Source organism: Delphinus delphis, chromosome 8 (genome assembly GCF_949987515.2).
Source record: "Delphinus delphis chromosome 8, mDelDel1.2, whole genome shotgun sequence".
NCBI classification, from domain to species: Eukaryota; Metazoa; Chordata; class Mammalia; order Artiodactyla; family Delphinidae; genus Delphinus; species Delphinus delphis.
Window position 1 is genome coordinate 57,840,907 of NC_082690.1, and position 288,358 is coordinate 58,129,264.

General features: G+C 41.4%; 4 protein-coding genes and 2 pseudogenes across 6 annotated transcripts; 2 read left to right on the top strand and 4 right to left on the bottom strand.

Annotated features, from left to right (window-relative positions):
* Positions 1 to 41,550: 41,550 nt before the first annotated feature.
* On the bottom strand, positions 41,551 to 60,399 carry NEU3 (neuraminidase 3). 3 transcript variants are annotated; one of them, XM_060018274.1, is made up of 3 exons: positions 60,133 to 60,399; positions 55,459 to 55,670; positions 41,551 to 46,572 (listed from the first exon to the last, which is right to left on the bottom strand). In XM_060018274.1, the coding sequence occupies exons 1-3, from the start codon at positions 60,155 to 60,157 to the stop codon at positions 45,496 to 45,498; spliced, it is 1,314 nt and encodes a 437-aa protein (XP_059874257.1). In that variant the 5' UTR covers positions 60,158 to 60,399; the 3' UTR covers positions 41,551 to 45,495. The 3 variants fall into 3 exon arrangements, with proteins under 3 accessions (XP_059874257.1, XP_059874259.1, XP_059874256.1); XM_060018276.1 differs by lacking the exon at positions 55,459 to 55,670; XM_060018273.1 differs by lacking the exon at positions 60,133 to 60,399 and having other exon boundaries at positions 55,459 to 55,707.
* A 10,934-nt stretch (positions 60,400 to 71,333) lies between these two features.
* SPCS2 (signal peptidase complex subunit 2) lies at positions 71,334 to 95,571 on the bottom strand. The gene is made up of 5 exons (XM_060018277.1): positions 95,448 to 95,571; positions 83,682 to 83,765; positions 82,923 to 83,083; positions 78,215 to 78,349; positions 71,334 to 72,215 (listed from the first exon to the last, which is right to left on the bottom strand). The coding sequence occupies exons 1-5, from the start codon at positions 95,559 to 95,561 to the stop codon at positions 72,029 to 72,031; spliced, it is 681 nt and encodes a 226-aa protein (XP_059874260.1). The 5' UTR covers positions 95,562 to 95,571; the 3' UTR covers positions 71,334 to 72,028.
* Positions 95,572 to 95,680: 109 nt separating this feature from the next.
* On the top strand, positions 95,681 to 196,095 carry XRRA1 (X-ray radiation resistance associated 1). The gene is made up of 19 exons (XM_060018278.1): positions 95,681 to 95,920; positions 98,420 to 98,475; positions 101,329 to 101,426; positions 113,909 to 114,090; positions 117,161 to 117,232; positions 118,421 to 118,493; positions 121,565 to 121,662; positions 126,872 to 127,005; positions 141,306 to 141,434; positions 142,190 to 142,407; positions 165,268 to 165,308; positions 168,186 to 168,311; positions 187,069 to 187,162; positions 187,930 to 188,045; positions 190,828 to 191,181; positions 193,683 to 193,881; positions 194,646 to 194,761; positions 194,973 to 195,078; positions 195,474 to 196,095. The coding sequence occupies exons 3-19, from the start codon at positions 101,333 to 101,335 to the stop codon at positions 195,728 to 195,730; spliced, it is 2,409 nt and encodes an 802-aa protein (XP_059874261.1). The 5' UTR covers positions 95,681 to 95,920; positions 98,420 to 98,475; positions 101,329 to 101,332; the 3' UTR covers positions 195,731 to 196,095.
* A 3,817-nt stretch (positions 196,096 to 199,912) lies between these two features.
* Positions 199,913 to 285,945, bottom strand: RNF169 (ring finger protein 169). The gene is made up of 6 exons (XM_060018279.1): positions 285,444 to 285,945; positions 255,604 to 255,677; positions 230,832 to 230,978; positions 225,258 to 225,376; positions 205,052 to 205,151; positions 199,913 to 204,600 (listed from the first exon to the last, which is right to left on the bottom strand). The coding sequence occupies exons 1-6, from the start codon at positions 285,943 to 285,945 to the stop codon at positions 203,416 to 203,418; spliced, it is 2,127 nt and encodes a 708-aa protein (XP_059874262.1). The 3' UTR covers positions 199,913 to 203,415.
* On the bottom strand, positions 242,203 to 246,786 carry LOC132429339 (glyoxalase domain-containing protein 4 pseudogene; annotated as a pseudogene).
* LOC132429340 (small ribosomal subunit protein mS31 pseudogene) lies at positions 246,817 to 248,097 on the top strand (annotated as a pseudogene).
* Positions 285,946 to 288,358: the final 2,413 nt, after the last annotated feature.

Consider the following 288,358-nt stretch of genomic DNA (forward strand, 5'->3'; position numbering starts at 1 on the left):
AGATAAACCCACGCACCTATGGTCAACTAATCTATGACAAAGGAGGCAAGAATATACAATGGAGAAAAGACAGTCTCTTCAATAAGTGGTGCTGGGAAAACTGGACAGCTACATGTAAAAGAATGAAATTAGAACACTCCCTAACACCGTACACAAAAATAAACTCAAAATGGATTAGAGACCTAAATGTAAGACCGGACACTATAAAACTCTTTGAGGAAAACATAGGAAGAACACTCTTTGACACAAATCACAGCAAGATCTTTTTTGATCCACCTCCTAGAGTAATGGAAATAAAATCAAAAATAAACAAATGGGATCTAATGAAACTTCAAAGCTTTTGCACAGCAAAGGAAACCATAAACAAGATGAAAAGACAACCCTCAGAATGGGAGAAAATATTTGCAAACGAATCAATGGACAAAGGATTAATCTCCAAAATATATAAACAGCTCATGCAGCTCAATATCAAAAAAACAAACAACCCAATCCAAAAATGGGCAGAAGACCTAAATAGACATTTCTCCAAAGAAGACATACAGATGGCCAAGAAGCACATGAAAAGCTGCTCAACATCACTAATTATTAGAGAAATGCAAATCAGAACTACAATGAGGTATCACCTCACACCAGTTAGAATGGGCATCATCAGAAAATCTACAAACAACAAATGCTGGAGAGGGTGTGGAGAAAACGGAACCCTCTTGCACTGTTGGTGGTGGGAATGTAAATGGATACAGCGACTATGGAGAACAGTATGGAGGTTCTTTAAAGAACTAAAAATAGAATTACCATATGACCCAGCAATCCCACTACTGGGCATATACCCAGAGAAAACCATAATTCAAAAAGAGTCATGTACCAAAATGTTCATTGCAGCACTATTTACAACAGCCAGGTCATGGAAGCAACCTAAATATCCACTGACAGACGAATGGATAAAGAAGATGTGGTACATACATACAATGGAATATTACTCAGCCATTAAAAGGAACAAAACTGGGTCATTTGTTGAGACGTGGATGGATCTAGAGACTGTCATACAGAGTGAAGTAAGTCAGAAAGAAAAACAAATATTGTATGTTAACGCATATATGTGGAACCTAGAAAAATGGTACCGATGAACCGGTTTGCAGGGCAGAAATTGAGACACAGATGTGGAGAACAAACATAGGGACACCAAGGGGGGAAAGCGGCGGGGGGAGGGGAGTGATGAATTGGGCGATTGGGATTGACATGTATTCACTGATGTGTATTAAATTGATGACTAATAAGAAAAAAGAAAAAAAAGAAGTGATCATAACTTAATAAGAACAATATTTCTTCCTTTCTGAAAAAAGAAAGTGTATATCTCCTTTGATCATGTTTCTATTCTTGATTTTTAAGTTTCATTAAATTATAACATAAAATATCTACCCTTTGGAACGAAATAAGAGTATTGTAATAAAGTATATGATAGGTATTTGTAAGGGAAGTATGGATAAAAGAAAAATGTGCATTATCTATAGAGATGAAAATTACATACATGTAACATTTTTACACACAAACATTTAAGCTTTTGATGATGCATTATTTAAATCTTTTATGTTATTGCTATATATTTGGTTTTCTGTGTAACTGGCTTCTTACATTCTCAAAAGTGTATATTAAACCATCCAGTAAAAAAAAAATGCATCATCAGGTTGGACACTCAGTGATTTTCTGTCCTTCCCTGTCCCCACCAAGCACTATAACTGGCCTGTAGACAATCCCAACAGGGAGAACCTGTTGGGGCAAGTTCTGTGCCCTAGGAAACAGCACCCATTAGGCCCTAAGCACGTCTACATCATTCAGATGTAGTGTGTAATCCTAACCTGTAAAATAGTGTAAGACAGTCCAGCCAAATCTGGGTATTTCCTATGATGGGCCAACTGAATGGTGCTTTGAAAGATTAAATGTTAAATTCTTTCAAAAAGTATTTTTGGTTCTCTTGCTTGGCTGGTGACCCAGCACATGCCTGGTCTGCCTGTTGGACAGTCCAGTACCAGTTGGTGTGAAAAGCCATGTGCCACCTCTCCACTGGGGTCTCAGCATCCCTTTTTCCATCTGCAAAGCAGTGGGGCGGAGGATGGAGGAGAGGGGAGTTAGACTTGATGGCTCCCTTAGGACCCCTCTGGCTTCAGCCCTCTACGTTTCTGCCCCTCAAATCCCCTGCTCTGCCTCACCTGGGACCGGCAGCTACCACTGCCTCTCTGAGAGCAGAAATGTCCAGGGCAGTGCAGTTGGCATTCCTCTCCATTACACTTCATCCACCCTGGTGCAGATGTTACCACCTTCTGTCTCCTGAATGAGCACAACAGTCTCTCCCCTCATCCCTCTGCCCACCCTCCATTTCATAAATGGCCAGAATGGGTTTTCTGACATACAAACCTGGTCACCTTACCACCCTCAATATAACTTAAAGGTTCTCAATGATCTGGCCCTAAATGACTTCTTTGACCTCACATCTCACCATTGCTACCCTCATGGCAATTCTGAACTTCAATTTCCCAAACACACCAACTTCTCATTCTCACCAATAACTCACTCTTCTCTCTTCCTGAAGCCCTCTTCCTCTTTGTCCATTTCAGCTGAAATCTTAGTCAGGCTTCTCCTGAAACATCACTTTTTCAGGGGAGCTGGCCCTGGTAACTCACCCTGAAAAGTGAGGTAGATGCCCTTTGTATGTGTCCCCTTAGCACTTTATAATTCCCCCATCATGGAACTTTTTAAATTTTTGAACATTAGGAGAAAAGAGTTCTGAGCTCATTATATCTATTAGTCTGTGTAGGCTCCTTGCTTGTTTTATCTTCCCCTTTAGCTCCAACCTCCCAATTCCCATTCCATTCCCCTTTCTCACTTAAGCACCCACTCTGATGCGTTTGCTGTATGTCCTTAAGTATAAGCATATCTTTGAAAAGTAGGTAGTGTTGTTGTGTGCATGTATGTACACGTTTAATTGACATAAAAAGAGTTATGTTACTTCTTACATTTTCACTCAGTTCTGTTTTTTAGATCTGTCTGTGTTGCTATTTATAGATCTAGTTTCATTGGTTCCTACTGATATTCCATAGTATGATTTCATTACATTTCACTTTTCTAGTGGAGGACACCTAATTGCCACCAACTCTTTGCTATCACTGTCTTGATAAATGTCCTTGTGTATGTCCTTGTATGAATCCATGGAGAATTCTCCCTGAAATATGGAACAAGGAGTCAAACGGGTTAGTCATGGGTGTGCATTAACTTTACCTAAACATAGTCCCTCTTCATTATCTGCAGATTCTGTATTTGTATATTTGCTTACTCACTAACCCTAAAACCAATACTCATGACACTTTCAGGATCACTCAGGGACACGCCCAGAGCAGCAAAATATCTGAGTCACCATGTGCATGTTCCCAATTGAGGTCTAACAAGGCAACACTCTGCCCTCTTGTTTCAACTCATACTGTGGACAGGTGTCCTTTCCATGATCTATTTTTGCCATGTTTTTAGCATTTTTGTTAGTTTTTGGTAATTTCCCTGTTTAAGTTGGTACCCAAGCATAGAGCTCAAGTGGTGTCTAGGGCTCCTAGGCATGAAAAGTCTGTGATGTGCCTTCTGGAGAAAATACATGTGTTAGATAAGCTTCATTCAGGCATGAGTTACAGTGCTGTTGGCCATGAGTTCAATGTTAATGAATCAACAATATACACTAAATGAGGGTTTTTAAAATTAATTTTTATTGGAGCATAGTTGATTTACAATATTGTATTAGTTTCTGCTGTACAGCAAAGTGAATCAGTTATACATATACATATATCCACTCTTTTGTAGATTCTTTTCCCATATAGGTCATTACAGCGTATTGAGTAGAGTTCCCTGTGCTATACAGTAGGTTCTTATTAATTATTTTATATATAGTAGTGTATATATGTCAATCAGAAACACGCATAAAACAAGGTTATCTATTTGATCACATTAGTTGATGAAAATGTTGTGACCAGAGGCTCACAGGAAATTAATCTTGTACTCCCCCTAGAAGAGTGAGTGTGAGTGTATTCACAGGGACTTTATAGAACATAACTACCACAAATAATGAGAACTGACTGTATGTACTTCATTATTGTTTCCTAGAATGGCTGTGCCTTTTATACCCCCAGCAGTAATGGATTATAGTCTATAGTTCCCATTTCCCCACATCCTCACCAAAATTGGTATTACCTAACTTTCTAATGTTTTCCATCTTTATCAGGCTAAAGTGGTAACTCATTGTTTCATTTGCATCTCTCTGATTACTAATGAAGCATCTCTGTAAATACTTGGTAACAACTCACATTTCCCCTTATTACTTATCGAGAAACTTTGCTCATTTTCTTTGGATTTCCTGTATTATTTAATTGCTTTCAGGACTTCTGTATGTTTGTTCCTTGTCAACTTTAAACATTGCAATTATGTTTTTCAAGTTTGTAATCTGCCCTTCATTGAGCAGAAGTTCTTCATTTTGATATACTTAAATCCATCACATTTTCTAACCTTTTGATATGTGGGGTTTTAGCCTTTCCTCATCACTATATCACAACTATTCCCCAATATTTTCTTTCATTAGCTTCCTAGTTTTTTTATACTTATATCTTGAATTCATGTGGAGTTCCTCTCTAAGTTGTAAGGTAGGAATTCTGCTTTATTTTTCTTCATATTTGAAACCATTTTTTCACCAATCTCTCTCTCTCTCTTTTTTTTTTTTTTTTTTTTTTTTGGCTGCACCTGCATGGCATGTGGGATCTTAGTTCCTCAACCAGGGATTGAACCCGAGCTCCCTGCAGTGCAAGCACAGTTTTAACCACTGTACCGCCAGGGAAGTCCCACCAATTGCTTTTTAAAAAATAGGGCTTCCCTGGTGGCGCAGTGGTTGAGAGTCCTCCTGCCGATGCAGGGGACACGGGTTCGTGCCCCGGTCCGGGAATATCCCACATGCCTCAGAGCGGCTGTGTCCGTGAGCCATGGCCGCTGAGCCTGCGTGTCTGGAGCCTGTGCTCTGCAACGGGAGAGGCCACAACAGTGAGAGGCCCACATACTGCAAAAAAACCCACAAAAAACCTGTCCTTCCTCATTGTTTTATAGTGCCATCTTTATCAATATCAAGTTCCCATACACCTTGTCTACTTCTGAGCTACTTATTTTGTTCTATTGTCTACTTGCATATTGGTATGTCAGTACCATATTATTATAATATTATAGCTTTGCAGTACCTCTTTTTACATATCTGATTCAGGAAGCCCCTTCTCACCTTTCATTTCTTTTTCATTTATGCATAATAATTTTATTTATTTTATTTTTTTACATCTTTATTGGAGTATAATTGCTTTACAATGGTGTGTTAGTTTCTGCTTTATAACAAAGTGAATCAGTTATACATATGTTCCCATATCTCTTCCCTCTTGTGTCTCCCTCCCTCCCACCCTCCCTATCCCACCCCTCCAGGCGGTCACAAAGCACCGAGCTGATCTCCCTGTGCTATGTGGCTGCTTCCCACTAGCTATCTACCTTACGTTTGGTAGTGTATATATGTCCATGCCTCTCTCTCGCTTTGTCACAGCTTACCCTTCCCCCTCCCCATATCCTCAAGTCCATTCTATAGTAGGTCTGTGTCTTTATTCCTGTCTTACCCCTAGGTTTTTCATGACATTTTTTTCCTTAAATTCCATATATACCTGTTAGCATACGGTATTTGTCTTGCTCTTTCTGACTTACTTCACTCTGTATGACAGACTCTAGGTCTATCCACCTCAGTACAAATAGCTCAATTTCGTTTCTTTTTATGACTGAGTAATATTCCATTGTATATATGTGCCACATCTTCTTTATCCATTCATCCGATGATGGACACATAGGTTGTTTCCATCTCCGGGATACTGTAAATAGAGCTGCAATGAACGTTTTGGTACATGACTCTTTTTGAATTATGGTTTTCTCAGGGTATATGCCCAGTAGTGGGATTGCTGGGTCATACGGTAGTTCTATTTGTAGTTTTTTAAGGAACCTCCATACTGTTCTCCACAGTGGCTGTATCAATTTACATTCCCACCAGCAGTGCAAGAGGGTTCCCTTTTCTCCACACCCTCTCCAGCATTTATTGTTTGTAGATTTTTTGATGATGGCCATTCTGACTGGTGTGAGATGATATCTCATTGTAGTTTTGATTTGCATTTCTCTAATGATTAATGATGTTGAGCATTCTTTCATGTGTTTGTTGGCAGTCTGTATATCTTCTTTGGAGAAATGTCTATTTAGGTCTTCTGCCCATTTTTGGATTGGGTTGTTTGGTTTTTTGTTATTGAGCTGCATGAGCTGTTTATAAATTTTGGAGATTAATCCTTTGTCCGTTGATTCATTTGCAAATATTTTCTCCCATTCTGAGGGTTGTCTTTTGGTCTTGTTTATGGTTTCCTTTGCTGTGCAAAAGCTTTGAAGTTTCATTAGGTCCTATTTGTTTGTTTTTGTTTTTATTTCCATTTCTCTGGGAGGTGGGTCAGAAAGGATCTTGCTGTGATTTATGTCATAGAGTGTTCTGCCTATGTTTTCCTCTAAGAGTTTGATAGTTTCTGGCCTTACATTTAGGTCTTTAATCCATTTTGAGCTTATTTTTGTGTATGGTGTTAGGGAGTGATCTAATCTCATACTTTTACATGTACCTGTCCAGTTTTCCCAGCACCACTTATTGAAGAGGCTGTCCTTTCTCCACTGTACATTCCTGCCTCCTTTATCAAAGATAAGGTGACCATATGTGCGTGGGTTTATCTCTGGGCTTTCTATCCTGTTCCATTGATCTATCTTTCTGTTTTTGTGCCAGTACCATACTGTCTTGATTACTGTAGCTTTGTAGTATAGTCTGAAGTCAGGGCCCTGATTCCTCCAGCTCTGTTTTTCGTTCTCAAGATTGCTTTGGCTATTTGGGGTCTTTTGTGTTTCCATACAAATTGTGAAAGTTTTTGTTCTAGTTCTGTGAAAAATGCCAGTGGTAGTTTGATAGGGATTGCATTGAATCTGTAGATTGCTTTGGGTAGTAGAGTCATTTTCACAATGTTGAGTCTTCCAATCCAAGAACATGGTATATCTATTTGTATCATCTTCAATTTCTTTCATCAGTATCTTATAATTTTTGGTATACAGGTCTTTTGTCTCCTTAGGTAGGTTTATTCCTAGATATTTTATTCTTTTTGTTGCAATGGTAAATGGGAGTGTTTTCTTGATTTCACTTTCAGATTTTTCATCATTAGTGTATAGGAATGCCGGAGATTTCTGTGCATTAATTTTGTATCCTGCAACTTTACTAAATACATTGATTAGCTCTAGTAGTTTTCTGGTAGCATCTTTAGGATTCTCTATGTATAGTATCATGTCATCTGCAAACAGTGACAGCTTTACTCCTTCTTTTCTGATTTCGATACATTTTATTTCCTTTTATCCTTTGATTGCTGTGGCTAAAACTTCGAAAACTATGTTGAATAAGAGTGGTGACAGTGGGTAACTTTGTCTTGTTCCTGATCTTAGTGGAAATGCTTACAGTTTTTCACCATTGAGGACAATGTTGGCTGTGTGTTTGTCATATATGGCCTTTATTATGTTGAGGACAGTTCCCTCTATACCTACCCTCTGCAGGGTTTTTATCATAAATGGGTGTTCAATTATGTTGAAAGCTCTCTCTGCATCTATTGAGATGATCATATGGTTTTTCTCATACGGTTTTTCTCCTTCAATTTGTTAATATGGTGTATCACATTGATTGATTTGCGTATACTGAAGAATCCTTGCATTCCTGGAATAAAACCCACTTGATCATGGTGTATGATCCGTTTAATGTGCTGTTGGATTCTGTTTGCTAGTATTTTGTTGAGGATTTTTACATCTATGTTCATCAGTAATATTGGCCTGTAGTTTTTTTTCTTTGTGACATCCTTGTCTGGTTTTGGTATTAGGGTGATGGTGGCCTCGTAGAATGAGTTTAAGAATGTTCCTCCCTCTGCTATATTTTGGAAGAGTTTGAGAAGGATAGGTGTTAACTCTTCTCTAAATGTTTGATAGAATTCGCCTGTGAAGGCATCTGGTCCTGGGCTTTTGTTTGTTGGAAGATTTTTAATCACAGTTTCAATTTCAGTGCTTGTGATTGGTCTGTTCATATTTTCTATTTCTTCCTGATTCAGTCTTGGCAGGTTGTGCCTTTCTAAGAATTTGTCCATTTCTTCCAGGTTGTCCATTTTATTGGCATAGAGTTGCTTGTAGTAATCTCTCATGATCTTTTGTATTTCTGCAGTGTCAGTTGTTACTACTCCTTTTTCATTTCTAATTCTATTGATTTGAGTCTTCTCCCTTTTTTTCTTGATGAGTCTGGCTAATGGTTTATCTATTTTGTTTATCTTCTCAAAGAACCAGTTTTTAGTTTTATTGATCTTTGCTATCATTTTCTTCATTTCTTTTTCATTTATTTCTGATCTGATTTTTATGATTTCTTTCCTTCTGCTAACTTTGGGGTTTTTGTTCTTCTTTCTCTAATTGCTTTAGGTGCAAGGTTAGGTTGTTTATTCAAGATGTTTCCTGCTTCTTGAGGTAGGATTGTATTGCTATAAACTTCCCTCTTAGAACTGCTTTTGCTGCATCCCATAGATTTTGGGTCATTGTGTCTCCATTGTCATTTGTTTCTAGGTATTTTTAAATTTCCTCTTTGATTTCTTCAGTGATCACTTCGTTATTAGGTAGTGTATTGTTTAGCCTCCATGTGTTTGTATTTTTTACAGATCTTTTCCTGTAATTGGTATCTAGTCTCAAAGCATTGTGGTCGTAAAGGATACTTGATACAATTTCAATTTTCTTAAATTTACTAAGGCTTGATTTGTGACCCATGATATGATCTATCCTGGAGAATGTTCCATGAGCACTTGAGAAAAGTGTGTATTCTGTTGTTTTGGGATGGAATGTCCTATAAATATCAATTAAGTCCATCTTGTTTAATGTATCATTTAAAGCTTATGTCCCCTTAATTATTTTCATTTTGGATGATCTGTCCATTGGTGAAAGTGAGGTGTTAAAGTCCCCTACTATGAATGTGTTACTGTCAATTTCCCCTTTTATGGCTGTTAGTACTTGCCTTATGTATTGAGGTGCTCCTATGTTGGGTGCATAAATATTTACAATTGTTATATCTTCTTCTTGGATCGATCCCTTGATCATTATGTAGTGTCCTTCTTTGTCTCTTCCAATAGGCTTTATTTTAAAGTCTATTTTTTCTGATATGAGAATTGCTACTCCAGTTTTCTCTTGGTTTCCATTTGCATGAAATATCTTTTTCCATCCCCTCACTTTCAGTCTGTGTGTGTCTCTAGGTCTGAAGTGGGTCTCTTATAGACAGCAAATATATGGGTCTTGTTTCTGTATCCATTCAGCCAATCTGTGTCTTTTGGTGGGAGCATTTAGTCCATTTACATTTAAGGTAATTATCGACATGTATGTTCCTATTTCCGTTTTCTTAATTGTTTTGGGTTCATTATTGTAGGTCTTTTCCTTCTCTTGTGTTTCTTGCCTGGAGAAGTTCCTTTAGCAGTTGTTGTAGAGCTGGTTTGGTGGTGCTGAACTCTCTCAGCTTTTGCTTGTCTGTAAAGGTTTTAATTTCTCCATCAAATCTGAATGAGATCCTTGCTGGGTAGAGTCACCTTGGTTGCAGGTTTTTCTCCTTCATCACTTTAAATATGTCCTGCCACTCCCTTCTGGCTTGCAGAGTTTCTGCTGAAAGATCAGCTGTTAACCGTATGGGGATTCCCTTGTGTGTTATTTGTTGTTTTTCCCTTGCTGCTTTTAATATGCTTTCTTTGTATTTAATTTTTGACAGTTTGATTAATATGTGTCTTGGCATATTTCTCGTTGGATTTATCCTGTATGGGACTCTCTGTGCTTCCTGGACTTGACTAACTATTTCCTTTCCCATATTAGGGAAGTTTTCAACTATAATCTCTTCAAATATTTTCTCAGTCCCTTTCTTTTTCTCTTCTTCTTCTGGAACCCCTATAATTCAAATGTTGGTGGGTTTGATGTTGTCCCAGAGGTCTCTGAGACTGTCCTCAGTTCTTTTCATTCTTTTTTCTTTATTCTGCTCTGCAGTAGTTATTTCCACTATTTTATCTTCCAGGTCACTTATCCGTTCTTCTGCCTCAGTTATTCTGCTATTGATCCCATCTAGAGTATTTTTCATTTCATTTATTGTGTTGTTCATCGTTGTTTGTTTCATCTTTAGTTCTTCTAGGTCCTTGTTTAATGTTTCTTGCATCTTGTCTATTCTATTTCCAAGATTTTGGATCATCTTTACTATCATTATTTTGAATTCTTTTTCAGGTAGACTGCCTATTTCCTCTTCATTTGTTACGTCTGGTGGGTGTTTACCTTGCTCCTTCATCTGCTGTGTGTTTTTCTGTCTTCTCATTTTGCTTATCTTACTGTGTTTGGGGTCTCCTTTTTGCAGGCTACAGGTTCGGGTTCCCGTTGTTTTTGGTGTCTGTCCCCAGTGGCTAAGGTTGGTTCAGTGGGTTGTGTAGGCTTCCTGGTGGAGGGGACTAGTGCCTGTGTTCCGGTGGATGAGGCTTGATCTTGTCTTTCTGGTGGGCAGGTCCACGTCTGGTGGTGTGTTTTGGGGTGTCTGTGGACTTATTATGATTTTAGGCAGCCTCTCTGCTAATGGGTGGGGTTGTGTTCCTGTTTTGCTAGTTGTTTGGCATAGGATGTCCAGCACTGTAGCTTGCTGGTCGTTGAGTGAAGCTGGGTGCTGGTGTTGAGATGGAGATCTCTGGGAGATTTTCGCCGTTTGATATTATGTGGAGCTGGGAGGTCTCTTGTGGACCAGTGTCCTGAAGTTGGCTCTCCCTCCTCAGAGGCACAGCACTGACTCCTGGCTGCTGCACCAAGAGCCTTTCATCCACATGGCTCATAATAAAAGGGAGAAAAAGTAGAAAGAAAGAATTAGTAGAAGTAGAAAGAGAGAAAGAAAGAAAGAAGGGAGGGAGGGGGGAGGGAGGAAGGAAGGAAGGAGGGAAGGAAGGAAAAAAAGAAAGGAGATAAAGTAAGATAAAATAAAGTAAGATAAAATATAATAAAGTTATTAAAATAAAAAATAATTATTAAGAGAGAAAAAAAAAAAAAACAAAAACGTACAGATAGAACCCTAGGACAAATGGTGGAAGCAAAACTATACAGAGAAAATCTCACACAGAAGCATACACATATATACTCACAAAAAGAGGAAAAGGGGAAAAAATAATAAATCTTGCTCTCAAGTCCACCTCCTTAATTTGGGATGATTTGTTGTCTACTCATGTATTCCACAGATGCAGGTACATCAAGTTGATTGTGGAGCTTTAATCCGCTGCTTCTGAGGCTGCTGGGAGAGATTTCCCTTTCTCTTCTCTGTTCTCACAGCTCCCAGGTGCTCAGCTTTGGATTTGGCCCCTCCTCTGCGTGTAGGTCGCCGGAGGGCGTCTGTTCTTCACTCAGACAGCACGGGGTTAAAGGAGCCGCTGATTCGGGGGCTCTGGCTCAGGCGGGGGCGGGGTGGGGTGGGGTGGGGTGGGGAAGGGTCACGGAGTGCGTGAGGGGCGGGCCTGCGGCGGCAGAGGCCGGCGTGACGTTGCATGACGTTACAACAGCCTGAGGCGCGCCGTGCGTTCTCTCGCGGGAGTTGACCCTGGATCCCGGGACCCTGGCAGTGGCGGGCTGCATAGGCTCCCCGGAAGGAAGGTGTGGAGAGTGACCTGTGTTCGCCCACAGGCTTCTCGTTGGCGGCAGCAGCAGCTTTAGTGTCTCATGCCCGTCTCTGGTGTCCGCGCTTTTAGCCGCGGCTCGCGCCCGTCTCTGGAGCGCCTTTAAGCCGTGCTCTTAATCCCCTCTCCTCGCGCACCAGGAAACATAGAGGTAAGAAAAAGTCTCTTGCCTCTTCCGCAGGTCCAGACTTTTCCCCGGACTCCCTCCCGGCTAGCCGTGGCGCACTAATCCCCTGCAGGCTGTGTTCACGCCGCCAACCCCAGGCCTCTCCCGGCACTCCGACCAAAGCCCGAGCCTTAACTCCCAGCCCTGCCCTCCCCGGCGGGTGAGCAGACAAGCCTCTCGGGCTGGTGAATGCGAGTCGGCCCTGATCCTCTGTGCGGGAATCTCCCCGCTTTGCCCCCCGCACTACTGTTGCTGTGCACTCCTCCGCGTCTCCGAAGCTTTCCCCCTCCGCCACCCGCAGTCTCCGCCCGCGAAGGGGCTTCCTAGTGTGTGGAAACTTTTCTTCCTTCACAGCTCCCTCCCACTGGTGCAGGTCCCGTCCCTATTCTTTTGTCTCTGTTTATTCTTTTTTGTTTTGCCCTACCCAGGTACGTGTGGGGGTTTCTTGCCTTTTGGGAGGTCTGAGGTCTTCTGCCAGTGTTCTGTAGGAGTTGTTCCACGTGTAGATGTATTTCTGGTGTATCTGTGGGGAGGAAGTTGATCTCCGCGTCTTACTCTTCCACCATCTTCCCGGAAGCCTATGCATAATCACCTTTCATATTTTTTTTTTAAATTAACTTACCTGTTTGTCTTTAGTCTCTCATTTAAATTTTGGAATATGTTTGTAAGCTCCCTCAAAAATGCAGTGATAATTTTTTAAGACTGCATTAAGCTACTGCTATTTATTTGGTATAGCTCCCCATTTATTCAAATATTCTTTTATGTCTTTATTTCAAACTTTTAATTTTTTCAACAAACATGGTAGTCACTTTTGATAGTATAAACTTCATCATTTGTGTTACTATTGTAAAAAGCATTTAAACTTTTTTTTCTAGTTGTTATGCTAGAAAAAGACCAGTTTCTAGCTAGTATAGAGGTTCCCAATCATAGCCATTATCACACTGAGTTATAATTACATTGTCATTACTTGTATGTATTCTCCACTAGTCTCCAAGCTATATGAGTATAGGCACTGCCTCTGCCTTTTCCATCTCTACATGCCCAGCACCTCTTACAGGGCCTGGCACACAGTAGTTGCTTAATAAATAGTTCAGCTCTTGGCACGTGGTGTCATTCGACATTAGTTTACTCCCACACTCTGAACAATCACCACATCAGACTCCATGCTTATAGTTGGATATACTCACACCCAAAGAGAGAGAAGATGTGTTTCCCATGGACACAGAGTAAAGTAAAGAAAAGGCTGGAGCCACAGCCCAGGTCTCCTGGCTGAGATCCATTTCATTTCCATTAAGCTGTCTCTGCACATTAAGTGTCCCTTCTCTTAATCTCACCAGAAGAACAGATGGCAGATTCTTTAGTCGAGTAAAATCAGAGTCAAATGTCAGTTTTCCTCGAGAGGGTCAAAGGACCTGGAGGATGATTCCTGGTGGCACAGAATCCCGAGCTGCTCCTCCCCTTGTTCTCCAATCCTCCATACCTGTGGTTCTCGAACTTTGGTGTGCTTTGATATCACACTGAGGGCTGTTCAAACACAGGTTGCTGGGCCTACTGCTCAGAATTTTTTTATTCAGTTTGTCTTGAGTGGGGCCCAAGAACCTGCATTTCTAACACAAATAGGCACACAGTAGGAACTCAGTAAGCATTAGGTTTTAAATATCATCGTGCAGAACCAAAGAGTTGATTATAGTACCCATTATATTGCTCAGCACTGCCCTATAACTTTCCCTTTAATTGCAGTGGGAGAAAAAGTGTTTTATCAAAAGTCAACTATGTTCTTTCCTTTTTTAAAAAAAAATTTTATTGGGGTATAATTGCTTTACAATGGTGTGTTAGTATCTGCTTTATAACAAAGTGAATCAGCTATACATATACATATATCCTCATATCTCCTCCCTGTTGCATCTCCCTCCCACCCTCCACCCCTCTAGGTGGTCACAAAGCACTGAGCTGATCTCCCTGTGCTATGCAGCTGCTTCCCACTAGCTATCTGTTTTACATTTGGTAGTGTATATATGTCCATGCCACTCTCTCACTTCGTCCCAGCTTACCCTTCCAACTCCCCATGTCCTCAAGTCCATTCTCTATGTCTGTGTCTTTATTCCTGTCCTGCCCCTAGGTTCTTCAGACCCCCCCTTTTTTTTTTTTAGATTCCATATATGTGTGTTAGCATATGGTATTTGTCTTTCTCTTTCTGACTTACTTCACTCTGTATGACAGACTCTAGGTCCATCCACCTCACTACAAATAATTCAATTTCATTTCTCTTTATGGCTGAGTAATATTCCATTGTATATATGTGCCACATCTTCTTTATCCATTCATCTGTCAATGGACACTTAGGTTGCTTCCATGTCCTGGCTATTGTAAATAGAGCTGCAATGAACATTGTGGTACATGACTCTTTTTGAATTATGGTATTCTCAGGGTATATGCCCAGTAGTGGGATTGCTAGGTCATACGGAAGTTCTATTTTTAGTTTTTTAAGGAACCTCCATACTGTTCTCCATAGTGGTTGTATCAATTTACATTCCCACCAACAGTGCAAGAGGGTTCCGTTTTCTCCACACCCTCTCCAGCATTTGTTGTTTGTAGATTTTCTGATGATGCCCATTCTAACTGATGTGAGCTGATACCTCACTGTAGTTTTGATTTGCATTTCTCTAATAATTAGTGATGTTGAGCATCTTTTCATGTGTTTGTTGGCAATCTGTATGTCTTCTTTGGAGAAATGTCTATTTAGGTCTTCTGCCCATTTTTGGATTGGGTTGTTTGGTTTTTTGATATTGAGCTGCATGGGCTGTTTATAAATTTTGGAGATTAATCCTTTGTCCGTTGATTCATTTGCAAATATTTTCTCCCATTCTGAGGGTTGTCTTTTGGTTTTGTTTATGGTTTCCTTTGCTGTGCAAAAGCTTTGAAGTTTCATTAGGTCCTATTTGTTTATTTTTGTTTTTATTTCCATTTCTCTGGGAGGTGGGTCAGAAAGGATCTTGCTGTGATTTATGTCATAGAGTGTTCTGCCTATGTTTTCCTCTAAGAGTTTGATAGTTTCTGGCCTTACATTCAGGTCTTTAATCCATTTTGAGCTTATTTTTGTGTATGGTGTTAGGGAGTGATCTAATCTCATACATTTACATGTACCTGTCCAGTTTTCCCAGCACCACTTATTGAAGAGGCTGTCCTTTCTCCACTGTACATTCCTGCCTCCTTTATCAAAGATAAGGTGACCATATGTGCGTGGGTTTATCTCTGGGCTTTCTATCCTGTTCCATTGATCTATCTTTCTGTTTTTGTGCCAGTACCATACTGTCTTGATTACTGTAGCTTTGTAGTATAGTCTGAAGTCAGGGCCCTGATTCCTCCAGCTCTGTTTTTCGTTCTCAAGATTGCTTTGGCTATTTGGGGTCTTTTGTGTTTCCATACAAATTGTGAAAGTTTTTGTTCTAGTTCTGTGAAAAATGCCAGTGGTAGTTTGATAGGGATTGCATTGAATCTGTAGATTGCTTTGGGTAGTAGAGTCATTTTCACAATGTTGAGTCTTCCAATCCAAGAACATGTTATATCTCTCCATCTGTTTGGATCATCTTTAATTTCCTTCATCAGTGTCTTATAGTTTTCTGCATACAGGTCTTTTGTCTCCTTAGGTAGGTTTATTCCTAGATATTTTATTCTTTTTGTTGCAATGGTAAATGGGAGTGTTTCCTTAATTTCTCTTTAAGATTTTTCATCATTAGTGTATAGGAATGCAAGCCATTTCTGTGCATTAGTTTTTTATCCTGCTACTCTACCAAATTCATTGATTAGCTCTAGTAGTTTTCTGGTAGCATCTTTAGGATTCTCTATGTATAGTATCATGTCATTGTTCTTTCCTTTTGCCAGGCAATGAAATCCTTCCTACCCAGATTCTTTTTTGCCTTGTTGGACAAGAACTCGGAGACTCTTCCTTATCTTCTGTCCCTCTCTTGTTCAAGTGTCTGAAAATATCTATTGCTCTTCTCCTTCCCTCTAGATTATTTTTTGTGTTTTGTCCTACTTTACATTGTCTTCAATTTCTAAAGCTGTCTCAAACCGTTCTTTTACATAGGATATAAATAACATACATGTATTATATATAAATGCATCGATATCATTATGAAGACATCTAATTAAAACAAAAACCACCAGAAAAAGTTAAGGATTAGATACTCTTTTGTATTATGTTTTATTCTCAGTAGATTATCTCAGTAGATTATATAGATTATAATCTGTATAATATAGATTATATTAATCTATCTCAGTAGATTATGAAGGAAGTATTAGGGTGTATTGAATACCAGGTCCTAGACAGCAGTGGCTCTTATGGCATGTTGCAAGAGCCTGGTGCAATTCAATAGTATTTCCACATCTTATTGGAGGCCTCTTCCAGGGCTGGGATCCCCTCCATTCCAGTAGCTAGTAGGCCAACATTCAGAGAAGACTTCATTGCCTACAGAAGGCTCACAGGACCCCTGGGAAAAGGTTTGGCAAGGTGCCTATTGCCCTCTCCTACTGGCTCATCTGCCCAGTTATTAGATCCTATTCATGTGAGTAGTCACCACTGGAGGCTTGGGCACCCTGGCCCTAAGAAGAGGAGAAGCCCCAAGAATATGGACTGGTATGTGCTCAGGGTGTGGCAGATACACGTTCTAGGATCTGGGGGAGAGTGTCAGGTAACTGGGCAGGGGGCAGGTCAGGTTCAGGGTGGGACACCCAGGACAGAAACTAAACTGGGGACTCTAAATCCACCACCTACTCCAGTGCCTCCTCATAAAGGTCTGACAGTCCAGAGGTCCCAGGGTCAAGAGACCAGAAGTCTGAGCCCAAGCTTCTCTGATACTGAAGACTCAGTATTATTACAAAGCCAAGATTCTGAGAGTAAGTTTCAAATATCCTAATATTCTATTATCTTAAACCATTATTAGATTATAAGATTCTAAACTTCTCAGATTCAAGGTCTGTGGTTTAAGAGTATAAAATTTTAGGGCTTCCCTGGTGGCGCGGTGGTTGGGAGTCTGCCTGCCGATGCAGGGGACATGGGTTCGTGCCCCGGTCCAGGGGGATCCCGCGTGCCGCGGAGCGGCTGGGCCCATGAGCATTGGCTGCTGGGCCTGCGCGTCCCGAGCCTGTGCTCCGCAACGGGAGAGGCCACTGCAGTGAGAGGCCCGCGTACCGCAAAAAAAAAAAAAAAGTATAAAAATTTAAAACTTAGAAACAAAGATTCCAAGGAAACAAGGGTAAAAATAGAAAATTCCATTATTTAGAGATTGTAGATTCTTAGAGTCTGAAATGATAAGATCTTTAGAATCTAATTTCCAATGACTTCAAATTCTTAAAATTTTAAGTCAAAAAGTGTAGAAATCTGGAATCTTTAGTTCTATGACCTTCTACCTAACTACTGGTGATACCTGAACAAATAAATCAACTTTCCAGCCCATCTGCCAGGAGATGCTTTGCACCTTTTGAGATCGTGCTCAGAGGCAAACTTAAACCAAGGTCAAAGCTGCCAACTTGTTCAGTCACTTCCTGGTAAGGCCAGATTGTCTATAATGTGAACCTCTTCTCTGCCTTCAGTTTCATCACTATGTTGCTGGAGTGGACACCAGTTACTTTTTGTGTGCCCAGCATCTCTTCCTTTTAGAAACTGCAACTCCCCACTCCATACAATTCTGATGGGATCATCAACCACACACAGAATCTCCTCCCCCACCTCAAGGGTGGGCACATGATTCTGTCCGACTAGAAAACTCCCATACCCTGAACACAGCAATCCTTCCACACACGAGCAAATGGACTCTTCAAGCAGTAATATATATAATGGGAGAAAGAGCATTGTGCACTCTCATCACCTGGAATTATGACAGGTGATTTAAGGACAGTATAAACTGTAAGGACAGTATAAATGCTGTGAGTCAAGATTTGCTCCTGGTCAACTTTTCCATGAGGTGGAAAGAGCCAGGGCTGGCTTATCCATGGGCACAGTAGCTGCAGTGCCTAAGGCTCACCATATTTTTAGGAACCCGTGAAAATGTTTTAATTTCTTTTAAAATCAGAAGAAGAAAAGGAATACAATCCAGCCTGGATTATATTCATCTTCATAATAATGTAATTGTAAAATATAATCTTTTATATCTTTGTGTAGAAGAAGGAACACAAAAAGCAAAAATACTGAGGATCCATAAAAGTTGTAATGTGGCTTTGGGAAGAACCTGTCTGAGAATGAAACCAGCATGGGAAAAATATCTTTGAGAGATGGAGCAAGGAGAGCAAAGTTATCACGTGAATCTCTGGATCAGCCATGTCAGAAACCTAATTATCCCCTTGGACTCCCCAGTTAAGTGAACAATGGATTCTGCGTTTTACGCAAGCTGGTGAGTTGGACGCTTGTTATTCTGTTGGCTTCCCAGAAGCTTCCTATGTTTGTGGAGTTCCCCATCTTCTCCCACTAAAGCTGCCTTTGCTTGCTTTCCCGCTTCCCTTGCAAGTACAGCCCAGGCACGTGACCTAAATTTTCTGGCCCAACAGAGATTTTTGTGAGCTACCTAATATCCTTTAGTAAAATTGTTTGCTGATTAAGCCAGCCACAGCTGGTTTCAGCTATTTGCAAGACTCTACAAGGTACAGCTAGTTTGAGCTGGGCTCTGTCCCTTGCAACCAAAAGTGCTCTAATACACAGCAGAGCCCTCTTCTGCCCCTGCCCCTTCCTCAGGGGACAGAGCCAATCACTGGTGGTATCTTCCCAGCAGTCAAAGCTCATTTGTCCCTGGAGAGAGAATGGATCAGACTGAGTTTTAACCAGGGTAGGACAACAGGGACCAGAAAAGCTATAGAGTGCAGCTTGAAAAGTCAGTGTGATTTCAGGACTCTCTCTTTTCTCCCTGACTCCAGCCTCTTGTTTACACAGGACCTTCCCTCTGACACCATTCTTAGGAGGTGGGGTGTAAGAAAAAGCAGTTTCTTTGTTACTTTCTCCCACCCACAAGCACCACAAATATTCTCCCACAGAGAAGTGTAAGAGAGGTTCCTCTCCCTCTTCCCAATGCCTAAATGGAGAGAGTAGGCAAGTAGGGAGGAAAAATTTTTTATCTATTTGGTGTCCTTGAAGTAGAGAACCCATTGACTGTGACAGAAAGAGTATCCCAAGAAAAACAGCAGGAAAGTTCAATGAAATAAAGAACTAATTCTGCAGCACTAAATGGTGCAGCGTATTTCAAGAAAACTTGGTGCAGGAAGTTTGATACCTATATATATCTTTATTAAGTTATCAAACTCCAAGGATAAAGAAAAACTATTTTGAGCACTTAGGAAGAAAAAATAATTCTTGTATTTCTCCTCAGCATCATTCAGTGTTCCAAATAGTGAAACAATGTCTCTGAAGTCATTCAAGTCTAAAGGCAACAGGCAAATATTCTGAAACATGAAGGAACTCAGGAAGTATGTCATCTATGTGCTCTTCATTGAAAACCTACTTCATAAAGAAATCCAGACAACCAAGAGATAACTCAAAATAAAGAATTCTGGAATAAAGAAGCATGATAAAAGGATAATGGTGAGTACTAAATAATCCACTTAAATACAGAACTAAGACTTAAGAACTCTGGGGATTATAACTGCAGAATAGAAATTAATGTTATAAACCTTGACAAAGTAGAATTACTAATATTTTTGAGAGTTCAAAGGAAGTGTGAACAAGTGTACAAAGTTAATATCTTCTAAAATTGCATGAGAAATTAAAAATCACTCCAATCTCTTAATGTTTTTATAACCTTTTAATTTTTTAATCATTGTGTTATTTTTAAGAATTAATATCTCTTGAGCTGAATATACATTTAGCTGACCTTCATTGGTTTCTCCAGTTTTACTTCAGTTTCTTTTCCTTCTATTAAATTTAACTAAAATAAAATTTAACTATTTATATATGTATATATATATATTTTCAGATTATTTTCCACTGTAGGTTATTGCAAGATATTGAATATGGGGAGGAATAAATTAGGAGTATGGGATTAACAGATACAAACTACTACACATAAAAATAGATAAGCAGGGCTTCCCTGGTGGTGCAGTGGCTGAGAGTCCGCCTGCCGATGCAGAGGACATGGGTTCGTGCCCTGGTCAGGGAAGATCCCACATTGCTGCAGAGCGGCTAGGCCCGTGAGCCATGGCCGTTGAGCCTGCGCGTCCGGAGCCTGTGCTCCGCAATGGGAGAGGCCACAACAGTGAGAGGCCCGTGTACCGCAAAAAAAAAAAAAAGGCAACAAGGATTTACTATATAGCACAGGGAACTATTTATATTTTTAGTGGGACATGTAATAATAAAAAATAAAAGAAGCTTCATTTCGAAAATAAATAAAGAGGTTCTGTCCCAGCCAACGAACTAGCAAAACTGCTGGCTTCCTCCCACAATCTCAACCTCAAAGAGCCAAAGAGGAAAAACACCAGGATGCTGAGAAAACTGTACAAAATCTGTGGTGTGACAGGGCCTTTTTAGAACTGGTATATTGGAGAGTGGAAGTATTGGTTTGGGCAGGAGGCAACCTTGAAAAGTTGTAGGAGGAGAAAACAAAAGGGGGGCTATTGGAGTTCTGCTTTGCCTTCTCTCTCGTCACTGTCTCGGGACAGAAACTGCCTGCCCCCCCCCACCAGCAGCAACTCAGAACTCCATTCCAAGTGGCCTCAGCAAAATCAGGGCAGTACAGAAGCACTTCTGAGGAACTGAGAAACATAGGTGTGAATAACTGATTTAGGCATTTTCCCAGGCACTGTTCACCTCCAAAACCCCAGAACTAAGTAACTGTTATTACAGTCTGACCTTAATACTGCTTCTGCCTGTGGGGCAAGGGGGTGGCTTGACCTCCTGAGGACTGTCTTGTTGGGGAGGGAGGGATCTATTGTGATTTTCTCCAACTGGGGGTTCAGCTGCTCTGCACATCCTGAGCTAATTGGGACTGACAGAGGTTGGGTCTGGCCTTCCTTCATATGCATTGCCTGATAGTGCTAAACCAATACCAACAGGGGAAAATGAATTGGTAGACTAAAATAACAAGGCATTTGAGGTGCACAACCATTTTTAAGGAGAGACAATATACTGGGTGACATATTTCAACAATATCAGAAATATTAAAGAAGAGAGACCAAGAATTATAGTTAGCTTATTAAATATACATGTAATGACACAGTAAGACATTAGCCATGTATAACACAAACAAAGAAACAGAAAAGATCCATACAGAAATAAAGATGAAAAGTGTAGTAGTGGAAATAAAGAATACTATCTATGAAGTTAACAAAAGAATAGATATAACTGAGAAACCATTAGGAAATTGAAGGACTACATTGAAAAAAAGTGCCCAGAATTAAGAATGAAAGAACAAAGAGGAAGAAATATTTAATATTAGGTATTTTTCTAAAACCCGCTAAGAGATATGGAGAATTTCAACAGAGAACAGGAAACTAGGGTAAAGAATCAGATAATAATTATAAAATTGAAAAATACAATAACTGAAATTAAAATTTAATGGATGAGTTTAACAGCAAATTAGACTGCTGAATGAAAAAATGAGCTGGAACATATGTCAGAATAAAATATCCAGAATTAGGCACGAGGCAACCAAAGCATGACAAATACAAAAGAGAATATAAGAGATACACGGAATGAAGAAAGAAGGTCTAACAGGGAGCCCCAGAGGCAATGGGGAGACAAAATGGGGAAGAAGCAACATATGATCTAATGACCAAGAATTTTTCAAAACTGACTGAAGACATCAATCTATATATACTCAAGTAATCCTACAAACCCTAATCAGGATAAACAGACATATCATAGTAAAGTTGCTAAAAACCAAAGACTGATAAAAATTCTTAAAGCAGCCAGAGAAAAAAGACAAATTTCCTTCAAGGAACAACCTTTATACACTGACACAGATTTTTCAACAGAAGCAAAGGAAGTAGAAGATCATGTAATAATATTTTTAAAGTTATGTTAGAAAATAATTGTCAACCAAAAATTCTACACCCAGTAAAAGTATCCTTTAAAAAAGAAAACCAAATAAAGTCATTTTATGACACACAAAAGCTGAAAGAATTCATCATCATCAAGTTCACAATAAAGGGTGTTTCAAGCAAAAGGAAACCAAATCCTGATGATAGATGGGCAGAAACAGACAGAGTGAGATTACCCACACACCCACGCACACACACAGTGTTACTTAGCAACAACTAACTAACTCCATGGTCCTTATAATGACCATCTCAAATGCTAGGGATATTAAGCCAGTGCTAACTCAATATCCCATCCCAATTCACTACACATGTAAGACCTTTGCACAGGAAACTCAAGACACTGTTGAGAGAAATTAAAAAGACCTAAAGAAATAGAGGGATATACCATGCTCATATATTGGAAGACTCAATGCTGTAAAAATGTCAAAATTTCCCAAACTGATGTATATATACAATGAAATTCCAATAAAAATCCAAGCAGAGTTTTGTGCATGTGTGTGTGGAAATTAAAAAACTGATTCTAAAATGTAAATGTAGAGAGCCAAGAATAGAAAAGATAATCTTGAGCAGAAGGTGGAGAGGAGGATGAGGAGGAAGGAGAAAGAAGAAGGAGGTGGAGAAGAAATAGGGAGAAGAAGAAGAATTTGAAGAAGAAAGTGGATTAGAAGGAGGAGGGGAAGAGAAAGGAAGAAGACGAGGAGAAGTAGGAGTGAAGGATGAGAGGGATTTGAGGAGAGTGAAGAAGATCTGACGTACCAAATAGTGCAGTAGAGAACGGGAGAGTGAGCTGACTAAGATTGCGGGGTGATGCTGAAGATCCAGTTAAGATGGGTGAGGATTTGGGGTTAAGAAGACCCAAGTCCCCAGCATAACAGAGTTCTCTGAAGAATTCTCCAGACATGTTGTTTCATGTGATGTTTACAACATGCCTGTGTGGAAGAGATTATTTTCCCCATTGTGAACCAAGTGAACCAAGCAGGGGGATGACCAGCCCGTGTTACGCTATGAGTTGGTGGTGGATCCGCAACCATAGAGCCTGTGGCGGAGCTGGGTGCCTGGGGAAGGGGGCCAAAATCTGCTCACCTGGGCTTCCTCCGCAGGAGCCTGGGCAGCTGAACCAGTGTGTGGAGCTCGTTTGTGTGTCTTGAACAAGTCCCTGGCTCCTTCTGGGCCTCAATATCCCTATCTGGACAGATGGAGGGTGGGGTTCTATGGTACAGGTCTATGGTTCTGGAACCCTGTCTTCTGTCCATCCCCTCTCCACAATGGAAGGGTAGCACAGAGCTCTGCCTGCATTCAAGGCAGTGGAGGGGCCCCCACAGGGAGGGAGCTCAGAACACAGGGAGCTCAGAAAGCAGTCAGTGATATATGAGGACAAGGCACTCTGAGAACAAAGCCCTCCCCTAGGCCTTTCTTCTCATATTCCTGAGGTAAACAACCTGCCCCTGGGGCGGGGCGGGGAAGAAAACAAGACCAGGCTGGGCAGCCGGAGACCAGGGTTCCAGTTAGGCTTTGTCACGGCCTTGCAATGTGTCCCTCACCAAGTCCTTACCCATCTCGGAGCTTCACTCCTCTCCCTGTAAGATGAGGGGCTTGGACCAAGATGTCTTCAAAGGCCCATCTGAATCTGACCCTTTGGAATGTTAAAAGTTGCTTATAGATTTGGGGATCTCAATGTTCTTTTTTTTTTTTTAATATTTATTTATAACCTCTTTATTGGAGTATAATTGCTTGATCTCAATATTCTTAAAAAGGGGCTGCCTTCAATGGATATTCTGAATTAACTACTCCCCACTGCATTTTCCTTTGAATCAAATTGGTAACACTCATTCATTCAACAAGCATCTATGAAGAAAACACTATATGCTAGGCATAGGAAATAGAGAGATGAACTAGATAAAATTCCTATCCTCGTGGAGTCTACATTCAAGTGAGAACACAGACAACAAGTAAAGAAATAAACAAGATAATTACAGTTTATATAGCACTATTAATGAAATAAACCATCTCCAAAATACATAAATAAATAAACCATCAGATACATGGATGGCAGACCTAGCTAATAAGTGTGACTTCAAATAGGTCACTTTTCCATTATGGGTCTCATTTCTTTCTCTAGAAGAATAACAGTCCCAGGCTGGGGGAGGGGATGAGCACAGGGTGATTTTCTTGCTGCACTGCCATCAAAGTGAGAGAACTGGAGTTCTTTGGGGGGAAACAGTTCATCTATGATCCAGGTGAGAAGAGCAGACTCACCCTCAGGTCACAGGGGGAAGGGGAGAACAGATGGGGGAAGGGAGAGAGAACCCACAACCAGTATCACTGAGTACTTGCTCTGGGCGGTGCACTGTGTCAGGGGATTTAGGTCACCGTTTCAAAGTCTCACGACAAACCAGCCATGTGGGCATCTGTGTCCCCATTTTATAGAGGAGGAAACAGGTTTTGAGAGAGATGATGTGACTTTATACAGTGGCAGAGAGAGGATTCAAGATCAGTTTCTCTGACTCCAAATCTGATGCTGATTCAGGTATTAGAAAGATTTTAATGAGATAAAAATAATACTGAGACTTTGTATTCTTTGGAAAGGGAAGGGAAGAGATGTGTGAGGGCTGAGAGGTTAGGAGAGTCTTCCTGGAGCAGGTGCGTTGTCAGCTGGGCTTTTGAGTGTAAGTGGGTTTGAGCCAAAGAAGAAGAGAGAAACAGAGAGCATGGGGAATTGGACTGAGACCTGGTCACCGGCTCAAGTGAGAGGTACCTAAAGGTGGCTCAGCAAAGATGAGGCTGGAAGTGTGGGCTGGCCCAATTAAGAGCCCAGGGTGCCTCACTGTGGATTATGGTCTTGGTTTCTGGACATTCAGGAGCTGTAGGAGGTGTGCAAACAGGGGAGGGATATAGTACAGGAGAGAAGAATTGAAGTCACAAGACCTAAGTGGTGTCGTGCTTCCCCCACTTATTAGTCGCTTGACCCTAGACAGTTTACTTAATTTCTCTGAAGCTCAAATACTTCATCTATGACATGTCTGACTTAAGGGTTGTGCTCATCATTTTTATCCTCAAGGACCTGGTCCAAGATCCATCATTTAGCAAGTGTTCAATAGATGTCTATTAAATGAATTAAGATTAAAAACTGCCTATCCCAAAGACCTAAACATAAGAGTTAAAAGTATAAAACTCTTAGAACAAAACAAAGGAAAAGCTTCATGACACTGGTTTTGGCAATGATTTTTTGGATATGACAACAAAAGCATAGGCAACAAAAGAAAAAAAAGATAAATTTTTATTCTTTTCTTTGTCAAAGGATACTATCAAAAAGAGTAAAAAGGCAACCCACAAAATGGGAGAAAATATTTGCAAAGCATATATCTGATAAGGGGTTAACATCCAGAATACATAAAGAATGCTTACTGGGCTTCCCTGGTGGCGCAGTGGTTGAGAATCTGCCTGCTAATGCAGGGGACACGGGTTCGAGCCCTGGTCTGGGAGGATCCCACATGCCGCGGAGCAACTAGGCCCGTGAGCCACAACTACTGAGCCTGCGCGTCTGGAGCCTGTGCTCCTCAAAAAGAGAGGCCGCGATAGTGAGAGGCCTGCGCACCGCGATGAAGAGTGGCCTCCGCTTGCCACAGCTAGAGAAAGCCCTCGCACAGAAACGAAGACCCAACACAGCAAAAATAAATAAATAAATTAATAAAGTCCTACCCCCAACATAAAAAAAAAAAAAAAAAGAATGCCTACAACTCAACAACAACAAAAACCCCCAAACGATCCAATTTAAAAATGGGCAAGGATTTCTCTGGTGGCGCAGTGGTTAAGAATCTGCCTGCCAATGCAGGGAACACGGGTTCGAGGCCTGGTCCGGGAAGATCCCACTTGCCGTGGAGCAACCAAGCCTGTGTGCCACAACTACTGAAGCCCGTGCACCTAGAGCCCATGCTCCGTAACAAGAGAAGCCACCGCAGTGAGAAGCCCGTGCACCCCTATGAAGAGTAGCCCCCGCTCTCTGCAACTACAGAAAAGCCTGTGCACAGCAACGGAGACCCAACACAGCCAAAAAAATAAATAAAATTTAAAAACTATACATATTAAAAAAAAATAAAAACGGGCCAAAGACTTGAATAGACATCTCTCCAAAGAAGATATACAAATGGCCTAAAGCACGTGAAATGATGTTCAACATCACTATTAGGGAAATGCAAATCAAAACCACAGTGAAATACCATTTAACCCATCAGAATGACTATCATCAGAGCAAACTAACAAACAAATAAAAACAAGTGTTGGGAAGGGCGTGGGAAAACTGGAACCCTTCTGCATTGCTGTTGGATCATGAATGTAAAGGCCTAGCCTGGGGCCTGGCCCCTAGTGAGTGCTCAGTACAGGACTGTGCTACAGAGGTGATGGTGGTAATGCACTTCATACAGTGCAACACTAAAGTTCTGTTCTTAGATGATGAAAACAGTTCTGTGGTTATCTCTGCACTTGTACTTTTCCTGTAAGTGAACAGGGTACCCCTGAGATCTGCTCTCCCCTCAGAGGGACCCAGCACAGGACTGATTGGCCTGCCTCAGTCACACACACACATACCTATCTCCCTTCTCCCCACCTCCCAAGCTTCCAGATGCCCTAATTGGCCTCCAGAGGGGAAACAGATCTCATCGAAGGGCCCTAATTAATCCCTAGAAATCTGGGTCCCCACATTCTCCTCTCACTCCACACCAACTCCCCAGTTACTTGTTCCAGACAAGAAAGGAACTTTGCAGACTCCCTGAGGAAAGAGAGGCCTTGGGGGGAGGTCACATGTGTGCTCTGTGCTGACAGTCATAATGAGGCCCAGGAGATCCTGCCTCATCAAAGCAGACCTGGAATTTGGAAAATGAATGCTAAGTATGTTTCCCTGTACCTGTTCTGGCTGGACACCCACACCCAGCTTTGCCCCAGGCTATAGGCATTTGTGTTCTCACCTGGCTTCCCATGGGCATCTAATTCTGGTGGCTCTGTTCATACAGCTCAGGCTGTCCCATGGTTCTGGAGGCATGGTCTGTGTCACTGCCCTGGCAGGGCGTCACTGCTGGAGGTCCTGCTCTCACAAGAGGTACTTCCATCACACACTTCAGCTCATCCTTCAAGGCCCAGAGCAAACACTCCTCTGTAAGTCTTAGCCGAATTCCAGAGAGGCCACCTCGCCCTTCCTGGGGCACCCATGGTTTGTGGCTCCTGGCCACAGTCTTAAGACTGTCTGCCCTGGAGCAGAACTGGTCATGTGCATCTCACTCTTCCTGGCCAGACGCCAGATCCACAAGCACGTAGAAGCTGAGGCGGAGGAGGCCTCTGTCTTGGTTCTATTCTGCTGTCATCTTTACTCCAAAGTGGATGCTCTGCACTGCATTCCTAGTTGTTATTTAACAACAGGTTCTACAGTGAAATAGAAAAAAATACATAAAAATTTCCTTACCACAGGACTCCTCTGAGCCTTCATTATGTTCATGACCTTTGTGAGTCTCTAAAAGGTTATTGAGATGCAACAGTTCTTAAAGTTTTTTGACTACATATCTTTTTGACTGACTCCCAAGCATCTTATGGGACCAGTACTCTATAGAATTGCTCTGGAAAATTCTGACCTAGATTACAACTCACATGTACCCAGTCCAATTGGGGGAAAGATAATTTTACAGCTTCATCTTATACGACATGTCCAAATAAACTCTGAGATAAAGAATGAAATGTGGAAAATGAAACTATAAAAACTAAAGGAGGGCTTCCCTGGTGGCACAGTGGTTAAGAATCCGCCTGCCAATGCAGGGGATTGGCAGGGACATGGGTTCGAGTCCTGGTCCAGGAGAATCCCACATGCCACGGAGCAACTAAGCCGGAGCGCCACAACTACTAAGCCTGCGCTCAAGAGCCCACAGGGCACAACTACTGAGCCCACATGCTACAACTACTGAAGCCTGTGCGCCTAGAGCCTGTGCTCTGCAACAAGAGAAGCCACTGCAATGAGAAGCCCGCGCACCGCAATGAAGAGTAGCCCCCACTCACCACAATTAGAGAAATCCCGCGCATAGAACGAAGACCCAACGCAGCCAAAAATAAATAAATTAAAAAAAAAAAAACTAAAGGAAAAGTAGTTTTGGACTGTAGATTCCCCGAGCCTGGCACTGAGCCTAGTTCACAGTGTTCTGTCATTGTTTGCAGAATGAACCCAGGGTTTATGATGTCACTGACAGACAAGCTATGTAGGTACCTCGATTTTGCATCTTGAATAGGCTGCTTCAGCTGTTAGACTGACATGCTTCCATTTTGACCATATTCCTCCTATGAAATTACATCTAGGAATCTAATAACCTGACCCTTGAAAAAGCTCTCCAATGGTGCCAGCTAATGTGACATCACATTGGGCCTGCATAAAATAGCCTTTCGTCCAAAGTGACTTTCCCATGGCCCTCTTTCTGGACTCTGAGCTCCTGCAGGGCAGGCTGTGCCCATCCCTCTTCAGTGAGCACGAGCCCTACTCAGCAGTCTCTGCAAAACCTCTGGGCAAGTTTCTGGCTCACCATCCCATGTCATGGGTTGGAATGTGGTATGCTGGGTGGGCTCCTGGCTGGGGACCTGGGGTCTTGGATTCTGGTCTCAGGTCTGGTCCTAACATTCTAGGACAACTTGGGAAATCCTACCCCACCCGGAACCTCAGTCAGGTAAAGTTCAGAGACCTGCAAACCCTGACAGAATAGAACCAGCAATGAGGGTGGGAGCTCAGTCAGCAGAAGCCCCTGCCCTCCCTAAGCCTGTCCTGCAAGGCTTTCTCACCCTGAGGCGTGGGATGGTACAGATGCCCCTCCTGCCCACACCTCTGGAGTGTTCTGTTTCTTTCACAGTCCCACTCCAGCCCATGTCCCCACCCCAGACAGTGGGTGCAGAAGCCCCGGCTCTGGCTCTGCACTGACTTGCTAGGTGGCCACTATCCCCTCTGGACCTCAGTTTCTCCATCTGTACAATGGGGGATTATAGGAGATCACCTCTGGGCCCCCTGTAGCTCAGACATTCTCTGATCATCAGCAGCAGGAGAGAGAACAGGCAGCATCCTTCCCACCTGAAGCTGTGGGGACTCCATGGAACAGGCACCCTTTGGGGCTCGGATCTCCAGAAGCTTCTGGAGGGGCTGGAGCAGGAGCCTAGGCAAAACGCTGACCCCACCCCATGCTGTCTTCAGGGCTGCGGCGTCTCCAGTGGCCAGTTTGGGAAGCACAGGGCAGGGGGAGGGCCTGGGAGAATGGCTTGAGCAAAGGCATGGAGCAGGGGTGTGGGGAGGCCAGCCTGCGGGTGCAGACAGCTGGGAGACAAGTGGACAAGGCAGGGCCAGGTCACACAGGGTCTTCAATGCCAAGCTGAGGAGCTCAACTGAGGGCAGCTGAGGGAGGGTTTGGCACAGGGAGGGGCAGGCGTGGTCAGATAGATGCTTTAGAAGGGTCGCTCTGACGGGAGATTAGGGAGCGGGTGGCGGAGGATGGGAGACCAGCGAAGAGGCTACAGCACTGATCTTGGAAGAAAAGATGGGTACTGAGGTAAAAGCAGTGGCCCTAATGGAGGGGGACAGATGGATTTGGGGGACACTTAGAAGGGGAGCTGCAGATCTTAGCCTCTGACTGGCTCTGGGCTTGGGGCCCTACTTGCCTCTGCGAACAGGGACAGAAATCTTACAGGTAGGGACTCTGACACCTGAAGATGTCAAAGCCCTGCCCAGGTCACACAGCAGGAGCGGGGGGACACACTGGTCCAGAGCCCAGGCGCCTGGCTACCAGCCCCGACCCCTCTCCCACAGCAACACAAATTATAGAGATGAGACTACACAGTTTCCACGGGCCTCGGACGCCAAGCCGGGGAATGCAGAGCATCAGGGACCGTAGCAGTCTCTTCATATTTGGCAGCATTCCTGGATTTTCTTTTTGCCTTCCCACAACAGGGAGCCTTCCAGTGCTGATGCTAAAACACACAGCCTGGATGCTTGTGGGCCAACTCAACCCCCTCAGTCTTTTATAAGGAGAAAGCACAAAGCTCAGAGAGGGAAAGAGAACCACCTAAAGCCACACAGCAAGTTAGTCGCCCAGATGTTCCCAAATCCCAGAACAGCTCTTCCATACCCTGGTAATAAAACACAGAAGCCCAAAACAATAGGCCTAGAGAAGGAAGGGTCTGACCCAAGGTCATCACAAGTGGGTGGCAGAAGCTGGGCCTTGGGCCTGGGTCAGACCTCTGGGGCCAGTGCAGTAGCCAACTAGTTGTCTCCCCTTCTGTGGCCTCCCCTTCATGGCTGCAGCCCTGTGAGGAAGTCTGTGTCCTGACTCCTTCCCCTAGCCATCCTTGTGCCCCCATCTGTCTTGCTGGGGCTGGTGCTGGGACATCTCCAGGCTGTCTTCAGTTATGAGCCAATAAATATGAAATGTGCTAGGCGAGGAGAGGCTGCTCGGGCCAGCCTCACCACCACCGCACTCCTGCCAGCCTCTGCGCCAAGGAAGATTGGATTTTGTGTTGTTCATTTTTTATCTCCAGTCCATGTCAGATGGGGAGATACAGGGCGTGGGCAGTGGATGATTTTATCCTTCCCCCACTATCGGGTGCAGCACTGAGATGGGGTATGTGATGTCCTCAGCCCTCACGTGGGGAGGTCCCCCACTTCAAGCCAGCAGCCCTGGTCTCCTGCTCTCTGCTGGGTCAAAATGACATGCAAAGAAGAAAGAGTGCTGGGTAGGAAGACAAGGGACTGGGTTCAAGCCTTGGCCCCGCTGCTGATGCACTCTGCGACCTTGGGCAAGTGTCTGAAGACATTGTGTGTCCCTTCTCTATACCAAGCCCTGTTCAGGGAGGCAGGGGCCACAAAGAAACATCAGACCTGCTCCCTGCCCTCAAGGAGCTGGCAGTCAACTCCCAGTGAACAGACATCCATGGAGGGGTGGCAGACACTGGCGATGGTGTGAAGGATGAGGATTTGCCAGGAAGGGGGTGAGGGAAGGGGGAGAAAGAGGACGTTCAGGCAGAGGCAGAGGCGACTGCTTGAATGAAGCATGGCAGAACGCAGTGAGTGACCAACGTGTGCTTAGAAACCCACCAGTATGGCTGGGGCATAGGGTAGAGGGAAGTGGGGGAGAAGAGTTTTTCTGTTTTTCTTAATTTATTTATTTTATTTTATTTATTTTATTTTTGGCTGCGTTGGTTCCTCATTGCTGCACGCGGGCTTTTCTCTAGTTGTGGCGAGCAGGGGCTACTCTTTGTTGCGGTGTGTGGGCTTCTCGTTGTGGTGGCTTCTCGTTGTGGAGCACGGGCTCTAGGTGCACGGGCTTCAGTAGTTGTGGCACGTGGACTCAGTAGTTGTGGCTCATGGGCTCTAGAGCGCAGGCTCAGTAGTTGTGGTGCACGGGCTTAGTTGCTCCGCGGCATGTGGGATCTTCCTGGACCAGGGATCGAACCCGTGTCCCCTGCATTGGCAGGCAGATTCTTAACCACTGTGCCACCAGGGAAGCCCAAGGGGGAAGAGTTTTAAGCAGGTAAGTATCGTGATCAGATTTGCATTTTAGAAAAATCTCTCCAACTGTGAAAAGCAGATTTCAGGGGGTTGTGATGAAGTATGAAGGCAGGGAGTTGAGTGAGGAGGCTGATGCAATGGTCCAGGAGAGAGAAGATGATGTCCTAGATTAGAGCAATAACAGTGAATCCAGAAATAATCATCATCATCATTATGATGAATACTACCATTAAGTGTTACCATGGGACAAGCACAGTGCTAGGTATTTACATCATTGTTTCTAATCCTCACAACAACTCTTCAAAGTAGGCTATTAACCCCATTTTGTAGATAAATTAAGGAGATTAAGCCTTGGGTGAATTAAAAGAGTTGCCCAAAGTCACATAGCCAATAAGTGACAGAGGCAGGATTTCCACCCAGGTCTGTCCAACCCTAAAGCCCACGTTATTTCTACTATGTTCTACTTCCTTGAAAGGAAGGCACAGCTTCTAGAGAGTCTAAGAGGACATAGAATCCATCTGACTTTTGTGATTGTTTAGTTGTGGAAAGCAAAGGACAGAGAGGATTCAAGGAAGCTGGGCAAATAGAGGGAGTGTGGGAGGAGGAACAGGTTTGGGAGCAGTGGGTGGGTTTGGTGGTTGAATTAGAGGTCAGTTGGATATCTGGGTGTAGAGCCAAGCCCTAGCCTGGAGACAGAGATTTGGGACTCATTGACAAACAGGTGGTCACAGTTGTGTGAGTAGATTAGGTCATTAGAGGGAAATGTATAGCAAATGGAAGATTGAGGCTGCAACTTAGGAGAATTCCAACCCTTAGAGGATGAGAAGCAGGAAGATTTATAGGGAGAGTGGTGCAATGTGAGGTCAGCCCAGGAGGAATGGAATTGCTACAGGAAGATCAAGGAGTAAGTGGTTCCTGATGCTGCTGAGTGGTCAGAAAGGTGAAAGCCAAAAATTGGGTTTAGGGACCAGCAGGCAGCAGGCACTGGGAACCTTGCAAAGGTAGTCTTCATGAGCACAGTGTTACCAACTGTTTGGAGGGGTCTATACACACCCTACCCATGGCCCTGGGGGCATTTTTGACCCTGGAAGACTAGTGAATCCTACCCACCTTCTCCCAGAAATCCTGAGTTGGGTGAGGAAGGTAGTGGTGTTAGGAAGGGATGTAGAGGAGAGATGTGAAGGGAAGAAAAATGAAGACTGAGAGAAGGAGAGAGAAAGGTTGGGAAATACATAAAGACTGTTAGGGAGGTGTGATAACTGATAACCCTCCAAGAAGAAAAGGACACTTTAGTTTGATGCTGTTTTCTAATAAAATTGTAGTTAGCAAGGAAGAAGCCATAGTCCACTGTGGCTGAATGTTAAATGAGTGAAGAAGAGCAAGAACTATGTGTAGGGGCTTCCCTGGTGGCGCAGTGGTTAAGAATCCGCCTGCCAATGCAGAGGACACGGGTTCGAGCCCTGGTCCAGGAAGATCCCACATGCCGTGGAGCAACTAAGCCTGTGAGCCACAACTACTGAGCCCCGTGTGCCACAGCTGTTGAAGCCAGCGCGCCTAGAGCCTATGCTTCACAACAGGAGAAGCCACCACAACGAGAAGCCTGTGCACCACAATGAAGGGTAGCCCCTGCTCGCCGCAACTAGAGAAAGCCCATACACAGCAACGAAGACCCAGTGCAGTCAAAAATAAATAAAATAATTTTCCCCAGAGTGGGTGCCAGGTCTACATAAGGCCCAATAATCTCCTTGGAACCTCACGTCTTCCTAGTAAAGTCAGCACCATCATCCCCAATTTACAGCTGGGGAAACTGAGGCTCAGAGATATTAAGTCCTTCACAGGACTACATAACCAGTAAGAGACATAGCTGGGATTTCCCCTCTGGCCTCATGAGTCCAAGTCCAGGCACCTCCTGCTGCTGCAGCTGCCTGTCTTCCCCGGGAATCAGCTTCATTCAGAGAAGAGCTCTCACCCGGCTCTGCTGTGGAGCAGCTGTGGCTCTGGGCCAGTTGCTTCCCTCCCTGGGTCTCAGTTGAGTGGGGAGGGGTCCACTGGATTTCTAAGGTCCACTCGCCTGCTCTTCCAGTGGGTTACAGTCTCCACCGCCCCGGGCGTCATCCAGGCCACTCCCCCTCCTCCCTAATAATTAATCTCCAGCCAACAGTCCCAGCTGCAGAGCTTTCATCATCCAATTACTGGAGTTGCTGGCACAATAAATCTTGGTCACACAAATGCAGGCAAATCTGCAGCTATTTTCATGGCCATTACTGTGCATAGGACATTGGGACTCAGGCCATTTGCCTTTTTGACGTGGAGAGCTGCCCCTATCCCCGCCTCAGCATCTTTCCTGTCTTCTTTCATTTCTCATTGGTAGCTGCCCCACCCCTCCCCTGTCCCCTTCCACTCATCATCCCCCTAAGCACACACTCCTCCCTTCCCCTCTCCTATCTGTAGGCAGTGGGGTCAAGATCAGAAGGCTCTGTGTGACCTTGGCCAAGTCAGTTTGCCTCTCTGAGCTTCTATTTCTTCACCTGTAAAACCTCATAGGGTTTTGTGAAAATGAAATAACCCAGTGTGGCACACACCTTACTGGTGGTACATAGGATGTTCGTTGGTGGTCTCTGCTATTTTTTGTTTTTCTTTTTTTGGCGGTACGCGGGCCTCTCACTGTTGTGGCCTCTCCCGTTGCGGAGCACAGGCTCTGGACGCACTGTCTCAGCGGCCATGGCTCATGGGCCCAGCCGCTCCGCGGCATGTGGGATCTTCCCGGAGTGGGGCACGAACCCGTGTCCTCTGCATCGGCAGGGGGACTCTCAACCACTGCACCACCAGGGAAGCCCTGCTATTTGTTTTAATGGCTACATATTTATTGTGTATTAGGAAAAATATAATTAATATATCAAACTTGTCATCTCCTGAGTATTATTACTTAGAAGACAGTGAAATTAGGTATATACATAAAATGTGCTAAAGAAAAATATTAAGAATAATACATGGATTTAGCAAAAAATCATGGAGGAGACATGAGACTGAGAGAAGCTTGGAAACCCTGAAATGATAAATATTTGTTCTGCTCTCCACCCCACCTTCCTGTGGAAGGGAGTGTGTGGGGAGCCACAGAGGATGGGGGGACTTGTCCTGCTCTGAGAAGTGACCCGATCTGACCTCAGAGCCCTTCATTCGTGTGAGAAGCCTTTCCCGAGGCCTGCTCTGTGCAGGCCTGTGATGGGTGCTGGGGATACAGCTCAGATGGCAGGTCCCTGCCCCACTGAAGGTGCTCCCGGTCTCCCTCACTTCTGAATGAACCCCTTTCAGGATCTGCCAGCGTTGCTCTCATGACCTTTACCCGACAGGATGTCGAGTAGGCCCTCCCCTGAGCCTCCCATTTGTGGAACTGCCTCGCAGGCCCCAAGCTGAGGACCAGAGGCTCTAAGACCACATACGCTCTGTCAAGAGAGACATGAAGGAGCATGTAGGACACGTGACAGGACGTAGGAGGGAAAAGGGCAGAAGTCAGCAGTAGCCTTGTGAGGAGTGCTCTGTTCATGCTGAGAAGTTACTGCCATGATGGAGGTGGAGAAGATTCCAGAGCTCCTCAAATGGGCGTGCCTGATCGTGGGCAGAAAGCTGGGGGAGCTGGGAACCCCCAGGCCCACCCTGGGGGGGCCCCTGAGCAGCACAGGGACTGGGATGAAGTTTCTGGTAGAGCCATCCAGCGGCAGGACTCCCACTGAGGGTGTCCATCCCAGCCAGCCGTGATGAAAGGAACACAGAGCGGTATTCCAGGAAGGACTCAGAGGACTCCCTCCCAGTTCCTCTTGGCCATAGGCAGGCATGGAAGGAGATCACAGCAGTTCCCACACTCCACGCAAAGAACACGCAGGTTACAACAGGGGAGGGATCCGTGGACCGTTCAGATAACCTCCGACCACATAAGGGTGACAGCATCCATAGAAGGAGCTGCGCCTTGGGCCTCCGACAGAGTCAAAGGAAAGCTCAGCTGCCATCTCTGAGTGAGGTCTTGGCAGCAGAGGCAGCGGGGGGAAAGAACACCGTGCCAAGAAAACCATGCCCCCTGTCTCTCAACTGACGACGGGTCTGCGGTCTCAGAGCAGGACTGAAGCAGATCCTTTGCTCATGCACACCCAGAACTTCCTCCTCTGGAAAGCCACCGCCCATATCAGGGTATCTCAGTTTCTCCCTGGGTACAACAGAGTTAATAAGTGATGCCTCAGGACAGTTTTGAAAGACTGGCAGAGACTGCTGCCCTGCCACCAACCCCAGGCATGGCTGTTTAAGATTCCAGGTTGTCTGTGGCCAGCAGGGAGTTGGGGGAGATTGCCACCTAGTGGTCAGTGTCGGCAGTGCCATGGAGCTACAGACAAAATCCTGCTCTGGGAGACCCCACTCTTAGATCCAGGCTTGACTTTAACTGCATGACCTTGGGCAAGTCACTGATATACTCCGTGCCTCACTTTTCTCATCTAAAATATGGGATAATGATGCCAGCCTCACAGAGCCATAGTGGGCATTAAACTAAACAACTGTGCTGATGTACCTCTCTTGGGCAGGCCCCTCAGTGTATCAGTTTGATACACCTGGATCTTGTCCTAGCCGGACTCAGAGCAAGGGTCAGCCCCAGGAGACAGAAGAGGAGGTGAGTTCCCCATATTTAGATGCAGGGCAGGCATATCCTAGGCCCAGGTCAACCTCTCTCAGGCATGGCAAGGAGGAGAGCCTGCCCTTGGCCCCAGCATCCCCCAAAGAAGCCAGGCATGGGCTTCCCAGCCCAGAGCTCTCACGCAGCCATGCTCAGCCCAGCCTCAGACACCCAAACCCAGGATTTCCCAGGACCACCCTGTACTAATCAGAAGAAGGTGCACCCTCTGGGCAATTGCAGCCTTACAGGTACATGCAGAGCTTGGGGAGCTCTGCACTGACTGGAATTCAGGCCCCACTTGCCCCTCGGCAAGGCACTTTTGTGTGATACACCAAAAGCAGCAGTGCTGCCCAAACACATCACTTACCTGAGCCCCTGCCTCTGAGACCCAGCTGCCCCTAGCTGGCTGGATCAGCCTCACCTCCCCAGCAAGTCTAAGTGTGTCTCCAGCTGTGGACCCTTGTCAGGCCCCATTTGGCTCAGGGAGGTCTGATGAGGACCTGAGCTCAGTATGAGGCTTCTGCCCTCCGTCTGCAACTCCTGAAGGATTGGGATACTCACTGGCCTGGAAAGCAAACATGGAACCCTACCCCCAAGCCCGATCACACCCTCCTGAGAGTTGTAAGAAAGTTGTTACTCTCCTGCAAAGAGAATCTTCACATAAGGGGTGGAAGGCAAGTGACACATCAGACTTTGGCCTCAAGGTTCAGCTTCCCCTTTGGGTCTTTTCTCACTGATTCCTGCAGCCACCACCAGGCTGGCCTTTGGGAGCCTCGCTCTCCACTTCTAAGGCTCCAGGTCAAGTGTGCTCACCCAACCATCCTTTAATACCAACAACCCAGTGGAAGCCAGGCTGCAGTGTTAGATCAGGCTTTAGGAAAGGTTTTTGAGTAAGAGCACAAAACGTGGCATGAACCTGGATTGCTGGAATGGCAAAGAAGCTGTTCCTCAGCTCTAGCCTGGGAGCCACTTAATGGCACCTCCCTGAATCCAGGGTTCACTTTAACCTGGGCTACCAGGGATCATCCTCCGGGTCATTTAGATGCCATGAAGTCTTTTTTTTTTTTAATTTATTTATTTTTGGCTGCATTGGGTCTGTTGCTGCGCACAGGCTTGCTCTAGTTGCGGCAAGCAGGGGCTACTGTTCGTTGCGGTGTGCGGGCTTCTCATTGCGGTGGCTTCTCTTGTTGCGGAGCACGGGCGCTAGGCGCGCGGGCTTCAGTAGTTGTGGCACGTGGGCTTCAGTAGTTGTGGCGCATGGGCTTCGTTGCTCCACGGCATGTGGGATCTTCCTGGACCAGGGCTCGAACCCGTGTCCCCTGCATTGGCAGGAGGATTCTTAACCACTGCGCCACCAGGGAAGCCCTGCCATGAAGTCTTGACCAAAGGAATGAGATCAGGAAAGGCAGAAGTGTCCTATCCTGCCTAAGCCCCACCTTTGAGTTCCCAATTTTGGAGAACCTCTACTTCTCCAAATAATTGAAACTGGAATGGCCATTAATTCATTCATTGAACAAGTGTTTATTGAGTACCTACTAAGCTAGGGGATGGAATAATATAATGAACAAATGGGCGTGTCACCTTCCCCTTAAAGCTCATACCTGTCCATAGGACTCGGCCTTAACATGAACTCCATGGCCTAGAACCATCATTCAACTTCAGTAACAGGAACTTGAGCTTTTAAGCCAGGCACATGGAGTAGCAGGGTGGGTGCTGCTGCTTCCTGACCATTTTCCAATGTCTTGACCCCAAAGAAACCTGGGTCTGGGGCCCCTGAGAAGGAGTTAAAGAGAGGGGTATCGGGAAACAGTAAGGAGGAACTTTGCCTTGTGGCCACAGTGTGACCACCAAGGGCAGAACATGACAATTCCGACCAGACACAGGATCACATTACTGTCTGACTGATGGGTACTACACGAACATTAGTGCTAGCAGTCTCGGTTCCTCCCACCCCATGGGCCTGGCGAGAGTGTGAGTACGAGGTGGGTGATGAAGAGGTAAGTACCGTTAACATAGTACTACTCAAAGAGTAGTCCATGGACCTGCAGCATCACATTATTTGGGGGCTTGTTAGAAATGCACATTCTCAGGCCTCGCCCCAGACCTACCGAATTAGAATCTTGGGGTGGGGCGGGGAGAAGGAAACTATTAAGAAAAACTCTCCAGGTGATCCATATGCACACATGAGCTTGCAAAGTACTGCTACTGCTACCACACTGTGCATGTGATGAGCTAACATATTTACTACAGGGGAAGATGAGAATTACGGCGGTTCCCATTTTTTAATATCCGCTATGTGCCAGACACTTTTATCTAAGTTTAAATACCTTACCTTACATAACCTTCACAGCAACCCCTCGAGACACTTTTATTATCCTGGTTTTTGCAGGTGAAGACATTATAGTTAAGATAACTGCCTGAGTCATTTAACCTTTACGAGATTTTCCTTGCCTGTGGGTAGGAGACAATGTCTTGCCTCCCTGGTTGCTGTGAGGATGAGACAATGTATGGATGTCCACCCACATGGTGTGATGGGCTCAGACCTGGCACTGCTGCAGCCCCAGGGACTGGCCCACAGTGGGGAAAGGCATAGGCGTTGTTGCTATCTCCAACTTGTGGTTCAGTTGGAGACCTGCCCAGAGCGCCTGCAAGCCCTGACCTCACTCGGCACTAAGTCAGCTTCACCTGCTATCAAGTTCTGTTTACCCGTCAAGGGAACCTATGTTCTCATTTCTGATTCTATTCCTAGTTGATGACAACAAAATCTATGTTTCGGATGTTGCTGGGTCTTGGAAGGCAGCTGCTCTGAAGGTTGAGGGTACTGGAAAATAATTTCCGGCTAGATCTAGGCTCCCAAGGAGAGAAATTAATGCATTTCTCTTAGATGAAACAGAAGGGGAAGACCTTTGGTTTGAGAGGCCACTGTAGCGACCTTATTACTACAGGGATCATCCCCACCAGCCTCTTACTAACTGCTGAATACCCTCCATGTTCCAGGGACTTACGAGGCACTATCTCTGCTTCACATCAACCTGCAAGGTAAGCATCACCCACAGTTCTGCCTCTTTGCCACATGACAAAAATACAGGTTTGGAATCAGATCTGAATTCATCACTTACAGTTGCGTGACATTGGAATCTCTCATGTAATTGTTGAATTAAAGGAGAGAATGTATGTATAACTCAAAACACACAGTAGGCACTTTATAAGTGTTACTCCCCTCACATCTTCTTTCCTGTACTGTGCTATGCCTGACCCTATGGTGGGCACAGGAGAACAGCAATGACTCAGACCAAGTCCCTTCCTATTTGGGGTTGAGATTTCCCTCTTCTGTATACAGACTGGGACATTCCTTAGTAAGGGAGCAAAAGGTCCGTGGCAAAGTCAGAAGGTTGGGCAAAATTATGCGGCCTGTGGTTTGCTAAGGATGTGATGGAGATGAGGCAAGATGGCTGTGCAGCCTTGGAGTGCCCTCCTCAGTGGGCCCTGCCTTCCACCCCTCCATCTATCACCCTCATTTTCAGCATTCTACTATCCAGTGTTGCCAATGAAGAACAATGGGTGAAAGGTCATTCATCCCCTATTTACATGAAATCGCACTATTTCCTCGAACGCTTTTGAGGACTCACTAGGTCATCAGATCCACACAACTCCCTGGTGAGTGGCGGGGCTAGGAGCATGCTCCTGCTGTAGCTGAATAAATGGGTTCCCAAGGAGGGCCAGTGGCTGACACAAAATCACCCGTCAAGTCAGTGTCAACCCAGAGACCCTGGACTCCTGACTCCTCCTAATCCAGTCTTTCCTCCATTCTATCCTAGTGTCTCTCCTGGTAATGCACCCTTTTGGTAACACTGTCAATCAAACTTTAGTAGACTAGACTGAAGGTTCATTTCTCGTGGCTTGTAGTTCTTCTCCAGGTAGTGACTAACAGGTTGTAGTAGCAACTAATCAAATTTTCTCTGAGTATGGGTAGTTATATTCTTCTGGCTGCAAGCTGTATACATCCAACCCAAACTGGCTTAAGAAATAAAATAATAATCAAACGATGGTTGGGGGTTATAGGTTCCCATAACAGGGAGGACCCTAGTGGATATCATCGGGACTGTTGCGGCCTGGCTCCAGTCCTTTCACGCTTCTGCCGCATCACCCACCGGCCAAGGAGAAGGTGGCTATCTGTGTTTCCAAGCCTCCGACCTCTCAGTTTAATGCTTCCGGTAGAAAAGAGAGCTTATCTGAAATTGTATTCTTTTTCCTTTGGATCTGCTATTACTAAATCCCTAAGAAGGTAGGGGAAAAAAATCTCTTAAGATACTAAAACTCTAGAGAGGTTAGAACGTTCGAATTCCCAAAAGATGTAATAACAATACGTACCAAAGTTAAAACCCTGGCATCAGCTCTTTTGTACTCTGTTTTAGTATATGTTTTATACTCATTGGATTTATGTATGTTTTAGCTACTATTTGGAATGTTCAAAAGGATCAACTACACTAAATTTGTAACTGGTATTTATGTTTAAGCCAGTTTAATCAAATTTGCCATTGTTTCAATATTCAAGAGGTTTTCAATGTTTTATTGAATATGAGTTTAATGAGCACTAAAGTTTATGTAGTAGTGCATATTCCTCTCAAGCTCAGAGGTCCTTCAGACATTAAGCAATCTAAAAGAACACACAAAAATAAAATAGATCACTGGATTTTTAAAAAATGATTATATAATTTTTGTAAAACAATTTTAAGAGGTAAATAAGCAGTTCTCCAAACTTCATTTATTCTTTCATCTTTATATAACTGTGTTATGATGAAAGGCCCATTTGAAAGCTTGTCAGTAGTCAATTTGTTTGAAGAGGAGCAGACTGACCTACTGATAGAACTTGAGTTATGTGGAAACATTTGTCGAAATTCAGCCAGTGCATTGAGCATTTCAGTGGAACAAACAGTCAAGTAAAAATCATGAGTTAAGTTAAAGCTATCACCCCACTTCACTGAGGTAAACATTTGTGGACTCTCCAGCTTCAATTTGAGAACCTCAAGGTTATTTTCAAAACAGAAAAAGACGTGCAGTGACAGCATGGGGCTGGTGTCAGACAGGGGTGATTCTGTGCATCCCAGTTCCTCCACTTAATAGCTAGTATGTAATATGCAACCAAACCAGTCATGCTAATCTCTGTCCTGCTTCCCTCAGTAGGTAACTATGTTCAAATGACAATGTGTAAAAATGCAAAGGATTATTATTAATAAGATTTTCTGAAAGTAAAAGTTCTTATGAAAAGCAAGAAAGTGCTTCAAAATCCATTTTTTGAAAGAAGCTGGCTACAAACTAGATATAAGTATTAGGATGATAATCAACTCAGTTTCTTTAACAAAAGCAACAAAAATCAGAAACAGTAGCCATCAGAATAAAGCTCTTTATTCACCTTCCTTGTTTCAAAGAGTCATGGTAGTTCTTACAGTACAGAGAGCATTTCTGGCACGTGGTAGCACAGAACCAAGGCACGCTCAAACACGCTGAGCCCCAGCATCTCCCTGGAGGAGTGACAGTTACAGAAAACCCAATCAGGGACAGAGGGGACATGCCAGTGAAACGGGAACCCCAGGTCAAGGCTTGGCTTTAGACTTGGGCTGTGAACCTGGGACCTCCAGGCAGGACCAAGCTCAAGCCAGAGAGCAGCTCATTCCCAGGAAGTACCGTGACTGGCCTGGATACAGGCCCCCACAGAGAAGACTCATTTAGGACAAGTGCTCAGCAGGCTGAGAGTGCAAGCCACCGAGGGACACAACATGCTTCTCCCTTGGGGAAACTTGCCCTGGCCTCTCACTTAGCTCCAGAAGGCCAAGGGCCTTTGACTTCTTGTCCATTCAGCGTAACTTTACTGCTGTCTATTCTGTGCCAGGCCCTGTGCCGGGTGCAGAGGACAAAGAGAGGAATCAGACACAGTCCTTACTTTCAGGGAATTCAGAATATGAAAGAAAAATCATGTATTTATAAATAAGTCGTTGTGACTCAAGGTAAAAAGGATGCAGAAAGCAGTCAGACAAACTTGGCCCTCGAGGAGTTCACAGCCTAGCAGAGGCCTAGGCTAGGCAGCAACACGGACAATAACACAGGGCAGCCCGTGATAAGGACCAAAGAGAGGCTTAGGCCGTGTGCTCTGGCAGCACAGGAAAGGATGACACAGCCAGCGGATGACACCGTGGGGAAATTTCACAGCTTAGAGAAGACTGAGCAGCCTAATCTGGCCAAAGTGGAAGTAATGAATCCTACTGCCTCGGGGAGGGGATTGTGCAGCCTCCGGCTGACCTCTGTGGGTCCCTTGGGCTATCCAACAGGCAGGGTGCAAGGTCTCTTATCTGTGGATGCAACTGCATGACATCCTGTGGATATCTGAGGGGAGACTGGTGACCAGGAGGAACAGGTCCAAATAACGAGGGCCCATGGTAAAGGTTAGGAGCCTAGGAGTGAGTGAACCAGGACGGCCTCGGGGTCAAAGGACCACAGCCTACACGTCCTCTCTTCATGCGCTAGATTAGCGACCTCCAGTCTGCTTTCCTCTTTTCTTCACAGCTGCCATCACCTGCCCTATCTTTTCCATTCTCCCAACCTGACAGTGGCTGAAATGGGCTCAGTTAGGGGACCAGTATCATGGTATAGGTCCCAGGGCCCTGAAGACCTTGGGTAACTGACACTAACAGAGTTGGAGCGCCTACAGCTGTTTTTGTTGGTCACCTGGCACAGAGACAGCTTAAAGTTACAGGGCTGGGTCGGAACTTGTCTGCAGCCTAACCTGTGCGGGCCTCTTTCCCTTCCCACACATTTCAGGGACTAGCTGCAGCCTGTTGTCATTTCTTCTTCACAGCGGCCACCACCTACACCATCTCTCCAGCCTGGGCTTCATGTCTGCACCCCTTTCTCTCCCTTCGTAAAGGTGTTAGGACTCCTACCTGCTGTTCTTTTCCTTCACAGCTGCCATCACCCCTCTGTTCCTCTCTCTAATCCTCATTCCGGATTACCCCTGTCCCCGATCCTCTTTTGTGGCTATTTGTGAAATATGCACATAGGCCCTGCGCCTATTAAGAGTTTCACTGCTAGGCACCAAAGAGAAGCAAACATGAAGCAAAGGGGAAGGAGAAAGGGGAGGGCAATTTAGAGATGGATGGACTTCTTACGAGAACTGGACATCTGTGGTCCACACTGGCATGTGACTGAGCTCCCTTCTTTGACTCCCTTCTTGGATGGCCCCAAAGAAGTCTTCGTATTCTCATTTTCTCCATCCTTTAGCTCTGGTTTTAGAACTTAGCCACCTTCCCTGTTCCTGTCTATTTGGGGTATGGTGCCCATGACAGCTTTGCTGAACACGGAGTTCCCACTAGTCAGGAGGGGACTGCCCTTCAGTCCTCTCCCCTCCCCAGCTCCTCCCTGTATCACCGACTCCGCCCACTCCCAAAGCCCCATCCCCTCCACTTGCCAACTTGACAGAGGCCTTCTCTGATAGTGGCTTCAATATAAAGAAGTACAGATGAGTATTCATTATTTCACCCAACAACTGAAGGTCCTACAGGCCAGGCTAAATGTAAACACCCTTTAGTAGGCAATTAGAAGCCACAAATGATTTTCAACCAGGGAATGGCAATAGAAAGTATCTCACATTATGCCTAGACACTCAATTACAGAAATATTTAGATAAATGTATAAATGAGTGAATGCATGATCATAACTGTGTATTGGGAAGATAACTTTAGCAAATGTATGAGAGGCTAAGGGGATTTTTAAAAGCCCCTCTAAGCCCTGGGCTTAAGCCATACACTAAAGTAGGTGAAGTTAATCTCTACTTCCATCCTGTAGCACTGTCTGCCATCTGACTGGTATGACTGCAACCCCCAGCTTCCTAGGCTGTGTTCCATGACTAAGACTTGCTCTCCAGGGTCATTACTCAGCACGAAATATATTTACCTGATGCCTGTTTAAGGCATTATCCTCCCAAAATAGGGACAAAAAAAGATATCTCTCATGATAGAATATTTGTTGCAGTAACAGGCTCATGGGGGAAACAGTCAAAAGTAAGAGCGACCATCTGTTTTCATCTGAGAGAACCAGCACGGGCAAAGTTCAGCCCCAAATCTATTAGACAAAGAGGCATCCTTACTTCCCCAACAGTGATTCCAGTAGGTCCGAACAAATACGCCTGATTCAGAGCTTTGCGAGTCCAGAGACCTTCCTAATGGTGAAGACCTTCTCCATGGGTAAAGGAGTGGCTGGGCCAGGACAACATTCTGAGAAAAACAAACTGAGAAAGCCAGCAGTCTGGGCAAGCTCTGGGGCAGATGACTCCAGGCACAATGAGGATACAACTAAGATAATGACATCAGGAGCTACCATCACCCCAAGTTACAGCCCAACATCTACAACCTACCCTACCAGCTGCATTTATTTTCTTGACTTTTCTCCCTCTTCTAGCCCCATAAACTGTGAACTCCTTGAGGGCAGAGACTGTGGGAAGTTTTGTCCAATGCTTTAAAGTCCTAACCCATGTCCATTTCCCATCAAGAACTATCCTAATAAATGAACTTCAAGTTGATCCTTCATAGGAGTCATGCCATCAGAAACAATAAGTACCATCATCAAGGACCACTGACATTGAGCTTCTCATTTTCTCCCTAGGAGATAATGCTTTCTGGATAAGGGAAGGTTGAGTAGAGCTGCAAAGCTGGAGAAGGTAAGTGACCTCATGATTCTACTATTTTGCCCAATTCCTCTAGAACAGTGAGCCTGTAGAGCTCTGAGCATGATTAGAAGGATGTGTGTGTTTTGTTGTTAAAAACATAACAATCCACCCACATCTTCCTTTGTGCCATGACACCTGCTTGCAACCTCATACTTGGATGAGTGGCGAGTCATTTGAAAAGCTGAGTCCTCTGACTTCCATTTTGAGATAAGAGTCCTATATGCAGCCAGGACGTGCTGATCAGGGAGCATGCAGGCGCTCTGCCTTTCCTAGGGATGGGAAGAAGAGAAACCACAGACCCAATCCTCTCATTTTACAGATGGAGACCTGAGGCCCACAGAGTACAGGTGACATGCCCAAGGTCCCAAAGCAAGCCAGTGGAAAAGCCAGGACTGCATCATGGTCTCTCAACTCACACGTCAGTGCCCTCTCGACTGCAGTAGCTATGGCAACATTTTCATTTTGCTCTTTGGAGAAGTGAAGAAAGGTAGGGAGCAGAATATTACGTTTTTGGATTCTCTGCAGACTTCAGTAACCTCTGTTATCCTGGCCTCCACTGTCCAGGCTGTGGTTGCCTCCTATGGTAGTCCTTCGATGGGAAGTTGGGTCCTAAGCCAATCAGTTTTGAGTTGGCTCAGAGTTCCTACCAGGGCTGGTGCTGTCCCCTTGCACGTGGCTCAGGACCTCTCGGTCTGTAAACAGGCGGAAGGCAATCTGCTCACACTCCCGCTTGGTCCCACATTCAAACAAACACCCAAACAAGCCCTCCTCCAGAGCAGCCAAATCAGAGTAGCCACAGGGCCCGCAGTGCAAGATCCAGGGACGGGACCAGCAGGCAGCCTCCAGCGGGCTCTGGTTGAGGTAGATGCCTAGGTCGACCCTCCGGTTCTTACTGGTTGGGTGTGAGTACAAGAGCCATGATTCTGACAGGGTTCTAGCTTCTGGCTCTAGCCTCAGTGAGCTGTCCAGCAGATGGCTCTGCTGAATGGTAGGAGCATCTTTGCCAGCAGGGTGCTTGCACCCATTTGCGATCTCCAGGGACCGGAAACTCACCACACTGCCTTGGCAGCCATGAGGGGGCTCACAGAGCTGTTGGCTCAGAGCTGGTTTCTGAAAGCATTCACCATGGTCGGTGCTGAGAGCCTCCGCCCGGCACCTGTTTGGTGTCCGGGCACTGCAATACAGCACAGCGTGGCCAGCCTTCCCAGTTACCTCTGCCACTTCGCACTCCACTGTCACCATGGGCTTAATAAGCCTGCCATGGTGCCATGTGGCTCCTAGGTCATCACTATAGATCATCAGGGAATGAGGCCTGGCTTTATATGGTAGCCGAAAGCAAAAGAACCGGTAAGGGATGTAGTAGGCGTATGCAGGGATGATCAGCCTCCCTGACTGCAGCTGGATGCCATGACCTGGGCCCACAGCAAACGTGGCCCAGTGCTCCACCTCTGGGCCAATGACCTCCTCGGTCAGGTCCCTCACCTCGCTCCATGAATAGCCAGCATCCTGACTGCAGATGAAGCAGAGGCGGGCAGCATTCCTGCCTGACACAATCTGTCGACGCTCAGTGACATGGCCCCGCACACAGATGAAGAATAGGTACACACGGCCACTCTTCTGCTCCCACACAGGACAGGGGTTCATGGTCCGATGCCCAGGTAATGTGGCTTCCATCAGTGGCTTCAGGGGTTCCCACTAGACAAGGGAAGGGAGAAAGAGCAGGAGTGAAAGACTAATAGGAAGACATGAGGCTCATTAAAAGCATTAATACTGGGGACTTCTCTGACGGTCCAGTGGTTAAGAATCCGCCTTCCAATGCAGGAGATGCGGGTTCAATCCCTGGTCGGGGAACTAAGACCCCACATGCCGCGGGGCAACTGAGCCCGTGCGCCACAACAAAAGATGCTGCATGGAAAGATCCCGCAACAAAAGATCCTGCGTGCCTCAACTAAGACCCGATGCAGCCAGAAATAAATAAATAAATAAATAAATAAATAAATAAATAAATAAATAAAAAAGCATGAATACTTCTCAGAGATAAGAAATAAATGGTACTGAAATCTATAAAATCACGAAGGCCCAAGTGTTCACTGAATTCTCAAATATTATGGGATAACTTATCAGCTGCAAAGAGGCAATGCTAGGTATTGTACGTGCTGTCCCCTCTGTCTGGAACACTCTTCTGCACTTTGTCTACATGCCCAATTCATCATCCAAAACTCAACTCAAAGTCACCTCCTTTATGAAGCCTTGCATGAGGTTCCCTCCCCACCCTTACCAAAGACAATCGGTTCCAGATCACCGCAATAAAGCGAATGTCGCCATAAAGTGAGTCACACGGAATTTTTTGGTAAATTTATATTTACACTAGGCTGTAGTCTATTAAGTGTGTAATAGCATTATGTCAAAAAAAATAAACAATGTACATACCTTAATTTAAAAATACTTTATTGCTAAAAAAATGCTAACCGCCATTCAGCAAGTTACAATCTTTCTGCTGGTGGAGGGTTTGAAATACCGCAAGAATTACCAATATGTGACACAGAGACTCAAAGTGAGCAAACGCTGTTGGAAAAATGGTGCCGACCTGCTTGATGCAAAGTTGCCACAAACCTTCAGTTTGTGAAAAATGCATTATCTGTGAAGCACTGTAAACGAAGTGCAATAAAATGAGGTATGTCTGTAATTTTTTATGTGCCTGGCTCCCTTCCTAGATTATGAGTCCTTTGAAGGTAAAAACCAAATTATTCTGACTTTGTATTGCCGGTGCCTAGCACATGATAGGAGCAAAATAAATATTTTTAAAAAGAAAGGACACCTCCCCCCCCAAAAAATAAAGAAAGAAAAAGAAAGGCCAACACATAGGAGTTTTAGGCAAATAAAGGGAAATTTAAGACAAAGATTTTTTTTCCTTCCTCTACTACCCCAGGAGGCAATTCATAACAACGTCATTAAAAACTCAAGCATGGAGTCAGAGACACCTAGTTCAAACCCCACCTTCACCATTCATCACGTGATCTTGGGCAAGTTACTCAATCTCACTTCACCTCCATTTCCTCATCAATTAAATGGAGGATGTAATAACATGCTCACAGAGGGGATGTAAGGATAAAATGAAATAATGCCTAATCAGACATACCACAAAGACCTAATTTCCTTAATATATTTTTAAAACAATATTAGAAATTGGTAAGAAAATTTCCAAAAACCCCAACAGAACTGGGCAAAGAGCAAGATCAGACAACTCAACAGAAAGAGAAGAAAAAATGAAAATGTGAAGGAAAAGGACTTCCAATTACAACAAACCAGGTAATTTGAACCAAACTTTCTACTGAGAACTAGGATAGATGAAAAAAAATTAAGACAAAAACATCATTTGAAAGCACCAGAGGGCACACAAGGCCATGAAGAATTATAGGCCAAGAACTGAAAGTTCATTCAGAGCGGCTGATGTGGTATTTTGAGTACCTTTTCCCCTCAGGTATCTCTACTAATTCTCAAAGAGGTAACTGAAAAGCTGAGAAGCCAAGCGACTCATCTGACAGCCCTACAGGGCTAGTAGGACAAAAATTAGAGGCCCTGGTAAACCCACCAGGCTTTGAGTTGGACCCTTAAAGGGCTAAGTCCCAGAAGTGCAGGTGAAACTGGAGTAGACCAGCCCTCACAACCACCACTCTAGAAAACTGGCTGGCATTACCTACTAAAGTAGAATATAAACATACCCTATAATCCAGTAACACCATTTCTAGATATCAACCCAGCAAAAAGCATGCACATAGTACTGAAAAACACGTGCAGAATATTCAGAGCTGCAGTGTCTATACACATAATCACTAACCTGAATTGGCAACAACAGCAGAACAGATCAATTCATTGTGTATAGTCATACAATGGAAAATTATGTAACAATGAAAATGAACAAATAAAGCTGTATACAACAATCTGGATAAACCTCAAGAATACTGAACAAAAGAAGCCAAACATAAAGAGTCCATAGATTAAAACCAAGCAAAACTCTAGAGCTATAAATCAGGCTAGTAATTACCTTTGGGGAAGAAGAGAGGGGGAATGAGAAGCTTCTAAGGTGCTGGCAATATTCTATTTCTTGAGCTGAGTGTGAGTCCACAAGTGTTGACTTTGTCAATTCACAGAGCTGACATTTATGTGTTGTGCATTTGACAATTATGTTTTATGTTTTCTGTATCTGTTATCACTTTACATGAAAAACATTTTTAAGGTAGTATTAAGACTATATACTTAGACTTCTCTGGTGGTGCAACGGTTAAGAATCTGCCTGCCACCACAATGTAATAACTCTAATAGTTACATAACATAACTGTGGAGTTACAGAGTTCACTGAGATTGGTCATGTTGTTTGACTTCATTCATTTATTTATATAAAAAACATATATTGTCCACCTTTAACATAAAAGACACTGTGAAGGCTTCTCAAGATGTAATGTTTAGAATATATTAAAGTTACTCCATCTTTAGTCTAATGTTATAAATTAATTAACACAGAAAGTACAGTGTTATAATCAGTTGCCTCATATCCTGTCTGGAAAGGGGTTAAAAAAAGAATCCGCCTGCTAACACAGGGGACAAGGGTTTGAGCCCTGGGCCAGGAAGATACCACATGTCGTGGAGCAACTAAGCCCGTGTGCCACAACTACTGAGCCTGCACTCTAGAGCCTGTGAGCCACAACTACTGAGCCCGCATGCCACAACTACTGAAGCCCATGCACCTAAAGCCTGTGCTCTACAACAAGAAGCCACTGAAACGATAAGCCTGCGCACCGCAACGAAGAGTAGCCCCCGCTTGCTGCAACTAGAGAAAGCCCGCACGCAGCAACCAAGACCCAATGCAGCCAAAAATAAATTTTTTTTAAATTTTTTAAAAAAAGACTATATACTTGTACTTCGTTTCTGTATGAAGAAGCACTAGAAGGCTACGTAAGAAACAATAGTGACTGCCTATAAGAGGCAGAGGACTGGGAATGGGATGTATACACCTTTTTACAATGTTTTTTATTCTTCAGCAATATGAAAGTGTTAACTACCCAAAACAAAAAATAAGATTTTAAAAAATTAACTCCTGCATGAATGAGGAAAGCCTATTATTAAGCAATGCTCAGATCATAGAATCTCAGAGTTATAAGGACCTTGTGCTAACTCACATCCTACAGAAGATTCTCCTCTAAGTCTTGTGGATAAAGGCCATTCAGTCTCTCCTTGAACTGGTCTAGGGACAGGGAACTCACTATCTCTGGGGCAGCCCATTCTATACCAGAGTGCCTTGTACACTGTAAACACTTCAAACATCATGTGCCAAAGTCAACTTAATTATTGGGCAGAAGCCCACCTTCCTCCACCAAGCTCTCCCATATTGGCTACCTGATCAAAGATTGCTTCCTAAGTCCTCTCAAATGGTTTTCTTCCTCTCTGGAAACTATATGCATGAGAAGTCCACATTTCTGTCTGATCTGACTGCATTTTATTTATTTATTTTTGCTGTGTTGGGTCTTTGTTTCTGTGCAAGGGCTTTCTCTAGTTGTGGCAAGCGGGGGCCACTCTTCATCGCGGTGCGCGGGCCTCTCACTATCGCGGCCTCTCTTGTTGCGGAGCATACGCTCCAGACGCGCAGGCTCAGTAGTTGTGGCTCACGGGCCTAGTTGCTCCGTGGCATATGGGATCCTCCCAGTCCAGGGCTCGAACCCGTGTCCCCTGCATTAGCAGGCAGATTCTCAACCACTGCGCCACCAGGGAAGCCCCCTGACTGCATTTTAAACCAATGGAGGCAGGGACCTCAGTTCCTTGTGACTCTTGGGTAATCAAAACTCAGAAGGCCACCAGCAGGAAGGGGCAGCCAGGCCTGCCTTGAGAGGGAGAGAAAAGGCACCCACAGGGCTGACTCCAGAGCCTCGAAGACATCACCAGAGAGAGGAGATAAAGAAAGCACTGTGGATGTCAGAGAAGGAAAAGACCGTGTCTGGATATGGGAAATCCAGGGAGAAATCACCTTCTATTCTGCTCATCTTTAACACACCCACTTCAAGTATCAGCTTAGATGCCATGCCCTGCACGACAGCTTCTCTGATCCCAGCTGCATTTGAACTCCTAAGGAAACACCTCACTCTGCATAAACCTGCCTTGTGACACTTTGTGGATTCTGGGTGGGAGTTTTGGACAGTTACATCTGTGCACAGCTTTGTTTTCTCTCTACAATTTGGTTGTGCAAATTCTTCCCAAAGAGGGGTCAGAGTCTATCAACTTTTGTATGCCCCTCCCTTCACAACATCCCCTGACTTAATGCCTGGTACTTGGTAGGTGCTCAATAAATGTTGAAGAAAAAAGGAAGGGAAAGAGAAAGGAAGAAAGATGACAGAGGGAGAGAGGAATGGAGGTAAGTGGGAGGAAGGAAGAAGGGATGCAAGGAAGAAGGATCACAGAAGTGCTCTCAGATGGAAACAATACTCTATAAACAATGTATGGAGGCTCTTCTCCACGTTCCTCCAGTACGTGCCTCCTCTCCCTTCCAAGTGCCAATAAGCGGGTCTGGGGAGCAGATTTAATTTTCTATTGTCACCCTGGGGATAGTACCCCTGTGTCCTTAGCACCCTGTGGGGAAACCAACACTTCATGGATAGCACTGAATATGTGATCTGATGAGAAGTAACAGCTGCAAACTCATTTGGATGGTTAAGATTGCTCTGATCAACAACCTTGAGCAGGATCCAGGAAGATATAAGAAATCCATTCACACAGATACTCCCTTTAAGAACAGGAAGAAAAAAAAATTGTTGGGCAGTCTAGTCATTGCGAAGTCAGAAGCTCAGCCATCCTTACTAGCTGAGAGGAGAAAATGAAATGGGCCAGATATGTCTAATATAAAGTTGACATGAAGCTGGAAAAAAATGTGAACAAAACATGAAAGCGTCAGAAGCCAAATGATCTCAACCAGGTGGAAGCAATAGCACACAAACAAGCTGAGGCTTGACAGAGATAAAACAAGTCTTGGGCTTAAAAATTTAGATGGAGAAATGTGATTAAAGAACAACAAATGTAATGGCCAACAAGCATATGAAAAGATACTGAACACTGCTAATAATTAGAGGAATGCAAATCAAAATCATAATGAAATCAGTTCATATCCATTAGGATGGCTACTATCAAAACCTCCCCACAAAACGAAGTAAGTGTTGGTGAGGATGTGGAGGAATACAAAATGGTGCAGTCACTGTGGAAAACAGTATGGAGGTTCCTCAAAAATTTTAAATATCAATAGAATTACCACATTATCCAGCAATTCAACTTCTAGGTCTATATCCAAAAGAATTCAAAGAACAGTCTTGAAGAGACATTTGCACACCCATGTTCACAATAGCCAAAAGGTGGGAGCAACTTAAGCATCCATCAGCCGATGAATGGATAAACAAAATGGATAAAGGAATGAATGGATAAACGAAATGGATAAATGAAATAACAGATTAACATACAATAAGAAGGAAATCCTGACATAATGCTATGACATGGATGAACCTTGAGGATGTTATACTAAGTAAATAAGCCAATCAGAAAAAGACAAAATATTGCATGATTCCACTTACATGAAGTATCTAATGTAATCAAATTCATAGAAACAAAGTACAATAGTAATTTCTAGGGGCTTGAGGTAGGGGAAATGAGTTGTTCAATGAGTATAAAGTTACAGTCATGCACTGATGAATAAGTTCTAGAGACCTGTTGCATAACGATGTAATACAGTTAACAATACTGCAATGTACACTTAAAATGGTTAAGATGGAAAGTTTTACATTAGGTGTATTTTACCACAATTAAAATTGTTTTAAAAAGAACAAAAAATGTGAAAAAGTCTTGGAGGTTTTAGTTGACCATCTACTTAACGTTTATGCAGCTACCAAAAAAGTAAATGTCGGACTTCCCTGGTGGGTCAGTGGTTAAGAATCCGCCTGCCAATGCAGGGGACATGGGTTTGAGCCCTGGTCCAGGAAGATCCCACATGCCACGGAGCAGCTAAGCCCGTGCGTCACAACTAATGAGCCTGCGCTCTAGAGCCCATGAGCCACAACTACTGAAGCCCATGTGCCTAGAGCCCATGCTCTGCAACAAGAGAAACCACCACAATGAGAAGCCCGCGAACCGCAACGAAGACTAGCTCCCCCGCTCACCACAACTAGAGAAAGCTGGCGCACAGCAATGAAGACCCAATGCAGCCAAAAATAAATAAATACGTAAATAAATTTAAGAAAAAGAAAAGTAAATGTCACTTTACCTTAGGCTATATTAAAAGGATACAAGGTGGTGGAGCTTCCCTGGTGGCGCAGTGGTTGAGAGTCCGCCTGCTGATGCAGGGGACACGGGTTCGCGCCCCAGTCCGGGAAGATACCACATGCTGCGAAGCGGCTGGGCCCGTGAGCCATGGCCGCTGAGCCTGTGCATCCGGAGCCTGTTCTCCGCAACGAAAGGCCACAACAGTGAGAGGCCCGCATACCGCAAAAAAAAAAAAAAAAAAAGGATACAAGGTGGGATAGCCACCTCACTGCTGAGCTGGTCAGTCTACCCCTAGGGTCCTAAGTTCAATTCTGAGTACCATATTTTGAAAAAAGACAGTGACATCCCACACCAGGTCCCAAGGACAGTAATCACAGTTTTCAAGGGACCAGAAACCAAATCAAGACTATGGTCTAAGCAGCTGCTAAAAGAACTGAAGCTGTTGAACCCAAAAAGTAGAAGACTCAGAGGGTGTGAATACCGTTTTCAGATACATCAAAGAGCAGTTCTCCAGAAAAGGGACTTTACCTAAACAATGTACAGAAGGTAGGACAAGACCAATGGGTAATTATAGAGAAGTACAGATCGTCTCATTCAAAAACAGTTGCTACAGGATTAAGTTCCTAATTTGAGGAGTTGTGTAAGTAGACCCTTAATAGAAGATGACTAATGTTGAGTTCCTACTATTATTAATTATATTTTGCAGACAATGAAACAGAGAAGAGTCAGGTATTCAAGTTCACAGCCAATAAATGATAGGTCTTGCCTGACTCCAAAGCCAGGCTCTTAACCATTAAGCTATTAGTAGCTACCAATGGAATACAGAAGATTTCTATATTGGGAAAGAGGTTGGGCTGATAATTCTTCTAACTTTAAGATACTACAATTAAGTAAATGAGAGAATTAATGTGAATAAAATAAAGAGAAGAGAGAATGAGTTAAAGTGGACACATTTGTGAATGTGTGTGACTACTGGGCAGTGAGGTTATGTAACAGGTACGGTCTGATAAAAAACGCTTAACCACCCAAATGTCTGTGACAGAAAGCAGAGCAACATAACCACAGGCATTGCCTGTCCTGGAGGAAACAAAAGAGCTAGAACTCCAAGTTGGGCTACAGGACACCTGGGATATAAGCAGAGGTTTGACCCTGGGAAGCCATAAGAAAGACTTGTGACAAGGTGTAAGAGCAGGGAATGGAAATTCCCTGAAGTAAAAAACTTCCCTACAGGGAAATGTGAGTAAGTCATCAAAAGCAAAGACAGGGGTTGCTGGCAAGGGCCACCATCAGCAGAACAGCACTTGCACTGTAACAGCAAAACAAGGCATCCCTATGGACATGAAGTTTTAATGGTGAGGTTTCTGTGAGTAGAAAAGCAGAGCAGGTTAGAGGGATTAAAGTACCTCTTATAAAAAATGTATGTATGTGTGTAACTCTCAAACCCATTGTCTCACCTCATCCTCACTTCAGCAATCTCTGAGAGATAAAAGGCAACAATGAGAAAAATGGGATCTGAAGTAACCCTGTAGTTCATAGGCCCAAGAGCAGCAACCATTCTCTCCCCCATAAAAACACAGTAAACATGTGCTACTTAGTGATAAGGGCACCAAACCCATTTCTGCCTCTTATTAGGTGTGTGCCTAAGGCAAGTCACTTTACTTCCGAGCTCCAGTTTCCTGTTGTAAAACGGGCCTCATAATATTTACCTCACATAAAGCACAGGGGAGAGGAAGAGCAGGAAGGGGAAGAGAAGCGGGAGTATGGGTGTTGTCATCCTACCCCGCATCTCCTGGTAGCTGTGGGCGTGAACGAGCCACCTACCTGTTGGAGCACCAGGATCCCTCATCAGCAAAACTGGATTAACAATGCTTACTTCTTTCGATGACTTATGAGGATAAAGGAGAATGTTAATGAAAAGCACATCACATGTTGGCCAAACTGAACAAACTATGGAGGCCTCTAGTCAGAGACTGAGTTGGAACCCTGCTTTTACTGCTTTATTATAGCTGTGTGACCTTGAGCAAATAGCAACCTCTCTGAGCCTCAGTTTCCTCATCTGTAAAATGTGACTGACAATAGTTCCTACATCACAGAATGGCTGTGAGATTCAGTGTGCCCCTGGCACACAGTAAGTACTCAGTAACTGAAAGCATTGCTGTTACTGCTTTTTTTCCTCCTCAGCTCTGACACAAGGCTTTTCTTGCATTGATGGGAAAAGACACAGACACTGACATACGCAGAGCAGTGTAGAAACTGAGGCCCAGGCTCAGATCTGGGATAAGGAGTCACCTGTACTGAGTGCCCAGTCCTCAACCCTCGCCTCAGCACCAGGTGGAGAGCATCCTCATCCCTGCTCGAGGAGCGCTTCTCTGCAAAGGCCAGGAAAGTGTGGGTAGGGGGCACATAGAGCAAGGCTGGGATCCGGTAGGTGACTCCTCTCTCGTCCTCCTGCTGGAACAGAGGGCTGTTGAAGGAGCACGATGTCATTTCTTCCATGACCTCTGCAAGGATAGGAGGCAGATAAACGTGTGTCCACATTCAAATGCTGGCTTGTATACAAGTTCTGCTCTATCATTCCATTTCTGGAGATCACTGGGAGGCAAAGATGTATTCAAATGTTTATTTTTTTATACAAAAGTAACATCATGATCTCAATAGTACAAAGCATAAAATAGGCACTCTCATTTAACAGGTCTATCCTCCAGACTCTGTGGGAATCCTATGCAGCCTGTGTCAAGTGTCTCTCCAGAGAGATTCTGTATGTGCTTCTGCCGAGCATTCAGAGGTATTACCAGTCCGGATGGTTTCTAATGTCAATTTCTTGGTGTGGAGTTTTTAGGCCATTCAGGTAATATAAACATAAACCCAAATCCATATGAGGGAATGGCTGTGGTTAAGAATTCTCCAGGCAGGTAGATGCGGATGATGTGTGCAATTTGGTCTCAAGTGATTCTGAAGAAATATTAGACACACACACTTATGTATGTGTGCATGTATGTATGTACGTATGTATGTATGTATGCATGAAGAGACAAGGACAGAGACAGAGACATGGAGGAAATGATACAGCAAATGGGGTAAAATGTTACAAATTGATAAGTCTGTATGAAAGTTATATGGGAATCTTTGTCCTGTTTTTTTTTTTTTTTTTTTTTTTTGCGGTACGCGGGCCTCTCACTGTTGTGGAGCACAGGCTCCGGACACGCAGGCTCAGCGGCCATGGCTCACGGGCCCAGCCGCTCCGCGGCATGTGAGATCTTCCCAGACCGGGGCACGAACTCGTGTCCCCTGCATCGGCAGGTGGACTCTCAACCACTGCGCCACCAGGGAAGCCCTTGCTTTTTTAAAATAAATTTATTTATTTATTTAAAAAAAAAAAAGAATTCTCTAGGCAAACTTTCCCCTTCTATTGGAGCCTAGAAGAGGCAATCTTCTTTGTCATCTCTGTCAGTAGTAAGATTTCTTTTTCCTTCTCCATTTGATCAGAGGATACAGATTTTCAAGGCATCTAGCTTCATGCGGGGATCTCACTTCCAACCAGAGTCAAACCCCGGTGGGCCCAGAGTTTCATTCACTGTAACAGCAGGTATATTAAAGCCCAAGCTTCTAGGTAAGTGGGACATGCAAACATCTAGGGCAGCTGAGGTCAGGTAAAGGGGCTAACTTCTCCAGTTTTCAGTTTACTCTTGGTTTTTAGGCCTGGGGATTTCTCTTACTTTCTTGCAAATTCAGCTATAAAAGACTTTGTTATATTTATCCACCATTTTACAGGTTAGCTAGCCTGCCATAATGCTGAAAATGGACATCTCTAGGTACATTTCTCAAAGAAAATCAGGTGTTCAACTTCTCAGAGGCCCAAAAAGGGAATCCAGTTAGACAGACAGAACCAAGCTTAGAATTATTATATTTTCTCTCACCACCTGTCATCCAAGCTCTGTCTTCCAAACCACTTGTAAAAATAATCAGGCTGTAAAAATGAGGCCCATAAGGCCTTACTCATTTATTTAATAAATATTTCTGAGTGCCCACTCAGAAAGTTAGACCATAAGGTAGGTGCTGAGGAGACAGAAAGGAATCAGAGGTCCCTGCCCTCAAGAAACCCACATCCAGGTGAGCGAAACAGACATATACATAGACAATTACAATATCACGTAGTAAGTGCTACTTTAGAGGTCAACACGAGAGCATGCAGGAAAACAGAAAAGGGCAACTGTCTAGATGAAGGCAGCAGCGGTGGAGTTTTGGAGGGGTAATAAGCCATGGGATCTCCTGTCTCACATCCTTATACTCTGGGCCGGGAACATTCAGATGGGCAGACCTCACTCCCTCACCTTTAGCTCTATTCAAACATCATCCAATCAGTGAGGTCTTCCCTGACAACTCCCTTGCCCCTCTCTATCCCATTTTCCTGCTCTATTCTCCATGCCACTTACCATCACCCGTATATTATACTTATTTAATATACCCCACAGAATAGAAATTCCATGAAGGGCAGGGATATGTCTGTTTTATTCCCTGATATGCCTCTACACCTAGAACCTTGTCTGGTAATTCACAGGCACTTGACAAATATTCATTGAATGATTGAATGAATGGGTGAGCTGGATCTTAAAGGATGAACAGTGGGTTATAGCCAACTGAAGGGTGAAAAGGAGAAGGGCAGAGGGAGTGGATGTGAAAAGCCTAAAGGTCACAGAAAACACAGTGAGCTGTGGGGACTTGCAGTAATCCAGGAGACTACAGTGGAGTGCAAAAGCTGTGAGCAAAGGTAGGACTGAAGGGGTCAGGTGAGTGCAAATCCTGGGAGGCTTTGATACCTTATTAAGGTGTTTATTCCCACAGGTAGGGAGCCACTCAACAGTGTTTGGCAGAGGAATGTCAAGATCAAGTATGCATTTAAGACCTCTCTCTCAGGTAGCCTTCGGGGCAATGAACTGAAGGGGAAAGTTGCACTGCTTTGGGCTACAGCCTCATAGTGTCAATCAAGACAAGCTTTGTCATTGACAGCATATGAATGATTTATTTAGCATATGAATTCATTTAGCATATGAATAATTCATTTCACTAGTTCCTAACCTAAAGCGAGAAGAATCACAGCTCACTATCTGAGGGAGTGGGGAGGTGGCCTCCTGAGTCCGGAAGAAAAGCCTCCCCTCATTCCAATTCTGGGCTCTCAGTTGTCTTCCTTACACCATACGTGAGCACACCTCTCTCCCCAATTCAGGCTCTCCTGCCAGAGGGTCAGGCTTTCTTCTAAGTAAAGATCTGCCCCTGGGCCAAGCTAGTGTAATGGTTTAGAACATAAGGTGTGGACCAGGCCAGGACTGCATGAACTTGGGCATGTTATTTAACTTCTCTATGCTTCTGGATCCTCATTTATAAGATTCAGTAGAATGAGTGAAAGAATTAAGTTAAAAAGTTTAATTGTCTGTTACAGGGCCCATGACACAGTATGAGCTCAATATAGGACAGTTACTATTTTTAGACTGTCAATCACTACATATTCTAGTTTTACTCCTTGACACCTGTGGATGATGATGATGATGATAACGACAACCACAATTACAACTCCCCTTCTTAAAAGTATTTGAATCCCTCTGCACCTCTGGGAGAGGTCATATTTTAAACTCTTATAAGATATATAAGTTAATATCAATACTATTAATCATCAGCCAACACATGATTATTGGTTAGCACCAAAACAGGATGTCTCTGGGTGGTAAGAAGAATGAAACACAGAATAAGCATGGGAATGGGCAGGGAGGACTAGGAAAAAAGAAAAGGAGAGGAAGTGAAGAGAGCACGTAAGGAGAAGCACAAGTTCTTACTGCGTGACCTTGTGCTAGTCAGTTAATCTCTCTAGGTCTTGGATTCCTTGCTTATAAAATGTGGATGACAATAATACCTACCTAAGATGACTGAATGAAGAACCACTCAAAAATGTTTTATAAACTTTAAAGCACTATGTAAGTAAAAGTATTATAAATTCAGATGTCTTCACAATTTCACTTATGGCTTTGCTATCACTATAACAATTAGAGTCCCTATCATTACTTTTCATTAATTATGCTGATCATGTTGATGACAGTGGTAACACAGGTGGTGACTCTGGCATTGATACCCAAACTGTTTTGCACAAACCATAAGCCGGGAGCTAGGGATAGAGAAGAATCAGATACAGTTCTGCTCTGGAGTTGTTCATTTTAGCAGAGGACTCAACGTGATTAACTGCCATCCATATAATCACCTTTCAATCAAGCCCTCCCTGCTCTCTCACTGGAACAAAGTATAGTGTAGCATGGACTTTGAAGACTGACTTGGCTTTGACACTAGCAAGTCAAATTCACCTCTGAACCTCAGTTTCCTCACTTGTAATGGAGATAATATCACCTATTTCTCAAGCTTTCTCAAGTGTAACTCCGCAGACTCCAATTAATCCAGAGCGCCAAGCAGCCTCCAGTGAACCCCAGAAGGAGGCCTTTCTTTATTCACCCCTAACTATTATTACTTAAGGAGCACCCATCATATGTCAGGCCTTTGAAGATTCTGTGGTCCAAACCCTTCTCATGGTACACGTGGGAAAACTCAGGCCCACAGAGGGGAATAAACTCCTCTAAGGCCACTCAGTGAGTCAGTAACAAAACCCGGACCAAGGCCCAAGTCTCCTAAGTTTCAGCTCAGGGCTCTCTGCTGCCCACAGACCCCCTTTAGTAAGAAGGGTTTTCCCAGTCTCAGATCCCTTTCATCTCTAAATAAGTTTGGCTTCTGTCGAAGGAAAACAAAAACAGACCTAGCCAAAAATACTTTCTGGCTCTGTCTGAGACCCTAGCCAACTGGGGTGTGTCTGACCCAATATTCCCCGCAGACTGGATTCCCTAAGCCCAGAAAGTGCTGCCAAACCTGTCCCCAGAGTCACAGCGCCCCACGTTTTGGGGGGCTCTCCAGTCTCCCAGCCCCACTCACCTGCGCGGGACCCCGGCTCCTCCATCTCTCTTGGGGTAGGTCTGGGCGCGGGGTCAAGCCCTCACGTCTCGGACACTGAAGCCTGGGAGAATGACCAACGCTGGGGAGACAGGAAAGGGACTGCGGACGCGGACACAAACCACGAAAAGTAAAGAAGCAGGCCGACAGAGACCTTGAGAGGCCGGCAGCGGGGCTGACAGACCCAAGACACCGAGAAGAGCAGGTAGGAAAGCCGGTCCCGGACGCGCAGAGGCCGCAGCCCGCCTAAGGTTGGGACAGGCCGTAGGCTGCGGCGGAGAGTTAGCCCCGCCCCCTCGGGCCATTTCAAACAAAGCCCCACCCCTCTCCTTCCGCTGCCCGGTCCCTTCGCGGCCCAGGCTGGGATATCCCTCCTCTCTCCGGGCCCCAGTCCCGACCCAGCGGTGCCTTAGGATTTGCCCCTTCCTCTTCCACCCCCCGACCACCACCCCCTCCAATGGCTGCGCAGCTCCCTGGCTCCGCCCCTCACCCCTCCATTCCGCTCCTCTGTCTTCGGTCCCCTTTTCCCACGCTCGCACCTATTGGTTGCCGGTCTGTTGATGGCTATCACGCTTAAAACTTCCCTGGACAGCTTGAGTGTGGAGCGAAGGTTCCGGGCCTCAGAGGGGACTCAACTAAAAGGTCCAGAGATTCAGAGCATTGGGCAACCCACCCTTAAGAAAATAAAAATTATATTTATATGTGTTATTTTATATATGTATATATTTTTTGAGAAAATAATAATATTAGGTTACGACCCGCTGAATAAGATAAAAACCCACAAGTCCACATCGATATGCACAACTGAATAAATATTATAAACAGGGGAGAAAGGAAAGCTCTTCCTATAGTAGAATTTCAATTTATGAAAGTAGTCCATGCACAGGCTATTTGAACATATTACGGTTTATGCTAAACACCTGCTTTCCTTCTGAGAGTCTGGAATTTTGAAACATGCTGGGAAGAGAGTGCCCACGTGGCACTGTGGGTGCTGAGTCTCTAATGGGTTCTCTAGACAGAAACATGGCACACATGCTGCATTTGTGCTGGGGGAAAGTGTGTGCTTAGTGTGATCTCTCATGAGAGGGAGAGAGCATAAGAAAGCCTATACATGGATTCTTTCAGACTCAGCCTGCAGTCCTTTTCTCTGATGATCCAGTGTGTGTCCATACTAAATACATTGCTGTAATCAATCTTAGCCATGAGTACAACTATAGCCTAGTGCTGAAACCGTGTAACTCCAACTGGGACTTGAACCCACCGGCCGGGACTCAAACCCAGCCAAAATCCAGATTGGCACTTGAACCCATGGTCTTTTAACTGAGATCACACACCTGGTCTCAGGACTTAATGAAGCTCAGATTCTTGATGTCTCATCGCAGAAAGAATTCAGTGAGAGACAAAGTCAGAGGTAAGACGTGGATTTATTTGGAGAGAAACACACTCCACAGAGTGTGGGCCATCTCAGAAGGCGAGAGCAGCCCCAGGGTATGGGGTTGTCAGTTTTTATAGAGGTGGGTGATTGCATAGGCTAATGAGTGGGAGGAGTATTCCAGCTATTTGGGAGAAGGGGCGGGGATTTCTAGGAATCAGGCCACTGCCTAATTTTTTACCTTTATGGTCAGCCTTGGAACTATCATGGCGCCTGTAGGTGTGTCATTTAGCTTGCTTATGTGTTACAATGAGCATATACTGAGGGTATAGTGGAAGTTGACTCGTCTGCCACCTTGGACCTATTTGGTTCTAATCAGTTTATGTTGTGTCCTCGGGTTATGTTATTCTTCTAAAGGTTGTGCCCTGCCCCCTTCCCTCCTGTTTCAGTCCTGTGAGTACTTCTAGCAAATCTCTGAATCTAGGGCTGAATCTGAATCTTGGGAACGCTCAACCAAATACAATATATAAAGTTTTAAAACATGTAAAATAATAATAGTATGTATTGTTAGTGGACACATGTGTGAAGAAAATGCAAAGGAATAAGAAACAGCAAATTCAGGATCATAGTCATTTCTGGGAGTGCAGGAAGTAGGGTGTGATTAAGAAAACCCAAGGGACTTCAATTGTATCGGTAACATATTTTTTAAAGGTGGCAGTGGGTTCATGGGTGTTCACTTTATTATTCTTTAAGCCTTATTATTTGTCTAAAATATTTCATTTTTAAAGATTGGTTCATACAAAGTCCTAGGGTTTTTCACCAGACCTCTCCAAGCACACAATCACCAACTTGGATCACCAAGTCAATTTTAGAAAAATATCTAGAGCTAATGCCAAGTCTCTCTCAGTTCTTTCCTGGTCTCAGTCTAATGCCTGAGGCAGTGAAATTTAGTAGCAATCTCTATATTTGGAGGTGAAGCGATCTTGACTCCAATCCTGACTTCCCACTTCCTAGCTGAGTAAGCTTGGCAAGTTGTTTAACTTCTGTGCCTCAGGTTCCTCATCTGTAAAGAGGGCACACTTGGCCCCACTCCTCATCCACAGCTCAGATCAAATACATTTCATTTCCTGTATAAGGACCTTCCAGGCCTCCATGCTAAACAGTTATTCCTCTTCTGGCCTCCACAGCACTTTGTACAGATGGCTTCTGATGAATTTTCTGAGTTTGCCACTTCATCGGCTACTCTGATTAATCTGATAGAGATGGAACCAAATCTATTCTAATGGTCTCATACAGCATTTAATTAAGGATACTATCCAAGTATACATCCAAGCAACAGGATGAGACCAATCTGCAGAATTGACCTCAACCACAACTAAGGGCCTGGACCCAACCAGCTGGAAAAACAACAACCGAAAAACCAACCATAAGCCATTAAGATCTATCTTGGAAAGCCAGGTGGTATTCTCTAGTTTATGCATTGACCTGTACCCTGCCTGAGGCATTAATCCAAGTACAGCAGGTTATATTAGCCATTGCAGACTTTGCCTTGGCTCACAAGGAAGTCAAGAACAATTCTATCATTCATAACCACAGTGGCCAGTGAGTTGAAGTTCACCTGAATGCCTTCCAGGGCTGAGGTATATTATTGATGGCTTCAGCTAAAGTCGGGAACGAATTTCATATCAACATTTCTAATAGGACGACTCTCAAGATAGGGATAACCTCCTGCAGAAGTGCATAAATGAATAGGTCACTCCTCCAGGAAGGTCCCCTGTGTAACCAAGGGTAGCCTCATGTTGGAGCCATCTCCACAGTCATCTGAAGGCTACATGATCTGCTGGTGGTGCTTCCTTAAACACTTGAAGGTTGATCATGACCCTCCCTATGGTGCAAGACACCATGTTTTCAGGGAGGAAGGCAAGTTAATGCCTGGCTTCCACAAAGGAAGTATAGTCCTGGGGACATATATGATGTCCCTGTTTACAACTGCTGGGGCCTCCCAAGTGGGATCTACATCATTCAGGGGACACAGATTGACAATGTCCCTAATGTAAACCTCTTGCCCACCTGGTAGGCCTCAGAGTTCCCAGTTCATTTATTTATTTAATTTTATTTATTTTTGGCTGCATTGGGTCTTCATTGCTGCATGTGGGCTTTCTCTAGTTGTGGCAAGCGGGAGCTACTCTTCGTTGTGGTGCGCAGGCTTCTCATTGTGGTGGCTTCTCTTATTGCAGAGCACGGGCTCTAGGCACGGAGGCTTCAGTAGTTATGGCTCATGGGCCCTAGAGCACGTGGGCTTCAGCAGTTGAGGCGCGCGGGCTCAGTAGTCACGGCTTGCAGGCTCTAGAGCACAGGTTCAGTAGTTGTGGCACACAGGCTTAGTTGCTCCATGGCATGTGGGATCTTCCCGGACCAGGGATCGAACCTGTGTCCCCTGCGTTGGCAGGCGGATTCTTAACCACTGCACCACCAGGGAAGTCCCTCCCAGTTCATCTAGAATCATTGAAACCAGTCCTTATTTTTGGAAAGACTGCCTGATAGGTTAGTCCAACCTATCCCATGCATCCACACCACAAGTCAGGTAGCATCTGTCCATTCCACAGGATGACTGAGCAATAGCTACAAGAATGAGGGTGAGGGACACATGTCTAGAGCCTGTGACATGTGTTTTTCATGAGACTATAGGAGCTGAAAGTACACCTGATGTTTCTGATAAGACTTCTCCGTAGGTTAAAAGGAATGGTTAAAAGGAATCAAACTGTGGTCACAGCCATCTTGTGGGGGACAGCAAACCTAGCAGTTAGTTGAGTTTAAGGAGCTTGCAGTAGTTTGAGATAGTTGTACTAGGCCATTTTCCTTTGAGAGGAAGGCTCCAGGGTTGACTCTTTTTCCAAATGTTATGATCTAGGACTATGTCAAAGCAACAAGAGAATCCAGGTGGCTGAACCAGAATTAAATGTGAAGACTCTAGGCCTCCTTCTGGCTTAGCTGTCACCCGGGGGATGTAGCACCTAGGCTGGCCTGCAAATGCTATTAGGGCAAAGAAACATCATGCCCAACAATGGTCAGGGCATATACTAAATTTTCAAAATAAACCTGTACAACAATCCCCAGCCCTTCTCATTCTGATCATTACTCAGTAAACAGCTGTGATAGTTAACTGTATGTGTCAGCTTGCCTGGGACAGATATTTTGTGTCAATTTAACTGGGATAGTGCCCAGATATTTGGTTAGGCATTATTCTAGGTATGTCTGAGGGCATTTCTGGAAGAGATTCCTATTTGAATCCGTAGACTCAGTAAAGCAGACTGCCCTCCCCAATGTAGGTGGGCCTTATCCAATCTGTTGGAGGCCTGAACAGAACAAGAGTTGGGGTAAGGGAGAATTTACTTTCTCGGCCTGACTGCTTTCAAGCTAGGACATCAGTCTTCTTCTGCTTCTGGAATGGAGCTTACACCATTGGTTCTCCTGGTTCTCAGGCCGTTGAATTCATACTGGAACTACACCAGCAGCTCTCCTGGGTCTCCAGCTTACAGACAGAACATCATGGGACTTCTCAGCCTCCATAATCATGTGAGCCAATTCCTTATAATACATCTCTTTACATATACACAAACATATCCTATTAGTTCTGTTTCTCTGGAGAACCCTAATACAGCAATAAAGAGGAAGTGATTGATCTGGGGACAGCCACATTCAGTGACCACACCACCTTACCAAGATGTATTGACTAGAATGAGATGAGAGGTAGAATCAGAAATGTTTTGAGTACATTTTTTGAGTAGGCTGTTCCAACACTCAACAACACTATAAGCTTGTGGATGAAAGAGTGGAAGGTCCATCAAATACCTTGACTATTAGCCCACTATTGGGTGACTTTTGCAATAAAAGGTGTACCATAGTCAGACTGCATATAGACAAGAAAAACATAAAGCAGATTGGTTTCAAGACCAAAAATAGTGTGGTTGGAGTTAGTGGATTGGACTAGAACAACCCTGTAACCTGAAAAAGTGTCAAGAGTGGTGAGGCACTACTGGTAATCAGCCAGGAGTGGGTGGAGGCCATGCCCTGTGCTAGGTAGCCTCACTCATGGCTAGACAAACAGGAGTCACAAGTGTGGTATGCAGTGGTAGCCTCTGCCTCAGAAGCATAAGCCATTTAACTTTGTGCCAAGGCTGTGACGATGCATGTAATGCCATGTCTGGTGCGATGATGGATCCACTGGCAGCTTGACTGTAGTTGGCCCCCACTGAATAGGCCCCCACATAAATGACCCAGACAGTTCAATTAATAGCTGTAATTCATTTCTATTTTGGGGCCCCAAAGAAGAGTATCTTTGACAGTCTGTAATCTTCCAAGTGACACACCAGAAGACCAGGCCTTTGGCAACAGCCAAGAGTCAGTGAAAATATAACCTGTCTGGTCCCCAGTAATACTGTCTAGGGTAAGAGTGACAGTTTTCAATTCAGCCCTTTGTGCTGATCAAGGCCTTACTGTAGTCAGTCTTCCAGAATTGTCACTGGACACCAACAGCTTTCAACTTAACTGCAACATCAGTGAATCAGGCCCAGGAATTTGATTGGAGAAATGCCTTTGGATCAAGGACCCCAGTGAGTCAGTAGTTTTACTTCAGGCAGCCAGATGGGGACTACATTTCCTCCGAGGGAGTAGCTGTCACTTTTTCATGTAAAACTAAGATGGTGAGGCTGGCTGCATCCCAGAACATGCCATTTCCTCTTGACTAGGGGACTGCTGGGCTCCTTTTTTTTTTTTGTCTGTGTTGGGTCTTCGTTGCTGTGCATGGGCTTCTCATTGCGGTGGCTTCTCTTGTTGCAGAGCACGGGCTCTAGGCGTGTGGACTTCAGTAGTTGTGGCTCAGTAGTTGTGGCTTGTGGGCTCTAGGGCACAGGCTCAGCAGTTGTGGTGCACGGGCTTAGTTGCTCTGCGGCAGGTGGAATCTTCCCAGACCAGGGCTCGATCCTGTGTCCCCTGCACTGGCAGGCGGATTCTCAACGACTGCGCCACCAGGGAAGCCCCTGGGCTCCTTTTTGTTAGTTGTCAAATCTGAGTTAATATGGCCCAAGATGGGGATGCTAGGCCAGAGCTGTGAGGCTTCTATTCGTCAGGTGTTTAGTTTCAGCAGTAGCTCTGTAGTAGCCTAACAGCTGTCCACCTTTTTAAAAGGAGGCACTTGGTGCCTGCAAAGTACACTGCTGTGCTGGGAAATGGCCTGAGTACTCCAGCAGTCACCAGGTTTTCAACTAAATCTGTGGCTTTCATCTTTCCTCTTAGAATTCTATATTATTTTTGTTAGACTACCCAAGAGGAGACAGGGGTCCCTTCTCTCTATGCAGTAGTAGCCGCAGAATGGGAGACTTAAGAGCATTCACAGTTCAATCAAATGTCCAGTTGCTCTCAATAACACATTGATGCGAAAGCCACAAAACATTAGTACATTGAATCCGTTTAGAGGCTCCCTCTACAGGTCGTTTTAATTTTCCTTTCCCTTTGCAAACTGCGTCCAAACCTTACCAGCTGAATTCAGGTACTTTCCCCCCATCACGGGAACCCAAACCAAGTAGTTTAAAATAGGTATGTTGCAGGCCACAGCCACAGCCACCAAGAGACTCTGCTCTCTCCCAGCCAAGAGTGTGGGGACATCACAGGAGTGGGAGAGGCTAACCTACAGGCTGGGCCCGTGAGAAGAACTTTGCTCCTGACTCCTCCTCCAGGGTCAGCGCTGCCTCTTCCCTTGTGTACCTCTTGGCTCCGATAAGCACCTGCAGCTCAGGGACTGTTATTTTGGGTTTTTTTGCCCCCCTGTACACCACTGTGCATCTGCCTCACAGTCCTTGGCACTTTTGACCATTCCTGTGCCCAGGGCTCCCTGTCCCCATGGGGCGAAGGAGGATGGTGACTTACTTATATTCAACAGAGCTAGAAAAGAGGAATCCCTCCCCTCCTCAAAGATCCCCCAGCATACACAGCTTCTTTCCTTAAAGTAGGAGAGGGAGCAAGAGGGATCAGGTCATGTACTTACGTTTGCTTCAAGTGGTTACCTGCTTGGACTCCTAATGGTTTGGGTCCACTCAAAGCTCTACATCCTTATCGCTGACACCACTTATTTCACCTTTGGGGAAGCCTTTACTCATCAGTCAGCCATACTGCCTTCAGCTGGGGCCACAGGCTTGCTGCCTCATTGCCAAAACATCCTTTCCTCCTCCTGCCCCAAAGAGAATGAGCAACAACCTAAGTACCAGTTGGACAATGTGTTTCAATCCTACCTCTCACTGCTCAGCCTCAAAACATTCATTAACACGTAGGACAACTAGGGACGCTTATTCCTCTCCTCGCTCAGCAACATTTGCTACCAGACCCCAGGTTATCTTCTCATATCCTCACCTGGCCCATGACCTTTCTCTTCTGGAAAGCCTTGTCTGTCAGGATCCCATCCTTGTTACCAAACTGTCAAGAGTAGTCTATGAAGGATCTCAAATTTTATCCTATTTGCAGACTAACAAGCTAACCTATTATTTTTTCATGGATACTGGCAGATGACATGAGACTCCTGGATCAAAGAACTTTATTACTTATAGCACAGCAAGCAGCAATGCCAGTTCCCCCTACCCCCTGCCCCAGCAAAAGTGACGCAGATAGGCCTTGATGGATGCCTACACGTGCAGTGGGTTGTGTCATAGGAAGAGAACCCTGAGCTTGGGGGAGTCAACACTTATAGTGAACAGTGGGCAGACTTGCTCCCAGGAAAGAGACATTACCTCCTCTCTCAAGATGGCTCACTATCAACAGAACACTGAGATACAGCCCAGGAAAAGAGTGGTCAGGGTCTTGCATTCATATGAAGCAAGAACGTGCAGGGATGCTTAGGGCTCATGGCAGATTGCCTCTCCCAACACGTTCTCATTCTCCAGTGGGTCACCTTTGACAGCATTATAAACCAGATCCAGGGCACTAAGAGCCTGAATACTGATACTGAATACTATTCAATACTAATCAGCAGTTTCCCAGAGGAGTTTGTCAGTCACAGGGAAATCTCCCCCAAAGAGCCAAAGCTCCCTTACAACAGCCAAGACCCACTGCAAAACATTCTGAGACCTTTACTGTTGTCTCTGGCTGGATCTAAGGTTGGCACGATAAACTGCAGGAGGGGGCTGGCTGCCAGACAGTCTAACAGCTGCCATCCCTCCTCACCCAAGCAAACCAGCCAAAGTTCTAACAATTCACCTGGTTTCTGTTCACAGAAGCAGGGAACTTCCTTCCTTTCATGCTTGTGTAGGTGTGTGTCTCTGTAACTGCTGTCTGAAAGGAAGAGGAATCTGCTGCCCACCAGGGATGAATATTAGTGTCAGTAGTTATGATGGGGCAAAGCCGAAGGTGACTGCCAGATTAGTCAGGAAGTCCTCCTGTTCAGGGGAAAGTGAGCACCAAGCAGCACACCTTCCGAGCAATTGTCTTTGAACCTACTTCCCAGTACTAAGAGCCTACAACCACCTCCCTAATCCTCATTAGCAGGCAATAATATATTTAAAACATTATTCTGAGAAGGGGGTCATAGACAACACCGGACTGTCATAAAAGATCCATGGCATAAAAAGAGGTTAATTATCCTCATCAATTATTCTTGAATAATTGTGGATATCAGAGGAGTCACCTGAGCACATGTGCTTTCAGGCTGGATTGTTACGAATATTCTATTTAATAACATTAGAGGCTGTCAGTGGGGACAAGATATTTTACAAAAAATATTGTGGTATTAGCAGTTTCCCCAGGTAACTTCCATCAGGGAGACAAAGTTTGGGAAGGGGTGTCTAGCCAGGAGTGGTAATATGACAGAGAGTTGGTGAGAGAAAGCTCTAAATTGAGTGGGAACTTGGACCCAGAGAAAAATACAACTTGTGTGTATTCAAAGGAACTTTTGCATTTTCTTCCATTCCCTAAGGTTGTTCTGAAGCAAAAAGATTGTTTCTAAAAATACATACAGCACCAATTGTCAAATAAACATTAGCAGCTCAAATTTACAAATAATGAAAAACACAGCTGTCTTTCCCCACTCTCCTCAGCAGTCTTAAATACTTGGAAGACCTAAGTTCTTCCTCGGCAGATGTGAGGAGTTGAGAGTCGAGAGGAAAATGTGATGGATGTCAGTTTCCTGGTGGAAGGGTGCTACAGACCTACTAAAGAGAGTAAAGAACAGCCCAGCGACATTCAAAACTGGCTGGAGTGACCACTCAGTTGACGCACGTGTCAAAAGCCGGCTAGAGGTGCTCTGCAGCCTCACAAATTGCACCATGCTGAGGCTTGAGCCTGTTCAAGTGATAAACTATCACTTGAAACTACAGGAAACTATCCTAGAATACCACAATTGGGTAGGTGGGTGGGCTGGGGTGCACGCAGGATGACCGCATGGCTGGGCTACTAACCCACTTCTTTCTTTATCAAATGGATACCGCCTCAACTGGTCAGGGAGAAACCTTAAGATAGCCATGCAGCCTAAGAAATCTCAAAGTGGGGTTTATGGGCAGATTTAAGGGATTATAGCATTCATATTCTTTGTAATCAGAAATGTTTTAGGGCTTCCCTGGTGGCGCAGTGGTTTAGAGTCCGCCTGCCAATGCAGGGGACACAGGTTCGTGCCCCGGTCCGGGAAGATCCCACATGCCGCAGAGTGGCTGGGCCCGTGAGCCATGGCCGCTGAGCCTGCGCGTCCGGAGCCTGTGCTCCGCAACGGGAGAGGCCACAACAGTGAGAGGCCCGCGTACCGCAAAAAAAAAAATGCATTTGACTTATGTATACTGACAGGGAACGTACCTAAGAAATATTAAGTTAAAAAAAAACAACATATTTCAACATAATTCAATTTTCATAAAAAAATATAAAATACATGTTTATATATGTAAAGAAAACGATATAACTGATGTGAAAGAATTCCAAGGAGTCATCATGGAGAGGGTTATTCCTTGTCTATATCCATGAGCTTTGGGGCCCCTGTGTCCAACAGTAACTTCTTCACTGTAAGAATACGATTATCTGATTACACTTTCAAAAGCTTCAAGTAGCTGACAGAATAGAATTTTCACCTGGGGGCGGGGGGGAGGGGGAGAGGAAACTAGAAGCTCAAAGAATTACACGGCCTACCCAAGGTATATGGAAACAGAGTATAGAATCCAAGGCTTCAACTCCCTGTCTAGTGATGTTCTACAGTCCCCTACTGCGTGGTGCTAAATAGGGCAACGTTCCCAAGTCAAAGAGGAAAATGTGATAACTGGGATTTCTTATAAGCTGATTATAGTTTTAGGTACCAGGCTCAGCTGGAATTGTATTTATGTAAGACTAGACGGACAATATTCCTATAGGTCACAGGATCTGGGCAACTGCCCAGTTCTTCTCTGACCATAGTGGGAAAATACTAGAAACGGTGCTGCTCACAACTCTGCAGCCAGACACAACAGGTTCAAATCCCAGCTCTAACGTTAGCCGTGTGACAAATTATTCAATTTTTGTGCCTCTGTTTCCTCACCTATAAAATGGAGATAATATCAGTACCTACTTTCTTGGGACAGTTGTGAGCACTAGTGAGTTAATACATGTAAAGTACCTGGAACACTACCTGGCACAAAGTAAGTACTGAGTGTCATCACTGTTACCACTGGAAAGCTAGCAGTTCTTCACCTACAGGTTCTCAAGGGCCTCTGACCAGTGAAACAGCCTAGAAACAAAAGGAACCTATAGCAGTAAAACTGTTAACATGTGCTGCTCTGTTCCTTCCATCAAGACCATGACTCCATTTTTTCACATCTTCTTTCCTTTTATTGAAAAAAATTTTAGAAAATGGCAGTTGATAAAGGGCACAAACAAATCAACAGGGATATACTAGTGGAAAACAGACAAAATAAAACTAAAAATGCCATTGGCTTCTTTAATTGGTTAAGAGCACAAAATGTAACAGGCAGAAAGTCTCTTTTAAACAAATTAAAAAGCTGTGGGTTTTTTTCCCCAATTCTCCCCAAGTCAGATATATACACACCCACAAAAATGGTGTGTGAAGGAAAACTGTCATACACAAGAAGTTGTATTCTGAATTAAGGGAAACAGCTGTTGAAATGGGAATTAACACAGTAAAGTCAGCAACAGGTTAACAGTTTAAAAAACTGAGTCTTCAAATGCTGCATGACACAAAGCTATACTATATAAAGTACTGCTAGGTATGAAGGAGGAAGTCTGTATGGTTTTTAGCAAAAATGCTTTTCCAGAAAAGCAAATCAAAACAATGCAATCAGCAGACCAAAGAGGCTACAGCTAGATATCAGAGCTACAACTTCTCATATCTGAGCTAGAAAATTCTATTTATACAGAATGGACTAAAATTTCAAGACAAAACTGACATTTTTTACATTTCTTACTTTATCCATATTAAGTTCTGTTTCTTTCTCCCTCACCCCTCAATTCAGCATGATCCAGCCAAAAGATGGCTGCTTTTAGAAGTGGCTATTTTATTTTTCTTTCTGTGGCAAGACTGTCATGAAGCCTGGATATCTCAGGCTCATATGCATCCATGACCAGGGTCCCGCTGTGGTCAAAAAATTTAGCAATGGATTTGGTGAACTCGGCTTCCCGTTGCTGCTTTGTTCTTCCACTGATGAAGGTCAGCTTCAGAGTGTATTTGTCATCGAACCTAAGCAAAGATAACAAATCAAAAACCAAACACAGACATTCAGCCAGTAACAACAGAGCACCAAGTGTTTTTGAAAAATAGGGCTGAGCTGGCTACCAGTGATATAGGGAACATACAACATTATCCTTTCCAGAAAAAAAAAAAATTCCAGGGCACCTTCAGGATAGAAGTTCTGGTTCATAGGCGTTGCCATGTCTTCCCTGATTTAATTACTATGTGCCTCCTTTACCTTGTCATAGATTGTTAAACCACACGGACCATCTTCTCTCACTGCTGGGCTTTGCTTCGTTGTTATGCTAGAAGAGTACTCCTAGTAGACACTTTTCTCCAGTCTCACTCATTAGTGAGACTAATTTGTCTGTAACAAACGTTCCCATTTGTTAAGTTCATACTTGGGCATGAACTTTTCTGGGAAAACCTTCCCAAACTGGGTTAGATGTCTTGCCTTTGTCATCCATGCACCGTCAATTAATAGTCAACCCAATTACTCAGTGCCTATCATCTGCTAGGTCTAATGACAGGCTCCTATGCTGTCAGTGAAATTACCTATTGAAATGATAATTACGTATTTTTGTTCTTCACTAGTCTCAGGGATTCTTCTTTTTTTTAAATTTTCACGTATCACTTGTGAAATTTATTTTTTAAATTTTTTGGCTGCACCATGCAGCATGCGAGATCTTCCCTGACCAGGGATCGAACCTGTACCCCCTACATCGGGAACATGGAGTCTTAACCACTGGACCACCAGGGAAGTCCCTGTCTCAGGGATTCTTGAGGGCAAGGATTTTGTCTTATTTTCTATTCTTAGCTTGGAGTTTGTTGGGCAATCAAATTTTTATTGATAAATGAAGAACCCTTGTTTTCACAGATGTTCCCCAATTCCAGGCTGCTCAGTCCTTGTTCCCTGTAATCAATCTAGTTCCAGGTTCTACCAGGTCAGGGATATCTTTTACTACATGAACTCCAGAGATCCCTTAGCTACACCTTAAGGTATCTTGAAGGCTTTTACTATCTCTACTTATTCAAGAGGGTTTATAACATCAACCCCTGGCAGGCTGACATTTCTCCCCGCAACTGCACCTGTTTCTGTCTCCATTTAATTAGGGCATATTCGGTGGACTGTCAGGCTGGTATTATCTTTAGAGGAAGCAGAGGCTTGAGCCTCTGCTTTTTTCTGCATGTTTAAAACAGGAAAAGCACCACCTATTTTTCAGGATCACTGTTATGGTTATAACAGTGCCTATCATTAACCAGTGCTCAAAAAAATCACAGCTCAATAAATTGTTGTCTAGCCAGTTACTTCCAACCTGGATAGCTAGGAGTAAAGGTCCTTGAATATTTTCAACACCTCAAAAATTTTTCTCAAGCTCTGATCAACTGCTGCTAACTGATATCACAGTAATTTTTGGACTTTTGAGCTCAGTTCCATGGCTCTGATGGCAGGACACGATCTAATGCATTTTTAAAAAGTTACTCATTAATTCAACAAATATTTATTCAGGACTAACCATATATGTCAGGCAGTTTTGGATGCTAAGGATATACATCAGTGAACACAACAGACAAATGTGTCTTTTGAGACTTTTATCTTGCTGTGTGAGGGAACAATAAAATAAAAATTATGATATTCTTTTAAATATGGAAAGTCTTCACTAAGCAGATGTTTGAGCAGAGCCTAAAGAGGTAAGAGAACAAGCTATCTGGAAAAAGAATATTCCAGGCAGAGGACACACTAAATGCAAAGGCCCTGAGGTAAGCACGTGCCCAGAATGTCTGAAGAACAGAAAGGAGGCCAATGCAAACAGAATGGAGAGGGACAGGATAAAAGCCACAGGAGATGCGGAGTGTGTGTCCATGGGTGTGGGGCTGCAGAGAATAGATAAGCATGGACTTCTAAGCTATGCTTAGGATTTCAGTCTTTATGTGAGAGGATTTTGCGCTGAGGATTGAGTTGATCTGCCTGATGTTTTAAAAGGATCATTCTGCCCACTGTACTGGAAAGAGACTGTGGGCAGGGAGAGCAGCTGCAGAGGTCCATTAGGACATTATTACAGTAACCTAATTGAGAGATGATGGCTGCAGTGGAGATACTAAGTGGTTAGAATGAATATAATTAGAAGGTAGAGCTGACAGAATTTGCTGACAACCTATTCAAAGGATTGAGATAAAGGAGTCAAAATGATTCCAGAGTTCTGGCCTGAGTCACTAGAAGGATGGAGCTGCCATCTATTTAGATGGGGAAAAGCAGGTTTAGGTAAGGGATAGCAGAGTTAGGTTTTGGATATGTTAATTTTGAGACGCTTATTAGGATCTAATGTCAAACAGAAATCTGGGACATAGCTGGAGTTTGGAGAAGGTCTAGGATGAAAATACAGATTTAGAGATCTTCATCATTATAGAAGGTATTTAAAGTCCTGAAAGTCTGGATAAGATTACACATAGTAAGTGAATACAGATACAGAAGAGCTGCTAGGAACGAGCACTAGTGGCATTTCAAATTCAGAGACGGGATAATGAAGAATCACACAGGACTCTAAGGAACAGAGACTAAGGTAAGAAGAAAATTAGAAGATTACAGTATCCTACAAGCCTACTTTAAAAAAAAAATTTAACAAGGAGAGAGTGATCCACTGTTCAAATGCTGCTGACAGGTCAAATACAATGAGGAAAGAGAAGTGAAGATATGCAAATCCAAGAGATGATGGGAGAAGAAAAAAGGGGAGCAGAGAAATGAGAAGACCATGTGAGGAGAATGTGTGAAAAGAAAAACAACTTTTCAGGTGGGAGAAATTACAACATATTTGTATGCCAGGAAGAATAACCAAGCAGAGAGGGAAACATCAAGTAAATGAGAAGGGATAGAATCTAGTGGACAAATAGAGAAGAGGCTTCAGACAGGAACTGAGAAAGAAGGTAGAGTATGATGAGCACTGTGAGTGGATAATGATGGGAGAATTCTGACTGCTGCTATCTTCCCAGAAACAAAAGAAGCTGAGAGTGAAGTGGGGGAGGAGGGCAAGAGGTTTGAGGATACAGAAGAAGGTATGAAAGATCCTCTAGGACAGTGAGAGAGTAACTGCACTACAGAAATGCCACGGAATCTAAGCTAGGTAAGGAGGAAGTGAGACAATGAAGAGAAGAGGACCAGGGCAAAGGTGGTAGGCTCAATGGATTATGGATGCCACTGGGGCTGAAGAACTGCTGGGACAAGAGAACAAGAAGGAGATAAACTAGAAAAATATAAAGCACTGGTCAAAGAGTGGGATACTTAAAAATGAAGTTATTGAAGGTAATTAGTTATCAGTAATAGCAAGATCTAGGGTATGTCCAGGGAAATAAGTATTTAAGACATGGCAGAAAACAAGATAATCAGAGGAGAGGAAGTAAAACTAAGAGGCCAGAGTACTGGAGTAATCATCTACTTGGATACTGAAATCATCAATCAAGCCTTCTGAAAGGAGTTATGTTAAAGAGAGTGCCAATGAGCCAGGAGCCACCTCTAAGGAAAGAGGAGTGAGCCTGTATTTCACTACAGCAAGAAGGAACAGAGGTGGCATATTTCCTTTCTACAGGCACCAACAATGTGGCAGTTGGTAAAAGTCAGCAGTGAATGTGAAAAAAATCAGAACCCTCATATACTGCTAGAAGAATTGTAAAATGGTGCAGTTGTTTTGGAAAACAGTATGGCAGTTCCTCAAGCAATTAAAAAGAGTTACCATATGATACAGCAATTCCTCTCCTAGGTATATTATATGAGAATTTGTCCACACAAAAACTTGTACATGAATGTTCACAGCAGCATTATTCTTAAAGGCCAAAAGGTGGAAATGACTCAAAGGTCCCTCAACTAATAAACGGATAAACAAAATGTGGTATATCCATGCAATGGAATATTATTTGGCATAAAAAGGAATGAAATATTGATAACATGGCTGAACCTTGAAAACATTATGCTAAGTGAAAGAAGCCAGTTACAAAAGATCACATATTACACGTGATTCCATTCATATGAAATAAACAGAACAGGAAAATGTACAGAGTAGACTAGTGGTTACTTCAGGTTGGGAGAATGAGGGGATAGGGAGATGATTGTTAAAGGGTACAGAGTTTCTTTTGGAGAGGATAAAAATGCTCTAAAGTTGACTGTAGGGGACTTCCCTGATGGAGCACTGGTTAAGAATCCGCCTGCCAATGCAGGGGACACAGGTTCGAGCCCTGGTCCGGGAAGATCCCACGTGCTGCAGAGCAACTAAGCCCGTGTGCCACAGCTACTGAGCCTGCGCTCTGGAGCCTGCGTGCCACAACTACTGAAGCTTGTGCGCCTAGAGCCAGTGCTCTGCAATAAGAGTAGACACCTCAGTGAGAAGCCTGCGCACCGCAATGTAGGGTAGCCCCCGCTCTCTGCAACTAAAAAAACCCTGTGCACAGCAACGAAGACCCAACGCAGCCAAAACTTAAATAAATAAATAAAAGTTGACTGTGGTGATGGTTGTAGACATCTTTAAAAACACTAGAAACCACTGAACTACTTTAAATAGGTGAAATATGGTACAGGAACTATATTTCAATAAAGCTGTTTAAAAGATACTTAAGTCAGCATGTAAATAATGAAATCAAGATGTTGCTAGGGTCTAGAATTCTGAAACTCTGCTTTAGGGGCCTGGCACAGGGTGCAGATTTATGACAGCTGAGACCAAAATGGCAGCTATGAGTCCTGCCAGGAGATAAGAACTCAGGTGCAACATCAGAATGAAGGTCTGCTCCTCCTTACAGATATCTCCACAAGCTGGTAATGAGAGGCTGTTTGGCGTTGATGCTATACTTACCTTCATATATGTGAGTAACTGTACTTAAAATTTGAGAGCCTACTATGTGCTAGGAACTATACCATGTGTTTTTAGGATAGTGACTGAGAGCATGAGTTCAGATGTGGCTAGATTCACTTTTGGGCTCTATAACCCTGGAATAATTCATTAAACCCTTTGGACCTGGGTTCTTATCTTTAAAATGGGTTGTTCTAAGGTTTAAATGAGACGGTGCAGTTGGCACAATACCTAGTATATAGTAAATGCTCAACAGATGCCATCTTTCATAATGGTTGGTATACAGCTGACCCTTGAACACTGTGGGGGCAGGGGGAGGGTGTTAGAGGGTGTTAGGGGTGCTGATGCTCTGCGCAGTTGAATATCCATGTGTATGTAACTCATAGTCACTCCTCCATATAGGTGGTTCCTCTGTATCCACAGTTCCGAATCTGCAGATTCAACCAACCATGGGCTGTGCAGTACTTCAGTATTTACTATTGGAAAAAAAAGCCCATGTATAAGTGGACCCACGCAGTTCAAACCCCTGTTGTTCAAGAGTCAACTATATATACCAGTTGGCATCCTCACAAAAACTGTACGAATCATTTTTTACTCTATTAAAGCTCAAATAGTTTACCTGATATACGAAAAGCCACACAGCTAGAAAGAGACAAGCTGGAATTTGAACCCAGTTCTAGATACCTAGAAAGACCTGAGGTGTCAGCTGCACAAAGTTACACCCATTGCTGACTGAATTGTGCTTCTCTGAGTTGCCCAGTGCATTGTTTCAGAGATTCCTGATTGCACAGACTGCAGTCAGGATGACAGAAGACACAGAAGCTAATGGGGTTCTTCAAAGACAACTGACTTCATACCTTTGGCCTTTACAGATACATATATAGTTTATAGTTCTTCTAACTGTCTCAGTTTATTGGCCACAAGGAAAAAGAAAATCATTCTTTATTCTTCCACCAACATACTTTCTCCCACAATTTATCCTCAGAGCACTTCTGTGATAATGGAATCTCAGAAGTGCAATACAAAGGAAAACCTTCTAGTTCACAATCCTTTCTTCATTTTATATGACTAGCACTATGATCTGCAAAGAGTAGGTATACAATAGTCTGTTGATAATGACTAACACCCAGAGAAAACCCAACATCAGGATTTAAGAATCTGTGAGGATAGTCATACCTTTTGAGACTGGACGACAGCTGCCAAATATCATCAGGATCCATCCCTGTGGGATCTTTCCTGTGGGCCACGAGAAAGATGCTCTTCTCCTTATATGAGGTATAAATGGTCAGGATCCCCATCATCACAAAATAGGTTCAGATCAAGTTAAGGGGAAAATACACACAAAAGAGAAATAGCACAAACTGACAAGCAAGGGCTACAAAAACTTTCATAATGATAGGCCTAAAGAAGACAGTTTTGTCTTGCTGTAAAAACACTGAAAATTTAACTATTTCATTTTCATCCTTATGTTTATGCAAGAGAAGCAAGGCTCTCTCTGGTTAGTTCTGCAAAGAACATCTCAAACAACAAGAAAGGAAAAAGGTACAGGGCATAAATCAGCTCTCATCTTTCTGTTCAAGGACAACATATATAAAGAGATCCTCTATTACCTAGTTTGTCAAGACTTGTGCTTATTTCTCCATACAATACAAAACTAATAATCACAGTGGACTTGACCACACTCAACCAATTTCAAGGGTCATTAAAAGAGGAAAACTGACTTCAAATTAGTTTACTATAAGAGTCTCATGCTCTACCAAATGAGCTAGCTGGGCGACTACCACAATTTAGTTTACGAGAAGGACAACTACTTCCTCCATACATGTAGGCTTATTATTATACTCAGTTTTTGACAGTATTAACTATCATACTTGAGTACCTGTGTGCCAGAAACTGGCAAAAGAGCTTTGTGTACATGTGTCATTTAAATTTTATATAAGGGACAGGCAGGAAAGTATAGTACAAAGTATGAGCTTTGGAGTAAAGTGGTCCTAGATTTGAACTCTGGCTTTTAACCAATGTAACCGTGACAAATTACTCCTTATCCCAAGGCTTAATACTGTCACCTCTAAAATGGGGATAGAACTGACTTTTTAGAATTGTCATGAGATTTAGTGATGGTATATATATTTTTAGTGTACACCACACAGAAGACATTTATAATGGTACTATTATTACGTATAAAAATGACATGATTATAAAAATGGCAAGATCACGTTTTGTTTTAAACAAATATAATCAAACAAATGAAATTCCATCAAGGCTGTTCTCTTGGGAGGCCATATGATTATAATAAGGTTGCTGTCATTGTTCAAAGATCTTTGGAACTCTTTTGAGAACTGTCTCTAGAACCTATGGCATATTCTTTTGAACTGCCTTAATAGTGAAAAAGTTCATACTGGGATGATTTATCTGATACTGTAAGCAGTCAAGGTGCAAATTCTGTGACTATAATCTGAGATCAATTTGGATAATACCACTTTTGGTCAGGACCTGCTTTATTCAATGGATTTCTAACTGCCTCTGAAGAAAAATCCCCAAAGTGGAATTTTTAGAAATATTTCAGGTGGTTGTAAGATTGTTATGAAAAGTAAACTGCCTACCAAAATGATCTGTTTTCAACAACTAGTACATATCAGTACATACCAGACATGCAATAGCACGAGGTGGCTATTTAGAATGAGGTAGTCCTATATATACTAATGTGGAAAGACATTCAATATATTTTTTAAGTTAAAAAGAAAAGTTCAGTATGTATAGATTGACTTGGGGAGGAGGAAGTGGGGACCACAAGAAAACTATCAACATATTTAACTTTATATTCTAAATATAGTATAAAATCTCTCATTTAATCTTTATAATAATTCTGAGTGTGTATTACTCATATTTATAAGTAAGCAGCATTCAAACAGTCTCCAAAAAGTAATTATCACAAAAACAACTTGAAATTTCAAACCCAGGTTCTCTAGCTGTTACACAAGCCACACCTATACCTCATGCTCAGTAACTCCCGGTCTAGCCCCTCAGCTTCAAGGAAACCTGACACAGATCTGAACCTCCAAAATCTGATCCTTTCCTAAAACAGGTATACCTTGGAGACATTGCGGGTTTGGTTCCAGACCACCACAATAAAGGAGTGTCAAAATAAACTGAATCACACAAATTTTGTTTCCCAGGGCATATGAAAGTTATGTTTACATATACTGTAGTCTATTAAGTGTGTAGTAGCATTATGTCTAAAAAAACCAATGTACACACCTTAATTAAAAAAGACTTTATTGCTAAAAAATGCTAACCATCATCTGAGCCTTCAGCGAGTAGTAATCTTCTTGCTGGTGGAGGGTCTTGCCTCAATGTTCAGATGGCTGCTGACTGAGCAGGGTGGTGGTTGCTGAGCGCTGGGGTGGCCATGGCAGTTTCTTAAAATAAGACAATGAAGTCTGCTGCATTCATTGACTCTGCCTCTCATGAACGACTTCTCTGTAGCATGCAGTGCTATTTCATAGCACTTCACCCACAGAACTTCTTTCAAAATTAGAATCAATCTTCTCTCAAACCCTGCTGCTTTATCAACTAAGTTAATGTAATATTCTAAATCTTTTGTTGTCATTTCAGAAATCTTCACATCTTCACCAGAAGTAGATTCCAGCTCAAGAAACTACTTTCTTTACTCATCCACAAGAAGCAACTCCTCATCTGTCAAAGTTTGATCATGAGATTGCAGCAATTCAGTCACACCTTCAGGCTCCACTTCCAATTCCAGTTCTCTTGCTGTTTCCACATCTGCAGTGTCTTCCTCCACTGAGGTAATGAACCCCTCAAAGTCATCCATGAGGGATGGAATCAACTTCTTCCAAACTCCTGTTAACGTTTGATATTTTGTCTGCTTCCCATAAGTCACAAGTGTTCTTAATGGCATCTAGAATTGTGAATCCTTTCCAGAAGGTTTCAATTTACTTTGCCCAGATCCATCAGAGGAAATCACTATTTATGGCACTACAGCATTACAAAATGTATTTCTTAAATAATAAAACCTGAAGTTGAAATTACTCCTTGATCCATGGGCTGCAAAACGGATGTTGTGTAGCAGGCATGAAAACAACATTAATCTTGGTGTACATGTCCATCAGAGCTCTTGGATGACCAAGTGCATTGTCAATGAGTAGTAATATCTTGAAAGGAATCTTTTTTTCTGAGTAGTAGATCTCAGCAGTGGACTTAAAATATTCAGTAAACTATGTTGTAAGCAGATGTGCTGTCATCCAGGTGTGCTGTCGCCCAGACTTCGTTGTTCCATTTATAGAGCACAGGCAGAGAAGATACAACATAATTCTTAAGGGCCCTAGGATTTTCAGAATAGTAAATGAGCAAGGACTTCCATTTAAAGTCACCAGCTGCATTAGCCTCTAACAAGTGAGTCAGCCTGTCCTTTGAAGCTTCTCTCTAGCTATGAAAGTCCTAGATGGCACCTTCTTTCAATATAAGGCTGTTTTACCTACATTGAAAATCTGTTGTTTAGTATATATAGGCACCTTCATTAATTATCTTAGTTAGATCTTCTGGATAACTTGCTGCAGCTTCTACATCAGCACTTGTTGTTTCACCTTGTACTTTTATGTTATGGAGATGGCTTCTTCCCTTAAACCTCATGAGCCACCCCATGTTAGCTTCAAACTTTTCTTCTGCAGCTTCCTCACCTCTCAGCCTTCTTGGTATTGAAGAGAGTTAGCACCTTATTCTGGATTAGACTTTGGCTTAAGGGAATCTTGTAGCTGGCTTGATCTTCTATTCAGACCACTAAAACTTTCTCCATATCAGGATTAAGGCTGTTTCATTTTCTTGTCATTCATGTGTTCACTGGAGTAGCACTTTAAATTTCCTTCAAGAACTTTTGCTTTGCATTCACAACTTGGGTAACCGGCACAAGAGTCCTACCTTTTGGCCTATATCAGCTTTCAACACACCTTCCTCACTAAGCTTAATCATTTCTAAGCTTTTGATTTAAAGTGAGAGACATGTAACTCTTCCTTTCACTTAAACCCTCAGAAGCCACTGAAGGGTTATTAACTGGCCTAATTTCAATACTGCTGTGACTCAGGGAATAGGGAAGGCCCAGAGGAGGGAGAGATGGAGAGATGGCTGGTCTGGAGCAGTCAGAACACACACAACATTTATCCATTAAAATGTTAGTTGTCTTACATGGGTGTGGTTTGTGGTGCCTCAAAAAACAATTACAATAGTAAAATCAATGATCACTGATTACAGATCACCATAACAAATAACAAATATAAATAACAAATATAACAAACATAACAAACATAACAAATACAATGATCATGGAAAAGTTTGAAACATTGTGAGCATTACCAAAATGTGACAGAGATACAAAGTGAGCAAATGCTGTTGGAAAAATGGCACCAACAGACTTCCTCAACACACAGGGTTGCCACAAACCTTCAATTTTTAAAAAAAGTAATGCGCTATCTATGAAGCACAATAAAGCAAAGTGCAATAAAGTGAGGTATACCTATACCCTGGCATGAGTGGCTTGAAGCAACCTGGTCTAATGGGTTAAGTTCTAGGCTAGAAATGAGAAGAGCTGGGTCTCACTATTCCTATGTGTTTTCCTATTAGGTGCCCACACTTGGATTATAACCTCTACATTAATAACTAAACAGAATTAAAGATAAAATAACTGTATTGAATCTAAAATATCAGTGATAATTATGACATAAATTTACAGATGCTCACATTTCATAATGTTAAATCATAACATGAGCAGGCCCCAAGATGAAAGTTTGTTTTTTTGTAAGGAGCAGAGAAGAGTACCAGTAGAGATTTTAAAAAATTGTCAGTAGAAAACAAACCTGAGCTTAAAGGATATGATATAACGCACAAAGCCAAAACAGGTTTGGACTCTGGAAAGGGGTGCATATAATCCCAAATCAAAGCCACTATGGCGAAGAAACAGGAGATGGTACAGATGGTGAGGCGACCGTCAATTAGACCAAAATTCTCCACATACTTGTACTTTTCCAGAAGTACCTAGTGAGAAGAAGAAGGAAGCAAGCTAATAGGAATACCTCCCTCTTTGTATCTGCTTTTATTCTTAATTTCCATGATGAAAGTTATGTTAATCATATAAATGATCAAGTTGTTATCTCCAATCAGAATTTTGCCACTCTGAGCAAAAATATATTCAACCTGTTTACAAAGATCCCAGAGAAAAAGTTCATCAACTTCTCATACATTTTTTTTTTTAAATCCTCATCTCCCTAGAATGAAGCTAAACTTTTCTTTTCCCTTTTAAAATACAGAGATGACCCATCATGGCTGAATGCCCTATATTCCCTCAACCCTCTTGCCTCTAGGCTAATTAACCTCAAAAATGATAGACTACCAGCTTTCTGGAATTCAAAAATTAGAGATTCTGAAGAGAAATTTGAGGTAACTAACAATTATATTTTAACACCTGTTCCCCTATATACACTGTAAGGATTTTAGAAAATGCTTTCTGGCTCAATTCCTAACACTGAAAACTAAAGTCATTCTAAGTCATAGAAGGAAAAAACCCTGCAAGAGATGTGCCATCAGCTGTATACATAGTAACAGACTCCCCGCTCCCCACCCCCAAAGAAAGTACCTTTTTGGCAGAATCATCCAAAGAATTTTTCACAGCTGATCCATCCCATTTGTCAATTTTTACAGGCTTATCATCAATCTTCCACTGTAAATCAAACAGATAAGTTGTGCGTTAAGAGATATGGCATCTTACTAAAAGTAAAATGAACTACTTCCTTAAGAGCATTCTCAAGTATATATAACATTTATTCTCTCTTCTGATGTTGGACAGCTAAAAGACAAAACACTTGAAAATGAAGTTGAAGGAGACTAGGTCACTAGAATCTGGTGGTACTCGTATGATGTTGCCAGTCTCCATGCTAGAAAGTCAAATGTACAAGGCCAAAACCAGAACACTTACATAGGCTGCAGAGACTATAGTGTGAACTCAAATATCCCATCCCCATTTTACAAAAATGTGGGAATAGAAAGGAATTGCACTGTTCATCCTTTCATTCTGTGACTACAAAATCCAGACAATATACATCCATGAACTTTCGGATGCTAACAAAATGACAAAGGTCTCCTTTAATACATTTTTGTCTGCTAACAACTTTTATATTTTATCAGCATGTCTTAACTGTAGGAAAACAGCAAATCCAGTGTAGTCTGTTGGAAAGAACATTTTGAACTAAGTCCTGTCACCAGTTAGGTACATGACTTTGTTCTGACTGAGAACAAGTTCAGAGATGCTGCATACAAGAAATAAAGATGGAACAAACATCTGTAAAACGTGAGAAGATTTTAAAGGAGTGTAGAAATATAATTCATCAAACTTAATTTTGTGATTGTATATACTATTACACAAAAAAGAAAAACTATCCTGTGAAGTTTGTTGGGGGAAAAAACATGAACTAAAACAGTCATACCTCAAGTGATTAAAACTCAATCAAGGCTTTCCCCTTTATGTCTCAAAAAAACAAGAATTTTCTTTGAGAAAATTACTAGTGGAAGCATGTTGTAATGATGATTCTCATAGCCTGCCAGCCTACAAATCAAACATGACACTTAATTTAAAAAATACAAATTGAACCAAGAAGAAATTCACAGGCTATCTAGCTAAATAGCTCGCTTACACTTAGTTTAGTAAATCCCATTTTGACAATAGCAAGCAAAAGAAAGAACTGGTATAGCCAGAATCCATAACAGAATTTGAATTATTTGTGAATCAAAGTCATTAAAAATTTTTTGCCTCGTTCCAAAAAAAAAAAAAAATTATGTTCTCAGAGAAACCCAGCCACCCATCGCTACCTGCAGTGCATCACAGAAAAGAAACTTGCCTCTACAATTCAGAGGATAACTTCTTGGCAATCTTGGGGGATAAAACAGAGAAGAAGCCATTACAACATGTGCTAAAATAGTCTCAGCTCTAACTCCACTGGTACCTAGAAGGATCTTCAGTAAGTGGCACAGGAACATTTCCAGTGAATTACATAAACAAGAAAGTTTATAATTGATTTCTGAAGAGATAGGAGCATCATCCATTCTGTGTAAATGAAAAACCTTAGCCTATATCAAAGCAAATAGCATCTCTGCTGTAGTACAGAGATACATCTGGAAAAAAAGGCAGGAAAATGGACATTTTCCATCATTCTCAAAAACTGCCCATCAACTAAAATGTACGATCCTGGTCATGTACTCTCTATTGCTATTCAGGACTATCTTCTTTTCCTCACTCTTCTCTTCCTCAACCCTAAGTGCAAATTACCTTCCTTTTGTAAGGATGTGGTAACTCTGCACACAATTCCTCTTCCCTGCATTCCCTCCTGTGTATTATAGATATGTGTATATTGAGCACAATCAACAATCACAAGTATTGACTGACTTAGTTATTATTTGCACCAACATCATACATATATATACATGGTTTAAAGAGTTCTGTAAGTTATAAAAAAAAAATAGCAGTCCTGCTTCCCCTCCACTTAAGACTCTTTCTATTGTCATTTCCCACTCTCCAGAGACAGGCACTAATTTCAACTCCTTTGGCTGATTTTTTGGGTATCCACATCTCTGGGGGAAAAAAAAAGTTTATATTATTATTTTCAGTTCTCAGCATTAAATCTATTGACTTTTCACCATGAAAGATGAGATTTAACCACTTCATCCCCTGCCACTTTCTCATTTATTCTTCCTGCTCCTCCCTCACCATCTTTTTAATATAGTTATAGTAGATCAATATTGATTTGGTCTTATACCTTAGTTTTTGCTAGATCATTATTTGGAGGTTACAATATGACCATAAATGCTATTCACAGATGAGTCATGTATATTAGGATTACTTTTTCTTTCCTGCATAGCTTTTTGCTTTTCTTGGAGCTACTATTGTTTTTGTTGCTGTTTTTAATCCTACAAGGTATTTCTCACCAATATATTCTCAAATTCTCCCTCAATTGTTTAACTCTCCTTTCAATATTTGCAATCATATTCAGCATTCTGTGAATTTCATCTTCCTGGAGAAATCTCTCTTGGAGCCTTCTGGACTGCTTCAATCTAGGTGGATTTCTTTCCAGTCCTGCTGTATTAACTGTCATCCTGGAATCTCCCTTTACTATGACCCGGGGAGTTCCCTTAACCTTCTCTTGGGCTAATCCCCCTTTTCTTAGGTACCATGACTTACTCTTTTCTTGGTTTACTATTCCAGCCCCTGTCCATCATCTCCACCCTCCTCCCACCACTCAAATTTGTAAATTGAAATCCTAAACCACAATGTGACAGTATTAGGAGGTGGTGCCTCTGGGAAGTAATTAGGTCATGAGGGTAGAGCCTTCGTGAAAGGGATTAGTGCCCTGATAAAAAGACATGAGAGAATCTGCTTTTACTCTGTTTTAACCATGTGAGGATACAAGAAAGTTGTCTGTAACCAGTTAAGAGGGCTGTCACTAGACCCAACCATTCTGGCACCCTGATCTCAGACCTCCCATCCTCCAAAACTGTGAGAAATAAAGTTTGGTCGTTTAAGCTATCTAGTCTATGGTATTTTTGTGAGAGCAGCCCAAACTGACTAGCATCCTCCTTTTACAGATAACACTAAGGGTTTAAGAAATTTGCCCAAGGTGAAAGCTAGGAAGTGGTAAAGCTGGGACTCAATCAAGTTTTCATAATTTCAAAACCTGTGCTCTTTCATTATTCTACACTGCTTCCCACAAAATATAAGGAAAGGAATTATTAGCCATAAAAACAAAAGGACATAGACTGCTGAAGTGACAGCCATACAAAGTATCTTGATTCTTGTCTAATAAGTTATAGTTAATAACAAAAAAAATCTTAAAAAGATTTTAATCTTGAATATGCCAACAAAACCTGCAGGATACAAAATATTTGGAATTTTCCATTTTTCTCCAGTTAAAACCAACTGCTATTTGACTGAAAATACAGTTCAAAAAGTCCTATCTTAAAGAAATTACTTCCCTGCCACTATCAACATAAAACACTTTATCAAACCAGCACACTGACTGATGCCAGACCTGGATGACGAACTATACACAAAAATTATGCATTTGATGGCTTTGATAGAACATTACAAAGACTCACTTCAGTTATTCTCCACTGCAAATCTGAATAATAGAAAGATTTTAACAGCAGTGAAAACAGAAGTAAAGTTATGCAGTGATAAAGACCTCCGTGGATTGCTTCATAAAGTTCCTTAGCTTGACAACTGGGCAGTAAGACTCAAAGGATTCCTCAAATTCACACTGAAGAGATGAAGGATACCAGAAGTGAGCTGTGCCAATGGAAGGACCCTGCTCTGATTTTAAAAGAACTCAGCATGGCTCTAAGAAAAATTAATAAACCTTTTTTCTCTCTTCTTTGGTCTCTCTCAGTTTACAAAGTGGATGTAGGCTACAAAGGGGGAAGGTAGTAGGAGATGAGGCACATGACGGAGGGAGCATATCCTAGATGGCCTTATTTACTAGGCTAGGGGACTTGGGACCTTATTCTGAAACAAGCAGTGGAGAATATTTTAAGCAGGTGAACAACACAATCAAACTTATGTTTTTTAAAAAAGTCATTTTTAGTGGCAACCTAGCAGATGGTCTGGAGGGGAGTAACAATGGAGATAAACACATCAGATGGGGCCTGATTTAGATGCAGGGCCTGAATTAGAGCAGCAGCAAGGGGATGAAAGGGGATTATTTATGAGGTAGAATTGGCAGGACTTAACATCAGACTAGTTACAAGAAACATCAAAGAGAGAAGATAGAGATGACCATTCTACTAGAATTCAGGCTTAGATAACTCTCTGAGCTGTCATATTGTTTTCCAAGAGAAGAAACAGAGGAGGAAAAAGAAGAAATACCCATTTGTATAGGATGAGTTTGAGATGTTTAAGCTCTACAGTTACACTGACTTCAGAATTTTCTAAACCAAAATAAGATTATGAAAACTGATGGCAGACTCAGAAGTTGAGATACTATTTGAGTTGGAAATACGTACCCCTACCTCCCATATGCACTCATTTGGCAAAAGATCAGAAAGCAGTAAATTCAAAATAAGGAAAAAATGTTCAATTTGGGGAGCAAACGATGTCTGTCTTGAGAATGCTTACTGTCATCTAATTTAGATTCCGATTAAGAAATACCAGGATATCTCAAAGAGAGATATTATAGCTCCTGGCAACATACTTAATCTTCAATTTCCATCTATTTTTTATAAAAATGGGCAAGAAATATTGCAAAGAAAATTACTTGCTTAATAGTGGCTTATTATTGGCTGCAGTTATCACTGGAGTTAAGTTGGAAGTTAGAAATGACCACACGATAATTATGAACATGAGTATCAGTGGCAACGCCAGAGTAACTGGAGGTAAGTAGACTGGATCTGGCTACTTAAGTCTAACATACCTAACAGATATCAAAGTGGAGATGGCAAGCATTTAGACATATAAATCTGGGCTCAGAGGAGAGGTCTAGGTTGTAAATATAAATGTGGAAGTCATCAACTTAAAGATGGAATTTAAGCCATGACACTGTTTATCTCCTTGGGATGAGTGTACATGGAGAGGGCCAGGGGCTTGCTGATACAAGTCAGAAGAAAAAATAACAACAATAAAGACAGATAAGTGGAGAAAGAGGAAAACCAGGGCAAGTGGTGTTCTAGAGCCCACATAAAGATAATATTTCAAGAAAGAAGTGATCGATGAGTCAAATACTTAAGGCCAGGTAATAAGAAAAACCACTACGATTTGACAAGACGGAGGTCAGAACAGAGAGATGGTGCAGGCAACAGCTAAAGAAGGGACTTGAGCTGATAGAGGTTGTTAAAATCTTTGATACCACTGTGTATATAGTGGTAAATAGTTAAAAAAAATAATAGTTTGAAGCTTTAAAGGTTACTCCATAAACCCTGTAAATATAAAAAGAATGTTTTTAAAATTGAGATCTAATTCACCTATAAAACTCACCATTTAAAAACGTACAATTCTGGCCTTCCCTGGTGGCACAGTGGTTAAGAACCTGCCTGCCAATGCAGGGGACATGGGTTCGAGCCCTGGTCCGGGAAGATCCCACATGCCACGGAGCAGCTAAGCCCGTGCACCACAACTGCTGAAGCCCACGCGCCTAGAGCCCGTGTTCTGCAACAAGAGAAGCCACCACAATGAGAAGCCTGCACACTGCAACAAAGAGTAGCTCCCGCCCACCGCAACTAGAGAAAGTCCGCGCAGCAACGAAGACCCAACGCAGCCCAAAATAAATAAATAAAACTTAAAAATAAATTAAAATGTACAATTCAGTGGTTTTTATTATACTCACAAGGTTGTGCAATCATCACCATCTAATTCCAGAACATTTTCATCACCCCCAGAAGAGACCCTATTCCCATAAGCAGTCACTCCAATTACTACCACCCCACCCCCAGCCTTGGCAACCACTAATCTACTTTCTGTTTGCATGGATCTGCCTATTGTGGACATTTCATATCTATGGAATCATATAATATGTGGCCTTTTGTGACTGCCTTTTCTCACTTAGTATAACATTTTCAAGGTTCATCCATGTTGTAACATGTGTCAGTATTTCATTCCTTTTTAGGGCCAAATAATGTTCTACTGCATGGATATACCACACTTTTATGGGTTGCTTCCACCCTTTGGCTATTGTGAATAATGCTGCTGTGATCATGTGTACAAGTTTTTGTGTAGACACACATTTTCAATTCTCTTGAGTTTATAACTAGGAGTGGGATCTGCTGAGTCATATGGTAACTCTTCTTAACTTTCATCATTTTACATTCCATCAGAAATGTAGGAGGGTTCCAATATCTCCACATCTTCACCAATAATGGTTATTTTTCTTATTTTATTATAGCCATACGACTGGTATCTCATTGTGGTTTTGATTTGCATTCTCTAATAACTAATGGTGTTGAGCATCTTTTCATGTGCTTGCTGGCCATCTGCATATCTTCTATGGAGAAATATCTATTCACATGTTTTATCCTTTTTTTTTGCTTTTTTTAAAATCAATGTTGGGGAAGCAATAACAGGTTCTTTTTTGTTGCGGTGTGTGGGCTTCTAATGGTGGTGGCTTCTCTTGTTGTGGAGCACAGGCTCTAGTAGTGCAGGCTTCAGTAGTTGTGGTACATGGGCTCAGTAGTCGTGGCTCGTGGGCTGTAGAGCGCAGGCTTGGTAGTTGTGACGCATGGGCCTAGTTGCTCTGTGTCATGTGGGATTTTCCCGGAGGGATCGAACCCATGTCCCCTGCGTTGGCAGGCAGACTCTTAAACACGGCGCCACCAGGGAACTCCAACATCCTTTATTCTTTTAAAAACTGGTTTGTCTTTTTATTATCGAGTTGTAAGGTTCTTTATATAGTTTAGATACTAGACCCTTACCAGATATATGATTTGCAAACATTTTCTCTCATGCTGTGGACTGTCTTTCCACTTTCTTGATAATGTCCTTTGACACAAAAAGGTTTTTAATTTTGATGAAGTCAAAAATAATGAGTTTTGAGATGCTTTTAAAGTTTAGTTTGCAAAACAGTGTTAAAAGCCTGCATCTTGTTTCTTTAAACACAAACACACACATCACAGTACTGCCATAAAACTGTTCACCCTCTTTGTCAGAGCTGGGTTAGGGTACAGGCATACTACCCTGTTCGAGTCTGGCAAGCTAAGATCCCATCGAAGAGAGCAAAAGAGTATATAAGACCTGTCTAAGGACACACGTTGGTGGGTGACAAAGCCAAGGCTTCAGCCTAGGTCTTCCAACCTCAAAACAGATGCTCTCTCCACTACTACATTAGCTAGCACATGGTCTGCTCCAGTATGAGAGGCAATGTACTAAGTAAGGTAAGAGTACTGGATTAAGAGCTGGGAAGCCAGATTCTGGAATTGTAACTAACTCGCTGTGTGCTCTTGGACAAGTTGCTTCATCTTCCCCTCTCCATGTGTCCATGTCTATAAAATGAGGAGGCTGAACACATGAACTTCAAGGTCTCTTCATTATAAACATTTTCGAGAAGTCACTATTGATTAAGCAGAATAGTTAAAAACCAAACAAGAAAAAAACCCCTTAGTTCTTAACCTGTTAAACTGTAGAGGAAATAAATAAATAAACAGCTATGTGTGAAAACATGCAGCTGTCCAGGCCCCACCCCCAGAGAATCTGATTCAGGTCTGGGATGAGGTCCAGAAATCTCTATTTTTTACTAAAACCCCAAGAAAGTCTGATGTAGACAGTCTTCGTATGTTATAAAAAATATTATCTAAGGAAGCTGAAATCCAGAGTAACAAGCTAGTTAGTGGCAGCTATACATGTTTTGCTGAGTGCTTACTATGTGCCAGGAACCACTTTTTAAGGTAAATACTATTATTATCCCCAATTTACAGATGAGGAAACTGAGATACAAAGAGATTTATTAACTTGCCCAAGAACATATATCTGTTAAGTGGCAGAGCAAGGATTCAAAACCAGCCAGCCAGCCTGGTTCCAGAACCCACGTTCTCAGCTACTAAGGTATAAAAGGGGTACTTTAAGATCAGGTTGACAGTTCAGCCAGGAGACAGAAATCCATGTATGAAGTTAAAAGGGCCTGGATATAACTTCTAGAAAGCATGGTTTAATACCACATGTCAATTTTAATAGCCAAAACAATTTTAATAGCCAAAAACCATCCAGCCAGGAGACAGAAATCCACATATGAAGTTAAAAGGGCCTGGATATAACTTCTAGAAGGCATGGTTTAATACCACATGTCAATTTTAATAGCCAAAACAATTTTAATAGCCAAAAAAAATCGAGCCAGGAGACAGAAATCCAACTATGAGGTTAAAAGAATTTGGATATAGTTCTGGAAAGCATGTTTTAATGCCACATGTCAATTTTAATAGCCAAAACAAATTAAGCAAACAATTTTTATAGCCTGCTACGTAGAACAAAATGCTTTGATGTATTTTGGGAAAAATAACTTACTGCAATGATCTAAGTTATTCTGTGATGGAAGCTGGAAGGTTATATTTGCATACCTATCTTTAAGATCAGGAAACTAAAATTGCTTTGTTCTCAAAGTCAGTTTCATAGAAGCAGAAACTCACATCTGCTTAGGGAAAACTACAAGCACATTTGCATCTCTTTATTACATTTCTTCATGGCAAGTAAAACCAAAGCTGCAAGAAATAAAATAAAAACCCTCCAAAAAAATCAAGACAAATCAAATTAAAGAAACTGTAAGGTAACAGCCTCTCATTCCCACAGAGCAAAAGCTTCTCTATTCATTCAGCTCCTGCTCCACTGAGAGTAACATCTTTTCCCCATTTTCTCTTCCACAGTACCCTCAGTTTTCAAATAGAGGCATCATCCTCTAAGGCAGTTTCTGAAGACTGGGGTGGCAGATCTGAAGTTTTTTCTCTGCTAAATTCAATGCTCCAAGTATTTATTCTGTGTTGATCACTATAGAGAACGTCTCATGGGAAACTGGACAAATTGGTAGAACAATATAAAACAGTATGTCATATTAAGTGATAGCTGAATTCCCATGTGCAATAAATGCCAGAGACTTCAGAGGAAAAACACCTCAATGTAAGGCTGAAATGAAGTTCTCCAAGAAAAAGCACCCAAACAGCTCCTGACTTATTTTCTCTCTCCTCGGCCCCTCACTTCTTAGTTAATTCTGCCAAGTGCTCCTTTCTGAGGCCTTTTATCTATCTCTGCTACTCAAGTTAGGGTTCTCCTCACCTTATCATTCTATTTTTATAGCCCTGTACAAAGAACATTTACCAATATTATGACTTAATATTTACAACAAGCCTACCATATGTATGGGCATCCACAATGTACACATAAGGAAATTTAAGTTCAGTGATATCAAACTTATCCAAGACCATGTAGTTTTTAACATGCTGCACTAGAACTCAAACTTGTCTTTCTTTTTATATTAAACCCCATATACTAGTATGGTATGAGAAGATTTATTAGAAGACTTCTAATTTCTACCACTCCAAACTATTTGAATAACTTTTCTAAAACCACTTTATATATTAGGCTCAAAAACCTTCAACAGGCTTCCTTCCTACTTCTACTTCAAGCAATCCATGCCCTTCTTCATCTGATTCTACCTATTTGTCATTAGAGGTCTCTTAGAGCAGCGGTGCCCAGCCTTTTTGGCACCAGGGACCAGTTTTGTGGAAGACAATTCTTCCACAGACTGGGGTGGGTGGACGGGGATGGTTCAGGCCGTAATGCGAGCGATGGGGAGTGACAGATGAAGCCTTGCTCGCTGGCACCCCATTCACCTCCTGCTGTGCGGCCTGGTTCCTAACAGGAACTGGGGGTTGGGGACCCCTGTCTTAGAGAACAGTCAGTCAACAGTACCTGAGAAACATCAGGCACCGTGTACCTTTGTTCAAGGACATTCTTAACTGGTAGGCTGTCTGTCTCTGTCTCTCTCTCAAAATAAGGTCCCAGTTCCACTCTCAAACATGAGGTCTTTCCCTAGGGCTCTCATCCCCTTATCAATTAGATCTCAGGGATCATTCTCTCACTTTAACTTCTCTAAAAAGTACACATGTGAATACCAAATAGTTTTATGTTTAATATTTTGGGTACCCCATGTCCTATACTCAGCTATACTGAGTACTTTCTGGCAGTAGGATTCTTGATTCTTTTCCTCTGCCATTACACCTCTGTATTAGATACTATAGGTTACAGAGATCATTAACGTATATCATCTCATTTGATTCTCCCCAAAACCCTAATATTTCAGGTGAAGAAAGGAAAGCTTGGTGAGGTTAAATGACTTGCCAATCTTCATACAGTTTGAAACTAGCAGATCTATGTCAAAGCCCAAGCCTTATGAGCCCCAAACGCAGGTTCTTCCAAAACGCACTGATGCCATACACTTTTCAGTAATCACTGCCTTAGCAGACTGTCCATGCTTAATGTTTGCTGGTGATGATCCAAGTGGAGCAAAGAGCAAGAACACTCAATGGGACAGAATAAACATAGGCCATGAGGTGTTCACCCAGCAGGAAGGCAGGATCTGTGTATGAAAATGACCATCAATTCTCAACACTTTCACACACCTTGGAGCGATTTACCATCCCAACTCCCAGAACATGTTCCTATCTCTTAAGAAGGGTTAAGAGTGTGAGAACCATGTAATTCAAAACCAATGACACCCAAAAAGAGAAGCAAAAAGATCTGGATCCAAGCCCCTCAATATGATCATGTATTCATTTCTTAAGCACCTACCATGTGTTAAGCACAGAGAAGTCTGAAAGCTGTTTTCAATTAAAGTAAACAATCCTGACTATTTACTATGTTAAAGACCCCATGCTTAACATTTCTCATCAAACTGGCTTAGGGCCCTACAATGAGAGTACTGGAAGGAACCTTAGGGTACATTAAGGCTAAGTCCCTCATTTTACAGATGAGGAAACAAAACACAGGGAGAACAAGCACATTTCAAGGTCACACAGCTAATTAGAGGCAGAACCAGTACTAGGACCCAGACCTACACGCAACTGTTTCTCTCGAGATGCTATGCAAAGGGCAAGAAGGGCCAACCCAGGAAAAGAATCTGCCTTTTTTTCTTTTCTTTTAAACCCTTGTTGTTAGGACCACATTAACAGAAACAAACAAAAAACAAAACAAAAAACCACAACTGGATGGGTAGAGGGGAAGAAGAGGTAAGCCTGAGCAGGTAACAAGCTCATGAATACGATTCACCTAGGGCACTTGGCGTGGAGGGGGAAGGGAAGGAAGGGGGAGGGTGAAGGAGAGAGGAAAAAAGATAAATCTTAAAGGTTTCCTGTCAGCGCGTAGGGGAAGTCAATACTCGAAGCTCAGTATTCGGCGTATCGAGGTAAAACGCCTAGAAACTTCAGTAAGCAAAAGGCCCAAAGCACTCTGGAATATGTAGCAGCACGCAAGTGTGGCGGTCGTGATGGGGAGATTGGAGGCTACTGACTTCGAACAGCGGCTTTCATTCAGTCAGGATTCACAATTCCCTGTCGGTGAAATGGGCACATTCAACAGTGACCCCCAGCACCACCAAGGAAAAAGCGATGGCTGCACTGAAATGTGAGAATAATCGAATATTCCTAAGAAGCTGTAGTGGCCGGCATTAAGGACCGATCACTTCCGAGAAGTAAAGAAGTCCTAAAGAGGAGAGAGCCCGGGTTTGAGGTGTGTAGGGAGCTGGCTATAAGCGCCCGTAGGGTTCCCACTGTGGGCCCGACGAGCACTCCCCCTGGGAAGCCGCAGAAGGGGGGGCGAGGATGGGAAAGGGGGCTCGCCGCCTCCCGGGCGTCCCCAGGCCTCGCCTGCCCCCAAGAACCGACTTCTCACCTTGTCCAGCAAGCCGCTGCGGCTACTGCCTGTCCCACAGCTGGAACCACTTCCAGCCCCACTACTGCCTCCGCCACCACCAGTTCTCCCTCCCTGTGCAGCCGCCGCCGCCATCTTGCTTGCTTCTGCGTCTCCCTCCCCTCCTACTTGTCCGAAGCCGATTGGCTGGAGCTGACGGCGTGACGTGCCGCGCGGAGTCCATCGGGATCCGTAGCTAGGGCTGGCTGACGCGAGGTTGCCAGCGGAAGTGGCCGCGGGGTTGCCGGAACTTGTAGTAATTAGAAGCTCCAGTCCTCAGTTGCTGCCTACTCGGGCAGCCGCCGCGTCGCGGTTACTAAGGAGTGGAGAAGGTAGTGGCAGGCGCCACGGTGGAGCGGCTCCGAGTTCCCCGGGAGGCTCGCAGGCGCGCAACCCGCCAGACCGGGCCGTCGCCCCCGCGGACGTCTCGGAGGCGGAAGCGACGCCGGAGGCAGGTGCGGCTGGAAACTGGAAACTTAGTTTGCGTGACGGGTTAGAGTCTCCCCCGCCCCAGATGTAGCGTTTGGCAAGGAGGGGGCGGGAGCTCGTCCTTCATCCTTTTCTAGCCCTGTAAAACTGTACGTACTGGTTCTTTGGTGACTGTCATCTTAGCTGTTAGCATTGTCTTCGTGTTACAGAGAACTCACATTCACTGAGTGCCTACTGCCTGCCAGGCACTGTCTTAAGTGCGTATATATCCATCCTCTCATTTAGTCTCCTAACGGACCAGTCAGGTGAGGAAACTAAGGCACTTAACCAAGGCCAGATAGCATGTATCAGAACCTAGTTTAGCAGCCAGATTTTTTAAAATATAAATTTATTTTATTTATCATTTTTGGCTGCGTTGGGTCTTCGTTGCTGCACACGGGCTTTCTCTAGTTGCGCCGAGCGGGGGCTGCTCTTCGTTGTGGTGCGCGGGCTTCTCATTGCGGTGGCTTCTCTTGTTGCAGAGCACGGGCTCTAGGCGCGCGGGCTTCAGTAGTTGGGGCTCACGGGCTCTAGAGCGCAGGCTCAGTAGTTGTGGCGCAAAGGCTTAGTTGCTCCGCGGCATGTGGGATCCTCCCCGACCAGGGCTCGAACCCGTGTCTCCTGCACTGGCAGACGGATTCTTAACCACTGCGCCGCCAGGGAAGCCCCCAGATGTTTTTTTTTGACATCAAACCAGTGTCATGCTCCCTTTGTTACCACCTGGGGTCCTTGGACTCTTTAATCAATAGAAATTGGTAAGAGGCCAGGCGGGGAATTCAGGTAAAGCTTTATTGGGACTCGTCCTGCAGCAGGAGGGAGCAAAACAAGAAACAGGTGGGGGTGGAGGGGTGGCGGGTGAGCTGGTCCCTTAAATGGGGTGAGGGTGGGGGGATGGGTGGGTGAGGTGGGAGGGGGGGCTTAGGTGGTCTTCCCACCCCCTTGGTGGTGCTGTGTGCAGGGGTCATGGGCAGTACCCTGCTTTTGCTCCTAACACCTCAGAAGTGGCAGTTGGCTTCTGGCCTTTTTGTGTCTTACTGTTCATAATTTGCCCCAGCTGTGCATGCATGCAGTTACTTTTAGTCCCTTCGAGTTTCTTTGTATTTTGTTGTTCAAGGAGTTGTTTGTCCAGGTGCAAGCACTCTAGTAAAGGGTCACAGGTCTCAACCTATCTCACCTTTGCCGCCCTGCCTTTACAGTTTTAGGATGTAATAATATTCCAGATTTTTATTAATTCTTTGTTTTACACAAATATTTATTGAGCACCAACATTGCTTGGAACTGCACTAAGGGATACTAGGGGATCAGAAAAGACCTGTTCCCTACTTTCATGGAACTCCTACTCTAATGACTTAGAGTTATCACATAATAGGACTTAATAATGATCTACCACACTGCATCATTTTTTTTAACTCCCCATGAATTCCTCATATAAGTGTCCAAATGATTGAACAAACAGTACTTACTATGGAGTGGTCACTGTTCTTGGCCCTGGGCACATACCCCTGAATAACAGACAAAACACCCGTCTTGATAAAGCTAACACCCACCTGACCATAATTATTACTAAAAACTATTAGATGCAGTTTCTTCACCTCTGTGAAGCAATCCAGTCAGATGGCCCTGTAGCTTTTTATCTTTTTATAACTTATGTTTCAAGACCCAGCTCTAATGTCACCTGCGCTGTGAAACTTCCCTGATCCTTCTTCCTTCTTTGCAGACAGAATGGAGAACTCCATAGTATTGTGTTCATGGTTCCATTTAGTTCAGTAAGCACTCAGTTGAGCCTCTTCAATGGACCAGACCTTGTTTGAGGTGCTGGGGATAAAGATATAGGTAGGACCCAGGCCTGGCCTTAGAGAGGCTCACACTTAGGGTGTAAGGAGTGGGGAACAGACAGGTAAGCAGGCCATTATAATACAGTGTGGCATGGTGCCTTCATTAAGAGGTGGGCTGAGGTGGTAACACAGATGAGGGTCAACCTGAGGAGGGGGATATACAGGAAGTTCTTCTGTATGCATCAGGCAAAGAAGAGGGGCAGAAGTGTGATAGACCGAAGGAATGGAAAAAGCAAATGTATGCAGATGAGAAGCATTATTCTGTGTGTGTGTGTGTGTGTGTGTGTGTGTGTGTGTGTGTGTCTGTCTTACCTTTCAACTTTGTCTTTGCTGGTTTTATCATGCATAAGTTTATTTTGTGTAAATGGACATATAAATGATCCTTTCCTTTCTAATTTGTGATTTGCACTTCCTATTAAGCACTCTAGCCCCACCCCATTGTCATAAAATTATTCTCTTGTTCCACCCCCTTGTCTATGTCTCCATCTCTATTTCTTTTCTCTCTGTTTCTGGGATCTTTAGTCCTGTAGTATTTTTCTAGGCCTCAGGTGAGACATTTTGGATCAAAGGGTCACAGTAGGATATAATTAATGAGAAAGTTCAAGAGCTCTAAATGGCAAACTAAGAAGGAGTGTAATATCTATTTTACAGGTGAAGAAACAAAAAAAAAAGGAAGTCAAGAGGTCTTTCCCAAGATCAAAGATCAAGTAAGTACTATGCAGATCAGAACCAAGGTCCCCATATTCTGTAAGTTACTGGAGTTTTCTCCAGCAGTCGTCTTCTCTAACATTTTCCAGGCAGCTATATACTCATTCATTCATTCATCCATTCACCCATCTAGCAGATAGGTGTGATGATTGGTCACAAGAGGGATTTCCTGAAAGACAGATTGACTGGATGACCGTCTTCCCTATCCAACCATCCATCCATCCCTTCATCTTCCCAGCACATTTTTAATGTGTTCTAGGCTCTATGCTAGGCTCTAGGATTATATAGGTCACTAGGTATTATAGGCCCCATAGCAGGTGGGAAGTTGGTAAAGGGAGAAAACAATTATAATAAAATGATAAGTGTTATAATAGGAGAAGTATGGAGTATCGTGGAAGCACATAGAAAGGGCCCCCAACCCTTTTCAGAGTGGTCAGGTATCAGGAAATTCACAATGCCCTGTGTTGAACCAAAGGAGATGTCAAGATCACTCGTTCATTCCACAGGTACTTATGGAATCTATTATGTGCCAGGTGTTAGGTACTGGGAGTAAAGAGGTGAACACCATAGGTGCTGTCCTTCTCCTGGAGAGGCTCAAAGTCCAGTCAGGGAGATTAGAAATATGTATAAAACCCCTTGGGCCCTGGGAGTACCATTGTACCCTTCATTTGGCTCACATATGTTTATTGGGTGTTTCCTATGAGCTTTCCAAGAGTGGAAGAATGACACTGAATTGGACATGTTTCCAGACTTGGAGGTTCAGAGGCCATTGAAACAACCCCCTCATGATTGTTAGTAATCTTATGAGGTAGAAAGGGGTCTGGCCATGAAAGACTTACAGAAGAAAAACTCCAGAGTTTAGCTAAAACAGCAATTATGTCCCTCTGGTAGGTTCAGTGAGGACTTTATGGAAGGGATGGCATCTGGACTGGGTCTAGAAAGAAGCTTGTTTTTTCTATTACCTCATTTAATTCTCACAACAATTCCCTGAGGCACAGGTTTTAATCCTCATTTTATATGTGAGAAATCTGAGGCCCAAAGAGGTAAAGTGATTTGCAGAAGGTCACTCCACTTAGTAGTAGAAACTAGTCTCAAATTTAAGTCTCTTGTCTCTAAAATTGTTGCCGCCTCCTACTGCACCCCTCTACTTTTCATATTTGTCACTTCCAGGAAACATTTTCTCTGGACACCTGATCCCAGCTCTCCACTCTGCTCCTTCTTTGTACTGAATCTCTTCCCAGACCCTCCATCTCAGGGTTCCGCATTCTTGCCAGGGTCTCCCTTCCCCTGGCCAGGTTCCCAAACCTCTGCTACCCCAAATTGTCTGAAGCTATCCCAAAGCAGATTAGGGAATGACTGGATCCTTTTAAAGAAAAATCTCAATCTCTAAGAGCTTAAGGTTCAAAAAATTTAGATCTTTGATAAGAGATTGTTTTCCTAAAGGAAGTGGCATTTGAGCTGAATCTTTTTTTTTTTTTTTTTTTTTGTGGTACGCGGGCCTCTCACTGTTGTTGCCTCTCCCGTTGCGGAGCACAGTCTCCGGACGCGCAGGCTCAGCGGCCATGGCTCACAGGCCTAGCCGCTCCGTGGCATGTGGGATCTTCCTGGACTGGGGCACGAACCCATGTCCCCTGCATCGGCAGGCGGACTCTCAACCACTGCGCCACCAGGGAAGCCCTGAGCTGAATCTTAAAGCATGAGATCTGCCAGATGAACAAGGTGGATAGAGCTATTTTAGGCCAAAGGAACACTAAGAACAAAGGCATGGAAGACCGAATGTGTTTGGGGGAATAGAAAATGATTCTGTGAGCCTCTTGGGTGGAGTGACTGGAGCTGGAACGTTAGGACATAGGTCTCCAGGGGCCTTCAAGACCAGGCTCAAGCTTGCTCAGTGGGAATCCAGTCAGAAGACTGTTGCAGTGTTCTAGGTGGGAGACGATGAAAGATTTAATGGAAGAGGTGAGTGTACTTCTGAGCTGGAATTTTCGTGACTCCTGACCAATGGAATCCCATTTCACCAGGCATTATATTTGTCAGACCTCTCTTTCTAAAGCACAGCTTGGGTCATGGCTCTCCCCAGCTTAGATATCATCCACGTCTCTCCGTTACCTCCAGTGTGGAGCCTGGGCTCCTAGCCTGGCACTGAAGGCCTTCAGAAGCAGGCACCATCCTTCCCATTCAGTCTTATTGTCCAAGACTCCCAAACACACCTCCTTCCCCTTCCTGGGTCAGGTTCTTTCTTTACTGTGCCAGATGTACCCACCACCGTGCCCTTAATCCTGTGGCCCTTTCTATTAATGCTTATCCTTCTCTCTATCAGAAAACTCAGTTCATCTCTCAAACCCAATTTATCCAGTTCACATCTCAGTATTTGCACATCATCTTGCCTAAAGTATGAGAGCCCTCTTCCCTGAACTCAAAACAAAGAACATAGCTAGGGAACACTTAATATGTACCAGGCACTACCTTTCCAAGTTGATCTTCTCCTTTGTCTATTAAGGTAGACATTTTACAGGCGAGGAAACTGAGGCTTAGAGGGGTAGAGAATTTTCCCAGTCAGCGAGTCAGGCAAGAGCCAAGATTCAAACCAGGTCTGTCTGAGCCCAAAAGTGATGCTTTTTCTACCGTTTCACTGAGCTACGGTTGATTTGAACCGAAAAACCCAGGGCCTATCTCCCTTGTTATCTAAAGGGCCAGCCCATTTCTGAAGCAAGACAGTGGGCCTCTAGGGCCTCGGAGTTAGGGTGTGTGTTAGGGGTGGTCCTGGTGAGTTCACAGACTGTGTTGGGGTGAGAGAGCAGCCCTGTCCCTTCTCACTCCTTACTTTCTTGCTTTCCTTGCTTGGCTCTCAGGGACATGGCCTCCTCAGGAGTCTACAAACTGGATGATGGGAAGCCTTATCTGAGCAACTGCTTTCCGGCCAAAAATCTGCTTCGGATGCCAGAGGAAGGTCAGGTGACTTCTCGGATCAGTACGTTTGCCTCACACCCAGCTCCTGCTTCAGAATGTCCCTGACACCCATTTCTTCCCTTCAACCCCTTCCGTGCTGTTCCCTGCCCCTACACAATCCCTTCCCTTCCAATCCATCTCCCCCCAGCAGTCTCAGGGAGCCTTATTTTTTTAAAATTTTATTTATTTATTAGAATTCTTTTATTTTTATACAGTTTTTTTCAGGTTACTTTCCATTTAGAGATATTGGCTATATTCTCCGTGTTGTACAATACATCCTTGAGCCTAAGTTACACGCAGCAGTTGGTACCTCCCACTCTCTCACACCTATATTGCCCCTTCACCACCACCCCACCCACTGATCACTACTAGTTTGTTCTCCGTATCTGTGGGTCTGCTTCTTTTATGTTACATTCACAAGTTTGTTGTATTTTTTAAATTCCACATAGAAGCAATATCATGCAGTACTTATCTTTCTCTGTCTGAGTTATTTCACTTAGCATAATGCCCTCCAAGCCCATCCATGTTGTTGCAAATGGCAAAATTTCATTCTTTTTTATGGCTGAGTAGTATTCTGTTGTATATATGTACTACATCTTCTTTATCCATTCCTCTGTTGATGGACACTTAGCTTGTTTCCATGTCTTGGCTATTGTAAGTAATGCTGCTATGAACATTGGGGTGCATGTATGTTTTCGAATTAGTGACTTTGTTTTTTTCGGATATATACCCAGAAGTGGAATTGCTGGATCATATGGTAGTTATGTTTTTAGTTTTTTGAGGAACCTCCGCAGTGTTTCCACAGTGGCTGCAGCAATTTACATTCCCACCAACAGTGCACAAGGGTTCTCAGGGAACCTTCTAAACTGCACATCTAACCATAGTGTTCCCTTCTGTTTAGTGACTTCTCACTGCTAGTTCCTTTACCTTCTGCTCTAACCCCCCCTTATCCTTTTTTACAACCCCTTTCCTTGATTTATGCCCTGTTCCATAGTGTTTATAATATTTTCACATAGCTTTTTAACATTCGCCCAGAACGTTCCAGCCCTCATCCCAGTTATCCAAACTCCTCCCATCCCGCAAGGCCCAGCCCTTCTCCCACTTCTTCCAGTAAGCCATATCCAGCTACTCCATCCCTCAGTGCCCATCCTCTCTTGAAAGCCGTCTTCCTTTCTGTGTTTCTTACTTGATGCGTAATTATAGTCTGCCCAGCTCCTAAAAAATGGCTTAAACTTGACTCTGCTAAGTAGTTTTTCAAACATTTATCTAGTTAAAGACTCCCCTGGGGCAGGGACTCCACCTATGCTGAGCAGAGTCCTGCAGATGGAACGCTGCCAAGAAGTGTGGGTTCACTGGATTGGATTTGCTGCTTTGAAAGGGTAAAGCAAGGGAGAAGTACCCCTAGCTTACCCTAGATGAAATGACATGCTGGTCGCTCTGTACATGGAATAGTAGAAGAACCTTCTCCTCCAGCCTGTGCTCCCCACTTCTCTTGAGTGATTTCATTTTTCACACAGAGACCTTCTTTGGCCACCTATCTGTTGAAAACCCTCCCATGGAGCTCTCAGTATGCACTCATGATTTCACATCCACACCCCCTCACACACACATAGATGGACAGATAGAGAAATAAATATAGCCATATGTATCTGCATGTGTTGGTATATGTACATGTACTTCCTGGCCCACTGAGGGCAATGGTACCTCAGTCGCAAAGAGCATGCCTGCCGCCTAGATGTTGATTTCTAAATACCATTCTCCAGTAAACAAAGCCAGGGCTCCTAAGACAAAAACCTGTTTCTAGGGCTGAGGCAAGAAAAATACATATTGAGCCTGGAACACTGTGTGGTGCCAGAAAATAAAGCAGTGCTCAGAAAAATGATGGGGGCAATTTGAAAGGACATAGGTGCCAAACTGAAGGAGAGCCCAATGGCCAAAGCTGGAACAATATGAGCGGCAAAATAAATAAAGGTAGAATTGGGTTGGAATCCGTAGAATAAGTAAATAGTCATGATCCCATGCTGATACAATTAAATTAAGAATACATAAATAAGTGGAGGAGAAGGAAAAGTCCTTCCTTACAATAGAATTACAATTAATAAATGTAGAAGGAATTAAGGAAATAGAAAATTACTTTTTGGGGGGAAAATCACTATTAAAACATCACAGTAATAACTTTTACAGGCAAGAAACTTCTATGGATGCTGCATCAGTCAGGGTTCTTCAGAGAAATAGAATCAATAAGATGTGTGTATGTTCGTCCGTGTGTGTGTGTGTGTGTGTGTGTGTGTGTGTGTGTATCTCCTACAAGTTTTGTTTTCATATACGTATATGTGTTTATATATATGGACCAACACACATATATAAATTACATATTTTTAACGAATTGGTTTATGAAATGTGGAGGCTGGCAAGTCTGAAATCTGTAGGAGAGGCAAGCTGAAAACTCAGGGAAGAGCTGATGCTTCAGTCTTAAGGCAAAATTTCATATTTCTTTGGGAAGCCTGTATTTGCACTTTTTTTTAAACATCTTTATTGGGGTATAATTACTTTACAATGGTGTGTTAGTTTCTGCTTTATAACAAAGTGAATCAGTTATACATATGTTCCCATATCTCTTCCCCCTTGCGTCTCCCACCCTCCCTATCCCACCCCTCCAGGCGGTCACAAAGCACCGAGCTGATCTCCCTGTGCTATGCGGCTGCTTCCCACTAGCTATCTACCTTACGTTTGGTAGTGTATATATGTCCATGCCTCTCTCTCGTTTTGTCACAGCTCACCCTTCCCCCTCCCCATATCCTCAAGTCCGTTCTCTAGCAGGTCTGTGTCTTTATTCCTGTCTTACCCCTAGGTTCTTCATGACATTTTTTTTTCTTAAATTCCATATATATGTGTTAGCATACGGTATTTGTCTTTTTCTTTCTGACTTACTTCACTCCGTATGACAGACTCTAGGTCTATCCACCTCAGTACAAATAGCTCAATTTCGTTTCTTTTTATGGCTGAGTAATATTCCATTGTATATATGTGCCACATCATCTTTATCCATTCATCCGATGATGGACACTTAGGTTGTTTCCATCTCCGGGCTATTGTAAATAGAGCTGCAATGAACATTTTGGTACATGACTCTTTTTGAATTATGGTTTTCTCAGGGTATATGCCCAGTAGTGGGATTGCTGGGTCATATGGTAGTTCTCTTTGTAGTTTTTTAAGGAACCTCCATACTGTTCTCCATAGTGGCTGTACCAATTCACATTCCCACCAGCAGTGCAAGAGTGTTCCCTTTTCTCCACATCCTTTCCAGCATTTATTGTTTCTAGATTTTTTGATGATGGCCATTCTGACTGGTGTGAGATGATATCTCATTGTAGTTTTGATTTGCATTTCTCTAATGATTAATGATGTTGAGCATTCTTTCATGTGTTTGTTGGCAGTCTGTATATCTTCTTTGGAGAAATGTCTATTTAGGTCTTCTGCCCATTTTTGGATTGGGTTGTTTGGTTTTTTGTTATTGAGCTGCATGAGCTGCTTGTAAATTTTGGAAATTAATCCTTTGTCAGTTGCTTCATTTGGAAATATTTTCTCCCATTCTGAGGGTTGTCTTTTGGTCTTGTTTACGGTTTCCTTTGCTGTGCAAAAGCTTTGAAGTTTCATTAGGTCCTATTTGTTTATTTTTGTTTTTATTTCCATTTCTCTGGGAGGTGGGTCAAAAAGGATCTTGCTGTGATTTATGTCATAGAGTGTTCTGCCTATGTTTTCCTCTAAGAGTTTGATAGTTTCTGGCCTTACATTTAGGTCTTTAATCCATTTTGAGCTTATTTTTGTGTATGGTGTTAGGGAGTGATCTAATCTCATACTTTTACATGTACCTGTCCAGTTTTCCCAGCACCACTTATTGAAGAGGCTGTCCTTTCTCCACTGTACATTCCTGCCTCCTTTATCAAAGATAAGGTGACAATATGTGTGTGGGTTTATGTCTGGGCTTTCTATCCTGTTCCATTGATCTATCTTTCTGTTTTTGTGCCAGTACCATTACTGTCTTGATTACTGTAACTTTGTAGTATAGTCTGATGTCAGGGAGCCTGATTCCTCCAGCTCCATTTTTCGTTCTCAAGATTGCTTTGGCTTTTCAGGATCTTTTGTGTTTCCATACAAATTGTGAAATTTTTTGTTCTAGTTCTGTAAAAAATGCCAGTGGTAGTTTGATAGGGATTGCATTGAATCTGTAGATTGCTTTGGGTAGTAGAGTCATTTTCACAATGTTGATTCTTGCAATCCAAGAACATGGTATATCTCTCCATCTATCTGTATCATCTTTAATTCTTTCATCAGTGTCTTATAATTTTTTGCATACAGGTCTTTTGTCTCCTTAGGTAGGTTTATTCCTAGATATTTTATTCTTTTTGTTGCAATGGTAAATGGGAGTGTTTTCTTGATTTCACTTTCAGATTTTTCATCATTAGTGTATAGGAATGCCAGAGATTTCTGTGCATTAATGTTGTATCCTGCAACTTTACCAAATTCACTGATTAGCTCTAGTAGTTTTCTGGTAGCATCTTTAGGATTCTCTACGTATAGTATCATGTCATCTGCAAACAGTGACAGCTTTACTTCTTCTTTTCCGATTTGGATTCCTTTTATTTTCTTTTCTTCTCTGATTGCTGTGGCTAAAACTTCCAAAACTATGTTGAATAAGAGTGGTGAGAGTGGGCAACCTTGTCTTGTTCCTGATCTTAGTGGGAATGCTTTCGGTTTTTCACCATCGAGGATGATGTTGGCTGTGGGTTTGTCATATATGGCCTTTATTATGTTGAGGAAGGTTCCCTCTATGCCTACTTTCTGCAGGATTTTTATCATAAATCGGTGTTGAATTTTGTCAAAAGCTTTCTCTGCATCTATTGAGATTATCATATGGTTTTTCTCCTTCAATTTGTTAATATGGTTTATCACATTGATTGATTTGCATATATTGAAGAATCCTTGCATTCCTGGAATAAACCCCACTTGATCATGGTATATGATCCTTTTAATGTGTTGTTGGATTCTGTTTGCTAGTATTTTGTTGAGGATTTTTGCATCTATGTTCATCAGTGATATTGGCCTGTAGTTTTCTTTCTTTGTGACATCCTTGTCTGGTTTTGGTATCAAGGTGATGGTGGCCTCGTAGAATGAATTTGGGAGTGTTCCTCCCTCTGCTATACTTTGGAAGAGTTTGAGAAGGATAGGTGTTAGCTCTTCTCTAAATGTTTGATAGAATTCGCCTGTGAAGGCATCTGGTCCTGGGCTTATGTTTGTTGGAAGATTTTTAATCACAGTTTCAATTTCAGTGCTTGTGATTGGTCTGTTCATATTTTCTATTTCTTCCTGATTCAGTCTTGGCAGGTTGTGCATTTCTAAGAATTTGTCCATTTCTTCCAGGTTGTCCATTTTATTGGCATAGAGTTGCTTGTAGTAATCTCTCATGATCTTTTGTATTTCTGCAGTGTCAGTTGTTACTTCTCCGTTTTCATTTCTAATTCTATTGATGTGAGTCTTCTCCCTTTTTTTCTTGATGAGTTTGGCTAATGGTTTATCAATTTTATTTATCTTCTCAAAGCACCAGCATTTAGCTTTATTGATCTTGCTATCGTTTCCTTCATTTCTTTTTCATTTATTTCTGATCTGGTTTTTATGATTTCTTTCCTTCTGCTAACTTTGGGGTTTTTTTGTTCTTCTTTCTCTAATTGCTTTAGGTGCAAGGTTAGGTTGTTTATTCAAGATGTTTCCTGTTTCTTAAGGTGGGCTTCTATTGCTATAAACTTCCCTCTTAGAACTGCTTTTTCTGTATCCCATAGGTTTTGGGTCGTCGTGTCTCCATTGTCATTTGTTTCTAGGTATTTTTTTATTTCCTCTTTGTTTCCTTCAGTGATCACTTCGTTATTAAGTAGTGTATTGTTTAGCCTCCATGTGTTTGTATTTTTTACAGATCTTTTCCTGTAATTGATATCTAGTCTCATAGCGTTGTGGTCGGAAAAGATACTTGATACAATTTCAGTTTTCTTAAATTTACCAAGGCTTGATTTGTGACCCAAGATATGATCTATCCTGGAGAATGTTCCATGAGTACTGGAGAAAAATGTGTATTCTGTTGTTTTTGTATGGAGTGTCCTATAAATATCAATTAAGTCCATCTTGTTTAATGTATCATTTAAAGCTTGTGTTTCCTTATTTATTTTCATTTTGGATGATCTGTCCATTGGTGAAAGTGGGGTGTTAAAATCCCCTACTGTGAATGTGTTCCTTTTATGTTCCTTTTATGTGTTCCTTTTATGTGTTCCTTTTATGTTCCTTTTATGTTCCTTTTATGTGTTCCTTTTATGTGTTCCTTTTATGTTCGATTTCCCCTTTTATGGCTGTTAGTATTTGCCTTATGTATTGAGGTGCTCCTATGTTGGGTGCATAAATATTTACAATTGTTATATCTTCTTCTTGGATCGATCCCTTGATCATTATGTAGTGTCCTTCTTTGTCTCTTCTAATAGTCTTTATTTTAACGTCTATTTTGTCTGATATGAGAATTGCTACTCCAGCTTTCTCTTGGTTTCCATTTGCATGGAATATCTTTTTCCATCCCCTCACTTCAGTCTGTATGTGTCTCTAGGTCTGAAGTGGGTCTCTTGTAGACAGCATATATATGGGTCTTGTTTTTGTATCCATTCAGCCAATCTGTGTCTCTTGGTGGGAGCATTTAGTCCATTTACATTTAAGGTAATTATCGATATGTATGTTCCTATTCCCATTTTCTAAATTGTTTTGGGTTCGTTATTGTAGGTCTTTTCCTTCTCTTGTGTTTCTTGCCTGGAGAAGTTCCTTTAGCATTTGTTGTAAAGCTGGTTTGGTGGTGCTTAACTCTCTCAGCTTTTGCTTGTCTGTAAAGGTTTTAATTTCTCCATCAAATCTGAATGAGATCCTTGCTGGGTAGAGTAATCTTGGTTGCAGGTTTTTCTCCTTCATCACTTTCAATATGTCCTGCCAGTCCCTTCTGGCTTGCAGAGTTTCTGCTGAAAGATCAGCTGTTAACCTTATGGGGATTCCCTTGTGTGTTATTTGTTGTTTTTCCCTTGCTGCTTTTAATATGCTTTCTTTGTATTTAATTTTTGACAGTTTGATTAATATGTGTCTTGGCGTATTTCTCCTTGGATTTATCCTGTAATGGACTCTCTGTGCTTCCTGGACTTGATTAACTATTTCCTTTCCCATATTAGGGAAGTTTTCAACTATAATCTCTTCAAATATTTTCTCAGTCCCTTTCTTTTTCTCTTCTTCTGGAACCCCTGTAATTCGAATGTTGTTGTGTTTAATGTTGTCCCAGAGGTCTCTGAGACTGTCCTTAGTTCTTTTCATTCTTTTTTCTTTATTCTGCTGTGCAGTAGTTATTTCCACTATTTTATCTTCCAGGTCACTTATCCGTTCTTCTGCCTCAGTTATTCTGTTATTGTTCCCATCTAGAGTATTTTTCATTTCATTTATTGTGTTGTTCATCATTGTTTGTTTCATCTTTAGTTCTTCTAGGTCCTTGTTAAATGTTTCTTGCATTTTGTCTATTCTATTTCCAAGATTTTGGATCATCTTTACTATCATTATTCTGAATTCTTTTTCAGGTAGACTGCCTATTTCCTCTTCATTTGTTAGGTCTGGTGGGTTTTTATCTTGCTCCTTCATCTGCTGTGTGTTTCTCTGTCTTCTCATTTTGCTTATCTTACTGTGTTTGGTGTCTCCTCTTTGCAGGCTGCAGGTTCGTGGTTCCCGTTGTTTTTGGTGTCTGTCCCCAGTGGCTAAGGTTGGTTCAGTGGGTTGTGTAGGCTTCCTGGTGGAGGGGACTAGTGCCTGTGTTCCGGTGGATGAGGCTTGATCTTGTCTTTCTGGTGGGCAGGTCCACGTCTGGTGGTGTGTTTTGGGGTGTCTGTGGACTTATTATGATTTTAGGCAGCCTCTCTGCTAATGGGTGGGGTTGTGTTCCTGTTTTGCTAGTTGTTTGGCATAGGTTGTCCAGCACTGTAGCTTGCTGGTCGTTGAGTGAAGCTGGGTGCTGGCGTTGAGATGGAGATCTCTGGGAGATTTTCGCCATTTGATATTATGTGGAGCTGGGAGGTCTCTTGTGGACCAGTGTCCTGAAGTTGGCTCTCCCACCTCAGAGGCACAGCACTGACTCCTGGCTGCAGCACCAAGAGCCTTTCATCCATACAGCTCAGAATAAAAGGGAGAAAAAGTAGAGAGCAAGAGTTAGTAGAAGTAGGAAGAAAGAAAGGAAGGAAGGAAAGAAGGAAGGAAGGAAGAAAGAAAGAAAAGGAAAGAAGAAAAGAAAGAAAGAAAGGAGGGAGGGAGGGATGGTGGGATAAAGAAAGGAGAGAAGGAAGGAAAAAAGAAAGAAAGAAGATAAAGTAAAATAAAATAAAGTAAAATATAATAAAGTTATTAAATTAAAAAATAATTATTAAGAAAAAAATTAAAAAAAAACAACGGACGGATAGAACCTTAGGACAAATGGTGGAAGCAAAGCTATACAGACAAAATCTCACACAGAAGCATACACATACACACTCCCAAAAAGAGGAAAAGGGGAAAAAATCATAAATCTTGCTCACAAAGTCCACCTCCTCAATTTGGGATGATTCGTTGTCTAAAGGAGGGAAGGAAGGAAGGAAAGAAAGAAAGAAAGAAGATAAAGTAAAATAAAGTTATTAAAATTAATATTAAGAAAAAAATTTAAAAAAAAAAACGGACGGATAGAACCCTAGGACAAATTGTGGAAGCAAAGCTATACAGACAAAATCTCACACAGAAGCATACACATACACACTCCCGAAAAGCGGAAAAAATCATAAGTCTTGCTTTCAAAGTCCACCCCCTCAATTTGGGATGATTCGTTGTCTATTCATGTATTCCACAGATGCAGGGTACATCAAGTTGATTGTGGAGCTTTAATCCGCTGCTTCTGAGGCTGCTGGGAGAGATTTCCCTTTCTCTTCTTTGTTCTCACAGCTCCCAGGGGCTCAGCTTTGGATTTGGCCCCGCCTCTGCGTGTAGGTCGCCAGAGGGCGTCTGTTTTTCCGCTCAGACAGGACGGGGTTAAAGGAGCCGTTGATTTGGGGGCTCTTGCTCACTCAGGCCCAGGGGAGGGGCACGGAGTGCGGGGCAAGCCTGCGGCGGCAGAGGCCAGCGTGACGTTCCAACAGCCTGAGGCGTGCCGTGCGTTCCTCTGGGGAAGTTGTCCCTGGATCCCGGGACCCTGGCAGTGGTGGGCTGCACAGGCTCCCCAGAAGTGAGGTGTGGATAGTGACCTGTGCTCGCACACAGGCTTCTTGGTGGCGGCAGCAGCAGCCTTAGCGCCTCCTGCCCATCTCTGGGGTCCGCGCTTTTAGCCGCGTCTCGCCCCCGTCTCTGGAGCGCCTTTAAGCAGCGCTCTTAATCCCCTCTCCTCGCGCACCAGGAAACAAAGAGGGAAGGAAAAGTCTCTTGCCTCTTCGGCACCTCCAGCCCTTTTCCCGGACTCCCTCCCGGCTAGCCGTGGTGCACTAACCTCTTCAGGCTGTGTTCACTCCACCAACCCCAGTCCTCTCCCTGCGCTCCGACCGGAGCCCGAGCCTCAGCTCCCAGCCCCGCCCGCCCCGGCGGGTGAGCAGACACCGATCCTCTGTGCGGGAATCTCCCCGCTTTGCCCCCCGCACCCCTGTTGCTGCGCTCTCTTCCGCGGCTCGGCCCCGAAGCTCCCCCCCTCCGCCACCCGCAGTCTCCACCCGCGAAGGGGCTTCCTAGTGTGTGGAAACCTTTCCTCCTTCACAGCTCCCTCCCACTGGTGCAGGTCCCGTCCCTATTCTTTTGTCTTTTTCTTTTTTTCTTTTGCCCTACCCTGGTACGCGGGGAGTTTCTTGCCTTTGGGAGGTCTGAGGTCTTCTGCCAGCGTTCAGTAGGTGTTCTGTAGGAGTTGTTCCACGTGTAGATGTATTTCTGGTGTGTCTGGGGGTAGGAAGGTGATCTCCGTCTTACTCTTCTGCTATCTTTCCCCGGAGGTGTATTTGCTTTTAAGGTCTTTCAAGTGAGTGGGTGAGACCCACACATTATCAAGGATAGTCTCCTTTACTTAAAGTCAACTGGTTGTGGATGTTAGCCACATCTACAATATACCTTCACAGCAACACCTAGATTAGTGTTTGATTGACTAACTGCTTACCATAGTCTAGCCAAGTTGACACAAAATTAATCATCACAGATGCTAGGATTAGTGGGTCAAAGTATGATGAGAAGCAGGATATTTGTATAGTCTTGAGCTATCTTTATTAATTAGAAAGGAACTTCTTAGTAACTAAGAAAAACTAAGAGAAACTAAGCCGATACCACCTTGGCCGAGTGATCAAAATAAACATCACCAGTAATAAGACATATTGACATCACGTATGCCCTGACATTTTGTGCTGAGGAGGGCACAGCATCACTTCTTGCCAAACTGCAAGGCCTTAGTCTAATTATGGGAAAACATCAAACAAACTCAAATTGAGGGACATTTAATAAAGCAGTTGACTAGTACTCTTCAAAAGTGTCAAGATCACACAAGAAAAATAGAGACTACAGAACTGTCACAGTTTGGGGGAAACTAAGCAGATGTGACAACTAAATGAAATGTGAGATCTTGGATTGGATCCTGGAACAGAAAGAGAACATTAGTGAGAAAACTGACAAAAATCAAAGAAAGGCTGTAGATTCATTACTAATATTATGCCAATGTTAATTTCTTGGTTTTAACCATTGTATTATGATTATGTAAGATGTTAACATTAGGGAACCTGGGTGAAAGCTGTACAGGAACTCTGTATTATTTTTACAGCTTTTCGGGAAGTCTGAAATTATCTCAAAATGAAAATTTACAGGGGAAAAAAACCTTCCCATGAATACTCTTCCTGTTAAAAGCCTACCCCATTAAAACCCAAACTTCTTATTCCGGTTGAGATCTGACTCTGCTGACCTCTCCAGCCTCATCTCTTTTCCCTCAGGTCTATCTCCCCACACACTCCAGGCCTTCCTTCCTGGCTCTCTTGGCAGTTTTGGCACCAACTCTGGCTGGAGGCTCTAGGAGTTTGGGCTATTGGGATAGGACAAAGGTCCATGGCCCAGATGGGGGCAGCCCTGGGAAATGAGTGCCTGGGCTGTCAGGCCCAGGATGGGAATAGGAACTGGCTCATGTCAGACGTAGGATGGGAGCTGCATCCAAGACGCAGGATTAGCAGCAGTGGTCAGGTGAGTGAAGGCAAGCCCTTGAGGCAGGGGTAGTGGGCTATGCAGGCAGAGAGCCAGTGGTCAGGGGCACCAAGCTGGTTCCCACAGCTCTGTGCTGTTCTTCTGTGCAGTCCCAATCTTTGGTTTTTCCATCTCCACCTAGTCAACTTTCAACATACAAGATCTAGCTCATGCCCTAGGCTGGTAGCTCCCCGCTCTGGGCTTCACAGCACCCTTTACGTTATTGAGCTCCTTCGAATCCTCTGTTGTATCCTTCTCCATAGCCCCAGCTCCTGGCGCAAAGTAGATGCTCAGAAAAGGTCTGAATGGATGATTGTGGGTGAGAGCTGTGGCTCAGGGTAAGTTCAGCAACACTCACAGTGTGGTAAGCTCTGTGCAGGCCTTGGGAATACTGAGATGAGTGAATCAAAGTCTGTGCTCTCATGGAGCTTCCACTCTACAGGGCAAGACAGACAATAAACAAGCGAACAAATACAATAATTACAGATTACAATGAATAAACTAGTGATGAAGGAGAGAACAGATTCCAGAACGTTGTCATGATTTTTGTTAGGTGGGCTTACTAGTAAACCTCATATTCTTCTTTTTACTTAACATACAGTTTCTAGTTCGTTCTACAGTGAGCATGTATTTTTGGGTCTTTAAAAAATGCCAGCTGTCCTCTCACTTTCTTATCCTGAGCTCCTAATGCAACTTTTGCTGTATAATGATAGAATTCAGGGTAAGTTCTGGGAAGATGTAGCCCACTGAGTTGGTGTCACACAACGGGCTTTACCTTTACCCAAGAGATGACAAATGGGGCAATAACTAGCTGGCTCAGGAAAAAATGATCAGCTCTGCTGAGGAGAGTCAGGGAAGGCTTCACAGAATAGGAAATACTTTATCTACAATCTTGAAGGAACAATTAGAGTTTGGAGGCAAAAATGTGGAGGAAGGAATTGGGCAAGTCATTCTACACTTCGAGTCTTAGCCTTTTTGTCTGTAAAATGGGGGCAGTAGCATGTCTTCACTGGGTTTGGGGTTGGGGGCCAATTAAATAAGACAGGTATATAGACGCTCCCCCTCCCCAGCTGCAGCACGGTATCTGGTGCATATTAGGTAATGAGGAGCTAATTTTTGTTTTAGTATTAAATATAAACATTCTGTAAGTGCACAAGTTGTGGCTTTGGAAGAGTTTGCTCCTTGTCACTGTTCTGATCTTCTCAACAGGCCGAGGACACTGGTTAGTGGCTCGGAAATGTAGCCTCAAGAAGAAGCCCAGGGGTGTGGTTGAAGCACGAGCTGAAGGTCAGGAAAGCCAGAAGGTTTCTTTCGAGGTTGGAGGAAAGAAAGGGTCTCGACAGGAAAACCAAGTGGACACTCCGGGACATGTGCTGGACCAGGCTTTTCTGGTGAGAGTAAATGCATCCTGAAAGGCTGGCAGCACCAGCTGACGACTGTCTTGGTGGGGGCAAGGACTTGCCCTGCTTCCCTCTGGTACAGTTACCCCCAATCCACCCCAAACTATTAGAGTGATCTTGGCAAATTGAGTATAGCCGGGATGATGAAGGGACCCAGAGCTTTCTTTATATATAAAGCTTTCTTTACATCCACCTTATGAGATAGGTATTATCATCCCTATTATGTTGTTGCCATTGTGCAGATGAGAAAACTGAGGACCCAAGAAGTAATTTGCCTTGGCCAAGGTCCCTCAGCTAGTAATTAGGACTCTGGTTTACCCAGGATTAGAACTACTCAGAATTAGAACTCTGGTCTACCGATTGCAAAGGCTGTGCCTTTATATTTTATCAGGTAAAAAGTCTTAATTGAGCCAGAGAGGCAAAGCAGTAGGTCAGGGGGAACAGTAAATTGAAAAATCGTATTCTAGCACCTAGTAGAGTATAAAGATTCCTGCTCTGCTCTGGGGAGATCTCTCTAGGAGCAGGGGGATTGGGGAGGCCCCACATACCACAACCTTTGTCCTTTGGGTTTAGTGTCTGGCTGAAAGCCAGGGATGCCGACTAGATATACCCAGTGTCTGGGGCAGGCTTTACAAAGGTCACTGGGGTGGCTGTGTTAGAGACCAGCCAGGTAATTTCACATCTGCTCTCTGCAACGCTGCAGTGGCTTTGCAAAGAAAGACACATTTTGTAAACCAATGTTCATGTGCAGTTCAGTGCTCATAGCTCCCTAAGAACTCCCTGGCAGCCTACTTTGTACCCAGGCTTTGCTTATGGTTCCCAAGAGATAGGTTTCTGCACAGATCAGATGCTGAAAGAGAGCTTCAAGGAGGCAGCTGGTTACATCTCCGCTCAGGGTGGATAGTATAAGCTTTTTGCAGAGTCCTGTGGAATTTCTTTGATTATTAGGTCCACTTCTCACTGGGAATGAGGAAGACTGAAGCAACAGTACTGAGGAGGGGCAGAAACACTTCCCATAGGGGACTCTTCTTTTCCCCTTTGTTTTCAACATGTACATCCCCCATTAATTGAGATAGCTTGTTACCCATGTTGCCACTTTGGATAGCAGAAGCATCAAGGATGTTTTTCAGAGTAATGGGGTACCTACCCGCCTATTGGATATGAACGTTTCACTGGCACTTCATATTGACCTTCTACACCAGTCCCCTTACTCCAAGTCCCCGAAACACCTCTTTTCTAGTGTTCAATGCATGGTCTCAATGATGGTCTCAATACTATGTACCCAGTCACCAAGCAAGTAACTTGGGGTTATCCTTGGCACGTGCCTCTCCCTCACCACCCTCATCCCTGCCATTACCAAGCCCTGGTACTTTCATTAGTTGTCAAATCTGTATTCTTCTCTTCATCTGCCCTGCCACCACCCTAATCTCAGCTACCATCGTCTTTTATTGGACTAATTCAGTAACTTCCTAACTATTACAGTTTGAACCAACTAGCATGCTTTTGTTTCACATGAAAAGAAGCCAGAGGCATTGTTATTCTAGGGTAGGTTAATTCATTGGTTTAATGACTTCTTCCAAGTCCCAGGTTCCTCCATCTCTCTGCTTTTCTATCCTTGGCACATTAGCTTGTCCTCTTGGGCTGATTGCCTTCATGATCCTGAGATGGCTGCTGAGCTCTGGTCATCACATTTAAAGGATAATGTCCAGAGGTAGAAAAGGGATTGTCACTGTCTTATATCGAGTTTTAAAGGTAAGAACTTCCCAGAACTGGCGTCCCACCCCCAGCAGCCAGCGTCTCCTTGGCCAAACCTGTATCACAAATCCCAACAGTCAATGGTTAGGGGAACATGACCACCATGACTGGATTAGACAAAGTCAAGACTTAGCCTGTGGAGCTGGAGTTGAAGGATATATCCACTCAGAGAAATGTGAATGATACTGGGGTTCTTTAACAAGGAAGAAGTAGAGAAGTGGCTCTAGAGAAGCCAGTTAACAATGTCTAGTACAGTGGTCTCTCACCACCCTTTCCTGTCTTCTCATCCTTTCTGCGTGTGTCAGACATAGCAATTTTTATAAAATTTCTATTAGCCCCCTGCCAAAAAACCTCTGACAGATTTCCATTGACTATAGGATAAAATCCACGCTCCTTTACAGAGCCAACATGGACACAAATGATCTAATGACTGCCTCCCTAGCCTTACTTTGTTTTTCATCCTCTCAAAAGCACCTTGCTTTCACCTGCCTTGATAATTTTCATGACCCCTGCTACCCACTTTCATGGGACCAACTCCTACTCAGCACTTAGGTATCAGCTGAAATATTACTTCCTCAAGTGAGTATTTCCTCACTTCCACACTGAGGTTAGGACCTCCTGTTACTGTCTCCCATAGCATCTTGAATTTCTCCTTTAAAATATTATCACGTTTATAAATACTTGCTTGCTCCTTGGCTTCCATGCAGTTTTAAGCTTTCAGAAGGCATGGAATATTTCTGCTTCTTATACATTGTCTCATAAATTCCTAGTTCCATGCCTAAACATAAAAGGTACCATAACTAAATGATTAACTGAAAAAAAGAACGGGGTTTGATTAAACAGAAATAGAAACTCCAAAGCTGAGATTTTCTTCTGACTTTTTAATTGTGAAGAGCAACGTATGGTAGTCCTAAGAGCATAGTGTTTAGTGATTACAGATTTGGATTCAAATCATAGATCTATCACTTACTAGCTGTGGGACCTTAGGGAAGTCACTTTATCTCTTTTAGCCTTGCTTTTCTCATTTATGAAGAGACATCATCATACTTATGTCAAAGAGTTCAGTTAGGATTAGGAGAAAGTTTGTTCCTAAGAACCACGTAAAATCAATGTTTCCATCCCCACCTTACAGATGGGAAACAGAGGTGGGAGAGCTGAGGTGGCAGCTTGATTCTGAGCAGCTCCGAAGCCCGTGCTCTTTCCACTGTGCCAGGCTGCCCTCCTCAACAGGGAGTCATTTGTTGTCTTGGCCAATTACATAAGCTTTGTTGGGGCCTTGACGCTGATTGTCTGCACTGTGTTCCAGCTGAAGCACCACTGTGTAAAGAATCCGTCCGACCTATGCACCATTAACGTGAGCGGCCTGAAGTTCTCCAAGGTAAGGCCAGCCAGCAGAGGTGTGATTGGGGTGAGCCAGACCTGAGGTAGCTCCTGGCTGTTGGACCATTGTACTTCCAGAGTCCTTGGGGACTGGGAATCTGGTCATAGGGAGGGGGAGGGTCAGACAGGGACTCACTGGGTGGGAACAACATTCACAGACACAATCTTTTGCTATATATTTGGTGTTGCCATTATCCCATGTGAAGTGAGTTAAAGGAAATAAATAGCCTTATGGAAGTGGTTTGAATGTGCATAGAATTTTATTGGGGTGTGATTCATTGTATGACACTGAGTTCCCATCAAAAGAGCCTACAGGAGAAATGTCTCTCAGGTTTCAGTGCCAGGAGTGGTAGTGGTTCTCCCAAGATGCTGGTTTGTTCTCAACTCGCAGACTCTGTGACTTATGTAATGAGTCATGTTTCTTTCTTTGCACTGGCTAATAGGTAGCTTGGAGCTAGATTTGTGGCCTGCCATTAGCCAGTGTATTGCTGTTTACCACATATGGCATATATTTTCGGTTTGTAGGCTTTCCATGGCATATAAAGAGAGATTGCTTATATAATGCCACATAGCAGTTAAAATGTATCAACATAAGTAAATCTAAAAAGATCTATGTGTCTCAACACAAGTAAATCTCAAACACATAGTGTTGAGTGAAGAAGGCAGGTTGCAGAATGATATCTACAGTATGATGGCATTTGATATAAAGTTTTATAACATGTAAATAACACTGTATTTATGGTTTATGGATACACATACATGTAATACAAGTATAAAACAGGTATGGGAGTGATAATCGCCAATTCAGGGTAGCTGTTATCTGTGGGAAAGAGGGAGAAGAGTATGATTGGGGATGGATACGTTAGGGGGAGTGGTGGTGGTCAACTCTCTGTAGTGTTCTGTTTCTTTAAGGAGATTTGAAGCAAAGACAGCAAAATATTGGGATTTATTAAAGCTGGATAGTGGTTACTCGGGCCTTCAGAGTAACATTCACTATACTTTTATGAACATTTGAATTATTTCATAATAGAAAAAAAAAGCAGAAAAGACCTTCCTGCCTTTAACAAGTTTCTGCTCTTGTTCTTACCCCTTGAGGTCTTTGCTCCTTCTGCCAGCAGCTCTGGAGCTTCAGCAAGGCCTGCAGGCAGGGAACTAATCTTGTGTTCTTTGAAATGCCTTCTCGCAGGCTAAGGAAAAGGACTTCAAGCATTTTAATTCTGTGATTTACATCAATGCCTCAGAAAACCTACTGCCTCTAGGTAAGTTTTCTTCCTGAAAACTACCTTCTGCCTCTTGGCTGTCACAGCCAGTCTCTCGTGTTAGAACTTGCCTGCCCACCTGTGACTGGCCACGCATCCCTTTTTTTGGAGTGCAGTAGGCTGGGTGAGGGAGAACACACAGACCTGATTCCAGTCCAGAGCTGGCACTGCCTACTCAGAACATTTCTCTGTGAGCTCCTGCTTCTCTAACTGTAAATGGAGATAATGCCCTTCCTTTTTTCCTCCCCAAGGCAGGATACCTTGTAGACTCAGATGAGATAAGTACAGTCAGCCCTCCATATCTGTGGATTCCACATCCACAGATTCAACCAAATATGGATGGAAAATATTTGAAAAAAAATTCCGGAAAGTTCCAAAAAGCAAAACTTGAGTTTGCCATGCACTGGCAACTACTTACGTAGCATATACATTGTATTTACAATTTACGGAGCATTTACATTATGTTAGGTATCATTGGTAACCTAGAGATGATTTAAAGTATACAGGAGGCTGGGCACAGGTTATATGCAAACACTGCATCATTTTATACAGGGGACTTGAGCATCCATGATTTTGGTGTCCATGGTGGTGATGCAGGATGGTGGTGGAGGTGGGCGTTAGGGTGGGAGCGGTGGACCCAATCCCCTGCAGATACCAAGGGACTGCATGTAAGAAATTGTGAAGTCCCTGAAAGCTCCTGTAGGACTGTAAAGCCTTCTTGTTTATTCAGCAGATCCACAGCGACCCCTGCTGGGTGTCAGGACTATATGACTGCTTGGCTTTTAGAAATCTGTGTGTCCAGTTCCTGTTCTGGTGAGCTCAGTTATAGCAGGGTATACGGTCAGTGCCATGATAGAGGGAATCAGAAAATCAACCAGGCCATCAACCGGGCCTAGAGTGTCAGAGGAAACTTCTGAGAAGAGTATGTAGGCTGAGACCTAAAACACGAATAGGAGTGACTCAAGAATTAGAAGGTGAGAAGGCATTTCAGGCCAATGGAGCAGTGATCAGGGGCCCTGAGGAAGCTTTGTATGTGTGCAGGGTATATAGGTAGGGGAGAATGGAGACTAGAAAGGTGGGCAAGGACTATATTATCAGGGGCCCTGGGTGACTTGGGCTTAATCCTGCAGGCAAAAGAGAGCCTTGGAAGGCTTTGAAATAGAGAGGCTCAGTGGTGGCTGTGAGGAGTGTGGATTATAAGATGGAAGCCAGGAAACCTGGAAGATGGTTTCATTTTTCCAGGAGAGAGGAGGTGAGGCCTCAACCAGGGCTGTGGCAGTAAGGGTGGAGGGGATTGAGAGAGATTCAAGAGGAGGTAGAAATAACCAGACTTGGTAACTAATGGGCATGTAGGGAAAGGGAGGAACCAAGAGGATTTACTGAGACAGACAGACTACAGGAGAGGCAGGTTTAGGGAGAAATAAGATGAATTAGTTTTGAATGCATTGAGATTGAGGGGTGTTTTTAAAGAAGCATGTGACGAAGTCCCTGCCCTTGAGGAAACAGCATGGTCTGTCAGGAGCATGGGCTTGAAAAACAGGCAACAGGCATATGAAAAGATGCTCATCCTCACTAGTAAATAAAATAGCATCCAAGTACTATTTTCTGCCTATCAAATATTGACAAAAATGAGAAGGACTGATGACTGCCAGCATTGGTAGGGAAATGGGTACTCTCATAATCAAGTGTAAGAAATTGGTGCAATATCTTTGGAAGGTAGTTTGGCGATGTCTCTTAACATCATCTAGTAGTTCCACTCCCAGGAATTTATTCTACAGAAACACACTTGTACAAGGATGTTCATTGGAAACATCCCGAAAGCACATCTTTCTATTAGGCTCTACAGAACATTCCAACTCACAAAACCACCATAGGCCACACTTGACACCAGGTTCACTTAGAAGGCTTTGAGTAATTCCACACAGTATGCCAGCAGCACAGCGTCAGCAGTTCCTCTTCAGTGGAATCCTCACTGCTGTTCATGTAGCCATCCATGAGCCATTCTCTGTGGCCCCTAGCTCAGGGCCAAAACAATGAAACTCTCATTGGGTGGATGCAGGAGCCACTCTGGCTTAGAAACCTTGTTCCCCATGGGATCAGATAGCTGTTGTAACACTCCATAGACATGGCTCCCAGAGTTCCTGCAAAGGACATGTCCAGTTATAGGCATCACCACACACAGAGACGCCCAAAGTTATAGTGCCCCCTTGAGATCGTTATAGTTCATTTATAGTTTCTCCTAGTCCAGATGTGGTTTACTAACCTGGGGTCATTTTTACCATAGCAATATTGCCTAATAACACAGTGACCATACCATTTGTTTCATGTTACCAAGGGAAGAAGGCTAGAAAGTTAACCCAAGGTCCAGTTCTCAAGCAGAAGGGGAAGAGTGTTCTTAACCTTTTATCCAGATAGTCTAGCGACTATCACTAGGGGAATGGTTAACTAAAATAGGGTATGTCTATACAACAGAACATAATTCAGACATTATGCAGATCTCTGTTTTGACTTGGAACAATCTTTAAGTCATATTGTTAAGGTAAAAAAGCAAGTCACAGTACGTGTGTAGTATGATTCCCTTTTTGTAAAAAGAAGTTTGTGTGTGTGTGTGTGTGTGTGTCAGTATACACATGAGAAAAGGTCTGGGGTATTGTACATGAAGCTTTGAATAGTTACCTCTAGGTGTTGAGATTAAAGGGAACTTTTATGTTTCTATGTTTTTTAAAGCTTTTTGGTGGGAATGTTTCACTTTTATAACCAGAAATAATAAAGATCACTTTTTAAATGGGCTTTGGAATTAGGCTTAGATTCAGTCCTTGGCCCTTCCACTTACCAGCAATTCTATTTCTAGCAAATCACTTAGCCTAGCTAAGCCTTGGTTTCTTCAGCAGTGGAATGGAAGTAGTAATCCCTATTTTTCAGGGTTTTTAGAGATTTAGTGTCCATGTATGTAAAGCACTTTACACAGTGTCTGGCCTAACGCAGTGGGAACCCAGTAAATGACCACTGTTAATATCTTTCTCTTACGTCCTTCACAAGCCACCGTTTCTCTCTTTCTCCTCCCCCTGTAGAGGCATTTCACACATTTCCAGTCTTAAAGGAACTGGAGCTTGCATTTAATGGCATCAAAACAGTCTACGTGAAGGATGGAGACTTTAAGTCCTTGGAAGTAAGTTGGAGGTAGGGAGTTTTTGGTGCCCACCTGTATCCCTGTAAGGAATGGGTGTAAGGAGTCTACTGATTAAAACTGTTGAGAAGGGGCTCTCTGGGCCTTTATAGCCACCTTGCTTCAGGGTGTTCCTCTGGGGTGGGTGGTGGAGTTGGTGGTGGTAATAAGGGAGTGGGGCTGGTGGAGGTGGTGGCCAGTGGGTGAGAATATATTATACTTATGGCCACGGGGCGTGGTCTTGGAAAATAAATGCCAAAGGTCATGTCCAAAGGAGTCTGTGCAGAGGAGTGATTTTGAATAGAGTACTGTAGGAAGGAGAATTTGAGGGGAGATCTGGATCCAGTGGGGGTTGAGCCATGGAGGTTAAGTGCTAGGCACAGCAAATTGGACCTGCTGAACTAGAGGCGTTATGGACCGATTCCAGAGACCCATCCTGGTATGAGTGAGCCAGATTGGTTCTAATGAGCTCGGATAAGGTTATGGGCCATAGGCCCAGGGATGAGTGTGAAACAAAGTAGGGCTGCTATAAGTTCTATACATCCACAGCTGTTTTGTATTCACAAATACAAAAAACTTGACACTCTTGGCTTTCTCCTAAATTAAATTTCCCATCGTCACGCATTTTCTATACATGTTCTCATACTTCAAGTTAATCACCTCTTCAACATCCATGAAAACTTTAGGATCATTTTTCGCAAAGAAACAAAGCTTTTGTCACCACCCGGGAGTCTGCATACATGGAGAGTAGAGAACAGTAGAGCTGGCTTGAGATGTGGGGCGGGCATCTGGCCAGGTTCACACACTAAGTAATGGGCTCTTCCCCACATGTTGGCCTTCTAGAAGAGCTTCAGAGTCACACCTCAGCAAAATGTCTGCATGTCATGAGCCTTGGGGTTTACCCCAAAGAGCTGGTAACTTAAATTATTTAATCTACAAACATCAAGAATCGGCCATTCTTCATAAAAACCTCATTTAACCTGGTCTGGCCAGAGAGAGACCTTCCACAAAACTGAACTTTTAAGAGTTGATGCCCTTTACATGCCAAAGTTTTAAGAAGTTTTAACCGCTTGGGATGGTAATCTTCCTAAAATGGATTATAAGTCCTTGCATTTTTAAAGCATGCTATACTGAATGTAATGGTACCTTTTCTCCATGGTTTCCAGCCATATTGAGGATAACAGTGCTTTACTATGATTTCTGACAGGAGTGGTCCTCATGCTTATCCAGGAAGCAAAGCTCTTGAAGGTCCAATAATACAGGGAGAGGGAGAGAGTAAATTTACAACAACTGATGCAATTTTGTGCTAGGTTAAAAACCTAGCACAATACCAGAGTTTATTATAGACAGTGGGAAACTGGTTCCAGATGCTCTAGAGATACAGGGAGCCACTTCCCTCACCTATAGGCCTGGGAGCTTATTATAAGTTTCCATTAATTTTTTATTTTGCTTCTTATAAAAGTAGTTATTGAGCTTCTGTATATCATGCATTGTGCCAGGCAGCCTACCTTCCTCATCCTTACCATTTCAAACCCCTACTTCAAGTGCCAGTGGGCCACAGGGAGGGGACATGACTAGAGGCTCTGACCCCACAGCTGACTTACTGGTTGATCATAATGGACTTTTGGGAGGCCCTACTTCATAGTTTGATAACAACTGATGAAGATTATTTATCCAGCAGACCAGCCCTACCCAAGGGAATTTATTTACATAAGAGAGCAGACCAAAGTCAAGATGCAGAACATAAATGAGAAGAGGAAATCTCCTGGCCAATCATTTGTTTTCATCTCTCTGTGGTTTGAAAGGGTTCTCTAAGAAAAAGGATAAACCTGTCAAATGTCCTGAATTTGCAGCTCATGGCAGTGAATACTTTGATGTGTAATAAAACTTGATGTGACTCAGCAGATGCAGCATCCAAGTTAGGAATCTTCTGTCCTTATTTGCCAGAAAGGCTGTCACCCAGAGTAGAACTCTTCAGGAGTCAGTTTAGGAAAACAGCTTTGTCATGATTTGATTCTCTGCATACGGGCCTGAAAAAGAGTCAGCTGGAGCTCTGCCCTGAAAGTCAGGAGACCTCGTTTCTAGTCTTGGTCTGCCACTACTTTGCCATACCTCCTCAGCCAAATAACTTACCTCTCTGGAACTTAAGTTTCCCCCTCTGTAAATTCTGGGCCAGCTGTGAAATTCTGCGACCTGCAGTTCTAAGACTATTCGTTTCTTTGAGCTGCCCTTACTTCCATAGAGAGCAGATTTGGACCCGACATGAAATAGCCAAAGCAGCCAGAGCAAGGGTCAGCAAACTTTTCTGGTAGGAGGCCAGATGGTGAATATTCTAGACTTTGCGGTCCGTACAGTCATAACTAGTCATAACTGTCATAACTAGTCCACTCTGCTCTTGTAGAAGGAAAGCAGTTGTAGACAATATGTAAGCAAAGGGACAGGGCTGTGTTCCCATAAAACTTTATGATGCTGAAATTTGAATTTTACATAATTTTCATACAATGTTATACTTTTTGTGCTTTTTTCCTAACCATTTAAAAATGTACAAAGCATTCTTAGCTCACAGGCCATACAAAACAGGCAGCAGGCTGGATTTGGCTTACAGGCCTTTGTTTGCCAATTTCTGAGCTAGAACACTGATGGGACAGCCCAGTATGGTTGGAATGAGTGAGACACCATAGAGTGTGGCGATAGATGAGCCTGGCGAGGTAACGGAAGAGAGACTGTAGAGAGCCTTAGAGGGACTTTGAATCTTATCCTATGGATAACAGGGGTCCATTGAAGGATTTGGAACTGAGGAGTAATAGGGTCTGAACTGTATTTTAGAAAAACCAGTGTGGCATGGCTGCTGTATAAAGCATGGATTGGAAGAAACAAGTATGAGAGATATTGAGGTAGAATCCATTGCTGACTGTCCACATATGTGTATGAAGGAGAGAATGATCCCCATGTTTATCTATGTTTATCCAAGCCAGCTTTCCAGGTCTTCATCCTTGAAGGCTTCTCTCTCTGCCCCTGCCAAGTGGGATCACCCATTTGTGTGAACTCTCAAAACTTGGAATTTACTGATGGCAGCATGAACTCGGCATTCCTTTGGTGCTGGGCATCTTTCATGGCCTGTGCAGTCCTATCAAGCCCTCTGTATACCATGGACTCTAGTCATACCCAAACCATTTGCAGTTCTCAGAATAAGGAAGGCTGCCTCCTGGCTTCTATACATGCCACTTGCTGTGCTGTATGCCTTTTTGCCCTTAACAATTTGGTGAATACCGACTAGTCTCTGAGGACAGCTTAAGCATCACCTGCTCTGTGAAGCCCGTCTGGACCCCCTGGTGGAGCTCAAACATCTATCCCAGCAGCATTGCTACTTAAACAGACACATATATGTATCTAGCTGCCCAACTAGGCTGTGAGCTCACACAGGGCAGGGACTGGTTCAAAGTAAGCCTTCAGTATAGGGGCCTTGAATGAAGGGATTGTGATGACCATGACAGCCAACATTAAGCATTTATGGTGCACTAGGCTTCATGCTAAAGGCTTTACCTACATAATTCCTCATAAAAATCCATTATTATTTCCACTTTATAGATAAGGAAACTTGGTTAAGTATTGGTAATTTGCCCAAGATCACACAATTAGCCAGGACTTAAACCCAGGTCTACAGAGCCTGTCAATTAAGTACTAAAGTGGAGTACCAAACCCAGTCCTCCTCCAGCAATGACCTGCAGTCAGTTGTGTATGTGTGACTGACTGTATTTCACTGAAGTGGCGGACCAGAAACCTTGTCCCTGCACCAGTGGGATAAGATGCGGAAACTGGCCCCATTCAGTAGGCGTCTATGGGTGTGTGTTGGTGGAGGTATTACCGAGTACTGCTTGCCACACAGCAAGCCAATAAATTGAGAGATAAGGTGTTAGGGCAAGGAATAGCGACTTTATTTGGAAACTCAGCAGACCAAGAAGATGGTGGTCTAGTGTCCCAAAGAACCATCTTGCCTGAGTTAGAATTTAGGCTTCTTTTATACTAAAAGAGGAGGGAGTAAAGTCTAACATTTCCTGGTTCTGGTCAGCCTCCGGAGGGGATGTGTTAATTTCTTCCTTCCTGCAGTCATTCACAGGTGGGCCTGGTCAGGATGTTTCCTGTGAGATAAAGGTATTTTAGCTTAATGCTCATTACCTGGGAGGTGGGGTTCCCAGAGATGGGCCATTACATATAATTTAAGCTTATAGGCAACATTCCTTTAGTGATTAACTTGTGATAGAGTACAAAGGTTCTTCCCTATTACAGAGGGAGAGGGAAGGGAGCAGACTTGTACATAAGAGCTAAAGTGAGTGTCCAGAGAGGCTCTTCTAGAAGAGGGAGACCAGAGACTGGGGTGATATAATTTATCACAGTTGCCTTTGTCTTTGCAGAGAGAAACTCAGTTTCCTGACTGGTCTCCTAACTCAAGTCAACTATCTCATGAATCTAGATGGCTAGTTAGAAAGTGCTTTATGATGAGGTGTCAGTTTGGGTCATTGTCCTAATAAGCCAGTTCATTTCAGCTGGTTTTTTAATGTGCATCTACTATGTGCCAGGTACTATGCTAGATTTTAAGGATACATCGATACAGTGACAAGGTGCTTCACCTCAGAGAGTTTATAGCCTAGTCCACCACTGTGTGCCAGCACCTGCTCAGCACATCCATGTACCAGTACCTTATTCCTCAGGCTTATGTCCAGTTATCACAGTTACCTGGCTGACTGTGAGCAGTAACCTCAGAACAGTCTAGATAAAGCACTCAAAGTCAGGAGGGGGAGATTCCATCTGGCTGGGGAATTAAGAAAGGTTTTATAAGGAGGCAGCTTTTGAACTGGCCTTTTAGGACTTGGATTCAGATACATGGAGAAAGGGCATTCCTGAGTGAAAAGCTCAAGCAAAGATCTCTACATGGGGTGTGGCAAGGAATGGGGAGCAGTCACTTTGGCCAGCACCATGGGGTAAACAAAGGCTTGCAGTATGGGGGCTGAGGCTGGCAAATAGGTTGGACATAGTAGAATGACTCTAGTAGACCTTGAAAGTTAATCCTGAGAGTCAGGAGGGTTTTAGCCTGTGGGCGATGGGCCCTCCTGGAAGGTTTAAAAAAAAAAAAAATCCAGCTCCCATCTCATGTATGAGCATCATTGTCACGAGTAGTGCTTCTATTTCCCCATCTTATATCTTTGTGCCATAGTTCCTGGACCTTTCCTTCAACAGCCTCACTGCGGAGGCCATCTGTGATCTGGGGCTTCTGCCACACCTCCGTGTCCTGCTCCTCACAGGCAATGGGCTCACCTCCCTGCCACCCAATTTGGCTGTCGCAGAGCGGTAAGTTCTACATCCCGGAGTCTGTCCCATGTGTTTCCCTCCTGAGCCTTTGTCTGGGTACCTGTGTCCAAAGAAATAGTCCAAAGCAGCTCAAAAGGTCTGTAAGGACAGGCTGTGAGTGCTCAAAGCAGGTAGAATGCCACCTACTGAAGCTCCCAGAAAAGGCACTGGTGGGAACAGAGCCCCAAAGATTCGGGAGGCCTCAGCTGGGTGTCCCACACTCCTCTGTGCTATTAGGAGAGACGCCGGTGTCTGGAGAGTCACTTTCCCTCCCTCTGATCGGTCACTGGTAAGTTGTGGCTATTGCTCTTGCCAGACTATTCCCCTTCAGGAACCCTCTAAATAAGATTTGCATATTCCCATTCTGCACATTTGCTGAGCCATGCCTTCTGGCCAGAATGTACTGGTCTTTCCTCGCTTAATAATAGCAATGAGTCTGTCATACAGAGTGAAGTAAGTCAGAAAGAGAAAAACAAATACCGTATGCTAACACATATATATGGAATCTAAAAAAAAAAAATGGTTCTGAGGGGGAAGGGTAAGCTGGGATGAAGAGAGAGAGTGGCATGGACATATATAACAAAATATAAAATACCAAATACAAAATAGATAACTAGTGGGAAGCAGCCACATAGCACAGGGAGATCAGCTCAGTGCTTTGTGTCCACCTAGAGAGGTGGGGTGGAGTGGGGGAGGGAGACGCAATAGTGAGGGGATATGGGGATGTATGTATATGCATAGCTGATTCACTTTGTTATACAGCAGAAACTAACACAACATTGTAAAGCAATTATACTTCAGTAAAGATGTAAAAAAAAAAACAAAAACAAATAACATATAAGGATGTAATGTACAGCACAGAGAAAATAGCCAATATTGTATAATAACTTTATGTGGAGTATAATTTATAAAAATATCAAATCACTATGTTGTACACCTGAAACTAATACAATATTATAACTAAACTAAAATTTTTAATTTAAAAAAAATTAATAACGATACATGTGTAATGCTTACTATGTGTCAGACAATACTCTTCTGTCACACTAAACATATACTAACTCATTTAATCCTCACAACACTATGAGGTAAGTGCCCTATTATTATCCCCATTTTATAGATGAGGAAATTGAGGCACAGATAGGTTACATAACTCAACCAGAGTTACAAAGCTAATAAGTGGCAGAATCTGAACCAAGTCCATCTGACTTCAGAGACCCTGCTTACGACCATTACATTCTCTTCTTATGTAGATTCTGTACATATTCCGAGGGCTATCTCAGACCGTCCTCTTTTCCCTATGAGAAGCCTTCCCATATTAACCATTTGTAAGTGTACAATTCAGTGACATTAAGTACATTCACATTGTTGTGCAACCATCACCATCATCCTGCTCCAAAACTCTGTTCATCTTGCAAAAATTCCATCAGCTTTGACTGATGGATATGACCCTCTTAAGAAGAACACCACAGAAGCAAGAAGAACTACAGTCCTGCAGCCCGTGGAACAAAAACCACATTCACAGAAATATAGACAAGATGAAAAGGCAGAGGGCTATGTACCAGATGAAGGAACAAGATAAAACCCCAGAAAAAAAAACTAAGTGAAATGGAGATAGGCAACCTTCCAGAAAAAGAATTCAGAATAATGATAGTGAAGATGATCCAGGACCTCGGAAAAAGAATGGAGGTGAAGATTGAGAAGATGCAAGAAATGTTTAACAAAGACCTAGAAGAATTAAAGAACAAACAGAGATGAACAATACAATAACTGAAATGAAAACTGCACTAGAAGGAATCAATAGCAGAATAACTGAGGCAGAAGAATGGATAAGTGACCTGGAAGACAGACTAGTGGAATTCACTGCTGCGGAACAGAATAAAGAAAAAAAAAAAAGAAATGAAGACAGCCTAAGAGACCTCTGGGACAACATTAAACACAACAACATTCGCATGATAGGGGTCCCAGAAGGAAAAGAGAGAGAGAAAGGACCCGAGAAAATATTTGAAGAGATTATAGCCAAAAACTTCCCTAACATGGGAAAGGAAATAGCCACCCAATTCCAGGAAGCGCAGCAAGTTCCATACAGGATAAACCCAAGGAGACACACCGAGACACATAGTAATCAAATTGGCAAAAATTAAATACAAAGAAAAATTATTGAAAGCAGCAAGGGAAAAATGACAAATAACATACAAGGGAACTCCCATAAGGTTAACAGCTGATTTCTCAGCAGAAACTGTACAAGCTACAAGGGAGTGGCATGATATACTTAAAGTGATGAAAGGGAGGAACCTATAACCAAGATTACTCTACCCAGCAAGGATCTCATTCAGATTCAATGGAGAAATCAAAAGCTTTACAGACAAGCAAAAGCTAAGAGAATTCACCACCGCCAAACCAGCTCTACAACAAATGCTAGAGGAACTTCTCTAAGTGGGAAACACAAGAGAAGAAAAGGACCTACAAAAACAAACCCAGAACAATTAAGAAAATGGTCATAGGAACATACATATCGATAATTACCTTAAACGTGAATGGATTAAATGCTCCAACCAAAAGACACAGGCTTGCTGAATGGATACAAAAACAAGACCCATATATATGCTGTCTACAAGAGACCCACTTCAGACCTAGGGACACATACAAACTGAAAGTGAGGGGATAGAAAAAGATATTCCATGCAAATGGAAATCAAAAGAAAGCTGGAGTAGCAATACTCATATCAGATAAAATAGACTTTAAAGAATGTTACAAGAGACAAGGAAGGACACTACATAATCATCAAGGGATCAATCCAAGAAGAAGATATAACAATTATAAATATATATGCACCCAACATAGGAGCACCTCAATACATAAGGCAACTGCTAACAGCTATAAAAGAGGAAATCAACAGTAACACAATAATAGTGGGGGACTTTAACACCTCACTTACACCAATGGACGGATCATCCAAAATGAAAATAAATAAGGAAACAGAAGCTTTAAATGACACAATAGACCAGATAGATTTAATTGATATTTATAGGACATTCCATCCAAAAACAGCAGATTACACTTTCTTCTCAAGTGCGCACAGAACATTCTCCAGGATAGATCACATCTTGGGTCACAAATCAAGCCTCAGTAAATTTAAGAAAATTGAAATCATATCAAGCATCTTTTCTGACCACAACGCTATGAGATTAGAAATGAATTACAGGGGGAAAAAAGGTAAAAAACACAAACATGGAGGCTAAACAATACGTTACTACATAACCAAGAGATCACTGAAGAAATCAAAGAGGAAATCAAAAAATAGAGACAAATGACAATGAAAACATGATGATCCAAAACCTATGGGATGCAGCAAAAGCAGTTCTAAGAGGGAAGTTTATAGCTATACAACCCTACCTCAAGAAACAAGAAAAATCTCAAATAAACAATCTAACCTTACACCTAAAGGAACTAGAGAAAGTAGAACAAACAAAACCCAAAGTTACCAGAAGGAAAGAAATCATAAAGAGCAGAGCAGAAATAAATGAAATAGAAACAAAGAAAACAATAGCAAAGATCAATAAAACTAAAAGCTTGTTCTTTGAGAAGATGAACAAAATTGATTAACCATTAGCCAGACTCATCAAGAAAAAGAGGGAGAGGACGCAAATCAATAAAATTAGAAATGAAAGAGGAGAAGTTACAACAGACACGGCAGAAATACAAAGCATCCTAAGAGACTACTAGAAGCAGCTCTGTGCCAACAAAATTGACAACCTGGAAGAAATGGACAAATTCTTAGAAAGGTATAACCTTCTAAGACTGAACGAGGAAGAAATAGGAAATATGAACAGACCAATCACAAGTAATGAAATTGAAACTGTGATTAAAAATCTTCCAACAAAAGTCCAGGACCAGATGTCTTCACAGGTGAATTCTATCAAACATTTAGAGACGAGCTAACACCCATCCTTCTCAAACTCTTCCAAGAAATTACAGAGGAAGGAACACTCCCAAACTCATTCTATGAGGCCATGATCACCCTGATACCAAAACCAGACAAAGAGACTACAAAAATAGAAAATTACAGACCAATATCACTGATGAATATAGATGCAAAAGTCCTCAACAAAATGCTAGCAAACAGAATCCAACAACACATTAAAAGGATCATACACCATGATTAAGTGGGATTTATCCCAGGGATGCAAGGATTCTTCAATATACGAAAATCAATCAATGTGATACACCATATTAACAAATTGAAGAATAAAAACCATATGAGCATCTCAATAGATGCAGTAAAAGCTTTTGACATAATTCAACACTCCAGAAAGTGGGCATAGAGGGATAAAAACTCTCCAGAAAGTGGGCATAGAGGGAACCTACGTCAACATAATAAAGGCCATATACGACAAACCCACAGCAAACATCATTCTCAATGTTGAAAAACTGAAAGCATTTCGTCTAAGATCAGGAACAAGACAAGGATGTCCACTCTCGCCACGCTTATTCAACATAGTTTTGGAAGTCCTAGCCACGGCAATCAGAGAAGAAAAAGAAATAAAAGGAATACAAATTGGAAAAGAAGAAGTAAAACTGTCACTGTTTGCAGATGACACGATACTATACATAGAGAATCCTAAAGATGCCACCAGAAAACTACTAGAGCTGATCAATGAATTTGGTAAAGTTGCAGGATACAAAATTAATGGACAGAAATCTCTTGCATTCCTATATACTAATGATGAACAATCTGAAAGAGATATTAAGGAAACACTCCCATTTACCATTGCAACAAAAAGAATAAAATACCTAGGAATAAATCTACCTAGGGAGACAAAAGACCTGTTTGCAGAAAACTATAAGATACTGATGAAAGAAATTAAAGATGATAAAAAAAAGAACACCAGATAATTCCCTGGATTCCAAACATATTCCTTTTTGCCCTCAAGGTATAGCAGCCGTCATACCTATTGTTGATAGTCAATATCAGTCACCTAGCCAATATCATAAACCCCTGTTTTCCTGCCTGTTGATTCAGTGGAATGAGCAGCCCAAGTGGCCAGTAGTGAACTTAATTTCCAGTTAAGTGGAACTATTCTTGTGTCCCCTGTAAAAGTATTCCTCCCTAGGAAACTAAAACCTCTAACTCAAGAGCTCAAAGCTGCAGGAATTACAAGCTGCAAGTGGATTGTTGTGTATAATTATAAGAGGAGCTGCTTTCATTTTCATTCATTCATTCCTAGGCCCTTATGCTCTGGTTGTGAGAAAAACAGCATCAGTCTTGGTTGCTAGTTTGTGTGACACTCCATCCTGTAAGTCCACACCCAAACCTCACAGTGGGTAGTTTGCTAGCTAGTGCAATAAATAAGTTGTCAAAAGACTATCTTGACATTCTATTAGGTCAGCTACTTCTGCGTGATGGAGTATATGGTAAAAAATTAAACTCCATGTATGTGAGCCCATTCTTGTACTTCTTTGCCATGAATTGTGTTCCATGGTTAGAAGCAATGTTATATGCGCTACCAGAATAATGAATAAGACATTCTTGAAGTCCACAGATTGTGATGCTGGCAGAACATTGTGGTCAGGGATGGAAAATCCATATCTCAAATACATATTTATTTCAGTAAGAAAAAAAATCACTGCCCTTTTTATGAAGGCAGGTGTGCACTGTAGTCATCCTCCTACTGGGTGACTGGCTAATCCTCCCAGAAATGGTGCCATGTTAGGGGCTCAGCATTGGCCTCTGCGGGTGCTCAGCAGGGATGGTAGGCAGATGTGCTTTGTTGAGGGTGAGTGTGTAGCCTCCTTCCCTGCTGCCAAGGCCATTTTGCAAGCACCAGGGTATCCAGCTGACATTCATGGAATGGGTCATCTTGTCCACCTGATCACTGAGAGTCTCCTCTGCAGTGGAAGTCTTTGGGAGCATTCACATGGGATAGAAATAGTCCTTACACATCCTTTTCATCCTGAGAGGTCTGTTCACATGATTTCCCCTCAGACCTCCCTGTCAGCAGTTTTACATTATTTTTTCCAAACTTTGACTCTTCAGCTAAACCACTGCCCATGAATCAGCATAGACCTGTACTTCTGGCTATCTCGCCAACCAAGGAAAATGAACAATCAGATATGTTGCTCTAGGTTTTACATATTAGGAGGATTTCTCCTCCCCTGTCTTTCAGAGCCACCTTTGTATGGAGTTATAATCCTGCAACAGTCTGGTTTTGGTTAGTATCAGCATATCATGCAAAATCATTTGTAAACGTAGCTGCAGATTTTTCTCCTATACCCAGTGGTCATAGGACGTTTGTTATGGGTTGATGGAGAAGTAACAGTACAGCAGGAGTAGGTATCACAGGAGTCTAAGCAATATTAGTTCATGCAACTTTTCCAGGTTTGCTTGAGCCTGATCTCCAATGTTGCTTTCATTTGATGAGGGAGTTCTGCACATTCAGTTCATGTTGAACAGCTCAGGAGGCATGGTCGCCTTGGTGTCCCATGGTCAGGTGTTCAGTCTCTACCAACATGCAGTAGTAAGCCAGAAACTGTTTTTCATAAGGAAAATAGTTGTCTGCAGAATAGAGCATAACTTTGCTCAAAAATGTTTCTGTAATTGGTGCCTTTAAAAGGCTCTATTCATAGAATGAGCAACCATTAATTTATCATCCAAACCAAGACATAGTTGAGGGGGAAAAGTACCACTATTAATTATTTTGGGATAACAGGTGAAAACTCAGACTGTCCTTGAAAACCAGGATGTATGGTAACCCTATCTATGCAGCCTTAAGACATCTACAGCACAGCTGGACCTACCGAGTAATAACACCCAATACCCTTGGCCAAAGATATAATGCCCAAAAAGCAGCTTGCATGGCAGTTGGACTTGTTGCAGAGCCTTGCCTTGCTCTGGATCCCACACAAAACTGGCAGCCTCAGTAAATGGAGCAGAATGGCACAAATGTTTTATGCGTAGCTGCCCAAATCAGAAAAGGCCAACAAAGCTTTGTGCCTTTTTCTTAGTAGCAGGTGGTGAAAGGTGTCTTTCACCTTGGAGGTATATTCCAACATGCTCCAGATACCGGGACATCAAGGAAATTAATCAAGGTGTCAGTTCCTTGAATTTTTACAAGGTTTACCTCCATCCTGTGGCACACTCCATACTGAGGCATCTGAGGTATTTGAATTTCCTGCCCATCAGCTCAAATCAACATGGTGTTCTGTGGAATACCAAAATAATCAAGATCCCTGTGCAATAGATTATAATAGGGCTAAAGAGTTGATGTAGCCCCCAAAGAAGAGAACAAAGGTATACTGCTGTCCCTGTCAGGCGAGAGCATATGGCTTCTGGTAGTTCTTGTTCATTGATAAAGAGAAAGAAACATCTGGCATGTCCTTAGCTGTATCACAAGTGTTAGGGGCTGTGTTAATGTGCTACAGTTAGAAGAGTCTACATATGGAACAGCAGCTGAAATTGGAATCACCACTTGATTGAGTTGATAGTAATCTACAGTAATTACTCAAGACCCATCTTCTGTACAAGCCAAATAAACAAGTTAAACAGGGATGTCATAGGACTCATTATCCTTATCCCTTTCCAGTGTTTAGTGTTTGCAGTAATCTCTGCAATTACCTCTGGGTTGTGGAATTATTTTTGGTTTACTGTTTTGGAAGCAAAATTCCTAGGGCTTCGATTTGGCCCCTCCTATTATAATAGCCCTTGCTTTTTTGGTCAGTAAAACAAGTGTGGTTATTCTGTCAGTTGCTTAGTATGTCTGTTTATACATTCAGGAACTGGGGATATAACCACACAGTAGGTTTGTGACTTCACTGGGTCCATTCACAGGCTAAATTTCCATTCTCCCATCAGATCTTCACAATCCCCCACTTTGCATGATGGGCCACCCATGCCTTTCATATCCCCAGACATTAACACCAATCTGTAGATATTTTCTAGTAACTAGTAATTCTTGAAAGCATTGTTCATTAGAACTTTCTGTAATGTTGGAAATGTTCTATATCTGCATTGTCCAGTATGGTAGCCACTAGTCATATTGAGCACTTGAAATGTGGTTAGTGTGACTGAGGAGCTGAATATTTCATTTTATTAAGTTTAATTAGTTTTAATTTAAATGTAAATAGTCAGGAACTGAATGAGAGACCATGACTCTCCCTTCGGGCAACTCAAATCACTTTTTTTTTCTCGCCAGATCTAGAGTTTTTGGTTATATAGATCACCAATAATTCCAAATCGTGTTAATTCATTTACAGAAATTGAAGTTGGTTGAAGCTAGTCTTCAATCCCTGCAAGGAACACACTGTTTCTAGTTCACACTTCTTCCTAGGATTTAGTCCTCCACTGCCCTAACTTAAAACAGGGGCAGTTGATTAGGGCTCCCTTTCTGTGGCACACCCTGGACTCCAATTTTTGGCCTCCTGGGCTAACAAGGTTGTCAGAATCTCTGCTCAGCTTCTTAGCCTCTCATCCACTTCTGTAGTTAGCAGGGAGCCGTAGGGGAAAAGTGGCCCCAAATGGTACATGAATCCCTTTGGGTTTCCTCCTTCTTCTAAATCTTGGTCCCCCAACTTTTCACAGCTTGTTAGTTCCCAGATGTCTTAAAGAAGATTATTTTTAATGTATCTATTTTGTCTGGATTTTAGAATTTATACTTAGGGGAGAGTTGCCTCACGTTATTTAGTCTGCAGGACCCAAAGCTTTTCCATTTATTTTGGCCAGGTGCCTAGGTGCCTGGTATGGAACCATTTTAAAATAAACTAAACTAGCTGGATATTTTAGGAAACACTCTGACAATCCAAATTTGGGCTAGCGTTTTCAAGAGGACCAGCCTGCCCTCGCCCCTCCCCTTCTCTGTTCACTCCAAGGCAGTTTTCCCCTGGTTGTGGGATGAGGGGAATGGGTTTAGTTCTGGTTCACTCTCTCCTGAGGGTACCTCTCTTGAGGATCCCAGATTCATGTGGGGCGTCTCCAATTACATGCCTGCCTTTGTATAAGATCAGCAAATATCCTTAAGGCAAAAGTGGCTTCTTGTGCTCAGTTTCTGTCTCTGGAGTTTTAGATTTTGGCACACTACTTCCTTACTGTCTTTGCATCTCTTACATGGTTTTATTTATTTATTTTTAAAATTTTTATTGGAGTATAGTTGATTTACAATGTTGTGTTAGTTTCAGGTGCACTGCAAAGTGAATCAGTTATATGTATACACATACCACTCTTTTTTAGATTCTTTCCCCATATAGGTCATTACAGAGTATTGAGTAGAGTTCCCTGTGCTATGCAGTAGGTCCTTATTAGTTATCTATTTTACATATAGTAGTGTGTATATGTCAAGCCCAATCTCCCAATTTATCCCTCCCCCCTCCTTTCCCCCTTGGTAACCATAAGTTTGTTTCGCCATCTGTGACTCTGTTTCTGTTTTGTAAATAAGTTTATTTGTACTCTTTTTTTAGATTCCACATATAAGTGATATCATATGATATTTGTCTTTCTCTGACGTACTTCACTCAGTATGGCAATCTCTAGGTCCATCCATGTTGCTGCAAATGGCATTATTTTGTTCTTTTCTATAGCTGAGTAATATTCCATTGTATGTATGTACCACACCTTCTTTATCCATTTATCTGTCGATGGATATTTAGGTTTCTTCCATGTCCTGGCTGTTGTAAATAGTGCTGCAATGAACATTGGGGTGCATGTATCTTTCCAAAGTATGGTTTTTCTCTGGATATATGCCCAAGAGCAGGATTACTGGATCATATGGTAGCTCTAAATGATGGGTCTTTTTTCTTTTTATACTTTATTCATCATTCTAGTTGTTTTCAAGTGGAAAGTCTTATCACATAAAATAAGGCAAGTCTCCACCACTCTGCACTTCCTAGTTCTTTACATATAAGAAAAGGAGAATAAATGTACTCCTGCTTACATCAGAGTATCAACTGAAATAATTATGCTTTGAAAGCGATGAGACTCCAGACAACTACTATTGTCATTTCCTCACCTGTCCACACTCAGTATGCTCTATGGATTCCCCTTTTCTGCCAATCTCTTAAATCTTGGTGGTCCCCCATTGTCCACTCTCAACCCACCATTTTTCTTAATCTTTACAGTCTTTCTTAGTGGTCTCATCCCTTCCCAAGTCTTAGATATTTCTCTACTTCACTTCTGTCTTCTGAGCTATACGCGTACGTATCCTGCTTATCATACCAAACTCATCAGACACATGCTCATGCCAACATCTCCTCCTCCTGCGTCCCTGTCCTCAGTGGTGGGCACTGCTCTTCATCTGCTATGCAGTTGTGCAGGCTAGAAACACGGTCAGCAGCCTGAATTCTTTCCTTCCTCACCTTGCACATCCGTTCAGTCGCCAGATTCTGTGAATTGTACTTCCTAAATTTTTCTTAAACTTGCCCTTTTCTGTTACCCTCCTGTTTGGTCTCAGTCTCCAGTTTCTCACCTCCCAGTCCATCCTCACCATCAGCCAGAGTGATGTTTCTAAAATGCATATCTGATTCTATCACCGCCCTGCTTAAAGTCCTTCAGCAGCTTCCCAACATTCTAAACTCCATTAATATTGATTACAAGGCTTTTCACTACTTGACTCTGCCTACTTCTCCATCCTCTGTTCTCCTTTTTTCCATTTCACAACATACCTCATCTACTCTGAACTATTTATATCTCCATTTCCGGGTAGATCATGGTCTGTCTGGATGAGTTAGGGGAATCATATTTGACCTACTCCATCTTTAGACTGCTCTCTTACTTGTTTTGACTGACAGCTGATACTTTGCCTCTCCCATTAGGCCTATTCCCTTTCCCCCTTGGACCTCAAGAGTCGGCTCTCAGGCTTGACCAGCACGGAGCAGAGGGGCAGTGTGACCTCCTTTTTTCTCATCACTATCTTCCTAATAATGCCACTTGAAAGAGCACTAGCTTTTAGCAGCCACATCGTAAGTCCTTTCTTACACAAGTAAGCTGTTAAGCCATGTCTCCCGCATCCTGTGTTTGCATGGTGGGTTTTCTGTATCTTATCACAGAAGCTGAACTGAATTTGAACAAACATTAGTGTTTGCTAAATTTCGTCTTGTTTGCTATAGTCCTTGGTCTAGTCTGTTGAACAATAATTTTAGCCTAATCCAAAGTCTTACAATGTAAAGTAAAAGAAATCCTTTTCCATCATATAGATAGAGGGAGGAACTGACTAGGCCCAGAGATGCTTGACACCAACTAGAAATCACACAGCAAGCAAAGCAGCAGCACCACCAGAACCAGAGCCCAGGGCCTCTGATCCCCACTCCTATGCTTTTTCTAAAATGGGACATGAGTTCCCATTCCTGAATGGGAATCCAACCACTGGGGCATACCTGCTAAAAAATTCCATTAAAGCTATCAGATTTTAGGGGCTTCCCTGGTGGCGCAGTGGTTGAGAGTCTGCCTGCCGACGCAGGGGACACGGGTTCGTGCCCCAGTCCGGGAAGATCCCACATGCCGCGGAGTGGCTGGGCCCGTGAGCCACGGCCGCTGAGCCTGTGCGTCTGGAGCCTGTGCTCCTCAACGGGAGAGGCCACAACAGTGAGAGGCCCGTGTACCGGAAAAAAAAAAAAAAAAAAGCTATCAGATTTTATATCGTATCAATTCCTTTTGCCAAGAGAAGGTATAATAAAAATAGCACTACTCTGAACAGCTGGAAACCTCGGTTTCTCCATTACTGACAGACACCTGCCACTTCAAAAAGCTCTTCTCCCAAAACTGCCACAGGAAGGGCTCACTGAGGGAGTCTGATGCTTTCCTGTGAAGCTTTGCATCTTGTCTTCCTCACCTACCTATTGATGGCCCCCCTATTTTAAGACATCTATTTTAGAGACAGAATGAAACTTCTCTATGTTATAATTAGAGTTGAACTTTAAAAAGGTTTGTTTCAGGGCTTAAGAGGAATTTTTTGAAGGCTTATTTCTTAGCTGTTTCATATTCCACTGGAGTAAAATAAAGATTGGCCAGTTATTTATAAATCAACAGAGCTTCTGGGCACCGTCCTGTAATTGCTTTCAGGTAGATTAAAATGTCAGTGTATGAAAGTTGGTCCTTTCAGGAAGAGGAAAAGTCATCCATGACCCGGAAAAGTACCATGAACTAAAGGCTTCTTTCCTTCTCTGTTGAGTTTCTCTGGTCTTTGGACTTGAAGCCTCTTCCCCCACACCTTGCCAGGGCTCTTCGGAAACCATATCTGACCTTTGCCTTTTTTTTAGTCAGAACTATCATGGTTATAATCTACAGAAATCCATCAATATTAGAGTAACAAAAAAGGAGGAATTTACTCTAAGAACAATGGGGCATCTAACAGCCATGCCTTAGGGACATACTGAATGTAGGTCCTGAGCATTGTGGAAAAGCCCAGAAGTTCTGTCTCTCAGCTTTCACATATGCTCATCTTTGTGACTCGCTCCATTTGTCTTTACAGGTGAGCACCTGTCTCTCTCTGGGCCCCGTGATGGGCTACACATGACTGGCCAGAGCTCCTAAAAATATTACAGCTCCAGCCACAAAGCAATGATTTTTCTCTGGTTCCTCTCCCTCTCTCGCAGTTCTTAAGAACATGGCAAACTCCCTCTCCATTCCTTTTTTTTTTTTTCGGCCACGCCATGCAGCTTATGGGATTTTAGTTTCCCAACCAGAGATCGAACCCAGGCCCTCAGCAGTGAGAGCATGGAGTCTTAACCCTTACCCGCTGGACTGCCAGGGAATTCCCTCCCGCTCCATTCTTCATGGTTTAGCTTAAACACTGCCTTCCTGAGTCCTCCACACCGGGGTCGGTGACTCCCATCACGCTTCATGCCTGCCTCTGCTGTGGCATTTGTCTCACTGTATGCTGTGCATCCACCTCCTCCACGAGACTCTAATAAGCACCTTGAGAGGCGGATGTGTTCCTTTTCTCTTTGTATTCCCAGTCCCTGGCTCCACAAATACGTGTTGAAGAAATTCATGAATGTGAATGAATGAATGAATGACTACACGGCTGGCTATATGCTGTCTTGAAATTCATCTTTGAGGTATTCCTGCCTTTAGGTGTACTCTTACAGTCCTTTTGGACTTTTGAACTCATTGCCTACCTTTGTCAAGTTCTCTCCAGCCCAGCCAACAGCTACCGTTCCACTTCCCCATCCTTTAATCCACAGAGAGCTTGAAGATGTGATGTGAGAGGCGGGTGCTGCTGTGGAAAGGGCCTGGGGTTTGGAGTTGAGTTTGAGCTCTACCACTTTCTGGCTGTGAGATCTTGGGCAAGGGACTCTGAGTTTGAATTTCTTCATCTGAAAAGGAGATGGATAACACCAGTCCTTCTCAGTGCTATTCTAAGATGACATGTATAAAACAGCTAACAATTCCAGGAATGCAGTAGGCTCAGAAGAAAGGCTGCTTTCCTGTCCTCTTATTGTAGGCACATCTGTGATTTACATATGTGTATGTGTGTTTTGTGACTGGATATCCCTATGTGTTTTCATGTATACAGAGGATGGAGTTGGAGGGAGGAATGAAAACACGATGTGAGTCATCTGCCTTTCATGTGCTTAAAAATAAATACCTAGGCCTCATCCACCTGGGGACACAAATGAGGTCACATCATTGATGGTAGTACCACCATCAATGATGCCACCACTTCCTGTCCCACCTGTGTGATTCAGGACCTCAGCCTGTTAAATCCCGCTCTCAAGTGTTTCTGGGAATCCTCAGAGAGTTTGAATTTAAGAAAAGACTTCCCAATTCCATACTGATGTGTGCACTTTACCAAGTCACTTTAGAGGAGAGCCTCACTGTGGCTAGGGATGGTGCCCTTCATCCATCGTACCTTATCCCACTTAATCTCTGCCAAGGGCATTGTCTCCTGGTACTTCCATGGTTACCACTTCTTGGGGTGACACAGCATACTTGGGAGTCTGCCCTGACCCAAAATTGTGTAGTGTTGTTCCTACAGAATGCTTCCCCTAACTCTGTCACCCTGGTGTTTTCCATGAACATTACTAGTGCCCCTCCATCCTGCTGCAAACTGGTCTCACTGAGTCCATCAGTGAATATGTGCAACCTTTCTCCATACAAAAGATTGTATGTGTGAGTGGGGTTTGGGGAAGGGGGTCAGTTGAAGAGGGAATTACACCTTTTGGTCCCTCACTGCGGAGACCACTCTTGGGCAGTAGAGTAGTTCCCAAGCTGGTTAGGCCTCTTAATTGATTTCCTATCCTCCATTTCTTCCTGGGAGTGGTAGAGCTTGTCCCCTGCTCTTGTTCATTACCCAAGGTCTTTGCACCCCCAGGGAGGCATATGTAACATCGCTGACCAGCAAGAGGTACATCCTGAGGTTCCCGGCGCTAGAGACACTGATGCTGGATGACAACAAACTCTCCAACCCCAATTGCTTTGCCAGCCTGGCCGGGCTCAGGAGGTAAAGCTAGAAGCCTCTCTCTACAGGGCCCTCTATAACCCCCAGCCTTTCTCACACCTTGAGTGCTGCTCTGGAAGCCAAAATGCCTGGGTTTAAATCCCAGCTCCATCACTTATCTCTGCTGTGTGGCCATGAGTAAGTCATCTCCCCTCTAAGCTTTAGCTCAAGCCAAAAAGTGAGGCATCAGTAAAGATATTTCTGATCATGTGACTGGATTAGAAGCAGTAAAGAGAAAGGAGGGTAGGAGGAGATATGGGATCCTGACCCTAATAGAGGAGCCAAAAAAAAAAAAAAAGAGAATCAGAAAGGTAAGTTAAACTCTGAGCTCTACCTGTAGTTGGCCCTCTGTATCTGGGTTTTGTGTCCACAGATTCAACCAACGTAGAACCCACAGATATGGAGGGCTGACTATATTTGGTTAAAGTAATGAAATGCTGGCATTTAAATGCTTAAGCTTTAGATCCCTGGAAAATTTACTTTGGATTCAAATACCATTTACTGAACACTACTTTGTGGCAGCATTTACATATTGTCTCATTTAATCTTCACAAGACCCTTGAAAGGTTAATAAATACTATCCCCATTTTAGAGATAGGGACATTGAGGCCCAGAGAGGGTAAGTCACTGGCTCAAGGTCACCCAAGAGGAGTAACTGTCGAAGCCTGATTCCATGTTCTTTCCCTAAAGTTGCTTGGTAAATGTCCCTGAGGTTATCATTACTGCTGTGATTCTGTATTCACTTTCCTTAATTGAAGACTGAAGAAGTTAAGCCTGGACCAAAACAAGATTTTCCGGATCCCGTACCTACAGCAGGTTCAGCTCCGAGATGGGTCTGGAGACTGGGTTGGAGGCAGGGGGACTTCCAGGAAAGAGCCCCAATCTATGCTGCAGCCCAAGTCGTGGATATTTGAGGCCTCGGATGACCAACTGGATTATACTGTACTGCCCATGAAAAAGGATGTTGACCGGACAGGTTAGTGATACCACTTGTTGCAGATGCTAGACCCATGGTGTGATAAGCTTCCAAGAGTTTATTCTGAGAGTCTGTGGCTCCCTGGGGAGCTGCTGCTTTTCAACTGCTGAGCCAGGGGAGATCGCAGTCCTACATGAACTATTTGTATAACTTCCTAACTGGTTCTGTCAGTCAAGATGCTTTTACAACCCAGTTACAAGTGGATTTTTTCCTTTTTATCTCAAATAACGAGAAACTGAGAAGTGAGGCTTTCCAGAGATGGTTAATTCTGGGGTGCATTGATATTCTCAAGGGGCTCAGGCTCTTTCCATCCTCTCCTCTCCATCCTTGGCCTGCTTGCTTGTCCTTCTTGCTTGTTCTTTTAGGCTGGTTCCCACTGAGGTCTCAAGGTTGCTACCACAGTCCCAAGAATCACATCCAGATGGCAACATTTGGAGGCAGAAAATGAAAGAACCGTTACCTTTATTATAAACCAAAATCCCTTTAATGCATGAGTGTATTTGTGGATTACATATTCTGCTCCACTGATCTAATTAAATCTCTATTACGGTGCCAATACCACACTGTTTTTCCTTAACATTTATTTTAAATTGAGGAATAATTTACATAGAGTAAAATACAGAAATCTTGTGCAGAGCTTGAGTTTTTACATATATATATACTCTTTTAACTATCACCCATATTACAATATAGAACGTTTTCAACATCCCATGTGGTAACCTCCCAATCAGTATCTCCTCTAAGAATAACCACTGTTCTGACTTCTGTCAACACAGATGAGTTTCGCCTGATTTGAAATTCATGTATCACTCAACGTTAAATCTGTGGGATTCATTCATGTTGTTGCCTATGTCAGTGGTTCATTCTTTTTTTTTCTCTTATTTATTCCATTTATACCACAATTTATTTACACTTTTTACTGTTGATAGACATTTTGGTTATTTCTATTTGGGAGCTATTATGGATAAAGCTGCTGTGAACATTTTTTTACACATCTTTTGGTGGACATAAGCACTTGCTTCTGTTGGGTATGTACCCAGGAGTGGAATTGCTGAGTCTCAGAGTGTAAAATTTGTTTAGCATTAGTGGATACTGCCAAATACTTTTCCAGTGGGGTTGTAGCAATTGTCGATCCCATATTAATGTAAGAGATTTCCAGTTATTCCATATCCTCACAAATACTTGGTACCATCAGTCTTTTTCATTTTACTGGTTTTGGTAGATAGGTAGTGATATCTCATTGTGGTTTTGATTTGCATTTCTCAAGTGACTAATGATGTTGAGTACCTTTTTATATGTTTATTGGTCACTTTGATATCCTCTTTTGGAAGTGCTTATTTGCCTCTTGGCTGTATTTAAATTGGATTGTGTAGCCTTTTTGTTGTTGTTGTTGATTTGAGTCCTTTATGTATCCTGGATACAAGTTCCTGGTAGATCCATATATCACAAAAATCTTTTCTCAGTCTGTGACTTGCTTTTTCATATTACTGGTGAATTTTGGTGAACAGAAGTTCTTAATTTTAATGAAATCCAATTCATCAATCTTTATAGTTAGTGCTTTCTATTTCCTGATCAAGACTTTTTTGCATGTCTCAACTTATGAAGATATTTTTCTATATTTCCTTCTAGAAGCTTGATTATTTTAGTTTTTATATTTGGTCTCTGATCTATCTAGAATTATTTTTTGTATATAGTGTGAGGTAGAGTCAAAGTTAACTCTTTTATATGGATATCTGATTGACCCAGCACCATTTGTTGAAAAGACTATAATTTTCCCCACTGAGTTGTTGGGGAGGCATTGTGGTAAGGCGGTGACAGTGTATGTATCTAAACAACTATAGCTTTGTAACAAGTTTTGAGAACTGATGGTGAAATTCTACAGCTGTGATGTCATTCTTCAAAATTGCTACAGGTATTGTAAGACCTTTGCATACAAACAGTATGCAAATTCTATGCAAATTTTAGAATCAGCTTATCAACTTCCAAACAAAATCCTGCTAGAATTTTGACTGGAATTGCATTGAACCTACAGACCAATTTGGAGAGAATTGCCTCATTAAAATAATATATCCTACCATTTTTTAGATCTTTTAAAATTCTTCTCAACAATGCTTTGTAGGCTTCAATGGCAAGGTTATGCGTATCTTTCATTAGATTTATTCCTAGGTATTTGGTCTTCTTTATGCTATCATCAGTGGTATTGCTTTTTTATATTTCATTTCCAATATTGAACATGTATCCAGTAACCTTTCTAAATTCACTTATCACTTTTAGTCATTTGCAGGTTCTTTCGGATTACCTATGTTCACGATCATGACGTTTACAGATAATGACCATTTCATTTATTCTCTACCAATCTTATGCCTCTTATGCCTTTTTATTTCTTTATTTCACTGGCTAAGACTTCTAGTACGATGTTGAGAGAAGTGGTGATAGTGGACATCCTTGTGTTGTTCCCAACCCCAGGGGGAAACTGTTCAGTATTTCAAAATTATGAGTTAGCTGTAGATATTTTTGTAAATGCCTTTTATCAGATCAAAGAAATTTCTTTGTTTTCCTAGTTTGCTGACAGTTTTTATTATGCATGGGTATTGAATTTTGTCAAATGCTTTTTCTGCATCTATTGAGACAATCATGTGATTTTTCTTTAATCTATTAATATGGTTCATTACATTGATTTTTTTTTAAGTTCAGTTAATATCTGTCACCATACCTAGTTACAAAAAAATTTTTTTCATGTAATGAGAACTTTCAAGATCCACTCTCCTAGCTACTTTCAAATACACAATACAGTACTGTTAACTATAGTCACCGCGCTATATTCATTACATTCCCATATATAACTGGGAGTTTGTACCTTTTCACCCCCTTCACCCATTTCGCCCACCCCCCACCCCCTGCCTCAGGCAGCCACTAGTCTGTTCTTTATATCCATGGGCTCAATTTTTTTGTTTTGGTTTGGGTTGGTTTTTGTGTTTTTCTTTAGATTCCACATTTAAGAGAGATCATATGGTATTTATCTTTTTCTGTCTGGCTTATTTCACTTTACATAATGCCTTCAGGGCCTAACCATGTTGTTGCAAATGGCAAGGTATCATTCTTTTTTATGGCTGAATAATTTACATATGTGTGTGTGTGTACATATGTATAAAATCACATTTTCCTTATCCATTTGTCCATCGATGGACACTTAGGTTGTTTCTGTGTCTTGGCTATTGTAAATGATGCTGCCATGAACATAAGGGTGCATTTTATTTTCTTTGGGTAAATACCCAGAAGTGGAACTTGTAGTTCTGTTTTCAGTTTTTTTGATGAACCTCCATACTGTTTTCCATAATAGCTGCACCAATTTACATTCCCACCAACAGTGAACAACAGTTCCCTTTTCTCCACATCCTCGCCAACACTTGTTATTTCTTTTCTTTTTGATAACAGCCATTCTGACAGGTGTGAGGTAGTATCTCATTGTGGTTTTGATTTGCTTCCCCTTGATGATTAGTGATGTTGAGCATATTTTCATGTACCTGTAGGCCATTTGCATGTCTTCTTTGGAAAGATGTCTATTCATATCCTCTTGATTGTTTGGTTTTTTGCTATTGAGTTTTCTGAGTTTTTTAAAAATATATTTTTGGATAGTAACCCCTTGTCCAGATATAGAATTTAAAAATATGTTCTCCCATTCAGTAGGTTGTCTTTTCATTTTGTTGATGGTTCCCTTTGCTGTGCAAAAGCTTTTTAGTTTGATATAATCCCACCTGTTTATTTTATATCAATTTTTGAATGTTGAACCAGACTTGCATTCCCAGGATAAACCCCACTTGGTCATGATTTAACTTGCTGATTGATATTTTGTCAAGGATTTTAAAATCTATGTTCAGGAGATATGTGGGTATATTATTTTCTTTTGTTATAACGTTCTTGTCAGGATTTACAGTCAGAGTTATGTTTGCCTCATAAAATGCATTTGGAGAAATATTCACTGTTTTTCTGTTGCTTGGGAAAGTTTGTATAAGATTGAGATTATATCTTCCTTAAATTTTGGAAGAATTCACCATGAAGCCATCTGAGCCTGGGTTTTCCTTTGTGGGAAGAGGTTGGAATTATTAAAATTCAGAAGCTTGGAAGAGAAGCCCTTTAGAGCTTGGCTGCTGGTGTCTCTGAGCTCAGAGGGGCCTCATGGAGCTGAGACCCCAAATCTCTGCAAGGAGGAGACTGACTGGCTGGTGCTGATATCCCTGAAGCTGGTTTATAAAGGTTAGAAAACTGCAAACTGGATTCAGCTGCTGCTGGGGAGAGACTTGCTGAAACTCTCATGAAGTGACATTACTCCAGCGACATTCATATCACAAGCAGTCGGGAAACCCATGGGAAGCAGACTGGTGGAAGCAAGCCTCTTCTTCCTCTTCCAGCTTTGCAGTCTTCCTCTAGCCCCAACCCCTATTGTCAGAGTCTAACAGGAAAGCAACTGGCAAAGCAGAAGAATGGTTTTCAGAACCCCAGCTCCAACACCCCAAAGCAGAATAGAGAAGAGTGGGTTTGGCAGTAAAAAATAATAGCTTAATAATTGGCACAATTATGTTATTCAGATTTTCCCCAAGATTATTTTTGTGTCTACTTGGTTCGTTAACTTTGGAAAGAGGTATATTAAAGTCTCTTACCACTATTGTGGGTTTGTCAGTATCTCCTATGTTTCTGGCGCTTTTTATTATTAAATTGGTTCAGTTCCATTATGAGGATCATGACTATTACCTAGTACATTGTATCTTTTAATCACTGTAAAATACTCCACCTTATCTTAATACTTTTGGCCTCAGCCTGGGCCTCGATTTGGTTTGATATGAACACTTATTTTGTAATATCTTAAAAACAATATAACCCTCCTATTTTCCCCAATATAGGTCTTTTTTTAATAGAAGAATTTAACTCACATTGTGATTATTGATGTTTTGATTTATTTCTATCATCAGTAGTGTATATTTTCTTTTTTAAACGTTTAATATATATTCTTTTTTTTCCTTTTTTAAATTAAAATATAGTTGATTTACAATATTGTATTAGTTTCAGGTGTACATCAGAGTGATTCAGTTACACATATATATGTATATATCTATATTCTTTTTTCCTGATTCTTTTCCATTTTAGTTTATTACAAGATAGTGAAAATAGTTCCCTGCGCTATACAGTAAATCCTTGTTGTTTATCTACTTTATATATAGTGGTATGCATCTGTTAATCCCATACTCCCAATTATGCCTCTCCCTTCTTCCCCTTTGGTAACCATGAGTTTGTTTTCTATATCTTTGAGTCTGTTTCTGTTTTGTAATTAAGTTCATTTATACTATTTTTTAGGTTCCACATATAAGTGATATCATATATTTGTCTTTCTCTGTCTGACTTACTTCACTTAGTATAATCTGTAGGTCCGTGTGTGTTGTTGCAAATGGCATTATTTCATTCTTTTTTATGGCTGAGTAGTATTCTATTTGTGTGTATCACATCTTCTTTATCCATTCATGTGTTTATGGACACTTAGGTTGCTTCCATGTCATGGCTATTGTAAATAGTGCTTCTATGAACATTGAGGGTGCATGTTTCACTTTGAATTAGAGTTTTCATCTTTTCTGAATATATGCCCAAGAGCGGGATTGCTGTATCATATGGTAACTCCATTTTTAGTTTTTTAAGGAACCTCCATACTGTTTTCCATAGTGGCTGCACCAATTTACATTCCTACCAACAGTGTACAAGGGTTCCCTTTTCTCCACACCTGCTCCAGCATTTATTATTTGTAGACTTTTAGATGATGGCCCTTCTGATTGGTGTGAGGTGATACCTCATTTTAGTTTTGATTTGCATTTCTCTAATAATTAGCAATGTTGAACATCTTTTCATGTGCCTGTTGGCCACCTGTATGTCTTCAATGGAGAATGTCTATTTACGCCTTCTACCCATTTTTTTGATTGGGTTGTTTATTTTTTGTTATTGAGTTGTATGAGCTGTTTGTATATTGTGGATATTAACCCATTGTCAGTTGCATCATTTGCAAGTATTTTCTCCCATTCTGTAGGTTGTCTTTTTGTTTTGTTTTATGGTTTCCTTTGCTGTGCAAAGGCTTGCAGTTTGATTAGGTCCCATTTATTTATTTTTGCTTTTATTTCTATTGCCTTGGAAGACTGACCTAAGAAAACCTTGCTGTGATTTATGTCAGAGAATGTTTTGCCTATGTTCTCTTCTAGGAGTTTTATGGTGTCATGTCTTATATTTAAGTCTTTAAGTCATTTTAAGTTTATTTTTGTGTATAGTGTGAGGGAGTGTTCTAACTTCATTGCTTTACATGTGGCTGTCCAGCTTTCCCAACACCATTTGCCAAAGAGACTTTCTTTTCTCTATTGTATGTTGTTGCCTCCTTTGTCAAAAATTAATTGACTATAGGTGTGTGGGTTTATTTCTGGGCTCTCTATTCTGTTCCATTGATTTATATGTCTCTTTTTGTGCCATACCATGCTGTTTTGATTACTATAGCTTTGTAGTATTGTCTGAAGTCTGGGAGCCTTATTCCTCCAACTTTGTTCTTTTTTCCTCAGGATTGCTGTGGCAACTTTGGTCTTTTATGGTTCTATATAAATTTTAAGATTATTTGTTCTAGTTCTGTAAAATATGTCACGGGTAATTTGATAGGGATCGCATTAAACTGTAGATTGCTTTGGATAGTATGGCTATTTTAACAACATTCCTTCTTCCCATCCAAGAGCATGGTATATCTTTCCATTTCTTTAAATCATCTTCATTTCCTTTATCAATGTTTTATAGTTCTCAGCATATAAGTCTTTCACCTCCTTGGTCATGTTTATTCCTAAGTATTTTACTCTTTGTGATGTGATTTTAAAAGGGATCTTTTTTACTTTCTCCTTCTGATATCTCAGTTAGTGTAAAGAATTGCAACTGATTTCTGTATGTTAATCTTGTATCTTGCTACTTTGCTGAATTCATTTATCAGTTCTAGTAGTTTTTGTGTGGAGTCTTTAGGGTTTTCTATGTATAGTATAATGTCATCTGCATATAATGACAAGTTTACCTCTTCCCTTGCAGTTTATTTATTTATTTTTAATATTTATTTATTATTTTTTTTATTTTGGCTGTGCTGGATCTTAGTTGTGGCACGTGGGATCTTTTTTCTTTTTTTTTTTTAGTTTCAGCATGCAGACTTCTTAGTTGTGGCATGCGGACTCTTAGTTGCGGCATGCATGTGGGATCTAGTTCCCTGACCAGGGATCAAACCTGGGCCCCCTGCATTGGGAGCGTGGAGTCTTATCCACTGGACCACTGGGGAAGTCCCTCCTTTCCCATTTAGATACTTTTTCTTTCTTTTTCTTATCTGATTGCTGTGGCTAGGACTTCCAATACTGTGTTGAATAGAAGTGGTGAGAGTGGGCATCCTTGTCTTATTCGAGATTTTAGCTGGAAGGCTTCCAGCTTTTCACAGTTGAGTATTATGTTGGCTATAGGTTTGTCATAAATAGCTTTTATTAATTTGAGATACGTTCTCTCTATACCCACTTTTGGTGAGAGTTTTTATCATGAATGGATGCTGAATTTTATCAAATGCTTTTTCTGCATCTATTGAAATGACTGTGTGGTTATTGTCATTTCTTTTGTTGATGTGGTGTATCACATTGAGTTGCGTATGTTGAACCATCCTTGAAACCCTGGGATGAATCCAACTTGATTGTGGTGTGTGATCTTTTTTATGTGTGGTTGGATTCTGTTTGCTAATATTTTGTTGAGGATTTTAGCATCTGTATTCATCACAGATATTGGCCTGTAATTTTCTTTTTTGGTAGTGTCTTTGCTGGTTTTGGTATAAGAATGATGGTGGCTTCAAAGAATGACTTTGGGAGTATTCCCTTTTCTTCAGTCTTTTGGAAGAGTTTGAGAAGGATAGGTATAAGTTCTTTGTATCTTTGGTAGGATTCCCTAGTGAAGCCATCCAGTCCTAAACTTTTGTTTGTAGGGAGTTTTTGTTTTTGTTATTTTTTTTAAATTACAGATTCTGTTTCACTTCTAGTGATCAGTCTGTTTAGATTGTTTCTTTTTGATTCAGTTTTGGTAGGCTGTATGTTTCTAGAAATTTGTCCATTTCTTTTAAGTTGTCCATTTTCTTGGCATATATGTGTTCATAATACCTTCTTATGAAATTCATATTTCTGTGGAATTGGTTGTTATTTCTGCTCTTTCATTTCTTATTTTGTTTATTTGGGTCCACTTTTCTTGGTGAGCCTGGCCACAGGTTTGTCGATTTTGTTTGTCCTTTCAAAAAAAACAACTCTTGGTTTTATTGATATTTTTTCTATTCCTTTTTTATTTTATTTATTTCCTCTCTGATCTTTGTTATTTTCTTTCTTCTGCTGACTTAAGGTTTTGTTTGTTTTTTTCTAATTCTTTTAGGTTGTAGGTCAGGTTGTCTATTTGGAATTTTTCTTGGTTTTTTTTTTTTATTGGAGTATAATTGCTTTATATTGGTGAGTTAGTTTCTGCTTTACAACAAAATGAATCAGTTATACGTATACATATGTTCCCATATCTCTTCCCTCTTGCGTCTCCCTCCCTCCCACCCTCCCTATCCCACCCCTCCAGGCGGTCACAAAGCACTGAGCTGATCTCCCTGTGCTATGCGGCTGCTTCCCACTAGCTATCTACCTTACGTTTGGTAGTGTATATATGTCCATGACTCTCTCTCGCTTTGTCACAGCTCACCCTTTCCCCTCCCCATATCCTCAAGTCCGTTCTCTAGTAGGGCTGTGTCTTTATTCCTGTCTTACTGCTAGGTTCTTCATGAAATTTTTTTTTCTTAAATTCCATGTATATGTGTTAGCATATGGTATTTGTCTTTCTCTTTCTGACTTACTTCACTCTGTATGACAGACTCTAGGTCTATCCACCTCAGTACAAATAGCTCAATTTTGTTTCTTTTTATGGCTGAGTAATATTCCATTGTATATATGTGCCACATCATCTTTATCCATTCATCCGATGATGGACACTTAGGTTGTTTCCATCTCCGGGCTATTGTAAATAGAGCTGCAATGAACATTTTGGTACATGACTCTTTTTGAATTATGGTTTTCTCAGGGTATATGCCCAGTAGTGGGATTGCTGGGTCATATGGTAGTTCTATTTGTAGTTTTTTAAGGAACCACCATACTGTTCTCCATAGTGGCGGTACCAATTCACATTCCCACCAGCAGTGCAAGAGTGTTCTCTTTTCTCCACACCCTCTCCAACATTTATTGTTTCTAGATATTTTGATGATGGCCATTCTGACTGGTGTGAGATGATATCTCATTGTAGTTTTGATTTGCATTTCTCTAATGATTAATGATGTTGAGCATTCTTTCATGTGTTTGTTGGCAGTCTGTATATCTTCTTTGGAGAAATGTCTATTTAGGTCTTCTGCCCATTTTTGGATTGGATTGGTTTTTTTTTGTTATTGAGCTGCATGAGCTGCTTGTAAATTTTGGAAATTAATCCTTTGTCAGTTGCTTCATTTGCAAATATTTTCTCCCATTCTGAGGGTTGTCTTTTGGTCTTGTTTACGGTTTCCTTTGCTGTACAAAAGTTTTGAAGTTTCATTAGGTCCCATTTGTTTATTTTTCTTTTTTTTTTCCATTTCTCTAGGAGGTGCGTCAAAAAGGATCTTGCTGTGATTTATGTCATAGAGTGTTCTCCCTATGTTTTCCTCTAAGAGTTTGATAGTTTCTGGCCTTACATTTAGGTCTTTAATCCATTTTGAGCTTATTTTTGTGTATGGTGTTAGGGAGTGATCTCATACTTTTACATGTACGGGTCCAGTTTTCCCAGCACCACTTACTGAAGAGACTGTCCTTTCTCCACTGTACATTCCTGCCTCCTTTATCAAAGATAAGGTGACCATATGTGCGTGGGTTTATGTCTGGGCTTCCTATCCTGTTCCATTGATCTATCTTTCTGTTTTGTGCCAGTACCATACTGTCTTGATTACTGTAGCTTTGTAGTATAGTCTGAAGTCAGGGAGCCTGATTCCTCCAGCTCCGTTTTTTGTTCTCAAGATTGCTTTGGCTCTTCAGGGTCTTTTGTGTTTCCATACAAATTGTGAAATTTTTTGTTCTAGTTCTGTGAAAAATGCCAGTGGTAGTTTGATAGGGATTGCATTGAATCTGTAGATTGCTTTGGGTAGTAGAGTCATTTTCACAATGTTGATTCTTCCAATCCAAGAGCATGGTGTATCTCTCCATCTATTTGTATCATCTTTAATTTCTTTCATCAGTGTCTTATAATTTTTTGCATACAGGTCTTTTGTCTCGTTAGGTAGGTTTATTCCTAGATATTTTATTCTTTTTGTTGCAATGGTAAATGGGAGTGTTTTCTTGATTTCACTTTCAGATTTTTCATCATTAGTGTATAGGAATGCCAGAGATTTCTGTGCATTAATTTTGTATCCTGCAGCTTTACCAAATTCATTGATTAGCTCTAGTAGTTTTCTGGTAGCATCTTTAGGATTCTCTATGTATAGTATCATGTCTTCTGCAAATAGTGACAGCTTTACTTCTTCTTTTCTGATTTGGATTCCTTTTATTTCCTTTTCTTCTCTGATTGCTGTGGCTAAAACTTCCAAAACTATGTTGAATAAGAGTGGTGACAGTGGGCAACCTTGTCTTGTTCCTGATCTTAGTGGAAATGCTTACAGTTTTTCACCATTGAGGACGATGTTGCCTGTGGGTTTGTCATATATGGCCTTTATTATGTTGAGGAAGGTTCCCTCTGTGCCTACTTTCTGCAGGATTTTTATCATAAATCGGTGTTGAATTTTGTCAAAAGCTTTCTCTGCATCTATTGAGATGATCATACGGTTTTTCTCCTTCAATTTGTTAATGTGGTATATCACGTTGATTGATTTGCGTATATTGAAGAATCCTTGCATTCCTGGAATAAACCCCACTTGATCATAGTGTATGATCCGTTTAATGTGCTGTTGGATTCTGTTTGCTAGTATTTTGTTGAGGATTTTTGCATCTATGTTCATCAGTGATATTGGCCTGTAGTTTTCTTTCTTTGTGACATCCTTGTCTGGTTTTGGTATCAGGGTGATGGTGGCCTCGTAGAATGAGTTTGGGAGTGTTCCTCCCTCTGCTATATTTTGGAAGAGTTTGAGAAGGATAGGTGTTAGCTTTTCTCTAAATGTTTGATAGAATTCACCTGTGAAGGCATCTGGTCCTGGGCTTATGTTTGTTGGAAGATTTTTAATCACAGTTTCAATTTCAGTGCTTGTGATTGGTCTGTTCATATTTTCTATTTCTTCCTGATTCAGTCTTGGCAGGTTGTGCCTTTCTAAGAATTTGTCCATTTCTTCCAGGTTGTCCATTTTATTGGCATAGAGTTGCTTGTAGTAATCTCTCATGAACTTCTGTATTTCTGCAGTGTCAGTTGTTACTTCTCCGTTTTCATTTTTAATTCTATTGATTTGAATCTTCTCCCTTTTTTTCTTGATGAGTCTGGCTTATGGTTTATCAATTTTATTTATCTTCTCAAAGCACCAGCATTTAGTTTTATTGATCTTGCTATCGTTTCCTTCATTTCTTTTTCATTTATTTCTGATCTGATTTTTATGATTTCTTTCCTTCTGCTAACTTTGGGGTTTTTTGTTCTTTCTCTAATTGCTTTAGGTGCAAGGTTAGGTTGTTTATTCGAGATGTTTCCTGTTTCTTGAGGTAGGATTGTATTGCTATAAACTTCCCTCTTAGAACTGCTTTTGCTGCATCCCATAGATTTTGGGTCATCGTGTCTCCATTGTCATTTGTTTCTAGGTATTTTTTTATTTCCTCTTTGATTTCTTCAGTGATCTCTTGATCATTTAGTAGTGTATTGTTTAGCCTCCATGTGTTTGTATTTTTTACAGATCTTTTCCTGTAATTGATATCTAGTCTCATAGCGTTGTGGTTGGAAAAGATACTTGATACAATTTCAATTTTCTTAAATTTACCAAGGCTTGATTTGTGACCCAAGATATGATCTGTCCTGGAGAATGTTCCATGAGCAATTGAGAAAAATGTGTATTCTGTTGTTTTTGTATGGAGTGTCCTATAAATATCAATTAAATCCATCTTTTTTAATGTATCATTTAAAGCTTGTGTTTCCTTATTTATTTTCATTTTGGATGATCTGTCCATTGGTGAAAATGGGTTTAAAGTCCCCTACGATGAATGTGTTAACTGTTGATTTCCCCTTTTATGGCTGTTAGTATTTGGCTTATGAATTGAGGTGCTCCTATGTTGGGTGCATAAATAATTACAATTGTTATATCTTCTTCTTGGATCGCTCCCTTGATCATTATGTAATGTCCTTCTTTGTCTCTTCTAATAGTCTTTATTTTAAAGTCTATTTTATCTGATATGAGAATTGCTACTCCAGCTTTCTCTTGGTTTCCATTTGCCTGGAATATCTTTTTCCATCCCCTTACTTTCAGTCTGTATGTGTCTCTAGGTCTGAAGTGGGTCTCTTGTAGACAGCAAATATATGGGTCTTGTTTTTGTATCCATTCAGCCAATCTGTGTCTTTTGGTGGGAGCATTTAGTCTATTTACATTTAAGGTAATTATCGACATGTATGTTCCTATTCCCATTTTCTAAATTGTTTTGTGTTCGTTATTGTAGGTCTTTTCCTTCTCTTGTGTTTCTTGCCTAGAGAAGTTCCTTTAGCAGTTGTTGTAGAGCTGGTTTGGTGGTGCTTAACTCTCTCAGCTTTTGCTTGTCTGTAAAGGTTTTAATTTCTCCATCAAATCTGAATGAGATCCTTGCTGGGTAGAGTAATCTTGGTTGCAGGTTTTTCTCCTTCATCACTTTCAATATGTCCTGCCAGTCCCTTCTGGCTTAAAGAGTTTCTGCTGAAAGATCAGCTGTTATCCTTATGGGGATTCCCTTGTGTGTTATTTGTTGTTTTTCCCTTGCTGCTTTTAATATGCTTTCTTTGTATTTAATTTTTGACAGTTTGATTAATATGTGTCTTGGCGTATTTCTCGTTGGATTTATCCTGTATGGGACTCTCTGTGCTTCCTGGACTTGATTAACTATTTCCTTTCCCATATTAGGGAAGTTTTCAACTATCATCTCTTCAAATATTTTCTCAGTCCCTTTCTTTTTCTCTTCTTCTTCTGGAACTCCTATAATTCGAATGTTGGTGCATTTAATGTTGTCCCAGAGGTCTCTGAGACTGTCCTCAGTTCTTTTCATTCTTTTTTCTTTATTCTGCTGTGCAGTAGTTATTTCCACTATTTTATCTTCCAGGTCACTTATCCGTTCTTCTGCCTCAGTTATTCTGCTATTGATCCCATCTAGAGTATTTTTAATTTCATTTATTGTGTTGTTCATCATTGTTTGTTTCATCTTTAGTTCTTCTAGGTCCTTGTTCAATGTTTCTTGCATTTTGTCTATTCTATTTCCAAGATTTTGGATCATCTTTCCTATCATTATTCTGAATTCTTTTTCAGGCAGATTGCCTATTTCCTCTTCATTTGTTAGGGCTGGTGGGTTTTTATCTTGCTCCTTCATCTGCAGTGTGTTTTTCTGTCTTCTCATTTTGCTTATGTTACTGTGTTTGGGGTCTCCTTTTTGCAGGCTGCAAGTTCGTAGTTCCCGTTGTTTTTGGTGTCTGTCCCCAGTGGCTAAGGTTGGTTCAGTGGGTTGTGTAGGCTTCCTGGTGGAGGGGACTAGTGCCTGTGTTCTGGTGGATGAGGCTGGATCTTGTCTTTCTGGTGGGCAGGTCCACGTCTGGTGGTGTGTTTTGCGGTGTCTGTGGACTTATGATTTTGGGCAGTCTCTCTGCTAATGGGTGGGGTTGTGTCCCTGTCTTGCTAGTTGTTTTTCATAGGGTGTCCAGCACTGTAGCTTGCTGGTCGTTGAGTGAAGCTGGGTGCTGGTGTTGAGATGGAGATCTCTGGGAGCTTTTCGCCGTTTGATATTATGTGGAGTTGGGAGGTCTCTTGTGGACCAGTGTCCTGAAGTTGGCTCTCCCACCTCAGAGGCACAGCACTAACTCCTGGCTGCAGCACCAAGAGCCGTTCATTCACATGGCTCCTTAATTTGGGATGATTCGTTGTGTATTCATGTATTCCACAGATGCAGGGTACATCAAGTTGATTGTGGAGCTTTAATCCACTGCTTCTGAGGCTGCTGGGAGAGATTTCCCTTTCTCTTCTTTGTTCTCACAGCTCCCAGGGGCTCAGCTTTGGATTTGGCCCCGCCTCTGTGTGTAGGTCGCTGGAGGGCCTCTGTTCTTCACTCAGAGAGGACCGGGTTAAAGGAGCCGCTGATTCAGGGGCCCTGGCTCACTCAGGCCGGGGGTAGGGAGGGAGTGTGGGGTGAGCCTGCGGCGGCAGAGGCCAACGTGACCTTGCACCAGCCTGAGGCTTGCTGTGCGTTCCCCCGGGGAAGTTGTCCCTGGATCCCGGGACCCTGGCAGTGGTGGGCTGCACAGGCTCCCCGGAAGGGGGGTGTGGAGAGTGACCTGTGTTCGCCCACAGGCTTCTTGTTGGCGGCAGCAGCAGCTTTAGTGTCTCATGCCCGTCTCTGGGGTCCGCGCTTTTAGCCGTGGCTCGCGCCCGACTCTGGAGCTCCTTTAACCAGCATTCTTAATCCCCTCTCCTCGTGCACCAGTTAACCAAGAGGGAAGAAAAAGTCTCTTGCCTCTTCGGCAGGTCCAGACTTTTCCCCAGACTGCCTCCCGGCTAGCCATGGCACACTAACCCCCTGCAGGCTGTGTTCACGCCGCCAACCCCAGTCCTCTCCCTGCGCTCCGACCTAAGCCCGAGCCTCAGCTCCCAGCCCCGCCCGCCCCGGCGGGGGAGCAGACAAGCCTCTTGGACTGGGGTGGGGAGTGCTGGTCAGCACCAATCCTCTATGTGGGAATCTCCCCGCTTTGCCCCCCGCACCCCTGTTGCTGTGCTCTCCCCTGCATCTCCGAAGCTTTTCCCCTCCGCCACCTGCAGTCTCCGCCCGCGAAGGGGCTTCCTAGTGTGTGGAAACCTTTCCTCCTTCACAGCTCCCTCCCACTGGTGCAGGTCCCGTCCCTATCCTTTTGTCTCTGTTTATTCATTTTTCTTTTTCCCTACCCAGGTATGTGGGGGGTTCCTTGCCTTTTGGGAGGTCTGAGGTCTTCTGCCAGCGTTCAGTAGGTGTTCTGTAGGAGTTGTTCCACATGTAGATGTATTTCTGGTGTATCTGTGGGGAGGAAGGTGATCTCTGCTTCTTACTCTTCCGCCATCTTTATTCTTGTTTTTTTTTGAGGAAGGCCTGTATTGCTATGAACTTTCCTCTAAACTGCTTTTGATGCATCCCATAGATTTTGTATGGTTGTGTTTTCATTGTCGTTTATCTTGAGATATTTTTTATTTCCTCTTTGATTTTACTGTCGGCCCATTGGTTTTTTAATAGCATGTTGTTTAGTTTCCCTGTAATTGCTTTTTTCTCATTTTTCTTTCTGTGGTTGATTTCTAGTTTCATGCTGTTGTGGTCAGAAAGGATGCTTGAAATAATTTGTATTCTCTTAAGTTTGTTGATGCTTGTTTCGTGAACTAGTATGTGATTTATCCTGGAGAATGTTCCCTGTGCACTTGAAAAGAATGTGTATTCCAGTTTTTTTGGATGTAGTGTCCTTTAGATATCAGTGAAATCTAACTGTCCTATTGTGTCATTTAGGATCTCTTTTGCCTTATTGATTTTCTGTCTGGAAGATCTGTCCATTGATGTCAGTGGGGTGTTAAAGTCTCCTACTATTATTGTACTACCATCAATTTCTCCCTTTATGTCTGTTAGTATTTGTTTTATGTATTTAGGTGCTCCTATTTTGGGTGCATATATGTTAACAAGTGTAATATCCTCTTCTTGTATTGATCCTTTTATCATGATATAGCATCCTTTGTCTTTTTTTGTGGCCTTAGTTTTAAAGTCTGTTTTGTCTCATATGAGTATTGCTACCCCTGCTTTCATGTCATTGCATGAAATATCTTTTTCCATCCCCTCACTTTCCATCTGTATGTGTCTTTCACCCTAAAGTGGGTCTCCTGTAGGCAGCATATTGTAGGTTCTTGTTTTATTATCCAATCTGCCACTCTATGTCTTTTGATTGGAGCATTTAGTCCATTGACATTTAAAGTAATTATTGATAAGTATGTATTTACTGCCATTTAAAATCTTATTTTCCAGTCAGTTTTGTATTTCTTCTTTGTTCCTTTCTTCTTCTTTTTGTTTTCCTTTCGTAGTTTGATGACTTTCTTTTGTATTATGCTTGAGTTCCTTTCTTTTTAGCTTTTGTGAATCTATTGTATGTTTTCATTTGTGGTTACCCTGGTTTTCAAGTATGTTAATCCATATCTACTTGCTTTAGACTGGTGGTCATACAAGCTCAAACACATTCTAAAAGATCTAGATTTTCTTACTCCCCTCCCCAACATTTCATGAGTTTGATGTCCTATTTTACATCTTCATGTTTATCCTTTTGCTGTTCACTGTAGTTATAATTGCTTTCATATAATTTGGTTGTTTTTTTTTAATCTATATACTGGCTTATTTAAGTGATCTTCAGTCCTTTTATATATTTACCTTTTCTATTGTGATTTTCCCTTTCCTATATATTCTTGCTGCTTTTCTGTTTAGAGAAGATCTTTCAATATTTCTTTTAAGATATGTTTAGTATTGCTGTATTCTTCTAGTTTTTGCTTATCTGAGAAATTTTTTATCTATTCTTCTACTCTAAATGATAATCTTGCTGGGTAGTGTATCCTAGGTTACAGGTTTTTCCCTTTCAGTACTTTGAATATATCTTGCCACTCCCTTTTGGCCTGTAAAGTTTCTGTAGAGAAATCAGCTGATGGCCTTGTGGGGGTTCCCTTGTAACTGACTTTGTTTTTCTCTTGCTGCCTTTAGAATCCTCTCTTTAACTTTACATTTTGCCATTTTAATTATGGTATGTCTTGGAGTAGGTCTGTTGGGGTTCATCTTGTTTGGGACCCTCTGTGCTTTCTATACCTGGATATCTGTTTCCTTCTTTAGGTTTGGGAAGTTTTCAGCCATAATTTCTTCAAATACATTTTAAATCTCCTTTCTCTTTCTTCTCCTTCTGAGATTCCTATTATGCATATATTGGCATGCTTTATATTATCTCATAGATCTCATATGTTGCTTTCATTTTTTTTTCCGTTGTCTTTCTGTCTGCTGTTCTGATTGGGTGGATTGCTGTTATTCTACCTTCCAGATCACTTATTTGTTCTATTGCATTATTTGACCTGCTGTTCATCGCCTTTAACTCAGTTTTCATCTCAGCAATTGAATTATCTAATTTTGATTGGCTCCTCTTTACAGTTTCTAGTTCCCTGTTACAGTGATCCACATTTCTATTCATAGCCCTTCTTAATTCCTTCAGCATTTTTATTACCTCCTTTTTGAACTCAGGGTCTGGTAGACTGCAGAGGTCTGTTTCATTGTTTTCTTTCAGGGGATTTCTCTTGTTCTTTTAATTGGGAATAATTCCTCTGCTTTTTCATTTTTCTTGTATATCTCAGACTTTATGAATTTAGGAGAAACAGTTATCTACTGTGGTCTTGAAGGGCTGTTTTCGTGTGGGAGCCTCCCTGTGTAGCCTGCTTGTGTCCAATATTTTTGGTACAGGGGCTGTGTTTAGTATGGATGCCTGCCACATCTTTCCTAAGGGTCTGCTGGCCTTTGTCCCCATGATAGAGGGGGTGCGTTTGGTGTTGTGGTGACCAGAGCCTGCACTGGATATTAAGCGGGGCCTCCTCTTTGCTCTTTGGTTGTCTCAGCCCTGTTGGGGGCAGAGTCTGCTCCCCAGCTTTTGGAGTAGAAGCCCCCAGATCTGGTTCTAAGCTGTGGTGTGAGGTAAGTGGGACTGGAGTGCTCCTACTGGGAAAAGAGCCACTGAGTGTTCTTCCCTAGGAGCTGTCTGCCAGAACGTGTGATTCTATGATGCTACCCGCCACCCTGTGTGAGTGCCCACAAAGATCACTGTTGCTGGCATTGTCCTGGGTGCTCGCCTCTGCTTAGGAGCTCCGGTGTTCAGCTCAGAGGTCCCTTAGGCATTCATGTGCCCTCACAAAGCCGCTGGTGCATAAACCTGCAGGAGCTGTGTCCCCTAAGCCCACAGATAGTCAGTTCAGATGGCCCTCAGGCCTGTGTGTGCAGTCCTGGCCCCCAAACCCGCCAGTGAGAACCCACCAGAGCTGCATCCCAGGCGCCAGCAGTGGGATTGCCGGTAATCAGCTCAGACATCCCTCAGGCGTGCATCTGCCCATGGGCCCACCAAGTGCACAGAACCTGCAGCAGCCAGAGCCACACCTGCTGTGAGCACGCTGACAATAAGTCTGCTGTGGTGGACCCATTCCCCTCCTTTCCCGTGTTGACAGTGGGGCTCCTCTGCTGGACTCACGTTCTGTCCTGCATGTGCCCCCAGTTGTGGACTGGGCCATGCTCCAGGTGCTTCGGGCTGTCTCCGCACAGGCAAACCTAGTCCTTTCCCGGGGTCTGTTCTCTGAAGCCCAAGTTTCAGCACCCAATACACACACCAGCAGGCACGTGTCTCAGGCTGGGAAATGCAGCAGTGTGGCCAGGACCATCTGTGCTGGTCAGTCTCTACACTGTGGGGCTGCAGGCCAGCTCCCACACTCTCCTCTCGGGGCTCTGAATCTCCTTGTCTGTCCTGGCAAACCTCCCAACTGGTGAAGGAGGTTCCCAGGGTAAGGGAAGCTTTCCTCTTTCACAGCTCCCTCCCAAGCGTGCAGGTCCCATCCCAATTCCTCTTCTTCTCCCTTTTCCTTTGCTCCTGCCTGGCTACATGGGGATCTTTCTTGCAGCTTTGGTTGTATGAGATCTTCTGCCAGCTTTTAGTAGGTATTCTGTGAGAACTGTTGTGGGAGCAGGTGAGCTCCATGTCCCTCTGCTCCACCATCTTGATTTCCTTCTCCATATGTTTTCTATTTACCATGTTTTTTTTCCTTCTTTTGTGCCTCCTGTGAGCACTGAATGAGTTTTCTTTTAATTCTACTTTTTCCCTAGTTGTTTAAAGTTGTACATCTCATTTCCATTTCAGTAGTTACCCTAGACCTTTTAATCCACATAGTTAAACTCACCTTTGTCTATCAATACCTAGAGTCAACCAAATTCAAGTGTTATTCTTTAATAAGAAAAAAATCTTAATATATGTTTACCTACTCCACCCTACCCCATCACTTCCCATAAAGTAATAAACACTAATAATGATTTGAGTGGTTTTAATTTTTTTTAATTACACATCAGCAGTTACACTGAAAGGTTGAACTCTTAGTTTTACTTACTTCTGTACTCACCACAGCTGCTCATATCTCAGATCTTCCTCCTTCTTACATTCCCTATTGTGTGTCTGTGTATAACTTAGGAGCAGAGAGTTGATTTAATAATAAAACTCAGGGTATTCCCTGGTGGCACAGTGGTTGAGAGTCCGCCTGCTGATGCAGGGGACACGGGTTTGTGCCCCGGTCTGGGAAGATCCCACATGCTGCAGAGCAGCTGGGCCCGTGAGCCATGGCCGCTGAGCCTGCGCATCCGGAGCCTGTGCTCTGCAATGGGAGAGGCCACAACAGTGAGAGGCCCGTGTACCACAAAAAATAATAATAATAATAAAATTCAGGTTATTAGCACTTTAACCATTAGTCTTTATAAAGCTCCTCTTGCCCTATTTTATTTTTTCTCCTTCATTCTTAATCCCTACACCCATTTCCTATTTTCATGTAAGTATCTGGGTTTTTTTGCTAGATATATTTTCCTGGATATGTGGATGTATCTTGTAAAGTATATATTATTTTGTGTGTAATGTGTTTTTAGTTTATATAATGGTAATATGCTGTTGAGCTCATTCTGTTACTTAAGTTTTTTCACTCAGCGCTGTTTTTAAGATTGTTCTTATTGCTGTATGCCCATCCAGTTCTTTCCTTTTATCTAATGCATAATATTCCACACTATGCTCTAACCACACTTTAATTCATCTATTCCCTTGCTAATGGACACCTAGGTCGCCTACCTTGTGTATGTTTCTTGCATATACCTCTGTGCCAGAGTTTTTCTGGAATATTTACCTAGGAGTGGTTTTGTTGGATCACAGAATATATGCATAAGTAGTTTAAATAAGGGCCACCTGGTGCTTCTTCAGAATGGTGGCTCTAGTGTACACTCACACCAGTAGTACATCAGGGTTCCTGTTTCCTTACAACCTTGCCTGCACTTGATATTCCCCAACTTTTTAATTGTTCTAAGTTTTGTTATTTTGTAGGTATAAAGTGATATTTCATTGTTTTAAATTCCATTTTTCTAAATATTTTTGATGTTAAGTATTTCTTCATTTACTTAGCCATTTGGTTTTCAACTTTTATGAATTGCTATTTCATATCCCTTGATAGTTTTAATATTTTCAATTTCTTCTTTTATTCTGTCATCACCTGTCTGTTTACTTCATCTGTAATGGTAGAGATGACATTTTGAAGAGAAGTTCTTAATTTTGATTTACCTAAATATATTAGTTTGCTAAGACTGCTGTAACAGAATACCATAGGCTGTTTGTTTTAAACAATAGATATTTATTTTCTCATGGTTCTGGAGTCTAGAAGTCCAAGATCAAGGTGTTGTCAGATTTGGTTTCTTTTGAGGGCTTTCTTCTTGGCTTATAGAAAGCTACCTTCTAGCTGTATCCTTATTTGGTCCTCCCTCTGTCTGAATTGTCTATGTCCTAATCTACTCTTCTTACAAGGAGACCTTTCATATTGAATTAGGGCTATCCTAATGACCTTATTAACCTTAATTACCTCTTTAAAGGCACTGTTTCCAAATACAACCACATTCTGTGGTACTAGGGGTTAGGACTTCAACATATGAATTGGCCGGGGGCGGGGGGGGGGGGGTGGCGGGGAATGACACAGTTCAGTGCATCACACCAGATCTATACAATTTTATCTTATGGTTTATGCCTTTGGGTTCTTGTTTGAGAAGTATCTCCCTTTCTCATAGTCACAAAGATAGTTTCCTATTCTGTATTTCTTTTCATTTTGCTGTTTGAATGATTCTTTCAAAGAGGGTTTGCATAGAGTAGATTTTTCTTAGCCCATAAAATATCCAAAATTACCTTTATTTTGTTATCATACTTGAATGCTAGTTTGATGAATAGAGAACTCTAGCCTTAAAATAATTTTTACTGAAAACTTTGAAGATATTACTCCATTGCCTTCTAAATCCATTGCTGCCAATGAGAAGTCTGACACTAATTTGATTCCCATCCCTTTGTAGGAAACCTATTTTTGCTCCCTGGAATCTCTTAAGATTTCCATTTTTTCCTTTGGAAATTTGAGTAAGATGCATCTGGGTGTGCAGTTCTTTTTTGTTTATCCTGTTAGATACTTTGTATTTTTTCCAAGATGGTTTGTGTCATCTTGGAAAAATTTTCTTTCTTATCCCCTTTCCATTCTCCGTTTTATGAATTAGCTCTTCAAGTGGGTCTTTTCTTCTGTACAACACATTTATTAAATCTTTTATTTGATTATCATACTTTAAAATTACAAAATTATTAAGTTTCTCTTCCATAATGACTGATTTTGTTCTAGAATGAAATAGCCTTTTGAATTCCTTAGAGGACACTAATTATTCTATTTAAAGTTTTTATTCTTTTGGTTAAATTTTGTTTGTTTCAGATGCTAGTTCTTCTTTTATATTTCATAACTTTCTTTCATATTGTTAATTTTCCTCAGACATTAGGAAGTGGTTGACTGTGCATCTTTCTCTTGAACAGTCTCCAGTCTGAAACTTAGAATGCACGTTCTGGTTTCTGGAGTTGCTTCCTGTAATTTTGGGGAGGGCCAGGACATGAGTTTGGATAGAGTGCACCTCAGTTCATCTTTCTAGATATGGGGGCTCTCTATCTGCCCAGAAGATCACTGCTTAGCACCTACACTTGTGACCACGGCCCATCTCTCAGCTAACTCCTACTTTGTTCCTTGCACAAACCTTTCCCAAATTCCTTTCAGACCCTTGTCATAGGAGTTGTTTATGCCGTGTGATGTTCCACCCATACTATTGCTTATTTCATTTAAATGTAACCTTCTCTGCCTAATATCATTAACATGTGGAAGGGATCCCATTAGTCAGGGCAAAGGTGAGTGGTCCCTGCACAGGATCCAGTCCCAGCAGATGCTTTGCCTTATTAGGTTGAACTGAGCTCTTTATTGGCTCATCTTAGTCTGATGATCCCAAGAATGAAATCACTCTGCAGCCTCCTCCTTAGTTACTTATCTCTCCTGAATTCACTGTCTTAACACACTCTATTTGTACTAATATAACAAATAGTATTTTCAAATCCTCTGACAGACTATCTTTTATATACATTTTTCTCTTCTAAGACAGTTGGTTTGCCTTCTGACCAATACTGACTGCCCAACAGTTCTGAGGCTCGAAAGAGCTTGCATGTTGCAAAGTCAGGAAGAAGGTCAGTGTGGCTGAAATATAGTGAGTGAGGGGCAGGGTAGCATGAGATAAGATTAGAGAAGTAGGCAGGGGCCAGATCAGGCAGGACCTCAAAAGCCTGGCCAAGGGGTTTGAATTTTTTTCTAAGCGCAAAGGGCTTATTACCTGACACATGTCACAGCTGTTCCTCTTCCCAGTTAGCACTGAAGCTCAGGGCCAATGAGTACTCCCTCTAGGAGGTACCCTGCTGCATACAATGGGTGGTAGCCCCAGACCCTGGCCTCTCCGGGGATCAGTTAGTGCTCTCACCAACCTTCATTCTGTTTCTCTTCTATTTCAGAGGTTGTGTTCTCATCTTATCCTGGATTTTCAACCTCAGAGGTAGGAACTGCCTACTTTATATTTGCATCCTTGAGTCAAAACATTAATTTTAATAAACAAAAATAGGTTAATGGAGCCATGAGAGGCATTTACATATATAACACTGAGGAGGCCCATTCACTGAACCGACCATGTTCCAGGCACTAAGTTGGCCTATGGAGATGCAGCAGCGGACTCAACAGGCAGGTCCCAGACCTCACACTGCCCACAGACTAGCTTCCATTGGTCTCAGATGCTGTTCAGTAGTAATGGTTGCTACCTCACGTGATCAAGCTGGCATTGAAGTGAGGCTGCCACCAGGATGAAGCCCAATAGCTTCCTAACAAGAGACCCTGCCCGAAAGCTAGAGTGAAAAAGAAAAACAAAAAAACCCCAAAGCTAGAGTGATCCTGGCTAAACACACCACCATCCGGGGTCTAATCCTTGGTGTCACAGGCTTGGCATCTTTTGTTGTCTTTTCATCCTGGACTTCTTTACAGCATGGTGGCATCAGGGTTCCAAGAGAGCAAGGCTCTGAAATTCAAACAATGGCATTTTCTGTTGGTCAAAGAAAGTCATAAGGCCAGTATATTCCTGCAGTACAATTCTGATGCTAGTTACCTGGAATTAGCATGCGTCCCACAAGTTAAGGGCACAGTCCCCAATAAGACTGCCCTCACTTCAGACACTAGCTGCAAGTTTGGGGGTCCCCAGGCTACTTGACCTACTGGCAATAAATTCTAAAGTTCCAGTGACCCCCTCGGGTTCAATAATTTGCTAGAACGACTCATAGATAGAACTCAGGAGAGCACTATACTTACAATCACAGTTTGACTATAAAGGATACAAATCGGGACGAGCCAAATAAAAAGACACATAATGAGGGCTGGGAGGGTTCGAAACACAGAGCCTCTTTGCCCTCTTACTGTGGAATGAGAGTGTGTCACCCTCCCAGCACATCTGATGTGTTCACCAACCAGGAAGCTCACTTGAGTCTCAGTGTTCAGAGCTTTCATTGGAGTTTCATTACATAGCCACAATTGATCGAACCGTTGGCCACATGATTGAACTCAGTTTCTAGCCCCTCTCCCTTCCCCGGAGGTCAGGCTGGCTCAAACTCCAATCCTCTGATCACACGGTTGTCTTTATAGTATGGCCAGCTGCCATCCTAAGTCATCTCATTAGCGTGAACTCGGGTATGATCCAAGGGTCATGCATAACAAAGACATTCCTATCACTCTGGAGATTCCAAGGGTTTTAGAAGGTCAGTGCCAAGAACCCAAGACAAAGACCAGACAAATTCTTTATTATACAGCAGCCAGTCTAGTTTCAAGGGATTAAGAGATACAGACTCCACGTCTGAATGGGAGGAGCAGCAAGGTCACACAAGCGCATGCATAAGGGATAGAGGGGCTTGTGGCCACAGAATTAGGTTGCTTAGTGCTCAGATCCCAACTGTGTGGCATCTGAGAATGTAGAGAGTGAGTTGAATGGTTGAAACATTTAGCAGCCTCTCTATCACTGTCAGATACATCCCACTCTAAGACAGGGCCCTTTCTGTCCCCGGCAGAGCCAGTCATGCCCTCAGATCCGGACATTCCGGCCCCCTGGACAGGGCTAGGTAACCCCCAAGCCTGTCTGGCTTTTTCTTCTCTGTGCTCCAGTCTGATTTGCCCACTTTGGCTCACACAGCCTCGCTCCGGGTAGGGAATTGCACAGTTGAGGAGATACCTTACCAGACCACCACCACATTCCACTCAGCCTCTTGGAGATTGCATTCGGATTTCCTTGAGAGGAGAGTTCCCAAGCACCGCCACTGGTTTTTGTTTTACTGTCACCCATGACTTATCCATCTCACTTGTGGCTGTACAAGTTGGACCCCAGGAGAGGACAAAAATACTTGGCCAATAGTAGGTGCTCCAGGGACTTCCCCAGCGGTCCAGTTGTTAAGATTCTGCCTTCCAGCACAGGAGGCGTGGGTTCGATCCCTGGTCAGGGAGCTAAGATCCCACATGCCATGGGGTGTGGCCAAAAACTTAATAAATAAATAAATAAATAAATAAATAAAAAGGAATTGCTGTGAAAAAAAAAAAAAAGTACGTGCTCCACAAATGGTCATTAAATGAGCAAAGGAAATTTAAGTGACTTGCTCGAGATTACACAGCAATTAATGGAGCTTAGATGAATCTAGTTCATCTGAACCCAGTCATTAGCCCAGCATCTACCCTGGTTAGATGGTTAATCCAGCGACTTCCACTTTCTACTTGATCAAACATGTTGACCCTAAGGCAGGCTGAGGTGTGCTGAGAGACCATGACTGACGCTGCAAGTGAGCCAGATGCACTGGCCACACCCAGGCCCCACAGCCTGCCGGAAATTGTCCAGGACTTAGCTGTCGTTTTATCTCGGAACTAAGAGCCTCCACTGTAGGATGTGGACTAGCCCATCAGAGCAGGTGTTCAAGGCTCAGGTCACTCCTGCTCTGTCTCCTCACTAGGAAAAGTCCCCTTAACAATGCAAGCCCTGCCCTTTCACCTTCTGGAGAAATTTTAACCCAACTGTATAGAGGGGCAAGTTCAGGATAAGCCACTATAGGGCAGAAAGTGAGAGGTGAGAGCAAAGAGCCTCAGCAGTGGTGCACTGCTGTATTGTACTTTGGCTTCAGAGAACTTGAAACTGGAACTTTGCGTACCAGAGAACTAGCTCACCATGTGACATAGGAAACTTGGAGCCAGAACTCTGGGCCCTTGATGACATCGCCCCTTATGACCCTGGATGTCTCTTTTGACCCAGCCTCTCTAGAATGGTCATTCTATCCACCACACTCCCTAGGAAGGGTCTGTTGGCCCACTTCTTATCACCAGGGCACTTTGACTTTGACTTTCTTTTCCTTCTAAGACAACCAAGGTATGTGCGCTTCCTCCCATATTCGAGATTCTTCCCCTGAAGTCACTGAAAGCGAGGAACCAGACGCTGGCCCTGCCCTTCCCAGAGCTGAGGTACCTTAGCCTGGCCTACAACAAGGTGACTCTCTGCTTCTCTACCTCTTTCCTCAGGGGCACAGACGGGAGGGTGGGGTGTGAGCTGCTCTGGCCTGAAAGCTAACCCTCCCGTTCCCTTCATCAACAGTATGCAGGCTCAGGAATTCTCAGGGTGGGGGGAAGCAGAGGGCATGCAGGCCAAGGCAGGAGTCCATCCATTCAGTCACAGATATTGATGTAACACTTAACATGTGCCAGGCTCTGTGCCAGGCACTGGGGATACAGGTGTGCAAAGAAAGATTCAGCCTCTGAATCTGAAGACTGATACTGGACAAATAATTATAATATAAGACTGCTCAGTGTCATGAAGACATTCACAGTGCTATGAAGTATGTGACAGGGCAGGGGGTCTTACCTAATATTTGGGATCAGGGAAGGTTCTCTGCAGAGTGGTGTTTAAGCTGAGATGGGAATCAGTGAGTTTATTGAGGTGAAGACTGAGGGTAGAGTGAAGTGAGAAATGTTCTAGCCTAAGGGAGCAGCAGATGTAAAGTCCATGGGACAGATTTAACATGTGTTTCCTTAACATGTTTTTGTTTTTTAATTAATTAATTTATTTATTTATGGCTGTGTTGGGTCGTCGTTGCTGCACACGGGCTTTCTTTTAGTTGCGGCAAGTGGGGGCTACTCTTCGTTGCGGTGGGTGGACTTCTCTTGTTGAGCATGGGCTCTAGGTGCACGGGCTTTGGTAGTTGTGGCGCATGGGCTCAGTAGTTGTGGCTCGCGGGCTTAGCTGCTCCACGGCATGTGGAATCTTCCTGGACCAGGGCTCAAACCCGTGTCCCCTACATTGGCAGGTGGATTCTTAACCACTGTGCCACCAGGGAAGCCCCCCCTTAACATGTTTTATGTTAACATATTTTTCCAACAGCTATGTCCTATAAAACTTCCAGTAAACCCCACTAATTGAGCCCTACTCAGGTGTGAAATGCAGGCAACTTTTAAGGTACTCTGCTTACATTCCTTCTGAGGCAAGTGGTTAGTACAGCCAACCTTCCTGGGTGTTTTCTTCTAAGAGTTATAATTTTAGCTGTAACATTTAGGTCTTTGATCCTTTTTTTTTTTTTTTTTTTTTTTTGCGGTACGCGGGCCTCTCACTGCTGTGGCCTTTCCCGCTGCAGAGCACAGGCTCCAGACGCACAGGCCCAGTGGCCATGGCTCACGGGCCCAGCCGCTCCACAGCATGTGGGATCCTCCCGGACCGGAGCATGAACCCACGTCCCCTGCATCAGCAGGCGGACTCCCAACCACTGCGCCACCAGGGAAGCCCAGGTCTTTGATCCATTTTGAGTTAATCTTTATATATGGTGCGAGATAGGGGTCCGGCTTCATTCTTTTGTATGTGGATATGCAGTTTTCTCAAAACCATTTATTTTTTTAAATAAATTTATTTATATTTGGCTGCATTGGATCTTCGTTGCTGTGCACGGGCTTTCTCTAGTGGCAGCTAGCGGGGGCTACTCTTTGTTTTGGCGCGCAGGCTTCTCATTGTGGTGGCTTCTCTTGTTGTGGAGCATGGGCTCTAGGCACGCGGGCTTCAGTAGTTGTGGCTCGCGGGCTCTAGAGCGCAGGCTCAGTAGTTGTGGCGCACGGGCTTAGTTGCTCCACAGCATGTGTGATCTTCCCGGACCAGGGCTCAAACCCATGTCCCCTGCATTGGCAGGCAGATTCTTAACCACTGCACCACCAGGGAAGTCCTTCAACACCATTATTGGAAAGACTGTTCTTTCCCCATTGAGTGGTCTGCTCACCCTTGTTGAAAATCAGTGGATCATAGATGTATTATGGGTCCTCCTTTCATTCTTTTTTTTTTTAATTTATTTATTTATTTTTGGCTGTGTTGGGTTTTCGTTGCTGCGCGCGGGCTTTTCTCTAGTTGGGGTGAATGGGGGCTACTCTTCACTGTGGTGCACAGGCCTCTCATTGTGGTGGCCTCTCCTGCTGCAGAGCACGGGCCCCAGGCACACGGGCCTCAGTAGCTGCGGCACACGGGCTCAGTAGTTGTGGCTTGTGGGCTCTAGAGCACAGGCTCAGTAGCTGTGGCACACGGGCTCAGCTGCTCCATGGCATGTGGGATCCTCCCGGACCAGGGCTCGAACCCATGTCTCCTGCACTGGCAGGCGGATTCCTAACCACTGTGCCACCAGGGAAGCCCCCTCCTTTCATTCTTGAAACTGGTAAGTTGTGTCTTTTATTGATCCAAAGTAGTTAGAAGTTATCCCTTTTATGGACTTAAAAAAAAAAAAAACACTAAGCTAGGTGCTGGTTTCTTTGGATTTCTCTGTAGTCTGTTTTCCATTTCATTGATTTCTGCTCATAACTTCATTTCTGTCCTACTCACAATGAGCTTAATTGGCTCTTCTTTTTCTAGATTCATAAATAGTATAATATTAGATCATTGATTTAGACCTTTCTTCTTTTTAATATAAGCATGTACAGCTATAAATATCTTCTTTAAGCACTGTTGGAGCTGCATCCTACAAATTGTGTCATAATTTTCATTCAATTAAAATATTTATATTTTTTTATGATTTCTTCTTTGACTTTGGGTTGTTTAGAAGTGAGTTGTTTTATTTCCAAATATATGGGGATCTTCTAGATAACTTACATTTGTTGAGTTCTAATTTAATTCTATTGTGGCCAGATAACATAATCTGTAAGATTTCATTCTTCTGAAATTTATTTAAACTTATTTTATGGTCCATCCTATATTCTAGCTTGGTGAACACTCTGTGTGCACTTAGAAAAAAATGTATATTCTGCAGTTTTGGGGGATAGTGTTCTATAAATATCAACTAAGTTAAGGTGGTTGGTGGTGTCACTCAGATCTTTTATGTACTATTGTTTTATGTGTTCTATTAATTATTGAGAGCAGTATGCTAAAATCTCCAGCCATGATTGTGGATTTATTTCTCCCTTTAGTTCTGTCAGTTTTTGCTGCATGTATTTTGAAGCTCTACCCTTGGGTACATTTTCATTTAGAATTTTTATATCTATTTGATGTGTTTATCCTTTTGTTATTATGACTTGTCTTCCTTTGCCTCTAATAATACTCCTTGTTTTAATGTCTATTTTGTCTGATTTTAGTATAGATGGACAGCTCTCTTATGCTTACTGTTTGCATGGTGTATCGTTCTTTCCTTTTACTTTCAACCTATTTATAACTTTGTATTTAAAGTGTATCTCACTGAGACAGCATATAGTTGGTTCTTGCTGGGATGCTGGAGCATTTTCTCAGCATTCCTGCTCTATCCTCATCTTGCAGCCTTTTCTGTGTTCCTACACCTCAGAGGGTTTATCTCCACACTCTTGTTCCTCCCCCAGCAGTGACTGCTTTCACTTGTTAGTTAGTGCTTGCTAGTCTGATGGTAGGGTACCAGTGGGAGGGCCCAACCCCTGTCTTAAGTAGGCCCTGGGTTCCTGTGTCTCAAGGATGTACCCTTCTCAGGGGTCCTACCCCTGTCCCAGCAGTAGGCGACTTCTAATGAAATGGGCCAGGTTGAATTCCTCGCCTACCACAGGAGTAGCAGGTTTTAATTTTTTCCCTCCCCAGATGCAGGGCCCTGGGCCCAACAGGGTTTGTTGACCTTCCTCAGCAGCTTCAGGCTTTTGTTCACTAGGGAGCAGGGTTGGCAGGGCTTCCTGCCTTTCCTACAGTGGCAGCTGCTCTCCTCCTCCAGACCTACACCCCAAGGAAGGCTTTCTCCAGTCTCCCTCACTGTGTCCAGTCTTTTGCCTACAAGTGGGCGTGAATTCCCCTTGTGTCTGCAGCTCTCAGGAGTTCTATTCTCCTACTGTAGCCCACACTTGGCCTTTAGCAGTTCATTAAAAATTTTAGCTGACTTCTTAAATACTTAAATGCCACTCATCATCTTTTCCTCCCACGTTCTGCCACAGGTGAGCCAGGGTCCGTGTCCCATCCCTCCTTGGAGGTGCCCTACTTTCCTTATATTTCAGGCCACTTGATTGCCCTGAGACCTTAGCTCTCTGTTGCACTCAAGAAAAGTTGTGCAGGTGTAGGTTATTCAGTTTTTATATTGTTGTTAGGAGGTGAGCAGCAGTCTTTCCTGTTTTCTACATTTCACTTGAGTTTTTAAACATTTTTCTTTATGAGAGTTACCCCCTTACATATATCTTTTTGTCTGTGATCAGTTGTCTACTGCCAGAATGTAGGTTCTTTTGCGAGCTGTGACTTTGTTTTGCTTACAACTATTTCATCATCTTTTCAAATAGCACCTGATACATGTTAGGTGCTCAGTATGTTTGTGAGCTGAATGAGTGATGTTCTGATCATGTCAAGGAGTACTCAGGCAACCTGTGTTGAAATTAATATTCAATTTATTAAAGTTAAAAATTTTAAAACCAGTTATGCCTTCAAACAGAATTTATATACATCTAGAATATTCACTTAGAAATCTAGTAATTTTTGTGCCAAAAGTAAAATAATCACTTTGACTCCACCTTTAACTAATATTTACTTACTTCATAAGTTTGACTATTAAGTTATATTCACCCTAACCCAATGAAAAATTGGGCAGAAATTTCAAGGTGTCATTGGAATCTGAATTTATTTCCAGGGGCATTAAACTCACCTTATAAGGAACAAGCTAACCTGATGGTCAAATTCTGCTTACAATAATCAGCCAGAATCCTAAGCCTATATCTTTCAGCTGGGACTTAATTTCACAGAAAATATGGCACACGTGCCCTGGGTATCGTTCAACTTTCCACCAGTATTTTTTTTAATAAATTTATTTATTTATATTTTTGGCTGCGTTGGGTCTTCCTTGCTGCGTGCGGTAGTTGCGGTGAGTGGGGGCTACTCTTCGTTGCGGTGCGCGGGCTTTTCACTGCGGTGGCTTCTTCTCTTGTTGTGGAGCACGGGCTCTAGGCGTGTAGGTTTCAGTAGTTGTGGCACGCGGGCTCAGTAGTTGTGGCTCACGGGCTCTAGAGTGCAGGCTCAGTAGTTGTGGCGCACAGGCTTTGGCGCACGGGCTTAGCTGCTCCGCGGCATGTGGGATCTTCCCGGACCAGGGCTCGAACCCATGTCCCCTGCATTGGCAGGCGGATTCTTAACCACTTCGCCATGAGGGAAGTCCCTCCACCAGTTTTAATTGTAACCTTCTTCAACTTTTTAGCTACCTGATTTGAATGGATGTAATTTTGCATCCTGACAAAATTAAATTCTCCATCTCCCATTTTGTGGTGACTGCTTCTTGACTACTTGATTTGCACAAAAGTGACTCTGCACCCTCTTTAACCATCATTATATAGTCATTTATCAACACATATTAGGTTTCTTTGTAGATTCATCTTTCTTCCCTCTTTTTCTACAGTCTAGATAAGAAGTCAGCAAAACTTTTTCTGTAAAAGAGACAGATAGTAAATATATTACTCTGTCACAACTAGTCAACTCTGCCCTTGTAGCACAAAAGGCAATACATAAGTGAATGAGCATGTCAGTGTTCTAATGAAACCTTATTAAACAGACAGGGACCCAGATTTTGGCCAACAGGCTATATCTGCTGACCCTGGTTTTTGTATATTCTTTGGCTAAGAGTGATACTTACATTTTTAAATGGTTGAAAAAATCAAAAGAAGAATAATACTTCATGACCCATGAAAATTATGTGAAATTCAAATTTCAGAGTCCATAAATAAAGTTTTGTTGGAAAACTTACTTATGAATTGTCTATGGCTGCTTTTGTGCTACAACAGCAAAGTTGAATAGTTGCAACAGAGACCGTATGGCCTGCAAAGCCTAAAACATTTATCTGGCCTCTGACAGAAAAGGTTTGCTGACCTCTGGTCTAGATGATCAAATGTGAAAGTCCTTCAAGGCCTACTTTGAGTCCCTTTTCTCCTCTTACTCTGTGTTTTCTCCCGAGGCTGGCTTCACATACCCATTGCCCATGACCAATGCCTCACAAACTTATAAATCCTTTATACCTGAGACCAGTGTATCTACTGTCTACTTGAATTTCTACTTGGAGGTCTAAAAGGCACCTCCAAAAACACATATCCAAAGTGAATTAATGATCTTATCAATTCAAAAATGGATGTTCTTCCATGATTCCATATCGTTGTCAATAGCTGAGTTACTTGAGCTATTGACTCCGTTCAGGTACTTGAGCCAAAACCTGGTTGTCATCTTTGATACTTATCTCTCCTGTACATCCCTCCTCCCCACCCATATCTAATCCAAGTCCTGTCAAATTTAAGTCTCCATATTTCTGTTTTTTATGGAATTATAGTTGATTTACAATATTGTGTTAGTTTCAGGTGTATAGCATAGTGATTCAATATTTTTGCAGGTTATATTCCATTATAGGTTATTATAAGACTGAGTATAATTCCCTGTGCTATACAGTATATCCTTGTTGCTTATCTATTTTATATATAATAGTTTATATTTCTTAATCCCATACCCCTAATTTGTCCTGCTTCACTCTCTTCTTTGGTAACCACAAGTTTGTTTTCTGTGAGTCTGTTTCTGTTTTGTATATACATTCATTTATATTATTGTTTAGATTCCAGTATAAGTGATATCATACAGCATTTGTCTTTCTCTAACTTATTTCACTAAATGTAATATTTTCTAGGTCTATCCATGTTGCTGCAAATGGCATTATTTCATTTTCTTTATAGCTGAGTAATACCACCAGTTTACATTCCCACCAATAGTATACGAGGGTTCCGTTTTCTCCACATCTTCTCCAACATTTGCTATTGGTAGACTTTTTTTTAATATTTGTAAATTTTTATTTATTTATTTATTTATTTATTTATGGCTGTGTTGGGTCTTCGTTGCTGCACGCAGGCTTTCTCTAGTTGCAGTGAGCAGGGGCTACTGTTCGTTGTGGTGCACGGGCTTCTCATAGTGGTGGCTTCTCTTGTTGCAGAGCATGGGCTCTAGGCATGCAGGCTTCCGTAGTTGTGGCTCACTGGCTCTAGAGCACAGGCTTAGTAGTTGCGGTGCACGGGCTTAGTTGCTCTGCAGCATGTGGGGTCTTCCCAGACCAGGCTTGAACCTACGTACCCTGCATTGGCAGGCAGATTCTTAACCACTGCGCCACCAGGGAAGTCCCATGGTAGACTTTTTGATGATAGCCATTCTGACAGATGTAAGGTGATATCTCATTGTTTTGATTTGCATTACTCTATTAGCGATGTTGAGCATATTTCATGTGACTGTTGGCCATCTGTATGTCTTTGGAAAAATATCTATTCAAATCTTCTGCCCAGTTTTCAATTGGATTATTTGGGGTTTTTTGATAATGAGTTGTATGAGCTGTTTGTATGTTTTAGATATTAACCCCTTGTTAGTTGAATCATTTGCAAATATTTTCCCCCATTCCACAGATTGCCTTTTTGCTTTGTCAGTGGTTTCCTTTGCTATGCAGAAGCTTTTAAGTTTTATTAGGTCCCATCTGTTTATTTTTGCTCTTATTTCTTTTGCCTTAGGAAAGTGATGCAAAAAAATATTGCTATAATTTATGTCAAAGAGTGTTTGGCCTATGTTCTCTTCTAGGACTTTTATGATTTCAGGTCTTACATTTAGGTGATTAAACCATTTTGAGTTTAGTTTTGTATATGGTGTAAGAGAATGTTCTTTTTTTGGCTGCGCTGCGCAGCTTGCGGGATCTTAGTTCCCTGACCAGGGATTGAACCTGGGCTCTTGGCAGTGAAAGCATGGAGTCCTAAACACTGGACTGCCAGGGAGTTCCCAAGAGAATGTTCTAATATATATATATATTTTTTACATGTAGCTGTCCAGTTTTCCCAGCACCACTTACTGAGGAGACTGTCTTTTTTCCATTTATATTCTTGCCTCCTTTGTCATAGATTAATTGACCGTAAGTGTGTGGCTTTATTTCTCAGTTTTTTATTCTGTTCCATTGATGTATGTGTCTGTTTTTGTGTCAACACCATGCTGTTTTTGATTACTATATAGCTTTATAGTATAGTCTGAAGTCTGGGAGGGTTATACCTCCAGCTTTGTTCTTTTCCTCGGGACTGCTTTGGCAATTCTGGGTCTTTTGTGTATTTTAGTATTATTTCTTCTAGTTCTCTGGAAAAAGTAATGGGTATTTTGATAGGGATTGCATTAAATATGTAGATTGCTTTGGGTAGTATGGCCATTTTAACAATACTAAAATCTTCCTATCCTCCAGCATGGGATATCTTTCCATTTCATTGAATCATCTTTAATTTCCTTCATCCATGTTTTACAGTTTTCCAAATAGAGGCTTTCACTTCCTTGGATAAGTTTATTCCTAGGTATTTTTGGATGTGATTAAAAAATTTTTTTAATTGAAATATAGTTGCTGTACAATATTATATGTTAGAGATGTACAATACAGTGATTCATAGTTTTTAAAGGTTGTACTCCATTTATAATTACTATAAAGTAATGTCTATATTCCCCGTGTTGTACAGTATATCCTTAGAACTTGTTTTATACCTAATAGTTTGTACATCTTTCTTCTCTACGCCTATATTGCCCCTTCCCCCTTCCCTTTCCCCATTGGTCACCACTAGTTTGTTTTCTATATCTGTAAGTCTGCTTCTTTCTTATTATATTCACTAGTTTCCTGTATTTTTTAGATTCCACAACTAAGTGATATCATACAGCATTTGTCTTTCTCTGACTTACTTCACTTAAAATAATACCCTCCAAGTCCATCCATGTTGCTGCAAATGGCAAGATTTCATTCGTTTTTATGGCTGAGTATTAGTCCATTGTGTGTGTGTGTGTGTGTGTGTGTGTGTGTGTATACCACGTCTTCTTTATCCATTCATCTGTTGATGGTCACTTAGGTTGCTTCCATGTCTTGCCAGTTGTAAACAATGCTGCTATGAACACTGGGATGCATGTACCTTTTCAAATAAGTGCTTTTGTTTTTTTCAGATATTTACCCAGGAGTAGAATTGCTTGGTCAATGGTAGTTCTATTTTAAGTTTCTTGAGAAACCTCCATACTGTTTTCCACAGTGGCTGTACAGTTTACATTCCCGCCAACAGTGCATGAGGGTTGTCTTTTCTCCACATCCTCTCCAACAATTGTTATATTTGTGTTCTTTTTGATGATAGCCATTCTGAGAGGTTTGAGGTGATATCTCATTGTGGTTTTGATTTGCATTTCCCTAATGATTAGCAGTGTTCAGCATCTTTTCATGGGCCTGTTGGCCATCTGCATTTGCTCTTTAGAAAAATGTCTTCAGTTCTTCTGCCCATTTTTTAATCAGGCTGTTTGGTTTTTTTGATGTTGAGTTGTATGAGCTATTTATATATATATTGGATATTAATCCCTTATTGGTCATATCATTTTCTCCTACTCAGGAGGTTGTCTTTTCCTTTTTTCAATGGCTTCTATTGCTGTGCAAAAACTTTTAGGTTTAATTAGGTTCCATTTGTTTATTTTTGCATTTATTTCCTTTGGTTTAGGAAACAGATCCAAAAAAATATTGCTATGATTTATGTCAAAGACTGTTCTGCCTTTGTTTTCCTCTAAAAGTATTACAGTATCCAGTCTTACATTTAGGTCTTTAATCCATTTTGACTTTATTTTTGTATATGGTGTTCGCGAACGTTTTAACTTCATTCTTTTAAGTTAGCTGTCCAGTTTTCCCAGTACCTCTTATTTGAAGAGATTATCGTTTCTCCATTGTATATTCTTGCCTCCTTTGTCATAGATTAATTGATCATAAGTGCATGTTTTTTTTCTGGACTCTCTCTACTGTTGCATTGATGTCTCTTTTTATGCCAGTACCATAATGTTTTGATTACATTGTAGCTTTGTAATATAGTCTGAAGTCAGGGAGCATGATTCGTCCAGATCTGTTATTCTTTATCAAGATTGTTTTGACTATTTGGGTTCTTTTGTGTTTCAATACAAATTTTAATATAGTTTGTTCTGGTTCTTTGAAAAATGCCGTTCATATTTTTTTGAATTTTAATATCCTTATTGGAGTTTAATTGCTTTACAATGTTGTGTTAGTTTCTGCTGTACAACACAGTGAATCAGCTATATGTATACATATATCCCTATATCCCCTCCCTCTTGAGTCTCCCTCCCACCCTCCCTATCCCACCCCTCTAGGTCATCAGAAGGCATCAAGCTGATCTCCCTGGGCTATGCAGCAGCTTCCCACTAGCCATCCACTGTACAATTGGTAGTGTATATATGTCAATGCTACTCTCTCACTTCGTCCCAGCTTCCCCTTCCCCCCCCCCCCGTGTCCATTGATAGCTTGATAGGGATTGCATTGAATCTGTAGATTGCCTTTGGTAGTATGGTCATTTTAACAATATTGATTCTTCTAATCCAAGAACACGGTATATCTTTCCATCTGTTTGTCGTCTTCTTTTTCTTTCATCAGTGTCTTATACTTTTCCGAATACAGTTCTTTTGCCTCCTTAGGTAGGTTTATTCCTAGATATTTTATTCTTTTTGATGTGATGGTAAATGGGATTGTTTCATTAATTTCTCTTTATGATAGTTCATTGTTAATGTGTAGGAATGGAACAGATTTCTGTATGTTGATTTTATATCCTGCAACTTTACTGAATTCAGTGATGAGCGCTAGTAGTTTTCTGGTGGTGTCTTTAGGATTTTCTGTATGTACTATTGCATCAGCTGCAAATGGTGACAGTTTTACTTCTTCCTTTCCAATTTGGATTCCCTTTATTTCTTTTCATCTCTGACTGTCGTAGCTAGGACTTCCAAAACTATGTTGAATAAAAGTGGCTAGAGTGGACATCCTTGTCTTGTTCCTGATCTTAGAAGAAATGCTTTCAGCTTTTCACCTTCGAGTATGATGTTAGCTGTGGGTTTGTCATATATGGCCTTTATTATGTTGAGGTACAGTCCCACTATGCCCACTTTCTGGAGAGTTTTTATCATAAATGGGTGTTGAATTTTGTCAAAAGCTTTTTCTGCATCTATTGAGATGGTCATATGGTTTTTATTCTTCAATCTGTTGATGTGGTGTATCACACTGATTGATTTGTGTATATTGAAGAATCCTTGCATCCCTGGGATAAATCCCACTTGATCATGGTGTATGATCCTTTTATTGTTGGATTTGGATTGCTAGTATTTTGTTAAGGATTTTTTCATCTCTGTTCATCAGTGGTATTGGCCTGTAATTTTCTTTTTTTGTCATATCTTTGTGTGGTTTTGGTATCAGGGTGATGGTGAACTCACAGAATGAGTTTGGGAGTGTTCCTTCCTCTGCAATTTTTTGGAATAGTTTCATAGGATTGGTGTTAACTCTTCTCTAAATGTTTGATAGAATTTGCCTGTGAAGCCATCTGGTCCTGGACTTTTGTTTGTTGGACTTTTTAAAATCACAGTTTTAATTTCAGTACTGGTAATTGGTCTGTTCATATTTTGTATTTCTTACTGGTTCACTCTTGGAAGATTGTACTTTTCTAGGAATTTGTCCATTTCTTCTAGGTTGTCCATTTTATTGTCACGTAGTTTATTGTAGTAGTCTCTTATGATCCTTTGTATTTCTGTGGTGTCAGTTGTAACTTCTTTTTCATTTCTGATTTTATTGATTTGAGTCCCCTCCCTTCCTTCTTTGATGAGTCTGGCTAAAGTTTTATTAATTTTGTTTTTCTTTTCAAAGAACCAACTTTTAGTTTCATTGATCTTTTCTATTGTTTTCTTCATTTCTGTTTCATTTATTTCTGCTCTGATCTTTATGATTTCTTTCCTTCTACTAACTTTGGGTTTTGTTTGTTCTTCTTTCTCTAGTTGTTTTAGGTGTAAGTTTGGGTTGTTTGAGATTTTTTCTTATTTCCTGAGGTAACACTGTACTGCCATAAACTTTCCTTTTCTAACTGCTTTTGCTGAGTCCCATACGTTTTGGATTGTCGTGTTTTCATTTTCATTTGTCTCTAGGTATTTTTTTAATTTCACCTTTGATTTCTTCAGTGATCCATTGGTTGTTTAGTAGCATACTATTTATCCTCCAAGTGTTTGTGTTTTTTACAGTTTTTTTTTCTTGTAGTTGATTTCTAATCTCAGCGTTGTGGTTGGAAAAGATGCTTGATAAGATTTCAGTTTTCTTAAATTTACCATGGCTTGCTTTGTGGCCCAGCATGTGATCTGTCTTGGAGAATGTTCCATGTGCACTTGAGAAGAATGTGTATTCTGCTGCTTTCAGATGGAATGTTCCATAAATATCAATTAAGTCAATGTGATCTAATGTGTTATTTAAGGCCTGTGTTTCCTTATTGATTTTCTATCTGGATGATCTGTCCATTGATGTACGTGGGGTGTTAAAGTCCCCCACTATTATTGTGTTACTATCGATTTCTCCTTTTATGGCTATTAGCATTTACCTTATACATTGGTGTGCTCCTATGTTGCATGCATATATATTTACAGTTGTTATATATTCTTGGATTGATCCCTTGATCATTATGTAGTGTCCTTCTTTGTCTCTTGTAACAGTCTTTATTTTAAAGTCTATTTTGTCTATATGAGTATTGCTACCCCAGCTTTCTTTTGATTTCCATGTGCATGGAATACCTTTTTCCATCCCCTCACTTTCAGTTTGCATGTGTCTCTAGATCTAATATAAGTCTCTTATAGGCAGCATATATACAGGTCTTGTTTTTTTAACCATTTAGCCACTCGTTGTCTTTTGGTTGGAGCATTTAGCCCATTTACATTTAAGGTAATTATTGATACGTATGTTCTTACTGCCATTCTGTTAATTGTTTTTTGTTTCCATAGGTCTTTTTTTCCCTTTCTTCTTTTGCTCTCTTGTGATTTGATGACCATCTTTAGTTTTATGTTGAATTCCTTTTTCTTTTTTGTGTGTATATCTATTACAGGTTTTGGTTTGTGGTTACCATGAAGTTTTTGTGTAGCAGTCTCTCTCCCTCTCCCTCTGCCTCTCTATATATATGTAGATGTATATATATATATATATATATATATATGTGTGTGTGTGTGTGATTATATTAAGTTGCTGATCTCAATTTCAAATTCTAGTGATCTGTTCTTCCGTACCACTATTGATTCCTTCTAGTGTATTTTTCATTTCAGTTATTGTATTCTTCACCTCTGTTTGATTGTTCTTTATATTTTCTCTTTTTTAAAAAAACTAACTTCTCCCTCTGTGCATCCATTGTCCTCCCAAGTTCTTTGATCACGTTTACAATCTTTACTCTGAACTCTGGCCTGCAGATTTTCTGATGAAAAATCAGCTGATAGCTTTATAGGAGTTTCCTTGCTGCTGCTTGTATTCTCTTTAATTGTTGTCATTTTAGTTACAATGTGTCTTGATGTATTCCTCTTTTGAGTTAATCCTGTATGGGACTCTCTGTGCTTCCTGAACTTGGATGTCTGTTTCCTTTCCCAGTGAGGCAAGTTTTCAGCTATTATGTCTTCAGTTGTTCTCAGCCTCTTTCTCTTCTCTTTCTGAGACCCCTATAGTGCAGATATTTGTGCACTTGATGTGGTCCCAGAGGCCTCTAACTGTCCTCATTTCTTTTCATTTCTTTGTCTTTTTTTCTATTCAGTGGCAGTGATTTCCACTACTCTGTCTTCCAGCTCACTGATCTCTTCCTCTGTGTTATATAGTCTACTATTGATTCCTCATAGTGTTTTCATTTCAGTTATTGCATTCTTCATCTTTGTTTATTCTTTATATTTTCTAATTCTTTGTTTAAAAACTTCTCTCTCTCTGTGCATCCATTCTTTGTCCAAGTTCTTTTATCATCCTTATGATCATTACCCTGAACTCTTTCTCAGGTAGATTGCCTATCTCCACTTAGTTTTTCTTCTGAGGTTTTCGCTTGTTCCTTCATCTGGAACATGTTCCTATTTCACCTCATTTTGCCTGTTGCTGTTTTTATTTTTATGGATTTGGCAGGTTGCTTCTGTTTCCCGGCTTTGGAGAAGTGTCCTTCTGTAGGAGATGTCCTGTGTGTCCCAGCAGTACACTACCCTCTCATCACCAGAGCTGTGTATGCTGTGTGGATCTTCTGTGGCAGGCTGACTGTGTGTGAGCATGTGGGTGGTCTGCTAGACTTGATTGGTCCCCGGTCCTGTTGATTGCCAGACCCTGCCTTCTGTGGAGGCTGCCTGTCGCTGGTTCATAGGACCCAGTCATGAGGTGGCTGACTGCAGAACCTTGGGGTGCCCTGGGTTCAGCTTACTGGTGGGCAGAATCAGGGTCCAGGAGACCTCAGTCTATTGTGTGTCCACTGGTGGGTGAAGGAAGGTTCTGGGGCTAGTCCTGGACTACTGGTGGGTAGAGATGTTTCCTGGGGTCTGGTTGCAGGGCGCAGAGGTCCTAGAGGTGGTGTCAGATTGCTGGTGGGTGGGCCGATTCCTAACACAGTTGGTTGTGGGGTCTGGGGTATCCTGAAGTGCATGTCGGCCTGCTAGTGGGCAGGCCAGGGCCCAGCCATTCCCAGGGCAGGATATGGCCTCCTAGTGGGTGGGCTGGTTCTGCAGGCTGCAAGGCTGTGGTTTTCTTGTGGCTGGTGTCTGCCTGCTGGTGGGCAAAGCTGGGTCTGACGCTAGACCAGGTTCTCTGGTGGGCAGGGCCACGGTCCAGCAGGTCCCAGGGCAGGGTCTGACTTGCTATTGGGCAGGCCATGTCTGCAGACTGGGGGGGCTGCGGTTTTCTTATGGCTGCTCTCTGCCCACTGGTGGGTAAAAATGGGCTGAGGCTAGAGCAGGATCCTTGGAGGGTGGGGCTGGGTACAAGGGATTATGGGGCTGGGGCCTGTCCACTGGTAGGTGCAGCTGGTTCCCAGTGCCTCAGGTCTAGTGCCTGCACCCTGGTGTATGGGGCCAGGTCCTGGGCCCTCTGGTGGGCAGGGCCATGTCCAGGTGTGGCTGTGGGCTCAGGGGTTCTTAAGGCAGCCTGTCTGCTCGTGGGTAGGGCTGTGTCCTTTCCCAGTTAGTTGCCTGGCCTGAGGCCTCCCAGTACTGATGTCTACAGACTGTTGAACCAGGGCATCACTGCATCCTGGGACTAATAAGCTAGAGGGAGGATTCTAAAATGGCGCTTGCCAGCACCAGTGTCCACATGGCAGAATGAGCTCCCCAGATGGCTGCCACCACTGTGTAGGTCCCCAGGGTGAGCTCCAGTTGCATCCTGCTTCTCCAGGAGACTTCAAGATCAGCAGATGGGTCTCATCCAGGCTCATACCAAATTACTGCATCTGCCCTGGGTCCCGGAGTGTGAGATAATCGTGTGCTTTACGAGTGGGGTCTCTATCTCCCCCAGCCCTCTGGGACTCTTTAAAGTAAGCCCTGCTGGCCCTCAAAGCCAGATGCTCTGGAGGCTCATCTTCCCAGTGCAGAAGCCCTGGTCTGGGGAGCTCAGTGTAGGGCTTGGACCTCTCACTTCTTTGGGAGAACCTCTGCAATTGTCATTTTTCTCCTGTTTGTGGGTTGCCCACCCAAGGGTATGGGACTTGACTATGTTGCAACTCCATCCCTCCTACCCATCTCATTGTGGTTCCTCCTTTATATCCTTAGGCATAGAAGACCATTTCTGTTAGCTTCTGGTCCTTTTCATCAATGGCTGTTCCGTAAATAGTTGTGATTTTGGTGTGCCTGTGAGAGGGGGTGAGCTTAGGGTCTTTCTACTCTACCATCTTGGCCAATCCCCGGTCTTGAATGGATGTCTTTATGTGGGAGCATCCATATGTAGACTGGGTGTACCCAGTGTCTTTGGGGTGATGGCTGGATCTGATGTGGATGGCAGCCACGTCTTTCCTCAGGGTGTGCTGGCCACTAAGATGAGGGTGTGGCTGGTGTTGGATTAGCTAGAGCCTCCAGCAGAGTGTGAGGCAGGACTTCCCCTCTGCTCAGTGGCCACCGTCACTCTGTCGGGGGTGGGGCCTGCTGCCTAGTTGCTGGAGCAGAAGCCCTGAGGGTCCAGCTTGAGCTGGCTCCTTTCCCTTTAAGTGTGTGTTTCCCTTCTCCCCACACTGGGGCCTTGCCCTGAAGGAAGGGAGTGCTGAAGTACACGGGGCTTGTGCCCTTATAGAGGTCCGGTGCTCCTCCTGTGTAGGCGTCTGCAGCTCCACTCAGCTGCAGCCCAAGGTCACATCTTTTCCCCGTTATGGTTGGCCCAGATCCAGTGCAAGGTTGTGGCATAGAGTGGGCAGGGCTGGAGCCTTCCCTAGGCTGGGACTGGGGATCACAGTGTTTTGGTTCAGGAATTGAAGCTCTGCGCAGCTGTCGGAAGTTGGGCTGCTTCTGTAGTGCTATTTGAGTAAGTGCGACAGTGGCTGCCACCGCCCACCTAGACCACACCCCAGGCCCCCCGAGCCACCTCTGCAACCCTAGACGGAGTCTTTTCCCAAGACCTGACTGCCCTAGATCCCGTGCCAGGCTGTGGCATGGAAGAGCGCCACTGGGGGGGTTCTCTCGGCTCGCATTGGGGGGTGCGGTGCGGCGGCAGCTGCTAGGCAAACCTCTCTCCACCCTGTCTGGGGGTGAGCCTGCACCTGTGCGCTCCTCCCAAGTGGAGTCCAGGCTTCCTCAGCCTTTCTATCTGTCCCAGCACTTCTCCTCCCTGCAGGACCCCTCGTCCCCTCCGGGGACACTCTGTGGCTCAACCCGCTCACTCCCCACCCATGCGATCTCCCTTTTCCTCTTAGTCCCCTCCCCGGGGCACAGGTCCTGACCAAGTGCTTTCCTTCTGTCCTACCTGATTACGTGGGAATCTTTCTTGCAGCCTTGGTCGTTTAGGAGTTCTTCTGCCAATTTCCAGTTAGTTTTCCATGAGAACTGTTCTGCATGTAGATGTGGTTTTGATGTGTTTGTGGGGTCAGCTGAGCTCCACATCCTCTTACTCTACCATCTGCATCCCCCTCCTGAAGCACTAGCCTAGGTCCTCACATTTCTAAAACTTCATCTCATGGGTTTAATCTTTGGTCTGGCCCATCCTTGCACCCCCAGCCTCGTTCTGCACCAGCCACCCTTTCCCTCTGCTTTTAGTCACACTAGCCTTCTTTAAATCCTTCCAACAGGCATTCCTCCTCTTTGCTGTGAGACCTTTCACACATTCTTCTCTTTGTATGGAACATTTCCTCTCTGCATTAGAGTAAGTTTAATACTAGCTGCTGCGACAAACTTAAAAATGTCAATGACTGAACACAAAAGTTTATTTCTTGCTTTTACAAAATCTGTTGTGGATATTCCTGGTTGGTAGGTGGCCTTCCACATGATCCTTCAGAGAGCCAGGTCCCTTCTGGCTATGGCTCTGTCATCCCATGGGACCTTAAGAGTACTTTATTGGATCCTATGCAACTGGTGGATAGATGATTGAGTGAGGGGAGGGTGGTGAGAGATGTAGAGGATCCTACAGGAGGTTTTGAATGGGCTGTACCTGGAAACGGCATTTATCACTTCCACCCAGGTGCATTGGCTAGAACTGAGTCATATGCCCAAATCTAGCTGCCTAGGAGGCAGGAAGAAACAGTCTAGCTGTGTGCCCAGAAAGTAGAGGGAATGGCTTCGGTTAACCCAGAGATTTCTTTGACACATACTACGTCCCCCGCTGCATTCACTGATTACCTCCTGCCCGTCCTTCAGATCTCAGGGACGCCTTCTCTTACCTCTGTGACTAGGTCAAATCACCCTAGTCCTTCATGCGCCTCTCTTTTGTGGCAGTAATCACTGTTGTAAATTCATGTTCCTTTGTGTTACTGTTTCTTCTGTGCTTGTTTCCCACTAGGTACTGTTCCTCGGGGATAGGAATTGTATCTGTTTTGCTCAGTCCCAACCCAGTGCTTGGTACATGTAGTCATTCAGTAAATATTTGTTGACTGAAGGAACCAAAATGAAAGAAAATGAATAGGTAATTGCCCCGTGAGCACCTACTGCTACCCAGTGTGGCTCCAGAGGAAGTCAGATTGAAATACCATCCCACTCCCAGCCCTTAGTGCTATCTGTGGGTCACAAATCTGACTCAATACCTTTCAGTGTGTCTAGGCATCCGAAAGGCCACTGCCCAGCTCCTGGCCCCTCTGATACTATTCCATTGCTAATAGACACCCTGCCCAAGGTTGTCCCCAGATGTTCCAGCCACTCTTCTCAACAAGGACTGTGTATTTTTCTTGCCCTTCAGAGGCTGGCCTCATAGGGGTAGTGTGGCGTCGGGGCCCCAGACAGCCACAAGGTCTCCCTTACCCCACTGGCTCTGCTTATCCCTTAGATGCGTGTGTCCCCCTGACCTCCTGTCCCCTATCCCTCCCCAGAACAGGCTTTAGTGAAAGAGACTATCAGTGCTGTTGACAGACTGACCGGGTGTGTAGAGGTTGCACTGAGGAAGGTGAAGTGTCAGACAAAATGTATCCTGAAGTCAAAGTCCATGCCTTGCCAAATTTCTAGCCTCCTTGGGAGACAAGTACTAAATGTATTTGTTCTTATTATTTTGTCACCAGCATCCTTAATATTTGGTATAAGCTGCTTATCCAGTGTGGAGAAGGGAAAAAAATTCTTACCTTTCAAATGTGAAACAGATGGTGGAATTTTGAACAGGAGGGGCAAAGGTATTCTGAGAGTGAACAGGTGAAACTGCAGGATAAGACACTGCCCAGCAGTAAGTCCTGTCCCTAGCAGCCTAACTCCTCCAGCCCCACCCTCGCCCCAGACCTAGCAAGCATGCAGCCCTGCATTGTGGGGCCCTGAAGCATTTGGGCAGAGGTGAGGGCGGTGTTGATCTGATGCTCTCCCGCATTCCTTACAGATTGCAAAGGAAGATGCCATTCTGCCGGTAGCTCTCTTCCCATCTCTCTGCAAGCTCATCTTTCATAACAACCCTCTGGTGGCCCATACAGGAGGTATGGTACCCACAAACCTGCCCCCTGAACCCAGTCTCCAAGAAGCAATGTGGGCCTCCTCATCCCTACCTCAGGGCTAAGCCCTGCTCTGCGTCGTGGGTGGACAAGGTTCATAGTGCATTGGGGGCTGTAGAAAACAAGAGAGACCTCTGAGCACATGCTCTGCACTAACTCATCCTGACAGCAAACCTGTGAAGTGGGCATTTTTGTCCCCGTGCACAGTAGATGAAACTGAGGATCAGAGAGGGTCACAATCTACCCAAGGTCACACAGCAACAAAGAGGCAGTGCTGGGAATGGAGTACAGAATTATCTAGATCCTGCATGGGCTCTATAATGACACTTTGCTTTGTGGGACAGGTCTGTTGTGACCTCACTCCCCACTTCCCAGTTAGGGAGGAGTGGGAGGCTGAACTGCTGAGCCCTCCCCACCCAGAGCACGCTGAATACAGTAGATGCTCTGTCAGTACTGGAACCCACTGTCCAAGATGCAGCAGCTGGAGGCATTTTAGAATCCTGGGCCCTGGAGTGACACTAGGGTATTCTAATCTCTACTCTACACTGTCTTCATTGCCTTGGACAAATTCCTTAACCTCTCTGTGCCTCAGTTTCCTCACCTGTCAAATGGGCATAATATAGGTACCTACCTCCTAGAGCTCGTGCGAGAATTAAGTAAGTTTATACATGTACATGAACAGTGCCTGGCACACAGAAGCCCCCAGTAAAATGTTAGCTAATAGTAATCTTATTTTCCCACCATGGCTCCAGGGGTCCCTCCACTGCTAAAAAGCTTCCTCCAGGAGCAGCTGGGAATCCACTTAATTCGAAGGAAGATGGTAAAGGCTAAGCGTCACATTTTGATGCCTCGGAAGGACTCTCGGAAGGTAAGCCTTCAAAGGCAGGACCCTCCAAGCCCAGGGGGAGTGTAGCCTATTTTAATGCCTGCAGACCAACCTGACAGCAGAGCTGCTCCCTCCCACAATATCTGGGATCCCTCTGTTAGGTTTGTAGCCGCAGTTTTGTCTTCTCCTTCCCTCGCTCTCTTACATACAGATATACCCAGGAGAGACAAGACAGCCAGTCAGAGACCCAAAAGTCAGAGTAGGGAGGAGCCGGGGAGGGCATTGAGTCTGACCCCCTAATTTTACAGAGAAACTGAGGTCCAGAGAAGACACTGTGGAGAAGTGGAGAGAAATCAGTCAGAAGACCCGGGTGAGAGTCTGGCTCCATCATTTTTCTAGCTGCCTGAACTTGGGCAAGATTTCCACTCTCTGAGCTTCAGCTTCTCAACTCTAAAACCTCTCAGAGCTGCTGAGAGGACTGGATGAAGCAACAGATATAAAAACACTTTATAAACTCCCCAAACCCCTACGAATGCAGGTTATAGTCACCTGTGGTAATCGTGAATGGCTGCACCAGGCCTAGAATACACATCTCCTGCCTGAATCTTAGGAAGCGTTTCCTACCGTTGAGAGCAGTCTGCTCCCTCAGTACCTCCCCCAGCTAGTGGTCTTAGATTGGCCTTCTGGGATGCCGTAAAGTAAGTCAAATCCCTCTTTCATCTGAAGGATTTCAGAAATTTCTGTGAAATGCTGCTCCCTCCTGAACTTTAATCTTCCTATAGCCAAAAGCTGGACTTGGCATTGCTGGTCCCGAAAGTTAATTAGTTATTCCCTGCCCAATGCCGCCCCCCCCAACCCCAGTCTGCTTCTGTACAGCCAAGCTCTTGTCTTGAGCCCTCAGAGGACCAGAGCAGCATGTAAAACCAGAAATAGAAATTCAGAGGGTTTCCATCATCTTTCCCCTTGTCTGTTGCCTCCTCTAAGGATCCTGCTACTTCCCTTCCCATCAGCCAGCTGGGAAAGGGCACAATCAGTGAGCCGGATGCTAAGTACATAATCCTGTCTCCCACGTACAGAACACCCATGCTGAGAACTTGCACACAGCTACCCTGTAACCCTCACCATGGACAAGGAAACAGGCTCAGAGAGGTGAAATAACTTATTTGTTAAAAGGTAGTGTTGGGGTCCAGGGGCACCGTTACAGTTCCAACTAGTAGAGGATAAACACCAAGTATCAGTGGCCGAATGAGAAGCACATCAATGCTTTGTGAATCTAGGCAAACACCATCTAACCTCCAATGCAGGCTAGACTGGAGAGTGTTGTGTGGCCTGCAGGCAGGTTGGAGATGCCTACATGTTCCCTGTGTGCTCCCAGAGATGGGCTGGATGTACAGCCTTTTACTCTCTCAGTTACATAGACCAAGATTGCTGGCCCTCCCTCATACTAGGCATAGACAAGACAGGGGGAAAATGGAGACCCACCCAACGTGTAACCAAAAAACTGTATGAGGCCTCTATGTGTGAGAACACAAATGGAAGATAAAATGGCCTGCCCTTGATGCGCAGCAGTCCAGCCCATCTGGGACACAGGGTCCAATGACTCTCAACCTCTGACCAATCAGATTATCCAGTCTTCCCTCAGGAAGGTGGTGGTGGGATAGAGAAAGAGCGTCCCCAGCACTCCTCCAGCACAGACCTGTGAGAGGGAGGAATAAATGTGGCCCCTTCTCCACCAGCCGGCAAATGACGGCACTTGGTGTTTTGGACACTGAGGCATGAGTTCTGAAAAAAGACTCTGGGTCCCTCAGGCTTCAAGTCTAAACACTGAGATTTTACATATTTCAAAAAGGAAATATTTTCTTAAAAAGAATCCTATTTTATAAAATCCTATTTTGTAAATCCTATAAATCCTATTACATAAAAGTCATCCGTCACACTCCCTAGTTTGTTAGGTACATTTGTGCGTACCATCTCATTTGGGAGAACTCTGCAAGATAGGCAGGCAGGGACTATTCTCCCATTTTGTAAGCTCAAATGATAGACTGCGCTTGAGATCTTTCCACTGCACTGCATGGCCTGTCAAAGTACAGATAGATATAAGTGGACCAAATACCTTTGACAAAGAATAAAAACAATTCACTGTATAACTAGGGAGGGGAAGCAGAACTAGGCCCAGATGAGGGAAACTGGGCCCATGGCTGTCTCCTGGCAGATGACGCAGAGGAGGAGGGTGACAGGCTTTTGCTAACTAAGGAAGCTGAGCAGTTCAGTGAGAAAGAAGTTATTGCCTTGGGTCTAAACCCTGAGATTTGCCTTACATAGGGGTCTTTATATGAGGTGCAGGGACTAGCACCCTGAAAGGGGCCTGGTGCTGCTGCCTTCCGGAGAACGTGGGCCCACCTCCCCCAGGCCCTCCTAGGAGTCCCCGAGGGGAGTCAAGGGCACTGTGGGACACCTTGATCAGAGGAATGAGGCTGCTGTAGGCCAGAGTGATATGGTCAGGCATCTAGAATGAGGCCTGGAGCCTCTGCCACTGAACAACTCTGTGACCTTGGACAAGTCATTTTACCTCTCTGAGCCCCAGTTTCCTTATTTATAAAATGAGGACACTTATTCACTGGGTAGTTTGAGGTGTAAATAAAACTACATGTCATGTATGGGGTACATCGTAGATGCCCAGTAAGTGTGATTTTGCCCCCTCCCTCCCGCTATGAGACCTCACCCAGTGCTTTGACCACTATACCAGTTAGCCTTAGGCTGGTGATATCCAGGAGGAGAGATTCTGATTAGGAAGCAAACCAATTCAGCCCTTCTTCCATGACAGGTGAAAACCCAAGTCCCAAAGGTGCCAAAGCAGCCTCTGATTCTCCATCACCCACCCATGACCACCATGACCACAATCAAGTCTTCCTCAAAGGAGATGCTGGAAGCAGAGGCAGAGTTGACTAAAGAGCTCCCCACCACCAAGACCATTTCTGTGGAGCGAAAGATGCCCATCGAGGGCCCGGAGGGCCTTCTCCTCTCCCACCGGGCCTTCGTGCCACTGCCTCCCATCTGCTCCGACTCCACTGTGCATAGTGAGGACACATCCCGCCGGAGCAACGCTGCTGGCCGCCTCAGCCCAGACCACCCGTCAGATGAGGACACCAAGAGCACAGAGTCCATTTTCTTGACCCAGGTACCTGGACCCACCTGCCCCTGCGCACTTGTTCCCAGCTCCCATGTGTTCCTGTCCAACCCTTAGACGGCTGTACTACTGTAGGCAGCTGGAACTAGGCACAAGGCAGTTCTGGAAACCAGAAAGCACCCTTGGCAGAGCCTGCAAGCCCCTTCTGGGAGTTCCACTGATCCAAGGCTACTGGTAGGGACAGCCATGGGGACAAGTCATGGTCCTGTGGCACAGACAAGATCTGGGATTTGGCTGGGGCGTTGGTCAGACCAGTTTCTTGGAAGGGTTTGCTGCTGCCTCTTCCTATCTGCATAAGGTCACCTCACTTCTGATGCTGCATCTGAATCCTGGGAGCACAGATGGATGAGACATGGGTCCTGCCCTCAGGGTGTCCTCAGTCTAATAGGGGAGATGGACAGGAACAATGCATGCAGTCAGTGCTGAGACTGAGGAAAACTCAGGGGCTGGGAGCCTAGAGGAAGGAGGGATACCTTTGTCCTAGACCAGGAGGGCTTCCTAAAAGCAGTTCAAATGAGCTGAGCTTTGCAGGCTGAGTAGGAGTTAACAAGGTGAAGAGCTGGGCAGCAAGGACACTGTAGGCAGAGTGAGCAGCATGAAGCAGGGTACAGAGGAAGGAAATTAAAATGGTACATACAGAACGATGAATGATTCAGTGTAAATACAGTAGAAAGGTGACATGTAGGAAAAGGGAAGTTTAGGCTGGAGGAGTTGGTAGGGCCCCCTTGAACTTTATTATTGTAACACTATTATCCTCCCATCTTCCTGCCTCCAGTCTTGCCCCTCCAATCTGCCAGATCTTTCCAAGATGTATATCCACCCATAAATTATCTAACTCTCTATTCATCTCTTACTTGTTCCACACATGACTTATAGTGACATACAAATTCGTACAATATAAAAGTATCTTTATGAACTAAATCAGAACCTTCTTGGAACAAAACAGAGTATAAACAAACAAGTATTTAAAAATAATTGAGATAGTTGGATAAAAGGAAGATATGCACAGGAAAGGAAATAAGTGCAAGGCCAATTCTGTCACTCAAATGTGCACATCGTGCACTGCCACTCTCATAATAGAGGTCTATTGCCAAAATGCAGTTCGAGCTTCCTAGCGGCCTAAGCAATACAGTCAATTATGAGTCACCATGACTGAAAAAAACAATCCCCCAATTGCCCAGGCTATAACCTCCAATACAATGTTGTCTTTTTCCTCCTGATCTTAGCACACAAACGTTCAGTCTTTCATCATTATGATTAACTGTGGGTTTTTCATAAATGCCCTTTATCAGGTCAAGAAAATTTCTTTCTATTCCTAGTTTGTTGAATATTTTGTCATGAAGAGGTGTTAGATTTTGCCAAGTGCTTTTTCTGTGTCTGTTGCGAAATGTGGTTTTTGTCCTTTACCTATTGCTATATTACACTAATTGATTTCCAGATGTTAAATCAACCCTGCATACCTGGGATAAATCCCACTTTGACATAGCATATCATCCTTTTTATATGTTGCTGGTTCAGTTTGCTAGTATTTGGTTGGTATTTCTGTGTTATATTCATAGGGATATTGGTCTGTAGTTTTCCTTTCTTGTGATGTCTTTCCCTAGTTTGGGTTTCAGGGTAATACTGACTTCAGAGAATGAGTGTTCCCTCTTCCTCTATTTTTTTTTTTTTTTTTTTGGAAGAGTTTATGAAGGGTTGGTGTTAATTCTTTAAATGTTTGGTAGAATTCACTACTGAAGCCATCTGATCCTTGGCTTTTCTTTGTGGGAAGTTTTTAAATTACTAATTCGATCTCTTGTTATAGGTCTACCCAGATTTTCTATTTCTTCTTTAGTCAGCCATAAGTTTTAACTAAGGGTGTAACAACATTCCTACTGGTTTCATAACCATCACAGTAAGGCTAAAAAAGTGAATTCAGACAATATTCACTCACCCCTTTTAAAACTCTTCCATGGCTTGCCATTACAGTGAGGATAAAGAAAATACAAACAAAAACAAAACAAACACCCTCAGCTTGGCATTTAAAGGCCCTTACTGAGCTGGGCCCTGCTTATTGCTCCAGCTGCCTATCTCTTTATGGTACCCTCCAACCACACCAATATTTTACTCCCCACAAATGCACTTTGCTGTGTCTTAACTTTGCATCTTTGCCCATGCTCTTCCCTGCCTGCCACAGTCCTCCTTTCTCATCGCTTGCCGCCTACCTGGGGATGGCTTTCCTGGTTCTTCCAGACTTCGCTCAGGCTAAGGCAACAACCCTCCATTGAGCTTCCTGGCCCCCCAGGCTGGTTAGGTCTTCCTGTGGGCTCACCCTGAACCCTTGTGCTCTCTCCTGTGACAGCATTTATCACAATGTATGATAATTTCTGTTTTCATGTCTGCTTCCTCTCACCCCAGTCTGAGTTCTTGCCCATAACAGGACCCAGTATGGGGACCCACACAGAACTCAGAAGTGTTAAGGGAATGCATTTTCTTTTTCTTCTGGGGCACAGGTCAGTGGGCTGTCTTCCTCCATCTTCCAGAGGGATGATACAGAGATAAAGGAGAAAGACCAAAGACTACCACCCACAGCACCCAGAGAGGTGAAGAGGACTCAGAAGAAGCTCCCATCTGCCTCCTTCCCCAGAAAGTACCATGGCTCCGAGGAGCTGCTGACAACCAAGCCTGATCCAGCCTTCACTGAGCCGAAAGGTACGTGAGGAGAATGGCTCGGGGCAAGGGGCTCTTTCCATGGCCCAGAGCAAGCCAGGGCAAAGCCAAGGCGGGTGCCAAGCCTCTTTTCCGGGCCAGGGTGTCATCTTCTGTCTGAATGTCTGTCAAAGGGCCCCTGAGGGTGTTCTGGTTTGGAGCCCTACTTGTCAGGACCCCTGGCCTGGACCTTCATTGGCTTTTGGGGAATCACAGCTGTTCAGAGATTCCAGCCAGTCTGGACCCAACTGCTTTGGTTGGAAAAGTCTCTCCAGGAAGGGTGTGATGAACAAACACTCAGACTGGTCAGATTCCCAAGGTCCTCCCCAGCCCAGTTAATCTCCAAAGCGAACATCCAAAATCCTCCCTGTGTGGTTTGAGACAAGGGAGGCAGTGCCTCGTCTGGCCTCTTATTTCAGACTCTGCTGTATTAACAGAATCTGCAGTGGTGCTCAGCTGTGCTCTGTTGGGTGTCATTCTCTGCAGTGTAACCCCCCTGAGGTTAATGGGTTACTTGGTGTCACTCCCTTTCACCACTCCTATGCTATTTTTCCATCAGGATCTGTGCACATAGGAAACAAGTATTCACTAAACAAATGATGGAACTTCTGGCACCACAACAGATCAGGGCAGGATATGGGAACAGTGTTTTCTTCTTGGAGGCCCTCATCTTTTTACCCAGGGCTGCTATGAAATGGGGAATGAAGAAATTGGGGGAGGCATCCAGGAGGAGGGGGATGGACCTTGACCTTGTCTTTTTGCCCTAGGAATCCAGAAGAATGCACAGGCCTTGCAGCACATGCTGAAACATCCGCTCGTGTACCGCTCCTGCGAGGCCAGGCTGGACACACTTCAGAAACACTATGTTCCCAAGGAGAAACGGGTAAACTTCCACCACACTGTGTATGTGAACTGCCCCTCAGGACCCCACAAGTACAGAGGTGGCTGTCACCTTGGGGCCTTCAAAGAGCCATGCTTTTCCCTAGTGCCCCCAAGTTCTCCCCTGCCTGTCATTGTGACTGTATGAGGAGGTGAGGCCATGAAAGTCTGAGTAGAAGACTGGGACAACACTGTGCTCTCTTACCTCCCGTCAGACCCAGAGGATCCCTATTCCACCCCCCCGGAAGACTCAAGCCCAGCTGCTGGATGACATCCTCATTCGCATGCGGGACCCCCGGAACATTACTGAGGCACCACTAGGTACGGCTCTGACCCCCAGTCCTTAGCTGCCAGGATCCAAGATCTAGAAGTTTACTCACCTGCTGGTATAGGCAAAGGGCTTGTGTTGGAGCAGGAAGGGCCCTTAGAGAGCATCTGCCCCAGACCTTCCTGTGTGCAGATGGAGAAACTGAGGCCTGAGTGAGGCAGAGAGTTGCCTAAAGTCACACAGCATGTTACCAACGGCTTGAGACAGAATCAGAAGGGGATACCTCTGGCTTTCTAGCGCCCAAACTGGAGAGACCATTTTCAGGCCCTTAACATCCTCTTCCCACCCCCTCCCACTTTCTGAGGGGCTCTGGACCCAGTCCCCGCTGCTCTGGGCTAGGTGGGACCCAGGGTGACCTTGGTGCCCCTCCCGGCTTTTCTCCCTGCAGGAGCTGTCCTGTGCCAGCGGACAGAGCAGCAGCTGGTGAACCAGAAGCAGTACCTGCAGGCCAAAAGGCTGCTGAAGGAGTTTCGTGCACGGTACCGGCGGCTGGTGCGCTGCTCACTGCGGTCGGTGTTCGGGGCCACAGCACCACCCCAGGTCCACCTGGCATTGAGCGAGGGCCAGCCTAAGAAGTTCGGCCACTTCCTCGAGTTCATGGATCAGTTCTGCCAGGAGCCCACGGCCAGTGACTCGAAAGGCTAGGGCTGCGCACAGGGCCATGTGCGCCGCCCCACCTGCGCCCCACACCCTCCGCAAGGGCTCCGTGCCCTTGACTGCTCCCTGGGATGGGTGCAGGCCTCCGAGCTCTGCTCAGCCTCACTCGCCGGCCGCTGTGAGTGGGGAGCTCGTCAGGACCGCCCCGCCCTGGGCCGGGCAGGAACCGGCACCTGGCCCAACAGCAATAAAGAGTGGGTGCATAGAGCAAGGTAGGCCTCATGCCTTTTTGGAGCCTAGGCCAGGTTGTCGCACTGGGGAAAGAAACCCCAGCTGATGCGCATCCCTAGAGTCCTGTGGGAAACCTGCCTGAGTCACACAGAGTGATAACACTGTGTTATCCCACAGAGCTGGGATAAGCAGTAGGACAGAAAACAGGGTCGATGAAACAGAAACAGCACAGAATCCAAAGCTCAGAGAAGTTAACTAACTTGCCCACAGCCACTAGTGAGTGAGTGTGTGTGTGTGCGCGTGTGTGCGTTGGGAGCAGGGCGGGTAACAAAACTCAGGCCTCTAGGCCCCCAAAAGCCTCTAGGCTTTCTCTGTTGGGCAGCTTTTTCCACTGTCAGGGCAAATGTGGGGAGAGGGAAGAGAGAGAGGATTGGGAATTTCCTTATTAGATGGCCATGACCACAAAGTTGGGACAAGTTGAAGGGAGGGCTTACATGGAGTTTCCCAAGGTTTTCTAATCCAGGACATAAGCTGAAGTCCCATATGCAAATACAGTGGGATGTGGCTCTAAAACAGACCCTGGGACTGTGCAAGGTCAACCGGGACTCAGGTTAAGTAAGCTAGTTCTGGCCAAAGCAGCCTATGGGGTTGCCCCATTCTTATGAATGCATAGTAGTCAGCACCTGCTATAGAGGAGGGTCAGGAGAAGGCCACTGGGCTGAATTGCAGCGATGTGCATTTGGGTGTGGGTGCTGGGTGTGACCTAGTCACCTGGGCTGCTTTCCTGGAGGTGCCTGCCTGGGGAGAAGGCCTGCAGTTCCCAGGGTCCAGGAAGCAGTGGCATAAGGATTAAGGACCCACAGCAAGGCACCAACTCCCACAACCTAAGGTGCAATTAAGACGATTATAGAAATACAGTCTTGTAGCCACAGGCCTGTGGTGCAGTATCTGCTGTATTTCAAGTGCGAGACTATTAGGACACAAATGTTCGCATGTTATCACACTCAACCAACCACAGTCACATACATGTGGCCAGTTACATATTTACACCAAGCTGTGGTCATACCAGACACACACATTCAAGTTCAGACGGTCACATACACGATCACATACAGTCCCATACACATATCAAGTTACAAAGTCAGTTACGTCTCACTCATTCACACAGGCACCTGGACAGATTCAGGTAATAAACACAGTGCTACCCTCAGCAGCACACATGTGCTGGGGCATGTTGCTGACTTACCACGTTGGATCTTCTAGGCCCAAAATCATCCTTCTGCTAATGTTAGGAAGGAGAATCCACCCCAACATTCACACTGTAAACCTCGCTAGGTTCAAGTTCGGGAGATTTGCAATGCTCCCTTCAGCCAGAAACACTATCAAACCATAAGCTCTCAGGCCTGAAAGGCTCCTGGGAACATCCTATCCCAGCCTCTAGGTAGGAGGCCTCTTGCAATCTCCCCAACAGATCATTCAGCTCCTGCTTGCACATCGAGTGACAGGGCGCTCATTCCCTACAAAGGCTGTCCCTTCCTTTGTTGGGAAAACTATTGGATGGCTCTAGCCATTGGACTAAGCATCAGCCTAAGGTCCCTCAGTAGTCCTAACTCTGCTTTTGGGCCCAGAGTATATCTGCTCTCTCTGCCCCGCCAGGCTGGCCCTTTACCGATATGAGACTATCCTGAAGAGGATATACCTATCTAGGCCAGATGCTCTTAACTTTCTCTGTTATTCCACATGGGATACCATCTGAATAAACTGGTTCTCCTATCATTCTGAATGCCGAAGCAAGACATTCCAACACAGGGCATCTCCCAGAGCAAAGATAGCCCCAAACTCAAACACACGTAGTCTAAGCTCAGCTCAGATTTGCCTGAGATTGCTCTCCAGAGATAAGACTGACTAGAAACAGAACATTCATGAGTTTGCTTTACTGTATTCTCAACTTGGGCCTCTCCTCAACCTGGCAAGCCTGCACTGAAGAATGCACTTTGGTATTGTTTAAACAACACATCATCCCATTTGATCCCTTAGCAGAAGCATCCCTGACAGGGCACGCCTGTTCTGAGTCCTCTGTCTTTGTCAAAAAGCTCCTTGTGATGAGCTGGAGGGGAGGCAGCCAGCAATGGCAGTGCCAAGGGTCTGGGCCCCTTCTGCAATCTAATGCAGACAGCAGGTTGAATGAAACCAAAATCCAAACCATTTTCTATTTCTAGGCTGGAGGGGATAAGGCCCTAAGGACAGCTGTTTATACGAAGAACTAAGAGTAAATAGTACATCAGTCACACACAGACAAAAAAATCCATTAGTTGGCATTTAAGATAATCATTTTCCTTTACATAGTTACCCATTCTCATTAGGACTTGAAGGTTCTGCTGGAGGTTAAGGGTTGAACCCACTGAGGGAAAGCCCTGCTCCTACTGTTGGCACAGCTTGGAGAGGGGGCAGGGCCAACAAGGGAGAATCTGCTGCCGCCGTCTGGAGCCAGGCCCCAAAGCTGCTCCTGAGCTCTCATGGCTTGATCTTTGAGGAGTACATTCCCTGTTTCTACCCCTTATTAAATGAGAGGAAAGGAAGAAGAATAAGCCTGGCCTTACCCTGGCTTTGTCCAACTAGTTCTTAAGACACCAGAAAAGGTAGAAAGGGAGCCTGCCCCCGGTTTGAGGTTCCCTCCCACAATTACTGAGACAAGGCATTAAGGAAGCATTTTCTCACAAAGCAAAATGTGTAAATATTTTTCTTAGGAAAAAAAAATACTGATAATACATAGAACATTCAGTCTTGGCACTTTTCCTTCATCCAATTTAACCAATTTCTAAACTGGTGACTTCTGTATATATTCACTGTGGATAACGTGTAAAGATGCATTTCTGGATCATCTTTAGAGCAAAGTCTATTCAGCACCCTCTTTTCCTAGAATCCCACCCCCACCCCTCCAAAAAAAAAAAAAAAAAGGACCTGCTTTCTCATTGAGTCACAAGAATTTATAAACAGCTATACTCACTTCTAAAAGCCAAGTCAAAAGACCAATCTGGGTTGATAAGGAAAAGGCTGGCTGAGAAAAATTAAGTCCCTAAGGAGTTCTTGATTTTCAAAGAAAAGTGAAGGGTTGGTTGGGTTCTAATCCTTGGTAGTTAAAATAACAGCTATTCCAATCACTTCCCAAGATTTCACATTCACATTACTCTCACTGTGGGGGTTTTCCCTGCCTGGGTGTGTATTCAGGGGATCTGGGTACATTTTAATTCTAACTGAAAAAAGCAGGAAGAAAAAACTTAAAACAATCATTCGGGTGTCCCCCTCATTAGCAGATTGTGTGTGTGTAACTTAGAGGACTATTCATTCAGACCCTAGACAACTACAGTACAAATATGACACAGGGCACTGAACCTCAAGTTCCTCATTTCTTAAAAAGGGCATCAGGGGGTATAGTTTCACTTGGATAATTTCCATGCCCATTCCAGCTACATAACATTTTATGATTATGATCCAGCCTTCATTTTTCTTCCCTTCCTCACCTGCTTGCCTTCCATCTCAATGGAAAGCCACGCAGGAAAAAGGAAAGGAATCCCAAGTTGCTGCCAGCTCTGGTGAGAGGTCTGGTTGGGGAAGAGGTTAGTAGGTTACTAAGTTGAGAGCCTCCTCTGATCATGTCAGTGATCCACAACCTTCCTCATTTCTTGGGGCTTTATGCTAAAAGCAGCTCCTAAAGAGATGCTATTGTCCTATAATCACCGGAGGAGAAAAATCATTCTCCACTGGTAAAATTACTTAAGAAATGGAGAGCAGTATTGCAATCAAATTCACAAATACTGATGGGGGTATGTAAAATGTTCAAGGGTGCTGGACAGTACCTTTGAACGGGCCATCCAAGATCATCACTATGGTCTTTCGTGAAACCATTAACGAGCTCTCCAGCCACACATGCATTCAAATACATTCCAGTAGACACTGAGCTCATCAAGAGCAAGACTGTCCTTTCCATCTTTATATCCATGACTTTGCACAGGGTTGGCACAAGTTCGAAGCTCAGGAAATATCTGTCAAATGGAACAAAAAGGACAAACGGCACAGCCTTCGGTCATCAGCTTCACCAGTCAAGCACAATGGCAACTTTCCATCTTAGTTTGTCTGTTTGTAATATAGCAATTAATTAAGCAGCTTTAATCTCTTAAGGGCATTTTTCTTTAAGAGGAAATGAACAAAACACACAGAAAGCATTCATCACCAATGCTTCCTCCAGGCAAAAATTTAAAGATTAAATTTTAAAAAATAAATGAAGCCACTTAAAAAAGGTTTTCCTGGGAAGCTTCAGCCAAGAAGCCTTCTAAAAAGAGGCAATTACATGAAAGGGGCCAAGGGCTAGATACATAATCCCCAGATCTGACATTAACCCAACAGGCCCAGATGACTTCTTTCAGCAGATACAATCAACGGATCACGAACATGTTCCCAAAGTATCTTTCCCACTTGATAAAAAAAAGGGCTGAGAGCCCCCTTCTTAGGGCATTACATTTCTTGGATTACCCATCAGAATGACCTCTACCCTCCAACCTCTCATAACTTCCCCTTTAATAAGAAAAACCACAGAAAGCATATACACAAGGAACAGAGTTAGAAGAACATGGGAAATTTCTATGGTGAATCAGAGTCCAGTGACTTGTGAGAAATGTTTGTTTTCTGAGATAGTGTATCTTTCATTCTAGCTCACAAACCCTCCCCATCGTTTTCCTTCATCTTTTTCTCCAAAGAATTCACGTCAACAACTCCATTTGTGACCAACTTCACAATCAAGCAACAGGAGAGGGAAATTTTCCAGAAAGAAGTGTTCAGGTTTTAGTTGTTAAGTATGGGAAGCATCTTAAAATACAGATAATACCTTAGTGGTTTTACCCTCCTCCAAAGCCAAGAAGATTAAAGATTAAGCCTCCTCCCTCCTTAACCTAAACTGCTTTGTCTATATTTGAAGGACTGCTGCTCAGCTGGAAGTTTGGAAACTACAACTGTCAGTACCATTTGAGGTTCCACAGTAGGTGGTCAGTAAGCTGGATCCAGCTGTTGGAATATTTGCCTAACAAGAAATTTTCACTCTGCACCTGATGCTAAAACTTGTTGCTACTGCTAAGCAATTTCTTAAAATGAAAGTATTATTTTGGGGAAATATTTAAAATATATATCTTTTCTATTAAAAATATTTATCTTTTTTCCAAAAACAAAAATCAGTTCCAACTGGAGTGTTTTTCAAATGATTGAAGATATAGAAAAAGGTGACAAGTGGAAAAATAAGTGTCTTTCCTACTACCAATGAGACTAGCCTTCCAATAACATTTACTAAGATCGAAAAGGAACTCCATGAAACGGCAGTAACTGATGTCTTCTCTGAGGGCATTTAGTAAGTCACCCTCCCTGTCTCTACAAACCAGTGCCAGCTCTTCTATCTTGGGCACCAATATGCCCTCCAGCAGCCTTTGGAGGGCGTATGTTGCTGGTAGGACCTAAAACTGAAGTGGTATGAATATAAAGTACTGATGTATATTTTCTAAACAAACATCTGCACGTGTGCACGCACAAACACACAGAACACAGAATACATACATTCAGGTAAGTGACACTCCCCACCAAAGTAGTCACTGAGGAGGTTCCACATATCTCAGTGATTGCCAAAATACTTCAGACATCTCTGGAACTCCTCTTTGGGAACTGTTTATGAGCTGCCCAAGAAAACTGCTCTGACTGCTTTACAGATGCACCTCATTTCTGACTCCAAGCCCTAGGTAACCTACCTTCTCTTCCAGAAGCTTCAAATAGCTTCTGACTAGTTTCAAACTAAAATTCTCTTTCCTATAACCCCAAAGATGAAAGATTTGCCGAGAAGAAGGGAGGCAAATCTGAGAAGAAGCAAAAGTAGGTGATATAGTAAATCCTTTGTGATCTTGATAAGTGAGTCGTTCTGGATCTTAGCTTCTGCCTTAGTAAGAGGAGGAAGTTGGAATAGATGACCATTAACGTCCTTTGTAGTTTGAACATTAGATGTCTAGATGTCTCTATACTTTGAGGACAGTTCCAGAGATGTTTTCACCAATGGCAACATCATTGGAAAAACTATGCAGCATCCTGCTGAGGCCACCTGAGGGGAACAACATACATTGGGATATATAAGATCTGAAAGGTTTGTTAAAATGCCAGTCACATGACTTTATAGTAACAGCTCATACATGCACAGGGAATGCCAGGCCACCTGAGATTCCCTAAAATCGTATCTTAATCCCTACTTTCGATGAGCCCAGATGGGCAGAAGCACCAAGCACCACCAGAGATGCAAAAGACACATGGTGTCAGCTGCTAAGGAAAATAAACCCCAAAGGTCCATGGGACTGAATTTACCAGCTGTATCCAGCTAGATTCCTTGTTTCCACAGTAGGGAGTTTCAGTACTGTTCTTGCCTGACTTCTGGGCAAATTTTCTGGATTTTAGATCAACACTGCAGATAACTCTTGGCCATATGGAGAGTAACAATGAAGTCCAATTGTAGTTTATCTAACAGAGTGGAACCCCAGGAAAACAGAAGGCTGTACACTGTAGGGATGGGGATAATTGCACAGTATATGTTTACACTTCCAGTCAATCTCAATTATCTGCATGTGGGTTTTGCACAATCAGCATTCAAAGCCCAGCTTGCTTTCTCTAGGCTCCCCTGGTACGTCCTTGGATCGCTGTCCATTATGGCAACCTCTTTAAGTGTGGAAAATCCATGGGATTTGTCGTTGGGAGACCCAGCAGTCAGTCTGGGCTATGCCCTTAGTAGTTGAGAGAAACTGAACATCTGCACTGCAGTTTCATCATCTAAAAATGGGACTAATACCACTTACATGTTAGGTCTCCTGAAAAGACCAAATTAAACAATGACTATGAATGTGGTCTGTCAACTATATAGCATTAATCAAATGTTATTTTTTAAACAAGGAATGTAAATTAACTTTTGTAGAAGCATAAAAACTGATTTAATTAGGAATATTTACTTGCGGCAAGGGTAAGAAGGGGGAACATAATCTTTATGGATCTGCCAAAGAACTACACTGTTCCACTTCTTTGAAAAAAGATGGAACTAATTTTTATCTGCATGGCTGATTTAAAACAACACCTGCTGAAAGAAGTCAGGAGGTCTGTCAGTTTGAGAAGGTGTCCCCTTTTCCTCTACCATTTCTAACCCCGGCCATTGTGCTCCTGAATCTCACCCCAAGCAGGGGCTGCCAGATTTGGCCCAGACGCCCTAAGGGGTGGGTCACTTAGGGGGTGAGGAGCGCTTCTGGCCCGGGTCACAGGGGGGCAGAGATGCAGCTTCCTTGGCTATATATACTACAAAGGCCCGAGACCTCTCAGAATCATGCTAGACAGTGTTTTGCCATTAAAAGAAACCCAAAGTGAGAACATTCATTTCTTCAGGGTAAATGATCAAGCCCAAAGACCTCTGAAAAATAGGTAACGCTGCTCGTTGGGTGCTACTTGGCCCCAGCCATGCTACTGGACCGCAAGAGGTACTGATCCATGCTTCCTTTTCGCCGACTCACAGTCCGCCTCTCATTGTCAAACATGCGCTGCAGCTGCAGAGCGAGCTGCCGGTCCTCTTCCTCTTGCTGCAATTTCTGCTCCATCTCTCGCAGTACTGGGTCTGCTGGGGCCAGACCCACCTCACCACTGCTTTGTCGCAGTTTCTTAAGGGAGCCATTTTGTTCCAAGTGCTTGGTCTTACAGCGTCTTTTCCTGCCCCGACGCAAGGAAGGAAGTGGCTCCTCACCTAGGCTGTCTGCCAGAACACCATTAGGCAGATCAAAATGATTCACTGTCTTCAGCTGTTTCTTTGTTTTGAGGACCCCACCCAAAACACTGTTTTTAGGTAGCACTGAACTAACTGCTGAGATTTTCATAGCTGTTGTTATACAGGTTTTATCTAACTTGGCATCTGGGGATGACCCTGACCCTTCAAACTGCTCTCTCTCCAAAGAAGTCCCACTGGCTCCCACTTTGAGTTCTGAAGAACAGCAGGTTTCTAATGGGATCTCAGTGCTCCTTTTACTGTCACTGCCCTGCTCTGCTTTTGTCTGGCTAACAGAGGGGAAATAATCAAGGTCAGTGGGGGTAGGTCCTGTATACTCAGAGAGTACTTGCCCACTGGAGAGTCTTGTATTTAAAGCCAGAAGTGGCTTCTCCTTGCTAGAATGGGTAACTTCAGTGACGAGTAAGTCTTCCCCTGTTTCTGGAGCCAGGGAGGTGAGGGTGGCTTTCGAAAGGGTCTTTTTGATCTGCCGCTCCTGAAAGATCTGTTCCCACTTTTTGAGGATCCGTGGACTGGCCTCATAAGAAGTCTGCTTCTGCAGGCTTCTGTTTAGGTTGCGGGGTGTTGATTTGATGATGAGGGGACTCAGTACACGGCCATCAGGGAGTCTCTTGGGAGGAGTACATGGTGAGCAGACAATGGGCTTGAAATGGTTTAGTTCTTCGGAGATGCTGTCGTTGCTCTCAGGGCTGATGGAGCGCTCTGGCTTATGCAGGGAAGCCAAGGATGAGAGGGAGCTGAAGGGCAGACGCTTTTCAATGGTTAAGTCAGGGGCTGAGAGGCAGCGGTTGTTTTGGGTGGACAAGAGGACACCAATGATAGGGTTGGAGGCTGGGGTCATGGTTGTGACCTGAAAGAAATTTAAAAGATTACAGATACATACATATATATACATATTTTTTTTTCTTCGTAATTCCTTCTTGATGGTAGAGGGATAGAGAGGAAAAGGGTAAGAAAAGGGATAAAGGGTCATATGAGCCTAAGAAATGTGGAAAATCCCTAACCTAGAATGCACCCACCATTTGCAGAAATTCCTACATACTTGAAACAATTAATGAAATTGAAAATTCTGGGTAAAAAAAACTCATCCAGAACTTTTAAGAAGGTTCTTCTAGTGGCCCTCATTCCACTCGTCTGGCTACTAATTCAAACTCTCTTCCTTCACATCTATTTTATAAAATTCTCCAACATAATTAGTATGCCTAGGACCCATTCTGCCTCTTCTCATCTGGAACAGTTTCTCCTGTGGCCGTGCGCAGGATGGGACTGGAGAGCCCCGGAAGCCTGTGTCTGAGGTCTACCTTGGCTTTGCTGGTTGGGGCTGCTCTCAGTCTGCCCTTCACTCTGTCCTGACCAGTGTCACTGCAGCTCTGACTCCTTTCCATCTTGGAATTTAGGTTCCTAAAAGAGAATAAATAAAAGACAAGTAGTTAAAAGTAGCCCATGATTGCTAAGGAAAAAGAATGACAATCTCTTCTGTGCTTTCAAAGCCACACAGCTACAATAGAAAATGAATTCATTTATTAACAAAATACATTCTAAGAACAAATCCTGTCCAAAGAGAGAGGGAGTTCTCCAGAGAGGACATCTGGTTTAAGCCTTTGTTTCCAAACTCAGATCCTGCCTAAGTAACGCAAGACCAATGGCTATTTCACTCATGCTTAGAGAGATGTAGGGACACCTCACCTTCCTTAATAGGGTGGATACAGTATTAAATCACCTTTACAAACAATACATTTTTTTCCTTTGATTAGGCCCAAACCTCTCCTCAAGCAATCTAAATCAGCCATGAAACAAGTATTTAAGTACTTATAAAATGCATAGCAATGCACTAGATTCCTATGCAAGGAGTAAAAATTAAATATAGTCTCTCCCTTAATCCATTACATTTGAGCTTCCAGAGGCCTACATCCTTTGGAATTAAGGTTTCAAGAACATATGACTTTTCTTTTTTTGTCTTACGCATGCATTACATTATGACTTTACAATGCAAACCAAAAACCAAAGTACCTGTATTATAACATTAATCTTACTGTGTAAGAATTATGTACAGATGACTGTCACCTGCCCCAGAGACTGTAAGTAGGGATTCTTGACTATCTTATTACTCACCTTTGTTTTCTACTCTCCAACTCTTGCCTAATACATGTCTGGTGAGACTAATGCTTTTACAAATGTTTGCAAGAGATATTTTACCTGTGATACAACTCTACTCTATAAGCATTTAACAAACGCTTACTATATGCCAGTCACTGATGAGCACTATCTGGGCGCTGGAAATACAGAAAAGAATGAGGTACAGTTTAGGTCTTCAAGGAATCAAGAGTCCAGTGAAGCAGACAAATAATTCAATACAATACAGTGAAATGGTACAACAAAAAAATGATGCCTAAGAATGGCATAAAAGAGAGAGTTATTAATTACCTGGGATGGAGTGAGAGCAGGGTTGTAAAAGCCTTCCTACGGCATATGTATTTTGAAGGATAAATAAGAATTTGCCAGAAGGCAAGATGGACACATAGCCATGTAGAGGATCCCAAACAGAAATTATTTCCTTGAGTGATTCTATTTAGCTCTGGAATGGAATAATCATATCTACTCTTTGGAGCAAAAGATTTAAAATTTTACTATGCCAGATTAGTTCAGAGAAAACTTATAAAGGAGGCAATAAGGTACATTCCCAGAGTTCCTCTCCTCTCCCTACATCTCTAGTGAAGGCCTAGCCTACCTATTCCAGCATTTCTGTGTTATTCCTCCCATTCAAACCCCTCTCATCCTATGTCTCATAGCCACATCACCTTGCTAGATGGCTCCAATTTGATGAACTAATCTATGCTATGGTATTAATAGGAGAAAATGATGGCCAACCTGTATCACATGTTTGCATTTTACCAAAAAAATTCAACACTGAACCAAAAAATAAAAATAATGTGAGAGTTGTACCATCTGGTGGGAGGTATATTTTGGAGCAAGAAGGAAACTTCAACATTACCCTATAAAGGCAGCTGCTTACAAGTCAGCTTGATTTGTATTTTACCTAGAATAATACTGAAATTCATTTGCATTCCCAGAACTCACAAAAACTGTCAGTGGTGCAAGTTACCCAAAAGTAAACTGTATAGTATATTAAAATGCTGGGGTGAATAACATTTACTTTGGGTCAAGAGGAATGGATATAGAGCTGAAAGAGACAGCATTACTATGTCAAATATGTGACTTGTTTCGCATGATTCCATTGGAGAAACAAGTACAAACTTAAAGGAAAAGGTTTCCTGATCAACATAAGAAAGAACTTTATAACTTTCAATAGTAAGAGCAGTTCAATGATATCTGCCTTGGGAAGTACTAAGCTCCATGTCATTAGAGGTGTTCAAACTGAGGCTGGATCTATACTTTAACAAACATTCCAAAATTTAAAATTAGCTTAATATATATACTTTTCTTTTTTTTTTTGCGGTACGTGGGCCTCTCACTGTTGTGGCTTCTCCCGTTGCAGAGCACAGGCTCTGGATGCGCAGGCTCAGCAGCCACGGCTCACGGGCCCAGCCGCTCCGCGGCATGTTGGATCTTCCCAGACCAGGGCACGAACCCGCGTCCCCTGCATCGGCAGACAGACTCTCAACCACTGAGCCACCAGGGAAGCCCAATGTATATACTTTTTAAAAAACAGGCTATGCATCCATTTTGTCAGCAATAACAGTCAAATTTAAAGACACTGGCGACATGCCCAAGTTATCTGATGTACAAACGACAACTACTTGTTGCTGGGGAGAACTTCTTAACATGCCCTCTAAACTCTGTTTTGGTGAAAGAAAAGGCCCAGGGAAGAAACTCACACTTGCAGCACTCAAGCACACAACAAGGACACCTAAATAGTTTCTGACAATCTAAAATCTTTTGGGTAAACCTCAGTATGGCTGAAACCATCACTGTCTCTTCCATTCATTTGATTAGCAGACTATACTGAGCACCAACTCTGTGCAAAGCACTTGAGACAGGTTGATGAAAAGATAATTTTGACCTACAGAAGCATCCAGTCACTGAAGTTCACCACAACATACCACAAAGGGGCTTTAGAGAGCAGTAATTATACAACTAAACTCTTCAAGTGTTTTCTTTTAAAAGTTTCATAGTTTTATCTCTTACAATTAGGTATCTAAACCAGTTTGATTCAATTTTTGTACATGGTGTGAAGTTGGAGTCCAACTTCATTCTTTAGCATGTGGATATCAAGTAGTCTCAGCACCATATGTGAAGAGACTCTTCTTTCCTCCACTGAATGGTCTTGGCACCATTACTGACAATCAACTGACCATAGATGTATGGGTTTATTTCTGGACTCTCAATTCTATTCCACTGATTGATATATCTTTCCTTATTTCAGAACCATACTATTGATTTCTTTAGCTTTGCAGTAAGTTTTGAAATCAGGAAGTGTGAGTCCTCCACCTTTGTTCTTTTTCAGGATTGTTTTAGCTATTTGGGATCCTTTGCAATTCCATATGTGAATTTCAGGGTCAGCTTATTCATTTCTGTGAAAAAAGAGATTGCAATTTAAATACGTATTGTAATGAATGTGTAAAAAACAAATTGGGAAGTATTGCCATATTAACAATATTAAGTCTTCTAATCCATGAGCACAGAAAATCTTTTCATTTCTTAAAGTTTTTAATTTCTTTCAACAATGTTTTCTAGTTTTTAGTGTACGTGTCTTGCACCTCCTTGGTTAAATGTATTCATAACTATTCTGAGTTTTTGGTTTTTTTGTTTTTTGAATTTTATTTATTTTTTTATACAGCAGGTTCTTATTAGTCATCAATTTTATACACATCAGTGTATATATGTCAATCCCAATTGCCCAATTCATCACACCATCACTCCCACCGCCCCCTGTCGCTTTCCCCCCATGGTGTCCATACGTTTGTTCTCTACATCTGTGTTTCTATTTCTGCCCTGCAAACTGGTTCATCTGTACCATTTTTCTAGGTTCCACATATATGTGCTAATATACAATATTTGTTTTTCTCTTTCTGGCTTACTTCACTCTGAATGACAGTCTCTATATCAATCCACGTCTCTACAAATGACCCAATTTCATTCTTTTTTATGGCTGAGTAATATTCCATTGTATATATGTACCACATCTTCTTTATCCATTCGCCTGTCAATGGGCATTTAGGTTGCTTCCATGACCTGGCTATTGTAAATAGTGCTGCAATGAACATTAGGGTGCATGTGTCTTTTGGAATTATAGTTTTCTCTGTGTATAGGCCCAGTAGTGGGATTGCTGGATCATATGGTAATTCAATTTTTCGTTTTTTAAGGAAACTCCATACTGTTCTCCATAGTGGCTGTATCAATTTACACCCACCAACAGTGCAAGAGGGTTCCCTTTTCTCCACACCCTCTCCAGCATTTGTTGTTTGTAGATTTTCTGATGATGCCCATTCTAACTGGTGTGAGGTGATGCCTCATTGTAGTTTTGATTTGCATTTCTCTAATAATTAGTGATGTTGAGCAGCTTTTTATGTGCTTCTTGGCCAACTGTATGTCTTCTTTGGAGAAATGTCTACTTAGGTCTTCTGCCCATTTTTGGATTGGGTTGCTTGTTTTTCTAATATTGACGTGCATGAGCTGTTTATATATTTTGGAGATTAATCCTTTGTCCATTGATTCATTTGCAAATATTTTCTCCCATTCTGAGGGTTGTCTTTTCGTCTTGTTTATGGTTTCCTTTGCTGTGCAACAGCTTTGAAGTTTCATTAGGTCCCATTTGTTTATTTCTGTTTTTATTTCCATTTCTCTAGGAGATGGATCAAAAAAGACCTTGTTGGGATTTATGTCAAAGAGTGTTCTTCCTATGTTTTCCTCTAAGAATTTTATAGGGTCCAGTCTTACATTTAGGTCTCTAATCCATTCTGAGTTTATTTTTGTGTATGGTGTTAGTGAGTGTTCTAATTTCATTCTTTTACACGTAGCTGTCCAGTTTTCCCAGAACCACTTATTGAAGAGACTGTCTTTTCTCCATTGTATATCCTTGCCTCCTTTGTCATATTAGTTGAGCATAGGTGTGTGGGTTTATCTCTGGGCTTTCTATCCTGTTCCATTGATCTATGTTTCTGTTTTTGTGCCAGTACCTTATTGTCTTGATTACTATAGTTTTGTAGTATAGTCTGAAGTCAGGGAGTCTGATCCCTCCAGCTCCGTTTTTTTCCCTCATGACTGCTTTGGCTATTTGGGGTCTTTTGTGTTTCCATACAAATTTTAAGATTTTTTTGCTCTAGTTCCGTAAAAAATGCCATTGGTAATTTGATAGGGATTGCATTGAATCTGTAGATTGCTTTGGACAGTATAGTCATTTTCACAATATTGATTCTTCCAATCTAAGAACATGGTATATCTCTCCATCAGCTGGTATCATCTTTAATTTCTTTCATCAGTGTCTTATACTTTTCTGCATACAGGTCTTTTGTCTCCCTAGGTAGGTCTATTCCTAGGTATTTTATTCTCTTTGTTGCAATGGTAAATGGGAGTGTTTCCTGAATTTCTCGTTCAGATTTTTCATCATTAGTGTATAGGAATGCAAGAGATTTCTGTGCATTAATTTTGTATCCTGAAACTTTACCAAATTCACTGATTAGCTCTAGTAGTTTCCTGGTGGCTTCTTTAGGATTCTCTATGTATAGTATCGTGTCATCTGCAAACAGTGACAGTTTTACTTCTTCTTTTCCAATTTGTATTCCTTTTATTTCTTTTTCTTCTCTGATTGCTGTGGTTAGGACTTCCAAAACTACGTTGAATAATAGTGGTGAGAGTGGACATCCTTGTCTTGTTCCTGATCTTAGACGAAATGCTTTCAGTTTTTCACCATTGAGAATGATGTTTGCTGTGGGTTTGTCGTATATGGCCTTTATTATGTTGAGGTAGGTTCCCTCTATGCCCATTTTCTGGAGTTTTTATCATAAATGGGTGTTGAATTTTGTCAAGAGCTTTTTCTGCATCTATTGAGATGATCATATGGTTTTTGTTCTTCAATTTGTTAATATGGTTTATCACACAGATTGATTTACATATATTGAAGAATCCTTGCATCCCTGGGATAAATCCCACTTGATCATGGTGTATGATCCTTTTAATGTGTTGTTGGATTCTGTTTGCTCGTATTTTGTTGAGGATTTTTGCATCTATATTCATCAGTGATATTGGTCTGTAATTTTCTTTTTTTTTGTAGTATCTTTGTCTGGTTTTGGTATCAGGGTGATGGTGGCCTTATAGAATGAGTTGGAAGTGTTCCTTCCTCCACAGATTTTTGGAAGAGTTTGAGAAGGATGGGTGTTAGCTATTCTCTAAATGTTTGATAGAATTCACCTGTGAAGCCATCTGGCCCTGGAGTTTTGTTTGTTGGAAGATTTTTAATCACAGTTTCAATTTCATTACTTGTGATTGGTCTGTTCATATTTCCTATTTCTTCCTTGTTCAGTCTTAGAAGGTTATACCTTTCTAAGAATTTGTCCATTTTTTCCAGGTTGTCCATTTTATTGGCATAGAGTTGCTTGTAGTAGTCTCTTAGGATGCTTTGTATTTCTGTGGTGTCTGTTGTAACTTCTCCCTTTTCATTTCTAATTTTATTAATTTGAGTCCTCTCCCTCTTTTTCTTGATGAGTCTGGCTAATGTTTTATTCATTTTGTTTATCTTCTCAAAGAACTAGCTTTTAGTTGTATTGATCTTTGCTATTGTTTTCTTTGTTTCTATTTCATTTATTTCTGCTCTGATCTTTATAATTTCTTTCCTTCTGCTAACTTTGGGTTTTGTTTGTTCTTCTTTCTCTACGTCCTTTAGGTGTAAGGTTAGAGTGTTTATTTGAGATTTTTCTTGTTTCTTGAGGTAGGTTGTATAGCTATAAACTTCCCTCTTAGAACTGCTTTTGCTGCATCCCATAGGTTTTGGATTGTCGTGTTTTCATTGTCATTTGTCTCTAGGTATGTTTTGATTTCCTCTTTGATTTCTTCATTGATCTCCTGGTTATTTAGTAACGTATTGTTTAGCCTCCATGTGTTTGTGTTTTTTACCTTTTTTTCCCCTGTAATTCATTTCTAATCCCATACCATTGTGGTCAGAAAAGATACTTGATATGATTTCAATTTTCTTAAATTTACTGTGGCTTGATCTGTGACCCAAGACGTGATCTATCCTGGAGAATGTTCTGTGCGCACTTGAGAAGAAAGTGTAATCTGCTGTTTTGGGATTGAATGTCCTATGAACATCAATTAAATCTATCTGGTCTATTGTGTCATTTAAAGCTTCTGTTGCCTTATTTATCTTCATTTTGGATGATATGTCCAATGGTGTAAGTGAGGTGTTAAAGTCCCCCACTATTATTGTGTTACTGTCAATTTCCTCTTTTAGAGCTGTTAGCAGTTGCCTTATGTATTGAGGTGCTCCTATGTTGGGTGCATATATATTTATAATTGTTATATCTTCTTCTTGGATTGATCCCTTGATCATTATGTAGTGTCCTTCCTTGTCTCTTGTAACATTCTTTATTTTAAAGTCTATTTTATCTGATATGAGTATTGCTACTCCATCTTTCTTTTGATTTCCATTTGCATGGAATATCTTTTTCCATCCCCTCACTTTCAGTCTGTATGTGTCCCTACATCTGAAGTGGGTCTCTTGTAGACAGCAAATATATGGGTCTTGTTTTTGTAACCATTCAGCAATCTCTGTCTTTTGGTTGGAACATTTAATCCATTCACGTTTAAGGTAATTTTTGATATGTATGTTCCTATGACCATTTTCTTAATTGTTTTGGGTTTGTTTTTATAGGTTCTTTTCTTCTCTTGTGTTTCCCACTTAGAGAAGTTTCTTTAGCATTTGTTGTAGAGCTGGTTTGGAGTTGCTCAATTCTCTTAGCTTTTGCTTGTCTGTAAAGCTTTTGATTTCTCCATCAAATCTGAATGAGATCCTTGCTGGGTAGAGTAATCTTGGTTGTAGGTTCTTCCCTTTCATCACTTTAAGTATATCACGCCACTCCCTTTTGGCTTGTAGAGTTTCTGCTGAGAAATCAGCTGTTAATCTTATGGGAGTTCCCTTGTATGTTATTTGTCATTTTTCCTTTGCTGCTTTGAATAATTTGTCTTTAATTTTTGCCAATTTGATTGCTATGTGTCTTGGCATGTTTCTCCTTGGGTTTATCCTGTATGGGACTCTCTGCACTTCCTGGACTTGGGTGGCTATTTCCTTTCCCATGTTAGGGAAGTTTTCGACTATAACCTCTTCAAATATTTTCTCTGGTTCTTTCTCTCTCTCTTCTCCTTCTGGGACCCCTATAATGCGAATGTTGTTGCGTTTAATGTTGTCCTAGAGGTCTCTTAGGCTGTCTTCATTTCTTTTCATTCTTTTTTCTTTATTCTGTTCCGCAGAATAAATTTTTTCTTTATTCTGTTCCGCAGCAGTGAATTCCACTATTCTGTCTGCCAGGTCACTTATCCTTTCTCTGCCTCAGTTATTCTGCTATTGATTCCTTCTAGTGTAGTTTTCTAGTGTAGTTATTGTATTGTTCATCTGTTTGTTCTTTAATTCTTCTAGGTCTTTTTTAAACATTTCTTGCATCTTCTCGATCTTTGCCTCCATTCTTTTTCCGACGTCCTGGATCATCTTCACTATCATTATTCTGAATTGTTTTTCTGGAAGGTTGCCTATCTCCATTTCATTTAGGTTTTTTTCTGGGGTTTTATCTTGTTCCTTCAGCTGGTACATAGCCCTCTGCATTTTCATCTTGTCTATCTTTCTGTGAATGTGGTGTTTGTTCCACAGGCTGCAGGACTGTAGTTCTTCTTGCTTCTGCTGTCTGCCCTCTGGTGGATGAGGCTATCTAAGAGGCTTGTGCAAGTCCACTCTAGATTGGAGGAGAATTTAATCCATTTACATTTGGAGTGATTATTGATAAGTAAGGATTTACTAATGCCATCTTAGTCATTGTTTCCTAGCTGTTTTGTAGTTCTCTTGTGCCTTAATCCCTCTCTTGTGGCCTTCCTTTGTGAACTGGTGATTTTCTATAGAGGTATGCTTTGATTCCCTTTTTATTTTATGTGAATCCACTGTAGGTTTTTGCTTTTTGGCTATCATGAGGCTTACATAAAACATCTTATAGATATAAGAGTCTATTTTATGCTTGATAACAACTTAACTTCGATTGCATACAAAACTTTACCCTTTTACTCTCCTCCATTTTGTTTCTAATGTCACAAAACACTTGATGTCTTTTTATATTGTGTCATCATTAACAAATTAGTTTAGCTATCATTTTTAATACTCTTGTCCTTTTAACATTTATACTAGAGTTAAGTGGTTAACATATCACCTTGTTAACATTATTAAAGTATTCTTAATTTGACTATATACTTACCTTTACCAGAGTGTTTTATATTTTCATATCTTTTCATGTTACTAATTAGTATAATTTTGTTTCAGCCTGAAGAACTCCTTTCAGCATTTCTTGTAAGGCAGGTCTAGTGGTGATGAACTCCCTCAGCTTTTGTGTGTCTGGGAAAGTCTTTACCTCTCCTTCATATATGAAGTACAACTTTACTAGATAGAGTATTTCGGCTGGCAGGTTTTTTTTTTTTCCTTTCAGTGCTCTGAATATATCATCCTACTCCTCTGGACTGTATCGTTTCTGTTGAGAATTCTACTGATAGCCTTATGTGAGTTCCCCTGTAAGTTATAATCCTTTTCTCTTGCTGCTTTTAAGATGCTCACTTTGTCTTTTATATTTGACAGTTTTATCATAATGTGTCTGTTGAGCCATACCTTGTATGCCTGTAAGCCCTGTACTTGCCCAGCCTCAAGATGGAAGAAAGAGCCCAGAGTAAGCAACAGAGACATCAATAGTTTAATGGGATTAAACAGGGATCTCACATGTCTGAAGCAAGGTCCTGGAGTGACACTCCACTGTGTGCAGCAGACAGTGGGCAAGACATGGCAGTGGTCTTCACTACCAGGGGGAGAGGAAGGTTACCAGTTATAGGGGGAATTGATGTCAGGTTGGCTCATCAGTTACCAGGGCACGAGCAGAGGAGCACGCCCCTTACTGCCCCTTTGATAAGCTATCATGGTGGAGATGTTCTGATCTAAAGATTAGAACAATCACTAGATGGGGAGGGGGGAGGGGGTACAAGTATATAGGCATTTACTGATTAGGTGCTATGATTAAGAGGGAAGGTCAGTTATGTGAGTAGGGTGTAGGTGAAGCAGGGACTAGTTGAGCAGGGGATGTACAGAGAGCAAGAGAACAGCCATCTTGGGCGGCCTGATAATACAGTGTCTTGGAGAGAATGGCTTTAAGTTGAGTTTGTTTGGTGACCTATGAGCTTCACAAACTTAGATATCCAAATGTCTCCCCAGATTTGGGACGCTCTCAGCTCTTATTAATTAATTTATTTATTTTTACATCTTTATTGGAGTATAATTGCTTTACAGTGTTGTGTTAGTTTCTACTGTACAACAAAGAGAATCAGCTATACATATACATATATCCCCATATCTTGTAGCTCACTGAGCTTCCTTAAAACAGCTAATTTGAAGTCTTTGTTGGATAAATCACAGACCTCCATGTTTTTTGGGATCCAATACTGGAAGACTGTTGTGATCTTTTGATGCTGTCATGTTTCCTTGATTTTTCATGTTCCTTGACATTTTGCATTGCTGTCCTCACATTGAAGTAGCAGTCACCTCCTCCGAACTTTACTAACTGCCTTCAGGAGAGAAAAACCTTCCAACAGCTCTGGTAGGGATGCTGGTATTTTCTCAGATCTTCTATGGATACACCAGCTCGTTGCTTTCTCCCTCTGTGGCAAAATTCTCAAGCTTGTATGCCTTCTCTTGACCCTCCAACATACCCGGCCGAAAGCTGACAGCCTCCATTTTGTTTTCCCAAGGGTGGCAGTAAAGCTCATTTGTGGTCTCTCCCTTGCCCACAGATTCTAGCTGGCTTTCTACACATGCTTACTGGCCATATGCCAAAACTCGCTCACTGCCACTGGGAGCATGCACAGGGAACTGGCCACAGAGTGGAAGCATGTGTGAATGAGGCATGTGGAGCGATGGGAGTGCCCATGGGCCAGTTGGGAGGATCCATAGGTGAGGCTTCCCCAGTGACTTGTGGGTGGAGTCTGTAATGTAGTTAGTAAGATCCTCATCCCTTTAATGCCCTCTGAGAGCCCTATCTGCTGCTTTCCCAGACTCTTCCTTCCCCTAGGTCTGTAGATCATAATTCAATACTCTGGTTGAGGCAGGAGAGAAATGGGCTTCCTATAAAGTTGGAGAAGCCAGGTGTTCACTCACACTCTCTTACTTTCTCCCACAGGGGCAATCATCAGCCAGGAAAATCTCTCTTGAACCTGAGTTCTGCTTCCCTGGGGTAGGGGTGATGCAGGTTAAGTCAAAGTGTTTCTCTTACCCTCTCTAATGTATCAAAGCTTGTACTTTTTTTCCTCCAATGGTGTGCTGGAATATAGATTCATAAAGGATACTGGCCTGTAGTTTTCTTTTCTTGTGATGTCTGCATATGGCTTTGGTATCAGGGTAATACTGGCTTCAAAGAATGAATGAATCGGGAAGTATTCACTCCTCTTCTAATTTTTGAAAGAGTTTGAGAAACATTCATGTTGATTCTTTTTTAAATGTTTGGTAGTTACACCAGTGAAGCCATCTGGTCCTGGGCTTTTCTTTGCCAGATGTTTTTTGATTACTGGTTCAACCTTTTCACTTGTTATAGGTCTATTCAGATTTTCAATTTCTTCTTGAATCAGTTAGGTATTTTGTCTCTAGCCAGGTATACAGTATTATTCAAGTCTTCTATATCCTTTGTTTATCTTTCATCTGTATAGTCTACCCATCATTGAAAGTGGGTGTTAAAGTCTCCAACTATTAATATTAAAATGTCTATTATTTCCCTTAATTTTGTCAGTTTTTGCTTCACATATCTTACGGACCCATAATTAGGTGTACATGTGTTTACAGCTGTTATATCTTCTTTGCGGACTGACCCTTTTAAAATTATACAATGCCTCTCTTTGTCTCTTGTAATAATAAAGTCTACGTTGTCTCATATTGTATAGCTATTCTAGTTCTCTTTTGGTCACTGTTTACATTTTTCACTTTCAACCTACTTCTGTCTCTGGATCTAAAGTGAGTCTCATCATATATTTGGACTATACTGTTTTTAAATCCATTCTGCCAATCTCTGCCTTTTAATTGGAGAGTTTAATTCATTTACATTTAATGTAATTACTGATAAGGAAGGACTTATGCAACTTTTCTATTTATTTTCTATATGTCTTGTACCTTTTTGTTCCACAATGTCTACATTAACGCCTTCTTTTGTGTTAGATATCTCCTACTGTACCATTTTGATTTCCTTCTTATTTCTTTAACTATGTATGTTTTAGTCATTTTCTTAGTGGTTGCCCTGGGGAATTACAATTAACATCGTAATTGAAAACAATATATTTCAAATTAATACCAACTCAATTTCAATAGCATACATAAACTTCGTTCCTATATAACTATATTCCCCAATGTTGTTATTGTCACATGAAGAGTCACAAAAATCATGAATGTGAAAATATCGTGTAAACCATCAATATAATATATAGATATTATTATTGTAGTATTTGGTCAGGTTAAGAGACTTCAATGCTGGCTGAGAATCATCAGCAGTAAACTTGATAATGTTCCTAAGATTTAAGAGCTCAAACAATACCTTTGCTAAAAAATAGAGGAAGTAACTACTCCTCCCATCTTTGTGCACATCCATTTCTATATTCCTAAACCCTCACACAGTGCCTGGCACATAGTGGATATATTCAATAAATTTCTTATAAGTGAATAAAAATATATACAGAAATGCCTACGACATTCTTAAGGAAAGGAAAGAAAACTTCATCATTTATTAGGACTCTATTATCTGTCAGGCATTGTGTGTTTCAAATATACTGTACCTCATTTAATCCATATAGAAACCCTATAAATCAGCATCTTCAATTTACAGACAAAGAACTGAAGGAAGTGATTTTTCCAGGTCACATAGCTGAAGCCAAAGTTTAAACCTGTATCTCCAAGACTCTAAGGCCTGTGCTCTTTCTACCACAGCATACTGATATTACATTCTACTCTACTCTGCCACAGAATAGACCCAGCACGTCTAGAGAAGTTCTCTCTTCCAAACACATAATGAAGTCATAAACAAGAGACAGCAGCACTGTCTGAAAGGCAACTAGCTTAAAATTTCCACTGCCAAGGGACCAGATGGTTTCTGGGATTTCTAGTTAAGCTAAAAATATCCACAACCACAATGCATCTGACTTACAAACAAAGAAAAGGAGGAGCAGCCAGTATAAACATGCAGCTGGAAAGCCAGAAGATTTAATGCTTATAAAGCACTGCTTAAAGGGTTTTCAAATGGTATTACATGATATAAAACATTAGACAGCTCATGTTATTAACTGCTCACTCATCACTCTCTCTCTCACATACCCATACCACATTAGTTTTTTAATCAAACTCTCAGGTCTGGCAGAGCTGAGTTCCACCAAGAGGCTGAAGGTCAGAGAGGATCCTCCTCCCAGCCCCTAGCCTGGGTGTGTGAGGCCTCCCACCCCCACACACATACTTGAATAAAAGCAGCAGCTTCCTTAGGCCTAGCTGTAGCTGCCACGCACCCAGAAATGGGTAAGATTTTGTTACAATCCTTCCCTTGTATATTTATTGTTGGGTTATCTGCCTTGTGTATACTAGCATTCTTTCTTTTTTTTTTTTTTTACTAACTAACTAACTTACTTACTTATTTATTTATTTATTTATTTATGGCTGCATTGGGTCTTCGTTTCGGTGCACGGGCTTCTTATTGCGGTGACTTCTCTTGTTGCAGATCACGGGCTCTAGGCGGGTGGGCTTCAGTAGTTGTGGCACACAGGCTTCAGTACTTGTGGCTCACGGGCTCTAGAGCACAGGCTCAGTAGTTGTGGCGCACAGGCTTAGTTACTCCACGGCATGTGGGATCTTCCCGGACCAGGGCTCGAACCCATGTCCGCTGCATTGGCTGGCGGATTCTTAACCACTGTGCCACCAGGGAAGTCCCTCTTTCTTTTTTTAAAGTGTAAAATTTAATGGTTTTTAGTATATTCACAGAGTTATTTAACCATCACAATTTTAAAATGTTTCCATCACCTCATAAAGAAACCTCATACCCTTTAGCTCTTACTCCTAAACCCTGCCTTCTCCTCCAGCCCTAAGCAACCACTTATCTACTTTCTGTCTCTACATATTTGCCTATTCTGGACATGCACTAGTATTTGTTTGCTGATGGATAGGAACATTGTTTCCACAGCTGTATTTCAAAAGGCCTAGAGTAATGCAAAAGGATTTGAGTCCCCTCAAACAAGAGGATAACTGGACAGCTTCTTACCCACCTCTGTACAATCTTGTATTATTTTAGAACAAGACAGGGTATAAATTATTTAAACAAACAGAAGGAAGGAAGCTTTCTGCTGTAAAGGTAGATCATTTCAAGACAAAGAGCTTAAGCACAGAGCCTTCTGTCACAGGGTTCTGACAATGGTTTGCTAGAAAGAGCATAGGTTTGGAGTCAAGAGAGACCTGAGTTCCAATTCCATCTCTGTCACCCTACTCAGGTGAGAAGTTCTGGGGTGAGTTACTTAACCTCTTTGAACTGCATTCTCCTCAGCTGAAAAATGAGAATGTTATAAATCTTATAGGATTAATGTAAGAACTAAAGGAAATGAGGTATGTAAAGTACTGAACATGGCAGGAAGCCCTGGGAAAAAGCTAGTTCCCTGATGCTACCCTTCACCATCCTGCCAGACCCCTCTGAAAACCACCAGTATATTCCTACTTTAGTATGGCAGAGAGATTACTGACACCTCTAAAACCTGCTCCTTAAATTCCACATCACTTCTCCTTAAGCTATCTTCCTTTTCCATCCATACTCCATACTCTTAACAAGATTTGTCCTCTTAACCAGCTCATCCACTTGATTTGCTTCTATTCTTTTATCCCTCCCCCAACACACACACACACACACACACACACACACACACACACACACGCACACACACGACCTGCCCCAGGCCATCATCAAGCCTTGTGGTTTCTTTTAAATCACTACCTCATTTTTCTCTCATAGTCTCCTTTCCCTCGTGGTTACTGTTTGGACTATTCCCCACACATAACTTGCTAAGTCTAATCCTGAGATTTTTACAGAACTCACTAACTGCCCCTTACCCTTTCCTTTTCATGCCCTGGTCACATTTCCTCCACCTTTTAAAACACTGCTCTAAGCCACTTCTAGACACTTCAGTTTTAGAGGCGAAAAGAGTCTTAAGAAATCATTCAGGGAAATCCCCTGCCCAGCAATAGGTAGGGCATAACAACTTGCATTTTACATAAATGATACAGAAGGAGGTCAACTGATTTTACTCAAGCTCACACCACTAATTCCCTAAAACTCCCTAGACTGGCTTCTCCACCCTCATCTCTCTGGTTTGCCTCCTTTCATCAATTCTAAAGCTAGCCCTCCAGGGCTTCCCTGGTGGCGCAGCGGTTCAGAATCCGCCTGCCAATGCAGGAAACGCAGGTTCAAGCCCTGGTCCAGTAAGATCGCACATGCCGCGAAGCAACTAAGCCTGCGTGCCACAACTACTGAGCCTGTGCTCTAGAGCCCGCGAGCCACAATTACTGAAGCCTGCGTGCCTAGAGCCCACGCTCTGCAACAGGAGAAGCCACCGCGATGAGAAGTCCATGCGCCACAAGGAAGAGTAGCCCCCGCTCGCTGCAACTAGAGAAAGCCCGTGCACAGCAACGAAAACCCAACACAGCCAAAAATAAAATAATTAAAAAATAATAAAGCTAGTCCTCCAGTATCACATCATTTATGTGTCTGGTATCTGTCCGCTGAAAGCATCTATATTTTCATTCGTTCATTTTAAAAAAGAGGAACAAGTATGCATATTTTAATTCACTCCAACACTGGCTGGGCATGCAGTTAATATGACTGAGTCTGCAGTCAGTCTCTGTCTCTATCTCTCCTTACACACACACCTTAGAGGAAGCATAGACACTTCAGGTCTCTTTTGCTGCACCCGACTCTGAACCACAGACCCAGGCTTAAAGTATTTGGACATTAGAAAACAATATAATGTAGTTAATTTCTACTTAATTAAGGCTTAATTATTACTCAGTGTAACACAGATTTTTCTTTTACAGAATATATAAAAAGGATCCTCATAAGCTACTGTTAATGTATTAAAGAGCTAAAGACAACTTTATAGTATAAAAGCTTTATCAATGTGGTCATTAGACTCCCCCTAAATCCCATATTAATCCTATGGAATCTAGTCTAAACAACAGCCACCAGCCAATCTGTTTCCTCCACAGCTCCCAGAGTCCTCCCTCCTACAGACTCTGCAAGTTTGACAATTCTGAAAAAGCCCCCTTTAACCTACCCAAGGGCACCAAGACCTATCTCATTAAACATTCCACAAGTATTTATTGAGCCTCTATTATGTGCCAGGCACTGTACTAAGTACTGTGAATACAATGGTCAACAAGACTTTTGTCCCTGCTTGCAAAGGATTTAAAGCCTAGTGGGAAAATGGGCAGAGGCAGCATAGTGATCTATAAGAAAGTCATGGGGGACAAAAGGGTATAGTGGAAAGAGCCAAGAAATCTCAGTTCTAACTCATTGTCCTACTACTCTAGCAGTCTAAGATTTGGCAAGCCATGGTCTCTCGCTGAGCTTTAGTCTTCTCACCCATAAAACAAAGGAATTAGATAAAACAATATTTAAGATCCTTTTCAGTTCTAAGAGTTCTAAAAGAAGATAACAAAATAGCAGCAGCTATACTCACTGAAGGCTTATCATATGCCAGTAATCTCACTAGGCACCGTTTACTTAAGATATAGTTTTGTACAGAATGGCAGTACTGGCATTACTGCATCGCCTTCTTTTCTTTATTTTTTAAACTGGAAGGAGGATAGATGGTTTGATTATATTTCTTTTTATGGTTATACCCTATTCCCAAGAAGAATTTTAAGTGACTTACAGTAAAAATACATAAAGAATGAGCGTTAATAGAGAATAAAGACCACATTAAGTAATAAATATGAGAAGAGTATGCCAAAAATTATTTCTTTAATTATATGCCATGTTGGAAGGTCATGATGACTGAATTGAAAACTCTGTCTTAATTCTAAACTTCCTGACAGCCAAAGCAAAGAGGAAAACACAACTGAACGTGTAGCTCTTAGAAAAGACACTAGCTCAACAGAGAAAGTTTTTCCAGACTGAGTTTTTAGAATAACTTGCAACCACGTTTTTTGTTTGATTCTTCTAGTGGTGAAGAGGGCATGAGGAATGAGGGGAAATAAATGTAAACAAATAAACAAACCAGTTTTTCAGATATTTAAAATAAAAGCCTAACTTTATAATTATATATCTTATGGTTCAAGTTAATTCTTTTCAATTCACATATATTTTATAATTTACTTAGAAATGACCTTGGGTTAACTATTACTCTATCTGCCTATTTGGAAGAAGTTTCATTTTCAAAGGGCTATAGAACTTTATTAATAGTGCTGCAAAACATTCTTTGCTTTGAATGTTTCAAATGAAAATAGACTGAGCTACTGGCAAGACTCAGCCAGAATCTATTGATGGATTCCTTCCAAAATAACCATCCTATCAGGACTACTCACTCTTAACTCCATGCTTTTGGGCTTAAGAAAGAAAAGTTTATAAAGTAGATAAGTAAAATAAATGCAGATTAATTTGATTTAAATACAGATGTAAAAAACTTTAAAACTTTTACAGATGAACTCTCTTTAGGAAACAAACTTGCAGAGAAAAACCTATTCTTCTGTTATTGCTTAACAGACAGAAAAAAATGCATTTGAAATATCCCAAAACTGTTAACAATGCTAATTCTTTTTTTCTTGTGGTAAAATATATATAACATGAAAGTTACCATTTTAACCATTTTAAGTTTACAGGCACATCGCTATGCAACCATCACCATGCTAATTCTTTTTTAATATATCCATATGCCTCATCTCATTGTCAGCACTAACAACTTCATATTGTTTTCCTAAATATCATTTAGAATTGAAACTTAATATTTTCTTAACTAAGAAGTAAAACATGTTGACTAAATAAGAGATGCAATTCACAGTATTACCATAATAAATTTTCCAACCTAAAGTTTCCATGACATCAGCAAACTATTTCCTAAAAAGATAACCCTACCAACCAAATCCAATTAATTTTTTAAAAAACTGTACTAATAACTGAACTCAGCCCACAACCTTGGATATTTTGAAAAAATAAATGCTGAAATCCATATATGTATAATACTCATTGCAACATTTCTTAACAATAACATGTTAAGTAAATATTTTCTTATAAATTAATCCCATTGTGACTCAACGATACATACTAAGGGCAAGGATGGGCCAAGGAGCAGGAAAAGAAGATATACCACACATATTCCAGAGCCACACATAATCAAAAGCACACCCCTCTGTATAGACTTTACATTTTGCCCTTTAGAGAAGAATTTTCTAAGTTCCTTGGTAGGCATTTCTAAGTAACAACATATTAACCTTCTACCCACTTTAAAAGAATGAATTACAGGGGTAGAGACTGGAATTGGTAATAAGTAGTTCACCTATCCAGTGTCCACTCCAATTAACTGGGGCAATTTGGCCTTGGCATCATATTTGGGTTTTAATAAAATTTTCCTTTTTCCCAAGTAATTTCAAATGAAGAGATATTAACTAACTAATCACAGACTGCCTAAAGCAACATTTATTTGTTTCAGGGGATATTTATGGTGACTTGATTGGAATTAATATGATCTTCTCTTTTCAGTAGATCCCTCTAATAAACATTAAGATACACCCGCTATAAATGGGGAAAAATCCACATACACATTCAGAAGCTGACAATTCTTAGTCAAGCAATCTTGAAATTTTTAACTTTACAGGGCATCTATAGTTCAAGCTCATATGCATAAAGCAAGAGTTTCACCATCACCATAAAAGGTTAAGTACACTGGCTTACATCTTACGTATTGGGTTCTCATTTCATCAGTCAAGCTACAGTGGCTACAATCCAGTGGCCATTCAACAAATGTCAAATGAGTGAATAAACTGTTTAGGAAAGGGCCTTCCTGGAAGGAGTTACCATCACCCAGAGAAGGGGAGGCATTTAAGAGGAGAGGTTTAGCGAATTTTACTCACAGAAATAACAGGAAATGCTCAATATTCTGTAATAACCTATATGGGAAAAGAATCTGAAAAAGAATGAATATATGTATATGTATAACTGAATCACTTTTCTGTACACCTGAAACTAACACAACATTGTAAATCAACTATACTCCAATAAAATTTAAAAAAGAAAAAGAACAGGAAAATCAGAACATATACCAAAAGGATTCAGATATAAAAAGAACAGGGTTCACAATAGTATGAACTTTATAACATTCTTAAACTTGGTAGATTTTTTTGGTCATATTTATTAGTGGGTAGCAATAAAAAGCCTTAAGATATAAAGGGTCCAGGTACATGTCCATAGGAACAGCAAGAGAGATACACTTCATAGTGCTGTGGGAAGGAGAAGAACCCTAGAAATAAGGGTGAGCAATGCCAGCTCTAAATCAAAAAAGACAACAAAATGGGGTAAAGACTGTATCTTTTTATATTAAAAGAGAGGGCATGGCACATAGTACCTCCTGCCTGTTGAATAAATGATTCCTTCCAGCTTTCCTCCCTTCTTTCATTTCTTCTTCCCTTCCTTTCCCTCCTGCTATCTATCTACCTACCTACCTACCTACCTATCCATCCATCTATCCATCCTTCTTTCCTTCCTTCCACCAAGCCCTTCATTATTCTTCCATCACCCAACATTCATCCAATTCCTCCTTCCTTTCCTCCCCAGGGCCTGCAAAGTCTAAAGGAACAAGAAGTGCCTTGACAAAGGTCTTAAAAACTTTTTAGTTTGCCCTCCTGAAACCTATCAATATATATTTTAGTTCCAGGCATTGAAAATACATCAACTCTGGTCTCAAGTTCCTATTAAGAGGGAAAAAGTCCACAAAGAAAACCCATGGATATTGTCTTCATTATCAATGGTTGTTGAAGAAGGCTTTGTTGTTTCCTCCCAGAAAAGAAAGTTCAACTCTGCAGCAGAGCAATTAGTACAATCTTACCCTGAGGATACCCGAAATGGGTAAAATTTACTTTTTTTTAAAATTTCAGGTCAGCCCCTTATTCCTAACCCATATTTGAAAGCCAGTTCCCCCATTTTCCCTCACTCCCACCTCCCCCAAAGTAGCTACAACAAACACTTTAAAGCTCCCCCAGTCTCTTTTGTCTCATATCCCAAAATGAAAGAACCCTGACTGGATTCAGTATCAGTCTCTTACCCTGCCAGGAAAGATAAGGAGTAGGAGTTGTTCTTGGAAACAAATGCCGAGCGGTGTGTCTGTATCATCTTGCCTCGAGAAGGTTCTTCATTCTCTGAATCTGAGAGACGTGCAGGACACTGGCAGGAGACAAGGGAGACAACACTGTCCATTTGGGGTTCCCATGGAATCTCCCAAAGCTATTGTTCAAATCTCTCTTTCTATTATATGTTCTCTCTGAGTTCCAATCTATGTTTCCAACTGCCTCTTGGGATCCCAATCTGGATATCCCAAATGCAGCTCAAACTTAATATATCCAAAATCAAACTCAATATTTCTCTTCTCTAAGTCCCCCTACCAACCCAGTTAGAAGCTTCAATGTCACCCATGACTCTTTCCTTTCCTTTCTTCAAAGTCATAATAACATTGTATAGAGGTTTTGAGTACCCCAACACATCCAAATATTTTATTTCATCTACTCTTTAACCTACCCCACTAAGAAGGGACTATTACCTTTTACAGATGGCAAACTGAGGCTCAGAATAGTTAACCTGCCTAGGATTGTAGAGTTAATAACGCTGGTACTGTGATCCAGAGCATCTGTCTCCAAATTGCCTCCACGTTATTTCTACTTTGCTCCATTCTACTCCAATGTCTTTCAGATCTAACTCTTCTCATGAATACTCATTGTCACTGCCTTTCCTTAGATTCTCATCATCTTCTGCCTTGACTACTGCAATAATCTACTTATGGGTCTTGCTCTCTCCAGTCTTTCTTCCCTCCAACCCCCTCCATATTATCAAACACACAGACAGAATCCCATCACTCCCCTGCTTAACCGTTGGTGACTTCAGGATAAAGTCTAAATACCTCAGCATGATCCAATAACCTTCAGAAACTAGATCCAATCTTCCTCTAAGTTTTTCTCCCACCAGTTCTGACACAGGGAACTCCTTGAGCTCTACTGCAATCATACTACTTTCTACTCTCCACATGTACCATCACAGTCTTTCAAAACTCCTATTCTTTTGCACATGCTATTCGTCCCTTTGCCTAAGATTCTCCTTCCGCATTCTCTGCCTATAAAATACTCACTGGCCTTTCAGAGGCATCTTAAATGTCACTTTCGCTTCCAAATACCCTTAGATCAGCTTTTTCCATCTTGCTGACACTCATTCATTTACCTTCATTTTATTTTAGAGTCTCTTTTTGAGAGACTTTAAATTTACATTCAAAGTTTCTTTTACGTGTGTCTTTTGCATACACATATGAGGATCTGCTCATGATTCAATATGAGTGTCTTCTTTATAGGGGGAGCAACTAATCACACTGAACTGTAGCTTCTTATTTAGGAGTCTGATTTCTGCTGTAGACAACAGACCCTTTGAGAGCAAGTGACCACCTTTTCTTTAAAACTTCTGATACCATTATATAGTAGGTAAACAAAAAAAGTCTAATAATCTAATGATTAACCAGTTTTCTAATGATTCAATGACTATCAAAGCTAGAGTTGTAGACAGAGGCATGCAAGGCGTCTTTTGGCTCAGAGTACCCTGTATTCCTTAAACGCCTTTTATTCTCTAGGTTGATAGGCACATTCATACAACAGGCTATGTTTCCAACAGCCTTTAAGAAACAGTTGAAGGATTACAATTTACAGAGAAGCTTTTCCATTCTGTAGGGTATCTATCCCTCCTTAAAGAACCCTGTTGTACAAACTATTCACTGGAGAAACTTTAATAGCACTAACCCATTACCAAATTTATTGGAAAGAAAGAAAAAGTTTTGACATCAACAGACTCAACGGGATAAATAATGGCAATTTTTTTTTAGGTCTTTCTGCATAATCAATTCGGTACCAAATAAAACAATGTTCAAATTCCTGCTCTATTACTTAGCTATCACTGTCACTATAGGTTAATTGCTTTACCTTTTTGAGCCTCAGTTTCTCATCTATAAAATTATAAATGATCTACTACGTATATTGTGATAAACCATTAAAAACACATGGTGCATTAGCTCACAAGTAGTAAGTGTTCAACAAAAGGTAGATTTTATTTATATCAATTTTAATACTATTAATCTTTTAAGAAAAAACTCTGGTATTATAATAGGTATATGCCAGGTTCCTTTTAATTGTTGAAAATAAATTTACATTATTATAAATAAATAATTATATAAACAGAAGGTACCCTGACCCCCAATCCCTCTATATTTCTACCCTCACGAAACCTAGAGCCATAAGATAGGAAAATATTTACCTCTCACCTTTAACTTTGGATAAAAACAAGCATACAGGACTATCGATTCCTAAAATGGAAATCTCTAAAATGATATTTTTTTAAACGTTGTGCCTAAAAAAAATTAAAAGAATGATAATACCCAGGGTTGGCAAGGGTGCGAGGAAATTAGTTTAGCACATTTGTTTACTACTGTTTAATACAAACTTTAAAGTTCAAAGTTTAGTACAAACTTCCTGGAGGTCAACTGAATAATACGTACCAAAAAGTCTTAAGAAGTACACTCCCTTTGATCTGATCATTCCACTTCTAGTAATTTATAAGGAACTAATGAGACATGTGGATTTCATCACAGCAGCGGTTTAAGACAGCAAAATATCAACAGATTAATTAACTGGATAAATTCTACAGTAAAGAATAACTAGCAGACCACTAAATAATGATATGGGATTCTTTATTTACATGGAAAGACATCCAGGACTTATAATTTATTAAAGAAGGTTATAAAACAGTATGTATACTGGGTTACATTTTCTGAAAAGAAAAACAGTACATTTTATACACACACACACACACACACACAGACACACACACACACACACACACACAAACACACTTAGAAGTGAAGTCTGGAAGAATATTCACCAAAATGTTTATAGGAGTTTTCTCTAGGCTATGGGATGACAAGCAGTTTTTCACTTTCAACTTTATAATCTTTAGTATGACTATAATTGTTACACCAAATTGTTTTCCAACAATTTGCACTACTGTCGGTATTAACTGCACCATAACAAATCGTAATAAATTAAACATCGTGCCTATTTTATTTTCTTTCTGAATAAATAACTGTTTCTAGAATAAGCACTTTTCTTCCTCTATTTGGATTCAACTTGATAAACACGTATCAAACACTTGTGATGTGCAAGGTACTATGGGATATTTAAAAAACAGTAAGACACATTTCCTATACTTAACAAACTTACAAATTAAGTAGAGAAACACAAACACACAAATAACCATAATGTAAGGAAGAATGAAATAAGTCCTATAAAAGTTACAAAGTGAGGAGAGAAAACTTGAAGAGAATGGATGATGGGAGTGGAGAAAAAGTGAAGAATCCCTATAGGTTCCAGGAAGGTGACAGCTTTTGAACTGGACATGGAAAGATAAATAGCCTTTCAACAGGTAAGGTCAGTGGCATTTCAATGAGATGAAACGCAAGAGCAAGGATTCTCAGGAGGGAAAACATAGATTATACATTTGGGGGAAAGCAAACAGCTCTGTTCCCTGGAGTTCTCGAATGTAAGCAAAAATGGAAAGATAAGCTAGAATAATACTAAGGACCTGAATGTTGGGGTGAAGAGTTCTCATTTAATTCCACAGGAAATGGGGAGCCACTGAGGTTTTTGGAGCAGGACAGTGAAATGATCAGTCCAGCTCTAATCATAATACTCTCTATATAAAATATAATCCTTCAGCTGGCTTTTCACTGAGACCACTTGAGCTTCTTTTCAGTCCCAATATGAATGCATCCTTGGCTAAACTAAATGAAATTATTTGTTCAACACCAAAATTTCTTAAGACATATTTAAAGTAAAATTTTAAAAGTCCTCAAAAATATAAAAGCAAACGGAAAAAAGGTAAAATCACAAAAATCTAAAACTTAAAGTGTTCATAGATCTGATTTTATTCAATGTACAGGAAATTTTGCAAAACTGGCCATTGCCAATCAGGATTTGTACTTCCTGATTCCTTTTAAGATTAAATTTTAGGTTGATGTAATTAATTTCTACTTCAAAGATTACAGTGGCAAAAGAAAAAATAATTAGAGCAATTTCCCATCCTTGCTATGAATTAATACTAGAGATCATTTCCTGGAGGAAACCTAGATCTGGCAAGGCCAAAAACAATAGGTTCTTTCTATCAAAAGGACCATAGTAAAGAGTAAGCTCTCTTTGTCAAAATTGGTTTGTCCTAAAAAGAAATGTCTTTCTGGGCTGTTTTCCCTGAGGACACTAATGGACAGTCCTGTTGGGGTGAAGAGGCAGAGTTTGCGGTCTTTAGAGACTACAGACAACAGTTGGGGCTATTAGTCAGAAGACATACTATATGCACAAGACTATCATATATTTTATTCTTGCCTTCCTAGATAAACTGTATTCTCTCCAAAAGCAGTCTTTTTCCTTCTGTAGTTCCCAATGAACAGAGCATTGAGAGTACATAAGCATTTTATATTTGTTAAACTGAATCTTTTAGAAGGTTGGAATGCAAATGATTGTTTTTAACAATAATTAAATAGTAGCAATTATTATTATTATAACTGGGGTAAAAAAGCCCCACATATACATTGACAGTCAGCAAATACTATCAATCCAAGAAAGCTTAAGTAATCTCAAATTCTGAAGTTCAGGAAAAATGCCTTTGCAAAGAGTAAACCTAAAGCACAGAGAAATTAAGTAACCTGGCCAAAGTCGTACAATCTGTTACAATGCTGGGACCTGTTTAACAGGCAGACTTCAGGTCTAGAGATATTTTTTCCCTCTATTCTGGTATGTTGTCTGTCTTTATATATGGTAAAGTTTTATTAAATCCACCTAATTAAAAATATAGCCTGAAATACTAACAAGCCTGAATCACAAAACATTTTAATAGATATGACTCTAAAGGTATGCTAAGATATACATATATCAATAGAAGATGTCTAATCCAATATGAATTACTAAAGAAAAAAAAACAATTGTAATCATCCATTTGAACCATAATCAGTGGATCCTCCAAAAGTGCTTTCTTGTATTAGTTAAATATACCATTTACAACATTTTCCAGTAATTCGCTTGGTAAATAAGTAATGAAAAAAAATTCAGGCAAGATTTGGCCCATTAGAAGTATAATTAGGTTAAGTTTAAACTAAGTAATCTAATATTGAGGACATACTTTGTAAATAGAACTGTGCTGTTTGGGGCATTATAAAGAGTAAAGGGAAGTAAAATACAAACTATAAGGAAATCTAGTTGAGGATATAACACATACAGAACTCAGATGTCAAATAACAACTCATAAATCAAAATGACAATATATGTATAAAACTTACCACAAGTAGTAAACTATACTAGGTTTTTCCTCTCACTCACCTTTTTTCCCCACTGTTCCCCCTTAATCTTTCCACACAAGTCTCATTGTCCCATTCACAAATCATTTTCTCCAGCTCTCCACCTGAATGCTAAGTTCTTCACTACTCTTAAGCAGCACAGTCAATGACTGTTACTATTCACCAACAAAGGTTTTTCAGATCCACATCACCTGGGCTAATTGCTGATTTTGAGGCAGGCGTCCATCAAAAAGGTGATCTACTTACACGCTCTAGATTTGTCTTCAGTACTAATGGCTCATCTCTTTTTTTCTGTTCATCCATTTTCCTTTTTCCCATTTCTGTATCCTCTGGTAACAGCCTGTGGATTTGATCTTCAGAGGTTTTCTCCTCTTGTAACTTTTCTTCTCTCAGCTAAAAATACAAATCACACCAAGACAGTAGTTTTAGGCAACTATAGACTTAAAACCATCTTTTACTCAGTAGTCTATTAGAACAAACAGGAAAGTTTTGAGACTATTTTCTTATTTGCTATAAAGCCCTCTTAATTTTTAAGTCTACTTTTACTTGAATCTTGCCAAACATTCCCTTCATGGCTTAAGATTTAACTTCTCTGCATTCTTGAGCAATATGAAATCACAAAGGCTAAGATAATACACGTAATCAAAAAATAAGGTTTATTCACTTAGCCAAAAAAGGTGGAACCTAAAAACTTTCCTTACTCCCATAAACCAGATATAACTACACTGGACCAGGAGAACAGCAAAGATGTAGGCCACAGAGGGCCAGAGAAGTTGGTCTAGGCAAGAAAGGTCTTTGGGCCTACTGGAAACAGAAAAAATGGCTTATCACAGTTCCATCGTCCTACAATTTATGTGGATCTTGTGATCCACAGGATAGGTCAAGATACATTGTCTACAAAGAAAGTTAAGGCAGACTAATATGCTCCTCATTTGGGGGAGGTAGCATGGCATTATGAAAATAAGATGGGTTTTGGAATTTAAAACCTGGGTTCTAGTGGTTCTGTCACTTATTTAGCAGCCATATGATCTTGGGCAAATGAACCACCATATGCTCACCTACAAAACAGGATAACTGTACTTACTTTGCAGATATCGTTGTAAGAAATAAATGAGATAATAATATAAAGTATTTACTGCAGTATCTTGCTATATACTTACAGTATATCAAGAGTTCCCTTTCCTAACCTCCCTTTATTCTCTTTTCATTGCCTAGGATTTTAATAAAATTTAAATGACAATGTATATGAAAGCAATTCTAGGCTATTAATATTTTTAATCATACTTATAAAATAAAACTAAAGAACAAATAAATATTTTTCATTGGCTGTCAACTGGGTTAAAAAACAAAAACAACAATAACAATAAACAACAATAAGATTTAGTCTTATCTTTCCAATTTCCACAGGTATGATTCCAATAAGCCTGAACTAGTCTTTAACATGCTGGGTCTAATTCAAGAGGTTATGAATATGCAAAGAACACCATAAACAATGTTACGTCAGGAGGAGACTCAAATGAAATAATGTACTCCCAACTCTGCCCAAGTCAAACAAGAACACAAGAGGAAGAAAGCTAACCCATAGCTAGGCAGAAAGCAAACCTGAAGTCTATGCTAACTGCCCACATGAAAGATCAATGCCTTTTTATGATCTTACATCAATGCCTTTTAATGATCTTAGATGACCACAGGCTACAAAGGGGCATTTCACTTTTAGAGGATAGAAAGGCAGAGTGGCACACACAAAAAACAGGTTTTAGCATCACGTTATCATTTACTGAACTCTACGTGTCAGGTGCAGAGCTAAAGCACTATTACATTATCTCATTATCTCTACTTTAAAAATTAAAAAAAAACTAAGGTTTAAAAAAAACTATGGCAAATTCACAGAGCCATAGCCTTGGAGCTGGAATTCAAACCTATGTTTACCTCGGTTGTTCTCAACCAAGGATGATTTTGCCTCGCAGGATACATCTGGCAATGTCTGGAGACACTTTTGACTGTCACAACTGAGGGGATAAGGTGTGTGGTGCTACTGGCATCTAGTGGGTAGAGGCCAGGAACTGCTACTAAACATCCGAAATGCATAGGATAGCCCCCAACAATATATACATACACAGACGTTGCTATTTTTAAAAAACTAAATATTAGGGCTTCCCTGGTGGCGCAGTGGTTGAGAGTCCGCCTGCCGATGCAGGGGACGCGGGTTCGTGCCCCGGTCTGGGGGAATCCCACGTGCCGCGGAGCAGCTGGGCCCGTGAGCCATGGCCGCTGAACTTGCGCGCCCGGAGCCTGTGCTCCGCAACGGGAGAGGCCGCGGCAGCGAGAGGCCCGCGTACCACCAAAAAAAAAAAAAAAAACAAAAAAACTAAATATTAAATTTCCTGTTTTATGTATTTTAGTGTTATTTTGTTTTGTGCTTGTGTTTACATACTATGTTCTCTGGCTTTTCTAGTGTTTTAGAATGCATCCTTTGCCTCCTAATAATGTTTATGGCTGCTCTCAAAGTTTTTGACAATAAACTTGTGTGTGGTTGGCAAAACAACCTTCTCATTGCAATGCTGAGTCTCTGCTAACACAGCATCACCTTAAAGGTAAAAATTTACAAAATTGAAAAACCCATATATACATTTAAATCTTCACATGAATCATGTTGGTGTTTTCTCTATATTGGGTTCTGCAGATGCTTTTTTGTTGGTCCCTTTTGATGGTTATTTATAAGGACTTGAGAACTTGGTATCTAGGAAAGAGTTTTTATATTCAGCGAAAATGACTTGGTGTCAGAAAATAGCATATAAACTTGAATAAGAAGTATCAATAGCTGCTGTTTACTGAACTCTTCCATGTTTTGGGCATTAAGTTTATAGAGCTTACCTTATCATTATCATTTTATAGACACAAAAATTAACATTCAGTGGTTATTTCCTGAAGTCAGTGTTTGAATATCGAAGAGCTTAGATTTTAAAGCAAACCACTGGCTTCAAATACCACGGTTTCTCAACCTCAGCACTACTGACATTTTGGGTTAGATAATTCTTTGTTATGGGGAGCAGGTCAGAGTCTGAGTAGAAGGCTTATTCATGAATACTTTATTGGGTAGCAGGAGTTAAGGATCGAGTAGTATAACAAGGAGAGACAGCAAGCCAATAAAAGTGGTTGGCTTGACAGTTGGCTACAGAAGACAATATGAGAAACTGTATGCAATGCAGCTCAAGACTATCAATCAGAAGTGAGAAAGGGGGAAGCATATATATATATATATATATAGAGAGAGAGAGAGAGAGAGAGAGAGAGAGAGAGAGAGAGAGAGAGACTCCCACTTCCTGCTGACCAAAGTTTGCTCCACGGGATGTTAAATACCCCTGACACTGGCTCAAGTAAGTTCTCATGGTAGGGACTGCAGCAGCAACCACAGAGAAGCCCTAGAGCTAAAAGCAAGAGGCAAGCAGTAGGAGCCAAAACAAAAGAGATCTCAGCTTGTACCAAGTGAAGCCGCCCACCACTGTAAGTGGAATGCTTATTACTGCCTCCATTTTTTTTTAAATTTATTGGCCACGCCCAGCAGCTCACAGGATCTTAGTTCCCTGACCAAGGATGGAACCCATGCCCCCTGCAGTGGAAGCGGGGAGTCCTAACCGCTGGACTGCCAGGGAAGTCCCTGCCTCCATTTTTAGACGCTAATTATTAAAGAAAAACTATTGATTTCTGTACAGTAATCTCATTCTCAGCCACACTATCAAGAGTACAATGTAATTTTTTTCCTCAAAATATCTTTACTTTTTCATCATTAATTTTTATAAATAAACGTTTTTGTTTTTTTTTTTGGCCAGGCCGCGTGGCACGTAGGATCTTAGCTCCCCGACCAGAGATCGAACCCCTGAAGTGGAAGCACAGAGTCTTAACCACTGGACTGCCAGTGAATTCCCAAAAATAAACTTTTAAAAATCAAAGCATTATATAGTGTACAAATCATAAATGTAAAGCATGACAAATTATACAAAATAAGCACATCCATGTAACTACCACCCAGATCAAGAAACAATATATTAGCAGTACCCCTTGTGCCTATTCCTCACCCCAAAGTAACCATGATCCCAGCTTCCCACACCAAAAAGAATCATTTCACCTATTTCTGAAATTTATATAAGTGGAATCTTATATATGTATTGAATCTGTCTTCCTTCAGTCAACATTCCATTTGTGAGATTCATCCATGTAGTTGCATGTAGTAGGTTGTTCTTTCTCATTGTTTTATAGTATTCCATTGTTTGACTACAAAACAACAATTCTATTAATGGATATTTGCATAGTTATTAATTTGTAGCTATTTACAAATAAACTGCTATGAACATTCTTGTGTATGTATCCTGATACACATACTGTTCTGTGCGGTATATTCTAAAAGAGAAGCTGTTTAGTCATAACGCACGGGTACACTGCCATAGTTTCCCCAAATTGGTTGTACAAATTACACTCCCACTCCAACCTGCAATGTAGCAGAATGACAGTTGCTCTCAACCTTGTTAACAGTATTGTCTATTTTAGCCATTTCAGTGCATATATATTGATACTGCATTATGACTTCAATTTGCATTTCTCTGATGACTAAAGATCTAGAGCAGCTTTTCATGTCTTTATTGACTATTTGGAAATTCTCTTTTATGATGTGCCTATTCACATCGTTGCCCTTTCTCCTTTAAAATATTTGGGATTTTCCCTAGTAATTTGTAGGAGTTATTTATATTTTTTGAATATGAGGCAGTTTTCAAGAAAAAAAATATACCTACAAGATACATACATACACCCACCCACACACCCACACTTTTTTTCCCCTCTCACGGTAGCTTGCCTTTTTTTTTTTTTTTTTTTTTTTTTGCGGTACGCAGGCCTCTCACTGTTGTGGCCTCTCCTGTTGCGGAGCACAGGCTCCAGACGCGCAGGCTCAGCGGCCATGGCTCACGGGCCCCGCTGCTCCGCGGCATGTGGGATCTTCCCGGACTGGGGCACAAATCCGTGTCCCCTGCATCGGCAGGCGGACTCTCAACCACTGCACCACCAGGGAAGCCCGCTTGCCTTTTTCACTCTCCTGTTAGTGCCTTTTAAAGACAAGATGCTGCAGGTTTTAATACAATTTAATTTAACATTAGTGTTTTTTATATCCCATTTCAGAAATTCTCTCATCGTATCTTTAAGGAGCTTATTATTTGACCTTTCACATTTAGATCTACAATCCACTTTGAACTGGTTTTTAAAAAATCAACTATGTTAAGGCATAATCTACATACGATAAAATGATCACATGGAATGCATAGCTCGATGAATTTTGACAAATGTATATATCCATGTAACTGTACCCCTAATCAAGATATAGAACATCTTTACCACCCAAAAAAGTCCCTTCAAACCCACTAGTGGGAATTCCTTGGCGGTCCAGTGCCTAGGACTCCGTGCTTTCACTGCCGAGGGCCCAGGTTCGATTCCTGGTCAGGAAACTAAGATCCCACAAGCCTTGCAGCACAGACAAAAACAAAAACAAAGACAAATGACAAAAAAAAATCCACTTAAAAAAACCCACTAGTAATCAATCTCCCATGCCACTCAGCCCTAAGCAACCCTTAATCTTATAACTATGACTACAGATTAGTTTTGCCTGTTATAAAATCATACAGCATATATTCCTTTATGTCAGGATTCATTCACAGCATATTTTTGATATTCATCCATGTTACTAAGTTTATTATATTATATTCCTTTTATGGATGAGTTATATTCCATTGTATGAATATACCACAATTTGTTTATCCATTCAAGTATTGTACGTTTGGGTTGTATTCAGTTTGGGGCTGTTATGAACATTCATGTCTTTTTGTGAACAGATGTTTTTATTTTGCTTGTCTAAACAGCTACAAGTGGAATTGCTGGGTCAAGTAGTAAGTACATGTTTAAATTTATAAACTGCCAAAATGTTTCCCATGGAGGTTATACCATTTTACACGGTCAGCCCTCCACATCCGTGGGTTCCACCATCAGTGGATTTAACCAACCACAGATCAAAAATCAATCTGTCTTTGGTGGAACCCATGTACATCAATCCCACAGACACCAAAGGCCAACTGTACTCTGCGATTTTATATAAGGGACTTGAGCATCCATGGATTTTGGTATCCACGGGGTTTCTGGAACCATTCCCCCACAAATACCGAGGGAGGATTATATTCCCACTAACAGTGCATGAGAGTTCCAGCTTATTTACATTCTCATACTCATTTGGACACGTGGAATTCTTAGCCTTTTAATTTTAGCTATTCCAGAGGATGTAGGGGATATCCTATATGTGATTTTAATGAGTATTTCCCTGCTGGTTAATTATGTTGAGCATCTTTTCATATGTTTAGTAGCATGTCTTCTTTTGTGACGTGTCTATTTTCAATAAAACCTTTTATCCTATTTTTTTAACCTTATTATCAGGTGCATGAGTTTTTTTTATAAGTTCTGGATAAAAGTCCACTGTTAGATACACATTTTGAGACTATCTTCTCCCAGTCTTTGCTCTGCGTATTTCTTAAATGAGTGGAGGTTTTTTACTTTAATAAAATTTAATATCATTTTTTTCTTCTGTGATTAGGATTTTTTCGGTTCTTGACTAGTAAATCTTTGCCTACCCCAAGGTCAATAACTTTTTCTTCTGTTTTCTTCTGCATAGTTTTAGCTTTTACATTTAGTCTATGATGCATTTTGAATTAATGTTTGTATATGGTATAAAGGAGAGATCAAGATTGACTCTTACTTATTCATAGGATATTCAGTTTGTTCCAGCACCATTGTTGAAAAGATTGTTCTTTTGCCACTGAATTACTTTTGTGCCTTTGTGAACATCAACTGACTATATATGAGTGGGTTTATTCCAGGACTATACTCTATTCTACTGATTATATGTCTTTTCCTTATGCCGACACCATAGTGTCTTGATGATTATCATTTTAAAATCTGTAAGTAAAGTCCTCCAATAACAACAGTCATTATTCACAGACAACATGATCCTCCATGTAGAAAATCCACCAGAATCTACAAAAAAGCTACTAAAACTACTAAATGAGTTTAGCACAGTTGTAGGATAAAATATCAAAATATAAAAACCAACAGTATTTTTACATACTCGCAAGAATTATAACACTTACAGTAATATCCAAAAATGTGAAATACTTAAGATAAATCTGACAAAATATCTGGAAAGTGAAAACCACAGAACACTGCCAAGAGAAACTAAAGAAGACCTAAATAAATAGAAGAATACCATGTTGACGGATATGAAGACTCAATTATTGAGATGTCAGTTCTCCCCAAATTGATCTATAGACTCAATGCAATCCCAATCAGAATGCCAGCAAGTTTTTTTGTAGAAACTGGCAAGCCAATACTAAAATTCAGATGGATATACAGAGAACCAAGAAGCCAAAATAACTTTGAAAAAGAACAAAATTGGAGGATTAATACTAATGGATTTCAAGACTTATTATAAAGCTACAATAATCAAAACAGCATGGTATTGGTGTGAAAATAAACAAACAGATCAATGGTACAGATACAATACAGAGTTTAGAAATAATCCCATAAATATATGGGTAACTAATTTTTGACAAAGGTGCAAAAGGCAATCCAATGGAGAAAGGATAGTCTTTTCAACAAATGGTGCCAGAATAACTGGGAAATCCATACACACACCATATATAAAAACTCAAAATGGATCACAGACCTACATGTAAAGCCTAAAACTCTAAAATGTCTGGAAGAAAACATAGGAGAAAATCTTTGTGATTTTGGGCTGGGAAAAGAATTCTTGGATATAACACCAAAAGCAAAATCCACAAAGGAAAAAATATATATAAACTGTATTTTTTAAAAAATAAATAAATTTATTTATTTTTGGCTGCTTTGGTTCTTTGTTGCTGTGAGCAGCTTTCTCTAGTTGCATCACGCAGGGGCTACTTTCGTTGTGGTGTGCGTGCTTCTCATTGCAGTAGCTTCACTTGTTGCAGAGCATGGGCTCTAGGTGCAGGGGCTTCAGGAGTTGTGGCACGTGGGCTCTAGAGCGCAGGCTCAGTAGTTGTGGTCCACGGGCTTAAATGCTCTGCGGCATGTGGGATCTTCCCAGACCAGGCCTCGAACCCGTGTCCCCTACATTGACAGGCGGATTCTTAACCACTGTGCCACCAGGGAAGCCCTAAACTGTATTTTTTGAAAGTTAAAAACTTCTACCCATCAAAAGGCTCTAAGAAAATGAAAAGACTGACACACACTGGGAGAAGAATATTTGCAAAGCATATACCCGTTAAGACTTGTACCTGAAGATCTTTCAAAATTCAACAGCAAGAAAATACAAATAAACACATGAAAAGATGCTCAACATCACTGGTCATCAGGGAAATACAAATTAAAACCACAATGAGATACCACTACACACCAGTTAGAATTGCTAAAATTAAAAAGACTCACCACAGCAAACGCTGACAAAGATTGAGAGAAACCAGAACTTTCATACTCTACTGGTAGGAATTAAAATGGTAAAACCACTTTGGAAAAGTTTGGCAGTTTCTTAAAAAAGGACACACACCTACCATATGATCCAGCCTTCTCATGACTAAGTATTTACCTAAGAGAAAAAAAATTCTATTCTATACAAAGACTTGCATGTGAATGTTCACAGTAGCTTTATTTGTAATAGCCAAGAACTGGAAACAACCCGAATTTCTATTAACAGGCAAATAGATAAACATATTGTGACATATCCATACAATGAAATAGTATTCTGCAATAAAAAAGAATAAACTATTGATACATGTAATTAGTGAATGAATCTCAAAATAATTACGCTGAGTAAAAAAGCCAAATAGAAAGGCATACACAACTTATGCCAAAAAGAACAAACAGGTTAATTGGACTTCATCAAAATTAAAAACTTTTGTGCAAAGGACACTATCAAAAAAGTGAAAAGACAACCTATAGAGTGGGAGAGAATATTTGCAAATCATGTATCTGATAAGGATTTAATATTCAGAATACATAAAAAACTCTTAAAACTAAACAACCAAAAGACAAACAACCCAATTCAAAACTAAGCAAAAGACTTGAATAGACATTTCTCCAAAGAAGATATAAAATGGTCAATAAGCACATGAAAAAAGGCTCAACATCATTATTCATTAGGGAAATGCAAATCAAAACCTAACGAGATACCCACCAGAATGATTATTTTTTTAAAACTCAGAAAATAACAAGTGCTAACAAGAACATGGAGTAATTGGAGCCCTCATACATTGCTAGTAGGAATGCAAAATGGTGCAGCTGCTGTAGAAAACAGTATGACGATTTCTCAAAAAATTAAACATTCAATTATTCCCATGACCCAGCAATTCCACTCCTAATTACATACCCAAAATAAAACCAGGAGTCAAACAGATACTTGTATTCCAATGTTTATTGCAGCATTATTCACAAGAGCCAAAAAGTGGGAAGGAGATGAAAGGATCAACAAAATGTGATATATGCATACAATGGGATATCCAGCCAAAAAAAGGAATGTAGTACTAAAACATGTTACAATGTGAATGAACCTTGAAAACATTATGCTGAGTGAAATAAGCCAGGTCACAAAAGGACAAATACAATATGATTCCACTTACATATCTAGAATAGGCAAATTTGTAGAAAGAAGGTTAGAGGTTACTAGGGCCTGGGGTGATGGTAGAATGGGGAGATATTAATGGGTACACAGTTTCTGTTTGGAGTGATCAAAATATTTCGGAAAAAGAAAGCAGTTTTGATTGCACAACACTGTGAATGTACTTAAGGCCGCTGAATTGTACACTTGAAGTGGTTAAATTGGCAAATTTTATGTCATATATATTTTACAGCACAACCTATTATATAAGTATCATGAAATTCCAGCTAGCTTTCTATCCTTTTAGATACTACAATAAACAATCTGGGGGCTTCCCTGGTGGCACAGTGGTTGAGGGTCTGCCTGCCGATGCAGGGGACACGGGTTCGTGCCCTGGTCCGGGAGGATCCCACATGCCGCGGAGTGTCTGGGCCCGTGAGCCATGGCCACTGAACCTACGTATCCCGAGCCTGTGCTCCGCAACAGGAGAGGCCACAACAGTGAGAGGCCCGCGTACCGCAAAAAAAAAAAAAAAAAATCTGTATGACAGGTTTCTCAAGGCAATATCCTAGTAGCAGGCTTCAACTAGTCTTCTAATTAGAATCAGGTAGTTGAACTGTCTAACAGCTAAACACAGGAGCAAACAGAATTCCTAGCCATAGGGCAAGGTGCCGTCAAAGGAATAGACTGTTGAGCTCGCTAGATTCTTAAATCCTGTTCATGGAAGGGTGGAGATGCCTATAGAATATTTGTAGCTAATCCATATATCTTGAATAATACTCATTTCACCATGAAAAATTATTTATCTTCATAACTGTAGAATCTGAGTGATGGGTATACAGGGGTTTTATTGTTCATTTTATTGTTTTTTTATATTTGTTTAAATATTACACAATTTAGAAATCATTTATAACATCCATTATGCAAGTTAAAAAACCTCAGATGCTGGGTGATTATAGAAATAATTGAAGGGCTTATAGGAGCCTATGCAGAGAAAGTTCTGATTATAGTCTCTCAAATGCTAAGTAACTACTCCAGAGTATGTATTCCCTATTAGTACTTCAATGTTAACTAGCCATCCTTAGAGTTTAAAGCAAAACACATATACACCACACTGTTTCAAATGAAATATTTTAAAATACATTTCATAACATCCAGAACATACTTCTTTCTACCACGGATTTTTAACACAAATTGCTTGTGTCCAATTGCTTGTTTTCAAATTTCCCTTCCCTCAGACACTATGAGCTTCTATCAACCTGGAACCATGCTATTCATCCTTGATTTCCCCCCTCCCACTTTAGTTCTGGACATAGGGCCTGTATTCAATAAGTTTAATTCCACAGATATTTACAGAGCACTACAGTCTATGTGTTAGGCATTGCTTTTAGTGCTGAGGATACAGCCCTGATCAAAAATGACAAAGCTGTTTGCATGGTGCTTAGATTCTATAAGAATGTGATCGAAATGAAAGATATGATGGGACTAATCAATTTTTAATAGGTCTTCCAACTAATATTCTCTGCAATACAAACTATACCTATTTTGGCGACTCTACCAGTCCCCATGCTTTGGGGAGCTTCTCTCAATTCCACAATAAAAGGTAACCAACCCGACAGTGCCATGAACACAGGGCTGGTGGGAAGAGTGCTGCTCAATGGCATTTTTTTTAAATTTGGATTTAATTGTTCTCATTAAATCTACATGCTTATCAAAATTCCCTCCATCCCCAACCAAAGATAATGTTCCATATAGCTGTCCCAGGCTGGAGAAGAATTTATTACTAATCTAACACAGTCACACACAGAATTTGCCCTTACAGTGACAGCGCAGATGTCAGCAAGAGTTCTCCTCTAAATGGACTGATAATGATAGGATTTTCTCTCTAAAATATATCAGAGCTCTCAAAGGTTAAAATACACAAATTTTCACCACTCCAGCCTCTTTGCCTGTATAGGAAACCATCAAGTTGTGAGAGCATTTATCACACATCAGGCGTCACAGGTGTTTGACAGGAATCACTAACGCCTGTTCCACGTGATGTCTTCAGTTAACCTGAAGCCTTTGGTTTATTTTGTGGAGCAAACCATTCATCTCTTTTAACTTCTGCCATTGCATCAGCCAACAATTTGCTTCCCTCTGGATCCATCTTCGAGAGTTCTCGAAACGCTTCTTCCCTCACAAAGCAAATTTCATGTCCATCAGGGTCAGTCAGAATGATCACTTGCACTGTTGCTTTCCCTGGAGTGTCCAAACTCACGAGGAGAGTCAGAATCTTCTGATTCTCCCTTTTTATCAAGTCTTCTAAGTCTGACAACTCTTTCTGGGGGCAAGAAAAGGCAATTCGTCCAAAAGCTGCTTGCATGATCAACTGCCCCCTGGATGCCCTGTAGCTCCAGCTTAAACTGGTTATCAGCATAGCCCAGCAAAACTCTGTGCTTCTTTTCATCTTTTTCATAAATTTTCATTCCCAGCAGATTAGACCAGTAGTTCAAGGACTTCTGAAGATCAGAAACTGCTAGAGTTACTTTTAATACAGGATCTGACTGAGGTGGACTGCGGTTCTGCAAATAGAATTTATATCCTCTGGGGGCTTTGGTTTCAAAGACACCTACTGCGACTTCATTGAGTGGCCACTCCAGCTTCCTGGCTTTGCAGACAGCCTGGCTAGAAGCAAGCGTGATACCCATGAAGTCACTGCCAAGCTACAGTCTCCGATGCCATAACTGTAAGTCAGTTCTGCAACAAAATGATCATCCTCAGGTCCAAATTCTATCACTGATTTACTCCATTTCCCATCATAAGGCCTTCATCCCCAGGACATCACAATAGAAACATCTGGAAGTGGTTTTCCACTTTGAACATGAAGTGCAGAGCCCTGAGAGTCGCTATGACCACCTACACTACCCACCCCTCACGGGTACAGCGCCGCGCTGCCCACAGGTGACACCAGCACAGTAATCCCAATGGCACTTTAAAGATTAGAGGCTCATGCATCCATAATTTTCTCATTTTCGTATCTAAATTGGTAAAATGGTCCACCACGCTCTGATAGTAGACTACAGAAATAATTTGTGAGAGTTGTAGGACCTTCTAGCCTCATGGTGTTTCCTTAATCTTTCCCCTAACACACAACTAACAGATTTTTCCTATAAAATATTATATATAAAAACATATAGTAAATTATATGAGTTATACATATATAACTCATTTCCTACATTTTCTAGTTATCTCTGGGCCAAAGGTTCTCAAACTGGGACCCCAGACCCTTAAGAGGATTCACAAAGGTAGTGATGGAAATCTTTAATTTTCAATATATTTTTAACAATCTAACAAATCATATACTTATAGTCCATAAGGTTCTACCCACTAAATACCTCAATACATAGGTTGAATACATTTTTGTTGCTTATCTAGGGCTTATTCTTTAATAGAAGACATTAACAATATTTTAAATTATTAAGGGGGTTATGAAAAGAATATATATTATAAGCTGATAAAGTTGGGGACCACTGCTTCAGAAACACTGCTCCAGACCATGATGAACTTGTTAGATATTCAAATTAATATCAGAACATTTCAATTTACTTTGGTATCTATAGTGATCAATGCTTTGCATCTTCCATCTGGTTCCATCTGGTTCCTAGGCTCTCATTTGATACTAACAGTTACCACTTATATAGGGTCTAATTGGTGACTACTGCTGATGCTACCCACAAAAAGCAAGCGTTTGGGGTAAGTAAGGACTACTTGAAGCTTCCATCTCACAGAATCCAGAAATCATAGCAAATCTTGCATACAAGGCAAAAGCCATGACTTCTACTTGAACAATCACATAAATAGCACCAAAGCAACTATTTGCTCTTATGATTCTTACCTAATTTTAACAAACTGATAACACTATGCTCTCTTCACTTTAAATTCTTAAACACCTTTCAATTTAAATGTTATGTTTAGAATAAAGTATATTTAAATATTTATGCCAATATAACATTTTACAAATTTTCTCCTTTATGTAATAAAGTGTTTTAAATTACTTTAATATAGGTTTTAAATTATTACATGTGCTCTACAGAAATGCATATAAAATTAATCTTAAGCGTTCAAGTTTATACATAAATTGAACCAGCAGATACTAAGTCATATGTTTAGTTGCCAAGCTAAAAGGCTAAATGAAGGGGCGTGCACTCACAAGAAGTATAAAGTAAGAGCTCTAAATCATTGATTATGAAAAGGCAAAGACAGGTCTTCACTGTCCAAAGTTCAAGAAAACTGGGAATCATTTATGGTTCATACCACTAACTTTCCAGCTTCCAACCATGACTTTTTGACAGTCAGCCACTTCTCACTCAAATGAACAAATTAAAAAATGGCAGTAATGGAGGGGGGTTACTTTGCGCTAGATTTTTTCCTTTTTTTTTTTTTTTGCGGTATGTGGGCCTCTCACTGTTGTGGCCTCTCCCGTTGCGGAGCACAGGCTCCAGACGCGCAGGCCCACCGGCCATGGCTCACGGGCCCAGCCGCTCCACGGCATGTGGGATCTTCCCGGACCGGGGCACGAACCCATGTCCCCCGCATCGGCAGGCGGACTCCCAACCACTGCGCCACCACGGAAGCCCTGTGCTAGATTTTTTTTAATTCCAAATTTTAAAGAATAATAATAATTCTTATATATGGATTACTATGTACCAGGCACTATTTCACAATAACCCTTTAAGCTAGGTACTATGGGGTCCACTTTACAGACCAGGAAACTAAGAAATGGAGAGATGAACTAACTTGCCCAAATTCACATGGAGAGTCAGGATTTGAACTTAGATGGCTCTTAAGCACTTTAATAAACTGCCTGTCAGCTAAGGGCAAAATAGTCACATCATTTGTATTGTGATTTACTGAGCACCTGCAATTTTTTTTAAAGTTTGACATAAACAAACAAAAAGTAGACTCTCAAATGTAAGCAGCAAATGAGGTTTTAAACTCTCATCTGAAACCAGAAAAATAAAACCAAGCTGGCAATTTTACTGAAAGTGGATTACCTGTGAATTTTTACACAGATTTGGATAGAGATGGGAAATTTTTAAAATTATCTTGTGGAATCTTTTTTAAATATCATATTTTTAAAAGTGATTTCTGATTCTTGAATGGTTTGGCTTTAAGTAAAATATTGGCACGCATGTAATATATCACAATGATATTTTCTGTTATTTTATACAGCCATTAAAAATGTTGGCATGGATCAAAATACACTGATATGGAAAGCTTCATATGATATGTTAAACAAAACAGTCAGTAAAAAGGGCATGTAAAGTGTGATCCTAAATCTATTCTGTAAAAAGTCTTAAGCTTAAGTTTATGATAAACATTTTTCCTTCCAGTTTTACTGAGATACAATTGACATACAGCACTGTACAAGTTCAAAGTGTAGCATAATGATTTGACTTACATACATCATGAAATGATTACCACAATAAGTGTAGAGAACATCCATCATCTCATACAGATTCAACATTAAAGAAGAAAAATTTTTTTCCTTGTGATGAGAACTCAGGATTTACTCTTAACTTTCTTTTTTTTTAAAATTAATTTATTTATTTATTTGGGGGGGGGGCATTGGGTCTTCGTTGCCACATGCAGGCTTTTTCTAGTTGCAGTGAGTAGGGGCTACTCTTCATTGCGGTGCGCAGGCTTCTCATTGTGGTGGCTTCTCCTGTGTGGAGCACAGGCTCTAGGCACGTGGGCTCAGTAGTTGTGGCATGCGGGCTTCAGTAGTTGTGGCTCGTGGGCTCTAGAGCACAGGCTCAGTAGTTGTGGCACATGGACTTAGTTGCTCTGCGGCATGTGGGATTTTCCTGGACCAGGGCTCGAACCCGTGTCCCGTGCATTACAGGCAGATTCTTAATCACTGCACCACCAGGGAAGTCCCTCTCTTAACTTTCATATACAGCAGTGTTAATTATATTTATCATGTTGTACATTACCTCCTTAATACTTATTTATCTTATAACTTGGAACTTTATACCTTTTGACTGTCATCATCCAATTCCCTTTCCTACCACCTCCTGCCTCTGGTAACCACAAATCTGATCTCTTTTTCTGTAAGTTTGCTTGTTTGTTCTTGAAGTACAACTGACCTACAACACTATGTTAGTTCCTGTTACACAACATAGTGATTCAATATTTCTGTACTCAAAATGATCACCATGATAAATCTAGTTATGATCTGTCACAATACAATGATATTACATAGTTATTGACTATATTTCCCCACACTGTACATTTCATACTCATGACTCATTTGTTCTGCAACTGTAAGTCTGTACCTCTTAATCTCCCTCACCTATTTCTTTCCTCCCCTCTCCCCTCTGGCAACCACCTGTTTGTTCTCTGTATCTATAACTGTTTTCTGTTTTGTTATGTCTGTTCATTTGTTTTTTAGATTCCACATATAAGTGAAATCATACAGTACTGGTCTCTCTCTGTCTGACTTATTCACTAAGCGTAATGGGGGTGGGGCATGTTTGGCAGAGGATGCACTACCCCCATTGTATTCCCATTTCAGCTTGTTTCTCCACAATGTTTCCAAGAGTGTGGGGCTCCCTACCCCTTTGCCCCCTTTCCCACCTCCCTTTGTGCTCTGGAGGCCCAGAGGAATTGGTAGCTGCAATTTGTGTTATTCCCTTCTCTGAATATAATGGTCAGAACAAAAAAAATAATATCCAAAGATACTTTGGTACTAACAGCATGATCTACAGCAAGAAAGATAAGCATTTGGCTCCAATCCATGAGATTCCAAGGAGAGAGACAGCCAAGACAGTGTAAAGAAGAATAAGAAAAAAGACTTGATAAATATTATTAAGGGCATGAAAGTTGAAAGCACAGTAAATGTACAAACAACAAAGCCACCCAACAGAAGACAACTTAAAAGTGTGGAGGCTACAACTAGCAGGCTTCAAAAAGCTCCAGAAGATGTCCCCAAAAGAGAAGTGAATCCCTGAGTCCTGAGTTGGTGGTGGCTGCACCTGCTGTTGCAGACTACCCCTTTTGACAAGCAGATGACCAAGTCAGAGCTGCTTCAGCAGCACAAGGAAGACTCAAGGGCACAGAAAGAGGGCAAAAGAACTAAAATTAGTTTCAGTAACATCATATCAGCTACGAAAGTTGCCAGATCTGCCTGCCACAGCTAGAGTTAGTACAAGACTAGTGAATCAGATGCAGTTTGATGAAGGAGCTGATGATGATGATGTTGGTCAGGATCTTCAACCTGATCTTAAGACCACTGATCTTAGAACAAGTTTTAGGAAAAATATATTCAAAGGCAAGAGGCTTAATATTTTTGGGCTTAAGGCAGTTACTAAAGAGGCACCTGACACACAGAGACAACACCTTCACTTTGGATTGTGGAATCTGTTAAGCAGTTAGCCACAGTCAATGAACAGTCCTTTCAGAATGATTCTGAAGAGATGAGCCAATGGACAAAAGAGGAGAACCTGTGGGAGTCCCAATTAACAATGAAGCAGGTTTTGATGATAAGGGTTCAGAATCTCATTAACATATATTTCTGGATAAATACCTGGAGGATTTTCCAAAACAAGGATCAACTCGCCACTTCATGGAGCTGGTGACCTGGCCTTTCCAAAAACCCATCTGAGTGTTAAGCAGAAGGTCGAACACTTAGAGTGGTTTAGAAATTACTTTAATGAAAAACAGGATGTTCTTAAAGAGAGTGACATACAGTTCAACGGGAAATTTTTATTTCAAGCTATTGGAGATTGGTATTATAAACAAAATAATTTGACTAGAAAAAAATACAATAAACATTTAAATATGGTTATTAGGTGGCAGAATTACTGGTAATTTTCCCTTTCTCCTTTAAATCTTTTTATAATTTTTTTTCTTTTTACAATTCACAGAATTTTATAATTCTGCTTCCTTTTATAAATAAGAAAAAATAAAGCTGTTTAAATTTACTATAAGCTTCACTAATCAGATACTTTAACAAAATGTTTTATTTTGTACAAGGGACAGAAGAGTTGTGACTATTTCTAGAAAATTCTCTCATTTGGCTTTCAAGGAGCACTGAAATGATTTTATTTAAACTAGTCTCTAAACCACATAAAATACTATACTAATGTAGTAACCTTATAACTATTGATCGTCTCCTCTCATAAATGAAAGAGACAAGGAAAAACAGGACATTACAGATATAACATGAATAACCTGCAATTCTAATTAAATTTGATCATGCTTTGTATTTCCCAAATGTGCTGTTTTCTTTGAAAAGCATATAACTTGATAAAGTTGTTTCTCCTTGTCTGGGTGGTTGTAAATAGCAAAAGACAACCACGTTAACACTTTCAGATTTTGAACATCCTATAAACTAAACAGTTGTTCCCTCGTGCAGTCAAAATTAAAACTTATTCTTTTGAGAGTTTTTCCTTCTTAGTACCATACAGCTTACCTGCTCTTAAAGATGTACTATGAGATTCTGTATTTATTTCTTATTCTAGAAAGATGCACATCAGCACATACCCAAGTATGCATTTCCTCAAAGATTACATATTGACATTTCAGAGGAAGAAGCACAGAAAATAATGTAGTAAAAAGAACTCTAGAAATCTTAAAATACATCTAGTTCTATCATGAACCAGCTGTATATCCTTACACAAGTCATTTCTCTTAAAAGAAGGGGCTTTGAAACTGGATGATGAACAATTCAATCCATGTGTAATAAATATATAAGTGCAAGATATTATATTAGATGTGGTGGAGAGTTAAAGAGACTAAACAAACAGATCCATCTTGAAAGATTTCACAATCTAATAGGAAAAAAATGTTTTAAACAAGCAAACAACCTGCTGCATCCATGGTGCAACAGAATATATTTTAATAAATACAAGTTTCTTTTAAAATAAGTAAATTAAAAAAATAAGGGAAAGGCCAGCTCAATATTCAGCTCATGATACACTGTACAGCCAAACAGATTTAAGTGAAATGTTCAAGCTTTAATAAAGTACACTATATTTTACAGTTTATGGCAGAAAAATAATAAAAGGAACTTTAAAGATATATTATTTCAAAGATAATTAGGCCCTAAAAGTTTACTTACCTTTAAAAAACTCCTTCAGAAAAGTTAATGTCTGCCTTATAAAGTCATTACTCACTTCAGTAACCCATTGACTGTATCTGATTACTCTGTGCTCTGGCTAAGGACTAGAACTGCATGCTTACTACTTGAATAATTCAGCCAGCAATGGGGAGAAAATACTCCTCAAAAACGAACCAGTGGTGAGGGAGAAAAAAGAAAATGGATAGGTCAGTAAACCAATTCAGAGAAAGCCTAAACCACTCATGTGATCCGCAGAATTATCAAAAGCAGTTCATCTTTCCCACTACAGAAACCAGGGAGGTAAGCAGTTTCGAAGCAAAGGCTGTTTTTTTTCCCCTACCTTTAACCTTTCAGAGTCTAATGATTCAACGAAGACAAACAAGGGCATGCTGGATTATATGTTTCCAAAATCTAATATAAAGCAACTATTATTTAACCATGTGGTCAAAGTTAAGCACCTAACAAACTGCATAAGCAGAAGGAATAATGGTGTAAATAATAAGCTTAATGCAACCAATAAATAGAATTTATAGGGATGAATCAATTATTTCAAAACACAAAATGACCAACAGTCAATCTTATATAGATGAGAACCATAAAGAGATCAATATTGAAATAATTTCTCCATAAAACTTATTTTTTCATTTCAACATATATTTACTGCAGACAAGAATATAACAAGATGGGCCATTGGGATTGACATGTATACACTGATGTGTATAAAACTGATGACTAATAAGAACCTGCTGTATAAAAAAAAAAATTCAAAAAATATATAATAAGAATATAAATATTCAAGAATGAATATAACAAAATTCTTTCCCCAATCAATGTAACAAGATGGAGGACTGAGCACATGCTAATTTTCTCCTTCTACTGAAAACACCATAAAATGTCAGAAAACTTCTTTTTAATAGAATACATCTATAAAAGCACAGAAAATACAGCATGCCATTAGCAATCAAGATCACAAATATCCAAAAGATGGAACTAGTTTTCACACCTAAAGGTTATAAGTAAGCAATTCATAGAAAACCTGTAAATGGCCAGTAAGCACAAGATGCTCCTCCTCTCTAGTAACCAGGGCAATGTAAATTAAAACAATGAGATATTTTATTCAGCAGATAGCAAAATATTAAAAATAATGATAAAGGCTTAGCAAAGATTTAAAGAAAAGGGACTCTCTTTTACTGTTGGTAAGAGAGTTAAGTTGAAAGAAGTCTTTTGAATATCCACCAAAATACAAAGTGTATATACAATCTGACCTGCACTTTCACTTCTAGCAATCTAACTTAAAGGCAGTATTTGCTCAGATATGTTCATGTGTGTTTAGTGCAACATCTCTTCAAAACTGGGGGAAATGGAAAACAATTTAAATGATCAATGGTTAAGTGAATTATGCCTCATCCACACTATGAAATACCATTCAGTATGAAAAAAGTACCTATATGAAAGCACCTGCGGCCCCTCCACAAAAAAAGCACATATTGTTAGAGGGAAAAAAAAAAAAACTGGTTACAGAATAGATCATATTATTCCTCAAAATTCCTAGCTTCTATGAAGTATTTACCATCAGACTGTAATACCCACAACCCCTCTTTGAGGTAGTCACCTGTCAACTCCCCTTATTCACAGAAAACCTTGGCACTTAAGTTGCTGCCCAGCTACTCCAGTGATATTCCTGAAGATTTCAATATCAGTATATTCTCTCAGTTTCTTCACTTCCTTCTAGATAAATCTTTTCTTCCATCCTACTTCAGTCACCTCCTCCCATAATCATACCCTAAACCCTGTCATGTTCAATAACTAAACCACCACCCAGTCTCACATTTAACCCTCTCACATTTAGACGACGACTTCTAGGTTTCCAACTTTACTTATATGCTAGTCACCCTACTTTTATAATTCTTTAACACCATCAAAACTTCCAGTCCACTGACTCTACCACTCTCATTGTCCACCATGTCCTCAATTCCTTCCTCAAACAACCTCCTTAAAATAACCACAGTCCAAAACTACAACAACTTCCTCGTATACACCTTCAAGTCCACAGCATCATTCCCTCTGTCATACTTTTGGTAAAATCCTAATCCTCGTTAAACCCAACCCATTGCTTACTCCAAAAGTGTTCTAATTGGTCTTATTTCCATTCTTGTCCCATGAGGCAGAGACAGCCTAGCTGCCTACCCAGTATTCATTCTTTTTTTTTTTTTTTTGCGGTACGCGGGCCTCTCACTCCAGTATTCATTCTTTCATTCCTTACTAAAACAACCCTAGGGACTTCCCTGGTGGTGCAGCGGTTAAGAGTCCGCCTACCAATGCAGGGGACACGGGTTCGATCGCTGGTCTGGGAAGATCCCACGTGCCATGGAGCAACTAAGCCCGTGCGCCACACCTACTGAGCCTGAGCTCTAGAGCCTGCGAGCCACAAATACTGAAGCCTGCGCGCCTGGAGCCCATGCTCTGCAACAAGAGAAGACACCACAATGAGAAGTCTGTGCACTGCAACGAAGAGTAGCACCCATATGCCGCAACTAGAGAAAGCCCGCGTGCAGCAACAAAGACCCAACGCAGCCAAAAATAAAAATAAATTTATAAAAATAAGTAAATAAAAGAACCCTAATTTTACTTAGGAAGTTAATGTACCCAGCTAAAACACTATGCTTCCCAGCTTTCCTGGCAGCTAGAGGGAGTCTGTGACACTCAACTACAAAATACAGGTGAAGTCACTCGGTACGGCTTTGGAGAAGGCTCTTTAAAAGACCCAATTCAGCTGACATAGGCCCTTCTGCCTTACCTTCTGTCTAGATGGGATTCTACAGAAGGATCAACGATGGTTGATCCACATCACAAGGAGACAGGCACACTTGAAGATGTCTAAACAGAAGAACAAAAAGGAGCCTGCATCCCTGATGTCCTAGAGCTGCCATAATCAGCCCTGGACAGCTTACCTCCAGCTTTTTGTTACTGGAGAAAAGTAAAACTCCTAATTTATTTGAGTCACTGTTTTGGGGTCTCTACTATTCACAGTAAATCCAATTCCTAATTCTTAGACCCATTACAGTTTATTCCCCACACAACAACCAGAGACCTTTTAAAAGTATAATTCAGATCATATTACTGGCTTCCCATCACACTTAAAATAAATTTAAGGTCCTTACCAAGCAACTAGGCCTTCTTTGATCTGGCCCTCCATCTCTTCCAACTCACATCTTACCAAATCCCCAAACCAACCTTCCACAACTTGTACACTCAGTTCCAGCCACAGTGTTCCTTAAACAAGTCAAACTTGTTTCTATCTCAGGGCCTTTGCATTTGCTGTTCTCTTTGCTGGGAATGCTCTTTCCTCATAAGTTTACTTGGCTTGCTCCCTCATCTCTTTCAGGTAGCAACTTAAATGTTGCCTTCTCTGAGACTTTCCCTGATCACTGTATCAAAAACAGTCTTTTTGTGTCTCAAGTTTCCCTTCCACTCCCCTCTAACTCTTCTTACCCTGCTTTACTAATATATATTAAATTTCTTTTGCTTATTTACTGTACATCTTCCCCACTAGAATGAAATCTCCCCGAGGTCAAGAACCTTGGGTGTCTTCTTCAGCATCATATTCTTAGTACCTGGCACACAGTAAGGACATAATAAATATATGATGAATAAATGAATATACATCATGATCTTATTTATACTAAAAAAGACTAAAGCATATGTGTGAGAGAGAGAGAGTGTGTGTGTGTGTGTGTGTGTGTGTGTGTGTGTGTAAATATATAAAGGATCTAGGATATACACTAAACTGTTGACACTCGTTATCTCTGGGGAAGAAAGTGGAAAATAAGAAAAAGGAGAACTTTCACATTTTGCTCTGCATATTCCTGCATAAAAAAGACAAAATTAACTACAACACATGGCAGGAAGAAAATTTTAAACATATTTAGAAATATAAGCCTATTTATAGAATCATAAAATTTAGAAACATAGTAACCTCAGTAAGCATAACACTACACCATGGGTGGAGGGATCTATGATTAGTAAGCAAACATCTTTTAAAAGAACAAGAATTAGGGGAATAAAATTTCCTGTTAACGTTTTATAGCCCTTATAAAGGTTTTTACTGTCATTTAAACAAAATAATAAAGTATACTAAATAGTGTATTACACGTCAAATTAGTAATGATGAGTTATATAGAATTAATTTCCATCGCTTGCTCAGTAGAAACTTTTAAACATCTCCCTCCCCTAGGGATTCATCTAGATAATTATATATTTGTTTTGTTTCAGAAAATATGCATTCTAAGAGACATCTTTTTTATCAAGTTCTCCATCCAAATGTCTAGTGCCTTAATTTTTTTTACTTTATCGAGGCATATTTTTACATATTATATAATTCATCCATTTCAAGTATATAATTCGATGATTTTTAGTAAATTTACCAAGTTGTGGAACACACCATAAATCAGCTTTAGAAATCTTCATCGCTGTAATAAAATCACTCATGATCATTTACTGTTAATCCCCATTCTCATCCCTACTCAATCAACCATTAATCTACTGTCTGTCTCTATACTTCTGTCTATTCCTAGACATTTTCTATAAATGGAAACATACAATATGTGGTCTCTTTTATCTGGTTTCTTTCACTTAGCATCTTTTTGAGGCTCATCCATCTGGTAGCATGTATCAGTGGTTCATTCCTTCTTATTGCTGAATAGTATTCCATTACATGGGTATGCCATATTAGTGCCTTTTGATTTTATGACTTGGATTTCCATTTTCCAGGTTATACAATGAGTGTAGGATAACCTGGGTACGTGGAGTATGGGTGGGGGGAAACCTATTTAACATTTATTTAACACAAATGACACAGGTGAGTGTTTTTCAAACCCAATCCAGTTTATGCAGAATGAGATTATCCTAGCTTCACTCAACAGCATTATGCTATCAGTCGCTTTTAAAACGATTTTCCTGTCCCTCCTTCTTAACAGGACGAAGGAACAGTTCCCCAAGGTATCCTTCTCTCTCCCAAGGCTTATAAAAAAATCTCTACACTCACTATGCCTTCTGCTTTACCTCCTTTTTCTACCTCCAAGTCCCTGTTTTCTCATTATCTTCAAGCTGACAGCTTCAAAATTTCCATATTCTCCAAGTTTCTGAAAAGTTATATTAAAACTAAATATCTGCATATTCTGGAATCTTATTTAAGAGAAATCTGTGGTTCTTTTGATGTAGCCCCCGAGAATAATTTGTTTCTATGTAGAAAAAAGCTTTGTAACTGATTTAAAACGAAAAACAAAAAAACTCACAACACCAATACAAAAGGAGCATGAGGACCCAAGTCAGCATTTGACACTCTCATTTAAAAGAAAAGATCAAAGAATATACAGTAATTAAGCACAGTTTTTTATCTTTTCTTTTTAACATGACCTTATTAAATACTGATCTTTTTCATTCAGTCTAAAATGCCATCATGTTATTGTCTTGCCTCTGTTTTATGATGATGTCTGATTAAGATTAAGTGGATTATTTGCCTTTATAAAACATTAAATATCTACATGTAGAATGATTATCTAATCGTTTATGAACCTGGGTAAGGGATGGTGGTTCAGGGAGAGGGCTAGGGAAGGATGATACAAATCTTATAACATACTTCTTATTACCAGTCTTTCTGAAGTCTTAATCTTCCAAGTGATTCCCAGACTATTAGCTTGAAAACATCAAGAATAAGATGATGTGGACACAGCTAAAAGCTTTCCCAATGGTAAACGTTCCCTAACTAGAAAATTATTCCACTACGCTTACTAGTCTAAGTTACAGTTCTTCTGGAGTACTTAAGAGAGTGAAAGCAGTAAAAGATAATACCAGCTACATGTAATTAGAGGAACCTTGCAAGATAAAGAAAAATAAGACAAGCTATTATTATTAAAGCTTAAATGTTAGGTTTTATCTAACATTTAAATGCCAAGAATACCACTCTTGGTGGCCAGTTATTGCAGCAGGTGTGTGATAGGCCGTGTGAGCTACATTTTCATCTTTGAAAGGACAGCTTAAAAGGGGTTCTGAGTTAAGGTTTACTCTACTTCCATTACAGCTACAGAATCTAACTAGACCAGTATAAGGTAGGGTACAGAAAGACAGGCTCTGCATTATAAATTTTAAAAATCCCTAGTAAATCAAAAATCCCACTAAGCATTCTTTAATGTCATCATTTCAATTAACTTTAAGAAAATGAATGGCATAATGATATGTATACTGTTATACTGTACCTTTCTCAGGCTTTCATATTCCTCACGAAGTTCCCCAGGCTTGCTTAATTTGACTGGTGCTCTGAATATAAACTCTGCAGGAAAGGGAAAAGAAAACACTTTTTAACAGAACTTTCTAGGAAGGAACCAAGATCTTGTCCTACTGCTGCCCCCACATCATAAACCACATAAAAATTGTGGTCATCTTCCACAATTTGAATATTCATTCATTCATTTAATGAATACTTATTAAAGGGTATAAACCAGGCACAGTTCTAAGCACTGGGGAGAAGCACTGAACAAATAAAGTCCTTACTATCATGGAGCTTACAATATTGTGGGGGGAAACAGACAATAAACAAACAAATGTGTGTATATAATACAACTGGTGGTACTAAGGGCTATGGAGGAAAATAAACACAGGCTGGAAGATTAGTTTATCAATATATAGAGTGGTCTGAAGGGTCTCACTGATAAATGTAACATGTTAAAAGACCCCAAGGAAAACTATATTTAAAGCTCCTAGTTCAATGTTACCAAGTAACATTTTAAATAAGCTAAAGTTTTACTCATAATACTTTGTTACTAATGTTTCTTTCTACTTCTTTTTCAACATTGCCAACAGACTATTTTCCTGTATACAACTTATATTTTCAGTATATAACCTGATTTTTTATCCTCAAAGCCTTCAGTGGTTTTGATCAGCTTACAGAATAAAGTCAAAACTCTTCAATATGTCACTCAAGGTTTTCCAGAGACTGATCACAACTTTATCTTTCTAAAGCACTGTGTCTTTCATCTCTTGACTATCTGGTTACAATATATATATGCCATATACTTCTAACCCTTTTATGCTCTTTCTCAGCTGAAATTCTCTTTTCTCCCCTTCTCTATATCCAGGCCCACAGAAGGCACACAATACACACTGGCTATATAAACAATAAAAATCCAACTTAAGAACAGGAATAAAAGATAAGTCCTAAATGCTATCAAAAAGGAAGGAGAAAATACACACTTCTGTCTCCTTAAATGTACATGACACTTCGATACACCCCTATGTATATTTAGACTTAAACACAGTATTTATTTGAAGACTTACTAACAACTCTATATCCTATTCAGGTTGATAATATTTGTTGTAGAAAAGTGGGCTCCTCAAAAAGTTGACTTTTGTCCTTTTTCAGTTGTCTCAACTACCTTAAAAAGACTCATATACACCAGAGAAATGTGGAAGATTCTTAGACAGAAACACTGGATGTAATACAGATGCAGAAAACAGTAACTTAAAGCTCTACCAAGAGAATTATTAGACCCGGGTCTTGGGAGGCAAATACGACATCACCTTCACCCACTTAAAAAAAAAGTCCTGATGACTATTTTAATCATATCTCTTAAGTACATTTCTAATTATTGGCAAATAGTATCTAAAACCAGATGCTTTAAAAGAGGAGGGGAAGAAGGAAGAGAAAAGCAAAACCCTTAAGTCAAAAAAATTCTTTTAATCCATTTATGGAGAACCTATTACCTGAACGATACTTTATATTTTCTCAGTGAATCGTCACAGAAACTTTATAAAGTAGTTATTATACCCATTTTACAATAATGAAAATGAGAGGTTAATGACTTGCCCAAGGCCACAGGACTAGCACAAGCACATGGCAAAATTAAGAGAAAAAGAATTAACAGGTATAAAGAGGGAAATTACATAATGATGAAAAAGGCAACCCATCAAGAAGCTATAATAATTATGCACTTGTATGAACCTACAACAGAGCAAAAAAAAAAGATTATAAGAGAAATTAATAAATCCAAAATTATACTAAAAACATGTAATTTTTATACTACACAATTCAAATTTCTTTCTATATAGATATGTATATATGCTTTCTATATATACTTTTAGTTTGCTGTAAAGCATTCTCATTGCTACTGCCATTTTTAAAGTAAATAACTACTTTGGCTCCATCCAACTATTAATGTACAAGAAAACTGAAGAGACTTAATGTAGAGAAAAGCCATTTGGGGAAGAATTTGCGTTGTTTTATGCCTGCCAAATTTCATTACTTGCTCTGGATTTCTGTGTAATATAGTTTTTTGTGGGGTTTTTTGGGCAAAAATAGAACAGACACGCAAGTTTTTATGATACATATAATATTTAACTCAGACCATATAATTCTAGAGTTGTGAAGTTCTGGGTGAAACAAACTCTGAAGAAGCCTAGAGAAATTAAAAGGGTGATGATAATAATAATAAATCTTTTCAAGTAAGGCGTTAGAACTTGATTTTTTTAGTGCAGAAAATAAAAAATAAAAGACACCATAGAATGATTGTCATGTATATACTGGTTTAAGATGATTGTCAAAAAAAGCTGGTGCTAATTGTTTCTTTTTTTCTTTCATTTTCACAGTTCATACTTCATTTTCATCACTGAAGATGTAGACCAGTAAGTCTTGAAGTGTGTCCATTGATCCCTAGGTGTCCCAGAGACCTTTCCAGGACTCTACAAGGTCAAAAAATTCTTAAGACTCTTAAGATGTTACTTGCTTTTTTTACTCTCATTCCTTCCTTAGCGTGCAGTGGACTTTCCCTACATTTCTATGAGATGTCATGATATCATTGCTTTTTTTTTTTTTACATCTTTATTGGAGTATAATTGCTTTACAATGGTGTGTTAGTTTCTGCTTTATAACAAAGTGAATCAGTTATACATATACATATGTTCCCATATCTCCTCCCTCTTGTGTCTCCCTCCCTCCCACCCTCCCTATCCCACCCATCCAGGTGGTCACAAAGCACCGAGCTGATCTCCCTGTGCTATGCGGCTGCTTCCCACTAGCTATCTATTTTATGTTTGGTAGTGTATATATGACCATGCCACTCTCTCACTTTGTCACAGCTTACCCTTCCCCCTCCCTATATCCTCAAGTTCATTCTCTAGTAGGTCTGTGTCTTTATTCCCATCTTACCCCTAGGTTCTCCATGACATTTTTTTTTCTTAGATTCCATATATATGTGTTAGCATACGGTATTTGTCTTTCTCCTTCTGACTTACTTCACTCTGTATGACAGACTCTAGGGCCATCCACCTCACTACAAATAACTCAATTTCGTTTCTTTTTATGGCTGAGTAATATTCCATTGTATATGTATGTGCCACATCTTCTTTATCCATTCATCTGCTGATAGACACTTAGGTTGCTTCCATGTCCTGGCTATTGTAAATAGAGCTGCAATGAACATGTTGGTACATGACTCTTTTTGAATTATGGTAAACCTAACTTTTAGGTGCACTGGGAAACCTAAAAATTCATGTGACTCGCTTTATTGCAGTATTCCCTTTATTACGGTGGTCTGGAACCAAACTCTCAATATCTCCAAGGTATGCCTGTAATAATATTTTTATTTCATTTTCACTTACTACTCAACAGGTTTCTCTAAATTCTGAAATACTCTATTAAAGTTTAATATAATAGGTAAAAATGCTATTAGGATTTTAAACTTATATAACAGTAGCTATAACATGAAAATAATTTCTTTGAAGCCTTATGAAATATGGTTTCAATCCACCTGAAAAAGGTCCGAAAAATAAAAATCTCCCTTTTTAAATCAAAGTCTTTTACAGTGTCTCTTAAAGCTTACTGGAGAACATGTATACACTGAACATTATTAATTATACTAAGATATTTATCAGTCATGATTAACCTTTCAGGTTCCCTGACTTTTAGTACAGAAAGAACACTCATTTATAATAAAATAGCTCCTGTCTGCTGATGTGGGACTTGACTTTTCTCAATATTCTCTTTACTTCCCTCTGCCTTCCTAGAGTCATATGTCAACTCCCTCCACTCCAAAAGTTGAAATTGTGATTGAAACTCCTGCAATACTATCATAAAACCAGAGCAACAGGAGAAAACCTAGATGACTTGGTATGGTGATGCCTTTTTAGACATAATATCAAAGACATGATTCATAAAATAAGTAATTGATAAGCTGGACTTCATTAAAATTAAAAATTTCTGCTCTGCAAAAGACAATGTCAAGAGAGTGAGAACAAAAGCCACAGACTGGAAGAAAACATTTGTAACAGATGTATTTGATATAAGACTGTTATCCAAAATAAACAAAGAACTATCAAAACGTAATCAGAAAACAACCTGATTTTTTTTTTAACGGGCAAGAGACCTTAACAGACACCTCATCAAAGAAAATATATGGCAAAGAAGAAGACATAGCAAATAAACAAATGAAAAAATCGCCCAACATCGTATGTCATTAGAGAATTACAAATTAAAACGAGATGGCACTACACCCCTAATTAGAGGGGCTAACATCCAAAACACTGACAATACCAAATCCTGGTGAGGATGTGGAGCAACAAAAATTCTCAAACACTGCCGGTGGGAATGCAAAATGGTAGAGCCACTTTGGAAGGCAATCCAGCAATTTCTTACAAAACTAAACATAGTTTTACCATACAATCCAGTAATTGCACTCCTTGATATTTATCCAAACGAGTTAAAAACTTACATCCACACAAAAACCTGTAAATAAATGTTTATAGCAGCTTTGGCCATAACCTCCAAAACTTGGAAGCAAACAAGATATCCTTCAGAAGGTAAATGGATAAATAAACTGAGGTAGATACAGTGAAATTAATTAAAGAAACCTCAGCTAAAATCAGAGTAGGGACAGGCCTGTAGGGGGAGCGCTCATGCCCCCCCCCCAACCGCATCTGTCAGTTACTCCAAATAGGAAGAGCTATACACCTACATCTATGACAGGAAGGTGTTGCTTACTTTACTATCCAGCAGGAAGAAGAAAACTTCTCTCCATCCAAAAACAGCTCCACCAATCAAATATGCAGCAGCTCAACTGATGAGAAGCCTCCATACTTTGGACTCCCAGCTTCCTCCAATGGACTCTTTGGTTATTACAGCTCTTCCCAACTCCCCTCTTTTCCCTATAAAAGCAAGTTCCACTTCCTTGTTCTCTGGATTTGTCTCTGGTCTGCCATAGTTTGCATATCCTGAACTGCAATTCCTCTGGCTATTCCCAAATAAACTCACTTTTGCTGGTAAAATAACTGTCTATTATAATATGAAAGTTGATAATCCAGACAATGGAATATTATTCAGTGCTAAAAAGAAATGAGTTTTCAACACTGATGAAAAAAATCAGAGATAACACAAACAGCTGGAACGATATACCAGGTTCTTGGATTGGAAGAATCAATATTGTCAAAATGAATATACTACTCAAGGCAATCTACAGATGCAATGCAATCCTTATCAAGTTACCAATGGCATTTTTTCACAGCACTAGAACAAAAAATTCTATAATTTATACGGAAACACAAAAGACCCCAAATAGCCAAAGCAATCCTGAGAAAGAAAAATGGAGCTGGAGGAATCAGACTCCTCAAATTCAGACTACACTACAAAGCTACAGTAATCAAAACAGTATGGTACTGGCACACAAACAGAAATATACATCAATGGAACAGGATAGAAAGTCCAGAAACAAACTCACATACCCATGGTTGACTAAACTACGACAAAGGAGGCAAGAATATACAATGGAGAAAAGACAGTCTTTTCAATAAGTCTGGGGAAACGGGACAGTTACATGTAAAACAATGAAATCAGAACACTAACACCACATACAGAAATGAACTCCAAATGGATTAAAGACCTAAATTCAAGGCCAGACACTATAAAACTCTTAGAGGAAAACATAGGCAGAACACTCTTTGACATAAATTGCAGCAATATCTTTTTTGATCCACCTCCTACAGTAATGAAAATAAAAACAAAAATAAACAAATGGGACCTAATTAAACTTCTTCTGCACAGCAAAAGGAACTATAAACAAAACGAAAAGACAACCCTCAGAATGGGAGAAAATATTTCCAAACGAAGCAACTGACAAGGGATTAATATCCAAAATATACAAACAGCTCATGCAGCTCCATGTCAAAAACAAACAAACAAACAACCCAATCAAAAAACAGGCAGAAGATCTAAATAGACAATTCTCCAGAAAAGATATACAGGTGGCCAAAAAGCACATGAAAAGATGCTAATTATCAGAGAAATGCAAATCAAAACTACAATGAGGTGTCACCTCACACTAGTCAGAATGGCCATCATCAAAAAGTCTATAAACAATAAATACTGGAGAGGGTGTGGAGAAAAAGGAAACTCTCCTACACTGTTGGTGGGAATGTAAATTGGTACAACCATTATGGAAAACAATATACAGGTTCCTTAAAAAACTAAAAATAGAACTACATATGATCCAGCAATCCCACTCCTGGGCATATATCTGGAGAAAACTCTAATTAGAAAAGATACATGCACCCCAATGTTCATAGCAGCACTCTTTACAATAGCCAGGTCATGGAAGCAACCTAAATGCCCATCGACAGATGAATGGATAAAGAAGATGTGGTACTTATATACAATGGAATATTACTCAGCCATAAAAAAGAATGAAATAATGGCATTTGGAGCAACATGGATGGACCTAGAGATTATCACACTAAGTGAAGTAAGTCAGACAGAGACAAATATCACAGGATATCGCTTATATGTGGAATCTAAAAAAATGGTACAAATGAACTTACTTACAAAGCACAGAGTCACAGATGTAGGAAAAAAACGTGGTTACTTGGGGGAAGGAGGGAGGAGGGACAAATTGGGAGACTGGGATTGACATATGCACACTACTATATATAAAACAGATAACTAATAAGAACCTACTGTATAGCACAGGAAACTCTACTCAATACTCTGTAATGACCTATATGGGAAAGAATCTAAAAAGAGTGGATATATGTATACATATAACTCATTCACTTTGCTGTACACCTGAAACTAACACAACATTGTAAATCAACTATACTCCAATAAAAATTTTAAAAAATAAATAAAATGTAATTATGATTGGAAAAGAAAAAAATGAGCTTTCAAAGCTATGAAAAGACATGGAGGAAACTTTAATGCATATTACTAAATGAGAGAAGCCAATCTGGAAATGCTACATACTGTATGTCTCCAACTATATGACATTCTGGAAAAGATAAAACTTTAGAGACAATTAAAAAATCAGTAGTTCCAAGGACGGAGAAGGTAGGGATGAGTAGGCAGAGCAGAGGATTCTTAGGGCAGTGAAAAGACTCTTTCTAATATTATAATGATGGACAAATTTCATTATACATTTGTCCAAACCCACAGAATGTACAACACCAAGAGTCAAATCTACCATTCTGGTGAGTGACAGTGACAATGGGGGAGGCTATGAATGTGTGGGGGCAGGGATCATATGGGATATCTCTGTACCTTCCTCTCAGTTTTGTTGTAAAACTAAAACTGCTCTAAGAAATAAATTCTTGGGCTGGCAGGGGCGGTGGGGGAGCACAGCAACAACATGTCAAAAGAAGCAGAAAAGGCAACATCACCCTCCTTAGTCCAGAGGAATTAGTCCCAAAATCCACCAATCCCTCCACCAGAATCTATAGGGATTTTCAAGTGTTTCAGTAGCACAGAAACAACCATTCACCCTTCCTTCATCTCACAGAAAAGAAATACTAGAAACTATTCCAGGTGTCACTGAGCTGCTGAGTATCTTAGTATTTATAAATGAAACCAGTGGTGGAAGTACTTTCTTAATGCCTGTCCTCTGACAACTACAGTTGACCCTTGAACAACGTAGGTTTGAACTGCGCAGGTCCACTTATATGCAGATTTTTTTTCAATAAATACATACTATGGTACCATATGATCTGCAGTTGAATCTGAGGTTGGTTGAATCCACTTATCCACATAAGGTTATACACAGATTTTCAACTGTGCAGGGGGGTCGGTGCCACTAATCCCCATGTTGTTCAAGGGTCAACTGCACCATGTTTAAAAGAGAAACTCTCTAAGGATATTAATACCCTAAGAATGACAAACACACATGGCCAATGACCAAAGCTGAGTACTGCATTCAGTCTAACGTGAACTGTAGGAGCAGCTATATTTCCTTGATCGTCCTTCCTGAAAAAGATTTTCTCTAGGGTGGGGTGACTGGTTATTAATAAAGGCAAACAAACAAAACAAACTATAAGACTAGCATTTTGCTAACTGCACCAAACCCTCAGGAATAAAGTATCATTGTCAAAGAATCCACACTCAATACAAAATTACAAAAAGAACCTCACTGAACTATATTGGGAAGACGCTACCCCAATAACTCTCAAATCCAAAGGTAAACCTTCCTTGGTACCTGGCTATGCTTGAGTTTTTACCCCTGTACATTCAATTTCTTATTAGTGCAGCAGAATGAAAAAGAACTTTGGACTTAAGAGTCCCAAGATCTTGATCCTAATTTGAATTCTCCCACTTACTAGTTATTTGTCCTTGGGCAAATAAAAAAATCTCTCTGCTAATTTCCATCTCTATCTCCACCACCAGTATCATTCTGATGACTGGCAGTTATATAGCACTTTGATCATGCCAGACCCATTTCTAAGCACTCTATATTTTAACTCATCTAATCTTCATAATGACCCAATGGAGAGATGCTATTATCCCCACTTTACAGATGAAGAAACTGAAGCACAGAGCATATAACTTGCCCAAGGCTACACTGCTGTAAATGAAAGAGCTATGATTTAAACTCAGGCACTCTGGCTCCAGAATTGGTCCTCTTACCCACTGTTCTTTATTACCTCTTTAATATTAAAAAAAAAAGAAGAAGAAAAAGAAGCTGAACAACCCTATATGACAATGGGCAAAGAACATGAACAGGCAGTTTACAGAAACATAAATTCAGATGACTTGTAAACAAATTAAAATATGCTCAATTTCGCTCATTTCAAGATATTAAAAATTTCTGAAACAAAACACTTTTATATATCAGATTAGCAAATATCAAAAAAGTTTGATAAAGACAAGAGTTAGCAAGGGTATTCGTTATCTTAATGATGTATCATACACATGTACAAAGATGTACAGACAAGAATATTCACTGCAGATCAATCGCAATACTAAAGACTGGAAACAACCTAAATGTCCTTCTATTTTAGAATGACTGAATAAATTATAAGTGACTGGGATACAATGGATCCTTTCCTATACTGTCTGTTTTTATTCCTGGTCTGATTTCTTGGTTTACCACGTAATTTTTGTTGGAATGCCATTCATTGTGTTATGAAAAACTATAAAGGCTGTGGATGATATAACATCCTACAGAAGATTCACCATGTTCTCTGACAGGCAATTAGACTAAGGGTAGATCACCTCACAATCCATTCAGGACATGAGCTTATTCAAGGTTGGCTGCAGGCTTTGTAAAACTTGAAAAGTTTGTTCTACCCTAGTTTGTAGCCCTCTGAGCATCTAACTGAGACTTAAGGGTATTTTCCAAGCCTGCCTTCCTTGGAAGGCCTTCAACTTTTTTCTCCTCAACACTGAAGAACTGCTAAAAGAGTGCTCTGTTTTTCATTAGGCTTCTGGGAAGCTTCTTAACCTTTTACCCTACACAGTTAAAGAATCTGCAAATGCCTCAAGAGAAAAAAAGGCAGGTAGAGAGGCCTGGGGCGGAGGGTGGGGGCAGGGAGATGCACCTCCCTTCTCTCTGGGATCTTGGTCTCTCAAGTTTTGGCTGCCTTGGCAGTCCTGAACTATAATTTTTGTATCCCTAGCCCCATGAAGAAAGCTCTGCTGGCTTTTTTGCCTCTTAATAGCTATACTCTCCCTTTGCCAAGAATCCACAAATGTCTGAAGTCCTGGCTGCCTTGGCAATTTACCAATGCCTTCATATAGATTTTTTTTTTAAATCAGGCTTTTCTAGTTATTCTCAGCAGGAGTTCTGGTCTGCTACAATCTGCTCCATCATAGCCAGAAGCAAAATCTACATTCTTCATAAGCAGTGGAGAAGACAAGATTTTCGTCATGAAACCACAAACCATTAATAAAGAGGGAACAAGCAGTGAGGAAGAAGACAAAAGGAGAGAATATTCTTTTAAGAAAGTCAAGAAAGGAATCTAATAAAGGTAGAAAACGTGAGGTCCAAGTCCTAAAGAAACTTACAATCTTACTAGGGAAAGAAAAACATATGCAAGTGAAACTACTATAGAATGTCGAAGAGTTATACAACTAAACACCTGACTGCAGCTCAGAAAAGCATGAGGTAGAGGTACACAACAGCAAAAGAAGACAATGAATCGAAGTACATCTTCTACAACAAAACCTATGTAAGTGCAAAGATACACAGGAACCAAGAGGTCATTATCCATATTAATCTCAAGGTTACCTGCTTATACTACCCACCAAACTTCTGAACTACCTTCAAATGGAATATTCGAAAGGAGAAACTTTAATGTCAAATTAGGCATACCATTTAGAAGTAGGAAGGTGGAAACATGGGGAGTGAACCACAAATACGTTCTAAAACCAAACTAAAGTGCTTTCCATTTTATCTACTATTTTTTTGGTTTACTCCTTCTAACTCTCCAAGAGTGCAGATGACAGCCAAGTACCAACTGTCTTAAACTAATGCAATTGCTCCTTTACCTACGTGCCCAAGACATTAACAATTTACAGGAGGCAATATAAAGAGCGTTTACCTGGAAAGAAGAGGAAGTGCACAGAGAAAAAGTTAAAAGTTAAGAAAATATTCATATCAAATTTGAAAGCTGCTTACCTAAGTACCATAATTAACACCACAGATTACTGCTATAGTAACTCAAACTGTGTTTTAAAACTATCCTTGGCAAAGAACTAATGAAATCAAGATGTCACAACTCACATACCAAGAACTTAAAACATGTTTGTAACTTTTGACCTAATAATTTCTAGGAATCTTAGAAAATAATCTAAAATACAGAAAAACTTTTACATAAAAAGATTTTCACTGCAACATTGTTCATAACTGCAAAACAAAAACTGAGAATAACCTAAATGTCCAATATTGAGGGAATGATTAGGCTAATTACAGACAGTCCATACAATGTACTATTATCCTGGCATCAAAATTATATAGAAATATTTTTTTAATAATATGCAATATTGGGCTTCCCTGGTGGTGCACTGGTTAAGAATCTGCCTGCCAATGCAGGGGACACGGGTTCGAGCCCTGGTCTGGAAAGATCCCACATGCCGCGGAGCAACTAAGCCCATGCGCCACAACTACTGAGTTTGCGCTCTAGAGCCCGCGAGCCACAACTACTGAGCCCGTGAGTCACAACTACTGAAGCCCACACATCTAGAGCCTGTGCTCTGCAACAAGAGAAGCCACCACAATGAGAAGCCTGCGCACTGCAACAAAGACCCAATACAGCCAAAAATAAATAAAATAAAATAAATTATAAAAAATGCAATATTGCTTTAATTAGATAGGAAACCATTTATGTTAAATGAGAGATGCAGACGCCAGACTGAATATGCCTTATAATTTCAAACATGAACATTAAATATAGAAATGGAAATAACAAATGGAAAAAGAAATAACAATATAATTGTAGAAGTCACAAAAGGAGAAGAAAATATTAATGATAACATATCAAGATATCACACATAAGTGTGTAAGAATAATGAAAACTGTTATCAGAGATCAGGAAGTTAAAGAGGGAAGTGAGCAGTGAGGAAGAGGGAGGTGCTGTGGGAAGAGAACATATACCAAAAAAAGGCATGAGACCCTTTCCCCAAAGCACTTATTAACATAGCTTATTAGCTAAGACAAAGTCATAAAAAGTTGTAAGAAGAGATTTAAATAATTACAGAGACGATGACAAATGCAAAGTCACAAAATGAACAATTGCCAAATGCATCTTACAAGCAAATGTTCCAACAGACATCTGTAGGAGCAAGAGAACAAGGGCTGGGAAGGAGAGTCAAGGCTTTAGGAAGGTTGGATGAAGCTGAGTCTAACTGGTAAAACTTAGATTAAGTTAAAAGATGGAAGGGGACTTCCCTGGTGGTCCAGTGGTTAAGACTCCGCGCACCCAATGCAGGGGGCCCGGGTTCGAAGCATGCCACAACAAAGAGCCTGCACGCCACAACGAAGATCCCCTGTGCCACAACTAAGACCCGGCGCAAGTGGTTAAGAATCCACTTGCCAATGCAGGGGACACAGGTTCGAGCCCTCGTCCGGGAAGATCCCACATGCTGCGGAGCAACTAAGCCCGTGCGCCACAACGACTGAGCCTGTGCTCTAGAGCTCGCGAGCCACAACTACTGAAGCCCGTGCACCTAGAGCCCGTGCTCCTCAAGAAGAGAAACCACCGCAATGAGAAGCCCGCGCACCACAACAAAGAGTAGCCCCCGCTCGCCACCCAACACAGCAATGAAGATCCAACATAGCCAAAAATTAAAAAATATAAATAAATTTGTAAAAAAAAGACCAAGCGCAGCCAGATAAATTTTTTTTAAGTCTTTAAAAAAAAAAAAGATGGAGGAAGAGCAATCCATGTGAACAAAGCAAAACCAAAGTGTGATAACACTACTGAACTGCACACTTAAAAGGTTAAGACAGTAAGTTTCAAGTTATGTGTTTTTTACCACAATTTTAATTTTTTTTAAGTGTGAAGCCTGGATAGTAAATAAATACATTCTGCTAGAGCAGAAAGTTTATGTAGGAGAGTTGTATAGGCCAGAAAGGGTAGGCTGGGGCCAAATTATAGAGAACCTTCAACATTAGGCTAGGGAATCTAAACTCATCCTGTCATCAACAAGGATACCACCATATTTAATCTTATTAATATTAATAAAACTATTAATAAACAATAAAACTTCAGTTATCCAGCATGCTTGGGGAATAAGATGTTCCTTAATTTTATGTGGTAACAATGCCAAATTTGGGCAGGATCTTCCCCATACAGTTACAGCACTTCACCATCCATACATTTGCCAGCTAACTTTCAAAAGTAAGAAAGATCCCAGGCTGTGGAGAACAATCAGACTCCATCACTTATCAGTGTGACACTGAGCACACTACAACTTCTCTAGCCCTCAGTTTCCCCACTTCCCAAATAAATTGTTATGAATGATTAAATGACATGATTTAATGTATTGTACAATGCTGGATATATAATTGATATTCATTAAGTGTTAGATACATCCTTATAAGAAAAAATTCTACTTAATCTTTTCAGAGATAGAAATTTCTCAGAATTGTAAGAAAAAAATGGCATCAGAGATTTTTTTCTCTATATATAAGTGGGACAACTACATGGTGCTTATTAACTGCTAATAAAAATTAATGATAAATATTCAAATTCCAAGTTGCATCTTGCTTCCTTAGCTTAAAAAATTAACCTGATTTGTACCTCGATCTGGAAAGAATAATGAGTCTTAAGCAGCCTAAGTCTGTGTAGACTTACAGCCAGATAGTAAATATTTTCAGCTTTGCAGACCAAAAGACAGCTGCTCAATTCTGCCATTGTAGCATGAAAGTAGCCATAGACAATATGAATAAGTATGGCTGTGTTCCAATAAAAATTTACAAAAATAAGCAGTAGGCTGGATCTGGCCTGCTGAATGTAATTTCCTAACCCCTGGTGCTACAGATTGAATGTTTGTGTCCCCTACACAATTTATACGTTGAAACCTAATCCCCAGTGTGATGGTATTTGGTGGTGGAGTCTTGGAAAGGTGATTAGGTCATGAGGGCAAAGCTCTCATGAATGGGATTAGGGCGCTTATAAAAGAGACCCCAGATTCACTTTGTTATAAAGCAGAAACTAACACACCATTGTAAAGCAATTATACTCCAATAAAGATGTTAAAAAAAAAAAAAAAAGAGAGACCCCAGAGAGCTCCCTGCCCCTTCCACCAAGTGAGGACCAGGAGGCAGGTCCTCACGAGACACTGAATCTACCAGTCTTGATCTTTGACTTGCCACCCTCTAGGACTGTGATAAATAAATTTCTGTTGTTTACAAGCCACCCAATCCATGGTATTCTGTTATCACAACCCAAATTGACTAAGACATCTAGATTAGAAAAAGACAAAGAGAGTAGAGATCAACAGAATTTGCAAAAGCAGGTATTAACCAAGAGTAGAGTCAAAGTGTAAGGTTCCTTGTTGAATCCAGAAATGGCCCAAACAACAGGCACAGCAAGGCAGCCCAAACTGGCTCAGCACAGTCCAAGCATGAGGCACACTATAAAGGAGGTCACAAAAGCAAATGTAGGTACAGGAATGCTGCAGAGATGAAGGCCATGCAGGCCTAGGCAGACCAAGACCATGTGGGTGTCCCCATCTCTATATCCACCACCACCCTGGACAAAAGCCTTTGGACTTAATTTCTGCTCTTTTTGAGGTGAAAAATCATCCACAATAGTCCACAAAGTGGAATGATACCAAAATTAGAAAGAGTGTAGGATTTCGAACCATACCAACCTGCATTCAAATCTACTACCCACTGGCTTTGTATCTACCAGTATTTATCCTTGCTAAGCCTGTTTCTTCATCCATAAAATGGGAGTAATACCTACTTTAACAGGGATGTTTATCTCATCTAATCCTCCAGTACCCTCTTGGTACAGATTCTGTGCACATTAAAATGGTAGCCTAACTGGCCTGTCTCTTAAGACTCTTTGTCTTTCTATCTTCAACACTGCTTCCCTAGTTCTTTATAAAGCAGACCTGACCCTATCATCCTCCTGCTTAATAACTTTCATTGGCTTCCCTCTGCCTCCAAGATTTATAAACAAGACTCAGTCTACCACCCCAGCCATATTTTCTCATATTCCCTCAATACTCTCCCCTCCCCAGCCTTCACACATAATCACTATTCCTAGATATGCCAGACCCTGTCTCTTTACATATGCCACTTCCTCTTCCCACAATGTTTTTTCTTTTTCACTGTATGATAATCAGTTCAAAGCCCTGTTTATTGCCCTCTCCTTTGCAAAGCGTTTCTCACTTAACCCAGGGAGAATTACATTAGCCTTCTGCAGGTCCTCACAACATTCTGCACTTACCTCAATTGTAGTAGGATTTATTACCTGTGTTATAATTACTTGTTTCTGCCTCTGATTCCCCAAACTAGGAGATTTTCTTGAACCTATTGGGATGATCTCTAGGTATGTGTTTCAGTATAAAACAGTGGCTTAAATTTTTTTTTTGTTGAATATACCAATGAGAAAGTGCTTTAAAACCAGCACCATACTGTACTAAGATCTTTTAAAGAATTTGTTGTCTGAAAGAAGATCAATTTGTAAAGCTTTTCTTTATAATGAAACCAAAAGTAAACTTTAGTAAAGTCCAAGTCAACAACAAATTAACAGGGTCCAATCATTTGAGGTTTTATCATAATAGTTTTTACAGAACCAAACACTAGACAAAACACAAATGGCAAAACAGAAGTAAAGAGAAAATATGTCCACTGCTATTTAGAAAAATAAAAACCAAAACTGGATATAAGTTGTCTTCAGGCTTAAAAATTTAATTGTACACACATGTAATGAGGAAGACTGGCTCAGTTCTGTTTTGAGAACTGAGTTGCTCATCCTGAATCTGTAGTTCTGTTACGTACAGGATGAGCAAGGCCAATGCAATCTTTGGCAGCATTAATAAGAATTTAGCATCCAGATGGAGAGATGGTAAACCTCACTACATTTTGCACTGGTCAGGCATTATTTAAAGCATGAGGGTCAATTCTGAGTGGCATATTTAAAGATGAACAGAAGGATAAAGGAATCATTATATATAATCAAAAATCTTTTTTTAAGGATTTTTTTAGGACTCTTTTTCCTCTATTAAACATTTACTGAGTATCTAACACATTCTAGGTACCATATTAAGTGCTGAATACCCAAAGACATAGTTCCTGACCTCAAGGAGTTCAGTATAATGCCAGAGACAGACACACAAACAAGGGACTGAAATCCAGTGACATGACGAATACACATACTCATGTGGTGTCACAAAGGAAGGCAATCAACTCCTATTTGAGAAAAAAATTCACAGAGCACTTGTTTCACCTGAGTAGAATCTGACAGAAGGATAACAGGGAGAATATTCCAGGCAGAATAATCATAGGTGACAAAAGGTCAGAAAGGTTTCAAAAAGCATACTATATTATAAGAACTGTAAGTAGTGTAGTAGGACCAGAAATCTGGGAAAGGGAGAAAGAGGAGCAAAGAGATGAATTTGAGAAGTTTAGCCTAAGAAGTTAGATAGAAAAAATCATGGTCTTTAAATACTTGAATATTGAAACTAGGGAAGAATATTTTAATTCAATAGAAACTTAAATTTCAAACAATTAACATTGTCCAGAACTAGACAGCAGTGAGTACAGAGTCACCAGAATGGGAGAAATATCCCTGTTCATGTATTAGCTCAATCTTCCCTTGGTATTCTAGATCTCTTCCCTAGCTACTAACGATACTGAGAATCATTCCAGGTGTTTTATTGGCCTTTCAGTTTCCCTCTTCTGTGAAATGTCTATTCAAATCCCCTCACCATTTTTCTAATGAGGTGTCTGTCATAGTGATTTGTAGTTCTTCATATATTTTGGACATTAATCTTTTGTTATTACATTGGAAGTATTTTCTCACATTCTGTGGTTCATCTCCCTACTTTATCTTTTATCATACAGAAGTTTTGATTTTAATGTGACCAAATTATCAATCTTTTCCTTTACTCTGTATTTTTTGTTTAAAGAATTCTTCCTATCCCACTTTCACAGATACCCCTAGTATTTTCTAAGTTTTATAGTTTGACCTTTAATTGATCTGGTATTAACTTTTCATGTATGGTGTGAGGTAAAGATCTATTTTTCCTTGTTTTCTGTAAGGTTAGCTAACTATCCACAACTGAAAATATTTTTGCCCCATTGATTTGTAATGCCACCTGTCATCTACCAAATTCAAGTATATGAGGACATGTTACTGGACCCTTAATTACTTTTTAAACTATTTAACCCTGGTTCAGTGTTCTTGGCCACTAATCATTCGTATTGACAAGTTCCACTAAAAAAAATTAAATTAAAAAAAAATTCCCTTCTATTCCAAGTGTTCTAGCTTTTAAAATAATAAATGAATGGTAAATTCTGTCAAATGCTATTTTGAGCATCTATTGAGATGATCATATGGTTTTACTCTTTATTAATATGGTGAATTACATTAGATTCTTAATGTTAAACTGAACTCTCATTCCCGGAATAAATACTACTTGATTGTGATTTTAAAAAAAAATACACTACTAGACTAGTGCAGATTTCACTTGGGACTTCTAAAATCTACATTTATTGGCCTATATTTTTCCTTTCTTATACTGCCTTTGTGTGATTTTGATGTCATGTTGTAAAAGCCCTCCAAAATGAGTCTAGAAACATTTTTTATTCCCTGGAATGGTCTGCACAAGGATTATCCATCCTTCAATATTTGGGTAACCTGTAAAACCATCTGTGCCTTGTGTTCCTTTAATGGATAGATTTTTTTTCCCTGCTTTTTACTATGAAAATGACTCACATATTTATTAGAGACACCAGTACAATGAACCCCAACATATCCATCACCCAGCTTCAACAGTCAACCCATTGTCAATCTTATTTCATCTATTTCCCAAATCTTTACTTGTTCCCTCTCCCCTTGAATAAACTGTTTTGAAGAAATCCCAGACACCGTATCATCTTACCTATAAACATTTTAGCATCTCTCTTAAAAATAAGGACTCTTTAAAATATGTAACCAGAAAAAAGATTTCACACTAAAAATTTAATAATCTTTAATACCAACAAATATCCAGTCAGTATTCAAATTCCTATCAAATATTTTTATACAGTTTTTCAAATCAGAATCCAAATTAGTCCATACGCTTAAATTGGTTTTGTCTTTTAATCTGCAGGTTTCCCTTCTATGTATTGCTTTTCTCCCCTCCTTCTTCACGTATTTGTGGGGAAAAAATGGGCCATCTGTCCTGTAATTTCCCACATTCCGGATTTTGCTCACTGCATCCACACATTACTTAGTGGGTAGATTTTACTATTCAATTTCTTTTTTAGTTACATTTCTATTAATATTTTCTACTTATTCTTGACTCAGCTGCAATAGGTTGTATTTTTTAGGAAACCGACTATTTTACACAATCTTCCAAATTCATGGGCATAAAGTTTTCCATATTCAATATGTATGGGGTTTTAGAAATCCTTATCATAGCTATAGTCATATTCCCTGTTTCATTCCTAACATTTCTTACACTTTCTTGTGTTTCTTTTTCATTGACCAATCTTGCCTGAGATTTGTCTATAACATAGAGCCTATATTAATATCTTCAATGAGTTAGATTTTGGTTTTATTAATCCTCTTCACTGTTTTCTACTCCATTAATTTCTATTCTTATCTTTATTCTTTCCTAACTTCTACTTCCTCTGGGTTTAATCTGCTGTTACTTTCCTAGCTTCTTCAGTTGGCCACTTAATAATTTTCAGGCTTTCTTCTATTGAAAAACCTTACAGATTCTAGGACATAAATTTTTTCATATTAATATTGCTGAAATTGGGATGTTTCTTACAATTAGTCTTACAATCACCGTCAGTCGGGCAAGCAGTGATGGTGCAACTGTCATTGCTTATCTATGTATGAACATAAACAATTAAAGAATAAGCTTGCAAAAGTAGTAGTTACTTGGCAGTTATCCCTGGTGGCATGACTAGACAACTGGAACTTCTCAATGTTAGTCAATAAACCTATTACAGACCATCTGACAAAGAACTATGAGCCTCATCTGAAAACCTTTTGTTGATACCTGCTGGCCAGTTCAAGAAAACATCAGGATCAAAATTTGATGGGTGCCAGCAGTTTGAAAGAAAATGCTTGGAGATAGCTGTGGAGCACTCTTTTAAGAAATGTTCTATCACCAATGCTCTCAATGACATTGTGAGCAATACTACGTAGAAAAACACAAACCTCTGTGCTTCCATCAGAAAGTGATTTAGAAGAATCAAACTCTGCATATGAAGTCACAGGAATATTCTACTAATTTGTTACTTCCCTTCCTTTTATAAATATATGCATGAGTGATATGCTAAATCTATATCTAAGTAAATATATATGAGTTCTTTCAGTAAGCATAAAGTTTCAAAGTCTAAGTGATAGGAAAGCACTGTATTTGGAAAGTAATAGTCCATCTCACAAATGATGACATCTTAAGATTCAATGAAATATGATATAGGCACTTAAATTTTCCTCTTAGGAAATTAAGGAAACACTCCCATTTATCACTGCAACAAAAAGAATAAAATACCTAAAAATAAACCTACCTAAGGAGGCAAAAGACCTGTATGCAGAAAACTATAAGACACTGATGAAAGAAATCAAAGATGATACAAACAAATGGAGAGATATACCATGTTCTTGGATTGGAAGAATCAACAGTGTGAAAATGACTCTACTACCCAAAGCAATCTACAGATTCAATGCAATCCCCATTAAATTACCAATGGCATTTTTCACAGAATAAGAACAAAAAATTTTACAATTTGTATGGAAACACAAAAGACCCTGAATCGCCAAAGCAATCTTGAGAAAGAAAAATGGAGCTGAAGGAATCAGGCTCCCAGACTTCAGACTACACTACAAAGCTATAGTAATCAAAAAAGTATGGTACTGGCACAAAAACAGAAATATAGCTCAATGGAACAGGATAGAAAGCCCAGAGATAAACCCATTCACATATGGTCACCTTATCTTTGACAGAGGAGGCAAGAATATACAATGGAGAAAAGAGAGCCTCTTCAATAAGTGGTGCTGGGAAAACTGGACAGCTACATGTAAAAGAATGAAATTAGAACACTTCCTAACATCATACACAAAAATAAACTCAAAATGGATTAAAGACCTAAATGTAAGGCCAGACACTATAAAACTCTAAGAGGAAAATATAGGCATTAACACTCTATGACATAAATCACAGCAAGATCCTTTTTGACCCATGGAAATAAAAACAAAAATAAACAAATGGGACCTCATGAAACTTCAAAGCTTTTGCACAGCAAATGAAACCATAAACAAGATGAAAAGACAACCCTCAGAATGGGAGAAAATATTTGCAAACGAAGCAACTGACAAAGGATTAATCTCCAAAATATACAAGCAGCTCATGCAACTCAATATCAAAAAAACAAACAACCCAATCCAAAAATGGGCAGAAGACCTAAATAGACATTTCTCCAAAGAAGACATACAGATTGCCAACAAACACATGAAAAGATGCTCAACATCACTAATCATTAGAGAAATGCAAATCAAAACCACATTGAGGTATCACCTCACACCAATCAGAATGGCTGTCATCAAAAAATCTAGAAACAGTAAACGCTGGAGAGGGTATGGAGAAAAGGGAACCCTCCTGCACTGTTGGTGGCAATGTAAATTGATACAGCCACTATGGAGAACAGTATGGTGGTTCCTTAAAAAACTAAAAATAGAACTACTATATGATCCAGCAATCCCATTACTGGGCATATACCCTGAGAAAACCATAATTCAAAAAGAGACATGTACCACAATGTTCATCGCAGCACTATTTACAATAGCCAGGACATGGAAGCAACCTAAATGTCCATCAACAGATGAATGGATAAAGAAGATGTGGCACATATATACAATGGAATATTACTCAGCCATAAAAAGGAAACAAAATTGAGTAATGTGTAATGAGGTGGATGGACCTAGAGGCTATCATACAGAGTGAAGTAAGTCAGAAAGAAAAAAAACAAATACCGTATGCTAACACATACATTGGAATCTAAAAATATGGTACTGATGAACCTAGTGGCAGGGCAGGAATAATGACACAGACGTAGAGAATGGACTTGAGGACACAGGAGGGGAAGGGGAAGCTGGGACGAAGTGAGAGAGTAGCACTGACATATATACACTACCAAATGTAAAGTAGATAGCTAGTGGGAAGCAGCTGCATAGCACAGGGAGATCTGCTCGGTGCTTTGGGACCACCGAGAGGGGTGGGATAGGGAGGGTGGGAGGGAGACGCTAGAAGGAGGGGATAAGGGGATATACGTATACATATAGCTGATTTACTTCGTTGTACAGCAGAAACTAACACAACACTGTAAAGCAATTATACTCCAATAAAGATGAAAAAAATTTTTCCTCTTAGTACTGCTTTGCTGTATTCCACAGATTTTGACATATAGTGTTTCCACTGTTATTTAATTCTAAATATTTTCCAGTTTCCATGAATTTGTTCTTCATCCATTTATTTTTAGTTTATTTTTTGCTTTTACTTTTTAAATTTCCAAACATGGATAGGAGGTGAGGAGAATCAGTTATATTTGTTATTAATTTCTAATTTTATTGTATTGGGGTCAGAAAACATAGTTGATATATCAAGCTTTGGTATTTGTTGATAATTTCTTTGTGCCTAATTACATAAATTACATAAAATTACATAAAAATTTCACTTTTAATTAAAAAGAATGTATATTCTCTAATTTGGGAAGTGTATGGTTCTATATATACATAGTAGATGAAGTTATACATTGCATTTCTTTTCTTTTAGTGGTTATCCTTCAATTTTTAATATGCATCTGACTGAAAGCTTAAAGTTAATTAATATCTCTATCCTCCTTCTGAACTATATATAACTCTTTAATGCTGGTCATTTTCCCTCCCAGCTTACATTTTATCCTCATCTGATATTTTAGTTCCACTTTGGTTTTAGCCCCAACAAATCAGTCATAATTATTTTTGTTTTATACAGTCAATTCTTCGTTTACCGAGCCAATTTCTTTCTCATCATGGTTTCTTTTTTTTTTAACTAATTTATTTATTTTTGGCTGCATTGAGTCTTCGTTGCTGCGCGTGGGCTTTCTTCAGTTGTAGAGAGCGGGGGCTACTCTTTGTTGCAGTGTACGGGCTTCTCATTGCAGTGGCTTCTCTTGTTGCAGAGCATGGGCTCTGGGCATGCGGGCTTCAGTAGTTGTGGCACATAGACTCAGTAGTTGTGGCTCATGGGTCCAGAGCACAAGCTCAGTAGTTGCAGTGCACGGGCTTAGTTGCTCTGCAGCATGTGGGATCTTCCTGGACCAGGGCTCGAACCTGTGTCCCCTGCATTGGCAGGCGGATTCTTAACCACTGAGCCACCAGGGAAGTCCCTATCATGATTTCTTGTATCCTTCTCGCTCCCCTAAGTTACCTTTCTTTCTTGCAGAAGTGCATTCTTTCATGTAATAGTTCTTTCAGAAACAGTGTGGTAAATTCTCCATATTTTTGTTCATCTGAAAATACTTTTATTTTGCCTTCACTCTTGAATGATAACTGAGTATGAAATTCTGATCTCTCTCAGCACGAGGAAGATATTATTCAAGTTTCTTCTGCCCTCTCTTATTAAGAGACATCTGCTCTCAGTCTGATTCTTGCTCCTTTGCCTTTCCTTTCTGGTTGCTTATAAAAGTGTCTTTGGTGTTCTGCAGTTTCATTGCAATGTATTTAGTTGTGGGGTTTGTTTTTGGTTTGCTCATTTAATTCTTGCTAGGCCCTCATGAGCTTAAACCTAAAAATTCATGTCTTTTTAAATTAATTCCAAAAAAATCTCATGTCATCTCTTCAAATTCCATGTTTCCCTCATTTTATTTTTCTCCTTCTGGAACTGCTATTAGATGTTGTGTCTTCTTGCTTAGTCTTTCATTTCTCCACCTCTTTCATATTTTCCTTCATCTTACTGTTCTGCATTCTCAGGATTTCCTTATATCTAACTCCCAGCTTACTACTTTCTCTTCATCTGTGTAAACTATCACTTACTTACTGAGCTTTTTTTTTTTTTTTTTTTTTTTGGCTGTATGCGGGCCTCTCACTGTTGTGGCCTCTCCCGTTGCGGAGCATAGGCTCCGGACGCACAGGCTCAGCAGCCATGGCTCACGGGCCCAGCCGCTCCGCAGCATGTGGGATCCTCCCGGACTGGGGCACGAACCCGTGTCCCCTGCACCGGCAGGCGGACTCTCAACCACTGCGCCACCAGGGAAGCCCTACTGAGCATTTTTTTAACCTCTCTATTTTTCATTATGTTTAGTTCTTTTCCAAATATATGTTTCACGTCTTATTCATTTATTGGGATGTCAATTACTTGTTTAATGTCTTTAGTCACTTAAAATATGCTACTTTAAATTACCTTTCAAACTGCCATTCTACTATCCCAGTTCTTAGAGCTGTAATCCTCCTGCTTGTAATATCTGCTGACTCTCATTTGTGGTAGAAAATTGTTTCCTTGTGTGTCACTTTTAATTATAAATTCATCTCCTGTGGGGTTTATTTCTTCTGTGAGAATTCCTTGTGGCCTGAGATATGACAGTACCCCTTCAAGTCTTGTTTTTCCTTTCTCCAGGTGGCCCAGTGGTATCACTAGCTTGGAGCCAGCTTTTATATTAATTTCCTAGCATGGGGATACCTGATATTGCGACTCAGGTCGCAAATATGAGCAAGGCATAGGTCTTGTGCTTCAATTTCTCAGGGAAGCTTTTTTTCCATTTCCTCTTTGTATAGAGTCCAGGCAAACCAAGACGAGATTTCTTATTTCCTTGTGTCAGGGGGAAGATTTTTCTCTAGCCCACCCTTTCACCTAGGATGCAGCACATCAGGAATCCCAGCCTGATGCAAAAGTCTTGGTTTTGGCTCCTTTTTCCACAGTTAAAACTCAATCACTAGGAATAAAAAAACCAGAAACAACCCCTCACTCAATTCCTTCATCTTTGTCACAGCATGAGCTCAAGTTCTTAATGAAGTTTTGGGTTTTAGTTCCATTTTTGTTTTGGGAATCTAGAGATCTTCCTGTCTTTCCTGCAAGCTCAGAAATGCATTTCAAAGAACTGTTGTTTATCATCCAGCTTTTCTGGATATTTGTAGCAACAGAGTCTTTAGCTAAGATAAGTTAGCCATCTTGCTAAAAGAAATCTGGGATCTCCAATCCATTTGCTACATTACCCCTATAGGAGTGATCTCTCTAGAGTGCAAAGATGTACTCCTCTTTCAAACTCTTCAGTGGATCCCCCCTTCTTAGCATGGCATTCAAAGTCCACTATTATCCAGTAACTGCTTATTTCTGCAATTCTGCCTCCTTCCACTCTCCCACATGTACTCTATGCTCCAACTACCCATATTTGCAATCCCTAGAACTCTCCTTTTGTTTCATACTCCTATGTTTTTAAAAGTACTTATTTCCCTCAGTTTTATCCTCCCTTCATCTGCCTACTGAATACTCATGGTCAAGTGTCTGCCTTTCCAGGAAGCCACTCCTGACCCATCCAAGCTGGGTTCTCTTTTTTTGTGAAAAGAGCTAACATTTGTTGAGCTCTTTATATGCTAATAACTCATTCAGTCTTAACAACAACCTTATGATTTTGCTACCACTACTATCCCCATTTTCAAAATGAGGAAACTAAGGTACAGAGAAATTAAGCAATGTGCCCAAAGACAAACAGCTATAAATGGCAGACCTGGAATTTGAACACAGATAGTCTGTCTCCAGATCCTGCTCCATTAACTTGCTCAATTAATATATACCATACTGCGTTCTACAATTATATCTTGCGTTACAGTTATTGCATTTATTACCCCACATTCCAGTTACACATTTATATAGCAATCTTCTCAACTACACTGACCTTAAGAGACAGAATTATGCTTTATTTCTATTTGCAGCCCCAGTGCCTAGCACACAGAAGGCCCTCAACTCAGATGGTTACTAAATTAATGAATAACTAAAGGAAACATCCCCGCAGTCACTGCATTAGTCCAGCCCATCTTCACCTCTTGTCTGAACTACTAAAACAGTCCCCTAACTAGACTCCCTTCCTCCAGTTTCTATTCACATCTTTCCTCCACACTCCAACCAATACTGTCTTTCTAAAGCACATTATGACAGTATCATTCCATTACTTAAATATTTTTAAGGGCTCCACACTGTCTATAGGATAAAGTCCCAAATTCCTTCAGCATGACATACCATGACCTTCATGATCAAACTTCTGTAGTCTCTTCTCTCCTCCTTCCCCACTCCAGCCCCACATTCCATCTATATTTAACTTCCTGTCTGTCTCTGAATATGCCAAATGCCTTCATGCCTTTGTATGTGCAGGTTCTTTTGCCAGGAATGGCCATCTCCTCTTCCCTCACCTGGTGAACTCCTATTCTTTTTCCAACACACAGCGCAAATGCCTTCCTCAAGTTTCCTCAAAAGACTGTCAGTTATCCCACTGTTCTATTCTTCTTGGCATTATGCATTTACCTCACTTACACTTTGTATATTATTTGATAAGGTGTGTTTCCCCAACAAGACTGTGGAATCTTAAAGGACAGGAACCATGACTCACCCATCTTTTTTATTGTATTCTCTTACACAAGTGTGTGCCCTAAATGCTCACTGAAATAGTGGAATGAAATTTGACAAACATATCCTACATCCTACACTAAAGCAAACTCAGATTCAAATGAATTCAAGGCAGTCAAGTCTTCTAAGATTAAATGGAAATTAGACAGGGAGTAGAAACATGAATGGAAAACAAATAACACCTAAATTCCTGCTGCTCAATCCCGAATTCTACAGAATGGAGCTATTCTGTCAATGGTAATTAAGGCTTAGTTTATAAGGTAATCTCATCCTGAGTTTTAAAAAACACAAGGCAAATATTTCCACATTAGTAAAACACATAAGGACACTCAAATTCTGGAATATGTGTTACTAGGATAAAAAGTTGAGTCATTTTATACATTTTAAGACAAATCCCTTCAGACAAGGGAAATTCCTGTCCTTTTACACTACAATCATATGATTTCATTATTCACTAGTCCTACATGCAATTTAGGTTTGCACACATAACAAACATTGTCTGCCAACTGAGTAATAAACCAGAACTACTTGTTTTTCACAGAAAGAAGAAATTTTTTTAATGGATAAATGTCAACCCTAAATGAACAGGGAGGTTGGGGTGGGATAAAGGGAAGGAATAAATGGGGCACTATTCAATTTTTTTGAATTATTCAATTTTTGAAATGCACTTTTAACACTACAAATAGAAAAAAAATTAAACTGCCAACTTAAAGATTCATCAGCCTTTGTCTAGCTTTTCTCTTCAATTATTACCCATGGTAAAAGGACAAAGAACTGTCCTTAAAAGGTCCTGGTTTCAAGTTCAAAGGCAGCATAATTTAGAATGATCATCCTTGATTTCAAAAGACTAAATGAATTCTTAAAATTAATTATTATCAATGAGGCTTGGGACTTCCCTGGTGGCACAGTGGTTAATAATCCGCCTGCCAGTGTAGGGGGACACGGGTCCAAGTCCTGGTCCAGGAAGATCCCACATGTGGAGCACCTAAGCCCCTGCACCATAACTACTGAAGACAGCGTGCCTAGAGCCCGCGCTCGACAACAATAGAAGTCACCGCAATGAGAAGCCCACGCACCGCAATGAAGAGTAGCCCCCGCTCGCTGCAACTAGAGAAAACCCGCACAGCAACGAAGACCCAACGCAGCCAAAAATAAGTTAATTAATTAATTAATTTAAAAAAATTCTTATCAATGAGGCTTAAATGTTCTTATATTTGCAAATCTACCTATGTATGTCTGTATGGTAAATCTTCTTTTTTAAAAATCAATGGACCAGGACTGTTTCTAAATTTAGAATATAAGCTCTAAGAGGGAGGGATCTTTGACTATTTTATTCACTGATGTCACCCAAGGATCTAGAACAGTGTCTGCCACAGAGTAGGCACTCATTACATACTTGCTTAATATTGCTCAATATGGTCCAAATACTTAATATGTCAATACATACAATGAGCTGCAGATCCTCATAGAACATACAGTTGAAGTCTAGGTTCATCTTGAAATGATCACTGACTTAACCTTCAACACACACTGCTGCACAAATTAACTGATACTGTATCCAAAAGCAAATTGACAGTGTATGTAAGAATAAAATAAAACACTTAATACAGACGTTATTAAGGTTCTGAACTTTAAATCTTGAGAAGCTGACAAAAAACAAAAATATCACCAGCACAACCAAAATTTTCAACACACACAAACTCTTGCACTTTTTTCAAAAAAAACTCCAAAATTCAATTCAATTCAATTCCAAAAGAGCCATGGGACTTCAAGAAATTTAAAAAAAAAAAAAAAAAAAGTTAAGAATTTCACTTAAATACCAGTGAATTTACTACAAAATTTTATTTCCAGTTTTATAAAGCAGGTCTGCCCTTTCTTTTATCAATTGACCTAATTATGCCAAAAGAATAGTGCTAAGCAATATACTTCTGTATTAACCTAAAATTGCTAATTTTGTTGCTGTTTCCCACTAATAAAAGTGTGATGTAATTATTATGAAACTGGTATTTTTACTGTCTAGTACAAACCATCATGAACATTTAACTGTGAATTAGGTTATGTTTTAGCCCTTATTTAAGGGTTAGCCTTTCAGCCCTTGTTATCTGCTACTAACCCACAATGACCTGGTCACTCTCTTCTCTGTTCTGGGCCTCAGTTCTCTCTTCAGTAGAATGAGGGAACTGGGTTAAAACAAAAGTTCTTAACCTTTTTTTTTGCAACACTTGGAGAATCTGGTGAAAGCTACAGGTGAACTATTCATAAAAACGTACATATATATTGTAAAACAATTTTATAAACAATAATTCATAATGGCAAAAGACTGGAAACAACCTAAATATCCATCAATAGATGATTAAGTAAATTATGTTACATCCATTCAATGAAATTCCTTGTAACTATAAGTACAATGAAGAAACCTTCTATGTACTGATATGAAAAGATATCCATCATGTATTGTTATATGAAAAAAAGCACCAGTGCATATAACATTTTATGTAAAAAGATCAAAAAATAAAATAAATATATTTGAATTTCCATGTATAAGCATAACGAAACTGTGGAAGAATCAACATGAATCTTTGGTGAAAATGGGAAATGAAGAAAGGAGTAGGAGGAACCTTTTCATTGTATACTTTCTTATATTTTTGTTTGAATTATGTGAATTGCCTATTAAAGTTTTAAATTAAAAAATATTGCATATAAACTCAAGAGGTCTAGACAACTTGCTAAAGCTAGAAGATAAACAGGGTTTATTCCCAAACCCTGTTCAGCAATACTCTTCTATAATGTTTTGACTTAACAAGCATGTAATTATATACACTCAATGATCCAACAATAAGAACACTTAAGGAAAAATATTTTCCATAATGGTCCTCATACAAACATATAAAGTAATTGGTGGATATTCAGTGACTCAACAGAGCCTAATTTGAAATCTCATTTTATATTGTTTTTCTTAATCACTGATACACAAATTCCTTCAAGGAAAAAGTATGCACAAATCATCAAGTCATACACCCTCTCATGGTTCAAATCTCAGACCTGATATTCCACAAAGGAGTACAGGCTTCGGAAATAGAAATTTGTATCCTACGTGACCATACAATCAATAGTACTAGTATGGAGACCAGAAAAATGCTGTCTTAATTTTTTTTCCCATAATCTCAGAATTTGAAGCAAATTAAATAGCATAGATGATGTTTGGGGAGGGCGTCATCCCTTTTCTGAGCAGGAATCAGGTGGAACTGGGTTTTCATCCTTGGGCAACTTACTTAACCTCTCTTGGCCTCAGTTCCATCTATAAAATGGAAATAAAAGTACCTATCTCATAAGGATGCTATGAAGCTTAAAAGGAATAACGAGGAACACAGAAAGTAAGACAGAAATAAAAATAAGGTATCCTAGGACAGTGGCAGGTGTCTGACTGCTTGAATCAAAACAGACTGCATTCTGGAACCTGTAGTTTCTAGTGACTGCACTTTCATACACAAGCAATGTCTCCTTTTCCCTACCGAAAATAGCACATGGCAGAATTCCCAACACAAAAGGTGCAAATATCTGTCCTTTCCTAATTATGTTTCTTGAAAAATCTCTTCCTAGGTAAGCTTTTATCAAAGAACTCTAGCTGTTGTGTTGACTGGGTGTGTCTCAAAGAGTCCCAAGTTATAACAGTTTTGTTTTATGTTTTCAACAGGCACTTTCTATGTCAAGCTCAGCACCAAAGAGTGGCAGGCTGCTGGGGGGGGGGGGGCGGGGGGGGGACGGGGGGAAGGCAAAGAAGTTGTAGACAACAGTCCTTCAACGGACTCCTAATTGCCAGGAAAATAGTAGGAAACCTACTGCCATCGAGATAGAAGCAGCCCCCGCCAACCAATCTCCGCTTCCAGAACTTTTAAACCCCATCCATCTTTTTTTGCAGAGCACTGCTGGAGCTTATTATTAGTTATTATAAATATAAATAGCCATCATTTATTACGTCTTCTCTACGTGCCAGGCTCTTGCGTTTTTCAAGATTTTGTGAAAACTGCACATGTAAACTCAGACGCTCAAGTCTGAAAAGCTCCCTTCGCATCCTCAAAATCAATCTAATCTGCCCCTCAAACTCCGTATATGCCACACCTCTCATTGACCCATTCAGGCCCAGGGATCACATCTTTACAAGCAATTCAACCCCAAGCTCTTCACCCAACACTAAATCAAGCACTTCTCGGATCCTCCACTGCCCCTACAAAGTTCGGTACCCTCCTCCACTCACCAATTCCAACCTGGCCCTAACTTGTTCCAAGAAATGCTATGGCTCCCTTCAAACTTCTGACTCCAAATCCATCGTGCCCGTACTTCATCCCGAAGTTCAAAATTCAGAAACACATACTGCACCTGGGCAAAGCCCGGTTCCAACCCCACGAGAACTCTCGACACCCGCTCGAGCAGGGCCAGGGCCTGGGACCCTCCACCCCCTAACCAGGCCAGGCCGGGGCGCGGCGGCCTCGCTCCGGACCCCAAGGGGAGGAGAGGAAACTCCACCTGGCTCCGCTGGCGCGCCGCGCGTCTCCTGCTCGGGCCTGGGCCCCGTGGCGGCCGCGCCCCCGTCACGACGCGAGCGGCAGCGCTCGGGTGGGCCGCGGCGGGCGCGCTCGCCCAGCACCTCCGCGTCGGGCTGCCAGTTGTCGCGGGCCCGACGGCGGGCCCAGCCCGGGCCGCGGGCGCGGCAGCGCGGGCAACCCGGGCCCGCCGCGTCGGCGGCGCGTTGGGCGCAGCCTCGGCACAGCGAGTGGCCGCACGGCAGGGCCGCCGCTTCCCCCGGGGTCTCCAGGCACCCAGCGCAGTCCGACTCCTCCGGCCGCGGCGGTGGCGGCGGCTGCAGCAACGGCGGCGGCAACACCAGCAGCGCGGGGCCAGAGGCCGGGCCCGGGGTCCCAGTCTTGGCTGCCGCCATCTCGTCACAGCGGCCCCGCCGACCCCGCCGATTCAGAGCTGCCGCTGCCGCCGCGGAAGAGGCCCGAGTACTCGGACCTGCCGCCGCCATCTTGTTTCCCGTTTGTAGGGAGAGTCCGTTGCGAGGGAGAAGAGTAGAGGGCGGGGCAGTGCGCGGCGGGCACCGCTATATACATATTCATGAGGGGCGGGGCTCCAGAAGAGGGTCTCTCGGGACATGGTTGGCGTGAGGTGAAACCTCATTAATATTTATTAGTTATCCTTTATATATCTGGTCTTCGGCCTCGCCTTCTACTCTTTGCGATTTCCTCTTGGTGGGCCAAATTAAGTTGAGGACTGAGGGGATTTATTTGGAAACTGAGCGATATTAAACTTTATGAAGTAATTACACTTATTTATCCTGCAATACCCTGATAACTGAGGCTAATGTGATTGGGGAGTATGTGAATTACTCAGAACCCTGCCTCTGCTTCATAGCTGCTGTGACTGAGACCAGTCCTACCCTGACCAGCAACTAACTGCCAAAAATAGCAGCTTCTTGTCAGTCCACATCTCAGTAAACTCTCTCTCCAGATTCCTTCCTGAAACTTCCCTTCCTTGGCTGGCAAAGCTACACTTTCCTTGTTTTTTTTTTCCCTCTCTCAGCTCTTTCTCAGACTCTTTTCCTGAGCCCTCCCCCTTGTTTCGGGCTTAAATGTGGGTATTCCTCTAGGCTCAGGCCTCAGTCCTCTACTCCTTTCCGTGTATTGCCCCCCCCACCAGCCCATACCCCACCTCACATTTTCTTCCAGCTGAAACTCTCGAATTGATATCTGCAGTCCACACATCCTGAGTCCAGCCCTGCATAGTTAACTGCCTGCTGGAAGCATCATCTTGGATGTCTGCATCCCTCATGTACCAAACTAAAGTCACTGTCTACCACCCTCCTTTCAAAACAGCTCTTCTTATTTCCCTCATTCCAGTAAAGGTACGATTCTCCCAGTTCTTCAAGCTCCAAACCTGGTAATCTTTACTTCTCCCTCATCTCCCACATCTGTCAGTTTCTTAGTTCTGTCAATTCTCCCACCAAAATGACCATTTTCCTACCTATCGTCTCTTCTTCATCCCATTCCCACTGCCCAATTCAGGTCTCATCATCTCTCACCTACATTATTGCAGAAGCTTCTATAAATTGTCTCCCTGCCCACAGACTCTCTTCCTCCAATCCATCCTCCATAGTTCTTAGGGTTACTTCCTAAAGGACAGCTCTGACCACACCATTCCTGCTTGGCTTAGTCACTGAGTGAGGTGCTCAGACTTTGGTGCCAGTCCCCTTTCTGGATGCAGAGGGTACAAGAGAAACAATAGCTTCCCTCTGACAGAGAGAAGGTTGTGCTACAGCGCTTCTCCCACCCTTTGCTTTTTTGCACTAAAGTAGATTTGGAGCAGGAAGGCATTCAGCAAATGGCATTTCCTCTTGGGAATCTTTATAAGAAAGCACAAGTTTTGTAAGGAGAGCAAATTAAAAAAAAAAAAGTAACATAATGTAATGGAAGGCATCAGAGGCCCTGGGTTTCCATGAGATTGCCTGGAAACAGTACCTGAGCTGATAGTAAACCAGTCCAAGGCAGAGTGATTGGTGGAAGTCAGCAGAGCAAAGAAAGAAGTGGATTCCCAAAATGAGAACCAGATGGCTAAAGGACAGTGAAGAATTGAAGAAGGGTCAATGCATAATTGAAACAAGGGCTTGTGTGCACAGAGGCCCAGACAGTCAGAATCCTGACAAACTCAGAAGTATGGCTTCATCCAGGCTGTGCTTCCAAAGGTCCTCTTCATTTCACTTCCCACTTTGGATGGGAAGTGAGGATGCTTTGCACAGATTCTGACAAGGAAGGCCTGTGGTCCAGAGATCAAGCCAATTATTCTTAGAGACGGGGCCCTTGGTATGGGCTGTTCACTCTTGACAGTTTGGGGCTCTCAATCTGAAGTCTACTTTCTATTGGAGAAGCTGAACCATAGCAGTGTAGCATGCTTTCTCGAATACAAATAAAGACAAGAAATTTCTTTTTGCAGAGGGAAAAAGCAAGAGTTCTGAGTAATACTAGACCAAAAGCCAGGAGATCTAGGATTGGTCATGACCACTTTCTCCATTTCATTAATTTGGATAATTTCAAACAGATAAATTCCCTCTGGACCTTAGTCACCTCATCTTTAAAACAAGTGTACTGGAATTCAGCAGTTCTCAACCTGGGATACACTTCAGAAAGACACACACATGCGCATACACGAACACACACATATATACACATATGCCAACGTCCCTTTTCAGATCTACTGAACCCAAAACCTGAGGATGGGATGCCAGCATGTAAATTTTTATAATGCCATAGGAATTCTAATGAATACTCCTAGATAAGACCACTACAATGGATAAATTCAAAGGTCCTTTCTAGCTCTAACATTCCAGAAGTCTGACTCCCAATTTCCAGTCTCTTCTCTCCTCTATGTTGTTGCCAAAGTAATCT

Excerpts from the sequence above, each read along its gene's own strand:
- SPCS2 (XM_060018277.1), bottom strand. The coding sequence starts at position 95,561 with ATGGCGGCGGCGGCTGCACAGGGAGGGAGAACTGGTGGTGGCGGAGGC. Across the intron at positions 78,350-82,922 it reads TTGGCTTTGTGCGTTATATC|CTATTTTGTGATGATGGGGA; the intron begins ATATCCTTTAAG and ends CTTGATCTGAAC. Across the intron at positions 72,216-78,214 it reads CTGTCGTCCAGTCTCAAAAG|GTTCGATGACAAATACACTC; the intron begins GTATGACTATCC and ends ATCTTTGCTTAG.
- RNF169 (XM_060018279.1), bottom strand. The coding sequence starts at position 285,945 with ATGGCGGCGGCAGGTCCGAGTACTCGGGCCTCTTCCGCGGCGGCAGCG. Across the intron at positions 225,377-230,831 it reads TGAAGACAAATCTAGAGCGT|TGTCCTGCACGTCTCTCAGA; the intron begins GTAAGTAGATCA and ends GTCTCCTGCCAG. Across the intron at positions 205,152-225,257 it reads TCCTTATCTTTCCTGGCAGG|GAACCTAAATTCCAAGATGG; the intron begins GTAAGAGACTGA and ends ATTCTCTTTTAG.
- NEU3 (XM_060018273.1), bottom strand. The coding sequence starts at position 55,707 with ATGTGGACACACGTTTATCTGCCTCCTATCCTTGCAGAGGTCATGGAA. Across the intron at positions 46,573-55,458 it reads GGACTGGGCACTCAGTACAG|TGGGAACCCCTGAAGCCACT; the intron begins GTGACTCCTTAT and ends TCCCTTGTCTAG.
- XRRA1 (XM_060018278.1), top strand. The coding sequence starts at position 101,333 with ATGGCCTCCTCAGGAGTCTACAAACTGGATGATGGGAAGCCTTATCTG. Across the intron at positions 188,046-190,827 it reads CTCGGAAGGACTCTCGGAAG|GTGAAAACCCAAGTCCCAAA; the intron begins GTAAGCCTTCAA and ends CTTCCATGACAG. Across the intron at positions 193,882-194,645 it reads AGCCTTCACTGAGCCGAAAG|GAATCCAGAAGAATGCACAG; the intron begins GTACGTGAGGAG and ends TTTTTGCCCTAG.